The sequence below is a fragment of the Anabrus simplex genome, chromosome 12 (genome assembly GCF_040414725.1).
Source record: "Anabrus simplex isolate iqAnaSimp1 chromosome 12, ASM4041472v1, whole genome shotgun sequence".
In the NCBI taxonomy this organism is placed as follows: Eukaryota; Metazoa; Arthropoda; class Insecta; order Orthoptera; family Tettigoniidae; genus Anabrus; species Anabrus simplex.
The window spans coordinates 2,933,616-3,221,973 of record NC_090276.1 but is presented as its reverse complement, the minus strand read 5'-3'; the positions used below and the strand labels follow the sequence as shown (position 1 = coordinate 3,221,973).

General features: G+C 39.3%; 4 protein-coding genes across 7 annotated transcripts; 2 read left to right on the top strand and 2 right to left on the bottom strand.

Moving 5' to 3' along the window:
- Positions 1–11,969: 11,969 nt before the first annotated feature.
- Positions 11,970–76,376, bottom strand: Gorab (Golgin, RAB6 interacting). Of its 3 annotated transcripts, none has more exons than XM_067156666.2 (7): positions 76,275–76,376; positions 75,577–75,761; positions 59,060–59,352; positions 50,750–50,890; positions 38,396–38,618; positions 33,318–33,567; positions 11,970–14,767 (listed from the first exon to the last, which is right to left on the bottom strand). In XM_067156666.2, exons 1-6 carry the CDS (start codon positions 76,345–76,347, stop codon positions 33,322–33,324), a joined length of 1,161 nt encoding a protein of 386 aa, XP_067012767.2. In that variant the 5' UTR covers positions 76,348–76,376; the 3' UTR covers positions 11,970–14,767; positions 33,318–33,321. The 3 variants fall into 3 exon arrangements, with proteins under 3 accessions (XP_067012767.2, XP_067012765.2, XP_067012766.2); XM_067156664.2 differs by having other exon boundaries at positions 33,330–33,567; XM_067156665.2 differs by having other exon boundaries at positions 33,330–33,567; positions 59,060–59,349.
- Positions 76,377–76,952: 576 nt separating this feature from the next.
- Positions 76,953–111,672, top strand: LOC136884271 (E3 ubiquitin-protein ligase CCNB1IP1). Its single transcript, XM_067156338.2, has 6 exons — positions 76,953–77,016; positions 77,162–77,392; positions 77,908–78,118; positions 83,699–83,790; positions 102,005–102,212; positions 110,951–111,672. Exons 2-6 carry the CDS (start codon positions 77,174–77,176, stop codon positions 111,061–111,063), a joined length of 843 nt encoding a protein of 280 aa, XP_067012439.1. The 5' UTR covers positions 76,953–77,016; positions 77,162–77,173; the 3' UTR covers positions 111,064–111,672.
- A 27,075-nt stretch (positions 111,673–138,747) lies between these two features.
- Coq4 (Coenzyme Q4) lies at positions 138,748–166,852 on the bottom strand. Of its 2 annotated transcripts, none has more exons than XM_067156043.2 (6): positions 166,751–166,852; positions 164,140–164,464; positions 153,655–153,757; positions 153,438–153,567; positions 147,350–147,443; positions 138,748–138,960 (listed from the first exon to the last, which is right to left on the bottom strand). In XM_067156043.2, exons 1-6 carry the CDS (start codon positions 166,773–166,775, stop codon positions 138,798–138,800), a joined length of 840 nt encoding a protein of 279 aa, XP_067012144.2. In that variant the 5' UTR covers positions 166,776–166,852; the 3' UTR covers positions 138,748–138,797. The 2 variants fall into 2 exon arrangements, with proteins under 2 accessions (XP_067012144.2, XP_067012145.1); XM_067156044.2 differs by having other exon boundaries at positions 164,140–164,424; positions 166,751–166,794.
- On the top strand, positions 166,826–287,521 carry pins (G-protein-signaling modulator pins). The gene is made up of 13 exons (XM_067156042.2): positions 166,826–167,034; positions 167,273–167,505; positions 167,737–167,872; positions 176,296–176,438; positions 180,006–180,129; positions 180,208–180,323; positions 184,095–184,261; positions 193,300–193,397; positions 197,838–197,969; positions 226,685–226,807; positions 245,924–246,167; positions 269,299–269,510; positions 286,416–287,521. Exons 1-13 carry the CDS (start codon positions 166,990–166,992, stop codon positions 286,659–286,661), a joined length of 2,019 nt encoding a protein of 672 aa, XP_067012143.2. The 5' UTR covers positions 166,826–166,989; the 3' UTR covers positions 286,662–287,521.
- The last annotated feature ends 837 nt before the right edge of the window (positions 287,522–288,358 follow it).

Here is a 288,358-nt window from a genome sequence, read left to right as displayed (position 1 = left end):
TTGATTGTCAACAGACTAATTAATAAGTGTAAACTTTCATGATAAAATATAACAAACATAACAAAAGATAACAAGATCAGGTACAGAGCCTACTATTAACAACTGTCCAAATCGAAAACCATGAGAGTGTCCATGTTCATAGCCAAGTCGTCGTGGGTCAAAATAGTGGTATAACTATTCACATCGACTTATCTTTAAGAGGCCTTTTACACCCCTCTCATATATACTTTTACTTGATGCTATATCAAGCTCTGGTCACCTGATGATGATAGGCTATCACTCGCTGACGGTCCGTCTCAATGGCTAAATTGTTAGCGTGCTGGCTTTTGGTCACAGGGGTCCCGGGTTCGATTCCCCGCAGGGTCGGGAATTTTAACCATCGTTGGTTAATTTCGCTAGCACGGGGGCTGGGTGTATGTGTCGTCATCATTTCACCCTCATCACAACGCGCAGGTGGCCTACGGACGTCATATCAAAAGACCTGCACCTGGACACTCCCAACATTAAAAGCCATACGCTATTTCATTTCACTCACTGACGAGTATGACTGTTACTGGTGAGTGTAGAGGCCAATCCTCGAGCCACAGTGGTGGCAAACATTGCCAGCGTTGAGGGTTATTCATCCTGAGGAACACCCACTCTTTCGGATCAATTCTCTTCTCATTTTCAAATCTCCGGCGTTCTTGTTCAAAGTTCTACAACTTTCGTGGATAAGACGACGCTATATCAGGCCTTTAGCTGCTTTTGTTTCTCAGTTAGTGGTGTTGATGTTGCATTTCTGCATGTCTGACTTTAGTACGTCAATGAATCTTTTTTGTTGTCCGCCGCGGTGTCGACGGCCACCATACATACATAACTTGCTTTGGGAGGCGAAAATTAGGCATACGAACGACATGACCTGTCCAACGAAGTCGATGTTTCACGATAATAGCCTCAATGCTTCTTCCAAGATGCTGATGTTAGTTCGGTGATCTTGCATTTGACCCTAAGGATCCTCCTCAGACTGTGTTAATGATATTTCTCCAGGCACTTTATGTGCCCCTTGTAAGTGGCCCAAGTTTCACACCCATAAAGGAGTGTTGTCTCCTATTAACAGTGTTAAAGAGAGTTGGGAGGCGGATTGGGAAAGATCCTTAAAGTACTGAGTGCTGAGTGTGGGGAATGTGGAGATCCTTTGTTCTGATGGAGCGTGAAGGAACACGGAGAGAGAAGAGTAAGGTCGTTTCACACATCTCCGGGACGTGACGGCGCTCTCGTGTCCGTATCCGTCCTTTCCGACATGAATATATCACGTCTGTTTTCACACTTCAGTTCCGTGCAGTTCCGCGTAGTTATAAGTCGGCAAACAAGTGTTCCATGATGAGTTTTTTTTTAGTGATGATGAACTTAATGATAGCTATAATCTTGGCTGAAGAGGAGAAAGAGAGGAAGAAACAGTGGGTTCATCCTATATATAACTCAGGGGTAAGGAAGGAGAGTTTTCTACTCTATATAAGTGCTTGAAGGACGACGAAGTAAAATTTCACGGTTACACTACATTTGCTTTTAATTACTTGAAAAATTAAATAAATGAAATTGTTGATTAATTTTTAATACCCCTGACTTTGTAGGTTGGGGGCAGAAAGTGCCTTGCCGCGCCAAAGTAGGTGCCTATGTACAGACAGACTGATTTCCTTAATCTTAAAAGCAAAAAATGTTAGTTATCTATCTTCAGCTTCCATTTTCTCGCCAATTTCGTCCCATACACTCTTAATCAAACCACTATCCATATATTTCGAATCAGCTAAATTACATAGAAAAGAGTGTGCTTTCACTAATTCAATCAGTAGTCCGTCCTTCATTTTGGGAGGTAAAGAACAGTTCAAACGTACACAGATAACCTCAGTACTCGAATAAAGCAGAGAAGCAGGAAGGCGGGAAGAGAGAAATCACGTCCGTGAAAACAAGAAAATATAATTGGCGAGCGAATACGTATTGCCGGCACGGATCACGGAGAAGCACTGAAGGTCACGGCGAATAACGTCAACGGAAATGTTGGAACTTATCCCTTCGTTTACATGGCAACGATATTTTATTTTCACGAAAGATGCCGTCACGTCCCGGAGATGTGTGAATCGACCTTAAGACAAGATGTTCCGAGCGGTAATGCCCGTTTAAGATCCCGTGGAGGAAACTCATGTCAGCTACCAGTCGCCTGATGTGCATCGGTGACATGTATTGCCTTTAATACCGGCTGCGTAGACAGATTTCTGAGCTTTCTGAGATTTCTGAGTATGGTAACATAAACTACCTGAAAAAGACAGGTGTAATTCTAAAATGTATTTATTCAAAATTAGTTCCGGAAGATTTAAGAACCTAACAGCTGTACATTGTTTGAAATCGTTTAAGAAGAAGGTAGGTAAACAACTGATAGGGAATCTGCCACCAGGACGAAAGCAACACAGTGGTGTTTGAAATTGACTGCATTCAATCTTTCTAGGCGCCTCACCAACTGTACTGCGGAAGCTACTAAATGTCTGTCAGTGTAGAAGAAGAGAGAAACAGGATCTCCAGAACTTGGCAACACAGATAAGTTCAGCTTTAGAACATTTCAAGTGGAATGCGAGGATGTTCTTATCTTCGCCAGCCGACCAAGGGGCTCTCGAGTAGACTGTCAACAAAGGGAGCATTGACGTCATAAGAACTTCCACAAAATCGTAAATCGGTCTTCAAGTATACAAGGCAGGTCACTAGAGAATCAATCTCTAGCAGTGACGTGGATAGGATTCCAAACAGGAACAGGCGACTCACAAGTAAAAGAAAACTCGGCCTTTTTTCACGAACGTAGTTATCGTGGTCATAGTCCTGGGACCTCGAGTTTTATATGACTGTAGCGATCCTGAGGTGGTGGTGATTACTGTTTTAAGAGGAAGTACAACTAGGCAGCCATCCTCTGCATAACACTAATCACAGAGAAACAATGGAAGGGATCCGACACTTCGAAAAATGAAAGTATCGGCCAAAGAAAGACAAGGGCCACGAAGGGCATGAAAATGAAAGACTCCCTAGCCCTCGCAAACCTAATAGCGTCGGGTCTGAAAAGGACAAGAGATGACCAACAGGGTGCGAAATCGCGGGGGGGAAGGGAGCGATTCCCCCCCCCCCCACCGACGATTTTATCTCAAAGACTCCCCCCCCCACTAAAATTTCCCGGGGGAGGGGGACCTTTCATTATAAAATAACGAAGAAAATGCGGAACACATATTATTTATTACTGAAATGAATGATTTGTACTGTGCATATTTTCATAAAAACATCAGCAATAATACAAACAACGCAGCAGTGGCAGCCTCTTGTTCATGTTTCACTCTGACAAGTCCCGGCCAAAATGTAACTTACTTGAAGCTCTCCTCTCTTGTCGTTGCTCTAAGTAGCTCGAGCTTACACCACTCCTGTACTTCTTGGAGAGGGTATATTTCCAATAGGTACACTTCAGGAGTGTACAAGCTGACAAATTCATTCAGTCAGCAGAGAAAGGTTCCACTATTAAAACAATAAATCAGGACAAACCACACGCGCGGTCTGGCGTTTCTTAAGAAAGGAATAGACTCTCATAAACTTCTCAACTGATTGGATTAACTTTCTAATGTTTATCATTCTTGTCATGGGCGCCTGCAAGGGGGGTAAGCCATTGGTTTAATATCATGCCAGATTATTTAATAAACTGAACTTACTGACAGTTATCAAGCATGTGTTATAATCGAAAATCTCTGTAAACAATGTAATGCTGCTGACGTTATATTGGTTTTTATATTCAAGAAAGTTGTTAATGTGCCCCTCTCCCCGGAAAAGATCCTGCGGGCGTCCATGATTCTTGTTATAACAAAATTCAAACAAAAATATTTAAAATGTACACATTTGTGGGGGAGGGAGTAATTAACTTACAGGGGAATTTTCCCGCCCGGTTATTGCTTGAAGAAAACACTAGTAATTAAACTCCATGTTCCTTCTCCCCCCACCATTTCTCTCTGATTTTGCACCCTGATGACCAAGGTAGGTCGGATAGGATAGATGAAATTATGGAGCCCGGCACAAGTAAGAGGAAACAATGCCATGACTCAGCTGAGGCCTTGTGGTCGTCAACCCACGCTCCCAAGTTAAAGAGCCCTTGGGGCCCCTTTCAGTCGCCTCTTACAACTGGCAAGGGCTACCATGGGTGTTATTTTACCCGCGCCCATAGGAGGTGTAGATATCGTGATCAATATCACGAGACCTCCAATACAATGCTTTACAGTACATCTGTTCCACTAGACTTCAGAAAAATGAATGAGGAAGAGATTTTAGACGCTCTAGATCAGGGCCTCTCAAACGCCCAAAATCCCACGCGTGCAGATCGAGGCGCAAGAGCTCCGTGCACTGTGCATCGGTGCCGCTCGGCATGGCTCGCATCAACGCTTCGTCTCTGGGCTACTCGGCCAAGCTCGGCACTACTCGGCTCTACTTGACTCAACTCAGCCCGGATTAGGAGCGCTACGGCGCAAGTGGGGCAGAGGGAGACAGGCGGAGCGAGCGAGACAGGCGTGAGGAAAGAGAGAGTAAGCGCTATTGCTCCAAATCGAGGAGTGGGGGGTCTGCACTCTGGTCAACCAAGCGAAGTCGTCTTTTGCACCGTGCACAGTGCATGCACCCTGAGAGGCCCTGCTCTAGATGAACCAGTGGACAGTAATATTTATTTATTTATTTATTTATTTATTTATTTATTTATCGCGTCAGAAGGGAGAAGCATTACATTAAAGGAAGAATAATAGATTTAATGTGTACATAAAACACTAAAATGATATTGTATGATGGCAGGATTAGACCCATTTCAAGAACATTTAATGCCGCTGTTTGGCATGCACCACATTGCAATAAGTGTGCTGAGGTCTGCTCTTTCTCTACATTCACACACACTGGAGTCTACACGGAAGCCCCACTCCCACTTGACTTGCATCTAGTGACACCTGAACACAGTCTGTTGAGTGACTTCCAAGTGTGCTGTGTGACTGGCAGGGAAATGTTCATTTGGCATCATTCCAGTCATTTGTATGCTGGCTTCTTGTCTGACACTCTTGAATTGTTGCTTCCCTCGATGTATGTTGAAGTGCCTCAGTAGATCTTTAGAAGCTTCTTCTTGATCTAAGAGGTTGGCAAGCTGGTTGATAGACAAACATGGGATGAGCCTGAGATGTAATTGACTTATTCGTCTTATTCTCTTGCATGACAGCTATTTCTCGACGGATGTCGGGAGGTGTTATACCGGCAAAACAGTGAAGTTTTTCCAGAGGTGTATAACGCAGATAGCCTGTGATAATTCGGGATGTATCATTGTATGCCACATCAAGGGTTTTGGCATGACAGAACTTATGCCATACTGGGCAAGCGTATTAAGCTGCAGAATAGCACAGCGTAAGGGCGGATATCTTCACTGTATCTGGATGTGCACCACAAGGTGTTCCAGTCAACTTCCGTACGATGCTATTTCTGGCAGTCAATTTCTTCCAGCAATGTTTTTCGAACGTCAAAGCAAGGTCAGAAGTAACTCCCAGATATGTGGAGGCACTGCCGTGTTCCAGTGGAATGCCTTCCCAATTTACTTTCAAAGTACGAAGAGCCACTCTAGTCTTGAGATGGAAAGCACAACTCTGCGTCTTAGAGGGATTAGGTTCTAGTTGGTTCTTCCTGTAATAGAAAGGAGTGGAGTGTGTGAGGAGCACTGGAGAGCTTGTGCTCGACGAACTCGAAATGATCTCCTCGATCATCGACACAGACGGAATTTCCTGTTCCACCTGGTACCGGTTGATCATTGGTGTAAATGTTGAACAGCAATGGTACAAGCACACTCCCTTGGGGAAGCCCATTCCTTTGTCTTCGCCACCTGCTTCTCTGTCCCTGAAACGAACTCAACAAAGAAACTCTGGTTTTCAAGCAGACTCCGGATGACGCAAGTAAGATGGCAGTCCTTCGATATTATTGCACCCATAAGGCGACATATTTTTTTTTTTTTTTTGCTATTTGTTTTACGTCGCACGGACACAGATAGATAGATCTTATGGCGACGATGGGACAGGAAAGGCCTAGGAATGGGAAGGAAGCGGCCGTGGCCTTAATTTAGGTACAGCCCCAGCATTTTCCTGGTGTGAAAATGGGACACCACGGAGAACCATCTTCGGGGCTGCCGACAGTGAGATTCGAACACACTATCTCCCGGATGCGAACTCACAGCTGCGCGCTCCTAACCGCGCTCGGTTAAGGCAACATCAGAAGGGCACAATATTATAGGCCTTTTCCATGTGAAGACGATGATTAGCAGTATCATAAGCTGCCGAGAGGTCTATAATCGCACCTCTCACGACCTGCTGCCTTTCGAAACCATCTTCTATGTGCTGAGTTAGTTTCAATACCTGTGAAGTGCAGCTCTTCCCTTTCCTCAAACCGGTTTGCTGTGAAATCAGAAGTGGCTCAATCTTGTTCATCAGTCCATGTATGGTAAGTGTTTCCATGAGCTTGTAAATATGCCACAAAGGGGAGATTGGCCTGTATTTTTAGGATCATTTCGATATTTGCTCGGTTTTAGAATGGCTATTATCCTAGCTTTTCTCCATATCCTTGGGATCTTACACAATTTCAAGTAGTTGTTCATCAGCTCCAGTAACAACGGCTTTGTGGCTGGATCAAAGTTCTTAATTTGCTCAAATGTGAGGTCATCCAGACCAGCTACGTTGCCAGTCTTACACTTAATAAAGGCCAATTCTAGTTCAGATAACGTAAAGGGCTCAGACATGTCATTGGTTTCATTGGCCGGTTGTCTGATTATTGATTTCTTCCCTGCTCTGGTGCCAGGTGTAGGTTTTCCGTTCATTAGGGGCTGATGGGTTATTTCATCTGCCTTATATTGACATGGGTACTGGTTAGGGAAGGATCATTGCTCAGTCCTCTTCGAAGCCTCCAGGCCATCTGGCTGCTTCTGTCCTGTCAACTTCAGTTATCAACTTCATCCATTACTCTTTATTTGCCTGAGAGGGAACACTTTGCGCTGCCTGAAGGGTTCTCCCACTGAAAGGATCTTCGTCACAGAGCTTGTAGTAGTCTTCCAACGGGACTGCTCTTACCATACGTTTTCCTTTTCAGGTAGTTAATGTATGTATTGATGATGATAATGATGATGCTCGTTGTTTAAAGGGGCCTAACATCTAGGTCATCGGCCCCTCATAATGGTACTTGTCGCTAGTAAAGTAGAACCATGGTATTTTTTGTGTTGCGGTACTAATCAAGAGTAGCGTAGACTCGCGGTATTCCACACATTATGGTACTACTCACGGGTAATGTAATGCGCACATGTAACACAGACCTATGGTGTTTCTCACATTACGGCGCCACTTACAGGCACCGCAGATCCATCGTGCACCTCACAAAGGTGTACTAATCACAGGGGCTCGTACTATCCCGTGGTGTCGCTCACATAGTGTTACTGATTACAGGCAAGGCCCAGACCCGTGGTGTTTCTCACATAATTGTACAAATCAGAGTCAATGTAAGCCCGTGATGTTCCACATATATATGTTCTAATCACAGGTACTGGAAATCCACAGTGAACCGCCCTCTGATGCTGCGAATTACAAACGTATTGTGTACCTAACATAGTGGTACTACTCGCAAATAAAGGCGACCCATAGTATTCCTCGCGTGATGGTTCTAATCACAAGTAGTTTCATGGTTCTAATTCGATCATCCCTTTGTCGCCCCTTTTAGTCGCGTCTTATGACAGACAGGGGATACCGTGGGTGTATTCTTTGTTTGTGTCCCCCAGCCACAGGGGGAAATGTATTTATTCAAAATTAGTTTCGACAGATGGGCGACCTGGTTGTGGGATGATAATGACCAGGTAAGGGGAGGGTAAAACCTGGTGTCGAAACAATGTTTACCATCAGAATGTTGGCTGGCAGGGTAGGGGATGTGGTGGTGGTGGTGTACACTAGATTGCGTGCCAAAAGGCTGGATTAAATTCCGAACCTCTCCGCAGTGTTCATATGGAGTGAGGGCATATGGCGCAAATGATGGCGATTCGTCCGTCGGATGGGGACGTTAAGCCTTGAGCAGACCACTTAGTGTTATTCGACAGGAGTAGGTTACGTGCCTATACCAGTTATAAAGGTAGGTAAACAACTGATAGGGAATCTGGCACAATCAGAGTCTGCACGAAGCTCGGATACAGTATCTTCTTTGCGATGGAACAAAGTACTCCCGCTATGTCCCGCTATGGTATAGAACAGTGGATCTGCGCCCCCCTAATGAATCATACATTCACAAAAGTTCTACTTTTATGTTTGAGTTAATATCTCAAACATGTTTTATAATGATTTTATTTTTACAATATTAATTGTATGGATGTTCAGTCCGAAGGCTGGTTGCACCTTCAACAGCTCCGCCATCAGCTGTCATAGAAGCCTAGGCATCACTGAAGAGGCGTACTAGGGAAATGAGGAGTGAGCTAGTTCCCCGTTGCTTTCCTCGCCGAGCCAGGAGTTGCTATTACATATCAGTCTGCCAAGCCCACTGAAATGCATGCACCAACCGACCCTATGATCGACATTTTCACACCGTTCATAACAGGGATTGGCTGCATAAGGAATGGCATTACTAGCATCGCTCACACTTCAGTCAATTTCATATTGTCAAAGCCAAGGATAAGATTGAGACAGGCCAATGAAAGTAACAAATTTATTCTAGCTCATACCAGACGACCTAGTGCACTGTAAACACTAGGTCCCGCCAGCAAAGGCCAAGTATTAATTATCAGTGCTTAATTCATAATATTACGTTTCAAAATAACCATTATAATGCAATCACTTTACAAAGAAAGTCATGAATAACACAAATAATAATGAAACAAGATAATAAAAAATACATTGAATATATTACGGAGGATTTCTACACTCACTTCAGTTAGCATTTCAAACTACACAATTTTATTTTATTTTGTAAGAGCAGAATTAATTATTAATGAGAGGGCACTGATTTTACTTTCACAAGTTTTTTTTTTTTGCTAGTGGTTTTACATCGCACTGACACAGATAGGTCTTAGGCGACGATGGGATAGGAAAGGCCTGGGAGTTGGAATGAAGCGGCCGTGGCCTTAATTAAGATACAGCCCCAGCATTAGCCTGGTGTGAAAATGGGAAACCACGGAAAACCATATTCAGGACTGCCGACAATGGGATTCGAACCCATTATCTCCCGGATGCAAGCTTACAGCCGCGCGCCCCTAAACGCACGGCCAACTCGCCCGGTCACAGGTTTTTAATGTTTTGTTCCAACTGTGATAGTGCACACCTCAGATCTAGCCCTGTAAGCCAGCACAGAAAATCCAGATTCACATGGATACCTTGATGGAATCTGCACAGTACAATTTGAAAATAAAAATGTTAACATTATTTCCTGTAAATTTGTCATAAATTCATATTTATCAGTTGATTTATTATTTTATTTTCATTTTTGTTACATTAATTTATTATTACTAGGGGACCTGTGGGAGAAATCTCGCCCCCTGGTGAAGTAAGGAATACACAAATCAGCACAATATTAGACAGCCTTACTTACCACTAAATGTAATCTTTGCTTTTTTTAACATTTATGGTATCCACATGAACGGAAGGAAATGCAAATGCATTATTATACTGACGAATGTTCCGGAAGTAATATTAGGTTTTACTACCATTCTTTTCTTAAGGGATATGACTTAGGACAGGCGCCCCAGCGGACAGCAATGATGGCGCGCAACAGTATTTGCAAATCGCACACTTCGCTACAAGTTCTTTAAACTCATGTGTTAAAGAAATTATCGATATTTATCACATGAGAGTGCAATTCGTCACTGCTAATGTCTATTCTATCTATTTTGACTGTTCATTTGTCACGATCGGTTACTTTTTGCGTCGCACCGACACAGATAGGTCTTATGGCAACGATGGGATAGGAAAGGGCTAGGAGTGGGAAGGAAGCGGCCGTGGCCTTAACTAAGGTACAGCCCCAGCATTTTGCTGGTGTGAAAATGGGAAACCACGGAAAACCATCTTCAGGTCTGCCGACAGTGGAGTTCGAACCCACTATCTCCCGGATGCGAGCTCAAAGCTGCGCTCTCCTAACCGCATGGACGATCAGTTACTTGTGAGCGCCGTGAAAGGGATCTATAGTACTGAAATAATATATGATTGTTATTTGTTATTTGATTACATTTCTTATACACGCAGAACAACTTTGTGTAAAATTGACAAAAATGCAATGTTCGGCTCGCTAGGTGCAGGTCGTTTGATTTGAATCCCGTAGGCGACCTGCGCGTTGTGATGAGAATGCAATGGCGATGAAGACGACACATACACCCAGTCCCCGTGCCAGCGAAATTAACCAACGACGGCTGAAATTCCCGACCCCACCGGGAATCGAACCCACGGACCCTGTAACCAAAGGCCAGCACACTAACCATTTAGCCATGGAAGCGGACTGTGCATGTGTTAAAGCTTCCAGACGAACCTTCGCGTGTGGTTTCCGAGTGAAGTGGAGTCAGGACTTTTGGATCCTCGGTTTTTTATTTCTTGAGATGAGGCCATTTCCAGCATCTTCTGTGATGTTCATTAACGAGGGTCAATCCTGCAGCAGTCCTATTGTAAACACCTGGTACAAACAACGCCGGCCCAGTGGTGTAGGAGTAGCGTGCCTGCCAATTACCCGGAGGCCCCGGGTTCGATTCCCACGAGGTCAAGGATTTTTACCTGCACCTGAGGGCTGGTTCGAGGTCCACTCAGCGTACGTGATTACAATTGAGGAGCTATCTGACGGTGAGATGGTGGCCCCGGTCTAGAAAGCCAAGAATAACGACCGAGAGGATCCGTCGTGCTGACCACACGACACGTCGTAATCTGCAGGCCTTCGGGCTGAACAGCGGTCGCTTGGTAGACCATGGTCCTTCGGGACTTTTGCGCCATGGGGTTTGGTTTTGGTTTGGTATAAACAACATTAACTTATATCTCTGAAATAAGCTGTCTTTTTCTGAAAATAAAGAAATTGATTTTACTAATGATATGCCTTTGCTAGAGAGATGTAGTGTTTACAGTTTACAGTTCATTGGCCTGTCTCAGTCTCATCCTTGGCTTCGACAATATGAAAGTGACTGAGGTATGAGCGATGCTAGTAATCCCATTCCTTATGCAGCCAGTCCCTGTTATGAATGGTGTGAAAATGTCGCTCATAGGGTCGGTTGGTGTATGCATATCAGTAGACTTGGCAGACTGATATGTAATAGCAACCTCTGGCTCAGTGAGGAAACCAACGGGAAACTACTTCACTCCTTACTTCCCTAGTATGCCTCTTCAGTGACGGCCAGGCTATCTATGACAGCTGTTGGTGGAGCTGTGGAGGATCAAACCAGTCTTCGGGCTGAATAGCCAACATATATATACACAGATTCCTTATGTGCTCTTTCATAGCATACCATCACATTAGTATGCAATATTTTGTTCTGCTCGCCCTGCTCACAGTGTTCCGCTGTTGTTCCTTGCAACAACAGCGTAGCGCGTGCCATTCATTTATGTCGCTCCTGAAATCCAGATGGAATTAAGACATAGCATCCATGATAACAGATACAAAAACAGCACAAGTAGACTACTGTCTTTATTGTATCCAGGTCCTCTATTGTAAATGAATAAAATATTTCTCAGATTACTATAATTCATCCCAATTACTGTTATACTGTACTCTTCCCAACCCTGAATGGACGGAAAGAGGTGGTGAAGGCTCTTACTCAGGAGCCAGGCAAGAGTACCTGGAGAATGATAATGTGATGAAAATGAGGTAGAAACGGCCAAGAATTTATGTAGGCTCTCTATATCTGAACATGGATCACTCATATGCAGAGTAGGAAGTAATGAAGACACATCTTTTATTAAAAATGCAATACTGTTTTATTATACTTGACATGTTGTTATAATAATGAATCCTTACAGAAATAAACATTTCATACAAGTTAATAACAATAATATAAATTCTCTGCATCGTTGAAATAGCTCCTCCTCAATTTCAGCAGCCGTAAGTGTGCAAAGATACAATTAATTAAAACAAGCAACATTTTAGGGTTGTTGTGGATTTCTTCTTTTGTGCTTCACTAGAATCCCACGTAACGAGGAAAAAATGTCGGCTCATACTTGTAAGAGATCAGTTTTGATCTTTTCTTTCAGAGGATAACCACCATGAGATTAATAAGTAAATTTATATAGAATTTAGACACATTTTAATATGGGACATTTTGTTGTCCCACCGCACCACTAGCATATGGAAAAGAGAACTTGATATTGAAAAACAAGGAAAAAAGAACATAACCTCTAGAAACAGGAACTGCAAAGTATTTTTCGACATACATAAAAGGAGGGAGAATGGAGAACCAACATAATAGGGACGTATGAATCTACACACCATCACCACCACGTCTGGCTAAGACGATCCAATCCAGAGGATGAAAGAATAATATGGATTTACATACCACTGAAACATCTGGCTATTATGTTCTGGTCTGAAGAATGAAGGAATATACCTATGCTTACACCCTGGGTTGAAGGGAAAAAAAGTTACATAATTTATCTTCCTTTCCTTCTACTATGTATTGTCTAAATGTTGCTCAGGGTACTATTTTAGTAGCCTAGAACATACCTTTGTCCGAGTTTTAATTAATTTTGTCAGCACACACCATCGTGTCACCAGAGATTTATTTGACGTACAACATGGAGCATCGAACGGACTTCATTCTGCCCTTCAAAAATCCGACTACCTTTGCCGGATTTGAACCAACACTCTACCGCTGATCCACAGCGGAAGCTGGCGATGGTGGTAGAAGATAGGAACATGATCTCATTAAACATACCTTTGCACCCTTATGAATACTGGTACTACAGCTGCTATGCTAATAATTCATGACACTGATTACATAATTAAAATTCTATTAATATCATAACAGATCAGTGAAAGCACTGCTATAAAACTCAATATGAAGCACCACTTCTTAAAACTACCATTCACTGTAATGAACTAAGTTACAGAAAGAAATTATATTTGTGACATTGGTAATATTATTGTCAAAAAATTTCAATACTATCGGCTAGGAACAGCTGGACTTGCCTGCTCATTACTGTGAGGACTAAAGCACTGTAATAACAGAAGGGAAGAAAGTGTTTGAAGGTGGGTGTTTAAAATACCCATGTGGTACATATATACAGTCCCCAATCTTCCGCATGAGGCAATTAATGGAAAAGAGTTGGGAATATATAAAGGATGTCGTCATGACATTCATAGAGCTAACAAAGGCACATGATAGTGTTCCCAGGGAAAGGGTGTGGGAAACCATGGTCAAAATGAGACTCTCTACACAAACTGTAGAAATAATGCAAGCAATGTATAAAAACTGTGTCAACAGTGTACAGACTGACAGAATGGTTTAGGAATGAAACTGGACTAAGACAGGGAAGTGTGGTGTCAGTTTCTAATGGTTATGGACAAAATTGTAAAAGAGACAATGGAAGCATGTGGGAATAGGGAGATGATGTTATGGTCTGGGGAACAAACAGCAAAGAAGTACAAGAACAACTCGATGCACTGAACAAGAAAATTGAAAAGTGTGATATGAAAATCAGTGCAGAGGAAAGCAAAACCAAGGTGATGTCAAGAGGAGAAAGGCAAGGAAAAGTCATTGTGAAAATTAGTGATCAAAGCCTTGAAATTGTTGGCAGTTTCAAATACCTAGGGAGTGAATTAATGTAGAATACAAGGCTGGACATGGAGATTAGCAAGAGGGTGCAACAGGGCAGAGTGTAAGAAACCTTGTCTGGAATAAGGAAGAACCAAGGAAGTGTGAAGAGATAATCTACAAAATGTATTATGCACCATATTGACCTGGACAATGGCAACTAGGGAGGAGAGTAGAATTCAAGCCAGTAAAATGAAATACCTAAGAAGTATGATAAGAAAGACAGAGTGAGAAACAAGGATGTGAGAAAGGAGGTCTCAATGGAAAACCTAAATGAGAGAACTGATAGGAGTAAACTAAGATGTTTTCGACACATAAAGAGGAAGGAAGAGAATAGAATACCAAAACTGATGATAGAGACGAAGTTCGAGGGGAAGAGAGAGAGAGGGAGATCTAGGACAAGGTGGATTAATTTGATAAAGAGAAGTGCAAGAAGAAGAAACCTGGACTGGGAGAAAATAATGGGAGAGGAATGGTGGAAGGAAAGAAGAAGGTGGAGAAGTGCCATGAATGCCCCGACCTGGCAGGAGCTGGATTCTGTGGACAGGTTTCTACTTTTTGAAATCTGAGGAGAAGTGGAAAATTATATAAGGAGATGTAAAGTTTCTAAAAACGTTGGCCACAATGCTGCACGGATGGGGATATGAGAAGGGGAGAAACAAGACAGTGCTAGGATGTAAGATGGAAACCACAAAACAGAGAAAAATACGTATATGCTGCATACTTACCGCCCACACTCATACTTGGTGAAAACTCAGACACGCAATACTACGTTCTTACGCACATCAACCAAATGAAATGAGCAGAAAAGCAGCAGCTGTTCCTGCACCTTATTGTTCGTATCCTGAGAACATCAACTTGGCCAACTCGCGTATTTTGAGCACCTTCATAAGCTTTGCCATAAGAAAGATTGAGCAAACAATGAAGAAAACAGCTCACTTCACCCTGCTTCAAGGCAAACTGCAACAGAACATTATCATGACAACCACACATCATGAGATTAATATTCAGCATTTAGAAATGAATGGTAAGGCAGTTATCAGATTTCCCATTACTAGCCTCCTTTCTGTGACTTAAAAATTCTCAATCAAAAGTCAAATACCTGTGTTTTTTAAAAAAATGTGGAACAGCTGGCAAACAGGTAAGATACTCTTTTTACCAAAATTATAGCCAAAGACCATTTTACCAAATATTGCATCAAAATATTATTGTAAATTTGAACTGTAGCGGTGGTGGTAACAACGACATTCAGAGCACAAGTAGTGCTATAACAGCACTTTCCGGTCTGGTAAGGAAAGCAATGGCAAGCTACGTATGCCTCAGTTTTTCTTGTTTCTCCTTAACTAGATAACCTTCATAGGAACTATTCACTGATCCTACGAGGAGGTCTTTCAGTAAAACTGAACTTTAATTCAGGAACAAGAACTAGTAGTTGACAGTTTAGGTAAAATTGTCCCCACTATTACAGCAAGATATACATTGGCCAAACAAGCCGGTCCATTCGTACTCATATCAAGGAACATCTCAAACAGCCAGACAAGTCAGCAGCAGGCTGAGCACACCCTATCAATGGGTCATGATGTTGTGTTCCAAGATGTTCGAGCTCTTACCCATACTAAACACTACAGGTCTAGGATTATACAGAAAGCTGTGGAAATACTAAAAGATACTGAAAATTTCAACAGAGACACCGGCTATCAATTAAGTAATAAGTGGTTACCATCCATTAAGGATATACGTAGGTAGTTCTCTTCCCTGTGGTTTTACTATTTTTATTTCGTTCCAGTGTTTCCCAAATTTGTACTCTCCTCATCATGAGATGGTTCGTTCCAGGCTAGGTCTTAAGTGTCATACTTTCATAACGTGTGTACAACTGTTATTATACCCCCCTCCCCTGAGCGACTCACACTCATAATTCTCCATTTTTTTTTTCTATATACTTTCTTTCCATTATTCAGCTCTATCCTATTCTGTGAGTCTTTTGTTGCACTTTATTTCTAGATTCTTTTTAATATTTATTTACTCTACCATATTTGTTCCCGATTCGTCTGATGACTTGCGGTTATATCACAACGTACATACGGTGTAACAACTAACACCTTAATCCACTGGCGCAGAGTCACGGATCCCTTCCATGCTCTGCTACTACTGACGTGAGGCAGAACCACAGAACGGTTCTGAATTCACGCATTACGATGCAATTTAACCGATTCCACAATAGATGAAGCTGGTTGTGACTCCGTATATGTGTGAGTGACAGAAGTGAGCAACATGTCTTTTCATAATCTTTGGATATATATATCGATAATCATGGTTTTATTTTATATTTTCAAGTGGTTAGTCTTCGACTTTGATGCAAGTAAACGAACATGGCAGCTCATCTGTGTCTGAAAGAAAAATAAATCAAATATTTGCTTGAAAGTGATGATAATTATAATTGTTTCGATGAAACAGTGAAGTAAGTAGTATCAGTTCTAGTTCGGATGATGATGATGAATTGAATAGTGCCGTAAATGAAGAAGAGGAAGAAAGAGAAGATGTGACGTATATGTGCCAACGGACTGGATATGGGTGCAGGATGATAACAAAAATAAAACATATTTCATGTTCTGCAGTTCGTGCAGGGAATGCTAGTGTGTTAAGGAGGCTAGGAAATAATCCTACTATTATTGACGCAGTATCAGAATTTCTACGTGATGAGTTTTTTAACATGATCTCCATAGAAACCAACGACAATGCGAAGCGTTTACTGGGTGATCATAACAGAAGTAGACTGAAATCAGACACATTATGATAAAATACAGAACATTGCATGTTAAAACATATTTTCCAGTCTCTTTAGTAGTTCATATTCATTTTCTTTTTATGTTTTGAAAGTATGAAAGTTTCCTAATTATAATTTTTTTCACAGAAAGTTGTAGACAGAAATTTCCTTTAAAATAATTCCTGCTCCAGGGCATATTCATTGTGCCAACAACGTCTGCTTCAATGGGTTAATTGGAGCTTAGATGGTGTCGGCTCCCACTTGGAAGGCCAGCATACAATGAGCCATCTAGTGACAAAAACAAGAGTACGACTCAACAGACCAACGGTAAAGCAATTTTAAATTCAAACCTTCATTATTGGAGAAGGCTCGTAATGATTTTCACCTTGTTTTCTTGACACGGCAAAAGCCCATATCATGTCTACAAGTACGGGTTGTGAAAGCATCAATCTAAACAAGATTTTGTAGGTTTTGGTAAATTAGTATCCAAAATTCATGCAGTAGTAGGTGGTAACTTAAAGATTTATGCTGCGCCCTCACCGTAACATGGCTTTGGAATATGCCAATCTGTTTTAATCATTCATGCTTGTGATAGTACATATATCACACCCCAGAATTATATGTAGAAGTTAGAGATATTATTGTCTGTATTCTAATTTAATTATTATTATTATTTCATGTGTATACTTTGCCATTTATATTGGTAAGCTGGAAGATATCCACATATGTAGGTATGAGTAATTTGTTTTGCACGAGTGGGAAAACATTGCTGTAATAACTCTGGTAATTTGAATGAGTCATATGGCTACCCCAGTGTGTGTTGTGATGTACTTGTGTCAGGAAATTCCGTTACTCATGTATATATCCCAGCCCGATGAGATGAGCTTGTTGTATTAGGAAAGTTTGGTGAATCATGGAATATACCCCAGAGTTTGTTTATCTCTTGGGAGCTAGGTCTTGACATGAGGACCACCCATGATTGGCTGGCAAGCACCAATCCAGACGTATCATCTGAGAGGAGGGGGATGATGATGTCTATAAAGGTTAATCATACGGCGGCAACCTGGAACATTGTAAGGGTGATTGTGAAGGTGATTGTAAAGGAACGAGAAAGAAGATAACTACAACTGCAACTGACGCACTGTACAGGAAGGAAGTGGTGCTGATACACGGTACTGGAGTGACACGGCAGCAATGGACTGGACTTCAAACGTTCATGGAGCGTAGTCTTGTTATGTTTGTGGAAAGTGGATGATTGTGGAGAGTGCTTGCGCATTAAGTATTGTAGCACTTGTGGCGGCCTAGCAGTATATGTTGGTGAAAGCTATCTCAGACTTTCCATAAATTTATATGTTGAGGATCGACAGACGTGTGTATATATCTTTACAAGGTACAGTATCTGTGTGATGTGATAACTGCCGATTATGAGAATTGGTAAATCGAATTGATATAGAGACAGTGAAGGGTGTTTATCTTCATACATGTACATTGTTCATCGGACCATCTACAAATGGTAGCTGAGTTCTCGCTTTCGTTTTCCCACTGTTTTCATTATTATTATTGTTGTTGTTGTTGTAAATATGGAGTCTTCCAGCAATATTTTATGTGTGTATGATATGTATAATGTTGTATGTTGATGAGGTGCTCATGCACGGAATTTGTTAAGAATATAGTTAGCTATTTTAGAATCAGTGTTATTGATGAACCTAGGTGCAGTTCCTACCTAATTAGTCGTTTTCAGGAGGTTAGGTAAGGCCTGCAGCAGATGTACCAGTACGCAGCATTATGTACACGCCCTGGGATATACAGTTTATCATGCTCTTATCTAAATTCGAGGGATCCATTCTGGTGAACTCTGGCGCCCATACTACGGACATTTCGGTTAATTATGCTTATTAATTTTATTAAGTTTTTGAGTAATTTTATTTATATATTTTTATTCATGATTTTATTTATTTATTATTATCATCAAAAAAAAGTTACATGCTGAACATCATCCAGCAGCTCCGGGCAAAGCTATGTGTACCACAGTTCAAAGCGGGCAAGATGATTAAAGTGTTAACTGGGCATGATGCGTTATCTTGTCTCCGTTTGTTGCTGAGCGTAGTCCTATGATCAATTTATAGATCTCAATAAGTTGCAGACAGAACAAGCTCCTTGGGAGTATGCTATTTGGAGATGTCATTGTACTATGCAGCACAAACAGAGAATAGCTTGAACATGAACTAGAATGCTGGAGAAGAGCCCTCGAGGTAAGAGGTCTTAAAATCAGGTAAATTAACATGATACCAGCCCTGTGTTAAACCTCTTAATAGCTGTTAAAATTTCAAAATGGTAGCATCTGGAAAATTTGAGAATAGTCAGAAGAAAGTTTTCTACAAAGATACCGTATTAACAAAACCATAATAAGGTACTAGAAGAAATTGAAAATAGGTTAGAGTTTCCAACAGACTGAAACATATCAGTGTCTCCAGAGCAGCACATTCTTATAGTTCTCAGATATTATGCTTCAGACTCTTTCCATGTAATTGTAGATGACTATGTTCATGAGTGCAACACAAGAGTGTGTAGAATTCTGCAAAGAATTCCTAACGAGGCATTACATTATTTTCCCCGCAGTAAAAGAATGCCCAAAAATCATTCAGGACATATCAATTATCACATTTTCCCGATGATTTAGGAGCCGTAGATTGCAATCATATAAGAATACATTGAATGTTGTGATATAACAGTCCAATACGCTAGTTATCAGCTGGAGCTGATGGTTTGGCATGCCGGCATGCCTTCTACAACATGGCTTTATTCGGAAGGAGTGGCTTCTGCTGCATATACACTAACTGGGAATATCAGAGACCATCTCCAGAAACCATTTGGGAATAGATTCACACTGTTTAGACTCTGTAGTCGGGTTATAAAAGGTTCAAAAAGACGGGACCTCGTATCCTCTCGATTGCAGTGCATAGCTCAAAGAGAATGAAGCATGGCTGATGCAACTGACGAGATGGCAGTGAAGATGTCGTCACTTGAATTGCCAACATACCAGTAGCAGGGCAGGGAAGTTGGCGGCGCACGGCGATAACTCAAATGAAAGCAGTGAACAGGTTTACTGTGTGGTAGGCCTACTGCTGAACTGACAGAGACAAATGACTGGCCATTAAGTTCTTTTGTATCAATATTTAATTATATGATAACACGATACCTTTATCCCTTTTTTCTAGGGGTCGATTATGAAGTGAGACGCATCTTCGTAGCGAGTTTTTACGGCCATATGCCCTTCCTGACGTCAACCTCACCAGAGGAATTAATGAGATGTAACAAATGACGTGATATGAGTAACCAAAACGGACTCTTATATGTACCGTAGGTTTAAAAGTCGTGTTCACCATTTGTCTTTTTACGTTTAGAAATACTGCCTTCTGACGAAAATAGCCAGTATAACTTAAATACATTCTAACATGGCAACATTCTTTGTTAAATAATAGTATGGAATGGTTACACGTACAATTTATAGTTCTTTATAGCCTAGACGTCATGTGTTCACTGCACAAAATTTTGAGGTTATCGCATACTGGACCCCCCTGTACTATTTTCGGCTGTAAAAGTGGGGGGAAAAAAGGGGGTCTAAAACGCGAGTAAATACGGTACCTGATAACACAAAATTGAGTCAACCTAGGCTAGGTAGAATTTGAAAAAATAGAGGAAGAAATTTTTTTCAGCAAGGATGTAAAAAACAAACATACCTGAACAATTTAAAATGTTGGGACATCTTGGTAAATTGGTCTTCACATTCCTTTTGTTTATGGGCACATGTGTAGGGAAAGAAGGTTGATATAATCAATGATATCTTTTCCACCATTCTTTTTCCAAATGCTGTAAAATATATAACTTTTCTCTTGTACTTTTGTACTTCTACAGGTGGGAAAGACAGAAGCAGAGTACATAATATAGCTGTGACATTTAGAATATACAGAACAAGCCGGGGAGCTTGTAAAAGATGAAAGCAGTTACAAGTAGATTAATGTCTCCAGTTATCGCATTGCTATGTGAAGAGCAGATCAAACATTTCTCCCTAATATTATGCTTCTAAGCATGAGGTCAATCTCACGGATGTCAATAAACATTATGCAACGCAAGCTTTTCATCAGCACGCTGTACCTCAAAGGCATGTGAACAACATGTGCCCATTAAGAGTAACTGTGGGAGAAGAGGACCAGTTCCTAGGTTTTGGGGCTCAAAACATACCGGTAAGAAAAGAAACCAGAACTCAGATTTTACGTAAAAATCCATTTTGTTCCTTGTCAATATACAGAACACAAAAATAAAATTATATATGTAAAATTTATGCAAATATATGGTTGAAATCAGGGTAAAACTTCTGTAGACCATTCGCAAAAAACAGCTTAGACATCCTACATGGTGCGGCTTGGTAATAGATAAGGCCTGCCAAAGTTAGCAAATTAACAAGTGTCAGCACAGTGGCATCAATTTCTTGCCTGTTCTTAAAGTGACAGTACAATTCAGGGTAAGCAACGGGGGTTCTAGGGGCATATGCCCTGGAGTCCAGCTAAAATATGACAAGAAGTTCTGTTGACCATATGCACACGATAGTTAAGAGATGAATGACATCACAGGTAATAAACAAGGCTTCGCATGGCAGCCTTGAGGCCAGCCATGATGTGAGCTCTAGTAGAGATAACAGGAAGCTTGCTTTCATCCCAGATGGCCAATAGCAACATGGAAAAATGGTTGCATTTTGCAATTTACACAGCCTCAGTCTTCATTCTTGCGTGTAAGTAGGAAACTTCTTAGGGCAGACCAGTGGGTTTCCGGCAAGCATAAAAGAAGGATCTCTTCTCTCTGCTACTTCAAGTTGTACATCATGTCATTTTTCTATACCTTTCATCTTTACTGTGCCGGTCCCACGGTGTAGGGTTAGCATGCCTGTCTCTTATCCGGAGGCCCTGGGTTTGATTCCTGGCCAGGTCAGTGATTTTTACCTGAATCTGAGGGCTGGTTCACGGTCCACTCAGCCAACATGGTTACAATTAAGGAGCTATCTGACAGTGTGATGGCAGTCCCGGTCTAGAAAACAAATAATAATGGCCGAGAGGATTTGTCGTGCTCCCCGCATGACACTTCGTAATCTGCAGGCCTTCGGGATGAGTAGCAGTCACTTGGTAGGCCATGGCCCTTCGGGGCTTTTGTGCCATGGGGTTGGTTCTCTTACTTTTATCTTTACTAAACAAGCAAACGATCAACAGAAGTGCCACTAAAGTGGGTGATTTTATAGTGCTAATAATAATAATAATAACAATAATAATAATAATAATAATAATAATAATAATAATAATAATAATAATAATAATAATAATAATAATTGTATGGCCTCAGCTACCGTGTGCAGACATTTCAATTTGACGCCATCTGGCTGTCTGCTCGTCAATTTCGATGTTCCGTTTTACTCTAGGCCCCCACTAGAAGGCAGACAGAGTAAACCGAAACTCTGTTAGGCGTCTATGGCTGAGATTTAATGAATTTTGTCGGGTAAACAACAAATGTGTCACCAGAGATCTTTTACATGCCGACATCGTACGACATGGAGTGTCGAATGGACTTTTTTCCGCCCTTCAAAAATCCGACTACCTCTGCCGGGTTTGAACCCGCTATCTTGGGATCCGAAGGCCGACACTCTACCGCTGATCTACAGAGGCAGCTATTTTATAGTGCTTAAATGGCTAAACAGATTAGAACCTTTCCATGCTCATTTTACATATTTTATTTCCGAATAACGAAAAGTTCTTGCTTCATAAACAACAGTTCATTCTTTAAAGTTACAATCAACTATTGAAATGGATATGAATTCTTACGCTGGACACTGTTGCTTGGTCTGAGCCTGCAGTGAGCCAGTACGTCAATTAACCAACATAATCTGGAAGTCTTGATTTCTATGTCAACCTTCCACAGTGAACACAAGAAGTCAGAAATGTTACAGTGTATTTCCTTACAGGAAGAGCTCAAATTCAATCTAGGAAAAGACTTCAACGTGAGTGTGTGTTTGCGTTAAGTGCCAGGATGCCAAAAATGATTGTGTGCTTCAAGCTGTCATTAATTTGACAGTGGATACACGAGTTCCCCAAGTTCAGAATGGAAGAGAAAAGAGTAGACTTGAATGTTTTGGCAACAGAGGGGGATTAGTGAAAACACAGCATTGGGAAATTTACGAACACTTCGCCACATTCACCTACAATGCAATAACTTGAAACATTAACACTAGGTTTCTAGAAATAGTGGATACAACTACACATTGAGACACTGCAGGTACATTTGTCTCGAAATGTAAAGATTAATACGACAAAATTACATACAAGAAAATACAGAGTACACTTTTACTTCACTCCCATTCGTATCTGCACAATTTTCGTTATAATCCAAGAATACTTTCCTACGTGTACAAAATCTACCAAAACTACATAAAGTGTACAAAATTTATCGATCATAGAGCTCGGCGCTACGTGTTTCAAGGCCTTGTCATCAATACTATCAGTAATGGAAGCCCAAAGGCATTAAGTAGTCTACAGATATGTGTCCAGTGCAGCTAGAGTGCATCTGCTAGGACTTAATCTTACAGTGTTTGACCCTCATATAACGTTGTGGACATTTTTGAAAAAAGTTGGCAAATTCACTCTTTTTTAATGAACACCACTCAGTTCAGCACAATCAATTACATTAAGACATACAGGAATCTCCCCTTAAAATTCAAAGATTACTACATCATTATGATGATTGTTGCTTTAAGGGACCTTCAGGGTGGTCGCAAACAACTTGAACAGGGTATACAAGCGTAAGAGTGTTGGACATACTTATAAATAATTTTCAAAAAGTAATTTGACATATCACACCGTTATAATTTTATCAGGTGCAGAATTTAGCCAATCAGATCACATTGTGGGTGAATTTAAATGGGCTTTGCGAGGTGGTGTTGCTAAATCTGCTGTCCGGCCCGTCTGACATGTAACTGGCCCCTGTGGCTGGAAGGTTTTGGCACAGACATGGAGTTGTTGCAGGGCATCATAATTTAATAATTTTGAGTTCATTCACAATTATATCTGTCCGCTTTACAGTTTTTGGTGAGATTCGGTTCATTCTGGTAATGATATCTGTTTGATTTCTCCACCATATACTCCAACAAATCATCACCAATGAACAACTTGACAACATAACCTATATTTTCAGGTTCACTCGGCAAAATGTTAACTCCAGGCATCCCCAAGAAAGGCTCCAAAACTGGTTTAATATCCTCTTCAGAGCACTTGCTGCCAGAAACAGGAGGATATTATCAACAGTACTTACATCTAGATCATCTTCGCTATCTGAAGCAACAGGTTGTTGTTCTGACTGCTTGCATGGTACGTGTCATTCACAACATCACTTGCACGTAAACACATGACACTAGCACTAGAATTATCATTAGACAATTAATCTTCACTCTCCTCACAATCACTGCGAACATCTGACAAATTATCTGTGTATAATTCACCGGGAGTCAATCCACTGTTTACTGGTGCTGCAATTTTTGTTTACTAGCACTGATGGATACACAGGAGACATTCAAAGGCAAAAACAAATGACACTGAAGCACTCAAACGGGGGGAAACCAGTACTAAAAGAAGCGTAGATTTTCTACCGGTTAGGTTCGTCAACAATAATCTGCATGTAGTTGCTCAATAACCATTAGATGGCATCAGAAGACAGAGCTGCACTAACACATATTCACAAGAGATCAGCTGCAGAGCACTGTGCTCGAAAACACATATCGCTACACAAGCAGACAACATTGCGTTAAGACCGGCTTGAGGGGCACGTCGAGAAATCACAATCAAACACACCCCAGGTTTCAAGTGATCTTATAGTTACATAATTGCTATGGGCGTGATCCTGTCAACACGGAGGTCCATGTTCAAATCTTTTCGATTGGTGCTCTCAAGCTGTGCAGCCCATTTGAATTTGCCCGTGAAGCGATCTCATCAGCTAACTTCAGCTGATGATAAAATGACAGTGGTGTGAGATATTTAATTATTTCTTTCAAATTATTTATCAGTATGACCAACATTTGAACTCATACACCCAGTTCATAGTGTTTCCGACCAGCCTGTATAGTAATACCTAGGTCATCTATCCACAATATAATGGCTGCAATGGACACTGAAACAGGCAATAAGACAATGGAGGAAATAGCGTAAAGGTAAGAAACATATGGAAACAAAAACCACAGAACTTGCTCCACCCATTCTATGAAGAAAATCTTTGTGGAGGAGAAGGGGGGGGGGAAAGATATTTTGTGCTATATTTTCTGCCCAAGTAATTCATGTTCTGACTGAGTGTTGCTGCTTACAAATGTGATTAATTGTAAAAAAAACTATTACAGGCCGAACAATTATATCAAACAATACCACTACAATCAGATACATCTCTACAATACTGTGCACCAAGTAAGATTTCACTTTCATGGTTCAATACATATTAAAATAATCTACAGTATTTTAGTTCAAAATTTAGGATCTATGTTATGACCTTAAAATTTACATTAACCTCAGGCCGAGTCAACCACTGTCTGCTGTGAAAACAACCGGGCACAAAATTTTGTAACGGCAAGGTTTAGTGCATAATTTCTTATGCTATCAGGACCACAAGGATGATCATAATTTTCTCCTGCTTTCCTCTGAAGTATCAGTAGCTACCTTGGGATTTGATCAGTTGCCCTTTTATACACCATGTGATGCATCAAACAAAACTAACAAAACTTTGACCAGTAAAGTCTTCAGCTTGCCAAGATGGCAGCTGCCTCTACCCCCACAGTGTGCAGATATGGTGGAGGCATCAAGATACTGCAGCCATTATGAAAATAAAAAGCTTGACTTTTTGTACCTTTTCTCACTTTTCTTTACATGTCGTTATAATTGAAAACCTCCAAAGCAGTTTCCATTATTGCAAATTAAAGCTGTAAATGGACATTTTAGAAATAAACTGTAATTTCAGTTAAATACAAGCTATTTCAAAGAATGCATTATCTTTTTTAACTTAAATTTTTTTTTAAATGCTTCTTTCTTTCTTTCTTTCTTTCTTTCTTTCTTTCTTTCTTTCTTTCTTTCATTCATTATTTCTTTCTTTCAACGACATGACTAGAAACTTTATCATGAACTCAACTGATATACTTTAAGCCAGGCATCCCCTATATTCATCTTTTCTTTTGTCTAATAAGAGCATATGGCAAGATCGTTTCCTGGGCCAGAGGGGGGGGCACCATTGCGAAGGTATGTGCTGTTTGTAATTTGTAGGCTAATTTTTAATTACAATAATTTTAGGTTGTCAGCCCCCCTGGTGGCCATGATCATTAAGAAACTCTATGGTCTGACATCATGGTTAGCCACTTCCAAGTCCCATTGGTGGGAAAAAATTTTACAATCAGAATGTTGGCCAGCAGGGTAGGAGAGGTGATGCTACACAATTTATAATCACTAGATTGCGTGCCTAAAGCCTGGATTCAATACCAAATCTCTCCACAGTATTTATATGGAGTGAAGGCATATGACGCTGTTGATGGTCTGTTAGATGGGGACGTTAAGCCTTGAGGAGACTTCATGGCATTATTTGACAAAAGTAGGCTATGTGCTATCACAGAGTTTCATCCCCTTCCTACCTTATCATCATCCCACACCCAGAAGCACAGTTCGCCCACGGACATCAAATAAAAGGGCTTGCACCAGGCAAGCCACACAAGTCCTCGGACATTTCCAGCACTAAAAGCTATACAAAAAACAACAAAAATGCAGGTTGTCATTAAATTTAAACACAAACATCCATTCTGTGTTATAGTAGAAAACAATGAAGAAGGAAACTGTTGAAACATGTGCAGTGATAGCCTTTAATCCAAGGATTTGTAACCATAAATCACAACTGTTTGCATGAAAAGGTTTTCCTTTTACTGCTATAATTTCACACCTCTAGACAATGGTGAGTGCAGCAACATCCTCAGACTATCATCATGACGATGCTTGTTGTTTAAAGGGGCCTACCATCTATAAAAAGACACATTAAAATATACAAACACAAACTAAAACAGCGTCAATTGAACAAAACGTAGTAAACAATAACATAGAGACTAATATGAAACACGTTTATATGCGATAAAACAAACCATGATCCCTCATGGTCCACTGACTGCTAGTCATCTCGCACTCAGACTATCCTCCCTGACACTTTAATTTTGAACTTCCATCCAGATTGAAACGGTTTTGAAGTACATATCTGGTGTCCACACATACACAGTATTCTGTGCCAATGCTGATGAGCTTACGACACTGTTGATGCCATCCAATCTTTTCGGGACATCAAATTCATCAATTTTTTAATTTTATTATATATGTTAATTTGAAATTATTGTACTCTAATAATATTTATGGCGCCTCATACTTTAATCATTAGAACATGGTGTTGATTTAGAGAATCACACCAAGAAAGTCCTTGAAGCATGCATCATCATCATCATCATTTTCCAGCACCAGTTTTCCAGGTGTTGCAGGTGCTACATGTATGCAAAATTGAAAAAAATTAAAAAATTAAAAAATTAAAAAATTACAAAGTACTAAGTATGCGATCAACTTTATTACTTTGTGAAATGATGATGCATTTCACTTTAGCATGCATATAATGAATCACTGCTGAAGACTTGACATGTATACGAGATGGTTGAAATCAGAGCCTTGTTTTCCAAGTCTTAATTTCCAAATATTCGTCATCTTTATCATCATTTCCGATAATTTTCCTCAATCAGTCTAACAACTGGCTGAATCTTCGTATAACTTGAACCACAGTTGAATCGCAACTTTCTGACTTAACCTGAGGTTAATCTCTTCACAACCACCATTTATTGGCAAGAAAAGTTAACATTTCAGTGACGCTGGAGAAGAAAATACGTAAGCAGATTCAAAGAAGACAGAAATTAATATTTGGTCGCAGGTGGTTTTCAACCTCTGAGTAGATACTTATTTCAATCATATACCCCTTTCAGACCTGAAGGAAAACTGGAGGTGTGAACTTTTGTTTGAATGTCACAAACTGACTAAAATGCTCCTCAATACACATATTGATAGTTTATTTTACAAAATAAAAACTAACATCCGAAAAACAGGACCCACACAATTGTGCGTATCAAAATTCAAAACCTCGTATCACGTACGATGGTGTAGCTTCAAAATTTACGCTCACTAACCAATGTACACACTTCATTGAATATATTCCGGTATTCAGTAAAGCTTCTAGATTAATATAAACGCAGTAAATAAATACTTACTTTCGGCACTACTGCTTCCTGCCATCTCGCCGATCAACTGTGCTTTTTAAACTCTTCTTCCTTCGCCCTGGCGGTCAAGCGCATACTAAAATCAATTGAAATACACGCCACGTATCCTGCACAATCACTGCAGTCCGGTGTAGCGCCCAAAAAACATCAAATACGGTCAGGGATAACTAAAACACGAACCCGCACAATTGTGCGTACTCGGTCTGAAAGGGATACATAAATTGAATGAAATCTCCATTTACTGTACAGCTTTCAAAAGTCCTGATAGGTTATCTAAATTCTCCCCATCTTGAGTTTATTACTAAAAAAGTAAATAGAGATTTCACACTATATAATTACAGAAATGGATTCTGACAGTAAAGCTTTACTATAAACAGTTCGGGCAATCAATGTTCTGTTCTGCATGGATTAAAATCTGAAAATTCCCAATTTTGAGCTTGGAATGCTGATTCCAAACCAAAGAAATTGAATAACATAGCCAACTATTTCCTGCATATTATCTTTCCAATTTTCGTCAGCGAAAAATTGTAGATAATTATAATTAATGGTACGGATGATGGTTTAGTTCTCAGAAATGCTGAGGTGTCAGAAATTTGTCCTGCAGGAGTCCTTTTACATGTCAGCAAATCTACCAAGACGAGGCTGGCTTACATCAGCACCTTCAAATACACCAGACTGACACGGCATCGAACCCGTCAACTTGAGCACAAAAGACCAGCGCTCTACTGGCTGATAGTGGATACCAAATTTACTCGCACAATTCCCCCACCCCCCACCTCCCTTTTTTTGTCTTAAAATTGAGAGGGAAAAACTCGAGGGAGTGGACATGGATATTATGCGATGACTACAAGAACATCGATCGTAAAATTGAGATATAGAACCTCAAAAACTTTATTTATTTATTTATTTATTTATTTATTTATTTATTTATTAAATTACAGTAAAATCTCGATAATTGGAAAACAGTTAATTCAAAATCCTGCCTAATTCGAAGAAGCTCTCGTTCCTGGAAACATGAGATACAGTTTTGCGTGTTATTTAAATGGTTTAATTCGAAATAGAGAATTCGTAATTCAAAGTACAATGTCGGCCCCTTTACCGAAATTCAGACTTTTAATTCAAAACTGCCTTTACATTTTAAAACAATAGTATGTTACAGAGTAATTTTAATAAGAAGATGTACAATATTATAGGGAAGGATCCACCTTTCAATACTCCGTAGTAAAAAGTAGTTACAACCTGTTTATTGGGACCGGTTTCAACACATTTCAAGTGTCATCATCATGTATTCGCGTTATAATAAAACGCGTGTTCCGGAACGTCGAGGGGTAGCTTTCTGCAGTTACACTCACTTCGGTGGGTCTACAGTGCGCTTCATGATTGCTAAGTTGAATGAAATCAGAATTCGTTTGTCCTTTCCCTTTCCCCATAAGGAACACCGTAATATCACGCAATAGGCAGTGTGCGGAAAAACAGAGTCCGCGAACACTGGCGATGCCAACAGTTGACGAAAAAACGTGGCTCATGTAATAAATTCGTAGGCACCGAACAATATTGTCATCACCGATGAAACTGCATTGCTTTATTTTAATGCGAGCCCAAACGGTCTTATGGTTTTAAAGGAGAAAGTACCAGCCGGGGAATCGTACAAGGGTGGGGGATGGGGGTCATTGTAGTGCACTGCAATGCACATGGAAACGAGAAATTTTATCCCCTCGTCATAGGAAAGTTTGATAAGCCACAATGTTTTAAGGGTGTCTGGCACTTTCCATGCTAGTACAAAGCATTTAAATATGCAAACGGTACAGAAATCCAAAAAATAATGCATTTGCACAGGGGAACCAGCATAATTTATCCTCGTCTTTGAATTGCGTGGATTTTTTTCTTTCGTTGTGTGAGGTTATGTTTGTCAGTAATTTATCCAAGTGCATTATCTGAACATTGTAAATGCACCTTGCTAAATACATTTCTGAAATCGTTTTTTCCATGGCATTTGAAAGGTTTAAACCGTGAATCGAGGCGATTGCAAGTATTAATGGGTCTTAGAATACTTTGTGATGCGGCAAGTATTTACTTTTCTGAAGTAGGTACGAGAGAAGTGCCATGGCGGGAAATCGTACAAGGATAGAGTCATAGGAAAGTTCGATTTTAAGGACATCGGGTACTTTCTGTGTAAGTACAAGGCATCTAAAATGCATACAGTATAGTAATCCAATTAATAAAGCACTTGCACATGGGAGCCAGCATAGATTTCTCCTCGTCTTTGAATCGTGCTTTTTTTTTTTTTCTTTTTTCTTTCTTTTCTTTCTTTCGTTCGTTGCATGAGGTTATGTTTGTCAGTGAGATATCCCAGTGCATTACTTGAATACTGTAAATGCACCTTCTTGGATACATTTTGGAAATAGTTCTTATTTCATTGCATTTGAAAGGCAGGAAACTGTGAATCAAGGTTAACTGCATGCAGTAACGGACCTTAGAATATTTTGTAAAGCGCCAAGGGTTGGTACTTCTAAATTGCGAATTGGCGGTTAATTCAAAATCACGTAATTCGAAGTCCAATTTTTTGAGTCCCAATGACTTCGAATTAATGAGGTTTTACTGTAATATTTAAAAGCAAATAATTAAAATAACACCATTTCTAGCAGGTGTGAGAGTTTCCTTCAAACAATACGCCGTGTTCAAGTTGAAAAGTGGTGGCATTACAGGCGAACTTGGTCCTGGGGTCAACCGCAGCAACACAAACATTGCATTCAATGTGTGCGACTCAACATTAGCTCAGTAAGTGCGTAAATAAAATCAACGAACCTGTCCTTCACTCCACACAGCCTTCTTCAGAAGACCTATCAGCAGACAGCATGGTTTGCCTTCACACACCAAGATGGTGTTTCCTCATAAAACAAACAGCCCATCCCATGTTCATCTTAAACTGCGCATTTATAACACTACGATTTTTTTCTACATTCTTCACTTTCATCAGCATCATTTCATACCGTTACAGCTATGCTGCCATTTCTCAGTTCCACTTCATAGTCGAGCACTTCTTTCTAGACCTCGGGAGATTTTCCGCACTTTGGGCCACAAAACAACTAACGTGTGGGTTTCCTTCAATCCTTCTTTTTGAGCCAGCCAATAGCGAATTAATTTTGGTTCTACACCAAACTCTCTTCCTGTGCACTTGATCCTGTTATTTTCTACAAAATAAACAACTGTAAGTTTAAACTGCTCGGTATAACTATTATTATTTCGTCCCATTTCACATGTCACTTAACCACTTGCTCGCCCAGCTGCTATAAGAGACTGAATGCAGCTGTTTGCGGGAAACTGGAAGCAATGGTTGGACTTGCAATTTCTAGAGGTACTTAGATGCTTGGAATCCAGGAAACAAGCTTGTTAGGTGCAATGGGTGCCCAACTTTTTACCAAAGATGCTAGTGGAAATTACGCAGCACACAAAAAATGCGAGAGAATAATAAGATTCTGAAAATATGTCCCAAAAATCTTGAGGGAGAAATAACATGGAGGGATTTACGAGTAATTACGGTATTATTTGCACCAAAGTCTGCTGCCTATCATATCAGACAATTCCGAATTGGACTCCTGAGGTAACGTGTACTTTGTTCCAGCCGTCCATTCAGAATTAAAATCCTTGAGATCAAATTTAGGGCGTCCAGGTAAGAGGCAGCCACGCTACCCCTGCACTACAGGGCTGGACACCATATCAAAATCTTCAGCAATGCGCCACATACTAACAACTAAGTGACATTGCACATTATGTGGCAAACATTAGAAAATATCCACATGGAAGTAAAAGGATTGCATAGATTTGCCAATCTAAAATAAAACAAGGCCTACCTAAAAACATGTTTATGTTTAAAAATCAATGATCTTGAAAATATGAGGACAATCCGAATGGCATTTTACATCCAGCACTTCAAAGAAGTAGAATGAGAACAGAGCAGATAACAGAGGTCAGAAACCAGAGCTACCAAATGGAAGAGTTCGCACAATGCAAGTGTCGCACCCTTCACGCCTAAAGCTACCTTTAAACTTTGATCATACAATGTATGTGCTAAGAGAATATAAACCAAAAAAATTGTGTGTGTCTTTTTACAGCAAGGTCCCCTGAAATAAACCCTTGAATTATGTACAGTAGAAGTCCACTATAACAAGATCCCTGTTGTAACTACAGCTTTTATGCCCCTTGCAAATTCCTAGATTTATCTGGGTAATAGCTTTCAGTTTTAAGAACCCTTTCACTCATTAATCCGTTATTATGAGCAAATCAGTGCTGTTACTTTTTCCATTGTCGATATTTATACACCCAAATGTTTATGTTGAGTACAATCGATCATTTTCCTTATGAAGAGCACAAGCATGCTCTCGCCGACATTCAAAGGTGCTGCAGACCTCTATTAATAATACCCATCAACTCATGACTCCCACTGATGTAAACAAACACTGAAGTTCAAAATGAAAGGGGAGAACATGTTTTTGCAGTAAGTGCGCAAATAACACGGCCGACAGCAGCTGTTAACTCCCTAGAAATACAGGTTGAAGTAAACAAACACTTAATTTTAACACTAGGACCTGAAATTAAATATGAATGTGATACTTCAAGATACAGTTGTGTGCACCACTAATTTCAGAGGTTAGTTTATATACTCTTGCATATGGTTATATTTCAGAAAGGGTAAATTTAGAGCAGAAAGATTATCATTACTCTGCAGGGGGCTTAAAATATGTTTTCATATAGTACTGCACAGTAAAGTTACGTGATGCTATTTCAAGCAAGAAAATTGAAACTTTTCCACAGAAGCCCCCTGGAGTGATGCTATTACAATTTTCAAGTGAAAATTAACTTTCACGTTCATGGAGTATTGGAATTAGAAAATACCGTAACTAACGAGTAAGCCACTGTATGGACAACATAAGTGAAAAGTTCTGAACAAACTGATTGCTGTCACATACCAGTTTTAATGAATTTTCATATCATTTCCTGACTTTGACAGAAAATTGGATATAATCACAATCTGCTATAGCAAGTAAATTTATCACCATTATTAATTCTCATTATACTGAACTTCTACTGTATATAAGCAACAGGAAAGTGATAATAGTCACTACAGGTTGGATTGGACAGCCAGCAGTGGAGCAGCAAACAGAAAACAGCCACACAGCTCACCAGTGAGGCAGGGTTATGCAGCTGAGCCACACAGTATTCCAGCTCCAATTTTGGGGCCTTGCAGTGAAAACGGGCAGCTAATTCTTTGCATGTGGTCTTCTCGTAGCCCAACCAAAGTTTCAAAGTAGATTTCAGCATGAAGAGAGCAACACACTTTTAACAAATGCATGAAATATCCTAGCCTGCGATGGGAGAGTTTTACTAACCAAATCACTCACTCTCTTTATCTCCATCTGCTGGCATGGACCGTTCTTGGGTCGCAGGTTGCTCTGCAGTGTTGGGCTGTTCAACAGCAGCTTCCGCTGGAGGATCAGGTTCGGAGTCCCTTTCGGACGCGTCGTCCCTAACTGGAATTTGTTCCTCCGCAGTCCTAGATTCCGTCTCTTTCTGTCTGTTCTTGAGAGTGTTACAGGCCGAGTACGATACTTCATCCAAGGCACACAGTGGGGATAACAACTACAGGAGAGGAATAAGCAACTCAAAACAAAACAAAACAAAAAATAGAGGTACAAAATAAATAAAAATAGACAAAGCCTTGGGTTTGAGGAAGATGTGTGTGCATTGGAGAATTTACAAATAGTGTGTATACAGCAATAACTAGTGACAAACTGCAATTATGAAAAATACTGGATATTTCCTAAATTTAATGTGGGATATCTTTGGTTTAGCATTCTATGGACTAGTGATGACAGATTACAAATACTGAGTATGATCACAACTCAGTGATCAAAACTGGGATGAAACCTATACCCTCTTAACACCCGTGTACAAGATATAAGGCATCAGATGAATGAAGTACTTGTATTTACAATCAGATTAAGTTTGAAGTCGCACAAAAGCACCACACAAAAATTTTGAAACTTTCCTCTGTAATCCAAAACTTTATTTTTACTCTCTGGTGTTTCAGTAGCAACATTCCACCATGCATTTAATGCAAAAGTAAAAATCAATGTCAAAAATTAGAAAGTAAATCAGACACCGGTGTCCGCTGTAACTCGTTGAAAAACTTACATCGGCCGAGGTGTGGCGGTCACTCAAGCGGACACTAGCGCATGCCCAATAATGTGCTGAATGTCTATGGCAGTACTAGAAGTGTTTTGCTATACAGCATTGGATAGTGGAGCTAAGCAGGAGACTTGTAGACCTCGCACCGCGGCAACTGAGAGGTAAGCGCAGTAGAACCTCGATTATACGCTCCTGAAAACTACGTTTTCCCATATAATTCGTTCAAATTACGTGGTCCCGCGAGCATCCTAATTAAATCACATTGTAAAATTCCCACGTTATCCGTTCCTCGAAGAAACGATTTCCCGGATCAACCGTCCAGAAATTTCAGTCCCATCAACGCTAAATCCTCGATCACCCGTTTTTCAAGAAACTGTATCTCATGAAAGGACGGCTATGGCATACTTACGGTTCATTATGTTAACGTCCCGTCATTGCGGTAATTTGAGGAAGTAGCCTACTGTACTGGGAAAGCCATTGGCGGTGAACTTGCATAAGGGACCATCTTAGCATCGCATTAGGGTAGTACTGTTTAGAGAATCCTCGGAAATCATAAAGCAGAGTGTTTCCACAACAATTGGAAGGAGACAGAGCGCATTTCGGTAGCTCTACTTGAAGACAGAACGAGTTTCTTCAAAATATTCGTACTTGCAAAACGGCTACATTATGGTTTTTTTTTAGTGTATCGCTGAACAGGTTTTCGGCACTTCTCTCAGGGCATTGTATAGTCGCTGGACTTTCAGGCAGGAATCGAAACTGCTCTTTCTTAAGCAACATAAATTTAGTATTCCAATATTACATATACGATTATGTTAATAGGTAAAAATTCTTTCAAGAATAAATTTACTGTGTCCACCTATTCATTACAATTATATTCTGTAGTGATTAAATCCTACATGAATTACAAACACTAATTAGGAACATGTTCCGCCCTAGTTTTATCCGTTCTAACTTACAAAATATTACCATCCAACCATGCTTCTTTCTAAAGGAATATTCAAACCCAACAAGATCGGCATTATACCACGGTTTCAGTTTTGTAACAGTATACTTACAACATAGGTGACAATAACCATCTTTGAATGAACACAAATGTATAAACCTTCAACCTAATGTTTCAACCATACAGTTGGAGAAGTTCCAATACGTTGTGGTCAATTTCTAGTCAATGTGAACACATCTGCATAAACTTTTATCCATACAGTAGGAGTAGTTTCCAATTTACGCTTTAACAATTACTAGTCATTGTACGATAATTTCAATTGCATCCTTGTACACATTATAAACTATGTAAATATCACGTAAAGCACAACTTCTTGTAAAAAAATTTTTAGCATAAGACCATTGTATTTATTTTTAAGTTCTAATATTTAATAGATTTAAGACTTGACCTCAAGATTATTATTAGGCTGAACATGCCCAAAACTAGGGCGAAATATGTTCCTAATTAGTGTTTGTAATTCATGTAGGATTTAATCACTACAGATTATAATTGTATTGAATAGGTGGACACAGTAAATTTAATCTTGAAAGAATTTTACTTATTGTTATCTTCAATACGGAACTAAATGAAATTAGTTACTTGTAATACGATTATGTATCGAGACCAGAACAGATGTTGCACCTTACTTACATAAAGCCATGGAAGGTTTTAGGATTGCCTATTGCTGTTTTGGTCCTAATATTAGACTGGGAATTTCACATTTTTGTGTTAAAATGTTATAAAAACCAGTCTTTTTATTTGCGCATGTTACATTTAAGAACTTGGTATCATTTTGCATTCATACCTACTTGTACAGCGAGCGTGCTTTCCAGCTGAGCTCAAGGTCACAAATAACCATAATTTCGGAAGTGTTAATGATATTTTCTCTTTTTTCAATTTGATTGTGATTAGTGATGGGCAGAATTGAACATAATACACTCAAGAATTTGAGAATTGATACTTACATTCGGAAGCATATTCTCGAGTTCAACATAACCTTTAAAAGTCAATGTAGGCCTAATTTACACGGTACAAGATTTCCATCAATTGACTACGAACAGTATACCGGTAACCAAATTATAATGGAAGATAAGGGGGGGGGGAAGGGATTTTGCCATTATGTTGGGTGCTTTTGTATCTAATGTGCTTTATATTATTAGATTAGAGAATGAAAAACTACTTGTGGTTGATTGTTGTTTGGCTTGGTGTTACGGGTATTAGATTTTTCGAAGAGTTTGGCTGATCAAAGGTGCTGAACTGAAAGAAGTTTTCAGAGGAAACTAACGAAGTTTCCCAGGTAAAAATGAATGTAAAGTTTCGAAGATTTTTAAGTTGCATACTTGTAAATAACCTTTGAAGCCAGCCCCGCGGTCTAACTTGCCTGACTCTCACCCGGAGGGCCCGGGTTCCATTCCCGGCCAGGTCAGGCATTTTTACCTGGATATGAGGGCTGGTTCCAGGTTCACTTGGTCCTACATTACCTTTAATTGAGGAGCTGGTGAGATGGCGACCTCGGTCTAGAGAGCCAGGAATAAAGGCCGAGAGGATTCGTCACACTGACCATGCATCACCTCGTAATCTGCACGCCTTCGGACCGTGCATTGGTCACTTGGTAGGCGGAAGGCCCATTGGGGCTGTAGTTTGGTTTGGTTTAGGGGTGTTTGTAAGAGTATTATACATATTTCATTTTTGTGATGTTTAGCCAAATTGTTGATGGTTCATTCGTTCCTGGATTTTCCGCTTTCCCGTGTTGTAGTTTTTTTTCCGTGGTCCCTCCAAAACGGAGAATCGAAGTTCCACTGCAGGTACAGTACGTATAATTCAATTTGTGCATTCTGCCTCTGAATCTATCAAGGATATACAGGATCTCTCTTATAACGGCATTTGTACTCTGCGGTGTCTCAGCCCAACTTACGTTACATGCGGCCGCCCTGCTTTAAGCGTGTATACAACCGTAAATGAAATTTAATCTTATAAAAGATGCTGGAAATGCCATCCTTCATAACGAGAGACTTCACAAACACCATTAGGATTTTCTGCACACCAATAGCAAGAGTTATGACTGTTCACATGACTATTAACATGAAACCAGGCCTCATCCGAAAAGAACACAAGCTGTAGGTCGAATAAATGATTATTCAATGATGCAAGATACCACTCACAATATCTTACTCTTGTAACCAGATCAGCAGGTTTCAAACAATGGGCCCGTGTAAACCTGTATGGTTTGATGTGTAACAGCTTCGTAGCTCTGTGTGCAGAAGAAATAGTAATCCCTATTTGTTATGATCATTTTGCGAGTGATTTATTAAGTGACCGTTCAAGATTCGCACCAATGTCATCTAGCTTTTCCTCTGTTAAAATTGTTCATGTGCACACGTTTTTTTTATTCAGCACTGAGCCAGTAGTTTCAAATTTATTTACAGTTACATGAATCTGTGCTCATGGAAATTGCTGAACAAATACATCGCGTACTCGTAATAACTTTTACATATGAAAATACGGTGTTGCAATGATAACTGTCTCACTATGTGAAAAGCTGAGATTCAGACTGGCTACTGATGCTAGGTCGAACACGTGCACACTCCTTGCAAGGTCAAGGACTATGCACGCTGCTTAGGTCTCCAAGAGCAAAAAATGGTGCTGGACGCTCTGGGTTTATAAGAGAGACCCTGTGTTTTAGTGTGTACCGTTGACATCATTCCCAGGTTTAGAGATGAGAAGCGGGAGTTGAGTAATAGCGACTGCTGTACCGGCATACACATTCGCCATATTATTGGGCGTGCCCTAGTGTCCACTTGCACGACTGCCTTGGTCCCAGCCGACATAAGTTTCTCAACAGGTCACGCCCGACACGGGTGTCCGCCTTACTTTACTCTCACTGTGGACAATAAGTTTAGCATTTGTGTTACATGTACAGTGGAATATTGCTACAAAAATACGAGAGAGTAAAAATAAAGTTTTAACCCAGAGAGCAAAATGTCAATGTTTTTGTTTGGCGCTCAACGTACATTATCAATACTGAGCCAGCGGACACCCACCTCCACCATGGCCTAGCAGGAAATCAGAAAATGGGCACTCAACGTGTTATGGTGTGAAGGAAAATGGCACTTATTCCACTGATCATTCAATTTTACAGACAGATTGTTACAATCTTTGGTAGCACTCAAAATACCTTAACTAATCGTGCTGAAAGTGAGCGATACACAAATTAATTTGGCTGCTAAGAGAGTACTGCCGGACCCAGTTTCCTTTTTTTTAGAAAGCTGTTCATATGTGAACAGCAGTTAGACTCACCGCAGCACCGGCAGTTGCGTGCTTCTGCTCCTCTTCCGACAGCTCGATGGAGGTCCCTAGTTGCAGCTTGTCCATCAGCTCGGACAACTTCCTAGCCTTGCGCATCTCGTTCTGCTCGATGATGGTGCAAAGGTGTTCTGTCAACAGCTCCTTGCGCTCCAATTTACCAAACAGGCACAGTTTTGCCTCCAGGAACTCTTTCTCTGCCTTATCATACCGTTTCCTGGAAACAATTCAAAGACAGTCAGGGCCAGACTGTACAAAAGCTAGGTGAAAAGAAAATGCTTAGTACATCTACTAACCCCTTCAACGGCAATTTCTCATTCAAAGGATGTGCCCAGAACTCACTGCGCCCGAAACCACAGAACCGTTCCATGCTTCGTCTCGGCGGACGGAACAGATCCACTGTCTCATTTTACTCTGTAATTCAACTTTTCCTCAAGACATGGCAGAGTGAGTTGCATTTGTGATTTGTGTAGGGACTCTTCTTCTCCAGCGCTATATACACTTTGCTCATATATATCAACAGTGTGCATGATAATATGAGTTTGAAAGTGAGCTATCTTTAGACTGAGATTCACTTGTAAACAAGATGGCCACCAGTAAACGACTGGAAGTTACCGATATATAACCCCTTTTTAGAATGTAATGATCATCAGGAATGTAATTTTTTTCAGTGAAATTAGTAGTAGTAATAGTAATAAAACAGCCACAAAGCCAGAAATAAGTTATGTTACTGAAACCATTTTTAAAACTACTAATACAGCTGAAACAGACAACATACTTAAGACAGAAAGAAGAATAATTAGAGTATGCATAAATAAACAGTACCAAGTTAATGGACAATGGAGAATAGCATCAAATAAAACAGTTTATAAGGAAATCGAACCAGTATTGAGCAAGATTAGGAAAAAACGCACATCATTCTCTGGACATGTTATCAGAACACCTGACACCAGAATTAGCAGAAGAATAATTGAAAAATTATGGAATAGCAAGACCAAGATTAAACTGAAAAAATTAAGATACTTCAAGACACACACACCAGGCTACAGACCAAGATCAATAAAAGGTCTAACGAGAGGGTATTTTCAACAGAACAAAGGAAGGCAGCATAGCTCAGGATGAAAAAAAACATTAGGCTGATAGGAAATCAAGTTATCCTTTGTATAATTGACTAGAGTGGTCCAATGTAGGCCATAAAATGTAAAATAATTAACAGTGTGAGTAATGCTCCTGATGAATAAATAGATGTGGAATTTGAAGAGAAAGTGCAAGGAGATGACCGTGTTACAGCTCAGCAGGTGGACTGAGCATCGACCCGAGATGCTAATAAAATAAAATTTATTTGATGTATTCCTTGTTCCACAGTGTGACTGCCATTTGTTTTCAAGTATATTTAAGTCTTTAATGCTCTTGTAATTTTCTCATTACGTGAAGCATCACTATATTACCTTCAAAATAATCCCAGCCCCAATGCAGTTTCAATCAAATATGCAGGGCTCAATGGATTAAGGCATTTCATCCAAAATTAAATTTTCCCCTACTAGTGGTTTATCACATCAACTCCGTCTGGCTCCATGACTAAAGGGTTAGCGTGCTGGCCTTTGATCACACGGGCCCCACATTCAATTCCCAGCAGGGTCCGGAATTTTAACCATCATTGGTTAATTCCGCTGGCATGGAGCCTGGATGTATGTGTCGTCTTCATCATCATTTCATCCTCATGAAGATGCCCCCGGGCGTGCAATCAAAAGACCTACACCTGACGAGCCGAACATGTCCTCGGACACTCCCGGCACAAGAGCCAGACGCCATTTCCTGCCATCAACTCAGGCAGGTTATTTAGCAACAGTGCACGGTCACTTTAAGGTCAACGCTCCGCAGCACTCAAATTCTTAAAACTTTCTGAGATATAAATTTGTTATGATCTAATCTGAGCTAACTCTTCTGTGGGAACCATCACCCCAGACATGCTGGCCATGCCACATACTGAGCTGCATTAAACTGTAAACGAAATTTGACAATATTACCCCTCAAAAAATATACAACACATTATCCTTAATTATTTTTATTAGTGGCCTAGTAAGTGGTCCTGAGAGTCGGGATACCAGCTGCTATGGAATGGGAGTGCGCATCTCGGACATATTCTGAGTCCTGGTCCTCCTTGTGCTCAGGCGGCTAGGACTATACAATTCACCGGTGGTCCAAAACCCGTTAAGAGGAGAGATCCTCACTTGGACTACGTTCCTGCTTCATGAATTTACCGAGCTCAGAACATTTTAAGCAAGTCTCAGACCTATGGAAGTTACTGAGTCCCACTTCCATTTGACAGGAGAGGGACTCCTTGGAAACAACTTGGCGAACAAAATGGAATTCGATGGGGAGCTATCACTACTAATGGGGCTTATGGAAGAAAGTAGAACTGGCTGGTCAGCAAAGAGGATGCACCTGGACGAGCTAGGAGTAAGTGATATTCGGGTATGGGGATATAACGAGGAAGAGGTAGGAGATTATAAAGTGTACTTGACGGGTGTTAGAAAGGGAAGGGCAGAATCTGGGATAAGGCTCTTTATCAGGAATACCATTGCACGTAACATAGTTTCTGTTAGGCACGTAAATGAGCAAATGATGTGGGTAGATTTGTCAGTTGGAGGAATTAGGACAAGAATTGTGTCCGTGTATTCACCATGTGAGGGTGCAGATGAGGATAAAGTTGACAAGTTTTATGAAGCATTGAGTGACATCGTGGTCAGGGTCAACAGCAAGGATAGAATAGTGCTAATGGGCGATTTCAATGCGAGAGTTGGGAATAGAACTGAAGGATAAGAAAGGGTGATTGGTAGATGTGAGGAAGATATGGAAGCTAATGGGAATGAGTAGCGTTTGCTGGACTTCTGTGCTAGTATGGGTTTAGCAGTTATGAATACATTCTTCAAGCATAAGGCTATTCACCGCTACACATGGCAGACTAGGGGTACCAGTTCCATAATAGACTATATCTTAACCGACTTCAAATTCAGGAAATCTGTTAGGAATGTACGAGTTTTCCAGCGATTTTTCGATGATACAGACCTCTATCTGATCTGTAGTGAACTAAGTACAGTAAAACCTCGTTAATTCGAAGTCGTTGGGACTCAAAAATCGGACTTCGAATTACGTGATTTCGAATTAACCGCCAATTCGCAATTCAGAAGTACTAACCCTTGCCGCGTTACGAAATATTCTAAGGACCGGTACTGCATGCAGTTAACCTTGATTCACAGTTTATACCTTTGAAATGCCATGAAAAAAGAACTATTTCCAAAATGTATCCAAAAAAGTGCATTTACAGTATTCAAATAATGCACTTGCATATCTCACTGGGAAACATAACCTCACGCAACGAAAGAAAGAAAAAAAAAAAAGCACGATTCAAAGACGAGGAGAAATCTATGCTGGCTCCCATGTGCAAGTGCTTTATTAATTGGATTACTATACTGTATGCATTTTAGATGCCTTGTATTTACACAGAAAGTACCCGATGTCCTTAAAATCGAACTTTCCTATGACTCTATCCTTGTACGATTTCCCGCCATGGCACTTCTCTCGTACTTCAGAAAAGTAAATACTTGCCGCATCACAAAGTATTCTAAGACCCATTAATACATGCAATCGCGTCGATTCACGGTTTAAACCTTTCAAATGCCATGGAAAAAAACGATTTCAGAAATGTATTTAGCAAGGTGCATTTACAATGTTCAGATAATGCACTTGGATAAATTACTGACAAACATAACCTCACACAACGAAAGAAAAAAATCCACACAATTCAAAGACGAGGATAAATTATGCTGGTTCCCCTGTGCAAATGCATTATTTTTTGGATTTCTGTACCGTTTGCATATTTAGATGCTTTGTACTAGCATGGAAAGTGCCCGACACCCTTAAAACATTGTGGCTTATCAAACTTTCCTATGACGAGGGGATAAAATTTCTCGCTTCCATGTGCATTGCAGTTGCAACAAAGATCCCCGACCCTTGTACGATTCCCCGGCTGGCACTTTCTCCTTTAAAACCATAAGACCGTTTGGGCTCGCATTAAAATAAAGCAATGCAGTTTCATCAGCAATGACAGTATTGTTCGGTGCCTACGAATTTATTATATGAGCCACGCTTTTTCGTCAACTGTCGGCATCGCCAGTGTTCGCACATACTGTTTTCCCGTACAGTGCCTGTTGCGTGATATTACGGCGTTCCTTAAAAGGTTGAATACAAAAGAATTCCGATTTCATTCAACTTGGCAATCATGAAGCGCACCGTAGACCAACCGAAGTGAGTGTAAGTGCGGAAAGCTACCCCTCCACGTTCCGGAACACGCGTTCTATTATGACGCGCATTAATTTCGAGTTGAAATTACTCTGTAACATACTATTGTTTTAAAATGTAAAGGCAGTTTCGAATTAAAAGTCTGAATTTCCGTAATGGGGCAGACATTGTACTTCGAATTACGAATTATCCGTATTTCGAATTAAACAATTTAAATAACATGCAAAACTGTATCTCATGTTTCCGGGAACGAGAGCTTCTTCAAATTACGTGGGATTTTGAATTAACCGATTTCGAATTATCGAGGTTCTACTGTAGCTCTAGGCCTAGGGTAGAGAAGGTGAAATCTGTCTGCAAACGAATAAGGATAGAAAGTCTCCAGGACGAGGAAATCAGACAGAAGTACAATGGATATGATTACTGAGAAGTTTCGAACAGTAGGCAGTAAGCAGGTTCAGGACATAGAAAGTGAATGGGTGGCATACAGGGATGCTGTAGTAGAAACAGCAAAGGAATGCCTAAGAACAACTGTGTGTAAAGATGGGAAAAGGCGAACATCTTGGTGGAATGATGAAGTGAGAGCAGCTTGTAAACGTAAAAAGAAGGTTTATCAGAAATGGCTCCAAACAAGGGCCGAGGCAGACAGGAATTTGTACGTAGATGAAAGAAACAGAGCAAAACAAATAGTTGTTGAATCCAAAAAGAAGTCATGGGAAGATTTTGGTAATAACCTGGAAAGGCTAGGTCAAGCAGCAGGGAAACCTTTCTGGACAGTAATAAAGAATCTTAGGAAGGGAGGGAAAAAGGAAATGAACAGTGTTTTGAGTAATTCAGGTGAACTCATAATAGGTCCCAGGGAATCCCTGGAGAAGTAGAGGGAATATTTTGAACATCTTCTCCACGTAAAAGGAAATCATCTTGGTGGTGTTGCGAACAGCCAAGGTCATGGGGAGGAGGAAAATGATGTTGGTGAGATTACGCTTGAGGAAGTGGAAAGGATGGTAAACTCCATTGTCATAAACTAGAAGGAATAGATGAAATTAGACCTGAAATGATGAAGTATAGTAGGAAGGCAGGGATGAAATGGCTTCATAGAGTAGTAAGATTAGCATGGAGTGTTGGTAAGATACCTTCAGATTGGACAAAAGCAGTAATTGCACCTATCTATAAGCAAGGGAACAGGAAGGATTGGAATAACTATCGAGGTATCTCACTGATTAGCATACCAGGCAAAGTATTCATTAACATCTTGGAAGCGAGAGTGCGATCAGTCGTCGAGAGGAAGTTGGATGAAAACCAGTGTGGTTTCAATAATAATAATGTTATTTGTTTTACGTCCCACTAACTACTTTTTAAGGTCTTCGGAGATGCCAAGGTGCCGGAATTTAGTCCCGCAGGAGTTCTTTTACGTGTCAGTAAATCTACCGACACGGGGCTGTCATATTTGAGCACCTTCAAATACCACCGGACTGAGCCAGGATCGAACCTGCCAAGTTGGGGTTAGAAGGCCAGCGCCTTAACCGTCTGAGCCACTCAACCCAGCAGTGTGGTTTCAGACCACAGAGAGGCTGTCAAGATCAAATTTCTAGTATGCGCCAGATAATGAAAAAATGCCACGAGAGGAATAGGCAGTTGTGTTTATGTTTCGTAGATCTAGAGAAAGCATATGACAGGGTACCGAGGGAAAAGATGTTCGCTATACTGGGGGACTATGGAATTAAAGGTAGATTATTAAAATCAATCAAAAGCATTTATGTTGACAATTGGGCTTCAGTGAGAATTGATGGTAGAATGAGTTCTTGGTTCAGGATACTTAGAGGGGTTAGACAAGGCTGCAATCTTTCACATTTGCTGTTCGTATTTTACATGGATCATCTGCTGAAAGGTATAAAATGGCAGGGGGGATTCAGTTAGGTGGAAACGTAGTAAGCAGTCTGGCCTATGCTGACGACTTGGTATTAATGGCAGATTGTGCCGAAAGCCTGCAGTCTAATATCTTGGAACTTGAAAATAGGTGCAATGAGTATGGTATGAAAATTAGCCTCTCGAAGACTAAATTGATGTCAGTAGGTAAGAAATTCAACAGAATTGAATGTCAGATTGGTGATAAAAAGCTAGAACAGGTCGATAATTTCAAGTATTTAGGTTGTGTGTTCTCCCAGGATGGTAATATAGTAAGTGAGATTGAATCAAGGTGTCGTAAAGCTAATGCAGTGAGCTCGCAGTTGCGATCAACTGTATTCTGAAAGAAGGAAGTCAGCTCCCAGACAAAACTATCTTTACATCGGTCTGTTTTCAGACCAACTTTGCTTTACGGGAGTGAAAGCTGGGTGGACTCGGGATATCTTATTCATAAGTTAGAAGTAACAGACATGAAAGTGCGGTAATTGAGGACTGGGTGAAGTGCGTTTGGCAATGTCGCCCGGGAGCTTTGTTACAAAAACGAAACATGCTTGTGATGGACAGTTACCGAGGACATACAACTGACGCCGTAAAAGATATGATGAAGCCGTTGGATGTGTGTGTGAACCGGCCTTTCAAAACTGCAATGAAACAGTTGTACACCAAATAGATGTCGGACGGTGATCACGCGTTAACACCAACCGGACGAGTGAAGAGACCTGAAGTGGGATCAAGACCGCATGGGCGCGCATTCACAGCGATCTAGTGTCCAAAAGCTTTAAAAAATGTGGACTTTCAAATTCAGTGGACAGTAGTGAGGATGAGCATTTGTGGAAAGATGCCAGCGATGAAAGTTCCTATGGTGAAACTTCAGATGACTGAATTGTGAATGATCCAAGTATTGGACCGATTTTATTTAAGATTTTTGTGATGATTTTATTAATTGTAAGCTATTTGAATTTATATTTGTGGTATATTTGAAGAAAATTAAATAGGTATGTAAGTTATTTGATTTTTTATTTTTTCTGTATTTTGCCGTCTCAAATTTAGGGTGCGGGTCTTATTTGGTGGCGGGTGGTATTCGGGATTATACGGTATATATTCCACCTTATCCTAGGATTTGGCAGGAAGAAGATATGCCTGTAGAATGGAAAGAATCTCTCATAATGCCACTACATAGAAAAGGAGGCAAAGAAAATATTCAAAATTACCATGGAATATCTCTTGTTAATACATCTTATAAAAATTTATCTTTTATTCTACTAAATCACCTGAAACCATATGTAGAGATATCAATGGTGATTACCAAAATGGATTTCGCAGCAACAGATCCACAACTTATAACGTACAGTAGAAGTTCGCTATAGCGAGTATGGCATATAACGAGAACCCTGTTATAATGATAACTTTTGTCCGTACCTTCAAAATTCCTATATTAAACTGTGTATTATCCTTCGGCTACAGCGAAAACCCTATCACTGACGCATCCGTTATTACGAGCGATTATGCGCGCTCCATTTTTTCCGTTGCCGATATTTATGCACCCAGTCATTATACTGCATTAGATCGATCATCTTCGGTACAGTATCGTTTTCTCGCTATGCCCACCAGCGAGCTCTCTCGTCGACATTCGAAGGCAATGAAAATGAAAGAGGAGAACATGTTTTCGTAATAAATGCTTAAATAATGTGTCCGATATCTGTTGTTAACTCGTTAAAGATAAAACGCTGAATAAACGATCGCTTGTTTTTAATGCAAAATACCTCAGTTAAGTAAGAATGAGATAGGCCTACACCTCAAGATGTCCGACTCGTTGGCTGAACGGTCAGCGTACTGGCCTTCGGTTCAGAGGGTCCCGGGTTCGATTCCAGGCCGGGTCGGGGATTTTAACCTTAATTGGTTAATTCCAGTGGCACGGGGGCTGGGTGTATGTGTTGTCTTCATCATCATTTCATCCTCATCACGACGCGCAGGTCACCTACGGGTGTCAAATAGAAAGACCTGCAACTGGCGAGCCGAACCCGTCCTGGGACATCCCGGCACTAAAAGCCATACGACATTTCATTTCACCTCAAGATATGGCAGAGTGCGTCACTGATTACGAGGTTAGTTCATGTTTTCTCGCATCCGTTAAATTACGGAAAGGCTATTATCATGCAAATTTATAGCGAGAAAGTTATAACTTCTCTACTTCGCTTGAAGTATGTTTTCATCATACATATAGTACAGATAAGTTAGGATATGTGACGTTATTTGAATAACAAAACTGAAACGTTTGCCACAAAATGCGATCGATCATCTCCGGTGCGGTATAGTTTTTGCGCTATGTGCATTTGCGTGGTCTCTCGTCAACATTCGAAGGCGATATTGGAGTCTGTTAATAATACCCGTCGACTGCTGTTCTCAAAAGAAAATTTGAAATGAAAGAGGATAACACGTTTTCATAATAAATGCATAAATAACGTGGCCGATAGCAGTTGTGAACTCATTAAAAATAAAGGCTGAAGAAAATGATCTGTTAATTTGAATGGTATACCGTATACTGAAATTAAGTAAGAAAGTGGCAGGGGGCATCCCTGATTTCAGAGGATAGTTTATATTTTCTCACGTCTAGTTAAATTTCAGAAAGCTATTCCCATGTCAATTTTTAGCGAGGAGGTTATCGTTTCTCTACATGTGTTTCAAATAGGTTTTCATGATGCATATACGGTTAGGTTAAGTGATGCTGTTTGAAAAAGAAAACTGAAATGTTTGCCACAGATGCCTCTGGAGTGATACCGTATTTCTCCGAATCCAAGACTATGGTTTTTTCTCATAATCTCATGTGAAAAATCAAAGGTCGTTTTGAATTCGCAGCCTGATAGTAATGAACACCACTGGCAACTACCACAGTAACCAAGCTGTTTCTTTTTACCACTCCGCACGCGCGCACAAAAACTCATTGACAAACAACCCCCTCTTTTTATCATAGGCCTACATTGCCAGCCACAGCGACCGGTCGTACATTGCGTATGTGTAACGTCACTGGATCTCAGGAAATAGTGAAGAGAGAATGGCATTCTATTAGCCTCTACAAAAACGTTTCTCAAATCTGCAGAACGGCATCAAAACATGCGAGCCTTCAAATTCGTAGAAAGGCCACGGCTACTCAGTAGCAAAGTTATAACACATCTGCTGTACCTGACGCTTAGTAAAATTAAATTTTATAGATAGCAGGAATATTTTTGTGATGGATCGTCGTATTGTAAAGATACGTGGAACAGGTCTTGCCGGCAAATTTTCAACAGGTTCTCGTCGATGTTATGATGCTAATTTTAAGTTAATGGCTATTAAACACTAGGAAATGTATAACAATTGTGCAGCCGCAAGAAAACACGGCATAGGCCTAACTAAAACCAATATTCGGCGTTACCGTGAAGACAAAGATAGCTTAAAAATGCGAACTTCACAAAAAATGCATTCAGTGGCCCGCAACAAGGACGCTTTAAAGAAGTTGAAGATGAAATTGTGAGGTATGTGCACAAAAATGCAAGGGCGGAATTGTCATACGGCGGCACAATATACTCGTTTGTTGACTTTCAAAGTCCGTGATTAAGACCTATACAGCGTTAGCCGCTGAAGTTGGCCGAATCTGGCGAGCAAGACGTACGTGTAGCGGCAGCCAGTTATATCTGACTCTGAGTGAAAGTAACAGTTTTATAGTAAGCAAGAATATTTTCCTGATGGATCGTCGTATTGTAGAGACGCGTGGAATGTGTATTGCCGGCAAATTTTCAACAAGTTCCCTTCGATATTATGATGCCAATTTTAAGTTAATGGTTATTAAACCCGCTAAAATAAAGCATAATTGTACAGCCCCAAAAAATTACGGCACAACTAAAGCCAATATTCGGTGTCTACAGTCTAAAAATGGTACTGTATAAGAAAGATATTCTTATGATTTTACAAAGCAGTTTTTAAGCCTGATAATTTTTTGAAGGAACAAGTGGGGGTCGTCTTGGATTCGGAGAAATATAGTAATATATATTTTTTCAGAATGAAATTAAACACACACTTTCACGTAGTATCGGATTTCGAAAAACAACAAACAAGTAAGCCGCAGTGTGGATATTATCCGCGAAAATTCAAATTTTGAACAAACTGATTGCCATTTCCTACTGAATTTAATGTGTATGGGAGTTTTCCCGACTTTTACAAAAAAATGAACATAACAACAATCCGCTATAGCGAGTAAATTTTTTGCCGTTATGAATTCTCGCTATAACGGACTTCTACTGTATTTCCAATCAAAATGATAACTGAGAAAGTGTGGGAATATAATCAAATTATTCACTATTTGTTCACTGATTTCCTGAAAGCATATGACTCAATTCATAGAGACAGTCTGTGGAATATCATGACAGAATTTGGCTTCCCTTTTAAACTCATTAACCTGTGTAGACTGTGTATGGATGACAATACAAGTAGAATTCTCCTTAATGGGAAAAGATCTGACCCTTTCCAAAACAGAACTGGTTTAACGCAAGGCGATGCTTTATCCCCTCTTCTTTTCAATAATTGTCTTGAAAAAGTTATTAGATCACTGAAATAAGTTCTGGCGGGAATATATCTCTGACAGTATCATACAAGTGCTTGCGTACACAGATGATATTGTACTTATAGGAGAAATGAGATTGAAACACGGAAATGTTCATTGAACTTGAGGAGACAGCGTTAAAATTAGGCCTCAGAATTAATGACCAAAATACTCGGTACATGATAATAAAGAAGAATATTGACGTGAATGAGAACCGGTCACCTCTAATTATTTGTAAACACACTTTTGAACGAGTTGAGCTTTTCAAGTTCCTATTAAGAGTTATGATTAGAGAACAGAATCAAATAGAAGTGGAAATCAAAGTTAGAATACAGAATGCTAACAAGGTGTACTACTCTCTACAGCTTCTACTGGGATCAACATTTTTGACGAGAAATACAAAACTGAAAATATACAATACTGTCATCAGGCCAGTTCTAACTTATGGTTCAGAATCATGGAGTTTAACAAAAAAAATAAGAACATCAGTTGCAAGTTTTCATAAATAAAGTTTACAGGAAAATATTTTGGACCATACTTCGATTCTATATCTCAAACCTGGAATAAGAGATCAAATAAAGAAACACACTCACCATCACAGCAAGCACCAATAATCAACATCAATTCCAGAAGACTTCAATGGGCTGGTCATCTTCTAAGGATGAAAAATGATAGAATGGTCTTACAAATCTTTAAAGAAGAACAAACAGGAAAAAGACCAGTGGGAAGACCACGTAGCTCCTGGAAAAACAAAATCTTCAAGCCATGTAGACATATGAATGTGAACAACTAGCAAGAACTCACTCAAAACAGAGTTCAGTGGAGGCAATTTGTGAGATCGACGCGGGATCTTCATGTCCCATACAAGCCTGCTGAGTGAGTGAGCAAATGAGTGAGGGTTAATACAAGTATGTGATATCTATACGTCTTCACAGAGATGAATTATTTATAAGGTTCAACCTATTCAATACTAATTACGAACAGTCCCATGTTAAATAAATGTTGTAAATAACATCTATACAACACGTAATTGGTATTGAATAGGTTGAACCTTATAAATAACTCATCTCTGTAATCTCAGCTCAATATGGAAACAACAATGAAGCTTATATCTTTGAATCTACATCTTGTCAGGTTTTAGCCAGTGAAGTTCTTGACAGTAAGAAGTTATATGCACATCAAGGTTATGTGAGAAATAAGATGACTGAACTGCTTCCACCAGAGAGTCGAGGCCCACCCAGAAGGCGATGGATGGACAGCGTTCAAAAAAACATGAAACAGTGGGGGCTTGTGGAGGAGATGATCAGAGTAGTGTGGAGGATGAATATCCGCATCAGAAACTCCACATAAGGTGACAATCATGCTGAAGGTAAAGAAGAAGCGAAGTGCATGAGTGTTGTCAGTCCAACATGAAAATGAAGTGTAAACAGAGGAACATCAAATCCACCAGAAGAGGACAGTTATTAGTCAAGTATAAATTAAAAATGCAAATCATGTTGAAAAATAAATCACCAATGGTTAAATTATTGAGCATCATAAATTAAAAATGCAGTAACGCTTTTACCCACTGTGCCTCCATAAACTCAAAGCTTGCAGCTTCGATCTGGTTCCTGAGAATGCCAACATCGTTGCTCAGTCGGACGTCCAGCTTCTGAAGTTCTTCCTGGATCTGCTGCAGCCTGCGAGCTTCTTCATGAGTTTGTTTCTTTCTGAAAGAAAGACAATTGCCTTGGAACATACACTGTAGATACAATCCAGTCCAACATACAAAATACAACAACAAACACCAATGACCCTCCAGCAGAATGTTCATACTGACACATTGAGCACCAAGCGAATATTGAAAAATTTTCCTCTGTGGATCTTTTTACTCTCTGGCATTTCAATAGCAATATTCAACCATAGATTTCACTGAAAATTAAAAATTTAAAAATGTCAAAAATGAAAACGCAAGGCAGACATGGGTGTCCGCTGTGTTCCCTGGATCCACAGCGAGCGGTCATGCAAGCAAACACTAATCCTGCACGTGTCAAATGATGTTGGATTCCTAGCTTGTTACCCCAGCGGGAAGACAAAGTGAGGGAAGAGGGAAATGGAGCAAGACACGTAATAACGTCAGGATCAGAAAAAACAAGAGTTGACCGAGGGGGTCGGATAGAATATATGACAGTGAGGAGCCTGACAAAAGTAAGTGGAAACAATGTCAGAACTCAGCTAAGGGCCCCATGGCTGCCAACCCACACTCCCAAGTCAAGAGCCTCTGGGATCCCTGTAAGTCGCCTTTTACAACAGGCAGGGGATACCATGGGTATTATTCTACCGTACCCCACCCAGAGGGGGGGGGGGGTGAATGAAGAACTGCTGGGCAAATATAAAAGCCCCCAAAAAAATGTTGATTCCACATGGTCCTAGTTGACCCATTCGCAAGGAAGAAAAAGATGGGGGGTTTTTTAAAGGCCGCTTTACGTCGAACTGACATAGCTAAGTATTACGGTGACGATGGGATAGAAAAGGCCTAGGAGTGAGAAGGAAGAGGGTGTGGCCTTAATTAAGGTACAGCCCCGGCATTTGCCTGCTGTGAAAATGGGAAACTAAGCAACAGTGGGTTTGAACCCTCTATCACCCAGATGCAAGCTCAGAGCTGCGCACCCCTAACCACATGTCCAATTTGCCTGGTAGAAGAAGAAGAGTCTTGTTTTTTATATCCTTTCTTTTCAGCACCAAAAACATCGAATGGGTTCGACACAGTCTGTTTATAAATACAAAGTCATCAGCATAAACCAAACTAATAAAACAATATACCAGTCACATTTTCAGACACAAACAACCATTACAAAGCAAATGCATGGCATGCCTCAGAGCTATCAATACTTACTTCTTTGACTGTAGTAAATCCAGGCTGCAGTAACATAAGAACCAGCCAATAAGTATTAAGCGTGTAAGTACATCAACACTAACATTGATACATAGCCAAGCACTATCAAACACAAACCATAACAAGTCAAGTCACAGCCAGTTCAGAAAACTGTTACAATAGAACATATTCTCGTTTTGTAAGGGCATTCGGGAACAGCATATTGGCGAACGTGTTCTCGTTTATGAAGGAAGGATGTCAACCCCCTTGCAGGACTCACTGTATCTCACTCTCTGCGTAACTGTAATAACAATTGATCTGCTTGTCCTGCAGACCTCTGGCTATTATAAATGTAGATCAGATGATAAATAAAACAAACAACTTCAAAGGTGTATACAAAACTGAAAATACTGTCCTGCACACATTTAGGAAAACCATGCAACATATCTTTCTACTTACTCTTAAATACGATTGTTGTTTCTAATACAAACACGGTGTTCAAAAATTCCCATTACAAACTATTGGGTATATAACATTTTGAACAGGAACCAGACAAGTGAATTTTCTGCGCTAAATGTACAACAAATTCAATTCTCTTACTTCTGTTGGGTGAAGACACCAGGTGTGATTGAGCAAGTGTATCAGAAAAATGTGTGCACTAAAACTGGTGGCCACTACTGTAGTAGGTCATCATTTAAATACATACATCTTCATTATAGACTGTTACGCCTTTCAGCATTCAGTCTGGAAGCCTCTGCGAAGTTAACAAACACCACCAATCCTCTATTTGTAACTAGTTCTGTGTCGTCCTTTAGTTCTATATACCTTTAAATCTTTAGAAACTGAGTCTATACTCCGCACGGCCTTACTTCTAAACTGAAGTTTTGCAAAACAAATGAGCATCGCCTCTCCTCTGTTACCAGCGCGCTATACCCATGAGAACAGCTGATGCAATACTACCGTGCTAAACAGCCATATATAGTAAAATGTAATACCGTACTCAGAAAAATGAATACATATCGCCCCTGTTCTGCCAAAACGCCGAATGTGACAATGATCTTCCTATCCATTATTTCCCTAAAGACTGGTCACGCCTTCCAGCCACATATTGATATGCCTTCCATCAGAACAATTTTCGTTGTGTTCATTTTCCTATGCAGGTGTGTAAAGGAAAATGAACTTTAAATACATCACACTCTAGGAGTGGATAAATATCATGCAAATATACATTCCTTCAGTATGGTACAGTAAGGTTCATTTTCCTGCACACACGCGCATAGGAAAATGAACTCAACGGAAATTGTTCTGATGGACCGCATATCAATGTATGGCTGGAAGGCGTGACCAGTCTTAAGGGAAATAATGGATAGGAAGAGCATTGTAACATTCGCCGTTTTGGCAGAACAGGGATGATATGGAATGAAAACAAATTCATAAAATCTACACTTACTAACAACATCTGACACTAATAAGAGAATATATTATTCAGAATAAAAGAGAATGAGGAAATAACACATCACTCATCGCCAATGGCTGGCACAGGAAGGAGGTTATGGCCTACAAAGGGAGCACTCCACTGATCTCAGAGTCACTGGAACCCTCCAACAATGAATCACTGTCACTGTCACCAGCTCCCAAAGATATTATTAAACTTTCGACGGAGTTCTCCAGTACATCTTCATTTTCCCACGCCTCACGTTAATCTTTGTGTACTGCGCACAACATTCCTCCAGTCATCGGCACTGACATTCGCCACAGCTTCGGCTAACAGGTTTTCCACCTCGGGTACAGTAAAACGCTTATTTTTTGTTGCAACATAACCCTTAATCTGAGCCCAAATCTTCTCTATTGCATTGAAATGGCAATGATAAGGTGGAAGTCAAATAACTTTATGTCCATGACGTCTTGCAATTTCGTCCACGACATACACAGGAAATTGTGGCTTGTTTTCTTTCACAAGCTGCAACAGTTCAGCTTTCTTCATGTTGTCCCGCACAGGAATGTTGTGCCTCCTTAACCACTCAGCAAGAATCGACTTCTTTGCTGCCATTGTTGGAGCTTTGTCTTGAATTACAGAATGGTAGGGGGCATTGTCCATTATTATTGTACAATTTTCAGACAGGTTATTCATTAGTGTGTTTCAAACCAGTTCTGAAAACTGACACTATTCATCTCCTCATGGAAATCGTCAGTCTCCTTAGACCTCAGAACATATAAAGAGTTAGGTACAAATCAGTTTGCGGTACCGGCATGTAGCACAATAATTCTTCCCCCTTTTCCAATGGGCACTGCCATTGTACCTTCCACAGAATCATCTGTCCAGCCTTTTCCTACGGTATGGTTTGCATTAATCCATGTTTCATCTAACTACACAATCAAATCAAAATTTTCCTTCATAACGTCCCTTAAAAACCGGCAGCGCCACATCACAATATCACTTCTCTCCATTAACACTCGCCGACCGTTTAATTTCTTGTAACGGAATTCCAGTTCCTTTACCACAACATTCAGTGAAGTCTTGCTTCCATTAAATAGTTCGCTTTCCTTCAGAGACTCACGTAGCTTCGCAAGAGTAGGGTGGTCTTTTCTGCGGTAGTAGTCGTCATAAATATGACGACGAATGGTATCTTTCTCGAAACTGTCCAAGTTCGTCACTGGTTTGGCCCGATTCCTTTTCTTACCCGGCGTTTCAACTTAGGGGATCCAGGAGATTGTTCCTCCACGTGGTATTTCTCCTTTCCAATTGCCACTACTGTGTATTTACTTACTTTGGTAGCGTCGGCAGTTCTCTGTACGGCTTGTGCTAAAGGAAGCAATGTAGCACCGTTCTCCTTTTCTTTCTCAAAGTACTCGCGCACATTGGACACAATTTCACGGGCCTGGCTTCTCAAGGGCGTGCCTTGTCCCACACCTCTCAATTTCTTGCCACTTGTCTTTCCTGAACTACACTGAGACACGGTAAACACGACGAACTAAGTACACTGATACATGGACGTAAATAAAACTACAGCTATTTAATAATTAAACCTATACTATACTTATGCTAAACTGTAAACTACGCTATACTGTACTATACTAGAGAAATAAAACATGAAAAAACACTAATTCTGTAGGAAAATGCAAATGGTCGCGAACCGTACCGAATACCATACACGTTGAGCGAGATAGGTTAACCACGTGGTGAATGTAAATATCAGACTTGGCAACTAGGTTTCGAGATCGTGCTCTGCCGATATAAATTGATGTAAATGGCAGGTTGGGATTGGTTGGATGTCTATACTTCGGTGCACAACCACCAGACAGAGCCAAAATCGGGCTAAACGTCAATTTAGAAGTAGAGCCGTGCAGAGTATAAGCATCGTCGTCTTGGTCTCCGTGACCGAGTCCATTATTCTCCTAGGTAACCTATCCTCCTCCATTTGCCTCAAACGGCCCCACCGCCAAAGCTGGTTAAGGCGACACTTCGGAGATTTAAAAAAAAAATTGATATTTTGGTCATTTTGGTGAATTTTTTAATGACTGAAATTGAAAGGATAGAGTTTTTTTTTTCCTTGTCACGAAGTTATTCCGCTGAATTAAAACAATTTATCACTGTAATAATGCTTTGTTTGCCAATTGTAATTTTACATTTAAATCCCATTTTTCTCCCATATTATTCTGCCAAACGTAACAAAATTTGTATGATATATATATCTCAGCTATGTTAAGAAACCTGCTTATGGAATTTTTGATTGCAGAATTCTTTCAAGTAGTAGGGATTTTTAAATCCAAAATTTTAGAACACAAAAATTACATAAACTTTAGTGCAATATATCTCCTTATATAAGTTATGTGCAGAAAAAAAAGAATTATCTACCTAATTACGAATTTACATTAACATGTTAATTAAATTTCATGAAAAAAAATGGAATTAAAAATTTCAAAACCAAAAATTTATTTTGATAAAACTATTAATTGTATATGAAAGAAATGTTTGTAATAACTCTACTTTTATGTAGGTGATAATCCCACAAAGTTTTGTGAAAATATTTTTATATCCGGAGTGTCGCTTTAATGCATACAGCTTCATTAATTGAGTTCATTCCTCACTTAGCCTTTATCTCCTCATTCTGAGTACACTCCTGTCATTGTTCCCACCTGTTTGTACCAGCAATCATTCTTGCTACTTTCATGTCCGTTACTTCTACCTTATGAATAAGATATCATGAGTCCGCCCAGCTTTCACTCCTGTAAAGCAAAATTGGTCTGAAAACAGACTGGTGTAAACATAGTTTCATCCAAGAACTGACTTCCTTCTTACAGAATACTGCTGACTGCATTAGCTTTACTGCACCTTGATCCAACCTCACTTACTATATTACCATCCTGGGAGAACACACATCCTAAATACTAGAATGATCTACCTGTTCCAGCTTTGTATTCCCAGCCTGACATTCAATTCTGTTAGGTTTCATACCTAAAGACATTACTTTAGCTGATTTTCTTTTCATACTCCCTGCCCTATTTTCAAGTTCAAGCACAATTCATCATATAGACCAAATCACTGGCATGGACCAAACTGCTTACTACCTTTCAACTTAACTCAATCTCTCCCTGCCACTTTATACCTTTCAGTAGATGATCCACGTAAACTAACAACAACAAAGGTGAAAGATTACAGCCTTTCTAACTCCTGTAAGTACTTTGAATGACAAACTCATTCTACCATCAATTGTCACTGCAGCAAAATTATCAATATAAATTTCTTTGATTGCTTTTGTTAATCTACCCTTAACCCTATAGGCCCTCAGTACGGCTAACATCTTTTCCCTCGGTACTCTGTCATATGCCTCCTCGAGATCTACAAAACAAAAACATAACTGTCTATTCATCCCGTAGCATTTTTCAACTACCTGGTGCATACTGAAAATATGATCCTGACAGCCCCTCTGTGGTCTGAAACCACACAAGTTATCATCCACCTTACTCTCAAACACTGATCCCCCTTCCCAGCCAAAGTGCCAGTGAACACCTTGCCTGGTCATTTGAGTAAGAGAAAAAAAATGGTTAAGTTTATGTAGAAAAATGTGTTAATGATAAAATGAATAAGTTTCTTTATTTTACCCCTGACAATGGACATTGTTACCAAATTAGTGAATGTGGGTTTGTTGCTGATGCATAAGTCCATAGTGGTTCTTGATAAGTTCATTAAACTCATATGCTACACATAAGAGACAAGTTAATGACCAACAATATATTCCCCTTCACTACCTACAACAGTCTGCTTGCATTTGGGAGATAGTGGGCCAACTGCAGAAACGATGACTAGTTTTAAGTCTTACACAACGTCTACCTAAACAACGTCTAAATCAAGCACGATCTTTCATTGCATAAACGATGTTCAGCCAGTGTTTAACTAGACATCATTTAAAGTTATAATACTGGATTGAAAATGGAGACAGAAGTATTTTACATGCAACTCTTTGTTTGTCGCAACCAATGAAATTAGTCAGTGCATGCACCGAATGCCAGTCAGCTGTTTGTCTTCCTATACACATTACTCAAATATGGCTAAGCATGAGCACGACTTGCCCACAGATAAGAATATCGCTTTCGGTGGAAATTAAATTTCATAATATTATCGAAACTAAAGCGAAACGCCACCGCACGGGGAAGTGTAGCTTTCATTATAGAGTTGTTACGGTGAGTGTTATCTGTTAAAAAATTTACAATTAATCTACTCGTAAATAGCTTCGATGAAGGGAAGATGGAACAATAGTAATATGTCACCAAATGTGAGGTATGGGCCACACAGATGTAGCTTGCATTCTGGAGATCGTAGGTTTGAAACGCATCATCAGCAGCCCTGAAGGTTGTTTTCCACAGTTTCCCTATTTTTACACCTGGCAAATACTAGGGCGGTTATTATGGCCACGGCTCTTCTTCCCCAGTCCTCCTCTTTAAACAGTAATCACCACCACCACCACCACCTCTTGCCTTTTCCTACCTCATAGTTGCCAAGAACTTATCTGAATTAGTGTAACGATTATACATACATAAAAACCACATACAACCTACTTTTTAGTTTTCACTATTATGTGTGCTTACTCGGCAGAAAATATAAGTGAATCCCCCCCCGGCTGATGTATGTGACAGCCCTCTGAAGACTGGGACCAGTAATTCTGACATGTAATCGAAGTGACTTATAATTCCATGGAAATTATCCCGTGTATAATAAAATATATTGGTTGCCAAGAATTGTATTCAAGTTGACAGTTACCGGACTGTCACTTAGTCAGTCTCAAGAAACAAGACTCTTGAAAAGTGAAATCTTATTTTAAGCTCTACCTCTCCATACATTTCAAATGAATTGCTGCGATTTCGCAGCGGGCAACCCACAAAGAAGCCATCGGACTAACCTTTCTTCGTGGAATCGTCTCAACATGATAATACAAATTACTTACATCTTTCATGGTACATAACCTCTGATTGTGATTCACTCCTCTCATTTGATGTTAAACAGTGTTCTCAGCAGTGTTTAAACATGGCCGGTTGAAAATCGGTTTTAGATAGTTTCCATGTGATAAATAACGTCTCTGCAATGCGGCAACCATACTTAGGAACTGTTTAACTGTCGACATCGTCTAAACACCGTTTCTGCAATCGGCCCAGTGGGTTCAAACCCCACTATTGGCAGCCCTGAAGATAGTTTTCCATGGTTTCCCATTTTCACACCGGTCAAATATGCTAGGGCTATACTTTAAGGGCACAATCAGTTCCTTCCCACTCCTACCCTTTTCCTCTCCCATCGTCGCCATAAGATCTACCTGCGTCATGTGGTATACAAAGAAAAAGATGTGGAGGAATGCTATCTAGAGGGCACTTGTATGCTGCACTCTGACAACTGAATGATGATGATGACGACATTTTGTTCATTAAAACATGTTACAACCTAACCTAATTCTACAGATACCTTATCAGAGACATTTGATCAGCACAAACAATCAATGAGTTGTCCCGCAAGACAACTGAAGATCAAACCTACCTGTTGGCTAAAGCTTTAGCGAGAAGTTCCTTGCGTCTGCGATTCTGCTCTTCCATCATCTTGTGTCTGGTCTGGAACTCATCTAGAGAGGTCTTGTCCGAGCCCACCACCTCGTAGTTCTTGCCCTCCTTGATGCGCAAGAAGACCGGCCCGTGACTGGGGCTAGCATCTGCGCTCGATGTCTTGCTGCTCTCTGGCGAAGGACCGCCGTTAGAGACTGCACAACCAGAGTCTGAGCTGCCTTCAGACATCAGGGGTAACTTCTCAGATGTGTTCTGCACATCAGGAGCCTTCTGGAATCCATACATAAGATAAGTAATGGAAAGGAACAAACAAGTGCAAATCAAAGAAAGATAGGAGAAACAAAATGACAGGTCAGTGGGAGAAGCGTGAGAAACATAAAAGAACAAGGACAATCTCCACATTTTAACACATTTCAGACTGGGTGCTCGTCACACTGCTCAACCCCTGTGCCCGGCCATTTTCTGTGTAACTTATTGCTACAGCACATGCACATAAACAAATGCATCTAGCTTCACTAACCTTGTACCGATTATGGTGAAATTTACTGGAGACCTTTGGTAAGAGTCTTAATAATGTTTCCTGGGAGTGGTAGGCTGTGTTGCAATGACCTCTCTGAAGGGGCACACAGCAACTTTTAATAATAATAATGTTCTTTGTTTTACGTCCCACTAACTACTCTTTTACGGTTTTCGGAGACGCCAAGGTGCCGGAATTTAGTCCCGCAGGAGTTCTTTTACGTGCCAACAAATCTACCGACACGAGGCTGACGTATTCGAGCACCTCCAAATACCACCGGACTGAGCCAGGATCGAACCTGCCAAGTTGGGGTCAGAAGGCCAGCGCCTTAACCGTCTGAGCCACTCAGCCCGGCGCACACACACAGCAACTTCTGAGGGGATCAGTTGACCAGTAGTCTCTTCAACATGATTTTTTTACCTGTCCCATCAATATAAAACAAAGCAAAAAATGTTTGCATCTCACTACTAGTTACATCAGTCCACTCCAACCTCTTAGACGTATTTTGTGTGATGAAGCAGTCTGCTGGTGATACAAGTTCTTCTGCTCAGCAACAAGTTCAAAGAAATCATCACAAAGAATAAGCCCCACTACTTCGTCAATGTTTTGAGGTTCATCAAGTCTTTACCGTTATGCCAGGAACTTCTGGGAAATCCTCTCAAGTCAGTGAACTATTATTTTCTACCCATTCATCAGAAGAAATAGCCATATCACATCCATTTACACTCACATCATCACTTTCAGCCTCGTTCTCGACCACCACTATTAAGAAAACACTTCACATTGTTTTATCACCCAAAGCAATTTTGTCAGAATACCTGTCACCATCGAACTTGTGATCGTCAATATCGCTGGGGCAATCTGAATACTTAACTGCATATAATTCATTTAAAAAATTTCATCTGCATCTAAGCTCATGTTCAGTCTGGGAAGGGCCATTTTACCTACCACATGGCTCCTTGAACTACGTAAACATGAGGTCGGAAAACTTAGCAAATGAATCATAAAACAGAAGAACGTAAAGCAAATCTAGCATGAAATAAACAAAAGCTTCAACACCGAGATTCTAGTAACCTTGATCACCAGCTAGTTTCAGAAGTTTCGACAGATGTCACCGAATGTAAGAGTCTCATGAAGACGAGTTAACTCGTCTCCCATCCACAACGCCTGGGTAGCCAAACACGAGTAAACTCGTCTCCCATCCGCAATGCGTTAAAACACTGTCATCTTAATATAGATTAGTTCTCCTCAATTCTCAATACCAAACACACTATACCGTATTCACGCGAATAATACCCGCATTTTTTTTTTTTTAATTGAGGCTCAAAATTGGGGTGCGAGTTTTATTTGAGTCAATGTTAGCATTTCTTTTTTCAAAATCAGCCTTCCTAAAGTTAGGGTGCAAGGATTATTCACGTAAATATGGTAATACATGTTTTGAGAACCAATCATTCTTTCTTCAGTGAAACAAACATATTTCAAAATCTAATGATGTGATGAAAACACAAACATAATAAGATATTCCCTTGTTGCCAAAACATTACATAAACCCAAATGTTTGAAATACAGCTTATTTTATATAATCTCTAAAATTCTTTCCATTTCAAAGATCAAATAATTAAAATGAACAATGTTGTATGAAAGGGTTCAATCTTCCTAATGTTTTTATTTTATGAAACTCATAATTACTGATAGCATTCACTTTGTGGGTATTTTAAAATCTTTATGTTGTTATGACTGTGTGGATTCATTCAACTTGTTCTTTAGTATGCTGGGTGAACTTCTTAAAATAGTGAAATGTGTGGCTGCTTGCTGTTGACACAACATTCTCCTGGGACTGTGAGTGTTAATCAACTGTGTTCCAGTAATCAATAGCAAGGAAGGGAAAAGGATGAGGGGCATGATATTTCAACTATTATTGGAAGTGTGTTTGAAATTTTCATTACTTTTTTTTTTTTTTTTTTTTCCTAAACATACGAGCTTCTCAATTTAAACGGGTTCTCTTCTGCCAACATTTCATTCAAATATAAGTCACTATTACGGTTTTTTTTTTGTTTTTTGTTTTTTTGGGACAGGCAGATCAACATTTTTCCTAGATATTCATATAAACAGACCATACAATAAAATAAAATAAATCCACAGACTGTTTCCAGTCATTTGACCGAGTCAGGAATGGAACGAACGAATCCCTCAAAGAATAGGACTGAGTTCAGATTTTACAGCTAATGTTGAAAACCAAGGCACAACACATGCATCTAGCCAGTTACAATGTATGGCCTAGAAACTGTGACTCTTAATGCACACAATGTGCTGGTTATCAGTCTTAGGGTCAAAATTCAAGTGGAGTAAAAATGAAAAAGAACACAGGAAATAGAAAAGCAATCACTACCAATCTACATTTAAAGCTGGGCCCAGGTATCAGAGTCCATATAAAAGAACTTTCCTAGTCTTTTCTTAAATTGGTAAATGATTCCAATCTCTAATTCTTCTTCCTATAAATGAATATTTGCCACTGTTTCTCCTCTTGAATTCCTACTTTTTCATGTCATGATCTTTCCTATTTTTCAAACCTCCATTCAAGATCATTCATCTGTCAAATAGAAAGATGAGCACTAAGCAAGCCGAACATGCCCTCGAACACTCCTGGCACTTAAAGTCTCATACGTTGAGCGAGTACTGGTTAATATTATCATCATTATTTCATTGTTCAGGAGTAGGCTATGTGCCAACACTGAGTTTCACCCTCTCCCTACCTCACCACCACCACAATCTTCATCATCATCATCTCACACCCAGCTGCACGGATTGGCCATGAGTGTCAAATAGAGAGACCTACACCAAGCGAGCCAAACATGTCCCATGACAATCCTGTCCCTAAAAGCCATACGCTTAATAAATAAATAATGTTGATGATGATGATGATTGTTGTTTAAAGGGGCCTAACAGCTAGGTCATCGACCCCTAATGGTACAAGGTGAACGAAATTAAAATTAAAACTTCAAAATGTATCCACTGACTAGAGTCTACAGCAAATGAAGATGAAGAACTGATCGTGAAACAAAAACAATGAGTGGATCCTATTCATAATGCCTTAAGTACTGGAATGATACTCATCTAAAGGGGTCCAAAATCCAGGTCACTGGCCCCTCATAATGGTGCTAATCACTAGTAAAGCAGAACCATGGTGTCTCTCATATGGTGGTACTAATCACAGGTAATGAGACTCATGGTATGTCACACACAGTGGCACCACTCACAGGTAACACAAACCTATGGTGTTTCACACATAAGGGTACTACTCACAAGCAACGCAGAACCATGGTGTTCCTCACATAGTGGAACTAATCACAGACAGGTATTCCCGTGGAGTTCCTCACTTAGTGGAACTAATCACAGGCGATGTACACTCATGGTGTTGCTCACATAGTGCTACTAATCATAGGCAATGTAGACCCAAGAGGTATCACACACTATGGTAACGCCCACAGGCAACTAAACCTATGGTGTTCCTCACATAATGGTATTACTCTCAGGCAACACAGACCCATGGTTTTCATCAAAGTGGTACTTATCACCAGTCAAACCCGTGGTTTTTCTCACAACGTGGTGCGAACCACAGGCTACGCAGACCCATGGTGTTCCTTATAAAGTGGTACTACTCATAGGTAACGCAGACCCGTTCTGAACAAAGTGGAACCGACCGGTGGAATGTACACTATGATACTTACCACAAACAATTCCCAGACCCGTGCTGTTTCTCGCATAATGGTACTGCTTCTATGTAACATAGACCCATGATTTTCCTTGCAAGATGGTACTCGTCGCAAGTAACGTAGACCCATGGTGTTCCCATGCAATGGTTCAAATTACAAGTAATCACATGGTTCTAATATCATCATCCCTTGGTCACCCCTTTTAGTTGCCTCTTAAGACAGGCAGGGGATACCGTGGGTGTATTCTTTGTCTGCGTCCTCCACCCACAGGGGGTTGTGTGTTTGGTCCGCGAGACCTATTATATTTCGCTGAAGTCCGCCGGCAAGCTGGTTAGGACCCCCCTATCCGCACGTGGGAGTTTCACCTCTCACCTTGCTATGACAGCGTAGTAGGTTCATGGTAATAAATAAATTATTATTTCATGAAATGTTGCTTTCCATTCAGCCTGCCCAAAGAAAATTCCCACACTTCACCACTCGTTATAACATAGAAAACAGAGAGTTTGGATTCATGGCTGAATGGTCAGCGCAGTGGCCTTTGGTTCAAAGGGTGCCAGGTTCGATTCCTGGCCAGACCTGGGATTTTAACTGTTCGGGGACTAAGTGTTTGTTTTCATCTCAATACACATCTCTCCACCTGCATACAACAGAGCACACTACGAACCACGACACAGACACGCAATATAATGAATACATCCCTCCAGATTGGCTTGGCACCAGGGAAGGCAACCAGCCTTTAAATTGGTTCAAACCCACATGGAGTGCTGACCCCAAGAAAGTAGAGACCTGGATACTGGAAGAAAAGGAAGGCAGAAAGAAAGATCATAACCTCTGAAAATATGGTATTTTCAACATATGAGAAGAATGACTTAAAGGGATCTGGACATAAACATGGGCTAAAAAATATTTTTTATTTATTTCGGTTTTTTTTTAATGAAAGAGGAGATCTTCCTTTATCAGAAAATATATGGCTAGTATAGTTTATGCTTGGTCAAAGTTAAAGTTAGGGCATTTAAAGTCACCCACGCGGCTTCTCTCGCTAGAGCTGCACATGAAAACAAAATACCCTCTGTAGCACAAACTTCAAAATATATCGTCATGAAATTTCAACATTCCAGCAGCAATACCAGAGGAGAAAAGAATTATTGTGCGTTATTTTCTGATCTGACCTCGTATATACAAATGAAAACCACAAATTCTGATTTATAGTTCATTTATGGAATATATAAGCACATGTTAATTAAGAGATCTTTTAATGACTTTTCAAATTTTTTACCATTCAAATTTTGTATATCCTTAGGCAGTTTGTTGTAGAATAACATGTGGGCTATTGTCCATCTTTTTAGTGTGGTGGAAACTCATGTAGTAGTCATTTCTAATTCTTGTGCTATAACTGTGGACCTCATTGTTACTTATAGTCAATGTTTTGTTGTCCTTAGATTTATAGATACTGTACAGTATATGGAAGAGAGTGTGATAATATTATGAGTTATGAAAGAATGTTTGCCAAGTATTTTGATTCGGAATGTGAAAGATGATCCTTAGATCTTCCTTTTGCAGAATAAAAAGTCATTCAAAATATTCATTTGCCACACAACCTCAGACAACTATCCCATAGCTCATGTGAGAGTATATTACTCCATAGTACACTTTTAGTAACAAATCTGTGTGTACATTTTTTGATAGCCTACACAATAAAAATATTCCAGATGTTAACTTATTACAGACAGTTAACATGAGTCTTGCAAGATATATGACTATCTAGAACAATGCCTCAGAATTTAGTAAAATCTGTTGTTTGAAGGTATGTGCCATTTAGCTGAATACTTATATCAACATAACAGTCCCTTTGTTCACCACATTAGTTTTGTTAGGCTTCACCATAAGGAAATTGGAAGTGCAAAGTCTGCTGATACACAAAGATGCATTAAGATTTTGTACCATTAATTCCCTATCTGTGTCATCTGCATAGGATTCAATGGTGGAGTTTACAAGTTTTGGCATTTCATTAACATACAGGAGGTAGAGAAAATGTCCCAAAATAGTACCTTGGAGAATACCACTATTTGTGATTTCAAAGCAAGATCTAACCATGTTATCTACAGGGTCAATGCATAAGTTTGTGTGGTATTCTTTTAGGTTGGCAACAATGCGGCATGAAGGGATTGGTTATCATTATTTCATGGTTTTAACTGAGTTTGGAGTTTGTGTGTTGTGAAACACAGGTTTTCTTGATTGTGAACATATTATTCGTGAATATTTCAGACAAACGGATACGGAATGTCAAGTTGAGCATTTCTGACACATTTTACTCTTTGAGTTTAACCGAGGATCCCGTGCAGCAGGAGCTGAGAAGCGTACGGGAATGAAGCAATTGCTGAACGAACAGCAAAAAAAAAAAAAAAAAAAAAAAAAAATGGTTTTCCCACTTTCGAGCAGGACAGTTTGACTTGTCTGATGATCCACATTTTGGAAGACCTTCAGATTTTGATGAAAATCACTTGAATGAGTTCTTGATGAGAATTCTCATCAAACAACGCGTGAAATGGCGCAAGTTTTTTAATGTGATCAGTCAACTATTGTATGCCATTTGTATTCCATGGGTAAGGTACAGAAAGTGGGTATATGGGTACCAAATGTGCCAAGTGACAGTAACAAAAATCAAGTAAACATCTGTTCATCATTGCTTGCCCGGCACCGGTTGGCTTGTGATAGGCACAAAGCATTCCTTTCGAACACTGTCACCGATGACGAGAAATGGTGCTTGTGTGTCTACATGAAGAAGAGGAAAGAGTGGCTCAGCCCATCGAAAAAAAAAAGCTACTCCCCGTGCCAAGAATAGTGCTCATCCGCAGAAAATCGTGTTGTGTGTTTGGTGGAACAAAGATGGCATTCTTCACCATAAAATTCTTCCGAAAAATGTAACGATTACCTCTGCTGTGTATAGTGACCAGCTAAGACGGCTTGCCATTGCTACTGACAACAAAAGACAAAGACAACAACTAGTCTTATTGCTCCATGATAACACTCATCTGCATACAGGTGTGATTGCTGAACTTGGCTGGGAACCTCTTCCTCATCCTCCTTATGATCCTGACCTTGCCCCCTCAGATTTCCATCTTTTCCGTTCTCTTTATAACCACATTCAGGGGGCAAGTGTTTCCTGACGAAGCTTCTCTTGGCCAATGGCTAACGGATTTCTTCCAGTCAAAACCAAAACAGTTCTACAGGCAAGGCATTCAACTGCTAACTGAACGTTGGCAGAAGGTTATAGAGAGTGGAGGTGAATATATCACTGAGTGACTGTGGTTGTGAGTTACAGCACATGACAGTGACAGTAAAATAATGTTGTTGCTATTTGCTTTACGTCGCACCGACACAGATATGGCTTATGGCGACAATGGGATGGGAAGGGCCTAGGAATGGGAAGGAAGCGGCCGTGGCCTTAATTAAAGTACAGCCCCAGCATTTGCCTGGTGTGAAAATGGGAAATCACGGAAAACCATCTTCAGGGCTGCCGACAGTGAGGTTCGAAGATAGTAAAATAAAATAAAATAAAATAAAATATAAGAACCACACAAACTTACTTCAATGCACTGCTTACACTGTTGTAAATAAGAAGTTAGTGGATGTAAAGTGACACCATGGACACCACAATGTTCTAGTTTCTTTAGCAATAGATGGTAAAGTAAACTTATATCCTCATCCGGAGGTGGTGCAGTTCTTTTTAAGGCATACCTCCAATTGAGGTGAGCTGCAGGCACCATTTCAACCACATACCAGCCCTCCTGCCATTCTTAAATTTCTGGTAGTACCGGAAATCGAACTTGGGCCTCCGAGGACAGCAGCTAATAACACTAACCGTTACGCTACACAGGCGGATTCAACTACACTATCAAAGGCTTTAGATAAGTATAAAAATACTGAACTAACAAAATTATTGTGATCGAGATTATTTAAAACATTATGAGTGAAAGCTGCTAGAGCAGTAACAGTTGACAAACCTTTCCTGAATCCATGTTGATAATTTCTGAGAAGAGAATGCTCACAAAAAAAAAAAAAAAAAAAAAAAAAAAAAAAAATGTAAAAAAGTGATTTAAAACAATTTTCTACAGGAATTTATCTAAAGCAGAAGTTACAGTTATTGGCCTGTAGTTATTGATATCACTGGCTGCTCCTTTCTTATGAACAGGTTTAATGATACTAGTTTTCAGACTTTCTGGAAAGATTCCATTCATTAAAACAGTGACAGTTCATGCATGAAGGGCTTTTGCCCAGCCACCTTTTAAAAAACATTCAACGTTATTTTACACTGTAAATGAGTACATAAAGAGATGGACAAATGTAGCGAAGTCGAACTTATTTAAAGATAAAAATTTCATTGTTCCGTATTGAAATTATTAACATTAAAAATTAAATAATTGAAGTTCAACCAATTCAATACATAAAAGAAAGAAATGTAGTAATTACATTCTTATTTAAATGGGACCGGTTTCGACCTTAGTCCAGGTCATCGTCAGCCGTAAAAACAAGTAGGCGAAATCACACAATGTTTATGAATATTGGAGAAATGGGTCAGTTTCACACTCTGTCAGGCACAAAGTCACAACACTATCAAATAATATATGAAGATTTAATCTTAACTGACCCATTTCTCCAATATTCATAAACATTGTGTGATTTCGCCTACTTGTTTTTACGGCTGACGATGACCTGGACTAAGGTCGAAACCGGTCCCATTTAAATAAGAATGTAATTACTACATTTCTTTCTTTTATGTATTGAATTGGTTGAACTTCAATTATTTAATTTTTAATGTCGAACTTATTGGTGTGATATTCAGTTATACAATGTTATCTTTATTATTTTGGCTGTAAACATTTTACTTATTTATTTTCACAAAAACAGCAAAAGCTTTCAGACCGTGGCTGCTGTCAAGCAAGCACAATGTTTTGTCTTTAGTCGTGAGGTACTCAGTCTGTGGCAGCAGAGCCCTGAATAGGTCCCCAGACTTTGCTGGTGTGCGGGGTGCGGAAGGAGCCTGGAAGGACGATGTGGGCTTGTCAGGCGAAGGAAGAGTGCAGGCGGGTATATGTTCTGTCTGGCAGAGCCCTCAGTAGGTCTCAAGAGTTTGCAAGTGTGCGGGTTGTGGGAGGAGCCTGGAAGAACTATATGGGCTTGTCAGAAGTAAGAAGAGTCCAGGCAGGTGTAAGCACTGATCAGGGAAGCTCTCAGCAACATTGCCAACCACTTGCAGTAGCTAGGCTTTCTCCCCCAAGTCTTGTATTAATTGTTGTTAGAGTCGGGATTGCTTTAGCTGTTAGCCTGTTAATTAATGTGCGTGTGCATAAATGCCATAGTAGTGTCGTTAATTAATTAATGTTGTAGTGCAAGCAGATTCCTATTCAGCCAGTGTCATCGGATTATTACTTGCTAGCTGAGTGGTCAGCATACTGGCCATCGGTTCAGAGGATCCTGGGTCAGAGATTTTAATCTTAATTGGTTAATTCCAATGGCTTGGGAGCTGGGTGTGTGTAGCGTATTCAGCATTAGAAATCATCCTAGATAGGGCCCTCATCTTCACAGACATACAGGTCACCTAATAGGGCGTCTATGAGAACAAGACCCGTACCAGGCCTCTCCGGAGGCCATATGCCATTGCATTATATATATATAAGATTATTATCATCATCATCATCATCTTCCTTCCAAGTATTGGGCCATGTGTCCCGTTAAGGTCTTGCATTTTTCTTTTTGCAAGACTTGAAAGCAATCAAATGTCCTTCCGACGGGTTGCTAGCCTGAAGGAAGTATTATTATTATTATTATTATTATTATTCATCTAAAAGTATTGTGGTGCTGGTCAGTGAAAACTGGACCGACTGGGGAGGTGAAAGAGATGGCGGCACAGCAGAGTAAAATGTCACGAACCGCCACTGCATTAAAACTTAGTTTACTAGGTACATTCATGGGATAATAAGCTCATTCTTCAACTATTTCAATAATTTTGAAGAGATTCTGTCCCACCCAGTGACATGACCAAAGAATTTACTGAAAGTAGTGCACACTTCTTGTGGGTGAGTAACTGTAGAATCCCTTTAAAAAATAAGATATATTTTTAGGAATGTTGTAGCAAAGTCCATCTCCCTTTCTTATTTAATTTGCAATTTTTCATGCAGATTTAGTTACGTTAGTGGATTTTGTTAGCTTTCTAGTAACATTTTCAGCAATTAATTTAGTAGTGAGCTCTGAGGAATTTGTACTCGTAATGATATTATGAACTGGTTGACTTGAAAATCTCATATGCTGTTTTCATCTTCTCTTGAACGTAATTCAGTTCCAAAGATTCTAACCTTTATTAGTTCTTTATTACCAATGTTCTTTTTTTTCCTTTCTTTTTCACATTATAGGCTTTCTTTATAGTGGATTTGGAAAATATCATAAAATGCAGGCCACATATTACAGTATTAACATTACTGACTGTGAAGATCAGATGCTATTTATATGCCTGAAGACTTTCTTTTAACTAATTAATGTTGAGCACCCTTGTGCTTAAAATGTTCTTATGCTGGACTGAAATTTTATACAATATATTAACTGACCACTGTGCTCAGAAGTATGGCAGTCTTTATTTAAGCTTAGCATGGTAAGAATTTGAATGTATGTTTGTTATAATTTGATCCATACCTGTTTTTGAGGTTGGTGTAATTCTTGTTAGACACTGCAAAATATCTTTAATGTTGTGTATACCAAGTATATGACAGTTTTTGATAAGGGGCAGTTACAGTTAGGCTAAGCAATCTATATTTGTTGCCTTCTTACAAATAAATGACCTGTCATCTCTACAATATACAGTAACACCTCCACTTTATTGTATATCTCTGCAGTAACTATGAACTTAACCTATAATCACGAGTGGACCTAACAGGAGGAGGGCACTTAGGGCCATTGACCTACAGCGACTCCTGGGGTTGGAGAAAGATGCCCTGCAAATGACTACGGAGGCAAGAACTAGAAGAAAACTTACTAAGAAGCAAGTTGATGATGAGGTTGAAGGGCAAGAGGAGTATGGGGTGGGATTATTCTGAACGTGATATACAGGAGATTACATTGGTGTCAATTTTCTTTCTCTATTTACTGAAAATGTATAATTCTGGCTTTTGGGTACATTTTTCTCATAAACTACTAATGCTACAGTACTGAAATTTGGTACACATTCTTATTGTGTTCCTAACACGCTCCTGTAGTACATTCTCAATAAGTTAAAGCATATTATTATGCCATTTTTGTATTTAAAAAAGTGTAAAAAGTGGTAGGCCTATGGATGAATTTAATAAACTCACTGAGTTTCATCTTAAGATCATAATCAGGTTATGAGAAAAGTGTAACTAAATAACATACATACACAGTATTTCAGCAGCCTATTGTGCAAGTTGTAATATACCACAGCCAATAAATACAGGCATGAATTCTTCCACATCAGTGGACAATACATGTTACAATATGTGCAGTAATTTTCACATCACTAGATGCTATAGAACCAACTTTACACACTCAGAAACCACTACATAAATTTCAATATATTTATGACTAGGTCTCCTTAAGAATCAAGCATAACAGGGAGATCGGAGAACTGCTCAAAGACCCTAATACTGTAATCAAGTGTGCTAGGGTGTACCAGAGGGAAGTAGCCACCAGGAAGTTATTTAAAGAAGGAAACAAAAAGATGGTGGAATCAGATCCAGAAAGATATGAGAAGCACGGGTCTGATGAAGGATGATGCACCAGGCAGAGAAAAATGGTGGCCATGAGTTGGTGCAGCCAGGTACTAATTGGGTACAGTGAACACGTTATAACTCTGTCCGAGTAGCATGGCCTTTCTGAGAATTTGAAGGGACGAGGAACTGTCCTCCCTGCTATTACAATTCGAGTTCTTACAAGCTGCTTTATGTCTCACCAACACAGATAGGTCTTATGGCGATAATGTAATATTATTTACTTGAAAATCGACAAATTACAGGGGTAGCTTTCATTGACCTCAGTGCTGCATATGATATAGTGAACCACCATTATACTGCTTCAGAAGACCTTTACACTCACGAAAGATTCAAAACTTACCAGATTGATGTCAACCTCGTTGCAGAACCACACGTTTTTGGTTGACTTTCAAGGACAAAGAAGCAGATGCAGAAAAATGGATTACCCCAAGGAAGTGTACTGGCTCCATTGCTATTTAATATTTATACCAATAACCAACCACTCCCTAACAAAACAAGAAGTTTCATATATACAGGCGACCTTCCACTAGCCTGCCAGAGTGCAACTTTTGAAGAGGAAGAACTCATTCTTGACAGTGCTCTGAAGGAATTAGGCACATATTATAAGGCTAACGACCTAAAGCCGAATCCGTCAAAATCTCTGCTTTTGCTTTCCACCCTAAGAACTTTTCTTTTTTTCCTATTTGCTTTACATCGCACCGACACAGATAGGTCTTATAGCGACGATGGGACAGGAAAGGCCTAGGAATGGGAAGGAAGCGGCTGTGGTCTTTATTAAGTTACAACTCCAGCATTTGCCTGGTGTGAAAATGGGAAACCACGGAAAACCATATTCAGGGCTGCCGACAGTGGGGTTCAAACCCACTATCTCCCGAATGCAAGCTCACAGCTGTGCGCTCCTAACCGCACGGCCAACTCGCCCAGTCACCTCAAGAACAGAGAGGGCATCAAGGAAATTGCATGTCTCCTGGAATGGAACCCTCTTTCACCCCAAAGTAACTTGGGGTAATGCTGGACCGCTCCCTCACTTTCAGAAAGCACTGTTCCAACATCAAACACAAAGTCAGTACCAGAAATAACATCCTGAGGAAGCTCAGAGGTACAAACTGGGGTGCAAGGCCACAAGTTCTTAGAACTACTGCATTGGCTTTGGGTTACTCTACTGCAGAATACACATCCCCTGTGTGGTATAGATCATCCCACGCCAAGACTGTGGATCCTGCTCTGAATGAAACTTGTAGATTAATCACAGGATGCTTGAAACCTACCCCTTTTGAGAAGCTATACTGTCTTGCTGGCGTTGCACCTCCAAGTATTCGTCGAGAAGTCGCTGCCGATCAAGAACCAGTGAAGGTTGAGAACGTTAAAGCTCACCCGCTGTTTGGTCATCAACAATCTCAATCTAGGCTGAAATCCAGGAAAAGTTTCCTCCAGACATCAAAGCCCTTGAAAGGACCACCAGATAAGACTTTCCTTATAGAAATCTAAGCAGCAAGAATGGATGGAGCCATGTGAACATCTTCCGGCTGGCTACAATGAAGACTGGAGTGTTTGGAGGTCCCTTAACCAATTAAGAACTGGAATGTTCTCTGGAGACCATGGAAACACAAGAGAGGCATTGGAAGACCCCAGAAGAGATGGCTCGATGATAGAAAGCTCTTGGCTGGAACACGCTGGTTCCAAGTGGCTCAAGACCGAAGACGATGGAAGCATATGGAAGAGGCCTACATCCAGCAGTGGACTGAAATAGGTTAGATGAGAAGAAGAAGAAGAAGAAAGTATGACTGTAGTGAAGAACAAACAGTGAACCATATGTATCAATGTCCTCTCTGCCCATTTTCATGCTCAGAGCAAGACTTAATGCTTGCTGATGACAACGCCCTAGGCGTGGCTCAGTTTTGGGACAACATCATCTAGATGTACAGTAAATTTGGTCAATTTCCTTTGTTTGATAATTTTTGTAAATAGTTTAATTACTGTATTCCTTTATTTTAACTGTATGGTTAAGTATACTTCTGACACAAGTAAATAAATAAATTTAAATTGTCAATTTATTTGTTACAATTGCACCTCAATACGGAACAAAAATGAAATTTATAGCTTATAACTGTCACACATGGGGTCAAAATCTTATTAATGTGAGCTATTAGCGCTATCCCTATCTAAAGAACCAGAGAAACAAGGAAATGCCATTTGGTCCTTGTTTCAATGACGGTGAAATCCTGACATTCACCTCCCCGTGGTAGAGAGGGGGCAACGACTGCATATAAAAATAATATTTTTATATTATTAGTTTTGGTCTAAAATAATATTTTATATGCAAGCGGCTAACGAATGAAGGGATCGATTATCTCCCGGTATAAGGAGATCCCCTATACCTAGTGCCAACAGTCTCTTTGAGAGTGGATGAGCGGGTATGGGTAAGGGCACTCTATTGTCCTGGGGACAAGAAATTGTTCCCAAAGGCGGAGGAACCAGTTTGGTGAACGGCATTAGGATGCAGAAGGCAACAGGAAACCACTGCATTAAAGATCCTGAGAGATATTCCAATAAATCCACATGGCATGGCTGCAACGTCAAGATCGGAGCTGGCCGTGTGGATCGTCTACCTCCGTTTGGAGACGACGGCTTAAGAAGAATTACCGCTATCGATCATCTAAGTCAGAATTCATTCTATCAAACAAATATAACATAATATGTTCTAAATTGAATTTGGAGGAACACTTGTTTGAAACTATTCTAAATAAAGTGGACCATTTTCAAAATCTGAGTAACACAACATTTCCCAAAACTGGAAAGTATCTTCCTGGCTTCACTCAAACACGCATACAGAAACTAAACTTAAGTGATCTCCAAATTGCCATGAGAAAAGTTTTTACTGAAGAAAATGATCACAGGGGAAAAAAACACTTAGGCTATATTTAATTTGTATATGCCTAGGTAGTCCCTTACATTTTCTCTGAACTGGAGTAACTCTTATCAATATTAACAAATGCATATGTTTGCGTTAAAAAGGATCCTACTGCAGGAAAATAACAACATTTTAAAAACAGTTTTAAAAAATTACCTGAAGAAGCCAGAAATACATCACTTAAGCATGGTCCAATCTGTATGCAGGGTAAAACTTTACTTCCCGCAGCCCAACGTTTATAACATTATAGGGAAGTGAAAATAATGTAAATCTTACTTGGAATTCCTTTTAGAGGAGAGATGTGTTCATTGCCATGTCTAGGAACCCACCAGCCCGCCCCGAGAAATACATTTACTTTTATAACCTAATAAAGAGCAGTAGCCGCCATCGTCCATGGCTCAAGTAGTTTCTTGCATTCTCATTGGTCATGGTGAATGGAATGTGACGTCATTGCCATCAATGCTGATAAATACATTGCGTTACCAACCCCGGCTGAATAAAAGCACAAACAAAAAAACACCATGTAAAATTACAATGCGGCTTTAACCGTCCGGACCAATGGTCTTGTCCAGGTCTTATCCTAACCGTCTGCACGGCAAGAACCAGTCCAGACCAATCGTGTTTCCACATGAAACTAGAGGCGTAGGGCCGCTTCGCGGCTTCTAACTGTCCAGACCAATGGCCTTGTCCACGGCAAGAATCCTAACCGTCCAGACCAATCGTCTTGTCCACGGCAAGAATCCTAACCGTCCAGACCAATCGTGTTTCCACATGAAACTAGGGGCCTAAGGCCGCTTCGCGGCTTCTAACCGTCCAGACCAATGGTCTTGTCCACGGCAAGAATCCTAACCGTCCAGACCAATCGTGTTTTCACATGAAACTAGGGGCCGAAGGCCGCTTCGCGGCTTCTAACCGTCCAGACCAATGGTCTTGTCCACGGCAAGAATCCTAACCATCCAGACCAATCGTCTTGTCCACGGCAAGAATCCTAACCGTCCAGACTAATCGTCTTGCCACCAGCTATCGAAGCACCTCATGAAAACTAGGGGCCTAAGGCCGCTTCGCGGCTTCTAACCGTCCAGACCAATCGTCTTGTCCACGGCAAGAATCCTAACCGTCCAGACTAATCGTCTTGCCACCAGCTATCGAAGCACCTCACTCATTAGTTCCTCCGTACAGAGGTTGGCAGCTCTGAGCATAGCTTCACAACATCCTTCCCGAGAAGGCCGCGAGCGTGTAAACAAACGACAGTCGTTCCGCGCGCAGCTGAATGTAGCGAGTGCTGGGCTGCGAGAAGTAAAGCATTGATGTATGCAGACACGAGACCTTTTGATGAATCATTTCCACATTCCAATCAATAACTATCATTTTCCACATTCCAATCAATAACTATCATGTATACCCAAAATACTGCCACTGTTTTCTCTTCCTTTCCTCTAATTTCAATTATCAACTATTTTTAGGGTTCAAGGAGAGTAAATTAAAAGAAAATAGAGTGTCAAAAGTGAAGAAGGATGGAAAAAAGTAAAGACGAATAGGCCTAGATTATTGAAAAAGAAAATCATTCAAGCCTACCTTAGGCTTGCTGAGTCGAGCACTTTCAGGAATATCATCACTAGTAGCATCAGTTACTGTAGAAGTTGGAGGCGCCTTCTGTAACATTCTTTCACGAGCTACATTTTTCTTTCCAGAGCCCTTCAGAAGTCCAGCTTGACGTTTAGCAACCCGGATTTCAGCAACTGGTTTGTGGCTCTGCTGTCCTGCTAAGCGAAATATTTGTAATTATTAACATATAACCGAACAACCTACAGTTAACAAAAGTGTGAGAGATCAGGATTCCAAACATTCTAAAACATCACTCAAAGATATTTTGAAAAAAGGGGAATGTTCCCTTCTGCTGTTCTAAAAATAGCCTACTCAAATTAATCTCCTCAGGAATTTGACGGAATCTTCAACATCAACAATTCTAACGCTCGCCAACAGCAGTGTAGGAAAAGACCGGGTAAGAGATAGTACAAATAACCTCAACACTTCGTGTTAAGCCGGGCACAAACTGTATTCTTTGCTTGACAGTCTCACCTTACTTCAAGACTTTATATCAACTTTTACACAAGAGTGCACCATTTAAAATTAAATTCGTAAATAACACTATGATTAAACAAACAAGAGCTCGTTGATACAGTACATGAAAACGAGGAGTAGAATAACTACGTCTCGTACAAATTGTATTTCAGTGGTTTTTTTTTTTTTTTTTTTTTTTTAATTAAACGTACCTTCTACTAAACATTCGGTCACGCTAAGTTTCTTAATATCGTCTTCCGTAAATCCATCCCACTGCACTGCCATAACTACATTTGACGTATGTAAACACCCACGTACACATTATCATAACGCAAAAACATTCGAGGAAAGAAAACAAACTATTTTCAGATTCGGAAACATTACAAATGATGACATACTTGAAGGATATCAAAAAGGGAGAAATGTGGCAGAAAAGTAATTCCCATTTTCATTTTCTTGAATTAACTTGTTGACGGTAAAGAAATTAATTAAATTATTCTGATCTTTAGAAAATATATTAAAAATGCTCTCATAAAACTCCTGACATCCTCACATGATCCTTGACTTGGTGTTTTATGCATAATAAGAATAAGCTCAGATATCTTCATAAATATAATTTTACCAAAGCTGTGTGACGAACGATCAGAAAATTTCTCGTGAACGTCTCCAGACTCCAAGATCGGTTAATTTCAACGTTAAAGTTTCTCTCTCCCTCTGGGAAATATTATACATTCGGACTGTAGTTGGTATTAGCTATATTCTCATCTCTCATCTGTCCTCTTTCTAGCTCGTTGGTCCGTACCAACCGTACTGAGTGTTAACTCGATACAGACAATCGATTATGTATAAATGGCAGCGTGTTTTAAAGCGGTAATTTTTAAACAGGTGTAATTTAAGTCACCTTTATTACACTAATTTTACTTTTCATGCTGCAGACAGTGAATAATAATAAAGGTAAGGTTTATTGATAAACACTAATATTGTTTGATATTCACTTGTAATTAAAGTAATAATTTGAACTGCACTGCTTTTCCCCACTTTGCTTCAACTGTTTATGTATAAAAATTAGTGTAAGTCTTTTTCTCTGCTTTTTACGAAGGTTGAAAAGAGTATGACAGATCTTGACATTTTCTGCAACTTTCACAAATGCAGGAAACGCTTAAATACGACCGCATGGGTGACAAGCTGCTCTCACGCATTCTGCGAGGAGGATGGTAATCGAGCATTCAGTGATAGTAACAATAATGAATGCCCCGCTTGTAATACACGGCTTCCAAATAAATATGACGTTGTTAAAGTTGATTTAAATCCTTCACAACAGTTCAGATCTGTAAGTAGATTTGATTTCTAATTTATTACAAAAAGATTAGTAGGTAAGTTAACATTAGGCTATAAATGTCTGTACTGCACAAGGTTATATGAGATTTCTCATAAGCATTATCACCTGACCAATACTGATGGTAAAAAAACATATTATTTCTAATGGAGAACAAAACCTGCAGTTTTATGGTCAGTGCTAACTGCACATCTCTGTTTAAACACCTGGAACTTCAGTCTAGTTATGGTTCACAACCTAACAGATGTGCGATAACAGTAGGGCTCTAACTAAGTTCTGACATTGTTTCCTCCCACTTGCACCACAGATTTACATTCCATGCTTCCCATTTCCTTTTGGTCAAGTTATGTTTCCTTGTAGTTTGCCCCCTTTCCTTCCTTTAATTGGTTCCAAAGCTTTAATAACTTAAACTCCATTTATCTTAGATTCTTTAAACATCAATCAATCAATTAGTTGAACAATCAAAAGTTAATTGAAATATGTATAACTTATATTAAACATATTTGCAGATGGTGTTGGCTGGATTACGTCCTGAAATTGTTATTGAAATAGCTCATCGCGCAATTGCTTTCTGGAACTACCAAGTGTACATGGAGCATGTGTATCAAACAAAGTGTAATGAAGTTTCTCGTGAAAATCTGTCCCAAATGGAGCAGTATTATGAACATGTTGTTGCTAAGTTGAAAACCCAAGTACAGTCTTATGGCAGAAAACTTGAAAGTAAGTATACTTATTTATTTATTTATTTATTTATTTATTTATTTATTTATTTATTTATTTATTTATTTATTTATTTATTTATTTATTTATTTTAATTTTTTAGCCAACATAGCACTACTTCAGTCAGGTTTATAGAGTTTTTCTCCTTTTTGTCAGCCTAATACTGTTTCATCCTTTCTGAATGTAATTTTCTTTCTGCTTCTAGAATCACTCTTCCTATTCTCTTATGTTGATCTTCGTCTGTAGTCTAGTGTGTTTATCTTTCAATATCTTGAGTGTATTTGTTTTGTATGTTAAATCTCCTATTGTACTATGTAACTCTGTCATGTCTTCTTTAAGTTCTGTGATCCATCTAATATTATTCTTACTCTTACTCTTCCATAATTTTTCTGTTAGGCCTATCCTATTTTCTGGTGACCGTATTAGATGCCGTAAGAATGATATTCGTTTCTTTTTCAATGTGCTAGTCACAGGTTCTATTTCTTTATAAACTGTTTCATTGGAGGTAAAGTGGTTTTTTTTTTCATTGTACAGTCATACTCATTGTCCGGCTCCATGGCTAAATGGTTAGCATGCTGACTTTTGGTTTGATTCCCAGCCGAGGCACAGATTTTAATCTTCATTGGTTAATTCTGATGGCTTGGGAGTTGGGAGTGCTTGCCGTCTTCAGCCTTAGAATTCTTCATAGATAGGGTCGCATCCTCACAGAACATAGGTCAACTATAAGACATTTAGTGAAAGACCTGCACAAAGCCTCCCTGGACATCACACATCATTATTATATTATTGTACTCATTACTGTACATCACCAGATGTAATTCGTTTTCAATATCAGACTAACTCTGCTGTGCAGTAGTGAAAGCTGGGTGGACTCAGGATATTTTATTCATAAGTTGCAAGTAACAGACATGATGGCAATGAGGACAATTTTTGGGGAACAATTGCAGGAGGGCACTCATAATGTGAAGATAAAGTCTAAGTGTGGAATGAACTTCAGTGATAAAGCTGTGCATATAAACTGGCTTTGTTGGTAGAATCATGTTGGGCAAATGGAGGAGGATAGGTTACATAGGAAAATAATGGACTCAGCCATGGAGAGTAAGACAAGGAGAGGGGTCCAAGATGACTGTGGTTAGACTCATTTTTAAATTATTAAAATTAAACAGTGTAGAACTAAAGGAGCCACAGAGCTAGTTGAGCATTGGTCAAATAAGGGTACCTCACATTAGTTGCTAGACATTCCACCTGCAGCATTAGCATATTACCAGAACTAGCCAGAACATGAGTGTCTTTTGTGGATAATTCATAGATGCTCCATTGTCTGTTGTTGATAGTTAATAGACGCTCCACTTGCAGCACTTACATGGGCTTTCTTATTTGCAACAGACGGTTGCCAACTGCAACCCTAGTTATGGTATTGCTTTTCTTTATTGATCTGCACACTTCCTGACTAGTGACAAAAATAAATCATCAGTCTAACACGTCACGATTGTTAGCAGTGAGCCTGTTGAAAGGAGTGAGTTCCCACACAGTGGGGATTCTGTTTCATGTCAGCCATTGGCCCACATTCTTTAGGATTTTTTCTTGTGCAGCAGCTTTTCTTTATGATCTGTGCATGTCCTGGCTACTGACAAAAATCCATTGGCCTAACATATCAGGGGTGGGTGCAGAGAGCCTCTCGATGGGAGTGTTTTGTGTCAACCATTGGCCCGCTTAGGATATTTTCTTGTAAGATAGTGGTAACGCTAAACATCTGAAATATGATTTAGGTTATTTTTATCCGTACTAAGTTCCTAGAATTTTGGCCATTCGAGATGTTTTGGTATGTTAATATTTATCACTAAAACTAATGTCTTCCAAGGTACTCTGTAATTAACTTCTGCATTTCTATTCAAAATCATTATCATGCATTTACACAGTAATTTACAGATCATAACCAAGTAACATGTCCCCTGCCCTTTCTGCTGAATAGAGTTATTGCCTAGCACTTCCCTACATAGTAAACCTCGACCAGAACAAGGGAAATTGCTTCAGTGCAAACGTAGTCACCGGAGCTAGTGGATGATTAGTGCTTAAGATAAGTACAGAAAACTTTCTCAAGTTTCTAAGGTGACAGTGGAAAACTTTTGCATTAATAATTTTTGTATTACTTGTTCATAACATCACCAATTCACTATAATTGAGAAGATTATGTAACGTAAACAATATTGTACCTAGAGTATATATGCATGGTTAAATGTGATTTGATTGAATCCGTGGATGTTCTTGTAGAATGAGACATATCATTCTTTGTTTATTGCTAGTTGTATAATGCCACACTAAACAGTTAAGGTCTATGGCAACTGGTGTTAAAATGGTAAAGCTAATGAACAACCAATTAACAACTTATGGTATGCAGACAACATGATATTGTTTTATTAGAATGTTTGGAAGATTTAATACTAACGAACTGAGTCATGGAAGCCAGTAACTGATGCAGCTTGACACTTAATCTGAAAAAGAAGTGTTTTGTTGTAATATCTCAAACACACTCCCAAGGTAGCTTGATGATCAATGGAGGAACTGTACAGAAAGTACCAAAATACAAATATTTAGGAACAATTGTGAATGATAACACTGACTGTACTGACAAAGTAAAGTCTAGAACAAGCCAAGCAAGAAATATGTTCAAAAAAATTAGGGAAGTGTTCTGCAGTAGAAGCCTTAGTCTAAATCTAAAATCCAGATTTCTGAAATTATACATCTTCCCAGCCTTGTTCTATGGAATGGAAATTTATACCCTGAAGAAAAGGAAAATGACCTTTGGACTTACAGAAGAATATTGTGGTTAAGTTGGACAGCTTGGGTCATAAATGATGAAGTGATGAGACAGGTGGAAAAAAAGAAAAAGAGGGAAAGGAACTCTTAAATACAGTCAAGATCAGGTAGCTGCAATTACCACTACCATGCTATTTCAGGCTGCAACATGTGAAGCCCGGATCTATATCATGATTGCCAAATGTCTGAGAGGAAATGGTAATCAAAGAAGAAGACAAGCAATGAAAGCATTGAAGCATCCATATACAGGGGCTGCCTGGCCGAGGCGGTAAAGGCGTGCTCGGTTCGCCCGGAAGGACGTGGGTTCGAATCCCCGTCAGGAAGTCCTAAAATTTAAGAAACGAGATTTCCACTTCCGGAGGTGCATATGGTCCTGAGGTTCACTCAGCCTACACCAAAAATGAGTACCAGGTTAATTCCTGGGGGCAAAGGCAGCCGGGCGTAGAGCTAACCACTCAACCCCATCACGTTCCAAGGTTAACAATGGTGGAAGCCTTTACCTTCCACTCCTCCAAGGGCCTTCATGGCCTGTACGGAGGTGATTTTTTTTTTTTTTTTTTTTTTGCATCCATATACACTATAGCATAGTAGAGCAATCTGTTATTTTGAATGAAAGTAAGACATAATATCTTTTTTTGTTTCTTAGGGTCCATAATCATTTTTCTAACATCAGATTTAATGGTTCTCAGATGTATTAAATGATGGTTGTCACAGTGCTGCTGTTTGATGGAGTTGATCAGCATGTCAACTACTTCCATAGCAGTAAATGGTGTGATTTTCTGTTCTGCTGTGGCAGTCAACATTTTGTTGGTATTGTTGTATTCCCCATCATTTTCCTGAGTGTATGCGTTGCATGCATGATCAATGATTTCATGATCTACTAATTACTGTACTTGTAACCTAAATTTGCATCACAACCAAGCCACTCCTGTATGTCATTCATGTCTACAGTACTGAAATCTAGATGTGCCTTCACAAGGATGAGGTATGCTGGGATATCATTTTCTTCCTCTGTGTCGTCTTCCAGATCATTTCTTCCAATCATTTTGATCATGAACATGAACGTGTCAAGGTAATTGTAACGATTCCAGCGCTTTTTTCATGGATCAAGTTCAGTCTTCTTCAAGAATAAATCAAAGCAGCATTTTGCTCTACCTTTATTTGACAGCAAATATTACTCCTTGATCCATTGGCTAATCAGGAAAGTTACATTGGGTGGAAGGAAGTGTACAAAAATGAAACCACTGGCTGAAACCAGGACTGATTCTGACAGATGATAAGGCACAGATGAGAAAAGCTTTGGGAGGAAAACCTAAATCTTAAGTGGGTACTTTTTTTAAAATATATATAGACAGCACAAAATGTTCAAAAAAAAAAAGATTTGAAGGTGGATTGGTTCATCCAACTTCTCCTTACTGGTCTTAATGACTGAGGGCAGAAGTCTATGTGAGGCCAAAGCTGTTGGAGGCATCATTCGCAGAAAAGACCAGACTTGTTGGCATTGTAGATTTGTTCTGGTATCAGTTCTTCTTCTTCTTCTTCTTCTTCTTCTTCTTCTTCTTCTTCTTCTTCTTCTTCTTCTTCTTCTTCTTCTTCTTCTTCTTCTTTGAATAAAACTCATCACTGAATAGCATTGGAACTTCATTAAGACTTTCACCCTGAATGTTCAAATTCCTGATATCATGCCAATGTTTTAACTTAGCTAACCAACCACAGCAAGCAGAAGATGGTTCAGCGGGCAAGTTGGCCATGCAATTAGGGGCGCGTAGCTGTGAGCTTGCATCCAGGAGATAGAGGGTTTGAACCCCACTGTCAGCAGCCCTGAATATGACTTTCCGTGATTTCCCATTTTCACATCAGGCAAATGCTGTGGTTGTGCTTTAATTAAGGCCACAGCTATTTCCTTTCCACTCCTAGTGCTTTCCTATCCCATCATCACCATAAGATCTATCTGTGGCAGTGCAATGTAAAGCACAGTATTGTAAAAAACAAAAAATTGTTAACGGTTCAGCAATGTTTAGATGATTATGAAACCATAAAGCTATATCACTCACCATTGTAAATTTAATATACAACACCCTCTGCATGTTTCTGTCTAAACCAAAGAATTTCATTGAGATCTGCTAGTGTTGACTTCTTCATAGTTTTTTGAAAACACTAATGCTCCATCAACCGATGTGACAAACTTCAAAATTTCTGCTTTATGTTTCACTAAACTCCAAACTATTTGCTCACCAGCACCAAATTCTGCGTGCAATGTGCAATTTTTTTACACTAGCACTCTTCTCTGTTATGCAATTATAATTTCAACTTTTTTGTCAAAAGTTGGTACTATGCACTTTTGTTTTCTTGTCTCTCTGGAAGAACACTTACACAGAATAGACAATAATTAACAATGGCCTATTTATATAGAAAAGGTAGAAACATAGCTGCTTGCTTTTCCTTTGTTCTTTGATCATTTATGACACAAATGTCCCAGGCAATTCTTGACATAGTAAAATAAAGTACAGCAGAGACTCTGGTTGATTGGACACATCGTTGACCGAATCATGGATAATGGAGTTTCTGCATTACTGTATTCTCAAAATAAATCAGGACATCTGTAGGCATTACCTTCCAGGGTTGATGTAGCATAAAAAAATGTATTTATTTATTTGTACACTGGTGTTTCAGCTACAGTATTTTACTTTGTGAGTAGCATTGGCATTGCCAATTGCAACTGCACGTGAATTAACAGTGGTAAAATGGTTCTATTCCCTACAGATATGAAAAAAGAACTGCAGGGACAGATTGATCGAGCAGCTGAACTGATGGACAGAATCAACGAAAAGCAGAGAGAAAACAATGAACTTCATGTGAGTAATTTTTGTCCTTTTTATCTTTCATTAATTCAGAGTCTTAAAGGCATCTATGTTAATATTATAAAGAGAGAATGTTTGTTTGTAAATGGAGGATAATCTCAGGAACCACTCAACCAATTTGAGTTAATTTCACTAGGAGAATTCTTTCAGATTTAGGCTATATCTACTTATCAGGGGAGCTGGCAGTTTGAAAAGAAGTATAGCAAGTCAGAAAAATTGTGCATCTCAGACCCTTAAATGTGATTATGCTGCTGGAACTGTTAAACGTATTAAACATTGAGCTCACCAAATGTACAGTAGCGTCCCACTTAACCAACATTCTGTTTTATCCAGGGCAAATTTCAAAGTTTGTTAAGTGAGAAGGAGGCAGAGAAAAATTCTGACAGTGAAAAAATTAGCAAAAAAAACACAGGCAATATGTTGCCTTTGCTGAAACAAATCCGTGGATATGCAGATGCAACTAATGAAGGCCCCAGTTTGTGGTTTTCCCTTGATGACTACTTTAAAGTAACTGATGAAGACATTGTCAGCATTGTTAACAATGGTGAAAAAGAAACAGAAGAGGAAGAAAACATAGTTGAAGAAGGTTGTGCTGAAATAAAAACACACATAGTGAAGGATTTTAAGCCCTTGAAGTAGCATTGAAATGCATGGAGCAATAAGAAGAAATATCCAGCACGGATGTGCTATGTCTACAGAGAATACCATGGCATGATGGCATGAAAAAGACAGTGGGCAGGCAAGCAGAAGTCTATTACAAACTTCTGTAAACAAATTTAAGTCTGTATCAATATCCTTTCAGGCTTAAATGTTTTTTAATTATATTGTACAGTGAATGTAAATATCACCTGTAGGCCTATCGATAATAATATATCTGCAGGCAATTAACAATGTTCCTTTTTCCTCTTTCCCTTTTCAACCAACATTGCCACTAATCCGACATCCCACTGGCCCATTTACATAGTATATGCAGGGCTCTCCTGTTCTTAGACTTTAATGTTCTACAAAAAATTATTTTAAATTTTCTTCCTGACAGTTTTCCAGAAATGAAGTTTTTTATGTTTTAGTGCATGCATTATCCAATAAAAACCAAAATAAAAGATAAACTATTAGTCTTATCAAAAAATTAAGATACATACAGGATTTAGAATTAAATACCCTACCAAAAAAGGGTCAACATATACACTGACTGACAGAGCAAATGCAACACCAAGAAGGAGTGGTCAGAACTTTATGCCAATTGCAGGGTAGACTGACGTCACTGAGGTATGCTCATGATGTGAAATGCGCCGCTGTGCTGCGCACGTAGCGAACGATAAATGGGACACGGCGTTGGAGAATGGCCCACTTCGTACCGTGATTTCTCAGCCGACAGTCATTGTAGAACGTGTTGTCGTGTGCCACAGGACACGTGTATAGCTAAGAATGCCAGGCCGCCGTCAACGGAGGCATTTCCAGCAGACAGACGACTTTACAAGGGGTATGGTGATCGGACTGAGAAGGGCAGGTTGGTCGCTTCGTCAAATTGCAGCCGATACCCATAGGGATGTGTCCACGGTGCAGCGCCTGTGGCGAAGATGGTTGGCGCAGGGACATGTGGCAAGTGCGAGGGGTCCAGGCGCAGCCTGAGTGACGTCAGCACGCGAGGATCGGCGCATCCGCCGCCAAGCGGTGGCAGCCCCGCACGCCACGTCAACCGCCATTCTTCAGCATGTGCAAGACACCCTGGCTGTTCCAATATCGACCAGAACAATTTCCCGTCGATTGGTTGAAGGAGGCCTGCACTCCCGGCGTCCGCTCAAAAGACTACCATTGACTCCACAGCATAGACGTGCACGCCTGGCATGGTGCCGGGCTAGAGCGACTTGGATGAGGGAATGGCAGAACGTCGTGTTCTCCGATGAGTCACGCTTCTGTTCTGTCAGTGATAGTCACCGCAGACGAGTGTGGCGTCGGCGTGGAGAAAGGTCAAATCCGGTAGTAACTGTGGAGCGCCCTACCGCTAGACAACGCGGCATCATGGTTTGGGGCGCTATTGCGTATGATTCCACGTCACCTCTAGTGCGTATTCAAGGCACGTTAAATGACCACCGCTACGTGCAGCATGTGCTGCGGCCAGTGGCACTCCCGTACCTTCAGAGGCTGCCCAATGCTCTGTTTCAGCAGGATAATGCCCGCCCACACACTGCTCGCATCTCCCAACAGGCTCTACGAGGTGTACAGATGCTTCCGTGGCCAGCGTACTCTCCGGATCTCTCATCAATCGAACACGTGTGGGATCTCATTGGACGCCGTTTGCAAACTCTGCCCCAGCCTCGTACGGACGACCAACTGTGGCAAATGGTTGACAGAGACTGGAGAACCATCCCTCAGGACACCATCCGCACTCTTATTGACTCTGTACCTCGACGTGTTTCTGCGTGCATCGCCGCTCGCGGTGGTCCTACATCCTACTGAGTCGATGCCGTGCGCATTGTGTAACCTGCATATCGGTTTGAAATAAACATCAATTATTCGTCCGTGCCGTCTCTGTTTTTTCCCCAACTTTCATCCCTTTCGAACCACTCCTTCTTGGTGTTGCATTTGCTCTGTCAGTCAGTGTATTTTGTTCATAACTTTAACAGTTTGGCAGATAATTACAATTTTACATATAAAGGGATCATTTAACAGCATACATCTCAATGGGCTCAAATGTTGAATGTAGAACAACTGGGTGGTAAAAGGTGAAAATAATTATTTGTATCCATTTGTCATGCAAGTTGAACATGACATTTTTACACTGTGAGAGGATTTCAATCAGCCTTGCAGTCTAGTCTACCTCTTACTTGAAGGTTCCAGGTTTGATTTTCATTCGGGTCAGGGATTTTTGCCTGAATCTGAGGGCTGGCTCGACGTCTACTCTGCCTATGTGAGAACAATTAAGGAGCTATCTGACAGTTAGGTGGCAGCCCCAGTCTTGAAAGTCAAACAGAGAAAGGATTCATTGTGCTGACCATGCATCACCTTGTAACCTGCAGTTGTTTGGTAGGCTAAGGCCCATCAGGGCTCTAGTGTCATGGGATTTGTTTTTGGAGAGAAAACGTAAGCCATAAAATAGAAAGGCAAAGAAAATGTACGTCAGAGACCCTTAGGAGAAAATACACTGCCAAATCTGTTAGAATTAGAGGTTCTGGATAAAATAATATTTTGTGACTATGGCCTTGGACAAGCTAAGTAGTTGAGAAGAGAGATTAAATTTGACTCAGGTGCTGATCAGAGATAAGATTTGTTGGACAGTTCAATAATGTTACCAATGTGTTCAAATCTAACTAATTCTGACTTCAAAGCAGGTGGAACCACAGGACTACTAGTATGGAACATTTTTGCATACATGGAGATATTCATTTTTTCATCACACTACCTTTAAAAAGCTGGATATGGTATCAGTGAGAAGAACAAACTTGAAACTTCATAGGGAAAAATAAATATTAGTGTAGTTTTATTTCATTGTAGGCATACTGTACCAAAGAAAAAATGAATCAAATATTTTATTTTTGCCTATTTGATCTGTGATTATGTCACATTTTCATAGAAGCAGTGCTACATAGTGATTTTTTATTATTTTATTACCGTGGATGGCATGAATATTTTTGAATATTGAAAAATCTATATACTGATATCTTGATAAAGATTAATAGGACAACTTGTATGTCAAATATTATGATCTCCAGCCTGAGTAACTCAAATGGTAGAGCGCTGGCCTTCTGAGACCAACTTGACTAGTTCAATTCTGGATCAGTTCAGTGGTATTTGAAGGTGCTAAAATACGTCAGCCTCATGTTGGTAGATTTACTGGCACATAAAAGGACTCCTGTAGGATAAAATTCTGGCACCTCTGCATCTCCAAAACCATAAAAAGATAGTTACTGTAATGTAAAACAAGTAACATTATTATTATTATTATTATATATCATGCTATTGTCTGGAAGAACATAAGAGAATTATAGCAAATTATAAGAAATAATTATTTTAAAATTAAAAGAATGAAATAAACTTCCTTGTGCCGTGCATGACATATTGACATTATTGAACTAACATTTTTTCATTGCGGTTACATTATAGCTGTAATGTCCAGGAGAAGTATTTTTCAAATCAGCAAAGGTGTAGTGTGTCTATATTTGTCTGACTTCATATGGGATTAGTTAAAAGAATTCATTTATTCAGAATCTTTTTTTTTTTTTTACTAAACCCTAGAGAAGTAACAGACCCTGACAGGCTGAACCACACATCTGAGACAACTGTTGGATCATTCATGATGAATCCACAGTAGTTCCTTGTGGCAATTACTTGGATGGCCAGAACAAATCCTTCTGTTTCTGGGAAAAGACCAGAGTAGGTCAGCCAAGCGTGCAATGCAGGATTGTCGATATGAGGCTGATCCAGTTCGTGGGGGTATTTCCCGTGAAGAGGTTTTTGCTTCCATGTGGCCATATTCATCTCCTTTGTAAGTGGGGTAGAAACAGGCATTTCCGGTGACGACAGATTGAGAGGTGTATAGTTTATATCAGCTCTGCAAACAGCTTGATGAAGACACGATGTATCAGCTCTCAAGTGGAAATATTCTCTTAAACTTGATATCAGATTGCTGTCTAAATTGACAATGGTAAGAAGCCCCTACCACCACCACCATTATTATTATTATTATTATTATTATTATTATTATTATTATTATTATTATTATTATCAATACGGACAATTGTATGAGAGACGGCGACAAAAGTGAAAGTGAATTGTTTCTTGCAAGTATAAAATAGTCACTACTGATCTGCATTTAGGGCAGTCGCCCAGGTGGCAGATTCCCTATCTGTTGTTTTCCTAGCCTTTTCTTAAATTATTGCAAAAAAATTGGAAATTTATTGAACATCTCCCTTGGTAAGTTATTCCAATCCCTAACTTCCCTTCTTATAACCAAAAATTTACCCCTATTTGTCCTCTTGAGTTCCAACTTTCTATTCATATTGTGATCTTTCCTACTTTTAAATCACCACTCAAACTTATTCGTTTACTAATGTCATTCCATGCCATCTCTCCACTGAGAGCTTGGAACATTCCATTTAAAGTCAAAGAATAATACCAGATTATAAATTCCACCTATTCATTACATGAGAGGTTTTTATTTAAATGTAAGAAATAGATCTTAACATATTAGAATTCAGGGACATGTTTCGCCCATAATGAAGGCATCATCAGCCTAAAAATCTCATACCTGAAAGAATGAAAAAGTCAGGATCCTGAATGTTCTTATTCGTAGATTTTAACAAAGGTTTAAAATATAAATAAGAGGATACTGTTGTAGGTACAAATGTCTAAACAAGACTAGCAACTGGAAGACAGTAGTTATAAGTACTTGTATGACAAAGTCTTAAAATCAATCCTTGTTGTAGATTATTATGACTGTCTTGTTTTTGAACGTGGTAACATGTAGTCAGTTAAAAGTTCAAAATGAATACGTAAATTGCTGCATTGAAATGAAATCTGGTAAATGTGGTGCCTTATTCTGGAGATGGCATAAGGAGCTTATAATAGCTCATATTTAGGATAAAAGTCACTCTTAGTGGTGGTTAAATTAAAAAAACAAGGTTGTTTGTCTGTTGAAGTTGTTAATCTTATGTGAAATCATAAGACAGGAAACTTCTTAAAGCCCTTAGGAGCAAGGACAAGTACTTATCATAAACATAGCTATATTTATATTAGCAAGTAGACATGGTTTTAGCTTCTTATATTAAAAGTCGAAAGGAAAATGTGCGAGGTTGAGTAGAGCTTGTGTTATGTCTGAAACAAGAGAAGAGTGAAATGTTAAGGAATAAAATTAAAGGAGAAGGAGAGTACAAAGAGAAAACGAGGTGTGTGAATTACTTACCCCTTCGACAGTTGTGACGTTATTATGGTTAAAGATGAGGTGAGATGAAGAAAATATGTTGTGTGTAATTTCATTTATCTTTTCAACTGTTGTACTGTTAATTAGTTGCCATGGTAGCGTTTGAATGAGGTATGAGATTTTTAGGCTGATGATGCCCTCATTAGGGGCGAAACATGTCCCTGAATTCTAATATGTGAAGATCTATTTCTTAAATTTAAATATAAAGTACTCTTATGTATTCAATAGGTGGAATTTAAAATCTAGTATTATTCTTTGACTTTAAGTACACTTCAGTACGGATCATAACATGAGATTTGTAACATGTAACATACCACTTAGTCGAGCAGCTCATCTCCTTTCTCCCAAGTCTTCCCAGCCCAAACTCTGCAACATTTTTGTAACACTACTCTTTTAACATTAAAAATTAAATAATTGAAAAATTGTCGGAAATCACCCAGAACAAATCGAGCTGCTTTTCTTTGGATTTTCTCCAGTTCTTGAATCAAGCAATCCTGGCAAGAGTCCCATACACTGGAACCATACTCTAGTTGGGGTCTTACCAGAGACTTATATGCCCTTTGCTTTACATCCTTACTACAACCCAAAATACCCTCATAACCATGCAAAAAACCACGGAAAACCATCTTCAGGGCCGCCGACAGTGGGGTTCGAAAATGGTAAAGAAGAATGTAAACAGACTCTGGGATGGGTTTAAAGCAATTGTTGAGGAATGTGAAAATAGGTTTGTACCTACAAAGGTGGTAAGGAATGGTAAAGATCCACTATATTATAACAGGGAAGTAAAGAGACTAAGAAAGAGGTGCAGGTTGGAAAGAAATAGAGTTAGAAATGGCTGTGGAAGTAAGGAGAAATTGAAGGAACTTACTAGGAAATTGAATCTAGCAAAGAAGGCAGCTAAGGATAACATGATGGCAAGCATAATTGGCAGTCATACAAATTTTAGTGAAAAATGGAAGAGTATGTATAGGTACTTTAAGGCAGAAACAGGTTCCAAGCAGGATATTCCAGGAATCATTAATAAACAAGGGGAGTGTGTATGTGAGGATCTTCAAAAGGCAGAAGTATACAGTCAGCAGTATGTAAAGATTGTTGGTTACAAGGATAATGTCCAGATAGAGGAGGAGACTAATGCTACAGAAGTATTAAAATTTACATAGGATAACAATGGCATTTACAATAAGATACAAAAGTTGAAAACTAGAAAAGCGGCTGGAATTGATAAGATTTCTGGGGATATACTAAAGATAATGGGTTGACATATAGTACCATATCTGAAGTACTTATTTGATTATTGTTTTCTTGAAGGAGCTATACCAAATGAATGGCGAGTTGCTATAGTAGCCCCTGCGTATAAAGGAAAGGGTGATAGATATAAAGCTGAAAATTACAGGCCAGTAAGTTTGACATGTGTTGCAAGTAAGCTTTGGGAAGGCATTCTTCCTGATTATATGAGACATGTTTGTGAAATTAATAACTGGTTCGATAGAAGGCAGTTCGGTTTTAGGAAAGGTTATTCCACTGAAGCTCAACTTGTAGGATTCCAGCAAGATATACCGTAGCAGATATCTTGGATTCAGGAGCTCAAATGGACTGTATTGCGATTGACCTTCTAAAGCATTTGATAGGGTGGATCATGGGAGACTACTGGCAAAAGGGAGTGCAATTGGACTAAATAAAAGAGTGACTGAATGGGTTGCTATATTTCTAGAAAATAGATATCAGAGAATTAGGGTAGGCAAAGCTTTATATGACCCTGTAATAATTAAGAGGGGAATTCCTCAGGGTAGTATTATTGCACCTTTATGTTTTCTTATATATATAAATGATATGAGTAAAGAAGTGGAATAAGAGGTAAAGGCTTTTTGCAGATGATGTTATTCTGTATAGAGTAATAAATTACACGATTGAGAGCAACTGCAACGTGACCTCGATATTGTTGTGAGATGGACAGCAGGCAATGGCATGTTGATAAATGGGGTTAAAAGTCAGGTTGTGAAATTCATAAATAGGAAAAGTCCTCTCAGTTTTAATTACTGCGTTGATGGCGTGAAAGTTCCTTTTAGAGATCATTGTAAGTATCTAGGTGTTAATATAAGGAAAGATCTTCATTGGGGTAATCACATAAATGGGATTGTAAATAAAGGGTACAGATCTCTGCACATGGTTATGAGGGTGTTTAGGGGTTGTAGTAAGGATGTAAAGGAGAGGGCATATAAGTCTCTGGTAAGAACCCAACTAGAGTATGGTTCCAGTGTATGGGACCCTCACCAGGATTACCTGATTCAAGAACTGGAAAAAAATCCAAAGAAAAGCAGCTCAATTTGTTCTGGGTGATTTCCGACAAAAGAGTAGTGTTACAAAAATGTTGCAAAGTTTGGGCTGGGAAGAATTGGGAGAAAGAAGACGAGCTGCTCGACTAATTGGTATGTAATACCAATATAAATGGTCCGTTATTGGACATTATAAATTTTCCAGCTAGCTCATTCCTGGTTGCCAGCGTTTCGCCCTCGTGTGCTAGGGTGGGCTCATCAGTTGGTACCTAGCACACCTACCAATACGCTGGCTAGTGCATACCGTGGAGGCCACTGCGTAGGCTAACTGGAGCCACCGGCAGTGCCAATGCACTAAGAGACTTTGTCTCATCACTAAAAATTGATGCCTGCTTGGCCATCAGATGATATAGATGTTGATTCCCATAGGGAATCTGAAATATTTGTCCTGAATGAGCAAATTTATAATACCAATATAAATGGTCCGTTATTGGACGTTATAAATTTTCCAGCTAGCTCATTCCTGGTTGCCAGCGTTTCGCCCTCGTGTGCTAGGGTGGGCTCATCAGTTGGTACCTAGCACACCTACCAATACGCTGGCTAGTGCATACCGTGGAGGCCACTGCGTAGGCTAACTGGAGCCACCGGCAGTGCCAATGCACTAAGAGACTTTGTCTCATCACTAAAAATTGATGCCTGCTTGGCCATCAGATGATATAGATGATGATTCCCATAGGGAATCTGAAATATTTGTCCTGAATGAGCAAATTTATAATACCAATATAAATGGTCCGTTATTGGACATTATAAATTTTCCAGCTAGCTCATTCCTGGTTGCCAGCGTTTCGCCCTCGTGTGCTAGGGTGGGCTCATCAGTTGGTACCTAGCACACCTACCAATACGCTGGCTAGTGCATACCGTGGAGGCCACTGCGTAGGCTAACTGGAGCCACCGGCAGTGCCAATGCACTAAGAGACTTTGTCTCATCACTAAAAATTGATGCCTGCTTGGCCATCAGATGATATAGATGTTGATTCCCATAGGGAATCTGAAATATTTGTCCTGAATGAGCAAATTTATAATACCAATATAAATGGTCCGTTATTGGACATTATAAATTTTCCAGCTAGCTCATTCCTGGTTGCCAGCGTTTCGCCCTCGTGTGCTAGGGTGGGCTCATCAGTTGGTACCTAGCACACCTACCAATACGCTGGCTAGTGCATACCGTGGAGGCCACTGCGTAGGCTAACTGGAGCCACCGGCAGTGCCAATGCACTAAGAGACTTTGCCTCATCACTAAAAATTGATGCCTGCTTGGCCATCAGATGATATAGATGTTGATTCCCATAGGGAATCTGAAATATTTGTCCTGAATGAGCAATTTTATAATACCAATATAAATGGTCCGTTATTGGACATTATAAATTTTCCAGCTAGCTCATTCCTGGTTGCCAGCGTTTCGCCCTCGTGTGCTAGGGTGGGCTCATCAGTTGGTACCTAGCACACCTACCAATACGCTGGCTAGTGCATACCGTGGAGGCCACTGCGTAGGCTAACTGGAGCCACCGGCAGTGCCAATGCACTAAGAGACTTTGTCTCATCACTAAAAATTGATGCCTGCTTGGCCATCAGATGATATAGATATTGATTCCCATAGGGAATCTGAAATATTTGTCCTGAATGAGCAAATTTATAATACCAATATAAATGGTCCGTTATTGGACATTATAAATTTTCCAGCTAGCTCATTCCTGGTTGCCAGCGTTTCGCCCTCGTGTGCTAGGGTGGGCTCATCAGTTGGTACCTAGCACACCTACCAATACGCTGGCTAGTGCATACCGTGGAGGCCACTGCGTAGGCTAACTGGAGCCACCGGCAGTGCCAATGCACTAAGAGACTTTGTCTCATCACTAAAAATTGATGCCTGCTTGGCCATCAGATGATATAGATGTTGATTCCCATAGGGAATCTGAAATATTTGTCCTGAATGAGCAAATTTATAATACCAATATAAATGGTCCGTTATTGGACATTATAAATTTTCCAGCTAGCTCATTCCTGGTTGCCAGCGTTTCGCCCTCGTGTGCTAGGGTGGGCTCATCAGTTGGTACCTAGCACACCTACCAATACGCTGGCTAGTGCATACCGTGGAGGCCACTGCGTAGGCTAACTGGAGCCACCGGCAGTGCCAATGCACTAAGAGACTTTGTCTCATCACTAAAAATTGATGCCTGCTTGGCCATCAGATGATATAGATGTTGATTCCCATAGGGAATCTGAAATATTTGTCCTGAATGAGCAAATTTATAATACCAATATAAATGGTCCGTTATTGGACATTATAAATTTTCCAGCTAGCTCATTCCTGGTTGCCAGCGTTTCGCCCTCGTGTGCTAGGGTGGGCTCATCAGTTGGTACCTAGCACACCTACCAATACGCTGGCTAGTGCATACCGTGGAGGCCACTGCGTAGGCTAACTGGAGCCACGGGCAGTGCCAATGCACTAAGAGACTTTGTCTCATCACTAAAAATTGATGCCAACTGATGAGCCCACCCTAGCACACGAGGGCGAAATGCTGGCAACCAGGAATGAGCTAGCTGGAAAATTTATAATGTCCAATAACGGACCATTTATATTGGTATTATAAATTTGCTCATTCAGGACAAATATTTCAGATTCCCTATGGGAATCAACATCTATATCATCTGATGGCCAAGCAGGCATCAATTTTTAGTGATGAGACAAAGTCTCTTAGTGCATTGGCACTGCCGGTGGCTCCAGTTAGCCTACGCAGTGGCCTCCACGGTATGCACTAGCCAGCGTATTGGTAGGTGTGCTAGGTACCAACTGATGAGCCCACCCTAGCACACGAGGGCGAAACGCTGGCAACCAGGAATGAGCTAGCTGGAAAATTTATAATGTCCAATAACGGACCATTTATATTGGTATTATAAATTTGCTCATTCAGGACAAATATTTCAGATTCCCTATGGGAATCAACATCTATATCATCTGATGGCCAAGCAGGCATCAATTTTTAGTGATGAGACAAAGTCTCTTAGTGCATTGGCACTGCCGGTGGCTCCAGTTAGCCTACGCAGTGGCCTCCACGGTATGCACTAGCCAGCGTATTGGTAGGTGTGCTAGGTACCAACTGATGAGCCCACCCTAGCACACGAGGGCGAAACGCTGGCAACCAGGAATGAGCTAGCTGGAAAATTTATAATGTCCAATAACGGACCATTTATATTGGTATTATAAATTTGCTCATTCAGGACAAATATTTCAGATTCCCTATGGGAATCCACATCTATATCATCTGATGGCCAAGCAGGCATCAATTTTTAGTGATGAGACAAAGTCTCTTAGTGCATTGGCACTGCCGGTGGCTCCAGTTAGCCTACGCAGTGGCCTCCACGGTATGCACTAGCCAGCGTATTGGTAGGTGTGCTAGGTACCAACTGATGAGCCCACCCTAGCACACGAGGGCGAAACGCTGGCAACCAGGAATGAGCTAGCTGGAAAATTTATAATGTCCAATAACGGACCATTTATATTGGTATTATAAATTTGCTCATTCAGGACAAATATTTCAGATTCCCTATGGGAATCAACATCTATATCATCTGATGGCCAAGCAGGCATCAATTTTTAGTGATGAGACAAAGTCTCTTAGTGCATTGGCACTGCCGGTGGCTCCAGTTAGCCTACGCAGTGGCCTCCACGGTATGCACTAGCCAGCGTATTGGTAGGTGTGCTAGGTACCAACTGATGAGCCCACCCTAGCACACGAGGGCGAAACGCTGGCAACCAGGAATGAGCTAGCTGGAAAATTTATGATGTCCAATAACGGACCATTTATATTGGTATTATAAATTTGCTCATTCAGGACAAATATTTCAGATTCCCTATGGGAATCAACATCTATATCATCTGATGGCCAAGCAGGCATCAATTTTTAGTGATGAGACAAGGTCTCTTAGTGCATTGGCACTGCCGGTGGCTCCAGTTAGCCTACGCAGTGGCCTCCACGGTATGCACTAGCCAGCGTAATGGTAGGTGTGCTAGGTACCAACTGATGAGCCCACCCTAGCACACGAGGGCGAAACGCTGGCAACCAGGAATGAGCTAGCTGGAAAATTTATAATGTCCAATAACGGACCATTTATATTGGTATTATAAATTTGCTCATTCAGGACAAATATTTCAGATTCCCTATGGGAATCAACATCTATATCATCTGATGGCCAAGCAGGCATCAATTTTTAGTGATGAGACAAAGTCTCTTAGTGCATTGGCACTGCCGGTGGCTCCAGTTAGCCTACGCAGTGGCCTCCACGGTATGCACTAGCCAGCGTATTGGTAGGTGTGCTAGGTACCAACTGATGAGCCCACCCTAGCACACGAGGGCGAAACGCTGGCAACCAGGAATGAGCTAGCTGGAAAATTTATGATGTCCAATAACGGACCATTTATATTGGTATTATAAATTTGCTCATTCAGGACAAATATTTCAGATTCCCTATGGGAATCAACATCTATATCATCTGATGGCCAAGCAGGCATCAATTTTTAGTGATGAGACAAAGTCTCTTAGTGCATTGGCACTGCCGGTGGCTCCAGTTAGCCTACGCAGTGGCCTCCACGGTATGCACTAGCCAGCGTATTGGTAGGTGTGCTAGGTACCAACTGATGAGCCCACCCTAGCACACGAGGGCGAAACGCTGGCAACCAGGAATGAGCTAGCTGGAAAATTTATGATGTCCAATAACGGACCATTTATATTGGTATTATAAATTTGCTCATTCAGGACAAATATTTCAGATTCCCTATGGGAATCAACATCTATATCATATAATTGGTATGTTCCAAGCTGTCAGCAGAGAGATGGCGTGGAATGACATTAGTAGACGAATAAGTTTGAGTGGCGTCTTTAAAAGTAGGAAAGATCACAATCTATATATATAAAATAAGAGTTTTGTTTGTACATTGCTCAGAATTTGAAAAGAATGGTATTTCTGAATCGGTCATGTCCACAGTAACAAGAAAATGTATTTTTTACTTTTCCGTAATTTCTGTCTGTCTGTCTGTCTGTCTGTCTGTCTGTCTGTCTGTCTGTCTGTCTGTCTGTCTGTATGTCTGTATGTATGTATGTACACACATCACGAGAAAACGGCTGAAGAAAATTTAATGAAAATCGGAATGTAAAGTCGGGTGATTATCCGCTACAATCTAGGCTATAAATTACTTTAATCATGCCGAGTGAAATGGTAGTTTAGGGGAAGGCCTGAAATTTAATTCTCAAATATTTATGTTATTAGTGGTCGTGTCTTAATGAAAATCGCTAGACAAAGATGGGAAATAAGTCGCTACAATATAGGCTATACATAATTGTATTCATGCTGAGAAAAATGGTAGTTTAGGGGAAGGCCTAAAATTTAATTCTCATATATTTATTATATTAGTGGTCGTATCTTCACGTAAATTGGTATGCAAAGTCGGGGAATAAGTCGCTATAATCTAGGCCATTAATAGTTTTATTCACACTGAGTGAAATGGTAGTTTAGGGGAAGGCCTGAGAAGTGTAATCTATATATATAAAATAAGAGTAACCTAGAAAATATTTTAAAAGAAGAAAGAAGAATCCTGAGGAAAATTCTCGGCCCCCGAAAAACAGAAGATGGATATAGACTGAGGTCACACAAAGAGACAGAAGAGCATTCCAACATTGCAGCAGACATCCATAAAAGACGTCTGAAATTCTATGGGCACGTCCACAGATTGCCGGCAAATAGACTGACACACAAGATTCTCACCTACATAGAACATCTAAAAAATATTCCATGGGTACTAGAAGTGAAGAAGGATCTGGAAAAAGTCCAGATAAACCCAAATGACACCGCGGACAGAAACCTTTGTAGGAAAAAAATTAATGGATGGAAAGTGCAACCAGAGAACGAAGTGAAAAAGAAGACTGGAGCAAAGTGGACAGAAGAACGAAAAAGGATCCACGGAGAAAGGATGAGAGCTGTTTGGCAACTCAGAAAACAGAATCGTCAGAGCTTTGCGTGATCCATTGGGTCCATGCGCACATAATAATAATAATAAAATAAGAGTTTCGTCTGTACATTGCTCAGAATTTGAAAAGAATGGTATTTCTGTATCGGTCATGTCCACAGTAACAAGAAAATGCATTTTTTACTTTTCCATAATTTCTGTCTGTCTGTCTGTCTGTCTGTCTGTCTGTCTGTCTGTCTGTCTGTCTGTCTGTCTGTCTGTCTGTCTGTCTGTCTGTCTGTCTGTCTGTCTGTATGTACACGCATCACGAGAAAACAGCTGAAGAGAATTTAATGAAAATCGGAATGTAAAGTCAGGTAATGAACCACTACAATCTAGGCTATACATTATTTTATTCACGCTGAGTGAAATGGTAGTTTAAAGGAAGGCCTGAAATGTAATTCTCAAATAAGTTATTTATGTTAATAGTGGTCGTATCGATAAATACTTCATAACTAACATAACATTACTTAAGTCGTAAGTTAGTAGTAGTTATATAAGAAGTTATTAAATTACCAATCACTTATGTCTTATACATTGTTACCGTACCGCATATAACCGCAGAGATATTCATGAATTTGGATTTTTGTTACTTAGTCCATATCAGCGCCGAGTCACGAGAAAATGGGTAAACATAATTTAGTGAAAATATGTATGTAAAGTCTGAGAATAAGGAACTACAGTCTACTATATAAATAATTTTGTAAGACGCCCTAATATCACAGAGTCGAAAGAAAACTAATGTGAAGGCCTGCAATATAGAAAGCTCATTACCTTTATCAACAATAACATTACATTGACCATTGTTTGTTGTGATGTGCTTTTTGTCTTCTGTTTCCACTCATCCCCGATAGATAGGATTACTGCAGCGTACCAAGGTTTTTTAAATTTGCTTTATGTCGCATGGCACGGGTCTTATGGCGACGATGGTATAGGAAAAGAATAGGGGTGTGAAGGAAGCGGCCTAGGCTTTAATTAAGGTACAGTCTGGTGTGACTGATGTGAAAATGGGAAACCACGGAATACCATCTTCAGGGATGCCGGCAGTGGGGTTCGAATCCACTATCTCCCAGATGCAAGCTCACAGCTGTGCGCCTCTAACCACACGGTCAACTCGCCTGGTCGTACCGAGTGTAACAGCCTGCGTGTATATTGGCAGGAAGAAGCTGGAGATTTAGATATCTTTCATCTTTAGCATGCCATTCCTCCGGTATTTTCTGGTATTACTGGTACGTAACACACTGGTTCATCATAGCATTCGAGCTATTCAATCCCTACTCTGAGGCACTGATTGGAATGAGTAGTGTGAATATTTAACGGAATAATGACAGAGGAGTGTTCACAGCAGTCTGCGACCTGGTTATTCCAGCTCTGGAACTTTGGACTGTTAGATCGGCATCATAGTACTGTTCGTTGAAAGTGAGAATGTGTGCGGTTTTTCATTTGATCGAGTATTTTATATGATAACATTGCTTTCAATCGCTACATTCCTACTGACGTTTTTGTAATGACCTATGTTGAATTCAGTTAGGAAAACCACGAAGTCAGTCTTTCTGAGAATCCCGTAGCGAAGCACGGGTACATCAGCTAGTATGAAGATAAAGTTGGAATTCAAGAGGACAAATTGGGGCAAATATTCATTTATAGGAAGGGGAATTAGGGATTGGAATAACTTACCAAGGGAGATATTCAATAAATTTCCAATTTCTTTGAAATCATTTAAGAAAATCCTAGGAAAACAACAGATAGGGAATCTGCCACCTGGGCAACTGCCCTAAATGCAGATCAGTATTGATTGATTGATTGATAGTGATAATTGTTTCATTGTATGATGACCTGCTAGTTTCCAGGTATATCATGTTGCTTTACCCGTAGTCATTTTAATTTTATAATAATCATACTAAAATAAATACAGTCCCTGCCACCGTTGCAGTATATTCTATGGATGTGAACAATGTTCAGTGGTTAGAAAACTTGGACATGTGAATTTGGATTTGTGCTCTCCCTGCGAATATTAGGTGTATGTTTTTTGTTTTTGTTTTCTAAATTATATTCTTATTTTGTATTTGTATGTCTCTTTGTTCCATACCATATATTATGTCATATGCTTAATATATACGAGTTTTGATTCAGAAGTCATGGCAATGAATTTCTTATTTTCCAAACATGTAATAATGTATATCTGAAAGTACATACATCATCATCATCATCATGCTTTAACCGTCTCCAATCGCCCGGGTGTGGTACAAGAGCGCTCTCCAACTTTGTCTATCCATGTACCTTTCTTCCTTCTCAACCTAGTGCTATTCCACTCCTCTTCCTTCCAGGTCCTGCTTTAGTTGACTGATTCACCATTTCCTTGGTCTGTCTCTGGTCTTTTGCCTTCCAGTTCCTTTTCTAGCCTGTTCTCATTTGACCATCCTTTTTACATGGCCGTACCATTTGAGTCTTGATTTTCTTACATTTTTGCTTAGCGACTACTTTACTTGTGTATTATGATGGATCTCTTCATTCCAGATCTTATCTGGTTTTCTTATTTTCTGTAACATTGACCTCAGGAACTTCATTTCTGCAGTCTGAAGTCTGCTACTATCTCTAATGTTGGTTGTGCAGGATTCAAGGGCGTACAGTATGTAGTACGTACATGAACTTCGTACCTAAGCTGGCAGATGGGGTATGGTTGCATCATTCCAGCCATGATCATGCTCCCTATGTCAGTTGTTTGATGACAGCAGTACATAATGGAAGATATCAAAGTCGAGAAGAGTTTGTACATCTTAGTCCATGTGACTTTGGTTTTATTCACAAAGTGAAGTAGCCATTGCTTGGGAACCACTTCCCCAACAAACAACAGTATGTGCATTTCGATATGAGGCACCACACATTGGATATAGATATTGATTCCGCCGGGCTGAGTGGCTCAGACGGTTAAGGCGCTGGCCTTCTAACCCCAACTTGGCAGGTTCGATCCTGGCTCAGTACGGTGGTATTTGAAGGTGCTCAAATACGACAGCCCCATGTCGGTAGATTTACTGGCACGTAAAAGAACTCCTGCGGGACTAAATTCCGGTACCTCGGCGTCTCCGAAGACCTTAAAAAGTAGTTAGTGGTACATAAAACAAATAACATTATTATTATTGATACTGATTCCCATAGGGATCCTGAAATATTTGTCTTGAATGAGTAAATTTATAATTGCAATATAAATTGGACTGCTCAATGTACTGTAATTCATAGTGTAAAATTTTGAAATACTTAAGGTACATGTGAATTTGTATATGGTGGTGTTGTAATGTTAAGCTAGTAGTAAGTTCAACCTATAGTATTGTAAGCTGTAGTGTCAAGCACTGGAAATATTTAATTAAGTTGTGTGTGAATTTGTATATGATGATGCTGGACTTAGAATGTATTTGTTAATAATAATAAATGGTCCAATAATGGACCATTTATATTGGAAGTAGTGCTCATTGCATCTCGTGCAGCTGATGGTATTTTACGTCTTCCTCATCATTGGCAGAGAACCATAGATAGCCTAAAAGACTACTTTGAAGGATGTTAAGCTGCTTGTAGGAAATGTACAGATTGTACAGGTTGTATGAGAATACAGTGAATACAATGGTTTCAATGTGCTGTGTTTGTCCTTTTACATTACCAGAAATTCCTACATCCCTACACCACATGGCATTACCTCTAAAAAAGCACATTCCCTGTGTTTCAGCTTTTGAGAGAGAAAAGAAATGGCTGCCATGACTTCTGAATCAACCCTCGTATATCTTTATTGTTTCTTCTTCCTTTTTTTAATCATCCCCCACAATCTCATCCTTGCTAATAACTAGTACAATTAGAGCCCTTTTAAAATCACAATTAACATCATCATCAGCAGGATCATATCTTAGGAGACATTCACAACTGCTGTTGGGAAATTAACAAAAATTGAAATTGTTCCAATTTATTTTTCAGGCAATGTATGAATCTTTAAAGAGAACCCAGCTGAAGTATATGAAAGAGAATCAAGTTCCTAACTCTATGCAGATACGAACCAAACAACAGAGCAAACATCAGTACTCAGTAGGACCCAGAACTCTGGATGAAATGGTTAATGATGCATTGAAAGTTCCTGAAACTATTGTCCAACAATCACCCAGATATAAGGAAAAACCACAAGAAGGCAGGTGATTTTTGTTCTTTGATTAATTGGTGAAAACAAATATGCCTGGTCTAGCCATATGTAGTTACTCGAGATGGGTTCTCAATACTTCTTCAATACTATCACTATCAGCCGTATTCAATCGTTTTTACGATGTGGCCTCTTTAAGTCCGAAGCAAGGTAGGTTTTCATGAGGTCTCTCCATCTGGGATGGACTTGAGCGATGTTCTGCCAATGTTAAAAGAATATATATTTTTTATTAATATTGTCAACGTGCCAGAAGTGACGATTTTAAAGTGGTCGCAAGTAGCGCATCTGTTGATAAACTTAACCATGGTAGGTTAATATGGTTGTTTGATCCATATTGACTTGTATGAATCTATTATAGAACTATTTAAAATAGTTTTACTTGAGTCTGCCTTGTCAATACACCTTATAATGAAAGAAAACTATTTATTTTACCATACATGTTTAGGGAAGTCATCCATTCCCTTCCATCTCTGCATCTTCACTCACTACCGTCTTCTGATAGTTAGGTTCTGTCCTCATCAATGCCAGTCCTTCCACATCCATCTCTGCTCAGCCCCCAACAAGCTCAATTCTGCTTCCCAGCTTCTTCAGGAGGGTGGGCATTGATACTCACTAAGGGCATCTTGACAGTGATCACTGATGAAATTCTCTGTTTCATGGCACTGCTGAATTGTAGTGTCCTAGCAGAACAAGGATGGCCTGAACGAGGGAAGTTGGACATACTCCCAATCTCACTTAAGTGTTTGATTAGTCAATCAATCACCACGGATCTGCATTTTTTTTTTTTTTTTTACAATTGGCTTTACATTGCACCGACACAGATAGGTATTATGGCGTCAATGGGATAGGAAAGGGCTAGGAGTAGGAAGGAAGTGGCCGTGGCCTTAATTGAGGTACAGACTGGTGTGAAAATGGGAAACCACGGAAAACCATCTTCAGGACTGCCGACAGTAGGGTCCGAACCGATCAGCATTTAGAGCTGTCAGCCAGCTTGCAGATTTCTTATTAATAGTTTACTTAGTCTTTTCTTAAAACAATTTTAAAGAAGTTTGAAATTTATCAAACATCTCCCTAGGTAAATTATTCCTGTCCCTAATTCCTCTTCCTATAAATGAATATTTGCCCCAATTTGTCCATTTGAATTCCAACTTTATTTTTTTATCTTTCCTACTTTTAAAAACACCATTCAAACTTATTTGTCTACTAATGTCATTCCGTGCCATCTCTCTGCTGACAACTCAGAACATACTGTGTAGTTGATCAACTCACCTCCTTACCCTGAAATCTTCCTATCCCAAACTTTGCAACATTTTTTCTTGAATCAAGTAATCCCAGTGTGGGTTTTATACATTGGAACCATACTCTATTGATCGACATTCGGCTAACAGCAAGCTTCTTAAGGATATCACAGATGTCTGAAGGCTATCTTCCTACTTTGTGCAATGCTATCACGACAATGCGATTTTCATATCATCACCATCCACGATTACGAGACACTGGATGGAACAGAATCACTAAGGTGGTAAATGTAGGCTCTTGCAGAAGAGGGTTAGGAAAAATGGTGGAATTTGGCAGGTAGTTTGTAACATTATGTATGTTCAGACTAGGTACAACTGAAAAAAGAAAAGAAAGAAAGAAAGAAAGAAAGAAAAGCTAGGAAGGACAGAAACACATACATGAGGATAAATGCAATAGTCAATGCGGGTAGAGGGAGTAATAGAAAGAAGTATTAAGCACAAATAAAAACATGCAGATTAACCAGGATGAACTCTGAATCTTCTCACAACTGCCGTCTCTTGATTCTATTTTTATTGTACCAGTATTTCTTCTAAACCCCTCACAAACTTGTTTCTGATTAGCAGCTTCATTTGAAGGGTGGGTATTTACACTCACAGAAGGGACCACTCCTGAGAGGAAAGAAGAGACAAAAGGCAATATGGAGGTGGGTTAAATATAAACCAGAATTTTCACCTGGTAATTGAAGTTCTGAGGGGACCCATTTGTGGCCTCGAGTGGAGAGAGGTGGGGATATGTGAATCCAATTCTTCGCCCAACCCGCATGGCAGGGCTCGTTAGTAACAAAATGAGTGAACGAGAAATACATCCATCCACTGTGCAATAAATCATCATAAAGTTTCTCGCCACAGAAGGTGCCAAACCTGTTGAAATTCTGGGAAGATTGCAGGCACAGTCTGGGGAACAAATCCTTTCAAAGACTCAAATGTTTGATTGCAAGAATAAATTTTTGTTGGGATGGGAAGTTGTGGAAAACACACCACTCAATTATAGCCCCAGACAAGTGTTGCAGAACAAAGCATTCATGCTGTTCATGACCTTACTGAAAAAATGGCCACATATAGGTTTCCAGTCCAAACTGAGGAATAAGATGGGGGAGTCCTCAGTCCATCATCAGTTATGACCATAGCCATCAGAAAGTGTCTATGAAGTGGGTTCCTAATTTCCTTACTGAGCAAGTACAACGTGCTCATCTGGAAATTTGCCAGAAGCTCCCGACTCCTTGTGATGAAGAAAGAAAGTTGTCGGTTTTTTTTTTGCTACTTTCTCACCTGTTATGAAACTTTGAGTCCTTCATTATACCCTGAATCCAAACAACAGAGCATGAAGTGGTGGAGGAGTTGCACCAGTAAAGCCCAAAGGCATTTGTCAGTTGCAAAGGTCCTTGCAACACTTTTTTGGGACTCCACAACCATTTTGTTAGTTAATTTCTTCCCTGAACAGAGAATAATGCTGCATATGACTGTCAACTTATAGATGACAACTGCTGGCTATTGCAGCAAAACAACGTCAGCAACCAATCTTAAGTTGTCATTATTCTCCATGATAATGCAAGAACCCATACTGTTGCTTTAATGTGTGATAAGCTGGAAGAAATACACCGTATACCACTAGTACGCCCTCCTCAGAACCAAAATGTATTGTCTTGCAATTGTAACTTCTCTGGACCACAGCAATTTGATGGTAACACAGGAGTAGACGAGTTTGTGTGCAACTGGCTGCCAACATGTCCCCATTCATTCTTTGAGGAATGGAATTAAAAATCTGTCAATTTCATGAGAAAAACTGTTTCTAAACTGGGGGATTATCTAGAAAACAGGCATCTTACATTCATATCTCTCAGCTGAATCTGTAAAATGTAAATTGAAAATTCTAGTGAGTATTTGATCCACCCTCGTATATTCACACACTAATTATATATATTTATCAGTTAGTAAAAGTCTGGATCCATGGCTAATTAGCATGCTGGCCTTTGGTCGAGAGGGTTGGGGTTTGATTCCCAACCGGGACAGGGATTTTAACCTTCATTGGTTAATTCCAATGGCTCAAGAGCTGGGTGTGTGTGCCGTATATAATTAGTGTGTGAATATACGAGGGTGGATCAAATACTCACTAGAACTGTTGCTGAGATGCATGGAAGTAGGAGGAAGGGAAACGGTAGGAAAGGGAAAGGTAGAGTAGAGGATAGGAAAAGACAGGTGGAACAGGGTCATGGGAAGGAGAAAAGGGAGGAGGAAGTAGCTTCTGCAGCTTTCAGGAAAGATAGGGCTGACCAGGAGGGGAGGGGATCAAATGAGGTGGGTAGGGTTGAGGCTCTGGTCATGGGGGATTCCATCGTTAGACACGTGGGGAAAGTATGTGGAGGAAAGGGAACCAGGGTAGAATGTTATCCAGGAATTAGGTTGAGGCAGATGTTGAGGAAAGTAGAAGAGAGGGAGGAGGGGAAGGAGAAGGTGGTAGTGTTTCACGTTGGTACCAACAACGTAAGGCAAGCTGATATAAGTACCAACATAGTTGGAGATGTGTGGGATCTGGTAAATGCAGCACGGGTGAAGTTTAAGAAAGCGGAGATTGTTATTAGTGGAATACTGTGTAGGAGGGATACTGACTGGAGGGTGATTGGGGATTTAAATGAGACTATGGAGTGGGTATGTGGGAACTGGGAGTGAAATTTCTAGATCCTAATGGGTGGGTAGGAGATAGGGATCTGCGCTCGGATGGCCTTCATTTAAACCGCAGTGGTACGTATAAGTTAGGAAATTTGTTTGGAAGGGTAATAGGGAGGTACATTCAGGGAAACGGGATGGCCTAGGGAGCGGTGATAAGGGAACAGGGAACTGGAAATCAAGTAGGGATGACATAAAATTGTTAGTGTTGAACTGTAGAAGTATTGTAAAGAAAGGAATAGAATTAAGTAATTTAATAGATATATATTTACCAGATATTGTAATAGGAGTTGAATCATGGCTGAGAAATGATATAATGGATGCAGAAATTTTCTCACGGCACTGGAGTGTGTTGAAATAATAACATTAAGTTATTTATTAGACCACCTAATCAATACAAAATCGTCTTGGATGATTTACATAAATTTGTTAGCTAATAGTGGGACATGTTTCGCCTTCCCTGAAGGCATCATCAGCCATAGTCTTAACCTTAAATTAAAAATAAGCGTCTAAATAACATGTAGTAATGAAATGAATTTTAAAATCTTGAAGAGATTTGAAGTAAAATAACATTAAAAATAACAATGATGGTTTGAAAATACAATGTGATGAGATACAATAGTGGAAGTATTAACAAAATTAACATCAGAAGGCTGCTAAAATAAGTACAATGGATAAAACAACAGATTGTTATACAACAAGTAGTAAGATTGCATAAAAGTAAAGTTGATAGTCATGGCGGTTATAATTAGACGATGGCGAAAAATCTTATATAATCAAAGTAAAGAGGAGAGAATAAAAGTCAAAGTTAGTCGAGAGATCCGAAGTTCATCATGATCTTGAAGATAAAAGACGAAAGTCAGATGCATATGGTGAAGTTGTAGAACACGTTGAGGATATGAAGTTGGTGAATAGAAGTTGAAGAACAGTTTCAAATAGGATCACTATGGACCATCTCAAAATTTGAAGTGATGTTCAAATGTTGTAAATTGTGAGTTTGTAGATATTCTAGTTGAAAAAGCATATAAAAGTGGAATCTGTAAATGGAAGCAAGAAACGTAGAGTTAATTGTGTGAAAAGATATTTGAATTAACTCTACGTTTCTTGCTTCCATTTACAGATTCCACTTTTATATGCTTTTTCAACTAGAATATCTACAAACTCACAATTTACAACATTTGAACATCACTTCAAATTTTGAGATGGTCCATAGTGATCCTATTTGAAACTGTTCTTCAACTTCTATTCACCAACTTCATATCCTCAACGTGTTCTACAACTTCACCATATGCATCTGACTTTCGTCTTTTATCTTCAAGATCATGATGAACTTCGGATCTCTCGACTAACTTTGACTTTTATTCTCTCCTCTTTACTTTGATTATATAAGATTTTTCGCCATCGTCTAATTATAACCGCCATGACTATCAACTTTACTTTTATGCAATCTTACTACTTGTTGTAAAACAATCTGTTGTTTTATCCATTGTACTTATTTTAGCAGCCTTCTGATGTTAATTTTGTTAATACTTCCACTATTGTATCTCATCACATTGTATTTTCAAACCATTATTGTTATTTTTAATGTTATTTTACTTCAAATCTCTTCAAGATTTTAAAATTCATTTCATTACTACATGTTATTTAGACGCTTATTTTTAATTTAAGGTTAAGACTATGGCTGATGATGCCTTCAAGGAAGGCGAAACATGTCCCACTATTAGCTAACAAATTTATGTAAATCATCCAAGACGATTTTGTATTGATTAGGTGGTCTAATAAATAACTTAATGTTATTATTTCAATCTAATATCATCAATACGGACCAAAAATGATATTTATTACATGTAATACTGGAGTGTGTATCGTAGAGATAGGATAGGAAAGGTGGGAGGGGGAGTTTTCATTCTGGTGAAAGAAGAATTTGTAAGCTACGAAAAAGTTAAAGATGAGACACATGAAATTCTAGGTGTAAGGCTCATTTCTAAAGATAATAGGCAACTTGATATATTTGGAGTGTACAGATCGGGAAAGGGTAGCACTGATGCGGATTCGGAATTATTTGATAGGATAGTCAGCTATGTGGGAAACGACATGGAAAGAAATGTGATTGTAGCAGGAGATCTGAATTTGGCAGATGTCAATTGGGAAGGAAATGCGAACGACAGGAAGCATGACCAACAAATGGCAAATAAGTTAATATGGGAAGGACAGCTGATTCAGAAAGTGATGGAACCAACCAGAGGGAAAAATATTTTGGATGTGGTGCTGATAAAACCAGATGAGCTCTATAGGGAAACTGAAGTAATAGATGGTCTTAGTGATCATGAAGCTGTTTTTGTGGTAGTTAAAAATAAATGTGATAGAAAGGAAGGTCTTAAAAGTAGGACTGTTAGGCAGTACCATATGGCTGATAAAGCAGGTATGAGGCAGTTTCTAAAAAGTAACTATGATCGGTGGAAAACGGTAAATAAAAATGTAAACAGACTCTGGGATGGGTTTAAAGAAATTGTTGAGGAATGCGAAAACAGGTTTGTACCTTTAAGGGTGGTAAGGAATGGTAAAGACCCACCTTATTATAATAGAGAAATAAAGAGACTAAGAAGGAGGTGCAGACTGGAAAGAAATAGAGTTAGAAATGGCTGTGGAAGTAAGGAGAAATTGAAGGAACTTACTAGAAAATTGAATCTAGCAAAGAAGGCAGCTAAGGATAACATGATGGCAAGCATAATTGGCAGTCATACAAATTTTAGTGAAAAATGGAAGGGTATGTATAGGTATTTTAAGGCAGAAACAGGTTCCAAGAAGGACATTCCAGGAATAATTAATGAACAAGGGGAGTGTGTATGTCAGTATCTTCAAAAGGCAGAAGTATTCAGTCAGCAGTATGTAAAGATTGTTGGTTACAAGGATAATGTTGAGATAGAGGAAGAGACTAAGGCCAAAGAAGTAATAAAATTTACATATGATAACAATGACATTTACAATAAGATACAAAAGTTGAAAACTAGAAAAGCGGCTGGAATTGATCAGATTTCTGGGGATATACTAAAGACAATGGGTTGGGATATAGTACCATATCTGAAGTACTTATTTGATTATTGTTTGGCCGAAGGAGCTATACCAGATGAATGGAGAGTTGCTATAGTAGCCCCTGTGTATAAAGGAAAGGGTGATAGACATAAAGCTGAAAATTACAGGCCAGTAAGTTTGACATGTATTGTATGTAAGCTTTGGGAAGGCATTCTTTCTGATTATATTAGACATGTTTGTGAAATTAATAACTGGTTCGATAGAAGGCAATTCGGTTTTAGGAAAGGTTATTCCACTGAAGCTCAACTTGTAGGATTCCAGCAAGATATAGCAGATATCTTGGATTCTGGAGGTCAAATGGACTGTATCGCGATTGACATGTCTAAAGCATTTGATAGGGTGGATCATGGGAGACTACTGGCAAAAATGAGTGCAATTGGACTAGACAAAAGATTGACTGAATGGGTTGCTATATTTCTAGAAAATAGATCTCAGAGAGTTAGAGTAGGTGAAGCTTTGTCTGACCCTGTAATAGTTGAGAGGGGAGTTCCTCAGGGCAGTGTTATCGGACCTTTATATTTTCTTATATATATAAATGATATGAGTAAAGGAGTGGAATCGGATGTAAGGCTTTTTGCGGATGATGTTATTCTCTATAGAGTGATAAATAAGTTACAAGATTGTGAGCAACTGCAACGTGACCTCGAAAATATTGTGAGATGGACAGCAGACAATGGTATGTTGATAAACGGGGCTAAAAGTCAGGTTGTGAGTTTCACAAATAGGAAAAGTCCTCTCAGTTTTAATTACTGCGTTGATGGGGTGAAAGTTCCTTTCGGGGATCATTGTAAGTATCTAGGTGTTAATATAAGGAAAGATCTTCACTGGGGTAATCACATAAATGGGATTGTAAATAAAGGGTACCGATCTCTGCACATGGTTATGAGGGTGTTTAGGGGTTGTAGTAAGGATGTAAAGGAGAGTGCATATAAGTCTCTGGTAAGACCCCAACTAGAGTATGGTTCCAGTGTATGGGACCCTCACCAGGATTACCTGATTCAAGAACTGGAAAAAATCCAAAGAAAAGCAGCTCGATTTGTTCTGGGTGATTTCCGACAAAAGAGTAGCGTTACAAAAATGTTGCAATGTTTGGGTTGGGAAGAATTGAGAGAAAGAAGACGAGCTGCTCGACTAAGTGGTATGTTCCGAGCTGTCAGCGGAGAGATGGCGTGGAATGACATTAGTAGATGAATAGGTTTGAATGGCGTCTATAAAAGTAGGAAAGATCACAATATGAAGATAAAGTTGGAATTCAAGAGGACAAACTGGGGCAAATATTCATTTATAGGAAGGGGAGTTAGGGATTGGAATAACTTACCAAGGGAGATGTTCAATAAATTTCCAATTTCTTTGAAATCATTTCGGAAAAGGCTAGGAAAGCAACAGATAGGGAATCTGCCACCTGGGCGACTGCCCTAAATGCAGATCAGTATTGATTGATTGATTGATTAGAATTCATTATAGATAGAGCGCCATCCTCACAGACGTGCAAGTCACTTATACAATGTCAACTCAAAAGACCTTCACCAGGCCTTTTCGGAATTGACACATTATTATTATTATTATTATTATTATTATTATTATTATTATTATTATTATTATTATTATTATTATTATTATTATTATTATTATTGAATTATAAATTCTTATCTTATAATCTTCTGTCCTTTTCAGCTTTTGAATTCAAACCTGTTACTCCAACAACCACCGTCAGGAAGCAATTTCTGGATCCTTGCTATATTCGGAAGAAACAGAAAATACAAATGAGTGAAAATCAGAAGGCCTGACATTAGCATATATGTGGACATTGCAATCTTTTCTCATTAAATCATTTAAAAGATAGAGAATTACAGTAATTTTTGGAATGGCCTCTTTATTCTAAGTATTGTACAAGAAAGAAAACTCCCAGAGGTCCAACAGAAGTACATTCCTTATTTTAGTGCCGAGTATGAGTACGAGACAAGAAAATGTGATTTTTCCTTACTTTTGAGATATTTGTGTACCTAAACCTGAGACTGTATGAATGATGTTTGATCTCTTGGTATTTGTTATTTTTGTAGCTGTTTTGAAGTAGGAATAAACATTATGCACTGCTCTTCCTTCCGTATTTGTGCTATAATGACTCAGGTATTTTGTACCCCTAGGCCAGAGGAAATTTTGCCCGCCACATGCCATGTTTTCATCAAACACAAAATAAAAAGCAGATGTACAAAAAAGACATAACAAGGTTTTTGGGAAACAAAAAAAGGCAGAAATCATTTTAACTGCTAAATCAGAAGTTCTTAACCTGGGGTCTGCAGATGGGCTTCAGGGGATCCATGAAACTTAAATGGAAATTTAGCATTTATAATTGCTATAATTCTAACGTGAACAACAGATAGACATCTGAGATATTTTATTTTTAGCAATGTACAATGACAGTTATAAAGCTATGGGTGTTTTGATTCCATTTGCCACTACATACCTTTGTGAAGCAGTGTTTACAACATTTGTTCCCATCAAAGCAAAAAGTCAACAACAATGATGATGATGATGATGATGACATTTTCAATGAAATTATTTTTTGTTCTATGCAATTTTTACTTGATGATAGTAACAAATTGTTTTTTATATAGAGTGGCCATTAATTATTTCATGATACTGATAGGATTGTTTACTTTATTCATATTTTGTGTATGTTATACACTGAATAAAGTGATCAGTTTTCAATAAAATATTTCTTCCTCAGCAAAACTGTATTTACTTGCTTACATTCATTTTTGTAGGGAGGGGTTCCGTAGGCAACACCAGATTTTCACATGGGTCCACGATATAAAAAGGTTAAGAACCCCTGTTCTATCTACTACAAAAGAAACACCACAATATCACAACCAAGCTTCCATGTCCAACTGATTACTGTAACAACAAAGAATTCTACTAGGGAAATGTTCTTCTTGCTTTAGTACTAGTGAGCACGCTAATAACATCTTCACGGTAATGTCATTTACTGTTGATAGTATAGCCAAATGATTCAAGAGCGCCTCAGTTTGAGATGTATACATAAATAATTCTTGAATCTTCCCAGAATGGAAAAGGATTGTCCAGCAGAGCAATTTGTTGCTGGCGCACTTAAATATACCTCGAGTCCGATGCTAATATCTGGATAAAGGTCCATAAGATTTTTGGCTCTTAGCTTTCCATATTTCAAAATTTGAAATGAACACATTCTGTTCCGAAGACTCCTCTTAATAAAGCCTCTACAACTACCTTGTAAACTTGTAGATTTAATCAGGCTCTATTGTTGGTGAATGTGATAAAACTGAGAATCCATCAGAAAATTTTTGACAACTTTTTTCATTTGAACTTTGGAGCGTGGGTTGGCGACTACGGGGACCTTAGCTGAGTCCTGGCATTGCTTCCACTTACTTGTGCCAGGCTCCTTAATTTCATCTATCCTATCCGACCTCTCTTGGTCAACTCTTGTTTTTTTTCGACCTGACACTATTAGGTTTGCGAGGCCTAGGGAATCTTTCATTTTCATGCCCTTCATGGCCCTTGTCTTCCTTTGGCCGATATCTTCATTTTTTGAAGTGTTGGATCCCTTCCTTTTTTTCCCTCTGATTAGTGTTATATAGAGGATGGTTGCCTAGTTGTACTTCCTCTTAAGACAATAATCACCACCACCACCTCACTCTAAGGGCAAAAGGAAAAACAGACAACTCTTATCATGATAACGTAATTTGTTTTTCGTCCAACTAACTACATTTGTATGGTTTTTGGAGATGCACAGGTGTTGGAAGTTTGTCCTGCAAGAGTCCCTTTAGGTACCGGTACCATTAAATCTACCAACATGAGGCTGGCATATTGGAGCACTTTCAAATATCACTGGACTGAGGACACAGATAGGTCTTATGGCGACGATGGGACAAAAAAGGCCTAGGAATGGGAAGGAAGCAGCCGTGGCCTTAATTAAGGTACAGCGCCAGCATTTGCCTGGTGTGAAAGTGAGAAACCACGGAAAACCATCTTCAGGGCTGCCGACAGTGGGATTCGAACCCACTATCTTCCAGATGCAAGCTCACAGCTGCGCGCCCCTAACCGCACGGCTAACTCGCCCGGTTAACTATCCACAAGAGGATCATTAACATAGTTCAACGAGGATACAACAAAAAGACATTGCTAACTGTCTCTGATTTCTTGTGTACAAGGACTACATTCTGATACCACTGTGTATAGTTGCACAAACACTCGAAACCTTTTTGGTCAATTTTCCAATCCATGCACTTAACTGATACTTTGAGTTAGGTGTTACAAGTTGACCCAGATTGACAAGAATACAATTCAAATTAAAGTTAACTCCCCCTTTGGGTGGGGGCAATAAAATACATTCATTGTATCCCTTGCTGACTAGTGTGAAAATTACTACACCCTTAGTTTAGAATCTCATGGCTGCAACATTTTATCATGTGTTATTAGACCATGTATATTTGCTATTTTACTGCCAATCTCTTGTTCAGAAACTGTTTCTCTACTGGATTTTACAAATGAAATATGTATAAAACAGAAAGAGCTGAGAACAGAGATCAGTTTGGATTCTCAGGAAATGTAGGAACATGCAAAGCGATACTGACTCTACATCTCATCTTAGGGGATCAGATTTGTAGATCTAGGAAAGGGATTTGATAACTTCGACTGGAAGTTCTCGTCCCAAAAGAGTGAAGTGCTTGTAATGACACGAAATAAGAACTGAACGTACAATGGTATGACATTAGGAGGGGAGCAATTGAAAAGAGCTGAAAGCTTTAAATACCTGGGAAGTGTAATTGAAGAAAATGGAGAAAATAGGATGGAAATCAATGAAAGAGGAAGGTGTGCAAATTGGATACTTTAAGAGTGTGGGAGGATTGATACAGATCAGGGATGAACCACAGAGATGTAAAAGAATTATCTACAAGACTTATTTTGTGCCAGTTTTTGATGCATGGATCAGAAACGTGGGTGATGAAGGAGAGGGATAAAAATAGAATACAAGCAGTCGAAATCAAGTTTCAAAGGTGTCAAGCAGATTTAATGAGAATGGACAGAGTAAGAAATGAGAGAGTTCAGGAAATGGTAAATGAGGTGTCCCTGCAGGAAAAGATAGAAAAAACAAGGTTGCAGTGGTATGGACATGTTAAGAAGATACCAAGGGAGATGTTAGAAATGGAGTTGAAGGGAATGACCCTGTAATAATTAAGAGGGGAATTCCTCAAGGCAGTATTATTGGATCTTTATGTTTTCTTATAGATACAACATATATATCAATGATATGAGTAAAGAAGTGGAATCAAACAGAATACTTTTTGCAGATGATGTTATTCTGTACAGAGTAATAAATAAGTTAAAAGATTGTGAGCAACTGCAAAGTGACCTTGATAATGTTGTGAAATGGACAGTAGGCAAGGGTATGATGATAAATGGGGTTAAAAGTCAGGTTATGAGTTTCACAAGTAGGGAAAGTCCTCTCAGTTTTAATTACTGCATTGATGGGGTGAAAGTTCCTTTTGGGGATCATTGTAAGTACCCAGGAGTTAATATAAGGAAAGATCTTCATTGGGGTAATCACATAAATATGATTGCAAAAAAAGGGTACTGCACTTGGTTAGGGGTTGTAGTAAGGATGTAAAGGAGAGGGCATATAAGTCTCTGGAAAGACCCCAACTAGAGTATGGTTCGAGTGTATGGGACCCTCACCAGGATTACTTAATTCAAGAACTGGAAGAAATCCAAAGAAAAGCAGCTTGATTTGTTCTGGGTGATTTCCGACAAAAGAGTACCGTTACAAAAATGTCAGCAAAGTTAGGGCTGGGAAGATTTGGGAGAAAGAAGACGAGCTGCTCAACTAAGTGGTATGTTATGAATCTCATTTTTTGGTCCGGATTGAGCTTCAATGTAATATTAAAATTGAATTTTTATTTGAAAATTGTCCACCTTTTCAATACAATATATTTTTTTCCACATTAGAACCTTTACATTATTGTTGATTCTATTAATGGGACATGTTTTGCTCTTTTTTTTTTGGGCATCAAAATCATAAAAATATATTCAGGATCCTGTTTATATTAATCTTATAGTATACTTTAAAATGCTATACGTAGTGTGTCCGGAAAATACGTATAAATCAGTCGGGGTGACGTATCACGTATCGTGGAGGCGCCGCCAGATGGCACTGCTGTTGTCGCCAATCTTCTCAACGCTCAGTTCGAGTCGGAGAGCTCTGCGTGTCAGTAGCAGTGTGCGGCTGCTTGTTGAAAGTTACCTGTTTTCACCTGCCGTCGGTATGGAGCTCTCTCTGATTGAGGAACAGCGCATCAACATCAGTCTCAGAGCTCATGTGGCCCGAGTTCGACCGGATTTGGCACAAGGGGGCAGGTGGATCCTTCATCACGACAATGCGCCCGCTCACACGTCGCTCGTTGTGCGTGAGTTTTTGGCCCGAAGCTCAATCACCGTGACAGACCACCCGCCTTATTCACCCAATTTAGCCCCTTGTGACTTCTTCCTGTTCCCGAAATGCAAAATGGTGCTTCGGGGGCGGCACTTGGGTGATGTGGAAACCATCAAGGGAGAAACAACACGGCAACTGAACAGCATCACAACTGAAGACTTTCAACAATGTTATCAACAGTGGAAAGGGCGTTGGCAGAAGTGCATCTTGTCTCAGGGAGAGTACTTTGAAGGAGACCATATTGTAATACCTGAATAATTGTCAAATAAAGTTATTATTCAACTTTTATACGTATTTTCCGGACATACTACGTACTATGAAAGTTAGTTAAAATATGCTTTTTGCATTACATAAGTGTCTACATTTGACTAGATAATGATGGCCAGTGGGATTATGCATATGCAATGAGTAAATACTAAACCTAATATAAAAGTATATGATATTACACTAAAAAACTATAATTTAAAATTGTTGATCAACTTTGGCAGGTTTTAGAACTCAGTCTTGTTGTCCACTGGTGTATTAATTCATTTTTGAACACACACTCTTGAAAATGTAACTTTAGTTCACATTGGAAAATTCTCTAGCAAAGTTATTATGCGAGCTGAACGTCTAGTAAATTTTGTTAACAAGCGTACTTAAACACCAATAACATAAATAAACTATAGCTAGGTTTGTAACTTATTGAAAGATGTTAGCTAGTTTAATACAGTAATTCTTAGTGTTTAACAGGATATGTCTATCAATTTTTATAGAAATCCTTAAAGGTCACTATTTCTTGATCCTATGATTATGTTGTCAAATCCAGCGTCACCTCTGAAATTTTAACTTAGCAAGCGTGTTATTTGGATGTTGTCAAGTTGTTTGTTGTTGTTAAACTGTTGGGGTAGCATACCGCTTGCCGTTAACAAGGATTGAATAGGGGACTACTCAATTTGTTATGTTAAAGATGGAATTCTGTAGCTTCAGTTTGAAGAATGAAGTTGATTAGGTGTCTGGAATGAGAAGAAATGTATTTTTTAAATATTGAAGTGTGTATTATTAATTTGATGGGGAATCATGCTCTGTCTATTACTTACCCCCTAGTCTCTCTTGCGGCTGGCTTGTCTCGGTGACACTACCAGATTGACTGGCTGTAACTGAACTTGTGCGCCTAGTATTGTATCTGTGTGCAGCCTGCAAAGGGGGGGGGGGGGGGGGGGGTAGAGGAGGGGCGGGTATATTGGTTGGTCTTGGAGAAGTTTTTACTAAAAGTGGAACTCTAATGACAGCAGATTTGTTGACGTTTTTAAAGGTACTCTATTTTATTTTTTTATATTTGTAGTAATTGTGGGATTAGCTCATATAGAACCGGGCGAGTTGGCCGCGCGCGGCTGTGAGCTTGCATCCGGGAGATAGTAGGTTCGAATCCCACTATCGGCAGCCCTGAAGATGGTTTTCCGTGGTTTCCCATTTTCACACCAGGCAAATGCTGGGGCTGTACCTTAAATAAGGCCACGTCCGCTTCCTTCCAACTCCTAGGCCTTTCCTATCCCATCGTCGCCACAAGACCTATCTGTGTCGGTGCGACGTAAAGCCCCTAGCAAAAAAAAAAAAGCTCATATAGAGGGTTTTTGGTGTCTATTGTATAGTTTAAATTAAGGATTTTATTGAAATGTTGGTCTAAAATAGTAGATATTTTCGTACTCATTCAATAGTTTGCCCTTTCTTAAGTTCTTGAGAATTGTTAAATCTTATTTTATTGTTGCGTAATTGTGTCCGGTTTCCCTCACGTGTATGCTCATGGCTGAAAATTTATTATGTTTATTTGCATTAAAATGTTCAAAATATCTTGTTGAAAAACTACATCCTGTCTGTCCAATGTGTGAGGCGAAACATTGAGAACACATGAGCTTATAAATCCATGAATCTGAATATTGATCATCATTGAAACTGAAAACATTATGGTTTAGAAACATACTTTGGTTGGTGTTCTGTGTTTTAAAAGCGATTTTGACATCTTGTTTTTTAAATGGGTTTCAGACCTGATAAATGTTAGGATTATTGTATGTGAATGTAGCAAACGTAGACTTTTTTTGTTTATCTGGAATAAGATTTGATATTAGTTTATTCTTGACTTTTCTGATTATACGGTTAACCATTTCTATACTGAATCCTTTAAACTCAGCTATGCTTTTTATATAATTTATTTCTGATTGCGTTCCTTGGGTGTGAGGGGAATTTTGAAAGCTCTATAAATTAAACTATAATATGCTACTTGTTTGTAGGAATTAGGATGTAAAGAATTGTCTTTAATTGTAATTGGGGTAAAAGTTGGCTTTCTATAGATTTGGTACTCGAATCTGTTATTCTTACATGTAGCAGTGATGTCTAAAAAGTTTGCAGATTTATTGACTTTGTCTTCTTTAGTAAATTTTATATTCCGATCTAGGTTATTCAGGTATTCTAAAATATTGTCACTATTGTTGAGTTCTTGGTCTATTATGCTAAATGTGTAGTCCAGGTAGGGTAGCCATAGGCTTAATCCTTTTATTTTAGTTAATATTTTGGTGTGTTCTAAGTGATCCATATAAACATCTGCCAAGATACCTGAAACAGGATCTCCCATAGATAAACCCTTTTGACGATATATTTTCCCATTGAAGGTGAAAAAGTTGTTATCTAGTACGAAGTTTAATATATTAATTCATTCATCTATTTCTAATCCACTGAGATGACTATGCTTGGTTAGATTTTATTTAATAATACTGACTGTTTCTTTAGTTGGAATGTTTGAGTATATATTGGTTATATCAAATGAGCACATGACATGATTAGATTGTATTTTAAATTTTTCAAATTTTTTGCAAAAGTCTATTGAATTTCTTAGTGGGGAAATGTTAATAAGTTTAGAGTGTTTTTTAAGAAAGCTATGTATAAATCTTATTGTCTTATAATTTGGACTATTCTTACTATTAATTATAGGTCTTATAGGAATTTCTCTTTTATGAATTCTTGGTAGTACTCTCGCTGTAAGTATGTTCAGGTTCATACGAGGTGTGTTCAAAAAAAGACCGAACTGTGGCTAGAAAAACTTTATTATGTAGCTTACATCATTTCACAGACTGTCCCCTTTAAAATAGTCCCCTGTACTATCAACAGCGTGTTGCCAACGTTTCTTCCACTTTTGGAATGCTTCCTGGAATGCACTTTCTTTGATGGCGCCAAGTTGCCTCATCGCATTCTCCTTGATCTCTTCAACGTCTTGGAAACAATGTCCTTTCAAGGTGGTTTTCAATTTGGGGAATAAGAAAAAGTCTGCTGGAGCCAAGTCGGGAGAATAGGGCGGATGGGGCACAACAGGAATTTGGTGTTTTGCCAGATAACTGCGGACCGAGAGAGAGGCATGTGCTGGCGCATTGTCATGGTGCAACATCCAGGATTTGTTTTCCCACAGTTCAGGCCTCTTCCTGCGCACAGCATCTCTCAAATGCGTTAAAACATTCTGGTACAGTTCTTTGTTCACTGTCTGGCCTCGGGGTACAAACTCGTGATGGACAATGCCTTTCCAATCAAAAAACACAATCAGCATCACCTTGATGTTTGAACGACTCATTCGTGCTTTTTTCGGTCGAGGAGAACCTTTCCCCACCCACTGTGATGATTGCCTTTTGGTTTCGACATCGTAACCGTACACCCACGTCTCATCACCAGTGATGATGTTCTTCAGGAAGTTGTCATCAGCATCTGCATTAGCAAGCATTTCCTGACTGATGCTGACTCGGTTCTCTTTTTCATCGTCAGTAAGCAAACAAGGGACAAATTTAGCACTTCAGGAACTCTCTCGACATGGCGGTCGTCTGTTGATGTGGAAGGTCGCCCAGGCCTAGGGTCTTCAGTGACAGACGTTCTACCGTCTTTGAAACGTTTAAACCACTCGTAGCATTGTGTACGACTCATGCATTCCTCCCCGTATGCTAGCTTCAACATTTCAAATGTTTCCACAAACGTTTTCCCAACTTTGAAGCAGAACTTCATGCACACGCGTTGTTCCTCAAGCTGTTTCATTATAGAATTCGACGAACATGTGACACACGCAATCACTTCAGAGGCTCTAACTCAACTGATAATGCAGGCAATGGAATGCGGAAAGCAGCAGTCTGTTGTCAGAAGTTGCCGCTAGGCGCCGCCACAGTGACAACTAGCTCAATGTTGAGGTTTGCGTGCAATTTACAAAGTTCGGTCTTTTTTTTGAACACACTTCGTATTTATTATTTTTTGTGATTCTTGTTCTTTTATTATTATTATTATTATTATTATTATTATTATTTACATGTTATGGCCTTCATTGGACCACTCTAGCCAACTTTATACAAAGAATTTTTCAGTTTCCTGTCAGCGCAGTACTTCTTCATTCTCTCTGATCTTATCCTTCTTTCTTAATCGGAAATCACCCTTCCTATTGTCTGTTTGTTGATTCTGGTTTGCAGTCTGGTTTGCTTGTCTGTGAGTTTCCTGATTTTGTTGGTTTTGTTTCTTAGGTCTTCCACTGTAATTTGCAGTTCATCCATATCTTTCTTGATTTCTGTAATCCACTTAATGTTGCACTATTCCATAATTTTTCTATTATTCTCCTGATGATCCTGTTGAATTTTTAAGTAAAGTTTTGAGGTTGCTTTGAACTCGGGCTATAGGATCATTGCTTATTATGGAAAAAGATTTATCTGTGAAGAAAGCTTCAATTTTATTAATATATTCATTTTTATTCATTATGACTGTGGTTCCTTCTTTGTCAGCCTGTGTGACTATGATGTCATTCTGTTTTATTTTAATTTGTAAATCTTTGTTTAATTTGTGATTAGTAAGTTTGGAATTTGTATTTATTTCATTTACCAAATTGGTGTGTTTTTTCTTAATTTCATGTCTCGTATCATTTTGATGTTCGACAGAAAGATTGGATATGTTGGATTCGACTTCTGCTATTATTGTTATAATACCTATCTTTTTCTCTGTGAATACTAGGCCAGGTAAACTTTAGTCCTTTCTTGAGTAAATTTAGTTCTTCCTCTGAAAATTGTGTGTTTGATATGTTTACCATAAGTGGAGTGTTGTTGGTGGGTTGGATTTTTTATTTCTCTATTCTGGTTTCCTATTTTCGAGTTAGTTTCTTGAGGCGTATGTGTTTCCCTCCTAGTGTTTTTTGTTTCTTACTTAATATGGTTTCTAATTTATTAGTTATGTGCATTTGAAACGAGCTCCATTATATAGTTGTTGGGGAGCGTTTAAATGTGACCTGTATAATTGTGTATTTAAGTAAGTTTTCTTTTTGAATAGAAATTTTATTTTGTTTTTTAACCAAATTCTGATTATCTTATTCTGGATGTTATACATATTAGATGTTCAAATATCTTTTCTTTTTTTTTGGATCTTAAGAAATTGGGTACCAAATTGTGTTTATGCATTCTTTCAAAAAACTTATATGTTTAATTATTTTACAAATTTTGATTCTGAGGTTAAGAAACCTGTTAGGAATTTTGTTAGCCTGGTTGGCTTTAGTATTACAAGCTATGCATCTCATATTTTGGTCTGTATTGAGCTTTAATGTAACATTAAAATCTAATTTTTATTTGAAATTTGTCCACCTTTCCAATACAATGTATTTTCTTTCCACATTAGAACCTTTACATTATTGTTGATTCTATTTTTATGTTTTTTTATGCTATTTGCTTTACGTCGCACCGACACATATAGGTCTTATGGCAACGATGGGACAGGAAAGGCCCAAGAATGGGAAGGAAGCGGCCGTTGCCGTAATTAACCCTTTCAGTCCAGGTGTACAGTATACTGTACATCAAATTCATTAGCTTATAGCACCAAGAATTATTAGTGAATAGAGGAGTTCTCTATCTTGCTAGAGACTTCTATGCTTTATCTTTGTTTCTCAATTGGTTGAAGTGACATCTACCAACACATTAGTGAATTATGAAGATAAACAACAAACATGGCAGACAAGCAAGCTGTTAGTGGAGGTAAGTGGGAAAATTTTATTCTTTATTTTTAACATTTTATTCTGTTTAGGGTAAAGTTCTGTTTGGGGGTTAAAAATAAAGGTTTGAATAGAATATGCATACTAATTATAGTTAGTCTTTCATATCCCTTGCCTCATAACATCCATGTATATTAGCATGTACAGTATACTGTACATGGGGTCCCAAGTGTTGCAAATAGTGTGACTGAGTTCATTATCTTTCACAAAGTTTTATTTATATACCTGGTAGTTTCTAGTAATATAGAAGAAGATTAAGTGTTGTATACTCTAGATTGTCTCTTAGAAATGTAAAAAGAAACTTTGTTTTTGTTCTCTGAGTTCCCTAAAATATATTTTTGTTGAAATTCAGGCACATCAAGGATGAAAATGAACCCAGCGACGTTGATATGATTTTGAAGTTGTTGGAGAATGGAGATGTGTCTGATGTGGAGGAACTAGCCAGTGATGATGAGGATGAACCACAAAGCAGCCACAAATACAGCGCATTGGTACGTTATCACATTCAATATTATTACACATTATGAAACTCCAGTACTCTTACGGCAAACTGAGTTGCCCAAATTTTTAGCTAATAATTATTAAAATATAGCTTTATTTTGCGATATGTTTCAGGAGCTGATGTTGAGATGATATCTGTAAGCAGCCCAACCGAGGCAAGTGGCAATGGATATACTACTTCTGGAGATGCTGAACTTTCTGTTGAAGATATTTTCCTGACACAGAGGCCTGATATTCTGCTCCCATAACAATGTGCAAACCTAACAAAACTTTAATTACTTTCCTCAGGTTTGATTGGCTTGTATGTCACGTCTTTCTGAAGTACAAAAATATTTGTTTTCTCTGAGTGATGGAGTACAGCCAAATGCTAGAAATGCTGGGTTGTTAGATTTCAGGCTTAGGGTAACTGAAGCTTTTGTGAAAGTTGATAACCAATTCAAGGGTATCAAAAGAGGAAGGCTATCTACAAGCCCTGTATGATCACCTTCAACTAATAAAAAACAAACAACTGAGACGAGACCACAGAGGGAAGTGCGGACGGATAGTGTTGATCACTTACCAGAGCATGATGGCAATAAAGAACCTACTCGATGCAAGAAGATTAATTGCACCCAGCGATCACACATTATCTGCACAAAAAGGGGAGTACATCTTTGTATAAATAGGAACAGGAACTGCTTTGCAGCATTGCATAAGCAATGAAATGAATGTGAATTGTTATGAAGCATTTCTTTGTCGGTAACATGTGAACAAAATATAAATATTTGTAAATAATTATCTGCAAACAATGAAAATATCTCAAAAATAGATAATTTCAGTTCTATAGGAATGTATAGCTTACCATTTAGTACAGTATAAACATTGTATACCTCCAAATCCTGTCCTAAGAAGGTTGCCATCCCAAGGTAAAAGTTTAGGATTCAGCAACACTTGATACCAAATGTACAGTATACTGTACATTATATATTTTTTTAACGGAAGGTCTCTCATCAACCAAATTTTGAAAGTACACCCCCAGTATGACCTAAAATCAAAATCCAGTCAGAAATAATTTTTCTTTCTAAACAGAAAAAATCAGGACTGAAGGGGTTAAGGTATAGCCCCAGCATTTGCCTGGTGTGAATATGGGAAACCACGGAAAACCATCTTCAAGGCTGCCGACAGTGGGGTTCAAACGCACTATCTCCCGGATGCGAGCTCACAGCTGTGTGCCCCTAACTGCACGGCTAACTCACCCGGTGTTGATTCTATTAATGGGACATGTTTCATCCTTATTTTTTGGCCATCATCAGCCTTGTTTCTTAACTTGAAATCATAAAAATCTATTCAGGATCCTGTTTATATTAATCTTGTAGTATTCTTTAAAATGCTATACCGTCTGTCTGTCTGTCTGTCTGTCTGTCTGTCTGTCTGTCTGTCTGTCTGTCTGTCTGTCTGTCTGTCTGTCTGTCTGTCTGTCTGTCTGTCTGTCTGTCTGTCTGTCTGTCTGTCTGTCTGTTAGGTCATCAGCCCAGAGGCTGGTTGGATCCTCAAATAGCACCACCAAAAGTTATGCGGTTATAAGGAAACCGCAAAAACCAATGGCAGCACCAAAATGAGGCGTACTAGGCAAGACGAGGAGTGAGGTAGTTTGCCATTGCTTTCCCCACTGGGTCAGAAAGTGCTATTGCAGCATGACTGACCCTATGAGCAACACCTTTCATAACACTCAGATGCACTAGACGTGCTCTGAATGTCATTACTCAGCACCACCCATACCCCAGCAGCTTCCATATTGTCACAGCCATGGATGAGACTGGGACTTCGGTGGAAGCTACACTTTACTCTGGCCTGTGCTAAGAGATGGATACAAAAGTACTGTATCTATCAAGAAATGGCAGCAGGCAGCTATACTATGAAAGTTAAAATATGCTTTTTGCATTACGTGTCTACATTTGACTAGATAATGATGGCCAGTGGGATTATGCATATACATTGAGTAAATACTAAACCTAATATAAAAGTATATGAAATAACACTAAAAAACTATAATTTAAAATTGTTGATCAACTTTGGCAGGTTTTAGAACTCAGTCTTATTGTCCACTGGTGTATTCATTCATTTTTCAACACGTAATCTTGAAAATATAATTTTAGTTTGCATTGGAAAATTCTCTAGCAAAGTTATTATACTAGCTGAACGTTGTGATAGTACATTCATCACACCCTCACACTGTATTTAGGAATGAGAGATATTATTGTCAGTATTCAATTTATTATTATTATTATTATTATTATTATTATTATTATTATTATTATTATTATTATTATTATTATTATTATTATTATTATTATTATTATTATTATTATCATCATCATCAGTATTTCATTTGTATATTTTGTCATTAATATTTGTAAGCTGGGAGATCTCCATATGTGGTATGAGTAATTTGTTTTGTACAACGGCTGGGAAAATCATTGCTACAATAACTCAGGAAATTTGGATGAGTCATGTGTATATCCCAGTCTGATGAGATGAACTTGTTGATGTAGTCAGAAAGTTCTGATGACTCACGTGAAATACCCTAGAGTTCGTTGATCTTGTGATTGCCTTGTAACACTGGAAGAGATTCAGGGCGTGTTCTTGACATGAGGATCGCACTCATGATTGGCTGGCCAGGATGAATCTCGACATATCCTTTTGAGAGGAAGGGAGAACCGGAGCTCTATATATACATGACACGATACAGTGAATGAGAGACGACACTGTACGGGAATGAAGTAGTGCTGGGACACTTACAACTGGATACACGATATGGGAGTGAAATTTCAAAATACGGTACTGGAGTAACACTGCTGCATATACTGGACTGGACTTCCGAAGTTTGTGGAACATAGTATTTTTATCTTTGTGGAAAGTGGTTGACCTATAATTGTGGAGTGCTTAGGCACTGAGTATTATAGAACTTGTGACGGCCTGGCATTATATGTTGCTGAAGGCTATTTCAGACTTTACATAATTTATGTTCAGGAACAACAAGCATGTGTTGCTCAAGTGAATATATCTTTAAAACAAGTGTTAGAGTCAGTGAACACAGTACAGTATTATAAGGTACAGTATCTGTGTGATATAATAAGTGCTGTTATGAGAATCGGCAAGTCGTGTTGATACAGAGACATTGAAGGGTATTTATCTACATATATGTACATTGTTCAACGGATTAACTACAAATGGTGGCTTGGTTCTCGCTTTCGTTTTCACACTGTTTTCATTGTTGTTGTTGTTGTTGTAAATATGGAGTCTTCCAGGAATATTTAGTATGTGTATTATATGTTTATTTTGGTGTGTTGATGAGGTCCCCATTTACGGATTTTATTGAGAATATAGCAAGTTATTTTAGAATCAGTGGATTTATTGATGAACGTAGGTGGAATTCCTACCTATTTAGTCATTTTCAGAAGGTTAGGTAGGGCCTGAAGCAGATGTGCTTATGTACACGCCCTGGGAGAAAAAGTATTATTAGCATGTCTATTAAAATTCAAGGGATCCATTCTGGTGAACTCTGACGCCCTACTACAGACATTTCAATTAATTAATTTTATTAATTTAATTATATCAATTATTTTATAAGTTTTGAGTAATTTTATTTATGATTATTTCATTGTTATTAACAGAGAGTTAAAACGACTAGTAAATTTTGTTATCAAACATACTTAAACACGGATAACATTATAAATAAATTATAGCTAGGTTTGTAACTTATTGAAAGATGTTAGCTAGTTTAATACAGTAATTCTTAGTGTTTAACATGGCAGGTCTTGTCAATTTTTATAGTAATCCTTAAAAGTCAATATTTCTTGATCCTATTATTATGTTGTCAAATCCAGCGTCACCTCTGAAATTTTAACTTAGCAAGCGTGTTATTTGGATGTTGTCAAGTTGTTAAGTTGCTTGTGTTGTTAAACTGTTGGGGTAGCATGCTGCTTGCCATTAACAAGGATCGAATAGGGGACTAATCAATTTATTATGTTAAAGATGGAATTCTGTAGCTTCAATTTGAAGAATGAAGTTGATTAGGTGTCTGGAATGAGAAGAAAAATATTTTTTAATACTGAAGTGTGTATTATTAAGTTGATGGGGAATCACGCTCGATCTATTACTTACCCCCTAGTCTCTCTTGCGGCTGGTTTGTCTCGGTGACACTACCAGATCGACTGGCTGTAACCGAACTTGTGCACCTAGTATTGTATCTGTGTGCAGCCTCCGGAGGGCGGTGGGTAGGGGAGGGGTGGGTATATTGGTTGGTCTTGGAGGAGTTTTTATTGAGGGTGGAACTTTTATGAGAGGAGATTTGTTGACGTTTTTAAAGGTACTCTATTTTATTTTTAATATTTGTAATAATTGTGGGATTAGCTCATATAGAGGGTTTTTGGTGTCTATTGTATCATTTAAATTGAGGTTTTTATTGAAATGTTGGTCTAAAAAAATGTAGATATTTTCGTACTCATTCAATAGTTTGTCCTTTCTAAAGTTCTTAAGAATTATTAAATCTTGTTCTATTGTTGTGTAAGTGTGTCCGGTTTCCCTCATGTCTTTGCTCATAGCTGAAAATTTATTATGTTTATTTACATTAAAATGTTCCAAATATCTTGTTGAAAAACCTACGTCCTGTCTCTCCGAAGTACGAAATGAAACAACGAGAACACGAGAGCTTATAAATCCCTGAACCTGAATATTGATCATTATTGAAATTGAAAACATTATGGTTTAGAAACATACTTTGGTTGGTGTTCTGTGTTTTAAAAGCGATTTTGACATCTTGTTTTTTAAATGGGTTTCAGACCTGATAAATGTTAGGATTATTGTAGCAAACGTAGACCTTTTTTGTTTAGCTTGAATAAGATTTGATATTAGTTTATTCTTGACTTTTTTGATTATACGGTTAACCATTTCTATAATGAATCCGTTAAACTCAGCTATGCTCTTTATATAATTTATTTCATTATTGCGCTCCTTGGGTGTGAGGGGAATTTTGACAGCTCTATGAATTAAGCTGCTTGAGGGAATTGGGATGTAACAAATTGTTTTTAATTGTAATTGGGGGAAAAGTTGGCTTTGTAAATTTGGCACTCATATCTGTTATTCTTACGCGTAGCAGTGATTTCTTTTAAGTTTATACATTTATTGATTTCGTCTTCTTTAGTAAATTTTATATTCCGATCTAGGTTATTCAGGTATTCTAAAATATTGACACTATTGTTGAGTTCTTGGTCTATTATGGTAAATGTGTCATCCACGTAGGGTAGCCATAGGCTTATCCATATAAACATCTGCCGAGATACTTGAAACAGGATCTCCCATTGATTTGACGATTTATTTTCCCATTGAAGGTGGAAATGTTGTTTGTCACCGGTTGGTGGGACGGAGAATTGGAACTACAGTGTATTTAGAAATATAAATTTTAAAGTTTTTGTGTAACTGAAATATGTTTGTAAAATTTTTTTAAAAATATGGAAACATCAAGAAATATTGAAGTGTATGAACATTTCAACATGCAAAAGTGTTTTGAAGTGATTTTTTTTTAAATGTAGTTTTTATGTAATCTGATGTAAAATTTGTAAGGTGATTTATTTTGGAGCATCCTGTACCTGTACTGCAAGTGTGGTTTCCTATGATGAAATTCTGGGTGTTGTAATCGTAATGTTCCAGAACTTGTGCAATTGCTAACGATGTTAAAATTACCATATATGGTAACGAGATTTCCTATTGGCAAAAAGGTCCAGGAATCTAGGGTAAGTTTGATCTTATTGGCTAATTGTAATCGGGCCATTTCCGGCCTTGTGGCCGGCTTCGAAAAATGATGCGTGAGCTCGACGTCATTTCCATCCGACCGCCCTAGCGAGCGTTCGCGCTCGAGGGTTACCCTCGGGAGCTCCTGCCTTTCCGAAGTAAGTGTTATTTCAGTGTTTTTGCAATGTTATTCTCAATGTTTTCCGGTTTCGTTTCATTTAGTTTAATTCCTTTTGAGTTTCATTATTTCTTCGCTTAATGTCATCTTAAAAGTTTAATTTGATGAGTCCGAGTTTACCCTAGGTTCCAATTGCCGTAGTTTCTATTCTTTCATCCATTAAATACTTTCGGTTTAAACTATACCTTTAATGTAGCATCACCTTCTTCGTTAAATCAAATTGTATGTTAAGTTACTTAAGTATGTCTTGTTTCCGTGTCGTGGAACAGTATCCTGTAAAACTTTGTCATTTTTAATATAGTTGAGCTAGAGGGTGTTTCTTATAAGTCTTTTCTCCCCCATAACGTCATACGTTTCCATGGACCTCAGTAGGGCTTCCCAGCACGTTCCACTTCCTGTCTTAGTTGTCATTTTTAGGCCTGTAAGTGTTCCCTGTATTTGGTTTATATGAATTCTCTGCCACTGCGTCATATTTCTACCTCCTTATTCAGATTAAGTATTATCTTATTTATTACTGGTTATATTAATTATTATTATTATTATTTATGGTAACCGTAATTGTCGAAATCGCGGTTACATTGTTATCTAGTATGAAGTTTAATATATTACTAAATTCATCTATTTCTAATCTGCTGAGATGACTATGCTTGGTTAAATTTTCTTTAATAATACTGTCTCTTTAGTTGGAATGTTTGAGTACATGTTGGTTATATCGAACGACCACATGACATGATTAGATTGTATTTAGCAACTTAACAATTCGACAACATCCAAATAACACGCTTACTAAGTTAAAATTTCAGAGGTGATGCCAGATTTGACAACATAATAATAGGATCAAGAAATAGTGACTTTTAAGGATTTCTAAAAAAATTGACGTGCATGCCCTGTTAAACACTAAGAATTACTGTATTAAACTAGCCAACATCTTTCAATAAGTTACAAACCTAGCTATAGTTTATTTATAATGTTATCGGTGTTTAAGTACGCTTGTTAACAAATTTTACTAGATGTTCAGCTAGTATAATAACTTTCTCTAGCAAAGATTTTCCAATGTGAACTAAAATATTTTCAAGAATACGTGTTCAAAAATGAATTAATACACCAGCGGAGAATAAGACTGAGTGTTAAAACCTGCCAAAGTTGATCAACAATTTTAAATTATAGTTTTTTAATGTTATTCCATATACTTTTATATTAGGTTTAGTAGAATACTTTCAAAAGTCACAAATCAGGAGACTATGGCATATCACGATGTGTTAACACCCATCATTGATGATGCAACTTGCATCAATTAAAGAATATTTAACATATCATTATACTAATCTGTTATATAAATAATCTGATTTATTTATTTATTTATTTATTTATTTATTTATTTATTTATTTATTTATTTATTTATTTATTTATTTATTTATTTATTTATTTATTTGTTTTGCATATATCTGAACATATGATTCTTCATCATAAATGCTTTAGAACTTTCAAAAATTCAGAACTAAATTATTTGCACAAGCCTTGCTAAATAGTTGTAAATTGTTTTTGTTTTTTTTTCAATAATTTTTTTTCACAATATATTGATTTGAACTGTATTTTTTTTTTTCCTGTTAAAAGTATCTAACAGTCTGCACTGCTATGTGGAAATGATAATATATAAAGCATTACATTAGAGATTCTGTCATATTTAAGATCACGAGCTGATTTCATTTGCCCTACTAGTGACCACTGAAAATCAGTTCTCTCCAGCTACTTAAAGAATGAGGAAAAACATGGTATTTTCAAACAATAAACAATACTGTTCTCAAAATCAGGAGATAAGTCACTGCAATCAGGAGAGAGGGAGGAAGGAAAAAAAATCAGGAGTCTCCCGCTTAAATCGGGATAGTTGGCACATCTGGATAGGGAATCTGCCACCTGGGTGACTGCTCTAAATGCAGATCAGTAGTGACTGATTGATTGATTGTTTGACTGATTGACTGATTGGTTGATTGATTGATTGATTGATTGATTGATTGATTGATTGAATGATTGATTGATTGATTGAGACCTACCGGAAGACCAAGGGACAGGTGGCTGAAAGGTGTAAAGAACAGCATCGAGGCAAGAGGAGAGAACTCGACAACAGTGACAGGAAATAAGTGGTGGATGAACAGAAAACGATGGAGAAGCTTATGTTCCAAGCAGACCCAGCCTATGGTTGGAAACTGTTCCAGGTGATGATGATTGGACCAAGCTATTTAAGAATTTGAAAGTGATTAGAATCAAAAAATGAAGGGAGCATTATCGACAATCTGTACAAAAATCAACCTGCAATGGTAAGAATTAAGAGCAATGAAAATGGAGCAGCTAACCAGAAAAGAGTGAAGCAGGGATGCTCCTTTTCAATGTTTATATAAAGTAGGTAGTAGAGGAAATCGAGGAGAATTTGGAAAAGTAATCACAGTTCAAGGAGAGGAAAACAAAACCCTGAGATTTGCTGATGATATTGTTACTGTGTCTGAGTCTGTATAAAATCTGAATTGCTGAAAAGTATGGACACAGTCTTGAAGAAGGAGTACAAGATGAAAATAAATAAATCCAAAACTGGATATACACTCGAATAAAGTCAAGTAGTGCAGAAAATGTCAGATTACAAAGTGATTTTTTTTTTTTTTTTTTTTGCAAGTTGCTTTATGTTGCACCAACACAGATAGGTCTTATGGCGATGATGGACAGGAAAGGGCTACGAGTCGGAAGGAAGCGGCCATGGCCTTAATTAAGGTACAGTCCCAGCATTTACCCGGTGTGAAAATGGGAAACCATGGAAAACCATCTTCAGGACTGCCGACAGTGGGATTCGAACCCACTATCTCCCGAATACTGGATACTGGCTGCAATTAAGCGACTGCAGCTATCGAGCTCGGTCAAAGTGATCTTAGAGAGGGAAGATGAATATAGTCACTTGGGTAGTAGAATAGTTAATGATGACTGAAGCAAGGAAAATAAAATGCAGACTGGCACAAGTAAAGGAAGCCTTTCTTAGGGAAGGAATTTTGCTCACCTCAAACATCGGCTCCTGAAGACTTATGTATGCAGCATGGGAGTAAAACATGAACAATAAATAGTGCAGAGAGGAGAATAGTAGATTTTCAAATGTGTCGTTACAGAAGAACACAAAAGATTGGATCACAAATGGTAAGAAGATTTGGCTAAATTTGACAAGAAGAAGAGATAGAGTGATAGCATGCGCATAACGTTAGGGCCTGCATTGAGTCGAGTGGACAATGTCATGTCATTTGTTTATCCTTTTTTGTTATTGCTTTAGTGTTCGTGTTTGCTTTTCTGGCTATTAATGGGGAAAAAATGAATAAAAGGAAAACTTTCACTATGAAAGAGAAGATTCATATCTACTCAACGACATACAGACTACCTTTTCAAATCCAGGACAAAAACTACATGCAATATTCATAGATTACACAAAAGCTTTCGATTCAATCGGTCGGAAATTAATAATAGAGAAACTACAGCAATTGGTTGGTAGAGAGAACTATCTATTGCAAATTATTCAAAACATACTTCACGACAACAGCATAATCATCAGCGACGGTATAAATATCTCACGACCAATTCATCAAACAAACGGGGTACTCCAAGGAGATCCACTGAGCCCTCTGCTCTTCACTGCAGCAACAGCTGACGTAGTTCAAGCAATATCATCAGAAAAGGTACGCCTATATATCTATGCAGATGATTTGGTAATAACATCAACAGACCAGGTAGAATTGCAGATTGCCTTCGATCAACTGGTGCAATGGACAAAGGAAAATGAACTACAAATTAACAAAAAAAAGACTGTGTCCATGAACTTCAGAAAAGGGGGACCACAGGCCTCTTTCTTCTACCAAGAAAAGAAACTAACAGCAATGTCACACTTCAAATATCTCGGCATGACCTCACAAACACGTGGCATCGTATTCAGAAAACACATAGAAGACAAAACAAACACAGCTATCAAGACAATGAACGACATAAAACTCATCAATAGACTATCAATTGGAACAGCAATGAAATTATTCAAAATTAAAATCACTCCTATCATAACATATGGACTAAAATTAATTTGGATACACTGCACACAGAGAAATCTGGAACAGACTGAGAAAGTGAAAGCCACTTTTCTGAAAAAACTATTATGCCTTTCCAAATTCACACCCTCTCGGCTCGCATACGAGCTCACCAGGGAGCCTTTCTTCACTGAGGAACTACGACTACAGCTACTTTTGCCAGCAACTCCTGCATATAAAGGCCTCATGGAAGTGCTTTGGAAAAAGAAAAATGAAATATGGTCAGAGTTCTACGCTACAGATGCTATGATCTACAGCGATTGGCAACAAGGGAACTATGAGCTGAGACATTTAGTGACACACTACGCCGTTCATGGCTTCCACTTCAAGGTGTACATGACCAGCAAGTATCACGATCCAGACGTCACCTGTGTTTGTGCTTTGTGCAACAGAAGCTGTGATCGATATCACGCAATGATATGCAGTGAAAGGACGTGCTCATTAAAAATGCTTAACACTTCAATCCCAAACAAACTCCTCAAGAAAGAAAGAAAATGGTCTGCAGTGAGGGACAGTGACCATCCTAATAACTATTGTTAACTCTTTTTTTTCCCCCTGCACATTGTGCGCTTTTCCTCTTTATTAATATTAATATCTTGGAGAAAGTTGATTAGTGCTGCACATATTCCACTGGCACGCGAGTTGCAGCTCTCTGAATACAATGGTGAAAAATAGAGGAATCATATCATCAAGTGGTTCAAAATGAGGACCAGAAAAAAAAAAAAATTAATTAATCATACTCCAAAACCAAAGAATTGGAAAACATAGTAGAAATTTGGTCTGAAACTTAAGGAGCCACAGGCATTCCAGTTGGTGGTGTGTTCTTAAGGGAAAATGCATGTAAAATGGCGAACATTCTTGTCATAAATTTCAGCACGCCCAATGACTGGATCGACTGATTTAGGAAAAGGCAGAACATAACCTATAATATTGTTTGTGGAGGGGGGAATCAAGTCCAATTAGGGGCAAAACTGTGGAAGAATGAATCAAAGGATGACTGCAGGAGTTGGCTAACACATACTAACTCAGGAACATGTTTACCATAGACGAACACTGGACTGTTTTTCTGTGTTGCCCAGCAAGACTTGGGCATTCAAAGAGGTTAAATGCCATGGTGGGAAACACATCAAAATGGGGCTCACAGTCATGTTGGGACTCTGAGAAGCTGCAAACACCCCCTCCCCCCCTCTTTTGTGCTAGGGAAATATAAAAAGCCTTGTTGCTTCAAGCATTGTGATCATTACGAACTGCCTATGATGCCAGCCATAAAACTTGAATGACCCCAGATATTTTTCACAGCAGTTCACTGATCTGGATACAAAAATGGGTGCACAAATTAGGAAGATCATCAACCACTGTCCTGCACATCCCATGGAGGAACTTGAGGAACGTAGAGTCTGCTTGGTAAATGCACAAGCAAGCTGCAGCCTACGTGTTTAGGGTTATACACTCATTTAAATCACTTTATAGGAAGAGCATGGTGCAAAGAATTTTATTTCTTATGGATGCTGGAAAGGATCAATCATAATTTAAAGTTTTTATCCTGGATGTGCTTCACTTCATTGCAATGGGAAAGGAAAGGGCTAGGAGTGGGAAGGAAGCGGCTGTGGTGTTAATTCAGGTACAGCCCCAGCCTTTGTCTGGTGTGAAAATTGGAAACCATAGAAACAGAAACCACAGAAAACCACCTTCAGGGCTCAAACCCACTGTCTCCCTAACGGGAAGCTCACAGCTGTGCACCCCAAACCGCACAGCCAACTCGCTCGGTCCTTTGGGTGGATGATGCTATGATAACTGCAGAGGAAAGAAGTACGCAGGAGTTGACTGCGGAACAAACAACAGCCGAGTCTCCCACCAGTAAGAATGATGATGATGATGATGATGATAATGCTTGTCGTTTAAAGGGGCCTAACATCGAGGTCATCGGCCCACCAGTACGTATGAAGAAGATGAACAGAGTTAAGTGGTGCCTAGCAGTGCTGAGGCAAGTGCAGCAGTGGGGACATTTTACATAGATACGTCATCCGTAGATGGGGACAAAAATAACTGTCATAAGCTTTATGAACTTGAGAAAACAAATAAAGGTCATTAGAAATAGAAAGTGTAAACAGAGATCAATTCTGGATTATTTTGGTAGGAAGCAATGATTGTCTAGTTTTCCATCTGGAATAAGTGTGTGTTAATGTTGTAAATAGACACAATAGCAGTAATTAAAATGTTCCATCCAGGAAGAAAATGTATTGCATTTTACATAGTTCTACAGCCATTCTAAGAATGATAACCAGATAAAAGAATATATATTACACAATATTTTAACTACCTATCGGTACCCTCCTTCTGGTCAGTGGATGAGCAGAATTACAAAGGCAGTGTAGTATCAAGAGTTAATTTACATTGGACCTTTATTTGAGGTAAGTAATAGGAATAAGATCTCTATAAATTAATAATATGCATTTGTGTAAAATTTCCCTCCTTTTCCAGGGCATTTTTACATACAGGGTTATTATTCACCTAATATGTTACACGCAAATAACTTCTAAACCATTAAAGATATCAGCATTCTGTTTTCATATTCGTAAATGGTACGCAGGGTCTTGTAAAATAACGTGCTACTTAGTCTCATGGGGTGATTAACAACCGAGTATTGATTTTAAAGCGAGCCTCCGTGGCTCAGATGGCAGCGCGTCGGCCTCTCACCGCTGGATACCGTGGTTCAAATCCCGGTCACTCCATGTGAGATTTGTGCTGGACAAAGCGGAGGCGGGACAGGTTTTTCTCCAGGTACTCCGGTTTTCCCTGTCATCTTTCATTCCAGCAACACTCTCCATTCTCATTTCATAGCATCTATCATTCATTAATAAATCACTTTGGGAGTGGCGACCCCATCGTACTAACAGCCTATATCTGCTTCATTCATTACATCCCTGACCCGGTCAATGACTGGAAAACAGGTTGTAGGTTTTCATTTTTTTCATATTGATTTTAAAATGGAACAGCACAAATTTATACAGCTGATTTAAAAGTTCATCTGCGTACAAGTTCAAATATGTAAGTATTTTCAAAATCGGACAATTCCTTTTTGAGATTTAAATAAGAACAGCATGCACGGTTTTGCATGCCGCATCAGACGGCGTGAAGTCGGGCAAGGACATATTGAGGCGCAAGCTGCTTCCTGGCCTTGATTCCAGCCACAGAATGGATACCAGGCATGTACTGTAAACATAATGTGATGTACCACAACATACCCTGGGTGTGCAACGTTATTGTATGACTGGCGAACACATAACGGGGAAGGGAGATTAAAGTTGTATTGTTTTGTTTTGACATGTAATAGGCTGCGCTCAGTTTAGCGTTTTTTCTGACGGATGGGAACGGGAAGGATTTGGAAAGAAAGTCGGCCGTGGCCTATCACAAAGGTACCTATCCGGTATTTGCCTGGTGTTGAACATGGGACACCATGAAAATCAATGTCAGGTTGGGCGAGGCAAGACTCGAACCTCCGCTCTCCCGAATGCACGCTACTAAAGTCGCGCTGGAGCTCTGCAGAGATTAATGCGTGTAAAATAAAACATAAATAATAGACGTCAATGGAGGACTCTAAACAGGATTAGAGTCAATCAAGGAAGATGCGGCTATACTCTTTATAAATGGGGCTGGCAGAAGTCTCCTGGGTGTGATTGTGGAGCTACCTCACAGACCATCCACCATGTAATTGTCGAGTGTCCACAGAGAGCATTTCAAGGTCCTTTGGAGGACATTCATAACGCAACTGAGGAGGCCTTAAAATGGATCAAAGGGCTTGATTTGGAACTATAGGCTTCTGTTTGTATATATTGTGTATATATTGCATACTTATTTATATAATCTTTCTGTGTACATCATACGATAAATAAATAATAATAAATAAATAGTATTGCTGCCATCTCACTACAATCAGATCTGAACATTTGCTTTTCTAGAGGGAGCTCTTCCGGTGTTTTGTGTTATGTTTATTTCTCAACTCATGGAGTAGTATGAACTGTACACTAAAACCAGTGACAATTATAGCTTTCGTTATGTTCCTTTCAAGGCAAAGTACTTATTTGTTTTAAACACGTCAACCCTTTCTGTCCTGTCATGTGTTCGCCTGTCATGCACACTTTGCAAACCCATCACATGTGATGTGTACGAGGTGCTTACATGCCTGATTCCCATTCTGTGGATGAACTCACTCCCAGCAAACTGCTTACGCCTCAATATGTCCTTGCCCAACTTCATGCGTCTGATGCGGCATGCAAAACAGCACATGCTGTTCTTACTTATATCTCAAAAAGTAATTGTCCGATTTTGAAAATACTTACATATTTGAACTTGTACGCAGATGAACTTTTAAATCAGCTGTATAAATTTGTGCCGTTCCATTTTAAAATATGGAGTTAGTATTAATATCTCGGTTGTTGATCACCCCATGAGACTAAGTAGCACGTTATTTTACAAGACTCTGCGTACCATTTATGAATATGAAAACAGAATGCTGATATCTTTAATGGTTTAGAAGTTATTTGCGAGTAACATGTTAGGTGATTAACCCTGTATATATAAGTTGTTTCCCGTTATTTATACTTTCCCCCATTTACTTTTTTTTTTTTTGCTAGCTGCTTTACGTCGCACCGACACAGATAGGTCTTATGGGGACGATGGGACAGGGAAGGGCTGGGAGTGGGAAGGAAGCGGCCGTGGCCTTAATTAAGGTACAGCCTAGCATTTGCCTGGTGTGAAAATGGGAAACCATGGAAAACCATCTTCAGGGCTGCCGACAGTGGGGCTCGAACCCACGATCTCCTGGATGCAAACCCTCCCCCCCATTTACACCAGTATTCCTTTGGTTCCTTGAAAAGTGTAAAAGAGGGGTATCTCTGTATCTCTAATGTTTTCATTTTTCATCTTATCCATTCTTGTCACTCCTATACTGCTTCTCAGAAATTAAATTTCACTCGCCTGTATCCAAGTCACAGCTCTCTGCTGCACACATCAAAATAGGTACATCCTGTATATCACTTTTTGCTTCTCTGAGGGACATCCTTGCTCCAAACTAGACTTCTGACACTCTTCAGGAACGCTCCTGCTTGTCTAATATGCTTGATTATTTCCTTATAATTTCTGCCACTTTCCTCTATGATACTTCCCAGGCACTGTACTTGAAACTCTCTACCTTCCTAGGCTGTTCCCCTACAAGCATTATCTCTCTCATAGGTATCTCCTCCTCTCTAGTTGTGATCACGATTTCACTCTTTTTGGCATTAAATTTATTTCCATATTGTTCCACCTCATCTTCCCATGCATATCTACGTCATGGGAGATGGGCAACATGATAAAGTAGGGAATAGCTTGTGGAGGTGAAGTTCAGTGGGGACTAAGTGTGCCCCGAGACCACTATGGTAGCTGTGGAGGCCCTAGGAATCCTGAAAAAGATGGCGGCTAACGGGACTCTGGTGAAGTTACGACAGGCCTAGTCGGTGATTGATATTAATTCGCTTTCAAGGAAACAAGAAATGATAAGCCAGACAGATGACGATCCTGGCAAGGAAAAGGATTACGAATTAGTAGACTAAACATACAAACACTGACTGGAAAAGTTAGTAGACATGATGGAAAGAAGAAAACTGGATGTATTAGAGCTGGCACAGACTAAATGGAGGTGGGATGGAAGAGAGAGCTGTGGAAAGGTTTTTGGTTTTACTGGATAGGAAATGATGAAGGGAAGCAAAATGGAGTAGGAGTCGTAGTGAGGAAGTAAAGGGGATAAGTGACAGGTTCATGAAAGTCAAAATAACAATTAAAGGAAAGAGCTGGGAAATAATACAAGTATATGCTCCTCAAGTAGACTGCACACAACAGGGTAAAGAAGACTTTTCAGAAGAATTGAACAGACAGTTGAATGGTCAAAACAACATAGTCATGGGAGACTTGAATGCCCATGTAGGCATGGAAAGGAAGATACACGAGAATGTACTTGGAGCAGAAGGATGGGGAAAAAGATACTGGATTTGTGCAAAAGAAATGGGATGATAACCTGGTATAGCAGTGATTGGTCTAGGAAATCCACTCTGGATTACAAACTCTACGACTGTGAAATGAAGAGGAGTGTTACAGATGTACGGGTGATACCAATAGACTACAGACTACTGGTAATAAAAATGAAGACAGAGGATTAAGAAAGATGAATTAAAATATGGAAACTGAAGGAGAAGAATACCAGAAAAAAATAAGATTGAACTTACAAACAGATGATACAAAAGCAGGAGAGGAGGAATGAGAAAGTTTCAATAGGACGTTAGTAAAAGCTGCAGAGGAAGACTGCAAGAAATGCATGGAAAGATGAAATGCATACATGGGATGCTGGAGATACAATATTTAAAAAAATATACAAAAAAGTAGAAATATTAGGTCATAATAAATTTATTCTGCAAAAATATTTACATTTACAAAGCGGTAAATTTTAGGATTTTGGTATTTCTAGTGGTGTAATATTTAGTTCTCTAAGAAGCTCTCGTACGGGCTGGTCCCAACGCTGTTCGAAGAAGACATTCATGAGGAAAGAGCCTGTAGTTCCAGTTCTGATTGCCCACGGCAAATAATACTGCACATACTTCTGTCTTTGTCTGTAGGGACAAAGATAATAAGAATCCATTATACAAGTGACTCAAATTCCAGGTGCGTGAAACAATGTTACAGCAAGTAATGGAAATGGAAGGAGGATAGGACAGGGTAGTGTGAGCAGTATGAGCTACAGCAACATCAGACAATGACAAACAAGGGCACATCTCCTCATTAAATCTGACAGTTCTTCCACAGCTTTCTCTCAACCTCCAAAAAACAAGGTTTTTCTGCTTCCCTACTTTCTCAAGGGCACTGGCATCTCCACTCATTCTTGAGAGATCATCAGTCTTGATGTGGAAGTACATGATAGAAGAAAACTGCAATAACACATGAGATAGGATGATACAAGAAGGAAAAATAAAGATTACACAGAAAACGGAAATCAAATGACAAAGACAGAAGATGAAAATAATTCCAGTTGGTAACAATAAGAGCATGTGGCTATTGCTAGAGAGTCTTTAGTGCGTTCCCTCATTAACACATTTTTCCGATTAGCATGTTGTAAATTCAAAGTCCTGGTTTTCGTCGTATTAAATCTATATAAAAATACCTCACTTATCACGTCACAAATTTTTCTTATTACCGCTTAGTATGACCACATTTTTCGTAGCCCTGAAAATGTTATTTGTCATCTCTTGCGAAAAGAAAGTGATTTCCAACTCGAGTAACAAAGAGCCCTCGCTACAGTTGCGTGATAAAAAGAAAAGGTCTTAAATTCCTGAACTTCACAGGATATGTTACACCTTCAGAAAAAACAAGCTGTTAGCCTCCGGAATGTTCAGATTTACTTGCCGGTTAGCAGCAAGATTGCTGAATAACACAATGTGCTTGTATTTCACATTCCATTCAGAAATTAGAAATTGATTTTGTGTTGAATGGTACTGGTCGTCTGATAACCTACATCTGGATTAGGAGCATAATCATCTTAAATTGACTAGCATGGTGCATATTTGTCTTGTGACAGCCTAGTTACGGGTACGGAAAAAGTCGTGAAATTCCTTACTAACGAAGACAAAATTAAAATCTATCTGAAAGAGGACTGGCACCTGCATCTTTAAACGTGAAGAGGTAGCGTGAATGTTGAAACTCACACCTTTGAGTTTCGACTTGATCTAGTCGATCATTCGAGTTGACATTTCAAAATGGTGGCCAAAGTCGCAGTCGCACATGGTTGAGTGTAACCTCAAATTCATTGTCTGAGAGTGTGACCAGAAAATAATGTTTAATAACCCACTGGTGTGAAATAAAAGGCTTCTACTATCATTTGTTTTAGAAAGAGTGTGATGAGCAATAATACTTGATATTTTCATGGCACCACCCGTGCAAATGTTTTCATATTTGTTTTCTCGTGTTTTTCACACCTTTTAATATTCTCCTCTCATCTTTAGAAATGGTAGATATAATTTTCAGAAGCCTCTGTGGCTCAAGCGGCAGCCTCTCACCACTGGGTTCCGTGGTTCAAATCCCAGTCACACCACGTGAGATTTGTGCTGGACAAAGTGGAGGCGGGACAGGTTTTTCTCCAGGTACTCCAGTTTTCCCTGTCATCTTTCATTCCATCAACACTTTCCAGTATCATTTCATTTCATCTGTCAGTCATTAACCCTTTCAAGGTCGGGTTTTCTAAACGCTCACATACCCCACAATTTAGGTTTTTTCAGGCACATAAATAAATCTCTCTATAAATAGCAAAACACACTCATTGGACATTATATTCACAAAAATTGATAAAATACAGATGAATGAAATGAAAAACAAAAATATCACACAATTTACCTGCTTAAAAGTTTTTTTGTATGATATTCCTCAAAGCACGGGGCTGAGCAGAAACCAATATTCTTCCAAGGTATGTTTGTTTACATGACCCATTAATACTTATTGCTAAAACAAATACATTTCTTCGACAGTAACATCAGTCCATTTTGACGCTCGGGATCTGGGAGAAATGACCTAATTATTCTCTACATATTGCGAGTGATACAAGTTCGTTCCTATGACTATTTTTTCCACTAAGGTATGCGGAAAAATTATTTTGAAAACGTTTAGTTCTGGAGAGTTTTCATTCAAATATTGATCCTGGATTCCGGCAAGATCAGGCTTATAGCCGAAATCAGTAGGTAAAAATTTATTAATACCCGTTTCTTTTTGCCAGACCCGATGATCAGTTGATACATTTCGTTTCTGCCTCTTCGCGGTAGCTGGTTATAATTCTTCATCATTGTCACTTACACCTTCATCGTCACCAGTTGAAACTTCGGGCACAATATCGTCAACACTTTCTAAGTCAATTTCACACAAATCTGAACCCTCACTTTCATCATTCATTAATATTTCAAACATTTTTTCATCACCTTTCAAAAACTTCCGCTTGCCTGCGAGCAGCCATGTTTATCAGATCGCATTGACTCGCAAGTGTGGTAGACATTCACATAAAAAATTTAAGTTAACAGCGTTCCCAAAGAGAATACAAATTAGCGCAAGCTTCCGTGATATAGCCGATAGATGGCAGATACGACAAATTCTTCAATCATTGCTGAAAGTCAAAGAGAAGCGAAGATATGATGCTTGGAAGTTCGACACGCAATATATTGCGCCGTAACTGCTGGGGCACTTCCCGCGAGGCGCAATATATTGCGCCGTGACCCGGAAAGGGTTAATCACTGCCCCAGACGAGTGCGACAGGCTTCGGCAGCTGGTACGAAAACAGGTTGTAGGTTTTCATTCAGATATAATTTTCATTGTACCCGCGGATACATGGCATAAAATGTCGTCATGTCTGAAAAGATCATATCTAGTGTTTCCATATCCCTGTTGGATAGTTTTCATTTGTATATTCAGTAGTACGTTTTCTCGCTTAACATGTTCTTTTTCCTTGTCCCCTGCAGAAACGTCTTAACGAGGTTTTACTGTATATAGATTAACCACCTAATCAATACACAATAATATAATCTAAAAAGATTATTTATGGAAAACAAGTGGACATGTTTCGGCTCTTGGAGCTATCATCAGCACACCAATATTTAAATAAGATTAAAAGCACATTAGCATATAGATGTATGAACGTGATTACCGTATTTTCTCACATAATTAACACATCCCAATATTCTTGGGTCCAAAGAGGAGAAAAAGAAATGTTCATGTATTTGACGCAGATCCGGATGCGTTCAAAATAAAGATGTCAAGTACTCCAGTACCGGTAGCAGCCTTCTTATTGCAAAACTGGGTATTCCAAATACTGGGCAACGTGCTGTTATCAGCCAGTAGGAAATACGACTGCACTAGTTCAGGGAGAGAATCAGCCCAGAAGTGACTGGTGACGCTGTATTCCAGTCTGGTAAAAACATATTTTACGACTGTTTAGGGTACGGGCCATGCGTTTTCTGTGATCTCCAAATTGTTTGTTATTCCACAGTGAGCAAGTATCGAGTAATACTGCATCATATAAACTCGCTGTGATCAGTTACACCGAAACATATGGGAATAGGGCAGCGGACCGCAAGTATTCAGTGTCCGAATGCAACAGCGCTACCGCGGTAACACAAAAGTGCACATCAGGCGACCAACAAGTCTCGCAAAGAATTTCGCAAACCAAAAAGCGGCAAGCTTTTGCGAGTGGAGGAGGATCTGCTTAAATATATGACTTCGTTACGCAACGTTGGATATGTTGTTTCTCACGAAATGCTGTATTTTAAAGGACGAGAAATAGCCGCTGCACATGGAATCAGCGTCTCGGATTTCAAGGTCAGCCGAGACTGGATGATTAATTTTATGAGGAGAAATGGACTTTCTCTTCGACGAAAATCAACATTATACCAAAAAATGCAGAATGATTTCAACCAAAGAGTAATTGATTTTCATCGCTTTGTGATTGAGAAGCGTATAGTGAAGCAATATGTGATCCAAGACCAATTACAGTTGGTCTTGTTTGATCTCCCAAATAGGAATCGCAGTTCAGACTCCATTCAGTTTCCATATGCCACAAAGTTGAAGAACTGATAAGAAAGAGACATCGAGTGTTATCGTACATGCTACCAGAAGCGAAAAATAACTATGTACTGCAACGCTTGCTGTAAAAGCTGATGGCAGAAAGCTTACACCTTACGTTGTTCTAAAATGAAAAACAATGTCTAAAGTAAAATTTCCATGAGAGATCCACGTTTCTATCCAAGAAAAAGGGTGGATGGACACGTCAGTCGTACAAGATTGGTTATGAAAGGATTCGGAGAAATCTAGCAGGGACCCTCCTTCGATGCCCGGCCCTTCTTGGGTTGGACAGTATTCTTTTTTTATTTTCCTTTTTTTGCCGGTGTGTCATTATTATGACATTACCTGAATTGTACTTTTATTAGTTCATGTTTATTTTATTCCAGGTCGTATTGTCAGCTCGTAACGGGAAGAATATTTTCCAGTGTCATTACTTCAAACCCACGTGACCAACTTACCTGCTGTATCCTATTTGACTTTTCAGAAAAAATGTCACACCGGAATTTTACGCCAAATAACAATAACTGCAAATGAGGTGAACCAATTGTGTTTATATTATATTTGATATATCTTTTAAATGTAAATGAAATGTAAATCATTTTTAAATATCTGAATTCCTTGAATAATTTACGCATCTGAAGTTTTATTTTTCGTCAAACAAGTGCATTAAATACGCGAGAAAATACGGTACTTGTAATGACTACTGCTAGCCTGGCACAACCTTCGAATGAGAGTGGACAGCGTGTTTCTGTGGTGTAGGATAGCATTAATGTGGTATAAAAACTGCAGCGATATTGGGGATAGCACAAACAGTGGTGGTGGTTATTGTTTTAAGAGAAGTACAACTAGGCAACCATCCTCTATATATCACTACTCTCAGAGAGAAAAAATGGAAGGGATCTGACACTTCAAGAAATGAAGGTATCGGCCAAAGAAAACCAAAGGGCACGAAGGGCATGAAAATGGAAGACTACCTAGGCCTCCATACCGAATACCATTGGGATCGGAAAAGAACAAGACTTGACCAAGGGAGGTCAGATAGGACAGATGAAAATGAGGAGCCTGGCACAAGTAAGTGAAAGCAATATCAGGACTCAGCTAAGGGCCCCGTAGTCACTAACTGACACTCCCAAGTTCAGAGCCTTTGGGACCCCTTTTAGTCGCCTTTTACGACAGGCAGGGGATACCATGGCTGTTATTCTATCACCCCACTTAGAGTCCCGGTCCCTGAGCCAAGGGAATTAACCATTTAGGATTAACTCCTTTGCTGTCTGCCCGAGTATGCACTTGGCTTCCCCATTACCGCTGCATGGTATCAACTCAGGCTTGTGCAGCTTTGCCTTAATTGCTTTGATTGTAGATGAAAATGAATGCAAATTCCATCTGTTGCATATCATTGAAATCATGAAGATATTCTCTTTGCAATTCCACTGCTCTAAGTGTCTATCCTCCTTGCATGCGCCAACTAGAGACAAAAGAATGACACTAGCCACTGTTTGTTTACACAATGGCTTCGTCACCACATGGTGTTTTGTGTTCTTTGCTAGATGATGATATTGGAAACGAATTTCATCGTGACAATGATTCATTCAGTGAAAGTGAGAGTTGAATTGAACCTATCGATGATGAAAATATCAACTGTGGTGACAACAGTGGTATTCTCGATACTGTTTTACTAGCAACATGTGGAAGTGACGGGACTTCACACTTAGGTGCTGTAAATTTCCCCCATTTGTAGATTCGGTTCCTGTCCCCAATAAACTACAATTTACTGGGCAAGTAGGTTTGAAAATAAATATTCCTGAAAATTTTATGGAACTGGACTTCTTCGAATTAATTTTTTCAAATGATACTGGAACATAATGTAGCTGAGACCAACAGATATGCAAAGGATTACATTTTGAGTACTGAATTGGACTAGTTTATCAGTAGGCGAACTCTGTATATTCTCATGAGTTATTCCAAAAGACCTACTATTCAATACTACAAGACAAATAAGAGCTTTTTTATGCCAGCTTTCAGCAAAATTTGAGTGTGAACTGGTTTCTACCCATTTCCAAATTCCTACATTTTTCAGGCAATACACTAGAGCCCCATTAATCCGAACTGAAATATTCAATTAAAAAAGAAATTCTCCTTATTGAAATGAAAAAACATATTATAGAATGAAGATTCACTTGCATTTTATTAGTCATATTTTACTAAAATAACTTAATGTAAACATAATTACTCATCATAAATCATCAATAACTGGTCGTTTATTTTTTACAAAGTCTGTTCGTTTCTTTTGCCGTAGTGATTGGAAACTACTCGAAGATGCACATCACTGGGCGTAGCAGTGGAGTGTTGCCCGATGTAGCGTACTGCAAGTCCTAAGGTAGCCGCGGCATCTGAATGTGTGTTACTGTATTTTAGCAGTTTTAGGAGACAAGTTTTAACCTAACTTTAGTCGGTTTCTCCTCTACGGGTTCTTCACTACCGTACTGTAATTTTATACAATATTTTATTAATGTAACTGCTAAAGAATGAACATTTCAAATTACAGTATGCACTGTACTGTATTGTAGAAACTATTTTCCTCAGACGGTTGAGGCGCTAACCTTCCGCCCTCAAATTGGCAGGTTCGATCCTGGTTCAGTCCGGTATTATTTGAAGGTGCTCAAATACGTCAGCCTCATGTGAGTAGATTTAATGGCACGTAAAATAACTTCTGCGGAAGAATTCCCGGCACCTAGGCGTCTCCGGAAACCGTAAAGGTAGTTAGTGGGACATAAAAACAATAACATTATTATTAGAAAATATTTTCCAGTTAATCCGAAAATTTCGTAATCCGAACAGACTCCAGTTCCAATTAGTTCAGATTAACGAGACTCTACTGTAATACTCAGTACCTGGAGATAAACTTAATGAAAATACAGTTTGTTGTTAATCATCTGAAATCAAAATTTAGCAACATCCACAGAAACTTTGGTAAGTCTAACTTTTATAGTTTTTAAGAAGAAAAAAAGTTCTACATATGTTTGTATTTCTTGTTTATGTGCACAAGTTTTTAGAACACTGTGGAGAAATCAAGACTAAGACAGAGTTAAAAGTCCCTGATCTAGCAGAAAATCAAACACCAGCTCCTCTGAAACAAAGCTGACCATTAGCCAAGCAGCTTGACAATCCCATTGGTTATTACCGTATTTCTCCAAATCCAAGACATTTTTTCTCAGAATCTCATGTGAAAAATCAAGGGTCATCTTGCGTTCGCGACCTAACAGTATGAACACCACTGGTAGCTACCATAGTAACCACACGGGTTCCCTAAGAACCTCTAAACGCCGTGGTAAGGAATCACAGAAGTTCTGGATATGTCCTAGGGAACTCCCTCCTTACAGTTTGTATGAGAGTCCACAAATCCACACTGGTTGCTGGAGGACCGTGATGAACAAGTTGCCGACCAACCATACCCCACACATATTCAATGGGCGACAAGTCAGGTGAACGCATAGGCCAGGGAAGCAACGGCCTGTCGTTCTTCAAAAAAAGGCTTGCATATTTCTTGCCATATGTGGCTGGGCATTGCCCTCCTAAAATGTGGCATGAGGAGTAGCCTGAAGGAGGAGGAGTACCTCGGATTCTAAAAACTCCTTTATGTACCAGTTGCTGTTCAGACTGCCCTAAATACGTAAACAGCAAGATCAGTTGTTGAGCCCAATACCGCCCCAAACTATCACACTTGGTGTTTGTCCAATATGCCGCTGCCAGACTGCGCTCACCACAGTAGTGTCAAACATGTTTGTGGTCTTCACTGTAGGACAGGCTGAAGTGGGACTCATCTGAAAACATTACATTTTGTCACTCAGCGTGCTGCTGACGGCATTCACATGACCATTGCAGCCTGAAGCTTTTGTGCTTTCTGGACAATGGAAGCCGACGCAATGGCACGTGTGAAACCAGTCCAATCCACAGCAGACAGCATCGAACCTTTGATGCACACATGCAGTGCTCCAATGTCGAGTCAACACTGTTGTCGAAGTTGTACGGTTTATTATGGCCATGCGGACAAGATGGCGGTCATCCCATGCTTTGCTCATATTGCGGGGTCCAGCATCCGTTCGTCTCTGCATACAACTCTCTCCTATCCCCTGCTTCTGCAATCGCATCATTGTCTTAGCAGCATGCCCTGCACGAGCCGTGCTGATATTGTGCCCTTTGACATTGATGAGGCATACATGTTTCCACAGATCTTGACTGACTACACTTGGCATAACACTGACCTTGTTGTTCACATAAGACAGAGTGAACCCCATCTCTCTGCAATCCTACACACCCATCGAGAGTGCATTCATTCGGGCGATTCTTTCATGGTGATGTCATTTTCACAAATATTAGTGTACTAGACAATCTTCAACATCTGCTTACTTTGGAGCAAGTCGCAGTGCCCCGAACAGAGCACCACCGACACACATTGGAAGTCTCGTCTGTATGGCCTCCACCCATTTCACTGTCACTTCACCTGCAACAGAGTTCAGTACAGCTGATAATTATTGGGGAACACACTTACATGATAAACTTACTCTAAATATACTTGAAGCCAGGAATCTAGGAGGGAATAGAAGGCGATACGGGAGGATACTGCGGCAATGAAGGCTGAGAGTGTAGGGAAGTCAGCGGAAGGCTACAGTGCTGGCAAGAGACAATGACTGTGACAATGTGGGTAGTGCCAACTGTTGAGACTCATGATAAGGAAGCAAGCAAACAATGGAGGAGACACCCAGAATAAGCTAAAAATGAAAACTGCAAGAATCTTCTACTGGCCTAAATAAAGAGCGAAGCTGGCAAGAGCCAGTCATCAGTGAGCATGAGGCAATTGCGTGACGGTCACAAGCTAGTGAGTCATTGAACGAGAAAGTACAACTTGGCAATCTAAACATTAAAGAAACAAAAAATAAACATAAATTATATATTCAACAAATGCATCTTCAAAATATACGGAAAAATACATTTAAAGTATTTTAACAGCTAAAATGGACACGAATACATTAAAAAAGTACAAGTTCCCTGAGCATTCCTGCCAACTTTCAAAAAAGAGAAATCCAGAAGATTCTAAAGCGGAAAAATTTTAAATCCAAGTGCATGCGTTACAGTCTTGAAACAGTGAAAACGGATGGCAAGGGGGGATGTCTTTTTTTCATTTTTGCTATTTGCTTTACTGTATGTTGCACCAACACAGATAGGTCTTATGGTGAGGATGGGACGGGAAAGGCCTAGGAATGGGAAGAAAGCGGCCGTGGCCTCAATTAAGGTAAAGCCCCAGCATTTGCCTGGTATGAAAATGGGAAACCATGGAAAACCACGTTCAGGGCTGCCGACAGTGGGGTTTGAACCCACTCTCATCTGGATGCGAGCTCAGAGCTGCGCACCCCTAACCGCATGGCCAACTCGCCTGGTAGTGGGGGTGGGGAGATTTTGCTATTTGCTTTACGTCGCACTGACACAGATATGTCTTATGGCGACGATGGGATAGGAAAGGCCTAGGAAGTCGAAGGAAGCAGACGTGGCCTTAATTAAGGTACAGCCTGGTGAAAGGGGGGACATTACAAACAAACTGATACAAGTCAATTACATGTTATGATCACCCCTGAAATTAAATACACAAAGTTACATCTTGACGAGTGCTCGTCTGTTTTCACTTAACAATGAGAACAGTTTCACAGTACACAAACAGTGTTTTTCTGCACTTTAAACTTGCGAGTCACAATATGAATGTCACCGTCAAAATTAACCTAAACATGTACATTTATTTACAAAATTCTGTCAAGTTCACGGTATGCAGGCTATTATCCATCACAGGTTGGAGAGGACAGATGCAGATGAGTTGCTTTCTTCAGAAATTCTGGAGGAAAACTACTCAAGTAACAACATGGACCAGTACTTCTGGTTTTCAAAACAGAAATAGAATCCAGAATTTCATTTGACACTGAGGACCTAAACTGAGTTTGGTTCTTTTTCACCAAGCTGAACACACATTCACACTCAACATTGCTGTGCGGTAGTCAGAACAGAAAGCATTAGGCTGGATATCCTATCATACTTAGGAAGACCATCAGCTCCACGAATGTTCATCAAGCAAGCCCATTTGGTGTCATCTGTCTTATTCTCACTCTCAACAGTAGCACAGCCATCAATTTGAAGAGCTACAAATTGGTTCGGAAGCACATTCATAGCATCCTTAACCGACTCACTGTCCTTCCTCAACAGCAATGATGGAAATCTTTCTATAAAGATTTGTACAGAGGATAACTGGGCATCTTCAATTTTTTAAACATCTGCAACCTTTGCATGTATCAGCACTTCATCACTGAGAGGGAACTTGTTAATAATATAATCACCGAGCTTGATAGCTGCAGTCGCTTAAGTGTGGCCAGTATCCAGTATTCGGGAGATAGTAGGTTCGAACCCCACTGTCGGCAGCCCTGAAGATGGTTTACCGTGGTTTCCCATTTTCACACCAGGCAAATGCTGGGGCTGTACTTTAATTAAGGCCACGGCCACTTCCTTCCCACTCCTAGCCCTTCCCTGTCCCATCGTCACTATAAGACCTATCTGTGTCGGTGCGACGTAAAGCAAATAGCAAAATAATATAATCACATGCTGTGCAGAAGAAACCACTGGCAGATGAAAAGAATGTTGATTTATCCCTATCATTAAGTAGCTGCCTCTGTGGATCACTGGTAGAGTGTCAACCTCCGGATCCCAAGATAGCGGGTTCAAACCTGGCAGAGGTAGTCGGATTTTTTAAGGGCGGAAAGTCCATTCGACACTCCATGTCGTACGATGTCGGCATGTAAAAGATCTCTGGTAACACATTTGGTGTTTACCCGACAAAATTCATTAAATCTCAGCCATAGATGCCCAAGAGAGTTTCAGTTTACTCGGTCTGCCATCTAGTGGGTCTACAGTAAAACGGAACGTCAAAATTGACGAGCAGACACCCAGATGGCGTCAAATCGAAATGTCTGCACACAGTAGCTGAGGCCATATTATTATTATTATTATTATTATTATTATTATTATTATTATTATTCATTAAGTCTTCACCAAGTTCATTGTTTCAACGCCAATGACTAGCTCATCATTGTCTCTCTGATTCTCAATAGAATGGTATGGAACTTTTGATCACTTTTGGTTTAACAAATTCGGAAAGCAGCTGCTTTAACAGGTTCATCATTAATTCTAGTTAGTTTATGAATATGAGGGGAAGCACTCTGAAGTGTAGAGGTGAGATTCTCAAATAAAGGAATGACAGCATACAGGAAGGCACAGTATGCTTATTTAAGACTGATGACAAAACCATAAAAACAAATTTCTTCACGATTTTGAATAATGTTTTCATTCTTCAGCACAGGAGTGTCAGATTTTGGGACACATGCAAATCATTCGCGAATGATGAATTCTGACGACTCAGTAGCTTTCCTCTTTTCATCGTCTTTGGAACTACCAGGCTCGGCTTTTGCGATCATAAATGATGTTAAGCTAGTAGTTGATGCACATTGAGCATTAACAAGCATCTCATCTTTAAAGAAACCAAATAGTGGATCCTGTTGCTCTAACAGCCTCTGCAGGCACCTTCCGAATAATAGCCATCTTGTGCAAACATGTTTCAGTATCTTCTTCGCTACCGTGTTGTGAAGCTCTTGGAATTTCTTAAGGCGTTCCTTCTTCTTACAACTCTTTTCTAAATAAGAGAAGATGTCAACTAATAGTTCATCAACTTAACAGGAAAACTGCTTGCACCTTTCTCAGCAGCAAGTTAATCAAATGGCATGAGCAGCCCAGTACGAAGACAGATGACGTGCTTCCCTTAAAACAGCAGCAACTCCATTCTTCTTTCCAATCATGACTGGAGCACTGTCGGAACAGAACGCTACACAATTGTGAATTGGTATTTTGTAACACTAACTGTGAAATTACCAAATTACCAATATTACGTCCCGTTGAATCACCCACCAAGGCTGGGACAGACAACACTGAGCTAACTAACTTTTCCTACTTCGAAACACAACAGGTGATGAAAATAGGGTAAAACTTAGCATTACTATTACTGCTCCCATCCATACGTAAAGAAAATGGTTCACACTGCATGTAACCAATGAGTTCACTTCTTGAATCCGTAGCCATTTCCTTCAAAATGTGTGCGATTTTCATACGACCACAGCCATATATTTTCTGCAATTTCTGAACCTGGAAACATTTTCCTAAACAGATCACCAGCATGATCGGCAGCAGCTAACGGGAAATTGTGTTCAATTAAAAATGAAGCGAACAAGCATTCCACTCTTACTATATCAAGGTCACCTCCAGAAGAGGTAAAAATGAATTAATTTTCTGACTGCCATCCTTAAATTTTATATTGGAGACGTGTTTAACAGATTTAATATGATTTACTAATTCTGTTCTTCCCCCATGAGAAACGTTTATATCACACGAGCCCATGGAACAGAATGCGAATGTTTTGCCTTTCTGTGATCGTATAAAACAAGGAAATTCAGCAGTTTATGCCTCCCTAAAAGATTGATAATATCGTTTTTTAGTTGAACTCATTTACAAGCACCACTAAAAATACTAAATCGCTCACAAATTCGTCACACAAATTTACGAGTTTCAGAACTACTTCCAATGTCACTCACACCCACACACAAACAAAGCCTTTCGGCTGCTATGAAGCACGACTCAGTTACTTAAGTTGTAATATATATAAATTCACAGCCTGCTACTTGTTTGGGAACATCTCAGTGAATGAAGTAGCAGTTGAGGTCGAACAGGTGACAAAAGCACAGTGATAATCGATAATGTGATTAACAATAGGCCTACATTTACCGGTTGAATTTAAAACACTGCATCTCGTATTACCAGCTACTATCGAAAATCAAATCCGATTTGACCGCAGAAAGCGAAAACAAGCGCGGATATTCAAAATCCGTACAATAATGTTGTTCATTTGCACAACCGTAAAACACACTCAAAATCCGTACATTTTACGGAAAAACCGGAATACTTGGCAGGTATGCCTGAGTAACAGAACTCTTGAAATGTATGATTACCCCATTCTCATACATAAAGCAACATACATTAACATCAGCAGCATTCTCGTCATAGACTGGTACGAGTCCAAGAGCTAACTGCACGCCAAAGTTCTGACTTAGGCCGGAGAGGTCCAGACAGTAGCCCAAGGTTAAATCGGCGTTATATGAATACATTAGATTATAACAGCAAATGTTGATCATTTGCAATTTGTTTTGGGTCTTTGTTTGTATGAATGTTTTAATATGGGTCAATTTCTCAAAATATGTACTACTGAAGTAAAGTAGCATAGATATTTTTGTATGTAATAAAGTACTAAGAGGCATTTGAGTTATATAATTGTGTCATAGTCAATACGGACTATACTGAACCAAGAATAGTCCAATTCATTAATTATCTGGCTGGAAAACGAATCCAGGGCCTCTAGGTAAGAGGCTGGCGAAATGAGAACACAGATATTTAAAAAAGGGATGAACTCTCATCTTCAACATTACTACTTTCATTTTACAAAGGAAATATAATATGTCCTCCTAATTCAGTACATACAGATCTCCATCAATAGATGGAGTAATAATAATCAAACTTGTTTCGACTCATTTGAGCCACCTTCAGTGAAAAAATGTTAAAGTTATTTACATAATAGATACTAGAAAACGTGTTAAAAACATAATGAAGGAAAGAATGAATTTTTAACACAGCGATTTCATCCTTTTTAAAATTATAACACACTGCAAGTTTTAGACTAAGAGGTCCACAACCGCACCATAATCACTTATTGTTTGTTTCCATCTTGTCTCATTTGTTTTCATTCTTTTCTTCGTTAGGTTTTAACACATCTTTTAGCATCAGTTAGGTAAGAAACATTAACTTTTTTCACTGAAGATGTCTCTAACAAGTTGATTTTTACTCCATTTAATGATGGAAACGTGTGTATATTGAATTGTTTTTTATTTCCGTCATGTCTCTTTTGTTTTTCATTCTTTCCTTCATTATGTTTTTAACATGTTTTTTAGCATCTATTATTAACCTTTTGTCACTGAAGATGGCTCAAACGAGTTGAAACAAGTTTGATTACTCCATATAATGATGGAGATATGTATGTACTGAATTAGGATGACATATTATATTTCCTTTGTAAAGTGAAAGCCGTGAATAAAGAATGATTCTAATATCTTACTACCTTCATATTGTACATGGGCTCTATCCTGATCAATTTCAGCAACCCTAGTGTTTGCCTGGTGTGAAAATAGGAAACCATGGAAAACCATCTTCAGGCTTATTAGTGGTGCGGTTCGAACCCACTATCTCCCGAATGTAAGCTTACAACTATGCGGCCCATGCCATGCAGCCAACTTCTTCATAGCTTAGGAAAAGATGTTACACGATCCCATGTTTGATATAAACATTTATGTAAACTCTTACAAACCTAACATGTTTGTAGGCATATTCAGAACCGTGTGAAACAAGTCGTGAACCTCTCGGTACCTCTGGATCACGTACGCCAACTCCACATCATCAACGAACTGAACTTGAAGGCGAGAATCAGGAGTTACGTTCTGTAACATAAGATATTAAATTTTAATCAATAACATTTTGAACATACTAACTTATCCTCTTAACAGTAATGGAAACAAACAACTTACATTCACTTCAAGGAATTTAATATAGGCATGTCCCAAGGTCCCATCCGGTAACTCTTTCAGTTTCTCCAAGTCGACAGTTCTCGAATTAATGCGAGGTCGTTTCCTGCAAATCACAGATATTTTAGAAAAAATCCACAGTTCTAGCCCTTCAACAATGATACAATAGTTTATTGAGATCAACCCATTCAATATACACTGGGTTCTTAAAAATTAAGATTTACATCTTGTCAGGACATGTTTCGCCCATTGTATGGGCATCATCAGCCGTAATCTCATGCCTAAAAGATAAAGATCAGAGTCCTGATTACTCTAGTCAAAGTGTTACATAAAGAAATATATGTGTTATAAAAATGAGGAAGCTTGTTGTAAGTTCCTAAATGACATTTTACACAATTAAAACATGTTTTAAAATATGTACGAGAAAAATGAGTAACGTTGGTGCAATCTTACATTGAAATCCTTAAAACACTTTTAAAATAGCCTAACTGTCCTTATTTATGTAAACGATAAGAAAGTCTATGGCTAAAATGATGGCCTTGAGGTACACGATCAAAATAAATGAAATCTGGTTAAAGGCATATTGAGCTGTTTTTTATTTCCATCATGTCTCTTTCATTTTCCGTTCTTTCCTTCATTATGTTTTAACATGTTTTATAGCATCTATTATGAACCTTCTTTCACTGAAGATGGCTCAAACTATTTGAAATGAAATCAAAGCATTCTATAGAAAGAAGTTGCATTCAAATTTACAGTTATACAAGATACACTTAACAGTATCTCAACACATATCTCCAATAGAATGGAGTTTCTTTCCACTACATGTAGATTACAAGTTAAATGATACCTTAAGCAGGAAACAAACCACTTTAGATAAAAAACTTGCTTGCTTAAAAGAAACCCAGCTGCAGTTACCTAAAAAGAACACAGAAAAAATAAAAGGCATCCCACCTTTTAACAACTCACCAGCCATATTTAACATGACAAACACAAACTTCTCAGAAAAGGAAACTGACCTGTTAAGCAAAGGATTGAAACACAATTGGCCTAGCACACGAAAGGAAAGCGACGTGATCAACGATATAGCAGAGGATGAGTCCAATATTTCCAAACTCCCCTTAGAATTACAGAACGATACCAGGTATGAAATAAAAAAGAAATTACCAACAGTAACCAAGGAATTAAATAAAAACTTCTGATTCCAGCCACACAAATCTAATTCAAAGATTAAAAACTAAAATTAATGACAATAACATCATAGTAACTAAAGCGGACAAAGGAGAGACCACAGTTTTATTAGACAGAAATGAATATATTATAAAAACAGAAAACTTTTTTGCAGATGGGACATTTTCAATAGTCAACGAGGACCCCACTACTAGAATTCAATGAAATTTAAAAACACTTATAAAGAGTTCAACATTCTTACTCAATGAGCAAGAGCAGCAAAAACTAATCCACATGAACCCTAATATTCCCATGGCCAGAGCCTTACCTAAATTACACAAGAAAGACACACCCATGCGTCCCGTTATCAATTGCAGAAACAGCCCGACTAATAAGACTTCAAAGTACATTCATCATTTTCTCAAAAGACATTACAGATTTAACAACAAATCCCCGTTAAAGAACTCGGTTGACTTTTGTGATATTTTAAAGAAATTCACTTTACTACCTAACCACATTATGTGCTCTTATGATATTACGAACATGTATTCTAATGTGCCGACAAAAGAAACAGTAAACATTATTAAGGAAAACCTTTCCAAACACAGAAATTTAAGCACGCTTGAAATAGATGAGTTTATTGAGATACTGAACTTTGGAAGATAGGAAACTGAACTTTATATTAAAGAACAACTATTTCACTTTCAACGGCAAAATTTATCACCAAGACGGCCTAGCAATGGGTGATCCATTGTCAGGCATCTTGGCCGACATATATATGGATTCATAAGAACACCACAAAATAACATCAAAAATAAAGGGACTCAGCCTGTGGCTTAGGTATTTAGACGATACTTTTGCAATAATCGATAATAATCTTAACAATAGGAACAAAATTTTAGATTTTTTAAACACCCTAGACCAAAATATAAAGTTCACCCAGGAGGACGAGGTCAACGGATCCATCAACATTTTAGACATCACAGTAACACGCGATAAGAATACACTCTATTTACAAATTTTTAGAAAACCTACTCGTACCCCACTAACAATTACAAATTCTTCAGTACACTCTAACTCCCACCTTCCAGAGTTTAATTTAAAGAGCCTTAAAAAATCCCTCTAAAACAGAAATAGATACCGAATAATTAACAAGATTAAACTTAAATTAGCAACTAACATTGTCCCAGATAAACCCAAAAAATCTAAGTTTGCCACTTTCTTCTACAAAAATCCAGGTATTTACCAGGTAACAAATCCCTTAAAAAAGCAAAATATCAACATTACCTTTAGAACAACAAACGCTAACCGCAACCTGTTTCTCAATCACAACACACTCAACTCACACAGTAGCATCTATTCAAGTTCAGGCATATACAGACTCAAATGCACCCAATGTGATGTTTCGTACATCGGTCAAACAGGCCGGAGTTTCTTTACAAGATATCAAGAGCACTATAATGCCAATAAATATGAGAAGTCCTCAGCCATGGTTCTGACATAAAGGATACGGGGCATTATTTTACAACTATCGAACGGGACCTTACAATTATCAAAAGAGTGGGCAAGGGGAAATTAACGAATGAATTAGAAAGCATTTATATTTATTTAGATCAATACTATAACAAAAAAATTTAACAAAAATCTTAATCTCGGCGACTTAATTGAAGTAAAAAATCCCTTATACGAGATTTTGGCCAACTTGTTACAATCACTAAATTTAAATCAAAATAAAATTCTTAAAAATCTGAAAATAGCATCCATAAAAGCTCCCACCATTCCATTAAAGGTAACTCCCTCTGTGTCCGCCCCTACTAATCTACCACAGCCAACAGCGTGTAAGCTTAACGCTCCACCCATCTCCTCTCCCGCACCATACCCCCCTCCCTCAATTTGACACAGATACAATACAAGAAATGCAAGTGTCACTTGTTCTAATGCCACAAAAATCAAGAGGGTAAGTAAATGTACACATGTTTCCTGCCAAATATAGCCATCTTTTCTTTAAACTTAGTCTTTCTATCCTCCTCTCATTACAGATTCTTCACCATACATCCGTCAATCGTCATTCTCAACATTCAAGGTACAGCCAACATCAAACATGAGCGTTCCCATTTGACTATTAGCTCAACGAAGAAACAATTGCATCAGGTAGTAAAGACACACACAATAACACTCAGCCGTGAACCTTTGTAATTTTTTTCAACAAAATTAAGAAGACTGTGGACTCACTTCACAAATAAGGGTCTAATAACAATAACTCCATCAGTCACACAGCTGTATATTCTATGATAATACTATAAACTTTCTACAAAAATATTTAATGTCATTTTTAAATGATTAAGCCACTTAAGGATCAATGCAAATATTCTACAACTTCAAATTAGGTTGCCTTTAACCAGATTCCATTCATTTTGATCTTGTACCTCAAGGCCATAATTTTAGCCATAGACTTTCTTATCGGTAATGTAAATAAGGACAGTTTGGCTATTTTAAAAATGTTGTAAGGATTTCAATGTAAGATTGCACCAACATTACTCATTTTTCTCGTACATATTCTTAAACATGTTTTAATTGTGTAAATTGTCTTTTAGGAACTTACAACAAGCTTCCTCATTTTTATAACACATATATTTCTTTATGTAACACTTTGACTAGAGTAATCAGGATCCCAATCTTTATCTTTCAGGCATGATGATGCCCATACAGTGGGCGAAACATGTCCCGTTAAATTAGAATGACAAGATATAAATCTTAATATTTAAGAACCCAATGTGTATTGACTAGGTGGATCTCAATAAACTTTTGTATCATTGTTGAATTAATGTACATTTCAACACGGACCAGTCATGAGATTTGTAACATGTAAAGCAACTCAATGTCGAAAACATCTTGGGGATATGAGCTAAGAATTTTAGGTAAATAAAATATAATGACGTATGAGATTGAAATTTTTTGGAATAAATAAATAATAATAATCTTTTTCTTAATCATCGTTATCTGGTCGATTAGATTAGCAGTTTGCCCTTTTCTGCCACTATGAGCTCTAATGAGTCAATGCATTGCTTCACTTAAACACCACTACAAGGGCTACTGTGAGTTAATGCATAGTTTCATTTAAGCCCTTATAATTACACTCAATGTGGACATTTTTCAGAAAATCATAAAATGCCTAATAGTATTGAAACAAGGAACACATTAAAAAAAGGTGTATGTAAATAAGGTAATTTGGCCAGGATTTGATTAAAAAAGAAAACGAGTAAAGAAACAAGCGATTTTAGGCTGTTTATCCGGAACTACATTTTGGTCGAAAGCCATTTTTGAAATTTTTTTAAAAAGTTTGATAGAGCTATCCAAGACTCACAATTTAAAACCATTCTGGGCCCTTTAGCCCTTCAACTTTCGGCACAATTGAGGAAGTTGCTTAATTTTATGTTTTTCGTTGTATGTAGACCTCTACTTTGCTAAGAAATGTTTTCAACTTTAACATTTTCCCTTTCGTGTGGGAATTTTGCACAGGGCATGCAGGGTTTATTTAATCCTATGATTTAGACAAGAGAATACAATAAAGGCATACAGATTTGGTTCAAGTACAATATCCAGATGTTTTAAGTATTTGAAGTAGCAAATAAATCTCAGAGTGTCCTCCTGAGGAGAGTCTGATACGACAGTCTATGATGAGCTGTTCACAATCATCTGATGGTGAATTGGCCACTCTCCATTTACACTGATTGATCAAACTTTCACCCTCATAAAGCAAAGTTTTGCCATGGCCTTCAGGTAAGAGGCAGGCAGGCTACCCCTACACCATGGAGCTGGCCTTCCCTTGCTTATAGATACATGCAATTACTGCTTTTGTCCAATCAGAAGGTACCTTACTAACACTTCATGCCAATCTTATTACTCCACGAAGCCGTTTCATCCCTGCCTTCCCACTATATTTCACCATTTCGGGATTAATTTCATCTATTCCTGCTGCTTTACGACAATGGAGTTCATTTACCATCCTTTCCACTTCCTCACGTGTAATTTCACCATCATTGTCCTCCTGCCCATGAACTTGGTTGTTCGCGACGTCACCAGGAAGATTTCCTTTTACGCTGAGAAGATTTTCAAAATATTTCTTCCACCTGTCCAGTGATTCCCTGGGATCTATTATGAGTTCACCTGATTTACTCAAACCACTATTCATTTCCTTTTTCACCCACCCTTTCTAAGATTCTTTATTACTGTCCAGAAAGGTTTCCCTGCTGCTTGATCTAGCCTTTCCTGATTGTTACCAAAATCTTCCCAAGACTTCCTGCGTAGTGGTGAATAGCCTTATACTTGAAGAATGTACAGTATTCATAACTGCCAATCCCATACTAGCACAAAAGTCCAGCAAACTATCTTCCCCACATTTACCAATCACCCTTTTGTATCCTTCATTTCTATTTCCAATTCGCCCATTAGTACTATCCTATCCTTGCTGTTGACCCTTACTACAATGTCACTCAATGCTTCATTAAACTTGTCAACTTCGTCCTCATCTGCACCTCCACATGGTGAATACACTGAGACAATTCTAGGCCTAATTCCTCCAACTGCTAAATCTACTCACATCATTTATCATTTATGTGCCTAACAGAAACTATGTTACGTGCAATAGTATTCCTGATGAACAGCCCTACCTCACACTCTGCCCTTCCCTTTTTAACACCCGTTAAGTACACTTTATCATCTCCTATCTCTTCCTCGTTATCTTCCCTTACCCGAATATCATTAAATCCTAACACATCCAGACGCATCCTCTTTGCTGACACAGCCAGTTCTACTTTCTTTCTTCCATAAACTCCATTAATACGGATAGCTCTCCATCGAATTCCATTTTGTTCGCCAAGCTGTTTCCAAAGAGTCCCTCGCTCGTCAAATGGAAGTGGGACTCCATTACTCCCATAGGTCCGAGGTTTGCTTAAAAGATTCTCAGCGTGTTAGGTGAAAATTCTGTGAAGCAGGATGCTAACCTTACTTACAAATAGTTCCAGTGAAGATCTCTCCTCTAAAGGGATAGGGACCACCGGTGGATTGTGTAGTCCTAGCCATCTGAGCACAAGGAGGTCCATGACTAAGAATATGTCTGAGATGCCCACGACCATTCCGTAGCAACTGGTATCCCGACTCTCAAGGCCACTTACTCGACTACTCAGCCATTGCCCATGGCTCAGTGAACTAGGATGTGACTACAGTAACTCACACCACGAATCATCTGTGCCCAGTACTGATGATACTATAAAATTAATATTGCAGTCTTACACAGTGGTGACAGAAACCACATCGCTGCTTCTGCAAACCAATTAAAATTGTATCAGTTATCAAAATTAAGAATGCGCTGACCTTCAGTATGGAAGAAATGATACTCTCATCTCAGTATTTGTGTGTCTATCAATGTTGCTATGCCGCTGAACATTAAAACGCTTTATAGCAGCTTTAACTTTGCACTCTTTGCAGGATGAGATTTTTCCGTCGGTAGAGATACATTCCTTCCTGAACTATTTAATGCAATTTCTTCACTTAACTCTTCCACTACACTTTTTTTTTGTATTTTTATGTCATCTCTATTGTTCAAATCTCGGTCACTCCATGTAAGATTTGTGCTGGAAAAAGCGGAGGCGGGACAGGATTTTCTCCGAGTACTCCGGTTTACCCTGTCATCTTTCATTGCAGCAACACTCTCCAATATCATTTCATTTCATCTGTCAGTTATTAATCATTGCCCCAGAGGAGTGCGATAGGCTTTGGCAGCCGGCACAATGCCTATCCTCGCTGCAAGATGGGGGCTTTATTCAATCAATCCCTGACCCGGTCATTGACTGGAAAACAGGCTGTAGGTTTTTTCATGTCATCTATATCACTGTTAATGTAACTATGAAGCCTTGAAAATTATCCCTGTTGATATTTTTAAGAAAGGTAATTTACATACTACCTAAAGTGGTCATGAGCCACAAGTGCTAAGAGAAATAAGATGATTAAACCTTTGTGGTATTTCTTTGTCTCATAATCCATTCAACGCCAAACCCATATATACATGTTATTGAACGCCGTGCCTCGTTCAACAAACCTGTATACATACGTTTTGGTGCAGTGTGTACTTCACCGATCACATAAATGAACGGGATACAGTGCCGTGCTCTGAAATTCCGTGGAAATGCTCAAAGAAGTTCTGTACGGTAGATATACCAGTCCATTTCGCGTGTTTTGAAAGCGATCTGATGTTATTTCAGCTTCGATGGAGTGGAACATCTTTCCTGCTAATGTGTAGCCATCATGGCGTCTTGAAGTATACATTCATCTCTTGCTGACGAAGATATTGAATGTTTCCTCATAAATAGTGATTCTGGGGAACTATATTTTGATAATGAAGATGGAGAATATATAGGGGGGTGATATTGAACTACAAGAAAGTGCGAGACAAAGTAGTAATGATCAATCTCGTGCGGAATTGTCACCCCCTCCTCAAATAAATTCTTTTTCCCCAGATGTTAATGATTTTGATAATACTAGTACTTGGATCAACAATTTTGTATTATATTTCAGTAATAGTATCAATGAGCGGAGTAGCCGTGCATGTTAACATGCTACCGCTATGGAGCCAAGCAGGCGAGTGGGTTCGAACCCCACCGTCACCTGTCCTGACAGTGGTGTTTCTTTTTTTTTTGCACTCCCAAGCAAATGTCGGGACAGTTTCTATTTATAGGTCACTGCCAATTCCTTCATTTCATATTCATTACATTCTCAACTGAAATTTGCATCAGGAAGGGCATCCGGCCGTAAAATATAATTTCACTTCATCACCGACACCGTATTGGGCTGCAGGGCTAAGGGGACGATATGCATTCCATTAATAGTATCTGTAAAAATATATCTCTAAAAGTGCTTCTTCCTTAAAAAAACCTGGCCTGGTCATCAAAACTCGGCAGTGAATACATTAATAACATGACATTCCAGTGGATGTAAAAACCTGCACTGCAGGTATTACTCTATAGGAAGTTATTCTAATGTAAACTCAGGCGAGATACGATAAGTATCAACTGTTAGGTATAGATATCAAGGATAATTTAATTAAAATTTTTTTTAAATTTTATTTATTTTTATTTATTTATTTTTATTAAATTATCCTTGATATCTATGCCTAACGTCATCTTCAATATGGAACAATAATGAGAGTTGTTACTTGTAATAAGTATCAACTGTCCAGCTTTCAGGCCTGAGCTTCAAGTTTCATCACAATGGCACAAACCTACTTACACAAGCAACATCAGACATCACATTTAAATTACAGTACATTTTTCCATACAAAATCCAACCCATATATGACCAAAAAAATTAAAAAGTAAAATATGCATTTATTATGCCCTATGAAATATGGCTAAATATGCTCAGAAACGTCCAATTTGGGCTTGAATCCAGCAAACAGGCAAAATGAAGTAGGGAATATATGACATTTCCTGAACTTCCGAACCATGATGGTGATGATAGTCATTATTATTAACCAATGCATTCACAGCACACTACTGTACACGTTTGGTTTCAGCAGCTGTTTAGCTCACGAGTGTAATAACCTGATTTCTCAGAAACTTCGCTCAATGAAAGTGGGATCAAAATAAGCGAACACATATTTTGGCTTATCCGTAGACACTCGACCGTTTCCAAGAAAAAAGACGGTCAAAGTTTCCGACGTGCCTTACATACCTTTTAGAGCGTATCGAGTTCAACTGACATGGTGGCACAGTGACTATCACCCCTGCTTTACAATTTAGCGCCCTGTGCTCAAATCCCAATGAATTGTTTTCTTTTTTAGTGTTTTTTTTCATTTATCTACTTATGTCCATTGATGATTACTACACGAATGTTTCTTATCAAGTTCATGGACATAAGGGCATTATGTCGATTGTAAAATTACAACTGGGTTTCACAATAAGTGTTATGTATTTATTATATAAATATGGTATTTTTTTAGGGATTACAATGTTTTGTTAAGTTCATTCTTATATTAACGCTTCAGGGAGATACAGTACATTCTCATGGATGATACCTATTGTAGAAATATTCAAAACATATAAATTTTGCACACCACGAGCATCGCGCGAAGGCAGGTTTGCCACAGTGAGATTTCTGGTTGGGAATGTCACTCGGGAAAGAAACGTCGTTAACATTACTGAAGATTTCACGTATTGGTAATAAATCTGCGACAAACCATGCATAATGGATCATCTTCCCAAAAACTGGCACTTGAAATTGATTATGAATCAATGCGTGGATATTTATTTATTGCATCGCGTCTAGCCGTTTGCTGTACAATGAGGTGGTGGTGATTATTGTTTTAAGAGGAAGTACAACTAGGCAACCATCCTCTATATAACACTAATCAGAGAGAAAAAATGGAAGGGATCCGACACTTCGAAAAATGAAGATATCGGCCAAAGGAAGACAATGGCCACGAAGGGCGTGAAAATGAAAGACTCCCTAGCCCTCGCAAACCTAATAGCGTCGGGGTCGGAAAAGAACAAGAGTTGACCAAGAGAGGTCGGATAGGATAGATGAAAGTGAGGAGTCTGGCACAAGTTAAGTGGAAGCAATGCCAGGACTCAGCTGAGGGCCCCGTGGTCGCCAACCCAAGCTCCAAAGTTCAGAGCCCCTGAGACCCCTTTTAGTCGCCTCTTACGACAGGCAGGGGATACCGTGGGTGTTATTCTACCGCCCCCACCCACAGGGGGATGCTGTACAATGAGTGTAGAACAATTGATGTTTTAAAATTCATTTACCAGGCAGAACATTGGCAGATGAAAAAAAAAAAAAAAAAAAAAAAAAAAGGACAACGATATTTCAGAAATACAATGAACAAAACCATTTGTGTAGTAACCGTCAATGGACAAAGGTGTGTAGCTGCTGCGAAAGCCAATGCACTACTGCGTCAGTTCAATTTTCCAAGCGCTAATAGGCACATAAAGCAGTCGGAAATTTCCACTGACATTCCATGGTCGAGTGTCTACAGAAAAGCCAAAACATGTGTTAGCGTGTTTTGATCCCTCTTTCACTGAGTGAAGTTTCTAGCAAATCGGATTGTTACACTTGGCGGAATTCCTCTCGCCAGACTGATAACATACCAGTTCTCAGTTCCCACAAAGCTTGGAATCCCCGGTCCGCCGGTCATAGCCTTAGATGCACCACACACAGAGGTACCTCACATTCCACCACCCAGTATATAAATTCTTAGCAGTCACTCAAGATGAGCATATTTGACAAAATACACCCTTTTTCAAGGTATGAGGGCTATTAAATTACCTGAGTATTTCCTGCCCTTCAGGACTGGCTTCCATCTTCTTCAGCATGTACCTAATAGCGGATGTCCCGGCTGTTTCTCCCATCACGGCGATCATGTCTGCTCTAGTGGGATCGATCAAGGAGACGGCTGCAGATCCTGCTGCAAGGAGCAGTTTCTGAAACGGATTTGTCTCAATGTGAGATGCCGCAAACTCTGCTTCAAACTCTGCTCTTCTGTGAAGGCCTTCATCTGTTGCATTGGTCTGTTCTTGAAGGTACTTGCACGTTGTATGGACAGAACAAGTTCTACAGACATTATGGGAAGAACTTAACAGAGGTTTAACATCTGAAAAAAAAAAAAAAAACCCTTCTGTCAGAAACAATCAGAGGTAACCATGATCTTTAACACTATTTGGACATTAATGACATAATGGACATTATAACTGGATTAAAGCTACTTATATTTTATAAGACTAAAACAGCTGATCTTTCCGCCAAATTACACTGGCCTCTATCAGGGCATGTGAAGATCTGCTTCTGACAGTGAGCACAGAAATTCTTCAAAGAACATGGAAGTCACAACCATACTATTCACGGTTCCCTACTAACTGGACTCAGGATCATCGCGCTGTGCTCTGGTGGTTGGGAAGGAAGTTATTGATTCACCGCCCTCAGTCTAGAATTTCTGAAGTGTGTTACGCTGTGCCATTGGTGGCGTTATGCATGTATTCCTGGAGTACAGGTCTCCATGTATTTGGTAACTTGAAGCCGTCTTCCCTGTTGATGAACGTATTTGGGTGCAGCTCTATCTCTCTGGCTTCCCTCACAAGTTGAGCACAGAAGTCTTTTACAGGCACGATGACCCTCGCCTGGCCAAAGAGTACATGATGGTTGTACTGCAGAAGTGTTCTGCTATGGCAGACTGGCTTACAGCATTTTCTGTGAAAGATGAAAGAGTGACATTCTTGATTTACCTGATGTGTTCTTTCACCCTGGTGCTAACAAGCCTTTTTTTTTTATCACGCCAATATATGAGCAACCACAACCACATGGAACTTCATAGACGCCCGGTGTTTCAAGAGGTGATTTTTCTTTGAGTGGTCGAAACAGGAATTTGAGCTTCTGGTCTGTGGTGAGTACTGGAATTATATTCTACTTCCTAAGAATGCACCCTATTCTGTCAGTTATACCTGCCACATAAGGAAGGAATATTTTTTTCTGTAGTCCTGTTTTGTACTATCCCTATTAGATTCCTTGATGTTCACAGCTTGTGCTATGTCTCCTGATGTATAGCCGTTTTTCTTCATGTGTTGCCAGTTCTCTTAATGCACTCAAGCGGTTATCAGCGTCTGCAAGGTTATTTACCCTAGTAAATAACGTTCAAAGGAGAGCTGCTTTTTGGCAGGGGTGGCTTTATCCAGTTATTACATTTATTTATTTATTTTAATACTATTTGAGTATGTTCATAACTTTCTCAAAGAAAGAAAGAAAGAAAGAAAGAAAGAAAGAAAGAATTGACTGATGAATCACAAATGGTAATAATGCTGAGCCATAGTATGTTACTGAAAAGAGAAAAAAAGGGGTGGTTGTAGCAATTATTGTTTTAAGAGGAAGTACAACTGGACACCATCCTCTATTAACATCAATCAGAGCTCCTGTGGGTGGGGGCGGTAGAATAACACCCATGGTATCCTGTGCCCGTCGTAAGAGTCGACTAAAAGGGGCTCTCAACTTGGGAGCGTGGGTTGGTGACTACGGGCACTTAGCTGAGTCCTGACATTGCTTCCACTTACGTTTGCCAGGCTCCTCACTCTCATCTACCCTATCCAACCTCCCTTGGTCAACTCTTGTTGTTTTCCAACCCCCATGGTATTAGAGCACTCAAGGCCTAGGGAGTCTTTCATTTTCACGCCCTTCTTACCCTTGTCTTTCTTTAGCCGATAGCTTCATTTTTCGAAGTGTCGGATGCCTTCCATTTTTTCCCCCCTGATTAGTGTTGTATAGGCTGGAGGATGGTTGCCCAGTTGTACTTCCTTTTAAAACAATAATCACCACCACCACTAACATTAATCAGAGGGAAAATGGAAGAGGTCCACTGCACTGCAAATTATACAGAAGGAAATCTTGTTCCACCCAACTTGAATAAACACAGACAGAGGAAGTTTATAGGCCTAGTTGTCATTTAATAATCACAAAATGGTCCAAAAATGCTCCTCCTCCAATGTCTGTCTGATACCAGTATGAAGATATAAGCAACTGTGACCTTGTCTATACAGAACCCCCTGTGGGTGGGGGCGGTAGAATAACACCCTCGTATCCTCTACCGATCGTCATTCAACAGTGAGAGTTTACAAAATATAGTGAGTTAGTATTATGTCGCTAATCCACGCTTAATTTATTGGGAATCAAGTCAAAAATCAAATTAAAGTGCTTCACTGCCTATTCGTTGGTAATTAATTTAAAATGCCACAAGACGAAGTGAAGATATTGAGGTTATGAAAGCAGTATTAGAGACTGACAACAAAATCCAGTACAACAAATTAGTTTATATTACTACAAAGCAATTTCTGTTACTTGGTGCACCAAGTCTCATCAAGAAACAAAAAGAAATCCAATATTCATGTAATCCTACGTTTGAACTTCCATAACAGCGCCATTTTATTTCGTTTACTTCCGTCACATTTCCTGTTAAAACAACGGAAACCGCGAGAACGGTTGACATCGCCCCAATATCCTGGAATGAGCGATATGTGTGTTGTGTCAAATAACTATGTTTACTTTTAGTTATGTGTATTAGTGTCGGATATATACCAATTAGTATATAGTCAGTGTAGTTCAATACGTTTTGTCGGCCTAATTATAGCGATAATTATGTCTGTTAGTGCAAGTGCTGAAAACTTGTCGAGTGACAATCAAGTAAGTATAACGTTACTGAAATACAGTGTATTGGTTTATTTTGAACTGTTCTCTGATAGTATTTTGACTGAATGTGGCTGATCTATATTATAACCCGAACATCCTTTCCAATACCTTAAAGTTTTATTATTTTGTATGTCATTTGATTTCTAATGTAAAATTAAAAGGAGGAATAAAACTATGTCAGACATTCCTGGTGTTGGAGTTAATTAATGGTACTTGTGTTCTTAATTTGCAGAGCACCGGAGATGGGGGTAATATGTGCCTGGAATTAGCTTTGGAGGGGGAACGTCTCTGCAAGGCTGGAGACTGCAGAGCAGGAGTGGCTTTCTTTCAAGCAGCAATACAGGCTGGCACTGATGATCTTAGAACTTTGAGTGCCATATATAGCCAACTAGGAAATGCTTACTTTTATCTTGGAGATTATGTCAAAGCTATGCAGTACCACAAGCATGACCTCACCCTTGCTAGGTAAAAGCAACTTTCCTCATGCAAAAAATCCTGATAATTGAGTTTATATGGTATTTAAACTTTTAGTGTTATGTGAGATTCTGTACAATATTGCTTGTATTTTGAATTAGGCTCCTAGCTGAACTAATATTATTTCTGGATCAGTTCCTTATTCTGTGGTTATCAAGATAGCATTTAGATTTACAGTTGTTTATTTCTCTAAGTTGTTGATTTACTCTCTCTTTGTCGTAGGACAATGGGTGATAAGCTGGGAGAAGCTAAGTCTAGTGGTAATCTTGGAAATACACTCAAAGTTATGGGTAAATTTGATGAAGCAATGATCTGTTGCAAGCGTCATTTAGAAATCTCACGAGAACTTGGAGACAAGGTAATTTTATCATTTTTAATTTCTAAGGAAAATGTTTTCTTTTTTATTAGGCTGTATTTTAAAATTGGGTGGAATTTATATTTGTTTTGCAGAATTAATATTAATTTCTCACCAAATCCACTGCCATTGCAGTGATGTCAAGACCAGGGGTGATGAACAACTAGCTACCTTATGCCAGGGTTGCCATGTTCTGAGTAATCAAAATACTAACACCAGTCATGGCAAAAAAAAAAAAAAAAAAAAAAAAAAAAATTGACTGGCAATTACATTTTGACTCGCTATTCACTGCTCTTGCTTCTAAACCCACAACCCCTACCTCCTCTCTAGCCAACTGTTGTCCTTAATTCCACAGTCGTGGGGCTGAGTGGCTCAGACGGTTGAGGCGCTGGCCTTCTGACCCCGTCTTGGCAGGTTCGATCCTGGCTCAGTCCTGTGGTATTTGAAGGTGCTCAAATACGTCAGCCTTGTGTCGGTAGATTTACTGACACGTAAAATAACTCTTGTGGGACAAAATTCTGGCACCTTGCTGTCTCCAAAAGCCGTAAAAAGTGGTTAGTGGGATGTAAAGCAAATAATAGTCTGCAGTTTGACATACAGTAACCTTGAAAGGAAATGATTGTGGGATACCAATCAGATTCTTAACATTTTTAAACTTTGTGCGCCGACGACATTGCACTTCTGGCTGACAATGAGAAGAACATGCAGATCATGCTCAGCAAATCAACATCCATCTTAAAAGATTTCCAACTTAAAATTATTGTAAATAAAACTAATGTTATGGTTGTACGCAAATCTAAAATGAGCGAGAGGCACATCTCAGAATTGGAAATATTTTAATAAAACAGGTGCACAAGTTCTGCTACTTAGGATCAGTTATTACCAATGACAACAGATGCACTGTGGAAATAAAAAGAAGAATTTCCCTGTGTAAGAAAGCCTTTGAGGAGAAGCAGCTCTTAATTAATAAATCCTTAGATACTGAACAAAAGAAATTGTTCATCAAAACATTTATTTGGAGTGTGCTGCTATATGGCTGTGAAGGATGGACTCTCTTGAAGGAGGATGTGAAATGACTAGAGGCAGTGGAAATGTGGCTATGGAGGAAGATGACAAAAACTAGCTGGATTGAGAAGAAAACTAATGAAGCAGTGCTTAGAGAAATAACAACCCAGAGACATTTAATAACAACGATAAAAAGGAGAAAAGCGTCAGTTTTTGGTCACATTGTCCAGCATAATGACTTCATAAAGAACTTGTTTGGAGGCAAGGTGATGGGAAAGAAAGGCAGAGGGAAACCACGGAAGATCATCATTGAAGAGGTAGTTGAGCTGATGGGATGCCAAGATTATGGAGAGATGAAAAGGATCACAGAGAGAAGGAATGAATGGTTGTAGCGACAAGGCAAAGCCTTTAGATGATGATTAACATTGTGATAAGAGTCTGATTGGTATTGAATAAGGTGGAACCAGAATCATTTCCTTTCAAGTTCACTGTATGTCATTTCCATTGTACCAGTTCGATTGTGGATACTCATATTTCAGTGTAAAACAATACCAGAAGTAGCAGAGAAGAGCCTTCCTTTATGTTTTTCAAGGACCCACCATTCTACCCTCTCAAAAACATACTCCCATGGCACTGCAACCCTGATGAGACTTTACCTACCAAGGAACCGCTGCTCGGCCCAAAGGCCTGTCAATTACAAGGTAATGCGTGGTCAGCGTGACAAATCCTCTTGGTCATTATTCTTAGCTTTCTAGACCGTGGCCATTTTCTCACGTCAGGAAACTCCTCATTAGTTCTCACATAGGCTGAGTTGACCTCAACTAGCCCTCAGATCAATGTAAAAATCCCTGACCATACATACATTTTGCAACTAAATGACCAAAGGCCAAGACGGTAGCCAAGAAAGAATGAAATTCTGGGACATGGTGAGAAAAGTACAGAAACTGGAGCAGTATTGAAGGACACGAGAAGTACAACAGAAGTTGATGGGCTGGACTCAGACAATAGATAGTGACCTTCTGAGCCCAACTTGGCAGGTTTGATCCTGGCTCAGTCCTGTGTTATTTGAAGGTGTTTATATACATCCGTTTTGTGTTGGTAGTTTTACTGGCACGTAAAAGAACTCCTGCAGGACAACTCCTGCCTCAGCGTCTCCAAAAACTGTGAAAGTGCTTAGTGGGACATAAAACCAATAACATTATTAATATTAATAAAAGTTGATGGAGTTTCATTCGCCAACCAATTTAATAAACAGAATATCGCAGCATACATATTTTCAAAGATCTTGAAGTTGTTGAGAATTTAAAGTATTGTATGTACTTCACTGGCGGCTCGTGTGTAATTATTTTGGTAGTTCTGCTCTGTGATGCCCAGTCCATTGCTAGACAAGTGTAAATTTGTATTGCATACTGGAAGTCCTGAGCTCATGTGCATCCATTCTCCAACCCCAGAGAAACGCTTTACTCCATGTCCTATCAGTTTGAAGTTCACGAAAATGTACAGACCCCAATTTCAAGGGACATCAGTGATATAAATAACTGACTTGTACAAAAAATAACAGTTAAAAAGTTTCAAAAAAAGCCTTTCCTTCGCTTATCGAAAAAATGTTTATCTAGTATCGACACACTCTTATTTACAGAGGTTCCGAGGCCTGCATACATCTTTGGGAACCAGCTTTCTTAATGGAGGGGGAACATCATCCAATGGTACTAATGTTCCTGTTTTCATTTTCATGACAACTAGGCCTAACTCTGAAAAATTGACTACCATTACAGAGAAACATATTCATGATTACTTGTAGGCCTAAGAACTCGCTCATTCACTTCATACAAGAGGGAATGTTTTGGTCATTGGATAGAATTATGCTTAAGTCATTTACACAAAAGATAGTGAAATACACATACCCCCAATCTTAAAGTACGTTGTTTGAAGACTTAACATGATTTTGTGTTACTTAATCACAACCATCCTCTTTTATCACACATTTCTCTTGAATTTAAGGTATTTGGGCTTTCTAATGAACTGAAGCATCACAACTATATTGTAGTATCTGAGAATGTTGACATGTAAGAATTTTAAACCATAACATTATCCACACAGTTTTAAAAGTTCTTTATTATTTTACGCTGATGAGTACAGTGGAGCCTGTGTGGATCGGTGGTAGAGTGTCGGCCTCTGGATCCCAAGATAGCGGGTTCAAACCCGGCAGAGGTAGTCGGATTTTTGAAGGGCGGACAAAAGTCCATTCGACACTCCATGTCGTACGATGTCGGCATGTAAAAGATCTCTAGTGACACATTTGGTGTTTATCTAACAAAATTCATTAAATCTCAGCCATAGACGCCCAAGAGAGTTTCGGTTTACTCGGTCTGCCATCTAGTAGGTCTAGAGTAAAATGGAACGTCAAAATTGACGAGCAGACAGCCAGATGGTGTCAAATTGAAATGTCTGCATATGGTAGCCAAGGCCATACGATTATTATTGTTATTATTGTGTAGTAGTGTAGTAAGAGCTCGGCGACTGCCAGTTACTCTAAAACTCTCAATGTAAACTAACGTCTCAGCGGTTGAAGGGAACTCGTCATACCTTTGGCTAATCACCGAATGACAACAACGTTCCCTTCCAACTAACACGCTTAGCTCAACACGCTCAACAGCAACATCACAAACTCTTACCACATCATAGAAGATGGTCTAATGACGCCTACAAAGATTTCAATATAGCCTACGGCACCAACATTTCCAACTAATATAATCTCAAAAGGAACCAGGCCATAAAAATAACAACTCTTCAAAATCTATAAGCAAATAAATGAAAATCAACATTTATTAACTGCAAGAACCAACGACCATTACCATTGCTTAACTTTCCATTAATTTTTTTTTTTTAACAATACGTCATTTGACAACTAAATGGAATGTATTTTCTGATTTTTATCTTCATTGTAATATCTTTTATTATGTCATAATCCTTAAACAACTGCCATGTTTTAGACTCGAATATTATTACTAATATTGTCAAATAACAGCATACTACATTTTATATTGTAATAGTTGTTTAACAATCTCCAATATATTTTATACAACATAGTTTTAAACAGCATTCATAGATTATTTCCAATTAGGTACCTGGTCTATTCTAAGGTGGAAAATATGGCTGATGATGCCCACTATTGATGGGCGAAACATGTACCATCTAATATACTAATTTCATGTCAACAATTTTAATAAGGACAATGTCCTAATTTTTTTGTATTGAATAGGTGGATGAATATTAAAACATACAAGTGTTATTTAAGACAAAACATCTATCGACCGATCAATAATTGCATCAGTTCACCTCGGAAACCAAATAACAGAGAGAGCAAGAATGCCAGAAAACAATCAGTCAAGGTATCTAGATTAGATTTTCAACCATAAATGCTTTTACCTACAGCTAAAACCACTCGGATGTATTATGTGAGACAGTAACACAGGGCGAACAAGTCCGCTTACGGTTATTTAGCCCAGCTTATAGAGCGTGGACCAGTCTGTGTACGGGTGCTTATGGGTTAACATGATGTATTTAAAAAAATGTGCAGTTCATATTTTTAGTGTAAAAATTCAGCATTTTACATATGTTAGTATTTCCATCCCATTTGTGTCTAATGTTAAATTGGACCTGTGTGAGATGCAGGCGAGAAATTAATTGTACCCCAAAGGGTTAGTCAAAGCCATGGACACTTTCTTCCTTGTCCTAGTTCTTTCCAATACCATCATCATCAAAAACCTCCCGTTATAATGTGATGTTAAACCATGTAACAAAAGAAAAAGAAGATTCACAGGTGGAAGAAATAAATACATAAAGACTCTTGTTGTGTAGGTGCTTTCTAAACACTGAAATGTTCATTTTACCACCATCCGTTATCATGTTTTGCTTGCTTTTATAGTAGATCATGTTTGTGGGTTACTGTAGTCACGTCCTAGTTCGTGAACCATGGGCAACGGCTGAGTGGCCTAGTAAGTGGTCCTGAGAGTCGGGATACCAGTTGCTATGGAATGGGAGTGGGCATCTCGGACATATTCCGAGTCCTGGCCCTCCTTGTGCTCAGGCGGCTAGGACTATACAATCCATCGGTGGTCCATAACCCGTTAGAGGAGAGATCCTCACTTGGACTATGTGCAAGTAGGGCAGCATCCTGCTTCATGAATCGACCGAGCTCAGAACATTTTAAGCAAGCCTCGGACCTATGGGAGTAACGGAGTCCCACTCCCATTTGACAGGCGAGGGACTCCTTGGAAACAACTTGGCGAACGAAATGGAATTCGATGGGGAGCTATCAATATTAATGGGGCTTATGAAAGAAATAAAGTAGAACTGGCTGAGTCAGCAAAGAGGATGCATCTGGATGTGCTAGGAGTAAGTGATATTCGGGTACGGGGAGATAACGAGGAAGAAATAGGAGATTATAAAGTGTACTTGACGGGTGTTAGAAAGGGAAGGGCAGAGTCTGGGGTAGGGCTCTTTATCAGGAATACCATTGCACGCAACATAGTTTCTGTTAGGCACATAAATGAGCGAATGATGTGGGTAGATTTGTCAGTTGGAGGAATTAGGACTAGAATTGTGTCCGTGTATTCACCATGTGAGGGTGCAGATGAGGATGAAGTTGACAAGTTTTATGAAGCATTGAGTGACATCGTAGTCAGGGTAAACAGCAAGGATAGAATAGTGGTAATGGGTGATTTCAATGCGAGAGTTGGGAATAGAACTGAAGGATACGAAAGGGTGATTGGTAAATGTGGGGAAGATATGGAAGCTAATGGGAATGGGAAGCGTTTGCTGGACTTCTGTGCTAGTATGGGTTTAGCTGTTACGAATACATTCTTCAAGCATAAGGCTATTCACCGCTACACAGGGGAGGCTAGGGGTACCAGATCCATAATAGACTATATCTTAACAGACTTCGAATTCAGGAAATCTGTTAGGAATGTACGAGTTTTCCGGGGATTTTTCGATGATACAGACCACTATCTGATCTGTAGTGAACTAAGTATCTCTAGGCCTAAGGTAGAGAAAGTGAAATCTGTCTGCAAACGAATAAGGGTAGAAAATCTCCAGGACGAGGAAATTAGACGGAAGTACATGGATATGATTAGTGAGAAGTTTCGAACAGTAGACATTAAGCAGGTTCAGGATATAGAAAGTGAATGGGTGGCATACAGGGATGCTGTAGTAGAAACAGCCAGGGAATGCCTTGGAACAACTGTGTGTAAAGATGGGAAAAGGCGAACATCTTGGTGGAATGATGAAGTGAGAGCAGCTTGTAAACGTAAAAAGAAGGCTTATAAGAAATGGCTCCAAACAAGGGCTGAGGCAGATAGGGAGTTGTATGTAGATGAAAGAAACAGAGCGAAACAAATAATTGTTGAATCCAAAAAGAAGTCATGGGAAGATTTTGGTAACAACCTGGAAAGGCTAGGTCAAGCAGCAGGGAAACCTTTCTGGACAATAATAAAGAATCTTAGGAAGGGAGGGAAAAAGGAAATGAACAGTGTTTTGTGTAATTCAGGTGAACTCATAATAGATCCCAGGGAATCACTGGATAGGTGGAGGGAATATTTTGAACATCTTCTCAATGTAAAAGGAAATCATCCTGGTGGTGTTGTGAACAGCGAAGCTCAAGGGGAGGAGGAAAATGATGTTGGTGAAATTATGCTTGAGGAAGTGGAAAGGATGGTAAAGAAACTCCATTGTCATAAGGCAGCAGGAATAGATGAAATTAGACCTGAAATGGTGAAGTATAGTGGGAAGGCAGGGATGAAATGGCTTCATAGAGTAGTAAAATTAGCGTGGAGTGTTGGTAAGGTACCTTCAGATTGGGCAAAAGCAGTAATTGCCCCTATCTATAAGCAAGGGAACAGGAAGGATTGCAACAACTATCGAGGTATCTCACTGATTAGTATACCAGGCAAAGTATTCACTGGCATCTTGGAAGGGAGGGTGCGATCAGTCGTTGAAAGGAAGTTGGGTGAAAACCAGTGTGGTTTCAGACCACAGAGAGGCTGTCAGGATCAGATTTTCAGTATGCGCCAGGTAATTGAAAAATGCTACGAGAGGAATAGGCAGTTGTGTTTATGTTTCGTAGATCTAGAGAAAGCATATGACAGGGTACCGAGGGAAAAGATGTTCGCCATACTGGGGAACTATGGAATTAAAGGCAGATTATTAAAAGCAATCAAAGGCATTTATGTTGACAATTGGGCTTCAGTGAGAATTGATGGCAGAATGAGTTCGTGGTTCAGGGTACTTACAGGGGTTAGACAAGGCTATAATCTTTCACCTTTGTTGTTTGTAGTTTACATGGATCATCTGCTGAAAGGTATAAAATGGCAGGGAGGGATTCAATTAGGTGGAAATGTAGTAAGCAGTCTGGCCTATGCTGACGACTTGGTCTTAATGGCAGATTGTGCCGAAAGCCTACAGTCTAATATCGTGGAACTTGAAAATAGGTGCAATGAGTATGGTATGAAAATTAGTCTCTCGAAGACTAAATTGATGTCAGTAGGTAAGAAATTCAACAGAATTGAATGTCAGATTGGTGATACAAACCTGGAACAGGTCGATAATTTCAAGTACTTAGGTTGTGTGTTCTCCCAGGATGGTAATATAGTAAGTGAGATTGAATCAAGGTGCCTTAAAGCTAATGCAGTGAGCTCGCAGCTGCGATCGACTGTATTCTGTAAGAAGGAAGTCAGCTCCCAGACGAAACTATTTTTACATCGGTCTGTTTTCAGACCAACTTTGCTTTACGGGAGCGAAAGCTGGGTGGACTCAGGATATCTTATTCATAAGTTAGAAGTAACAGACATGAAAGTAGCAAGAATGATTGCTGGTACAAACAGGTGGGAACAATGGCAGGAGGGTACTCGGAATGAGGAGATAAAGGCTAATTTAGGAATGAACTCGATGGATGAAGCTGTGCGCATAAACCGGCTTCGGTGGTGGGGTCATGTGAGGCGAATGGAGGAGGATAGGTTACCTAGGAGAATAATGGACTCTGCTATGGAGGGTAAGAGAAGTAGAGGTAGACCAAGACGACGATGGTTAGACTCGGTTTCTAACGATTTAAAGATAAGAGGTATAGAACTAAATGAGGCCACAACACTAGTTGCAAATCGAGGATTGTGGCGACGTTTAGTAAATTCTGAGGCTTGCAGACTGAACGCTGAAAAGCATAACAGTCTATAATGATAATATATGTATGTATGTATGAAACAGGAGATTTCGATCCAGTATAGGCATGTAGTGTAACCTGTATTTAGTTGAAAATTTGTTACTGTTGTCTGGACTTTTTAAATACACCATCATCTCCTCTTATCTATATCACAATGGATTTTGCTTCATTAAGTGTGGTTTTTTTTTTTTTTTTTTTTTTTCAGCTGAGTGAAGGAAGAGCATTGTATAATCTTGGGAATGTGTACCATGCCAAAGGCAAACATATTGGACGTGTTGGACAACAAGACCCTGGAGAGTTTCCTGAAGAAGTACGAGACTGTCTCCAGGAGGCAGTTCACTATTATGAGTAAGTAAACTTTATGTACCCAAGTATGTTCCATCTTAAGATAATCAGTTCTTGTCTACTCTTTTAGTTTCCCTGTTTGACAAACTAGTTGCTACACAGAATGGATCAACATCCAACTAAACCAAACTGCACGGTGAATTCCCTTCAACTTCGTGACTACCAGTCCTGAATCATGTTCCTCCACCTGACCTGCTCTAAATAGAATATAACTGTTACTCCTAATCTGCTTCCATGGGGATACTGCAGACGCTGAAGTTCCAGACATCCTCCAGTCAGAATGGCTAAGTACCTGGCCGACTCTAAATTCACATCAGTCTGGCCTGGACGCAAGAATGGGTTAAAAGGTCTCCACTGTAACTGAGTAATTTTCCCTGAGGCAATGTTAAACCTGGTACTCTGAATTTGCCTAGTAGAGAGAGGTCAACACTGAATAGAATCTGATCAAATCCTAGTAGATGTGATGACCTGTTGTACTAGTTGGGGGAAATCCTAAAGCCATTACGTATGTAAATGCGAATTTCCCAGACAAACAATCAAACATACTGTTGAGAAATGTCCCCCGTCTTCCCTGTCTACTCTGGAAAGTATCGGGCGAGTTGGCCGTGTGGTTAGGGGCGCGCAGCTGTGACCTTGCATTCAGGAGATAGTGGGTTTGAACCCCACTGTCAACAACCCTGAAGATGGTTTTCCGTGGTTTCCCATTTCACACCAGGCAAATGCTGGAGCTGTACCTTAATTAACCTTTACCACTCGTCTGTCGGGTGAGGCCCGACATTACGATATTCCCGTTCCGGTCGCATGTCGGGGGAGACCCGACAGAGCATTTTATCGCCCACCGCTCGTCTGCCGTCTCTTAGCCGACAAAATAATTGATGATATACTGTACTGCCATCTTTTGGTTCCGCGTGGAACTTTGTAGAATCCAAATACTATTCGACAGTCAGTCAAAAATCTATTATTTAGATGGCAGTGTAGCCACAAGCTGTCCACTCACGCACGTGAAAGCTCGAGCGATAGTAAACAAACATGGTCGCCATGTGCTCTTTTAGTCATATTATATGTTGTATATGTCAGGCAACACACAAAACCACAGTATTTTCGCACCTCTGCTCCTAATGAATGTATCTAATAGCATTTCACGATGCCTAAAAGTGAACTGACGGTGGTCGGTTTGTGTACCGTAACCCAACATGTACCTGATGCTGACGGCTGGTACAATTATAAATCAACAGATCCAGATTTCAAGAAATTGCCATTTACAGTGGTTTCAGCCTACAAAGTACCGCGAGGTATGAAAACAGAGACTGAATAGAGTTTTTCAATTGCTTTTTAGCGATAATTTGTACACTAAATTATTGACGAAACCAATCGGTATGCGATAACGGTAATAGTAATCATAATAAAAATGCAAAATAATTAGTCTTAAATTCCACATATTGCTTTTATTTGCACCAGTATAGCTTGCTGTAAACGTGTATAGCCTAACTACATCATTTAAGAGCAAGTGCTATCTCCAAGATCGTGAAAGATTAATACAGGTCTTATAAGATAAAAATGTACATTTAAAATACGAGTAGTAGAGGCAACACAGAGAACTTTAATTCGAGGGGTAAGGGTTAAGGCCATGGCTGCTTCCTTCTCACTCCTATGCCTTTCCCATCCCATCGTCGCCATAAAGCCTCCCTGTGTCGGTGTAATGTAAAGCAAATTGTAATGCTCCTGCATAGCTTCTGCATCCTGAATTTACAAGAAATGCCATCACAAATGTCTTTCTTGGTCTTCCACTAGGGCGTTTTCCTGGTATTTTACCTTCCAAAATTTCCATCAACACGTTAAATATAAATTGCATTTTTCAAAATGATGTTGCTCTGTCCACTCAGTAGTCTTAGTCATTAACCTTTTGCACTCCTATGTTGAGTGGGGCTGCCACTCGACATGACAACAGCTTGTACTTTTAGCGCTCAAATGACGACTGTGCTGTGTTCCAGTACTGTAGAGTATCTAACGGTCTCCGAGAGAACACCATTCCCTATTTACTATACACTCAACTCTCGATTAACTGGGATAATGTTGGGTTAAGGCTTCCCGGATAAGTAAAATCACGGTTAACCCGCGAAAGTTAAAAATAGAACAGGCATACTGAAAGTACAATTAAAATGATAATACATGACTGCTGTGTTGTTTTTTATTAACTCACCCAATACGTTGCAGTAAAAGTAGCACTTGGCACAATTAATAAACGGAAAAATAAACAGCACTCTTCATTGAAACTTATAAGGCAAAGAAAAATATTCAGACTACCTGACTTCACTGTTTCTGAAAATAATCGATCGTGGCTTTCTGCTTTGTGCCGTGCATTTTTGGTGTTTTTGACATCGCGGTTAAGCCTCAACACGTTTGATCTGATTACAGTAAATCGAGAGTTGACTGTAGTTTGCAGGAATTGTAATGACTCTATTATTCTCAAATATTTACGACAGTTTACTGATGATATAGATTGCATGTAAACATGGCTTCTGCTTCATCCTTGCTCATGGAAGTGGATATTTTAGAACAATTAGTGCACAGTGATAGAGACGTTGATGAACCAACAACCGACTTGGTTATTTAATTGTGAATAATACAACTGAAAGTGAACAGAGTGTTAGTGACAATGAAACTGGAGGTTGTGATGCTCCTCCAAATCCATGGCGCGATTGAAGAGCTGGCGATCCTGATTTACCTGCGTTCTTATTCAACGAAACAATTTGTGGATATAAAGTATCACGTAGGAACAATCCTTCAACGCCTTATGTCTTTTTTAACTTATTTTTAGTGACGAGCGCCTGTGAGTGCCGATTGCAGTGTTCACTTCCTACAGCTGTTCATAGAGTAGAAATTACAGTAATCAGGAGTGGAGCAGGAAGCATTCGCTAAGGGTAATGGAGTTCAAAAGGTTAATAGTTCAAACTTAATATGTCCCACACTCCGACCTTTGTAGTATTAGGTGACCTTGGTCAGCATATGTGTTACTGCCTTATGCTTATTGTATGTTTTATAAATAACAGGAAATTGACTGCTCGAATTGGGTCACATAGTCTGTGAGCTGCTGCTGCTGCTACAAAACTTAGTTCTTAAATTCACACATACAATATTTTTATAAACAATACTACTGTGATATTGCTGGTAATGATAACTAATACCATAGGAAGATTTCTATCAACCTTGAGATAGAGAAGGTTGATCCAGTAGCTGTGAAAGTTCCGAGAATCCAGTCCGATCAGAACATTGTGTCTACCTTGCACTTCACATCTTCTTCCATGAGAAATTCTAAATGTTGTCCTATCCACATATTTCACAAAAGCAGATATTTATGCAAGGAATTACTTAATCGAGGGCAGAAAAATGATGCAGATCAGTCCTGCATCTAATTTTGTTTTAAAATTCTGTATGTCATGAATGAATGTATGTATGTATGTATGTATGTATGCATGTATGTACAGTATATAGTTTCAGCATCAATATATACTTTTGGTGATTCAGAGTCTTCAAGTGATAAAGGTGACCATTGAGGTTTGTCTGTTGTAGGGAGAATCTTCAGCTCATGAGAGAACTAAACGAGAGAGCTGCCCAAGGCCGGGCCTGTGGGAACCTTGGTAATACGTACTACCTGCTGGGGGACTTCCAGAAGGCAATCCACTATCATGAAGAGGTAAGAAATATTTTACAACTGATATGCCTGGAATAAAAGATATGTTGAGTATTAATTGTGAGTTTTGTGCTGTTTCAGAGATTGAAGATTGCTCGTGAATTTGGCGATAAGGCCGCAGAGCGACGTGCTAACAGTAATTTGGGAAACTCGCACATCTTTCTTGGAGAGTTCGAAGCAGCAGCTGAACACTACAAGTGAGTTCAAGGAAATGTCTATGCACTGTTCATTGATTGTTAGAGACTCATTTCCTAATGTTTTTGCATTTCAGATGTTTCTGTTTCTTACACCTATATTTGTGTTCCACACACTGCAAACAAATGTTCTGTTATATACCTTTGTTATGTAGAAAGAGAGGAATATGAGAAAAGTGTGCATACTGTAACAGGATAAATGCAATGATACACCAGTGAGGGGAAGTGGGAGCAACAGAAAGTGAAGACAGATAAATCTATGGCTTCATTCTAAAGCGGCCAGTGTCATTTAAAAAAATCAAAATTGTGATAGTCTTCTTCTTTTTCTACCTCTTTTTCCACACCTATTGGATCGCGTGTGCAAACTGTATCGCATATGCGGGTTTGGCCCTGTTTTACGGCCGGATGCTCTTCTTGATGCCAACCCCATATGGAGGGATGTAATCACTATTGCATGTTTCTGTGGTGGTTGGTGGTGCAGTGTGTTGTCTGAATATGAAGAAGAAAATGTTGGAACAAACACAGAGTCCCAAGGCCAGAAGAATTAATCGGAGGCCATTAAAATCCCCCACCTGGCCAGGAATCAAACCCGAGATCTTAAAATCCCCGACCTGGCCAGGAATCAAACCCGAGACCCTCTGAACTGAAGGCCTCAACGCTGACCATTCAGCCAAGGAGTCGGAAAAGGAGCTATCAGAATTGGAGATAAGCAATTGGATATAGTAGGACACTTCAAATACTTGGGAAGTGAACTGACTGGGTATGGAAATTAGTAGCAGGATATAACTGGGAGAGTCTTTTACCACCAGGAACTGAGGTTAACGTGGAATAAAGATATACCAATGAAGGCTAAAGAAATAATGTGCAAGGGATATTACTTACCTATAGTGACATATGCAGCAGAAACCTGGTCATTGACTCAGAGAGATTATAGTAGAGTACTCCTGAGGAGCATGGTACAGAAAACAAGGAGGGATACAACATACGAAAAGAGCTAAATGACAAACTAGAACAGACTAGATCAAGGTGGTTCGGAGATGTCAAGTGAATGAAAGAAGGAAAGACTGCCAAGACAGTTGACAGGGAAGAAAGGATGAGGGAGACCAAGATTTCGATGGATGTACTCTGTGGAGAACAACGGAACCTGGACTGGAACACAGTATTGGATGAGGATGGGGCAGAGGCAGGACCAAGTGCCTCCACCCGGTGTCAGCTGGAAAAGTGGAATTGATGATGATAGAAACATTTAGTATTTAATCAGTTGATTTCCACAACATGTAAACTTTAAAATTAATTATTAAAAACATAACAGTTGGAAAATTATAAGTAAAACTTCAAATGCTCATAGCTTGAAAACTTGTTTTTGACATTGGCCTCTTTAGAACGCAGGCACAGAATTATCAAAACACAGGAGGGCTCAAAAACAAAAAAGAATATTTTCAAACAATGATGAAGATGAACTTGCCTTGTTCTGGTGTGTACCAGTTGTTGATGGGTTAGCAGTAATGCCATCTAGTAGGGATGAGTGGCAGTAGGAGAGAATAGTCACTGTAATGTTTTTAGTGCCTTAGACCCTTGTAAGCCATCACATTTTACTTTACTCCGGCTCTGTGACATTAGAGCATTCAAACCCCCTTCCCTGCTATGATTCCTTTTTGTTTTATTCTTTGAGTGATCGTTCCTTCATGTTTTTCTATTAAATTTGATAGTCTTCTTCATTGTCCTCTCTATTGTTTATAAAAATGATCACTACAACAACCTTCACATTTACCAGATAGTTTCTTACTAGCATTGTTTGCCGTGAATGGTCTTAGCAAGAGTTTAAACTAGTGAATATTTCTGGTACCTTAACTCATACAGTAAAAATGTATCAGGCATAAAATATTGGAAATTGCAGTTTCTACAGTGTTTGTCATGAATAAATTTAGATAGCACTATTATTTCTGAAATATACAACTGTGAATATCTCGGTTATTATTCCTCATATGGTAAAAATGCATAAAACTTTGAAAATTATATTTTGCACATCTTTTATTGTATACAGTTCTTTGATACAGCTAATACTAATAAAGAAATGCAATATTTGCTGTTTTGACCTTCTTAATGTATCGGTTAGTACATATCCTGGCTAAACAGAGTTTTGAGAATTTGTTTAAGCCATGTTTGTAACAGACAGACAAAAATTGAACTGAACCCACATCGAATTTTGCATATGCACAGAGGTGGCACGAATGATGGAATTCGCACCTTCAAGTTTCAACTCAATCACTCGAGTTGGTCAAGGTTTTGTCAAATTCTGAATGGCAGCCAAAGTCGTTTTCAAAGATCTCTTGCAGTCATATATGGTTGAGTGTAACCTCCAATTCATATTCTAAGAGTGTGACCAGAAAATATTTAATAATCCACTGGTCTGAAATAAAACGCTTCTACTAAAATTTGTTTTAGAAGAAGTGATCTGCAAAAATATTTTGATATTTTTATTACCCCCAATGCAAATGTTTTCGCTTTGTTGTCTGCTGTTCTTCTCACCTTTCCTCAGTGCACTTTTGTATTTTATAAGCCCCAGTGGAAAAGGTTTTCATATTTTTTCTCTTGTGTTTTTCACACCTTTGAATACTTTCCTCTCATCTTTAGAAATGGTAGATATAATTTTTACTGTACCCATGGATACACAACGTAAAATGCCTTCGTGTAGGAAAAAGTAGTATCCTGCAGGTCCATATCCCTTTTGGATAGCTTTTCTTTGTGTTTTCAGTGGTATGTTTTCTCGCATTTCTTTTTCCTTGTCCCCTGCAGAAACATCTCAGTTAGGTTTTACTGTAATTATTATAATTTATTTGTCCTCCTGGTCAATACTATAGTATGTTACAATGGGAAGATTGAAACACTCTTTAAAAATTGTTCATGTAGATGGAAGTTACTGAGATGTGCTACCCAGTCGAGAGGAAATGAGGTGGGAGGCTGTGATTAAGACGTCTTTAGTAGACAGTCAGCACATCCAGACAACAAGAACAGCCTGAATGTATTTGGAAAGAGAGATAGAAGTAAAATGCCTTGATGGATATGGTCAAGACTGACATGCGGCAAGGGGAAGGTCACTGGATGTTGTGAAGAACAAGACTAAAGGAGTCCAGAAGAAGCTTATCAGCAGGCATTGGAATTTTAAACCAATGATGATGATTATTATTGTATTGTGTTTTATTTTTCCTCACCTCTCTTTCTTTCCCTTGCAGACTTATCCTCATACTGTTTATAATTTTTATTAGTAACCACGATGGGAACAGTTGTTCGAACAGTTGAAACTGAAGTGGTATGGGCACATGGAAACAATGGAGGAATGAGGATCCCAAAGTTGATGCTTGAACTGGAGGTTAGAAGGAAAAGACGTATAGGTAGACACAGGAAACGATGGAGAGAACAAAGTGAACAACAACAGTTTGCTTTATGTTACATCGGCACAGATAAGTCTTATGGCAACGATAGGATTGAAGTGGGAAGGAAGTGACTGTGGCCTTAATTAAGGTACAGCCCCCAGCGTTTGCCTGGTGCAAAGGGAACAAGACCTGAGGAAGAGAGTAACATACTTTCACGACGTCTCTGATGAAGTTTCAATGATCAACAACCCAATCCAAGATCATATTGGACAAGGGGAACGATGATGATGCAACAATGGTTTATTTGAGTATAGAATATTTTATGTAGTGATATTTCTTTTATTTCCTGTTTGATTAACATAGTTGCACCACATAACTGCCTTCTTGTTGGACATTTCAGACGTACACTAGTACTAGCACAGGAGCTGGGTGACCGAGCTGTAGAGGCCCAAGCGTGCTACAGTCTCGGAAACACCTACACTCTGCTGAGGGACTATCCCACAGCTGTGGAGTACCACCTGAGGCACCTCATCATTGCCCAGCAGCTCATGGACCGAGTGGGAGAAGGTCAGACTACTCTCGATATTGCATTCAGTCTTAATTAGTAATTTGTGTAATTCATAAATTAAGTGGGGAGGTACACCTTTTGCTAGTTTAAATTTAGTAAAATTTGAATATTTGATGTATTGTAAAACCTACACCAATTTTTATAGCTCAGCAGCAACAATTTTTTGTGTGCTTACCATACATTTATTACCATGTATGAAATCAATTTCAGATTTTTGAAAAGGCTAGCAATTACCTGTTGTCATCATCATCATTTCCCCATGTACAGATCCTGCCAGGTCGGGTTGTTGATGGCATGTCTCTAACATTGCCTCTCCTTCCACCACTCCTCTTCAGTAATATTCCATCCCAGTCTTCTTTTTCTTATACTGTTCTTAACAGAGTCCATCCATCTTGCTCTTGCCCTCTTTCCTTCTATCTTAGCTTCCTATCACTCAGTTTTTCTACCCCTGTTTCTTTTCTGACCTCAACATTTCCTTCACTGTCTCTTCTTGTCTTCCCTGCCATACTCCTCTGGAACCTCATCTCACTGGCCTAAATTTTACTCTCATTTCTTGTCAAAATCCAAGTCTCTGATGCATACGTTAATATAGGGGTATAGTACATCTTGTACATTATCTCTTTACATTTCATAGGACCTTCTCTGTTCCTCACCAGGTTCCTTACATTCTTGTAGAACGTATTTCCGACTTGTACCCTTCTGCTGATCTCCTTACCCAACCTAGCATCTTGCATTATATCATTTCCTAAATATTTGAAGTATTCAAATACTAGCAATTTCTTTTCCTCTTCTTACTCCTCTTATCACTGTTGTGCTCTTCTCCACACCGATTTTCATACCCTATTTCTCCATATTGTCATTTAAAGCCTCTAGTTTGATTTGCACTTCTGTACTGTTGACTCCCCAGATCACTAGGTCATCTGCAAACAACAATCTTCCCATATCCCCTCCATATCTTGGCTTTGTTTCCTTTAGAATTTCATTCATAACCAATATAAACATAAGTGAAGACAATACACTTCCCTGTATTAGTCCAGTTTGGTTTCTAAATCAATCTGTTCTCCCCACTGGAGTCTGGACACAACTGAAACAATTCCTATGCATTACTTCGACTAGTTCCCATGATGTAATAGACAAGAAAAATGTTCCACCGATCAATACTATTTATTGTGAGTGAATTATTGCACTAGTACCGGTTTCGGCCTTTCTTGGCCATCATCAGCTAGCACACAATATTTACAGTTATTAGACGTTTTTAAAATATACCATGTTTTAATGTGTTTAATGTGCTATATTTTTAGTGTCTTATGATGTGGCCTATATATTTTAATGTCTTTATGTACTCATGTCCATGCTCACTCAATAGGTTTTAGTTTATTATAACCATCACCACTTTTAATCAGAGATATTTTAACGCAACATATTGCAATATATTTTACTTCCATTTTTCATTAGACATCCGGATGCTCTAAGTAACATCTTTGTAATTTTGTCTAATGACTGTAAATATTGTGTGCTAGCTGATGATGGCCAAGAAAGGCCGAAACCGGTACTAGTGCAATAATTAACTCACAATAAATAGTATTGATCGGTGGAACATTTTTCTGGTCTATTACATTGAATCCAATCAATACGGAATATGAAACTTATAAATAATAATAGTTCCCATGATTGCCTTCCACATCCTTTACCTGTAGTAATATTGTTTAATTTGCATAGTGAATTGCAAGCTAAGTGGAGATTTGCACTATAAATAAACTGAAATTAGAGAGTCGTATAAACATATGCACCCTAGAATCTCTTAAAATATTTGTTCTAGAAATATATTGTCTTTTGAAACTGTTACCATTCCCCCACCCCAATTTTTTGCTCTACTAATTAGTTTATAGAGGTTTGGTACAAGGAAAGGTGCTTAGAAAATGTTCATGTATATAAAATACGGATGGTTCATGTTTGTGGGTTACTGTAGTCACGTCCTAGTTCGTGAACCATTGGCAACGGCTGAGTGGTCTAGTAAGTGGTCCTGAGAGTCAAGATACCAGTTGCTGTGGAATGGGAGTGGGCATCTCGGACCTATTCTGAGTACTGGCCCTCCTTGTGCTCAGGTGGGTAGGACTATACAATCCACCGGTGGTCCATAACCCGTTAGAGGATAGATCCTCACTTGGACTATGTGCAAGTAGGGTAGCAGCCTTCTTCATGAATTTACCGAGCTCAGAACGTTTTAAGCAAGCCTCGGACCTATGGAAGCAACAGAGTCCCACTCCCATCTGACAGGCAAGGGACTCCGTGGAAAAAACTTGGCGAACGAAATGGAATTCGATGGGGAGCTATCAATATTAATGGGGCTTATGGAAGAAAAAAAATAGAACTGGCTGAGTCAGCAAAGAGGATGCATCTGGATGTGCTAGGAGTAAGTGATATTCGGGTACGGGGAGATAACGAGGAAGAGATAGGGGATTATAAAATGTACTTGAGGGGTGTTAGAAAGGGAAGGGCAGAGTCTGGGGTAGGGCTGTTCATCAGGAATACCATTACACACAACATAGTTTCTGTTAGGCACGTAAATGAGCGAATGATGTGGATAGATTTGTTAGTTGGAGGAATTAGGACTAGAATTATGTCCGTGTAATCACCATATGAGGGTGCAGATGAGGATGAAGTTGACAAGTTTTATAAAGCATTGAGTAACATCATGATTAGGGTCAACAGCAAGGATAGAATAGTGCTAATGGGCGATTTCAATGCGAGAGTTGGGAATAGAACTGAAGGATACGAAAGGGTGATTGGTAAATGTGGGGAAGATATGGAAGCTAATGGGAATGGGAAGCATTTGCTGGACTTCTGTGATGGTATGGGTTTAGTTGTTATGAATACATTCTTCAAGCATAAGGCTATTCACTGCTACACATGGGAGGCTAGGGGTACCAGATCCATAATAGACTATATCTTAACAGACTTTGAATTCAGGAAATCTGTTAGGAATGTACGTGTTTTCCGGGCATTGTTCGATGATACAGACCACTATCTGATCTGTAGTGAACTAAGTATCTCTAGGCCTAGGGTAGAGAAAGTGAAATCTGTCTGCAAACAAATAAGGGTAGAAAATCTCCAGGACGAGGAAATTAGACAGAAGTACATGGATATGATTAGCAGGAAGTTTCGAACAGTAGACATAAGCAGGTTCAGGATATAGAAAATGAACGGGTGGCATACAGGGATGCTCTAGTAGAAACAGCAAGGGAATGCCTAGGAACAACTGTGTGTAAAGATGGGAAAAGGCGAACATCTTGGTGGAATGATGAAGTGAGAGCAGCTTGTAAACGTAAAAAGAAGGTTTATCAGAAATGGCTCCAAACAAGGGCCGAGGCAGACAGGAATTTGTACGTAGATGAAAGAAACAGAGCGAAACAAATAGTTGTTGAATCCAAAAAGAAGTCATGGGAAGATTTTGGTAATAACCTGGAAAGGCTAGGTCAAGCAGCAGGGAAACCTTTCTGGACAGTAATAAAGAATCTTAGGAAGGGAGGGAAAAAGGAAATAAACAGTGTTTTGAGTAATTCAGGTGAGCTCATAATAGATCCCAGGGAATCACTGGAGAGGTGGAGGGAATATTTTGAACATCTTCTCAATGTAAAAGGAAATAATCCTGGTGCTGTTGTGAACAGCCAAGCTCATGGGGAGGAGGAAAATGATGTTGGTGAAATTATGCTTAAGGAAGTGGAAAGGATGGTAAATAAACTCCATTGTCATGAGGGAGCAGTGAAATTAGACCTGATATGGTGAAGTATAGTGGGAAGGCTGGGATGAAATGGCTTCATAGAGTAGTAAAATTAGCATGGAGTGTTGGTAAGGTACCTTCAGATTGGGCAAAAGCAGTAATTGCACCTATCTACAAGCAAGGGAACAGGAAGGATTGCAACAACTATCGAGGTATCTCATTGATTAGTGTACCAGGCAAAGTATTCACTGGCATCTTGGAAGGGAGGGTGCAATCAGTCGTTGAGAGGAAGTTGGATAAAAAACCAGTGTGGTTTCTGACCTTAGAGAGGCTGTCATATCAGATTTTCAGTATGCGCCAGGTAATTAAAAAATGCTACGAGAGGAATAGACAGTTGTGTTTATGTTTTGTAGATGTAGAGAAAGCATATGAGAGGGTACCAAGGGAAAAGATGTTTGCCATACTGGGGGACTATGGAATTAAAGGTAGATAACAGTATTTATGCGAATAATACCCGCACATTTTTTAAAAAAATTTGGGGCACGAAATTGGCGTGCAGGTTTTATTTGTGTTAATGTTGGCTTTTTTTCAAAATCAGCCTTCCTAAATTTAGGGTGCAGGATTATTCGGTGGCGGGCCGTATTTACGCAAATAATACCCGCGCATTTTTTAAAAAATTTCAGGCACGAAATTGGGATGCGGTTTTTTTCCCGTCAAAGTTGGCTTTTTTTTTTTTTTTTTTCAAAATAAGCCTACCTAAAGTTAGGGTGCGGGGATTATTCGCGTAAATACGGTATTGAAATCAATCAAAGGCATTTATGTTGACAATTGGGCTTCAGTGAGAATTGATGGTAGAATGAGTTCTTGGTTCAGCATACTTACAGGGGTTAGACAAGGCTGTAATCTTTCACCTTTGCTGTTCGTAGTTTACATGGATTATCTGCTGAAAGGTATAAAATGGCAGGGAGGGATTCAGTTAGGTGGAAATGTAGTAAGCAGTCTGGCCTATGCTGACGACTTGGTCTTAATGGCAGATCGTGCCGAAAGCCTGCAGTGTAATATCTTGTAACTTGAAAATAGGTGCAATGAGTATGGTATGAAAATTAGCCTCTGAAGACTAAATTGATATCAGGAGGTAAGAAATTCAACAGAATTGAATGTTAGATTGGTGATAAAAAGCTAGAACAGGTCGATAATTTCAAGTATTTAGGTTGTGTGTTCTCCCAGGATGGTATTATAGTAAGTGAGATTGAATCAAGGTGTCGTAAAGCTAATGCAGTGAGCTCGCAGTTGCAATCAACTGTATTCTGTAAGAAGGAAGTGAGCTCCCAGACGTAACTATCTTTACATCGGTCTGTTTTCAGACCAACTTTGCTTTATGGGAGCGAAAGCTGGGTGGACTCAGGATATCTTATTCATAAGTTAGAAGTAACAGACATGAAAGTAGCAAGAATGATTGCTGGTACAAACTGGTGGGAACAATAGCAGGAGGGTACTCGGAATAAGGAGATAAAGGCTAATTTAGGAATTAACTCGATGAATGAAGCTGTACGCATAAAGCAGCTTCGGTGGTGGGGTCATGTGAGGTGAATGGAGGAGGATAGGTTACCTAGGAGAATAATGGACTCTGCTATAGAGGGTAAGAGAAGTAGAGGTAGACCAAGACGTCGATTGTTAGACTCGGTTTCTAACGATTTAAAGATAAGAGGTATAGAACTAAATGAGGCCACAACACTAGTTGCAAATCGAGGATTGTGGCAACGTTTAGTAAATTCACAGAGGCTTGAAGACTGAACGCTGAAAGGCATAACAGTCTATAATGTATGTAATAAAATACAGTTAATTGTTCAAACTGGATAAGTTGAATCATCTGACGTACACACTAACACATCACAACATTTACTGACAGCACTACAGGAAACCTGGTATTCCAACAATTATGTCTTCAAGTTTCTTCAAACCTGTGTTAAATTTTACTTAAGAGATGTTAACTAACAATTGTTATTAATTTAATACTTCGGTTAAAAGTATCCTGTTTCACGAACATATTTCCAACATTTGTTACATAGGAATTGCTAAAGACAAATTAAGATGTTTCCGTGAGATTTCTGAACGTGTTTGTCAGTGAGCGTCTTTTGTTTCTTTACACAAAGCGGTCCTAGTGGTGTGTTGAAATAGTATTTTGTCACATATGGTTGGCATTATTATAGGCTATGGTTAGCGGTGACTGTTAAGACGTAAACGTGTCAAGTAAGAGGCAACAAAAGCGTTATTATGATGAATGCGAGACAAATGTTGTTATAGTTTTAATTTGAAAGTATGGTAGTGTGCTTAAAAGATGAAGGAACTGACTGTATTATCACAACATTCAATATAGCCTATTTTTATATGAGTGCAATCTAAGGCTCCTACATCACCGGGCAAATGTGCTAATTGATATGTCTTGAAAGATTTTCGGGCATTTTTTATTGCAGGGAAAATAATGCAATCCCTTGTTAATGCTGCAGTAGCAGTTCTTTGCAGAATTCTACACACTCTTGTCTTGCACTTGTGAGCATAGTCATCTACAATTACACGATGAGTGTCTCAAACATAATATCTAACAAGGAGAGGCCAGACTCTGCGATCAACCGATATCAACGAGCTTCAGTGTACCTGTGGAGGGGCACTCAACAGTAACAGGGTATAAGTATAAGGGTTTGGGCTAATACGCTCTTCCCTCCCCCCCCCGAAAAAAAGAGGTCAAATGACGTCATGACACAGGATCCGCTTTGGACAAACTGGACGTGATAGAACACTAAAAGCGAACATATTTTACTTACACATGTCAGGTCCGCAACCTAATGAACTGATGAATCCCGATTCCAATGCAACGCATATATACTTGGAGTTACATCACAGTCAAGCGGAATGGTGGCGTAGTGGTCCCAGTACTTGTCTGCGAACCTCGTAGACGTGAGTTCGAGTTTTGTCGCAGTTATAATTCTTGTACAAAATAAATTAATATTTGAAGGAATGTGAAGATAAAAACGGCAACAAAAATATTACGCTAATTGCACTACCCTTTATTTTCTACTTGAAATTATCATAGACCTAAAGGTTCTCACAGTTACTGCTGTGTATATATATGTATATTAATTTGAGGTAGAAAATAAAGTTCACTGCAGTTTGCTTTATATTTTTATTCGCATTTTTACCTTCACGTTCCTTCAAATAATAATTTGTATAAAAAAATATAAGCTACACCGAGACTTGAACTCACATTCTCCTGGTTCATAGACAGGTACGGTGACCACTCGGCCACCGCTCCGCTTGACTGTGTTGCAACTTTCCTCCTGGTATTTCTCCTCAATTTTTTCGAAAACGAAAGCGTATTGACCTAAACCCTTATACACGAGTTACTGTTGAGTGTCCTCCGACAGGTACGGTACATTAAGTTCGTTGAAATCAATTGGACACAGGTTCTGACCTCTCCTTGTGAAAACTATAAGCAACTGCTGCACTGGAAACACTGATAAGTTTCAATCTGTTGGATACTCTAACCTATTTTCAATTTCTTCTAGTCCCTTGTTCTTTCTGGCTTTAGTAATCTGATATCTTTGTAGAAATCTTTCTTCTGACAACTCTAAAACGTTTTTCTTAGTGTGGGTTGTCCTTTGCCTTGTTCAGTTTATAAATAGTCTTCGTACAGCGGTAAAGCTTCAAACTCACGTCTTTTACATGCCTCCATTTTGAAATTTTAGCAGCTGTTAAGATGTTTAACACAGGGCTGCTGCCATATTAACCCATTGAGCCCTGCATATTTGTTGGATTGAAACTGCATTGGTGCTGAGATTATTTTGGAGGAAATATAGTGTCGCTTCATATCGTGGGAAATTTGTTATTTATAAGACCATAAAGATTTAAATGTACATGAAAACAAAAGGCTTTCATACCACAAACTGTGGAACAAGGAATACAGTAAAATATTTTATTTTATTAGCCTCACGGGTCCGTACTCAGTCCACCTGCTGAGCTATAACACAGCCTTCTCTTTGCATTTCCTCTTCAATTTCCACATCTGTTTGTTCTTCAGGAGCTTTGCTCACACTAGTACTAATATTACGACTAATTTCACTGAAAAAATTACATTCCTAATCGTCATTACTTCCTAAAAGGGGTTATATATCGGTAAATATCAGTTCTATACTGGCAGCCATCTTGTTTACAAGCGAATCTCAAAGTTGAGAGATAGCCCACTTCAAACTAATATTACCAAACACACTATCGATATATGTTAGCAAAGAGCATATAACATTGCAAAGAAAGAGTCCCTACACAAATCACAAATGCAACCCACTCTACCATCTCTTGAGGAAAAGTTGAATTACGTAGTAAAATGAGATAACGGAACAGTTCCGTGGTCCGGCATTTGGTCCACTGAGACGAAGCACGGAACGGTTCCGTGGCTCGGGCCCAATGAGTTAATTTAAAAGTATTAACAATTTGTTAGGGTTAACAATTCTTAATGAGACGACTATTTTGTTAAATTATATGTTATGTCTCCTCAACAGAAGTGTTTCATTGAAGAAACTGGGCCTGAGTGACTCAGACGGTTGAGGCGCTGGCCTTCTGACCCCAAATTGCTCAGTCCAGTGGTATTTGAAGGTGTTCAAATACATCGGCTTCATGTCAGTAGATTTACTGGTACATAAAAGAACTCCTGCATGACAAAATTCTGTCACCTTGATGTCTCTGAAAACCGTAAAAGTAGTTCATGGGACCTAAAGTAAATAACATTATTATTCATTAATTTCAGAAACAAACTGCTTGCAATGCTGAATTTTACAGATGGATACATTTGTAAATGGCTTGTCTGACAAATGTTATAACAATGTTGCTAATTTTCTGCTTGCTGATTGCTGTGATTTTTTTTTAATGAATATTTTAAGGCTAAATCCCCTGCTTAATTTGTTGATACTATTGAAAAGGAATTGAAGGTCATCTAAATTGTCAGCCAGTATCACAGTGTCATCTGTATGGCGGATGGTGTATATTTCCTTCCCATTGATCTTAATTCCTTTATCAGTTCCATCAAGGACAATTCAAAAAATGAGTAAAAAGAGTATAACTTTAAAAGGTTTGGAGAGAGTAGAACCTTGTTTTTGTGATGTAGTGGAAGTAATATATTACATCAAATTAAACAGGAAGGTACGATGTATTTAAAAATTAATTTATAAAATGAAATTTTGTCCCTTAAACGTGTACCTTTCCCGTTAAGTTGAAATACATATATATAGAAGAATAGCTCCCAGTGTTGTAATCTGTGTACCTCAGGTCGAGCTTGCTGGAGCTTAGGAAATGCGCACACTGCAATGGGCAATCACGAGAAGGCTCTCTACTTCGCGTCAAAACATTTGGAGATATCAAAGGAGGTAAGTATCCTCTTTAAGATACTTTGAAAATAAATTATATTCCAAGTTCACTTTCTGTCACAAAACAAGTTATACATCAAAAGATAGGAATGTGAAAAGGAACTCATAATGCAATAAGCATGATGGCAGATCAGTGAAGCAACAGAAGGAGCAGACAAATGCAGAGAATGTCCAAAAGAATGTACTCACTCTTTCTAATCCAATAATTTTGAAACAAACCATCTTACACTTATTAATCTCATGTGGATGTGTGGTGTAACTTAAATTTATCATGGGTAGGTGGTGCTGGGAATTTGTGCTTTGCATGCGCGAGTGTTGGGGCGTAAGAGAGTCAAGTAGCAACAGTGACTGAGTTAAGGTTATCATTTGTGGAATGCAAAGCTGTATTCGAATGGTTCCGGAAGTACAAGAACATTCACAATGTTCAACGGCAGTGGCAGTTACAAGTCGAGCATCCAGGGTTGCGGTGTTACAACATTTACTCGATCGCCACAAAAATCATTGAATTGGAGTGTGCGTGAAAGTGCGGTGAGCCGGTCAGGTGTAAGACACGTTCTTAAAGGTGCAAAGTGGAAATTATTCATTCCAAGACTGCTACGCGCAATGAACAAAGACAATCCGGATCGAAAGCTGGAATACTGTAAATGGTTTGAGCACATGGTTCTCGAGTATTAGGAATTTGCAGGGAAATTTTTATGGTCTGAGGAGGTGCAGTTCAGACTTAATGGTACTGTGAACCGCCACAGCTGTGTCCACTGATCTGTAAATCCTCCCATTCATGTGGAGAAGGCAGTGAATCTAATGTGTGGTGTGATATGTCATCGCGTGGTTTGATTGTTCCCGTCTGCTTCGTGGGTACCGTGTCTCCATATATGTTATTCCACCTCGTGAAACATCCATCGTCCTTCAAGATTCCAGAAGCAGAAGAGCTTTCTCCTAGTATCATACTTCGCATCGTCTATTAATTCTACTTTATAAACATCTTGAGAAGACAATGTTACGATTCTTTATTTTCAATTGATCTCTGAATGAACAACATTATCGCTTAAGAACCAAGTTTTTTCGATTTCCATTTCCACAATTTATACGACGCACGGAACTTTTTTAAGGATCTCTATTTTTTAACATAATATAGCGCTTCTCTGGTTTCCTAAGCCTCCTCGCGCAACAATTGCCTTGTTCCAAAAAATGAAGAGCCTTTCCAACATCCATGTATTTTGACGTCTTTCAATACCTTATAAAATACGACGTAATCTTCTTCGAATATACAACAGCTAAGAAGAAGCCAGCATTCAACCTACTCTTCTTCTTTATTACATCATTTAGTGCACAGTGGTCTTTTATAATATACGGCGCACCGAACTTTACATAACTTCCGCTCAGTGCTTCGTCAATTGGAAGAGTTATTATTTTTAATATATCTCTACTCAAATTCCCACATGGTATGTACCTTTAAAAAGACTGTACTTGTGTTTACATTGTTTATGTTTTTCTTCGATATTTACGCTTTAATTTACTTCAGGCTGATGATGACCTATTACTAGGTCGAAACTAGTCCCTATGTAATTTTCATTTTGTATTGAAAAGGTGGACCAATAATAATATATTATTTTACTTTATTGTAATCACAGTTCAATACGGATCTATCATTATGAAACTTATTTCTTGATACACTTCCAACAAGAATTTTGCCTGCCATTCAAACCCTCTATAGTGATGAAACATGGAGCCCCACCTCACTGTCATTGAGATGTCAGGCTGTACCTGTATGACACTTTATCTGGATGGTGGCTAAGTCTCCTGGCTTGACACCACTGGACTTCTACGTGTAGGGGACCGTCAAGAATGATATGTATTGACAAAAACCAGCTACCATCAACGAGCTACGTGAAAAAATCATATCATCATGTGCAGCCATTATGCCATATAAACTGACAGATGTAATTTGATTTGCAGTTTGATGGCATCAGTGTTGTTTAGAAGCTGCGGTGGTCATTTCAAACATATATATCTCTCTCTCAATGCTAAAAATTGTACCTGCAAGTCAAATTTATCAGAAGATATGGACCATCGAACAGTGAGTACATTTTTCTGGACCCGTCTCTATACATTCATCTTATCTTTTTGTCACTTCTTTTTTTTCTTGTCTTTATCCAGCTTTATCCATCTACATTAATATTGTAGATCTTCAGAAAGCTAAATTGTTCAGATGCCTGGGACTGTACCTGCAGCATAAGAGTTGAATTGACGGTGATGTTAGAGCACTAGTCAGAACAATGCGGTCAAAGTTGAGGGAAGTTACGGGTATTTTGGGTGATTGTAGAATGCCATTGTACCAGAAGGCAAAGATCTACCAAACTGTTGTACATCCAGTGGTATTATATTGCACAAAATGTTGGCCCGTTACCAAGACTACTAAAAGTCGACTTCAGACAAGGGAAATGTGCTTAATTCACCGGACAATTGTCGTCTCCCTCCAGGATCACATATGCAAAAACACTCTTTGGTATTGCCTCATTTCGAGATAAAATGCGAGAAGGGCGATGACGATGGTTTGGCCTCCTCTTACGGGCAGCACCTGGAACAGTTATGAATATACCTTTCACCTCATCTACGACCCTGTGGCAGACCCAAGCAACAATGGCTGGAATCCATCAACAAGGACCTGAGAAGCCGCGACATTCGTCCAGCTGCTGGCCAGGACCGAGCTTAATGGCACCTGTTGAAGATTCTAAAAGTGGAACAACACCAAGCTGATGATGATCAAGTTTTCTTTCCTTCCCTTCCCACATCAGGACTGAAGGCTCAGCGAGTGTTGATACCCACCCTCCTGATGAAGCCGAAACGATCTCCACGCAGCCTGAGAAGAAATGGGGGACATTAGAGAACTGTGATTGAACATTTTGAAGATGTGGAGATTGTCGTCGTTTCCTCTTCCCACTCTTATTTGTCATTGTGTTTATCCTATTGTGTGTTCCAATTCATATTCCACCCACATGTATATTTATATACATATACACACGAAAGGGAGTTCAATATATAATGCAATGTATTCTTTTTCTAAAAGCAGGTTGGTTTTATTGACGATTCAGATACACCATGTTATTCCCAAATCCTTTTGCTACAATGCCCTATTTTTCGACATGATTTCCGTTCAATGTTACGGCCTTATGCCATCATAATGTGAGGGCCTGTATGCCTGCATGGTTCCACTCGACTGGTCGATATTGCAGCCAACATCGTGCTGCATTGATAACTTCCCCAAAATCCACGTAGTGCTTCCCGCAGAGTGCATTCTTCATTGGGCCAAACAGATGGAGGTCAGGTGTGAGGTCCAGGCTGTAGGGTGGATGAAAAAGAACAGTCCACCTGAAGATTTTTTTGCTCCTGTCGGGTGCGCAGACTTATGTGAGGCCTTGCGTTGTCGTGGACAAGGAGAAGTTCATTTGCATTTTTGTGGCTACGAACACGCTGAAGTTGTTTCTTCCTTAGAGTAGCACAATACACTTCACAGTTGATCGTTTCACCTGGAGGGAGGACATCGAACAGAATAACTCAGAGTCCCAGAAGACCGTAGCCATGACTTTACCAGTTGAGGGTACGGTCTTGAATTTTTTCTTTGTGGGAGAGTTGGTTTGGTGCCACTCCATGGATTGCTGTGAGCGATCAGACAGGTTTGCTCAACCTTGTCATGATGAAAGACGCCCAATGACTCTCCGTGCTTTTTTCCACTGCCAGGTCTCTGTAGACATTCTGCAAGCACTTGTGAATATCTGTGTTGCCCTGATTTTCCACGAAGAGAAACTCAATAACACCTCCATTACAGATGTCATTTTGAAGGCTAGTTATAGCGCTGTCGCTTATCGGAAACTAATGAAACTACGAGATGAAGCAAGAATAATCTAAGATGTCCCAAACAAAAATCTGATTTTTTAAAACCAAAATTGACCGAGAAATAAAATATGTTGCATTATATATCGAATGCCCCCTGTATCTTAATTTATCACTAGTTTGTTCCTTGCCATGATGTACGGAGACAATGAAGAACAACATCAAGATGGGAATGGAGAGAGAACAAAGTATAAAATGAGGGAGACAGGAAAGATTAGTTACGAAATGAAGAGGATGGAAGAAAAATAAATGTACCAATAATTTCCAAAGGCCAACATTTTTGAAACTTTCATAATTATTACAACAGTCATGGTGAGTCATAAAATGTATAGCATTTCTGCAGTCCAAATGAATGTCGTGTCTGTTATTTGGGGCCATGGCAGTATCAATCTGAACTTCAGTATATGTGTACTTGTGATTCGTCTTGTGGCCTATTCTGTAGTAGCAAAAATCTGCTGTATAGTTTCTTTCAAGTATGATCTATATTTCATTACAAAAGGTTTTTCAAGTACAGTTCTGAACTAATGTGCTGTTTGCTTCTATCTGCAGCTGGGAGACCCAATGGGACAGGCAACTGCTTCGATGAACGTGGCAGACCTGCGCAAGGTGTTGGGGCTACCTGGAGCGGAGGTGTCGCCAGAAGGGGCGGAGCAGTCGTCGCCCAAAGTGCGTCGATACAGGGTGAGGAGACATAGCATGGAACTCCTGGACCTAATCAAGGTGTGGTACGGTTGCACCAGTCTTGTAGCACGCCATCATGAGGGGAGATCTACTGACTAATCTGGTGTCTGGCAAGTACTGCTGCTGCCAGCCGGGCACAACCATCAGCTTTTTCTTTGATTTGTCACTGTTCCAAGAAACTACAGTATCTCGCTTTCTGCTGATGAAGGTTGTCGTATTTACTCATCAGCAGGTTATCTTTTTTTTAATTTTAAACCTGCATTATGTGGATGGGAATTTTACTCTAAACATTACAGTCAAGTAACAACAAGAAAACCTGACACCTGGCTGCAACACCCACTGGGCTTTAGCCTGACATCGTTTGCACGGCTTGTTAACCTCATGGTGGAAACAGGAAATGACTTGCAGATCAGTGCTTCTATCACCTCGAACCATCCTGGCATCTCGGAAAGGCTAGCCATATGAATTCCCAACAAACTAAGGGCATTGAAAGGACAACTTTGATGTGGTGTTCCTCTTTCTAGTCTTTGCAAAGAGAGGCCATAGATTGTGGAAGATCTCTCTCTCACTTCCGCCTGTTGTTATGATGAAATAGAGAACACACCAGTTTATCGATACGACATCTTCACCGAGCGAGTTGGTCGTGCGGTTAGGGTCATGGTAGCTGTGGGCTTGCATTCTGGAGGTGATGAGTTTGAATCCCACTGTCAACAGTGCTGAAGATGGTTTCTTATGGTTTCGTGTTTCCACAGCAGGCAAATGTTGCAGCTGTTCCTTAATTAAAGCCATGGCCGCTTCCTTCCCAATACTAACCCTTTCCTGTCCTTGTGTCACCGAAAACCTTTACTGTGTTAGTGCGACATTAAACCACTAGAAAAAGATAAAATAAAAATACTAGAGGACCCGTGCTGCTCCGCGGCATTTGTTATAAATAGGTCAGATAATTAGTCTTGATTTGCCTGTCATAGTCATATTGTTTCCATGCCCTTTTTAATTGTTTTATGAACATTTAATAAGAAGCCCGTTATGGTATTCCGCAGTTCGTAGTCAGAATTTATCCATTCTGCCGTCAACATGCCATCTGTTTGGGAAAAATGTATCCATATATTTGCTTTTTTATCCTGCAGTTCTTGATATAAAGCTTGGTATTGTGTCGTAGAAGGCAATGGTATTTTTAATCGCAGTTCTATATAGAACAGTTGTCTTGTGAGCTCATAGGTTAGTTTCGAAGGAGCATTTTTTGCCAGGCAGAGAACTGTTTAAGATACATGGCCTTCACTCTTTGTAGTGTAGCTAGATTATCCTTCGATAGGTGTTTCCAGATAACGTCTAAGGCATATGTCATGATGGGGTCTGTTTGTACGTAAACATTTTTCACTTGGCAACATGGAAGTCATTAGGAACGCTCTGCCATCTGTTGAATATATTTGGAAGCTGGGAAAGGTTGGAGGATCAAAGAGTATCTAGCAGGGAATAGTATAATTCCGTGATCAGAGGAAGTGTATACCCTCTGGCTTGACAGGTTGTAATCAGACATGGGTGTATGCAATATCATTACTAAGGACGAAAATTACATATATTAGAATTTTAATGTAAGTGTCGGTCGCTTAGCAACCGCTAAGTACAGAATGTATTGCGGGTAGGGCAAGCCTTTGCCTGCAATTATTAGAGTGAACATTTAATGATTTGATTTTATGATTACTCAAAGTTGGCTGAACTAAAAGACATATCAATTTCTTATGATTCACCGGCAGGTAATTTAGGAGAGAATAAAACAGAACGGACGGACGGATTTGCCAAAGCTGTTTTTTGTAAACTCATTCAATATATAGATGAAATGAAATGTCGTATGGCTTTTAGTGCCGGGATATCCCAGGACGGGTTCTGCTCGCCAGGTGCAGGTCTTTATATTTGACTCCCGTAGGCGACCTGCGCATCGTGATGGGGATGAAATGATGATGAAGACAACACGTACACCCAGCCCCCGCGCCATTGGAATTAACCAATTAAGGTTAAAATCCCTGGCCCGGCCGGGAATCGAACCCGGGACCCTCTGAACCGAACGCCAGTACGCTGACCGTTCAGCCAACGAGTCGGACAATATATAGATGATGTCTGTTCATTAATAAACTTACATGAGCACATAATGTTGGTGGCTTCCTGTGGAAAGGTGTTTTAATACGTACACTAATATAATTTTTGCTACCAGATCTCACCAATTCTAATCTCTTTCTTCTAGCTACTTAATGCTACAGTGACAGAGGTAGCTTTTTGACAATAGATAGAAAATTACTTTGGCTGCGAATGTACTGTAGTGGCCATGATCAAGCATTTTACTGCTGTAAGATTAGGAACCCTTAGGAACCCATCATTAGGTCATGCTCTGATGGTGGGAACTTGCCATCTCCTGAGTGCAGTATTATGGTTATTCAACCCAATCTCAACTGAATTGGTAGTTTGAATCTTCTTGTAAATTGAGATGATAAAAGCAGGCTTGTTCAGGATCCAAATCTATGACCTGGTGAGCCATTGAGGAAAGCATCTAAACTGGTCAATGTGGTGAGCAGCATGCATTTATTGTGTGGCCAAATTGTGTCCTGCATTGGAGCATGAAGGGGAAGGTTTTCTTTTAAAGACGGCTCCTTTAACACCATGTCAGTCAATCTTATACTTTCTATTCCAACAAGTTATTGCTGTACTGGATCTACCTCTCCCTTAACATTGCCGTGCTATCTCGGTATCTTCCCTGTCGTTTAGTTTGATAGAGTATCATTTTGTTTGTAGGTCATTCAGGGTAATTCCTATATGGTTTGACATGTATTGAGTTGGTTTTCTAGAGCAGTTCAGAGGTAAAGTAGTTTCTAGTAGTCACTGTTTGAAAGTGGTGGTGGGCTGTAATCTTTAAAAATGTATTTTTCCTTTCAGGGAGAGCATTAAGAATTGAAAGTTGTGTTATCCATTATATCTTAAAATGAGAAAAAAAGAAAATGATGTGTATGTATTTCTTTTTTTTATATATACTTTTTTATATGATCAGATGTCAACCTCATCAGAAGAGTTATGCAATGAATGTCGTGATATATGACCTTAGTAAGAGAGAGGGTAAAACCTGGATAGCCCACTCCTGTCTTACAGCATCAGTGTGTATGCTCAAGACTTAACATCCCCACACGATGGACGAATCCCCATCAACTGCGCCGTATGCTCATATGAGCACTGCGGAGAGCGAAACCTGGTGTCGGCACGTAGCCTGCTCCTGTCTAATAACACCAAGGGGTCTGCTCAAAGCTTTAGGTCCTCATCCGAGCATCAACAGCATCGTGTGCCCTTGCTCCATAATAATACTGCAGAGAAGTTTGATATTGAATCCAGGCTTTTGGCATGCAGTCTAGTGATTAGAAATTGTTTCCACCCGCTCTTTCTACCTGCTGGCAGATTGAATTAGATGGTTGTCTTTGCTCCCAATAATTTGTCTCTCTGTTTGTGCCAATAAGAAATCGTATACCACTGCACTTTATATCCACGACCTGCTGTTCTCACTCCACTTGTGCAGTGTGTTCTAGCACATTGAGCTTGTTCTTGTGCTCATTTTCACTCCTGCTTGTGTACCAGATGCTTCCTAATTACACCGTACGCGCAGAGCTTGGAATCTGGAAGACCGTTGAGAAGGTAGGGGGAGAGAGTAGCCAAGGCCAGTGCACAGGGGGTTCAGAAGCGTGATTTTTACTGTTAACTGAAATATTGTGCATGCTACCCAGTCACGAAAGTTTTTTTGCAATGTTTTATTTATTCCTTTTTAAGGTTTGCTTGTCGGTTAGCAGTGAGATTTGCTGAATAACACAGTGAGTCTGTTTGTGCTTGTATTTCGTATTAGAAATTTATTTAGTGTTGAGTGATACAGTGAAGTGTAGCAGCCAAAGACATTCCTTGCACTCCCACATAGTCGAGTGTAACCTCCCATTCATTGTCTAGGAGTGTGACCAGAAAATAATGTATAATAACCCACTGGTCTGAAATAAAAGGCTTCTACTAATATTTGTTTTAGAAAAAGTGTGATGTGCAATAATACTTTGATATTTTTATTGACCCCCATGCAGAGGTTTTCATATTTGTTGTGTGGGATTTTTCACACGCTTCAGTGCATTGTTGTTATCCGATATACACCGCACCAGTCCTTAACACTGTTTTCCCCTCATTGATGAGTTGGAGAAGTTCATATCATTCACCTCTCGTGATGTACCTGAGCTTTCGCTCCTTAATCACTGTTAGTGGCTCATTGCTCTTCCTTTCTACCCAGGATATTCAAAACATTAATAAATAATAATAGTGTGTAGCCTCCGGAGAGGCTGCTGCCCGGCTCGCGACCTGAAGGTGACAGGAGGACAGCAACTGCAGTTTTGGTTCTTTGTTAGGTGCAACTACTCGCAGCAGCTCCCTATTTGTTTTCACGACGGATGGTTAACGCCGTCCAAGATTCCTTGTATTTCTAAACAGTTCCTGGTGCCAGCAATCGAATCCATGTTGACTTAATGAGACAGTAGAATTCTAGACCGGAACTGCAGTGCGGGTCTGGTAAATTCTAAGTATTTATGTACCAGCTTCACATTATGTGATCAAATAGTTGCGGAGATATTAATATTTAAATACAGGATATATGAACCTCATTTGCATCAGAATTTAAATGGTAAATCGAAGGTTCGGAGCACATGTTTATACAGTAAGCAAAGGGGTTAAGCCAGGAAAATCTTTTCTCCCAACAGATTGTTTTCCCCTCGATGAGTTGGAGAAGTTCATATCATTCACCTCTCGTGATGTACTTGAGCTTTCGCTCTTTGATCACTGTTAGTGGCTCATTGCTCTTCCTTTCTATCCAGGATATTCAAAACATTCATAAATAATAATGGCGTGTGGCCTCCGGAGAGGCCTGGTACAGGTGTTTCGAGTTGACGCCATGTGGCGACCTGTGCACCTGAAAGGATGAAGACATCACAAATTCCCAGCCCCCAAGCCATAGGAATTAACTTATGAAAGTTAAAATCCCTGACCTGACCGGGAATCGATCCCGGGACTCCTTGAACCCGATTGGCCACAGAGCCGGACATTGGAAGCATTCTTCTGCACAAGTATATTTCAGATGTCCGGCCCCGCGCTGTAGAGGGCAACGCGTCCGGCGGCCCCGGGTTCGATTCCCAGCTGGCTCAGGGGTTTTTAATTGTAAATGATTAATATCCCTGGCCTGGATGTTTGTATCGTCCTTAATATTCCTTTCCTCACATTCAACACTTTACACTTCCCAATTTCCAAATACACACAGATTTTCTTAGGTCAACACCACAAATAAATAGCATTTTAAGAGAAAAAAAAAAAGAATTAGGTAGCTTCAATCCACCTCTCCATCAAAGGGCTGAGCATCCAACCTTTGAAACAATTCAGAACAAGGAAAACATAGCATCTCAATATCCAAACATTTTTGCACCTGAAGGTGGTGAATAGAGCTCTCATACTGTTGAACAAATTTTGTTTTAGCTCACCTGGTGGCCATGATCATTACCGCGTCAAGTCTATACCATCTGACATCGTGGTTAGCCGATTCGAGTCCCATTGGTGGAAGAAATGTCACCATCAGAATGTTGGCTGGCAGGGTAGGAGAGGTGGTGATGTGCAATTTCTAATCTCTAGACTGCATGCCAAAATCCTGAATTCAATTCCAAACCTCTCCACAGTATTATTATGCAGCGAGTGCATACGACGCTGTTGATGGTCTGGTGAGGACATAAAGCTTTGAGCAGACCCCTTGGTGTTATTAGACAGGAGTAGGCTGTGTGCCCTTTCCCTACATCATCATCATCATCATCATCATCATCATACACCTAAACATGCAGGTCACCCATAGCCGTCAAATAGAGAGACCTGCATCAGGCAAGCTAAACATGTCCCTGGACATTCCTGGCACTAAAAGCCATATGATAAATAAAATACTATTATTCAATTACCAATCAGGAATCAGATTGATTATATTCTGGTTAACAAAAGATTTAGAAATATTGTCAAACGAGCAACAACGTATCCTGGAAGCAGATGTTGGGTCCGTCCATGTGCCATTATTGGCAGATATCAGATTGAAATTGAAAACCACCACATCAGAGCAAGTGTCTAGCAAGTTTGATGTTACCAAATTGCGAGATGGTGCAGTTAAAAAAGCAGTAATACAAGACCTGAACAACAAAATGCAAACCAACAATAGCAACAGTACAGAATATCAATGGAAAATATTACATGATACACTGTTAAAAGTCTGTAAGGTTCATCTTACATCAACAAGGCAAAAGAAGCAGAGATGGATGAAATACTTGATCTAATGGAACGGAGAAGACAAGAAAAGGGCAGAGAAGACAGCTACCGACAGACACAAAGGGAGATTAAGAAGAAAATCAGATTAGCCAAGGAAAGATGGATGACAATGAACTGTGAAGAAAGAGAAGAACTAAATAAAGACCATGATAGTTTCAAGTTATACAAGAAAGTAAAAGAGATAGCTGGGCTGTACAGAAAACAGACGCCAATGACTCTCTTTGATGACACCAGCAAACCCATCCTAGATGAACAAAAAATCATACAGACCTGGGCAGAATACATAAACGAATTGTTTAGTAATGACAGAGGTGAAATTGTGTGCTTACACAATGCAAAAGGTCCAAAAATAACAAAAGAAGAAGTATTACATTCCCTCACAATATCACCTAATGGTAAAGTAGTAGGTGCAGACCAAATACCAGCTGAGGTTCTAAAACTAATAACTGAAGAGAATGTTGACCAAATTGCTAAACTTTTCAATACAATTTATGATATTGGAATAATCCCAGAGGACTGGTTGCAATCGACATTCATCACAATACCTAAAAAGTCTCATCCAAAGAAATGCAGTGACTACCGTCTCATAAGTCTGATGAGTCATATGCTAAAAGCATTCTTACGTATAATACACGCACGCATTAGAACGAAGTGTGAAATAGACTTGGATGTCAACCAAATGGGTTTCAGAAATGCCTTTGGCACACAAGAAGCCTTCTTTTTCTTATACTGTTCTTGTCAGAGTATCCATTTTGCTCTGCATATCCCTCTTGGCCTCTTTCCTTCTATCTTCGCCTCCAATACTTCTTTTGGTTTCCTTCCCTCCTCCATCTTCGTAACATGTCCAAACCATCTCAATTTATTCTTCTCCAACCAATCACTCAGTTTTTCTACCCCTATTTTGTTTTTGACCTCAACATTTCTAACTCTGTCTCTCCTTGTCTTCCCTACTTTGATCCTGAGGAACTTCTCACTGGCCTGAATTTTACTCTCATTTCTTGGCGTCAGTGTCCAAGTCTCTGATGCATAAGTTAATACAGTAGTACAGTACATCTTGTACATTATTACTTTACATTTCATAGGAACTTCTCTGTTCATAATCTTCTGGTAGAACGTATCTCCCTCTTGTACCCTTGTGCAGATCTCCTTATCCAACCTTGCATCTTGCAACAACAACAACAACAACAACAGAACAAAGAGCTCATCCTGAGAAATGCAGCTCTAGCGCTCTCAATTCTGCATCTGATTTCCTTATCTGGATCCATACTGTCTGTTATTATGCTGCCGAGGTACTTGAACTGGTGGACTTGTTCTATTTTATGGCTGTTTAATGACAAGGTGACATTTGCATTACTATTTCTGCTAAATACCAAACTTAGTTTTTGCTACATTTATACTGAGACCATACTGAGAACTTTGACATGGATTCTGTTCAGGAATTCTTGAAGGCCTTCTATAGTGTTGCACAGAATCAGAATGTCGTCTGCATATCTAATATTATTGATCAAAACACCATTTACTTTCACACCCAGTTCAACATCATGCAAAACTTCTTTAAAAATTATATCAGAATACAAATTAAAAAGGAGCGGCGAGGGTATACAACCTTGGCGTACCCCACTTCTGATTTTCACACCTGATGTTTTGGTTTGGTTGATTTTAACTGTTGCTTGTTGGCTCCAGTAGAGATTCTGTATGATGCGTATGTCTTTTCCATTGAGATGTTTTCGTTGGAGAATATCAATTTTTACTGAAGAGTAGTGGTGGAAGGAGAGGAAACGGCGAAGGACCATAGACACTCTAACCTGGCACAAGCTGGACGAGGGGAAGTGAAAATGATGATGATTATTAGTAAACTTTTTTCATGTTGTACCCTACCAAGGGATGTAATTGAACATTTTTATCATCATCATTGCAGAGCTTTATCCCTGTGCTACAGTTTTCATCTTTCTTTCCATAAATTGAAATATTTCATCCGACATCCGTTGTTGTTTCTTTGGGTTGCTTGAATATCCAGTGTCTGTTTCTTGAGAATCAATGAGTATGATTTTACAACACTCCATTTTGATTCAATATCAACAGCTGTTTGTTCTTCAAGCTCGAGGTTGTCAAGTCTCTTTACATCAATGTGCGAAGGTTTTTCTGGATTTTGAGAAAACGATGGAATTTGAAATCCATTATAACTGGGTTGTGGTCACTATTAACATCTGCTTCAAGGGTAGGCATTTAACCACTTTTCAAGTGGTTTTCAATTAAAGAAGTTCCAGTTTGATGTTGTTTGACTAGTAAGTGTTTCTCTACCTGTCCAGATACTTAATTACATTCCCCTTTTTCCATGATTTGGTTCAGCATTTCTTGAATTCTAAATAAATGGTAAAGTGTATTTTGTTCAAGACAAGAAAGAATATTAACAAAGCACTCTTCAAATGCATCTTCATTATTTCCTTGTACAGTAGAAGTCCGTTATAGCGAGAATTCGTAACAGCGAAAAATTCACTCCCTATAAGGGATTGTCGTTATATCCGATTTTTGAATAAAAGTCGGAAAACCCTTCATGCACGTTAAAATCGGTATGAAACGGCAATCAGTTTGTTCAAAACTTGCGTTTCCGCAGATGATATCCACACTACGGCTTATTGTTTGTTATTTTTTGTAATCCGATACTACGTGAAAGTGTATGTTTATTTCATTCTGAAAAAAATATAGTACTGTATTTCTCAAAAAGAAGTTTGTAAAATCATATGAATGCCTTGTTGTACAGTAGGCCTACGCATTTTTAGACGCCGAACAATGACTTTCGTCACGCCGGGTTTTTTTTTTTTTTTTTTTTTTTTTTTTTTTTTTTTTTTTTTTTTTTTTTTTTTTGCGGCTGCACAATTATTCTTTATTTCCACGGATTTGAGGACCATTAACTTAACATTGGCATCATAATACCGAAAAGAACTTGTTGAAAATGTTCCGGTAATACCTATTCCATGCGTCTCTACAATACAACGATCCATCAGGAAATTATTCCTGCTATCTATAAAACTGTTACTTCTATTACGCAGCGTCAGATATAACCGGCTACCGCTACACGCACGTCTCGCTTATCGGGCTCGGCCAAATTCAGCGGCTAGCGATGTATAGGCCTAATCGCGAACGCTGAAAGTCAACGAACGAGTTTATTGCGCCACGGTATGGCCATTCCGCCCTTGCGTTTTTCGTGCACATACCTCACAATTTCATCTTCTAATTCTTTAAAGCGTCCTTGTTGCTGACCACTGAATGCATTTTTTGTACAGTACGCATTTTTTAAGCTCTTTGTCTTCACGCTAACGCTAAATATTGGCTTTAGTTAGGCCTATGCCGTATTTTCTTGCGGCTGCACAATTATTCTACATTTCCGAGTGTCAACGAGCTCTCTGCGCGTGTGAAAAGAAGCAGCGTGGTTACCGTGGTAGTTGCCAGTGGTATCCATTAACTTACTGTTAGGCCGCGATTGCAACAACCCTTGAGTTTTCGCATGAGATTCTGAGGGGAAAAAAAGGTCTTGGATTCGGAGAAATGCGGTATCACTCCAGAGATTTCTGTGGCAAACACCTCAGCTTTCTTCTTCAAACAGCGTCACCTAACCTAACCGTATACGTAGCCTATCATGAAAACATATTTGAAACGCATGTAGAGAAATAACCTCCTCGCGAAAAATTTACATGTAAATAGCCGTAACTAGACGCCAGAGGATATGAAATATCCTCTGAAATCAGTGATGTACTCTGCCATATCTTGAGGTGTATCACATTCTTACTTAATTCCCGTATATAACATTAAAATTAAGATATCGTTTATTTCAGTCTTTAATTCTAGCGAGTTAACAACTGCTATCGGCCACGTTATTTACGCATTTATTATGAAAACGTGTTATCCTCTTTCATTTCGAATTTTCTTTAAAGAACAGCAGTCGATGGGTATTACTAATCAACTCCAACATCGCCTTTGAATGTCAACGAGAGAGTTCGCAAATGCACAAAGTGAGAAAACTATACTGTACCGAAGATGATCAATCGCATTTTGTTGCAAACGTTTCAGTTTTCTTATTCAAACAGCGTCACGTATCCTAACTTAACCGTACTATACGTATGATGAAAATCAAGCGCCAATAGAGAAAGTATAACTTTCTCGCTATAAATTTTCATAATAGCCTTTCCGTAATTTAACCTCTGAAGTCAATTAAGCACTCTGCCATATCTCGAGGTGTCTCCCATTCTTAATTGCAGTATTTAGCCGCAAAATTAAGCGGTCGTTTATTCGGCCTTAATTTTTAACGAGTTAACAACCGTTATCGGACACGTTATTTGCGCATTTATTACGAAAATATGTTCTTCTTCATTTCCAATTTTCTTTACGGAACAGCTGTCGACGGGTATTTCTAATCGACTCCGACATCGCCTTCGAATGTCTACGAGATAAATCGCCCAGGCTCATAAACGTGCTACTTATAACAGCTTAATTTTTCGTGCCTTTAACACCCCTATGTCCAAAAAAGATTTAAATAATGAATTAAACACCATCCGCAACATCGCTAAATTTAATGGCTTTAACAACTCCTTCATTAACCGCATCATCAACAAATTCAAACACCGTCCAAAAACCACTTTATCTAAAGACACAATAAAACCAACTGCTTTTTCCACATTCACTTTTACTCAGGATGCTTATAAAATAACTAATATCTTTAAAAAACATAATATGAAAATTTCTTTTAGAACTAACAATAGAAGTCTTGATATCTTACACAACTTTAAATCTCTAAATAAGTCTAATGCTTTTTCTAAATCTGGTGTATACAGATTTAAATGCAACAACTGCAGTTCCTCCTACGTCGGACAAACTGGCCGCAACTTCAATATCAGGTACTCTGAACATGTCAACGCCATTAAATACAACAGATTCTCTGCCATAGGACAGCACATACAAGACTCCAAACATAGTTTCACCAGTATTGACAATGACATAAACATACTTAAAATCATTAACAAAGGCCCCCTCTTAAACATTACTGAAAATTGCTTTATCCACCTTGACCAGTACTTCAACCCTAATTTCAATTTAAACGACATTTCTGAAAAACCCAATATCCTTTTTGACTTCCTAATTCTTCTTCTCAAAAATTCCAAATTCCAAAACCCCAATTCTATTTTCCATGTCTTACATAGTTCCCACCCACATTTTCTACCTCCAATAACCCACCCTCCTAACCCACCTTAAACTACCCCTCCTTCATTTCCCTATCTTATCTTTCCTCATTACCATCTAACTTCAATTTCTTTTAATCTTTCTCTTATTTCACTATCACTCTTCCTCGTTTAATTTATTCTCCTCTTTCAAAAATTTTTGTCTTGCGCCAACTTCGACTACTTCAATCATAACCTAAAAATTTTTTCTTTTTTAAAAAATATAGCGCACTGTGCATATAAGTTTTCATTTGTTTTCCGATATTGCGCTTTTTACTACATTTTTTCTTCTCTCTACAATTGTTTTTTCAAGTCAACTGTTTACCAAGAACTTAACTGGAGTACGGGTGCTCATTCGCTTGTACTAATTGGCGTCGTATATTTTTATATACGTACTTGGATTCCCGCAGCCGTGACAGGTTCTGGACCTTCGAAACTTTCTCCACTCTACTTTGGTGTTTGGCCGCAGCGCGTGACCTTGAGTGTGCCGCGCTGGTCACCGGGAGCTGGCGGCTTTCTAAAACAGATCTGTTCGTCTGCGAATTCAAGCCTTTTTGATCTTCGCATGTTGATTGGTAGTGTTGTGACTTTGTGCAGGACAGAATGTGGTGTCGTGTCTTTGTGCCTAACAGAGTGTGAAACTGACCTCCAACATTCATAAACATTTTACATGTTTTTTTATGGCTGATGATGACCTAGACTAAGGTCGAAACCGGTCTCATTTAAATAGAAATGTGATTGCTACGTTTCTTTCTTTTGAGTATTGAATAGGTTGAACCTCCTTTCCAGTTATTTAATTTTTAACATAAATCGCTAGTGCACATAGCGAGAAAACGATGCCGAAGGTAATCGATCACATGCAGTATCATCGCTGGGGTGCATAAATATTGGTAACGGAAAAAATCGCACACGCTTAATCGCTCGTAATAACGGATGCGCTAGTGATAGGGTTCTCACTGTAACCGAAGGACGATACACAGTTTAATATAGGAATTTTGAAGGGACAGAAAAAAGTCGTCGCTATAACAGAGTTCTCATTATATACCGTATTCGCTATATCAGACTTCTACTGTAATACGTTTGTCGTGCAGTTCAGTTTGAAACGTTGTAACTCTCTTTCCAAGAAATCTTTCTCATTGCCAATATGAGTAATTATTAAACGTTGCCCCTTCCTCATAGAATTCTTTAATATCCTTCAATATTTTGTGTGATGCTAAGATTGAACAAACATGGATGCAGATTGAGGTTGTGTTAAGTGCAAGCAGTGGTTAATTCGGAAGTGACAACACTAGTTCTAGGCCTAATTAGCATGACGTCGTTCATCTCTGGTAAATAATACTGTATGGGATAATAAGGTTCGACAAATAGTGAACGCAGATTGAGGTGTGTATTATAAGTAAGCACCGGCCCCTCGATGCAGGGGTAGCATGCTTGCCTCTTACCTGGAGACCCCGAGTTTGATTCCCAGCCAGGTCAGCGATTTTTACCTCGATCTGATTTTCGATGTCAACTTAGCCTACGTGATTACAATTGAGGAGCGAGATGGCGGCCCCGATCTGGGAAGCCGAGATGATTCATCATGCTAACCGCACAACACCTCATAATCTGCAGGTTTTTAGGCCGAGCAGTGGTCGCTTGGTAGGCCATGATACTTTGGGGCTGTTGCACTGTGGGGGCATTTATCAGAACATAGGATCTACGGAGTGCTCAGCTGCGAAGTTGCTCTCTACTGAGGAGAGCATGGAGACTGAACCACTCATTATTGTGGATGGGGACGAAGACAGTGATGGTGGAAAATGGCAGCTAACTGGACGGCAATCATTCTCATTTCATTGCATTTTTCATCCACACAGTAGCACTGATGCAATGGAACTGCAGTAGTTATGGTTGTCGTTCGGCTGAGCTGTGTCAACTGTAGCCAACCTAGACTGTCTATAGGAATCTCGCCTGAGACCTGGACACGACACGACTATGTGAGGATTTTGCCACCTGTGGATGATGGGGTATTTGGATTTGTACCCTAGTCCAATTCGACACATTCAGCAAATTAGTCTCACTGCATACTCATATACAGCAATTGCAGTTCGCACTCAGTTGCCATAATGACAATGGTGTGCTATATTTACATGCCATTTTGCACATTTGTATCTAGTCTGATTAAACTCAGAACTTTTCTTAGTAACTATAATTATATTATTATTATGATTATTATATTCTATAAACATGAGTCTAGTGAGTTACTTTCAGCTTTACACAAAAGTGATCAGTGCAGGAGTGAAAGATAACATAAAAAACTGAAGTGGAGTGATGCAGCTAGGAGGAACCTTTGGTCTTCTAGTTTTCCGACCTGATGAATAACTTAGTGTAGGAGGCTCACTATCATGAAATGTCGGGATCATTCCTTGCTTTTTACGTACATGTCCAGTCGCTGAGGTTTCACCTGCAATACTGGACTTCGCTACATCTTCACTTGACAGTTCTCTAAACTCTTCGTCTAATTCAAATAAATAATCATCGTCACTGCTGTGCGAATTTTCTCAGTTGAATTTGCGATATAAAAGCAGCAAATATGAATGAAGAAGAAATACGTATGCGCGTTTATTTAGACAGCAGTCGAGGTGACCTCAACCTTGGACCAGAAAAGGTTAAAAGTTGTTTATGTACATCACTAGATGCCAGACATGTTTCAAGAACCTTGATCGTCGTCTTCCTCAGCGGCCAATTAAACTTTCAGACCTATCTGGGACTTGATCTATCGCTACCTCGTAATATATTTAAGTTATTATTGAATATAAGAAAGTCATCTGCATAAAATATTTGACATTTCTTATACCAATTAATTTGATATTAAAATATTAGATTTCTCAACAAATACATTTTAAAATGACCTAATATTCGGTGTTCTACATTAATTACAATTGAAATTTACGAGAAATTCATAAGAAATTTCAAATATTTTATATAGATGACTTTCTTGAATTCAATAATAACTTAGATATATTATAAGGTTCTGATAGTTCAAGTCCCAGATGTGTTTCAAGGTTTAATTGGCCGCTGAGGAAGACAACGATCAAGGTTCTTGAAACATGTAGAGCATTTAGTGATGTGAATAAACAACTTTTAATAGTATTGACAAGGTGGACAGTGTTCTCCAGGATGTTGTTATTCACTTACCTCCTCTTGCTGGGAGAAGTGAATGGCAGCAACACCTTCTGGGGCTCTACGTCTTCCTGCGCTAGCAGGGAAACTTCTTGAGCAATTGATCAACCAGTTCAAATTTTGTGTGCTTGATACTCACTCCAGTACTGCTCATGGCATAGTTTGCCTTGTGTAGTAGTGCCCCACTTCCAGTAAGAACCTGATGACCTTTGTGACAGTCACCATTTCCCCATTCCTGTAACGCTCTCGAATAAAATAAACTGAGCAAAAATGTTGTCTACTTCGCAAGGCAAATTGGCCGGAGTTTTCCAATGTGCAACGTTTGCTGATGAGGTGCTTGGGTCTGTTGATGATCACATTTGCTCCATTACAACTGTAGTACTAGCTGTTACCTTTCTCAACCAGCATCCCTCAGCAGAAACAGGATGATGAAATTGCAGCTTCCATAAGTGAATCGGTGGACTTTTATCATTATCGTTGGAATGTTATGACTAGGGCTCGGAAATTGAAGACCTATAAGTTGCCTAAAAAAGACCTGTAAAAAGGTTTAAAAATATAAGAAAAAGGACCTAAAAACTGGCGAAAAGATGTAAAAATGCGATGAAAATTCATTCATAAATTTCGTTTTATATTTTATGAAGGAATATGTTTTAAAATGCAAAATTCTGGTTGTATGCAGCATACAGTGCAAATCTATATGAGTGAAATACTTCTTTCAGGCATTATATATTTTTATATTAACATAATTTAAAAAAAAAAGGAATTCTGTGTTTGTTAGAAAAAGTACCTCAGAATTTAGAATTAATTCAGCGAACCCTCAATGGGCATCCTAGAGAAAGAAATTGAAATTAGTATAATTGGAATCATATTTAGCTAAACCACACTAGGTTTACAGAAATTGGAATTCGGAAACCTTGTCTCAGTTGGCTTTGCAGTACATCACAGTAGTCATCTCGAGGTTCTTGGGTGTAAAGGATCATCGGTTTTTAGACGGCACGTTGCGAAACATCGAGAAACTTCTCTCCACATCAACAGATGTTAAGGGTTCATACTTGAAGCAAGTGAGGTCTTCCTCTTCAAAAACACATCAGAATTTTCTCCTTTCAATATTTCACTTATCTTGGACATAATTTGATACCCCTGCTTTTTTTGACCATTAGTTTTGTTTATTCATTTCATTTTCATTTCATTTTCTGTCTTACTACAGAAAAGATATTTAAGAGGTGATGGATGAACTAATAATTCAAATTGAAAATGGGCAGTATAAATGCAGTCGAAAAGAGTTGAAGTTGCAAAAAAAGCCGTTAAGATCTTAAAAAGGCCCCGTGAGGCAAAAAACATCAAAAAAGGCCAAATAAAACCCACCGTTTTCTGGCCTGCAGTGACCCAGAATGAACATGTATTATGTTCAGCCTTGTCTTCTAACACTCGAGAGAAAAAAAAGTACTTTTCCCCAACTTCTGAACCATTGTTAAGCACTTGTGTGCCAAAGTTTTTTTTTAAATTATTATTATTATTATTATTATTCGAGAGAGCAAGAAAGTTACTTGAAAAAAGTATGTTTCCTTCATAACAGCACATGCCCCATAATCACAAGTGTGACGAAACTCTACCGTTTTGTCAGGACATTCAGTTTCCATAAAACACTTTTCCGCCTTATCAGTACTTTACATTTTACTATACTTAATTACCGTACATGTTTGGAGAGCTAACTACACTCTTCTTCAGCAGTGCCAAAACATCAAACTAAATCTTTGGACTTGATACATTTGTACAAATACAGTTATCAACAGAACAGTTATATATAAATCTTGAAATCATTAAAATATTTCTTTGTGTCTTACTTACTATGTCATTTAGTTAAAACTTTAAAATAGAATAATTTTAAATCATGAAATGAATAAAACCTATTAAATTATTCACAGCAAGCAAAGGAGCAAGGACATGTTTGTTTGGTTCGGACTAGTGTAATGTTATTTTAACTTTTGGATAAATTTGGTACCAGCTGAAACTGAAGAATTTGACGGTTAAAACGGCTCGCATGATCGGACGGGATTAAGAGGAGAAATTTCTGATTTATGTGAAAGGTCTCGGAAATATAGTAGACTTAAGAAAAAGAGAAATTTCAAGAAGAGCAGAAAATATTTTATATTCAACATATAGTGACTAACTTAATAGGTTTCATTTATTCTATGAATTGAATATTATTATATTTTAAAGTGTTTACCAAATAACATGGTAAGTGTAAATTTAGACCAAAAAAAAATTCTTTTTTAAGTGTAAATAAGGACTTAAGTTCTGAGAGTAGAGCAGATTTTAGTATACATACATACATACATACATACATACATACATACATTATCATTATAGACTGTTATGCCTTTCAGCGTTCAGTCTGCAAGCCTCTGAGAATTTACTAAACGTCGCCACAATCCTCGATTTGCAACTAGTGTTGTGGCCTCATTTATAGTGACTAATTTAATAGGTTTTATTCATTTTATGATTTGAAATTATTCTATTTTAAAGTTTTTACTAAATGAGTAAGTAAACAATTAAGACACAAAGAAATATTTTAACAATTTCAAGATTTATATACAGTTGCTCTGTTGATAACTGTATTTGTACAAATGTATCAAGTCCAAAGATTTAGTTTCATGTTTTGGCACTGCTGAAGAAGAGAGTAGTTAGCTTTCGAAACATGTACAGTAATTAAGTATAATAAAATGTAAAGTATTGACAAGGAGGAAAAGTGTTTTATAGAAATTGAATATAAGTCAATACGAATAGGATTGAACCAACATAGTTAAAATAATCAATTTTGTCAGGGCATGTAATGAACTTCATTTTTAACATCTGTGAGTCAATATTTAAAAGAAATACATTTTCCAACTAATTTATGTTAAAAGTACATGTTTCATCCCTCATTGAGGACATCTTCACTTTGTAGAAGATACATTTCCAAAATACATAGCAAATAAACAAATAATTTTGAAAGTCTGGCAGTGTTTTGCCATTATTGCTGCACTGTGTTCTTCAAAATGGACAAAGTTGCCTGATTTAGCTCAACAGTATTGAGGAATTTTTGTCATTTTCCAAGAATTTTATCATTTGACTCTCAGACATTAAGAGGGGTGCCATAGGCGACAGGTTCCTATAGCCGAGTAAATATGGTACTTGGATTTCTGAAGGATGAACGGAAGTCCATTCGGTACTCAGTGCTGTATGGCGTCAGCAATTGAAATGTCACTGGTAATGTGAGTGTTTTTAAGTCGTCTCGGTAACGTGCGCTGATAGGGTTCTGGATTTTCTCCCATCTCATATACTAAAATGGAGTGTCAAATGCAAATGTCTGCATAGCAGTTAAGGTCGTACGATTATTATTTTTTTTGCTCTCGGACACGAAGCAGCCAAATTTCTTTTATCCTTTTGAACTGTTATTATTTTGCTTGAAAAAACGTGCTACCTTAGAGAATTTAGTTTCTAGTTGTCTGTATCTGTTGATCCAGTTATAGAAGTGTATTTTAATGCTCGTTTGTAGCTAGAGGTTGGGGAGAAAGCCATAACATGCTGCATGCCAGAGTGTGTTGTTGCAGTCTCGGAGTTACAGCTGCTATTGCAGAGTTGATGTGTGTATGTTGGTTGTGCCTGGCTGTCTACAAACTTAGTACTTCTTTCCTCTGTAATGTAGAACTTGTTTGGTACTTAACTTGGTGATATGATTGCATGGTTGGCTGCTTTTTTAAAATTGTTATTATTTGTTTGCATGCTCTGGTATTTGGTTTAACAGGTAATATTCATTGCTAGATTTTTTTCTATCTTAAATTTTAGAACATCATAAAGGAAGGTGATGGGGAAGGGATAATCTCTGGTGTTTAGTTTCTGTTTTGAAGATGTGCCATTTATTGTTGTTTTTATAATTTTTAATGTCCAGTTTAAAGATGTGTTGAATTAAGCTTGATCATTCTGGTGAGGGAATGAGGTGAGGAATACGTTAAGACACAGGGAGATGCCAGACTTCCTTGTAAACAATTAAAATATTCTATACTTTGCACTGTTTTACTTCTAAATTGATGTTTTAGTCAATTTTGGCTCTGTCTGGTGGTTGTAACATAGACATCCAACCAATTCCAAGCTGTCATTCATATTGATTTATATTGACAGAGCGCAATCTCGAAACCTAGTTGCCAAATCTTATATTTACATTCACCCGTGGTTTTTCCGCAGCAGAACACGTTATTCCATATGGCCCTTAATCTAAGCATTGTACACATGAGAGGGGTTCAGGGGCTGGACGGAGGCTATTTATGCAGAGTCCAATAACGATCAGGAAGAAGCAGAAGACCATGTGGTTAACCTGTCTCGCTCAGCGTGTATGGTATTCGGTACGGTTCACTATCTTTTGCATTTTTCTTCAGTAATTGTTTTTCATGTTAGTCTTTATCTCCCTAGCATAGCACAGTATATCGAAGTTTATAGTTTAGCATAGCATAAGTTAGTACAGTACAGGTTTAGTAGTTCAGTGTATAAAAACAGCTGTTCATAAGTTACGAATTTCATTATAGTCCATATTGACAATTGATCACTATCAAAGGTGTACCTTTCTCTACCCTCTGATAGTAAAAATAGCTGTAGTTTTATTTACGTCTGTGTTTGGTTAGTGTACTAAGCGGTTCACTGTTCTCGAGGTGGAAAACTTGTTAGCCGAAGGTGTGGCAAATGTCGATGCTGATGACTGGAAGAAAGTTGTGCGCAGTACACAAAGAGTAATATGTGAAGCGTGGGAAAATTAAGGTGCGGTGGAGAACTGCGTTGAAAGCTTAATATCATCTTTGGGAGTTGGTGACAGTGACAATGATTCATCATTGGAGGATTCCAGTGACTGACATAAGTGGAGTGTTCCCTTTGTAAGCCATAACCTCCTTCCTGTGCCAACCATTAGCGGTGAGTGATGTGTTATTTCCTGATTCTCTTTTATTCTCTTTTTAGTGTTGGATGATGTTAGTAGGTGTAATTTTTGTGAATTTGTTTTCAATCCATATTCATGAGTTTTTCTGGGTATGGTATTACATTTCACGAGGGCTGTTTGCCGCGATCTTATTGCATCAGCTGTTCTCATGACAGTAGTGTGCTGGCAACGGCGGAAAGGCGATGCTCGTGTGTGTTGGAAAACATCAGTTTAGAAGTAAAGCTGTGCGGAGTATACAGTGACCTATACGGACATACTGGATTTACTTATGTGTTAACTTGTTCCCTAATTTTTTTATTTTTTATCCAGTATTGGAATAATGAAATCGCCTCCCCCCCTTCCCCATAGGCTTCCGTATACTTAGTATTTTATTATTATTATTATTATTATTATTATTATTATTATTATTATAATACAGTAATAGACTAGAGAAGCAGACCCGGCCAACAGCTGGAAACTGCAGATGATGATGATGATGATGAATAATAATAATACAGTAATAGACTAGAGAAGGAAGAAAAGGGAAAGATACTATGAAAATTGAGAGACAAAACCTTGAAATTGTAGAAACCTTGAAGTATAGTAGCACCCGAAGTTGCATAAAGGTTACATTTTTTTTTTTAATAACCTTGCGTAAGTCGCATGGTGCTCAAGTCTAATTAGTAGACACCTACATCTAACTTCATAGTAAACTGAAGTATTTTAATGGGGAACATTTGCATAAAAATATAACAGTTTTGACATATAAACATAACACATAATAACACACTGAATGTTCAACTGTTCACATAATCAAATAAGACATGTCTTGTGGCATACGATATGCCAGGGCCGGGGTTTTTATTACCAGGGAGTCTGTTCACTCTGTAGAGCAAGAGCCAACAGAGGGGGATTGTGGAGAGTAATGCCGATGAGTAGCGTTTAGAGGCAGTGTTAATTGAAAAAAAAAAAAAGAGAGAAGAAAAGGTGCTAAAATAAGTGTTCTTGCAGGTTATGGACCCATCATTTCCCACTTTGCATGGGAAACAAATATTTATGCTATGGAACCGTTATCGGACCCACATGGAAAAAAGACGGTGACAAGTGGTTTGACACTATTGAGGATGGAACTAAGGTGTACTTTGCTCTCTGCTTTCTGATGTCCCACAATCATAAGCTTTAATGTTTTGAGAGTCCAGTTTTTCAGAAGACAACGTGTAGTGAGAAGTGCCTCTATGTATACCCAAATGTTTTGAGATTTACCGCACAAAATCTTCGTTCTAATGTCGTCGTTGAGTACAATTATTTCAAATGTGTCATTGCATGAAAATTCTGGTGGTTGTTCCATGTATGGCATTTATTTCAGAGTGGTGCACAGTAGTTCTGACCAGATGGCTTACTCGTATTGAGGGCTATTTAAATCTGATTTCTAAGCAAGCATGTGGGACCATTAAACATGAAGCAATTGGGTTAACCGCCTAGTACTGAAGATATAAAATGCAGTGAAACCTCATTAGTACGCTCCTTGTTATCACGTTTTCCTGCTTAGCACATCGTAGATTCGAACTCCCGACTCTCCTTGTATTAAATCTATATATAAAAATACCTCACTTAGTACATCACAAATTTTCACTATTACCGCTTAGTACGATCACATTTTTCCTAACCCAGGAAATGTTATTTGTCATCCCTTGTGAAAGGAACTCTGGGAAAGGAAGAGCCCTCACCAGAGTTATGTGATAATGGGAAAGACCTTGAATTCCTGAACTTCACAGGATAATTTGCAACTTTGAGAAGCAAGCCATTAGCCTCAGGAATGTTCAGTTTTGCTTGCCGGTTAGCAGCGAGATTGCTGAAGAACTACAGTGAACCTGTTTGTGCTTATATTTCATATTCCATTCAGAAATCAGAGATTTATTTTGTGTTGAGTGGTACAGGGAAGGGTATCGTAGCGAAGTTTTGTCACCTGATAGCCTGTATCTGGATTAGGAAGTTGACTAGTATGGTGCATATAGATTCAGAAATCCAATTTAGAATCAACCGTGCTGGAGCATCTTTTGCCAAACTACGATCCCGAGTGTTTGGCAGTCATGATGTCAATGCTGCAACAAAGATCCTTGTATAAAATTCAGTTATATTTCCCAGCTTGTTATATAGATCTGAATCCTGGACATGCTACAGGCTGCGTATTAAAAAGTTGTAACAATATCACCAGCAATGTTTAAGGAGAATTTTGCATATAACCTGGCAAGACAGACGCAGAAATGTCAGCGTACTTGAAGATGCACATAACGCCAGTATAGAAGCCATGGTTTTAAGACGTCAGCTACGATGGACAAGCCATGTAATACGCATGCCTGACAATCGCATTCCCAAGCAAATGTTTTACTTTGAGTTAACAGTGAGTAAACGTTGTTTGGGAGGTCAGAGGAAGCGATTTAAGGATGTAATTAAGGCTAATATGAAGATGTGCCACGTTGATGTCAACAACTGGGAGACCTTAGCCCTCAACCATTCATCCTGGAGATGTTTAGTTCATCGCGGCACACTACTTTTCGAAGAAAACCTTAGTCACCGTGCGCGTAGAGGCGCGCGGCTGTGAGCTTGCATCCGGGAGATAGTAGGTTCGAATCCCACTATCGGCAGCCCTGAAGATGGTTTTCTGTGGTTTCCCATTTTCACACCAGGCAAATGCTGGGGCTGTACCTTAATTAAGGCCACGGCCGCTTCCTTCCAACTCCTAGGCCTTTCCTATCCCATCGTCGCCATAAGACCTATCTGTGTCGGTGCGACGTAAAGCCCCTAGCAAAAGAAAAAAAAACCCCTTAGGCGAATCACGAACGATAAAAGGCAACTAAGGAAGAAAAAAGAACGATAAAGGAGAACAATGGCTGCTCCACCTGGGACTCTCTACCATCTCTGCAGGAAATTCTGTGCCTTCCATATTGGGCTGTTCAGTCACCTACAGACTCACAGATGAAGAGGAATTCTGATTGGAAGACCGAACTACTCGTTTTTGAGTGTTTGCTATTGATTGATTTTTTATTATTTGTCTTGTGATAGCCTAGTTAAGGATTCGGAATAAATCATGTAATTTCTTAGTAATTGTTACCGTGTTTTAGCGGTAGGTAGAGGTGAAAGAAGGTGCGGGCTTGAACGGGTCTCCAACTACGGAATCAAAGTTAATGTAAAATTTAACAAGGTTATATTTTCTTTTCAAAATTAAGAAATAAAACAAGTACGGCAGGTACAGAGTAGCAAGGCAACAAAAGGAGCAATTACAGTATTTACAGTATTTGGGCTTCGAGCCCTGAATTCACACTTCTAGGGCAATTAGCCCAATTTTACTCCAAAAATAAGTTTTACCAGAGGGGCAGAAAACCCCATTCATGTTCAGGAGCACTTGCTCCAAATTACACAGAAAAGCCTCCTCGAGGCATACAACACTCAATTTTCAAGAAAGAGCCACACGCTCTCAACCTTTAGGCCTCTCAAAGGCCACACCAAACTCCACCTTCAAGTTGTCCTCTCAGGACATAGACACAGGGGTAACATACCCAACCTACTGAGGTCTATTAAATGAAAAAGGTTAATTACATGACCTCTAAAATAACAATTTGAGAGGAGGCGATCTGCACTCCTAATTTATTTGTTTCAAAGCCTAATTTGGCTCTAGGCCACTAATGCAAGGGCTAATCCCATACTACTGAGGTGACTTTAGAAAAGCACAATTTACTTTACAATTAAGGAAGAATCGGTTGTGAGAAATAAGTTCACCTCAAAACAAAATGAGTGGGAGCTCGAGAGGGTTAAGCACTCTCTATCCCAATATGTAGCTTTAAAAGATAACAGATGCTAAGAGTAGTTACATTTTAGGAAAAGGTTACATGATAGAAACGCTTCGGACCCGCCCCGAGAGTTAAACTGCTGAGCTAGCAAGAAAAGAAGTTATTAAAAGGCCATTACCTTGGTGTAGAACTGCTCCCCGAAGAAAGAGGCGCTTCCCGCCCCCTGCTATGTACTTTACACACTAAAAGATGGAACGGAAGTGGCACCGAGACCCTAACATCAGCAGTTTATATACTCTCGCGGAAGGTTCGAGGCGTTTCAGGGAAGAAAACACCCGCCCACAATCACTTTATTGGTTAGGGATAAGCAGCATATTCAAGTTGGGGGAAGATACATCAGAGTGGTCAGAAATTAATTAAAGAAATTCGGGATTGGCTAAATACAAAACAAGGGGAAAGAGAGGGGTATACAGCCAACTTAAACAATAACAGAAAGAAATTTAACAAGAAACAAACTTTTGAAATACAAATTTCTCCAAAAAGCAGTTCTTTCACATCGCACTAGGGTGCACCATAGTAATTTTTCAGTAGTGTCCTCTAGAAGAGAAAGTTCACACTTCTTACTACCGGTAAAACAAAAATACATCAAAAGTGGCACAGTTCAAAAACTCCAAACTTTCCAAGTAGTGACATCTTCTGAGAAACTTGAAAATTAATACCGTCAATAAAGTTCAGACTTCCTCCAGCAGAGGAGTTTCAACTGGCGCAAATTTTAAATTAGCAGCGTGGAGGTGTACCGCCCGGTACAGTAATGAAGACAAAACTAAAATCTGTTAGAAAGTGGACTGGCACTCGCATCTTTTAAGTGCACAGAGGTAGCGTGAATGTTGAAACTCGAATCTTCGAGTTTCAACTCCATCGTTCGAAATGTTGTTGATTCAAAATGGCAGCTAAAGTCACAGTCGCTCACAGTTGAGGTCGAGTGTAACCCCCAATTCATTGTCTTAAGAGTGTGACCAGAAATTAATGTTTAATAACCCACTGGTCTGAAATAAAAGTCTTTTATTACCATCTGATTTAGAAAGATACTTTCATATATTTATGGGCCCCCATGCAAATGTTTTCATATTTGTTGTTGTTGTTTTTCTTTACACCTTTCAGTGCACTGATGTTATTTTATAATCCCCAGTGGAAAAACGTTTTCACATTTGTTCTCTCATGTTTTTCACACCTTTTAATATTCTTACAAGTAATGAACTTCATTCCAGTTCTGTATTGGCTTTAAATATCAAAGACAAAATTCTAAAACAATTTAATTGCATATAGTCCACGTATTCAATACACATTTGCCATTTGATAAATGGTCTTTCTATAAAGCTACATAGGACATGTTTTGACCTAGCCAAGAGGTCATCAGCTAAAATGACACAAAGATGAAGGACACGTACAAAAAACTGTGATACATAAAAAACTTGAGATAAAATGCAATGGAAGTCCATGTTAAAAATGTACGCAGCATCAGAACGGTCGCCAGTCAGTGTGGAGGTCGACACCGACCTAACCTGATCTATACAAGCACAGGGCTGGAGGAAGGAGGAAATCCTGGCTATACTTGTATTCTCCATGAAGAAATATGACAGATTTGTTCAAAACTTCACTCTGTTTCCAGAAGTATGACAAATAGAACAACATTGAACAGTCTTCACAATTTTTTAAGTATCTCCTCCAGCCAGCCAATAGTTGTATTAAATACGGTTAGACTGACACTTGCAACTAAATTCATCCAGTTTTGAAGCTTTGTACATTGTAAGCACAGATTTTCATTGCATTTGTTGAGTGTATTTTATCTCAAGTTTTTTATGTGTTACTGTTTTTTGTATACGCCTTTCTTCTTTGTTATTTTATCTGACGATGACCTCTAGGCTAGGTCGAAACATGTCCTGTGTAGCTTTTCAGACAGACCATTAAATTCTTTTAAAATTTTATCTTGGACCTTTTCATATTCTTCGTTCATCTTTGGAAATTGTAGATATAGTTTTCACTGGACCCACGGATACATGACGTAAATGCTATCATATTGGAAAAAATCGTATATAGTGTTTCCAAATCCCTGTTGGATAGTTTTTATTTGTGTATTCAATAGTATGTTTTCTCGCTTAACACGTTCTTTTTCCTTGTCCCCTACAGAACCGGCTTGACGAGGTTCTACTGTCTATAATCTATCAGCTTCATGGTCCATATTGATAATTTGAGCATACAAGTATGAAGGATGAGTTTTCCACCTAATCAATACTTTATTTTACAAAGTGTTTAAAATTATTTACTTTAAAAAACAGTACCGGTTTCGACTTATAAATAGGTCATCATCAGCTGTTGATGAACCTGCTTAATAGCGATTGTACATAATAAAACATTATTAAAAATTAATTAAACAAGAATGCTTTATTCTAATATACTAATGTTATGATATATACATATAGTACAATTAAAGGGCTTTGACTTGATGGAGTCCCATTCAAATATCTATGCTGTATGCCAACATTATGCCAAACAAGATATATACATATGGTACAATGAAAGGGCTTTGGCTTGCTGGAGTCCCATAAATGTCACATATTCCAAAAATTGTATAGCTTAGAAGTTAAAAATAGGGTACAGTTCTTAGGGAACAAAGGGTCACTGAGGTTTTGGTGTCAAATTCAAATTCTATGCAGTATGCCAATATTATGTCCAACTGTTGTATAGATAGAATCAAGGTGCATTGTTGGGCCACAATTTTGCGGGGAACGTTGCGTTCAGTAGATTGAGGTTCTGTAACTTGTTTAACAGGTACTGATCAATGATAGTTTTTCAGGATCCTTGTTGAGGCATATCATGCCATGTATGACATCTTTAAATTAAAGAAAGTAGGTTGATAGAGCTCCCTCTTCATACTTGCATTTATGCCTAGGTAAATTAAAAAATCTGAGAAAGAAAAAGGAAGTAGGAATTAGAATTAGAATAACTGATACAGAGTGCCTGCTAAATGGTTTGTGTGCTATAGAGTGTGTTTTACTTACATGTGGACTGTCCTCGAGTATAGTCGGGAGCATGCTGCACACTGTTGCGTGTACGTCGTGTGGCTGTCATAATGTTCAGATTCTTGTTTAATTAAGTTTTGTTAATGTTTTATTATATACAATCGCTATTAAGCAGGTTCATCAACAACTGATGATGACCTATTTACAGGTCGAAACCGGTACTGTTTTTTAATGTAAATAATTGTAAACACTTTGTAAAATAAAGTATTGATTAGGTGGAAAACTCATCCTTCATACTTGAGGTTCTGCTGTGCGGCACTAATTTGTTACGGTGTAGTAAAGTGATAAAGGGGTCTGTTAAAACATCCTGTATGCAGCCAGACGTTTTCTTTCTCCTGACATTTTGGCAACAGGGAGAACTCATGATTCTCTGGCACCAGGAGGAACCTTTGCTCTTGTATGTGCCTGCTGAGAGTGGAAAAATTCCACCCTCTAATTAAGGAGATGGCAGGGGCGCATTCTGATTGGTTCACATATTCCTGTTTTTCCGGAAACTTGCCAGATTGGATTGGACACAAAAATTTGCGATGGTGATTCGGTTCTTGTGTGTTGTACTTTTCTGTCAGTTACCTGCTTCCCAGAAGGGGCTGCCTAGTATCATGGGGCAAATAATGTAAGTTCCTTCTAACTAATGTATCTTAATGTTGGTGGGCATGTAGGAGTCGATGGGACAATCTGGCATACAGTTCTGTAACACGAAACACAAATTGTCTGGATCAGGCAAACTCTTTTCACTTAATTATTTAAATGCAATGTTAAGTTTTTAAATTTGTCATTTGTCTGTTTTCTGTAGAATGGGAACTAGAGGAATCTTCAGTTACAAAGTAGGTTTGTCGCCTAATAGCACGTATCCATTGTATGGAAGTAATTGCATGATCAGGACTTTAGAATCCCCTTGATGTCCGTTAGATTGCTAGTGTTTGTCTTTCTAAAAAAAGTTATTGTTGAACCTTTGTTTCTAAATTTTTAAATCTTGTCAGTTTAGTTCCTTCTGTTGGATGATACTAATTCTTGTTATACAGTATTTGAACAATATGCTTAATTATTCTTGACTTCTATGTTCCGATAACCCATCGTTCCAACAGTTTGTGATTTCTGGACCTGCTTCCCACTCTTTGTTTGATTATGTGTAGCGTGTGTTTAATTGTATTAATGGTATTTAAATGTTTGGTGTACCGAGTTAATTTCACTCTTGAATTCTGTTCTCATTTTTCCCTTTCACCTGCTTTGTGTAGACTCTTTCTTTTCTTTTCCTTCTTAGAAGTCCATATAGCATCCTTTTACCACTATACACATCTTCTTGCAACTCTCGTGTAAATCCTTCCTGACCGGGCGAGTTGGCCGTGCGGTTAGGGGTGCACAGCTGTGAGCTTGCATCCGGGATATAGTGGGTTCGAGCCCCACTGTCGGCAGCCCTAAAGATAGTTTTCCGTGGTTTCCCATTTTCATGCCAGGCAAATGCTGGCTGGGGCTGTACTTTAATTAAGGCCACGGCTGCTTACTTCCCACTCCTAGGCCTTTCATATCCCATCGTCGCCATAAGCCCTATCTGTGTTGGTGCGACATAAAACCAATAGCAAATAAAGAAATCCTTCCTGGCTTTGTCCACTACCTACTTTATTGCACATTCTTTTCTTTTCCTGGTACTTTTTTGTACTTCCGTTTTATCACTATTCCAGACTTGCCATGCATTCCTCTTATTTTTTTCACTGCTGTCTGTACCTGCTCATTCCACCCTGGGGTCTCTCTATCTTTCACTGGGGCCGATGACCTTCGATGTTAGGCCTCTTGAAATAACAAGCATCATCGTCTTCTTCTTTCACTGTTTCAGCTATTCTGCCACAAGCACTGTCTGCACTTCCATGCTTAACCCATTTCTCACACAAAAATCCACCAACATCTCTTCCTCTTCATTCCTGTTTCCATATCTAGAAGGTCCAATTACTTCTTCCATTTCTTTTCTGTCACATCCCTCCATTGCATTCAAGTCTCCCATGACAGTCGCTTCCAAATCCTTCATCTCTCTTTCCATTTCTAGAGTATCTTGGTAAAAGTCTATTTTTCATTAGTAGTTTTTGATTTGTTGTTTCCTCTCCCCCCTGTTAATGAGACGTATATGTTTCCTCTCATGTTGTTTTTTAAGACCCCTTTAGTAATTATAATTTTTCTCACCCAACAGCTCACTCCAGAGAGTAAGCTGAGGCCGAATGGTATGACAGACCTTGCCAGCAACATAGCTGCTCCATCAGAAACCAAGCAGTTGTCGCTGGCAGCTACCAGTGCTGCGCAGGATGAGGCTGCGGTATGTTCTCTTGAAACAGAGTAGTTAGTTAATCCTTTGAAGATGTTTGCAATACAGAAGAGTGCCATTAATACTTTCAACACTGCTATATTTTAACATGGACCCTGGCAGTGAACTGGGTCTTTTTCCTCAATTTTAATACATTATTACACTACAGCAAAACATAGAATATACCTGATTTTTGTATCACATGAAGGTGTCAGCCATCCAGAATGAAGATGTTAATCAGGAAGTACATATCTAAAGTAGTTTAATTACACTAGTTTTATGAAAAACATTTAAAAATGTACGGAAAACCTTTTACATGCAAGTTTTACCAATAAGCCTGCTCAAACAATAAAAATGAATAATTTAATGAGGCTACTTCGGCCATAAATGAACATTTACATTTGAAATACTAAATTTACCTATTTAGGGTGTTTTTGTTTGTTATAGTAGCCCTGAAAACATCGAGCTATGCACAATCCAAACTAACAGGTGAATCATCAGTCTGTCTCTCTTCTAAATGAAGAAATAAGTCCAAATGTCTGGAGAAGTGAAGTATTTTTATCGTTTTTATTCAGAGTAAAATAATGCAGCTAAAAGAAATGCACTTGAAAGTGACGTAACAGATAAAAATCTTGCCCGATCTGTTACTTGATATGTTATCTGGTTATTCATCACTGCCATCTATTTCTGAACCCACTTCTCCACATAAAATATCCAAGATATCACTATCATTGAGCCGGCGTGAGAACAACACAGGTGACGCTACATATTTGGCGCGCTCAGCACCCAGCACATCGAATGCTTTGGTAGAGGTTACGTCAAGGAGAAACTACCCTTTTTAGCGTTTCAATTTGAATTTTCCGATAACTGCTGCATTCTGGTGGACACTAGATAAAGTACTAGGTCCGAGCAAAGGATGGAATACGTGCAGCTGCCTATAAACAAGCACGTAAATCACGCCTGTATGGTATACAGGCACCGTCCACAGCCAGGAAAGCAGTGCGCCCGTATGGGCATACTGTTGAAAGTGTTAAGATCCTCTAGTATTTTTAACTTTTTAAGATCTACAACTGATCTCAATTTTGGGCTGTCGCTCAGATTTCCTAACATTTGTTTGCCTAGTCTTTCGTTAATTAATTTCAAAGAACTTGTAAATTTATTTAACATCTTTGTTGGTAAATTATTCCAATCCTTGTTCCAAGTAGTCCTCTTGCATTCCATCTTTATCTTCATTGAAAAACTCCACTCAGGCTTATTTGTCTACTAAGTAATTCAGCGGCATCTCTCCACTGACAAATTGGAACATACCACTTAGCGGAGCAGCTCATCTTCTCCCAGCCCAAATATTGTAAGGCTTTCATAGCACTACTTATTTGTCTGAAAATGCCCAGAATAAATAGTACTGCTTTCCTTTGTATCTTTACCCATTCTTGAATCAAGTAATCCTGGTGAGGTTCCCATAAGCTGGAACCATACCCTAATATCAGGGTCTTATGGGTGACTTACACGTCCTCTCCTTCACATCCTTACTACACTCATTAGCATATTAAGAGATCTATCTGTAACCCGTATTTACAACCTGGAATTTTGTGGTTACCCCAATGAAGATCTTTCCTGATATTAACACCTAGTACTTACAGCAGGCATATGACATTGTCCCAAGGAATTTGGTATGGAAAACATTGACAGAGGCACAGATTGGGAATGAAACAATGCAGATGGTAATAGCTGTGTTAGAACCGAAGTGGGTCAAACTGAATGGTTCACAGTTGAGACAGGCTTAAGTCTCTCTTACTCTTCATTATCATCATGGATAGAATTCTACATAATGTCGAGGAGAAGATGATGGGCAAGCTGATGACATTGTAGTTTGGGGAGATAATTAATAGGAAGTACAGACACAAGTTGATTTATGGAATGAGAAGATAAGAAATTTTGGAATGAAGATTAGTACTGCGAAAAGCAAGACTTTTTCATGACGAGAGGTAACAGAAATCCAGGTGATGATAAAAATAGGAAATGAACCTCTTGAAGTAGTGAAAAATGTTAAATATCTGGGTAGCATGATGTCACAAGATGGAAATTTGGATGGAGAAATAGATTTAAGAATACAGCATTCTGCAAGTTTCTACCAGTGTGTGAGAGACATTTTATGGAACAAAGATGTGCCATTGAAGTGCAAGAAAGCTTAATACTTATCCTATCATAAACCTATACTGACGTATGCTTCAGCAGTCTGGGTGTTGTCTGAGCGGAACCACAGTAAGATACAAGCAGCTGAAATGAGGTTCTTGAGGAGCATACAGGGAAAGACAAGAAGAGATAGAATACAAAATGAGGAAATAAGGATAAGCGTGGGAGTGTGTAAACTTAGATTGATATAGCAAAGCTAAAATGGTTTGGACGCAATACGAGAATGCCAGGAAAGACAGTACCAAAGAGAACATTCATGGATACAGAAACTGCAAAGAGGCCTAGGGGATGGCCTAGAATGAGATGGAGGAGTTCTGTTGTGGACTGTATTGCAAACAGGGGAGTAGATAGCAATAAAGTACTAGAAGAAGAGTGGTGGAAAGATCGAGTAAGGTGGAGGGCTTTAGAACACTACCTTCCCCAGACCGAATCTGGAAAAGGGAATTGAAGAAGAAAAAGAAGACTTAAAGCAGTCATCTCTACCGAGTGTGTGGCTGACAGCTTGCTTTCGAGTGAAAGTGGGTTCAAACCCCATTGTCGGCAGCCCTTAAGATAGTTTTTCGTGATTTTCCATTTTCACACCAGGCAAATGCTGGGGCTGTACTTCAATCAAGACCATGGTCGATTTCTTCCCACTCCTAGCTGTTTCCTGTCCCATTGTCACCATAAGACCTATCTGTGTCAGTTCAGCGTAAGGCATATTGTAAAATAAATTACAAAATATAAAACATCAGTCGCCATGAGGTACATTCATTCCATCAACACAGTAATTAAAACTGAAGGGACTTTTCCTCTTGGTGAAACAATCTGACTTTTCACCCCATTTATCAGCATACCATTGTCTGCCATCTCACAGCTTTGTCAGTATTTTTGGAATTGCTCACAATGCTGTAACCTATTCATTACTCTCTGCAGTATAACATCATTTGCAAGAAGCCTTATCTGTGATTCCAATTCTTTACTCATATAATTTATATATACAAGAAAACATAAAGGGTACGCTTATACTGCCTTGCGGAACACCCCTCTTAATCATATAGGATCAGAAAATACTTATCATCTTGTGAAGATGGTACTCATGCTAGAACACTGTATGAAGTTGCTCATTGAATTATTGTACACCACAGAAGAACCAGGATCGGTTTGATTATGATGATGCTGAACTGCGGAGGATCTTTTAGCGACGCAAGAAAAGTCCTTAAAAAAAAAAAAAAAAAAAAAAAAAAAAAAATGTTGAACTCCAGCAGGAACTGAATTTAACCAATTGTGGACAACAACCGCAGTTGAACCTCCAACACCTGGGTGATACACATTAAACGAAAAGCTTTTATGAAAGCTTGAGCTGTTTTCAGACCAAGGCGGAAGCTCACTGCTCTGATACACTCTAGAACCTTAAAACTCAGTGAGTCTCATGACGTTTCTAAGGATGGGCTGAGCATTTCGCTGAGGTTTTGAAATCGAGTACGCAAAGCACTGATCTTGTTCATGTAGATGCACTTCCATCTCTGAATGTTAACGTACAATACGATTAATTTAAAGTTAGATGAGCCCCCAACCCTGGAAGAGTTTGATCGTGCCATGGTTTGTATGGCAAAACACGTGGTTCGGATAGTCTTCCTACAGAAATATTTAAATATGGCGGCCCATGTATTACTAACAGTCTTCTTCTTCTTCATATTTTATGACCGCATAGGATCACATTAGTCAGTCCATCATTCAGGGGCTCTTTGAAGGGATTGTTCAGGCTTTGCGGTCCTCCCAGTACTTCTTCAGATGCTCCGATCTTCATGCCCTCTCCTCAGTTGAAAATATGCGTGTTGGTTTGTTTGCTGTAAGGCTAAAGCGGAGCTTTGTATTCTTGAGTTTTGTGTTCAATATATATATATTTTTTTTAATATATGTGTCAGTTTACATTGTGTTCATTCTTATTGCCATAGCACTCGGTTCACAACCGTTATGTATCACCAGGACCTACTGAATTCCACGAGTCTCTTAACAACACAGAGCACCTTTCTTGTACTTTTTTTCCAGACTTCTTAGCATGTATAATGTATTCTTGTATTAATTACTACTCACCTACATCACACGTAATATTTCATTTTCATTTGCAACATTTCAACCACACTTCATATTGTAAATTATATATTCATAGGCTCCTCACTGCTAGAAAACATGTTTTAGGACTTTGCCAAACATTGTGTATGTTTTAATATGGCTGATGAAGACCCCGAGTAGGGTTGAAACTAGTCCCATGTAACGTAAATATTGTAAATACAACTTAGTATTGAATAGGTGGAAAACTCTACTGTGCATTATTTATATGTTATCTCAGTTCAATACGGACCAACAACATGAAATTCATAACCCTTGATATTTCCAGATTTCCACAAAGGTCTGATCTTCTCCTGGCGCTTTGTAGCTCTTTAATTTATTCAGTGCTTGGTAGACTTCCTTTATTGTGGGGGGGATTGATGTTCTCTGGTGGTGTTTTTATCAGGGTGCTGGTGTCCAAATGAAGGAGTTCTGTAGGTTCCTCACAATTTAGAAGCTTGTTGAAATATTTAGCCAGAAATTCTGCATTGTCTTTATTGTTATGAGCCAGCTTACCATTTTCATCCTTCATCAGTAGGGTCGGGAGAAGAGAGTATTAAACATACATACATACATACATACATACATACATACATACATACATACATTATCATTATCATTATAGTCCGTTACGCCTTTCAGCGTTCAGTCTGCAAGCCTCTGTGAATTTACTAACTGTCGCCACAATCATCTATTTGCAACTAGTGCTGTGGCCTCATTTAGTTCTATACCTCTTATCTTTAAATCATTAGAAACTAAGTCTAACCATCGTCGTCTTGGTCTCCTCCCCTCCATAGCAGAGTCCATTATCCTCCTAGGTAATCTATCCTCCTCCATTCGCCCCACATGACCCCACCGCCGAAGCCGGCTTATGCGTACAGCTTCATCCATCGTGTTCATTCCTAACGTAGCCTTTATCTCCTCATTCTGAGTACCCTCCTGTCATTGTTCCCACCTGTTTGTACCAGCAATCATTCTCGCTACTTTCATGTCTGTTACTTCTTACTTATGAACAAGATATCCTGAGTCCACCCAGCTTTCGCACCCGTAAAGCAAATTTTGTCTGAAAATAGACCGATGTAAAGATAGTTTCGTCTGGGAGCTGACTTCCTTCTTACAGAATACTGTTGATCGCAACTGCGAGCTCACTGCATTAGCTTTACTACACCTTGATTCAATCTCACTTACTATATTACCATCCTGGGAGAACACACAACCTAAATACTTGAAATTATCGACCTGTTCTAGCTTTTTATCACCAATCTGACATTCAGTTCTGTTGAATTTCTTACCTACTGACATCAATTTAGTCTTCGAAACGCTAATTTTCATACCATACTCATTGCACCTATTTTCAAGTTGCAGGGTATTAGACTGCAGGCTTTCAGCACAATTTGCCACTAAGACTAAGTCGTCAGCATAGGCCAGTCTGCTTACTACATTTCCACGTAACTGAACCCTCCATGCTAATTCATACCTTTCAGCAGATGATCCATGTAAACTATGAACAACAAGGGTGAAAGATTACAGCCTTGTCTAACCCCTGTAAGTACCCTGAACCAAGAACTCATTCTACCATCAATTCTCACTGAAGCCCAATTTTCAACATAAATGCCTTTGATTGATTTTAATAATCTACCTTTAATTCCATTGTCCCGCAGTATGGCGAACATCTTTTCTCTCGGTACCCTGTCATATGCTTTCTCTAGATCTACGAAACATAAACACAACTGTCTATTCCTCTCATAGCATTTTTCAATTACCTGGCGCATACTGAAAATCTGATCCTGACAGCCCCTCTGTGGTCTGAAACCACACTGGTTTTCATCCAACTTCCTCTCAACTACTCATCGCACCCTCCCTTCCAAGATGCCAGTGAATACTTTGCCTGGTATACTAATCAATGAGATACCTCAATAGTTGTTGCAGTCCTTCCTGTTCCCTTGCTTATAGATAGATGCAATTACTGCCTTTGTCCAATCTGAAGGTACCTTACCAACACTCCATGCTAATCTTACTACTCTATGAAGCCATTTCATCCCTACTTTCCCACTATACTTCACCATTTCAGGTTGAATTTCATCCATTCCTGCTGTTTTATGACAATGGAGTTTCTTTACCATCTTCCACTTCCTCAAGCATAATTTCACTAACATCATTTTCCTCCTCCTCATGAGCTTGGATGTTCGCAACACCACCAGGAAGATTTCCTTTTATGTCGAGAAGATGTTCAAAATATTCCCTCCACCTCTTCAGTGATTCCCTGGGGTCTATTATGATTTCACCTGAATTACTCAAAACCCTGTTCATTTCCTTTTTCCCTCCTTTCCTAAGATTCTTTATCACTGTCTAGAAAGATTTTCCTGCTGCTTGACCTAGCCTTTCCAGGTTATTACCAAAATCTTCCCGTGACTTCTTTTTGGATTCAACAACTATTTGTTTTGCTCTATTTCTTTCATCTATGTACAATTCTCTGCCTGCCTCGGCCCATGTTTGGAGCCATTTCTGATAAGCCTTCTTTTTACGTTTACAAGTTGGTCCCACTTCATCATTCCACCAAGATGTTTGCCTTTTCCCATCTTTACACACAGTTGTTCCTAGGCATTCCCTTGCTGTTTCTACTACAGCATCCCTGTATGCCACCCTTCACTTTCTATATCCTGAACCTGCTTATTGTCTACTGTTCGAAACTTCTCACTAATCATATCCATGTACTTCTAATTTCCTCGTCCTGGAGATTTTCTACCCGTATTCCTTTGCAGATAGATTTTACTTTCTCTATCCTAGGCCTAGACATACTTAGTTCACTACACATCAGTTAATGGTCTGTATCATCGAAAAATCCCCGGAAAACTCGTACATTCCTAACAGATTTCCTGAATTAAAAATCGGTTAGGATATAGTGTATTTTGGATCTGGTACCCCTAGCCTCCCAGGTGTAGCAGTGAATAACCTTTTGCTTGAAGAATGTATTCATAACTGCTAAACCCATACTAGCACAGAAGTCCAGCAAACGCTTCCCATTCGCATTAACTTCCATATCTTCCCCACATTTACCAATCACCTTTTTGTATTCTTCAGTTCTATTTCCAGCTCTTGCATTGAAATCGCCCATTAGCACTATCCTATCCTTGCTGTTGACCCTGACCACGATGTCACTCAATGCTTCATAAAACTTGTCAGCTTCATTCTTATCTGTACCCTCACATGGTGAATACACTGAGACAATTCTCGTCCTAATTCCTCCAACTGCCAAATCTACACACATCATTTGCTCATTTATGTGCCTAACAGAAACTATGTTTCGTGCAGTGGTATTCCTGATAAACAACCCTACCCCACACTCTGCCCTTCCCTTTCAAACACCCGTCAAGTACACTTTATAATCTCCTATCTCTTCCTCGTTATCTCCCCTTGCCTGAATATCACTTACTCCTAGCATATCCAAATGCATCCTCTTTGCTGACTCAGATAATTCTACTTTCTTTCTTCCATAAGCCCCATTGATATTGATAGCTCCCCATCGATTTCCATTTCGTTCGCCTAATTGTTTTCAAGGACTCCCTCGCCTGTCAAATGGGAGTGGGACTCCGTTACTCCCATAGGTCAGAGTATTGCTTAAAATGTTGAGAGATCAGTAAATTCGTGAAGCAGGATGCTACCCTACTTACACATAGTCCAAGTGAGGATCTGTCCTCTAACGTGTTAGGGACCATCGGTGGATTGTATAGTCCTAGCCGCCTGAGCACAAGGAGGGCCATGACTCAGAATGTGTCCGAGATGCCCACTCCCATTCCATAGCAACTGGTATCCCGACTCTCAGGACCAATTACTGAGCCACTCAGCTGTTGCCCATGGTTCACAAATTAGGATGTGACTACAGTAACCCACACCATGAACCATGAGAGTATTAAAAGATGTAAAAAAAAAACACGAGAGAACAGATATCAGAACTTAACACCGGTGGGACTTATAAGATAACAGTAGTGCACTGAAAAGTGTTAAAAACATCGAACAACAAATATGAAAACATTTGAATGGGGCCCAGGAAAATATTGAAGTAATATGGCAGATCACACTCATTCTAAAACAAATTTTAGATGAAGCCTTTTACTTCAGACCACTGGGTTATTACACATTATCTTTTTGGTCACACACTTAGACAATGAATTGGAAGATATACATGGCCATGAGCGACTGCAACGGAATGACTTTGGTTGCCATTTTGAATCGAACAAAACTTCAACAAAGACCGATTCGAGTGATCGAGTCCAAATTGGAAGGTGCGAGTTTCAGGTTCACGCAACCTCTGCGTGCTTAAAGATGTAGATGTCAGTCGACTTGCCGACAGACTTTAATTTTGTTTTCATTAGTAAAGAATTTCATGACGTTTTCCATATTCGTAATTAGGCTATAACATGACAAATATGCACCATACTGATGAACTTCACACTGTTATTTTCCAGGTGTAGGCTGTCATGCAATAAATATTCATTACCCTTCACTGTAGAACTAAAGACGAAATACATTTCTAACTTCTGAATGGAATGCGAAATATCCATTTCTGAGGCTAATGGCTTGCTCCTCAAACGTGCAGTTTATCCTGTGAGGTTCAAGAATTCAAGGCCTTTTCCAGTTATCACGGCAACTGCGGCGAGGGCTCTTACCTGAGTTGGAAATTATGTTCCTTCCACAAGGGATGACAATGTTTTCAGGGCTAGGGAAAATGTAAGTGTACTAAGCGGTAATTTAAAGATAAAAACTTCATTGTTCCGTATTGAAATTATTGATGTTAAAAATTAAATAATTGAAAAGGAGGTTCAACCTATTCAATACTTAAAAGAAAGAAATGCAGTAATCACATTCCTATTTAAATGGGACCGGTTTCGACCTTAGTCCAGGTCATCATCAGCCGTAAAAACATGTACAATGTTTATGAATATTGGAGGTCAGTTTCACACTTTGATAGGCACAAAGACACGACACCACATTCTGTCATGCACAAAGTCACAACACTATCAACTAATATACGAAGATCAAAAATAACTTGAAGTCGCAGACGAATAGATTTGTAGTAGAAAGCCGCCAGCTCCTGGTGATCAGCGCGGCACATTCAAGGTCATGCGCTGCGGTCGAACGCCAAAGTAGAGTGGAGAATGTTTTGAAGGTCTAGAATTTGTCACGGTTGCGGGGAGTTAAGTACGTATATAAAAATATACGACGCAAATCAGTATAATTGAATGAGTACAAGTACTTCCCGCAACCGTGACAAATTCTAGACCTTCAAAACATTCTCCACTCTACTTTGGCGTTCGACCGCAGCGCATGACCTCGAATGTGCCGCGCTGATCACCAGGAGCTGACGGCTTTCTACTACAAATCTATTCGTCTGCGACTTCAAGTTATTTTTGATCTTCGTATATTAGTTGATAGTGTTGTGACTTTGTGCATGACAGAATGTGGTGTCGTGTCTTTGTGCCTATCAAAGTGTGAAACTGACCTCCAATATTCATAAACATTGTACATGTTTTTACGGCTGATGATGACCTGGACTAAGGTCGAAACCGGTCCCATTTAAATAGGAATGTGATTACTGCATTTCTTTCTTTTAAGTATTGAATAGGTTGAACCTCCTTTTCAATTATTTAATTTCTAAGCGGTAATAGCGAAAATTCGTGACTTGATAAGTAAGGTATATATAAATTTAATACAATGAGTATCAGGACTTCGAATTTACGATGTGCTAAGCGGGAAACATGTTAATGAGGAACACACTAACGAGGTTTCACTGTATATGAAATTATATAAAGGAAAAAAGGGATCATTCTAATTATAGATCATCCACAGGCATATTGTTGTATGTGGCTGGAAAAATCTTCACACACATCGTTAACTACTTGCAGAACTAATCTTACCTGAGAGTCAGTGTGGTTTCCATCCAAGTAGAGGTACTGTTGATGCTATACTTTTTTGTCAAACAGCTGCAGGAGGAAAGTCTTGAACAATACTGTGACAATGCTTAGAGAAGTAATTTGATCGAGTGCCATAGACTGCGCTGTGGTTGAGTTTTGAGATAGCTGGATGTCCAGGGAAGTTTGTAAACATCATGCGCCACTTCCATGATAGCATGATGGCCCGAGTTCAGCATGTTAGCAGCTTCACAGACCAGTTCCAAGTTACGAGGCGTGTTTCTTAAGTAAGGGCCGCTTGAAAATAACTACACAACGAAAGACTATTTTCAAACACCACATTTATTTGCAGATTATACATACTTTACTCTATTTTTCAACATAGCTGACAAGTTTGTTTAAACACTTACCATACATTACAACTAAGTTTTGAATACCCTCTTCATAAAAACTTGCCGCCTGCTCCGATAACCAAGAATTCATGGCCGTTTTCATGATCTTGAGCTGGGACAAAGTCTGTTTGGCCTTCACCTTTACAGGTGACTGTGTGTGTCTCCATTCCATGCTCTTTTGCTTCGATTCGTGTGTGATTTGCAAAACCCATGTTCTGTCTCCCATTACGATCTGACTCGACATGTCTTCACCTTGTTTAGCATAACGAGTCAAAAACGTCATTGAACACTCAAATCTTTCGTTTTTGTGTTCCTCTGTTAGGAGTTTAGGGACCCAATGGGAGCAGAGTTTCCTAAAGTTTAGGTTTTCTGAAACAATTTTGTATAGCACTGGCCTAGACATGTCAGGAAATGCGTTTGAGAAAGCTGTTATCGTGAAGTATCTGTCCTCACGAATCTTTGCTTCAACTGAAGCCACCAAATCGTCTGTGATGAGAGATGGGGGACCGGTGCGGGTCTCATCATGGACGTTGACACGGCCATCATTGAAGTTTCGTACCCACTTATGCACTTTGCCTTCACTCATAGCATTAGCACCGTACACTTCGCAAATCTGTCGGTGAATGTCTGCAGCACACCGGTTCCTTGCCAACAAAAACCATATCACTGACCGGACTTCGCACGGGGCGGACGAGTCGATAATCTTGATCGTTTGAGCAAGCACGGAACAGAACCATACAGGTTAGCAACAGAGCTGCAACTGAGCACCATTGTGACGCGCGCGTATTACTAGTGTCTACAGCTAAACGGTCCTTACGTTAAAAAAAATGCGTTGTACTTGGAGCATCAAGCAAGGATGATGTGTTATGGCTTCTGCTGAGTGCATATACTCAAGATTCTCTATGCAGTCAACTTATGCCTCATGGCTGATACAATGGAAAATTTACAGTAATATCTTGACGAACTAGACATTTGACTTGCTGATCAGTGTAACTATGAGCCAGGTACAGAAGCAGCCCGGTAGAGATGCATTCATCTTTCTCTTCCTCACCTCCCCAATGTCCACACATTTTTCAAATTTTAATTTTTATACTTTCTTTGTCTTTATCTTTATTGCACATCATTTCTTTTTCCTATTATATTCCCCTCCTCCATCGTCGTTGATTAGTTTGATGCTCTTGCTGTCTGTTCTGCATCACACAGTTGTATGGACATGAAACTGCTTATTTCGAGCTAAGATGGTGTCGTCACTTCCTCCTCGGAAGGCTGCAGCACATAGTGAGCCATCTGGTGATGAACAAGATTATAATTTACAATATACCAATGCTCAATTGTTTTCAAGTTACACCAGTGTTGCCAAATTATATTTTCAAGATCCGCTAAATACTACTAAAAATCCGCTAAAATTTCACCAAGAAATCCGATCTCAAATAATGAGCAACAATAATAATAAAAGTAAATGTCTGCACTCACCTGATCTGTGAGTTTCACTGGGATTAACCCTCTGCCTGCGAGCTAGCGAGCTAAAGTTTATAGGTGTTTTACTGCCGGGTGCAAAACTAGGTGAATTCCCTACCTCAAGGGCCACACACAAAACAGGCCAATTCATTAAACGGTCGTCCTTTATAGCATAAATATAAATGCTACTCTCTGTTTCATTATCTGTCGTCATTCGTCAACTAAGAGATAAGTAACCTTTCCCCACGCATTACAAATTTATTATACCATGATCTCGTATCAAATCCAAATTACATGTTTTCCTCGTGTGACTGCTTGCTCCTGACAGGAAATACAGAATAGCTCGGAGACAGACTGGCGTACAAATTTTAAAAAAATAAGCATAAAATGGATAAAACACTAAATTCTGCTATAATAAATCTAGAATTCCACCAAAAAATCCGCTGTCCGCTAAATGATATATTTCTCCGCCGACAGTCTTCTAATTCCGCCAGATTTAGCGGAAAATCCGCTAAGTTGGCAACGCTGGTCACAATCGTTGTCATTAGAGAAGTCTTAATCCTTGGTGGAGATGTTTCCCTAATTAAGACACGGAGCAAAGACTCTGCGAAACTTGAAGTTTTGCTCTTTGTTTCTTTGAGAAGGCTTATTGCAAAGAGATTATAATGTCTAAAGTTTAATTTAATTGATTTCATTTTATAAAATTGAAATAATCGAGTCGGTGTAGTTTTAATGATTTCTTTGTATGTATTCTCAGTAGCATAAAAGAATATCCATGTGCAATGATATTATTCCATCTGAAATTGCAAAAGGTTATTGAAGTGGATTAACAGAAAAGTTACAGAAGTATTCCTTCTTCTGTATTTTGCTAGTGTGGATACATTTTACAAATTTTCATTGCACAAAGTTGGCAGGTATGCCTTTGTTCATGAATGGATTGAATATTTTTGTTTTGTTCCTTTTTCCTCTTTTGGCTAGATCTGGATGGTTGTCAAGTTTTACTTCCCTTTAAAATGATAATCACCTCAACCACCACTGCCTTTCCTGCATTTATCCCACCATCCTGGATTTCTCCACAACACTGCCCACATCAAGACTGACGTCCTGTTTGAATTTCTTTCATTAAAGGCTGGTTTACGTGGTTTGAGTAGGTACTCAAGTTACTTGAACAAGTCAAGAGAATCAAGTGTTCAAGTGTCAAGTAGTGTAAGTTACTGCAGGAGGCATTTACCTTTGTTCAAGTGTTATCAGTATGGGCTGTACGCAGCGTACTGTGTGCTACTAGGAAAACATGATTGAGGAGGAGTCAAGAAGAAAATAAAGATATTAGTTTAGAGAATGGGTATAGTGAAAGGATGCATGTGGAGCTTCAGCTTTACTTCTTTTTGAGCTCACGTTGAAGGATCCAAAGGAATACAAGATATCCTTGATATTTACACCTGGAGATATCAGCAGTTTATTGGGAATGATTACAACGGAGAAACCTGGAGAGAAAAAAAAAACCTGGGGATGTTTTATATGTAGATTTATGACTAGGCCCTAATGTCCATAAGTGACAAAATAATGCAAAACAAAAATTCTAAAACACATTTCCGTGCCTTTTTATTTTAAATTTTGGAACATCTTCATTTGAGGATATCAGATTCAATGTAGGTCACATACTTATTGTGAATCTTTATGGACTACATGTCAGTCTTGAAATGGAATGAAACAATTCCTGTCCTCTGTTAGACACAAGAACAAGTTAATAACAATGTTATTAGCTTTACGCCCCACTAACTACTTTTACGGTTTTCAGGGATGACGAGGTGCCAAAATTTTTATCCTGCAGGAGTTCTTTTACGTGCTCATAAATCTGTTGACACAAGCATGATGTATTTGAGCACCTTCAAATATCACCGGATTGAGCCAGGATTGAACCTGCCAAGTTGGGTTCTACCGTCGAAGCCAGTCGGCCCAACAACAACATGTTACATTTGACCCATATAAAGTGGCTTTTTCTTGAGCACCCTTCCCTGTGATGACAACTTGGGTTCTTCCACTCTTTCAGCAAGAGGTATTAGGTCCGGTAGGTCCGGTACCTCCCATTGCCACAGAAAGGAGCTTTCTCATTTTTAATCTTCTTTGGAGGCACTACCATCATCTTCTTTTGAATGTTTGACACAATCTATCAATCTCTCTTTAGAATTCTTCTTAGTAAGGGAAGTTGTTGAATCCTGGATAATTGATGTTCCTTACCCGTTTTGGACATCACATTCAAATTCAGAGTTATTCCTGTTTTCTAGCATTTATGAAAAAAAATCCTCTGGAACGTATAACATTTCATCTGTGAAATTAAAATAACCCTGGCCCTTTAGCGAGCTTGCCTTCTTACCCAGAGACCTCAGGTTCAATTCTCGGCCACTTCAGGGATATTTTTTACCTGTATCTGAAGGCTGGTTCAAGGTTCTTCAGCCTACGTGATTACAATTGATGAGCTATCTGATAGCAAGATAGCAGCCGCGGTCTAGTAAGTGAAGAATAATGGCGGAGAGGATTTGTCATGTGCTGAGCATGCGACACCTTGTGATCTGCAGGCTTTCGGGTTGAGCAGCAGTCCAATGTTTTTAAGAACAAAATTAACTACCGCACTCAAACTGCAGTAACTCGAAAAGTATGCAAGATATCAACCTCAGATGTGGAGCATGTTCTCACAAGGTTGCTTGATAGTTCTGTACGGTGTGATACTGATACCTTTCAAAGCAATACCCTTTTGAAAAGGGACCTACATTAGCTATGTTTACGCCCTCATTTGCTGTATCAGAGTCACTGCTGTATTCCACAAGTTGATGTAGAAGTTCCAAAATGATTAACATAATTAGAAATACCCAATTCATTGTCACTCAGCGCATCTGATAACCATTCGGAATATAATTCTTCACAAACATTGGTGTGCGTTAGCAGCTGCATACACAGAAATAGCTCTACATTTCTTATATTGTGTTGTCAGCTACAGGGTCTCTCATATAAACTGAGACCGAATGTTTGTACTCTGCGCTAAGGCAGCTGCCTCAGCTGAGCTTATGTCAGCCGCCCTGCTTGAAGCGTGTATACAATCTTATATGAAATCTTACCTTAGAAAAGATGCTGGAAGTGTCGGCCTTCCTGGATTATACAGCCATTGTATCTGATAACCACATTCTGGCTGATGCGAATGAGTTCTGCCACTGTAATGTTTATGATTTCATTCGTAATGCTTTCTTTAAGTTCCTCCAATGTGTGAGGACTTGTTCAATACACTTTTTCTTTCCATTTACCTAACAAGTAAAAATCACATTGTTAAATCTAGAGAACGAGGGGGGAAATAGACCAGCACTGATCACTCTGTCTGCAAACACTTACGAGATTGTAAGAAGGCAATCTTCTGCTGTATGAGCAGGGGCTGAACCTTGTTGAAACTACCCACGTGATTTTTCTTCTTCCGTTAAATGATGGAAGAACGGCGTCAAAATGTCATCTTGTTACCTCTCTGCATTTACTATTGTCTCAAAAACAATAAGCCCAATTATTCGTCTTGCACTAACAGCACACCAATCACCTATCGTCCTATCATAATGAGGGACTTCATAAACACGATTAGGATTTTCTGCTCACCAGTAGCGAGAGTTATGACTGTTCTCACGACCATTGAGATGAAACCAGAACTTTTACATACAAAAATATGGTGTTGCAGTGATAACTGTCTCACCATGATAACAGCTGAGATTCAGACTGGCGACTGATGCTTGCCAGGTCAAACACATGCAGACTGCTTGCAAGGTCAAGATCTATGCGCGTGCCTCCCGTACTACAGAACCCCAATGGAGAGTAAAAACGCCACTTTGACAGTCTTAGTTTATATGGGAGACCCTGTATATGAAGATGTAAAAAAAGTAATATGCAGCAATAGCTGCCTTACACACTATTCCGTGACTACACTGCTTGAAACTTATAATCTCGCTCCAGATTGTAGCAGCGATCCAGATGCGAGGTGCATAAAAATTATATTTCTCAGGGCCTGAAGCCCAGTCCGCAAGCCAGAAGAATGAACCAAATGCAGTTAAAATGCCTGGCCAGGAGTCAAGGCCGGGGTCCTCTGGACTGAAAGCCAGTACGTTGACCATTCAGCCAAGAAACTAAACAACTTCCAAAATCAGGCCATTCATAGAAAAATAGGAATATAAGTTAGTGCATACAGATGGACTGAATGACTCAAGCGGTAGAAATGCTGTCCTTCTGAACTGAAGCTGGTTTGTTCGATCCCAGCTAAACCAGCCTTGTGTCATGCGATGTAAAACCAATATCTTTATTATCTTTTAGGTACAGAGCGGAATAAACACAACAACTTTTTGCATGTTTGTTGCTTTCTATTGTTTTATTGGTCCATGTCTGACAGGTAGATATAGCTCTCAATGAAACCTGTAGGTTGATTACAGGTTGCCTAAAGCCTACTCTGACTGATAAACTCTATTACCTGGCTGGAATAGCGCCACCCTGTGTACATAGAGAAGCGGCTGGCAACAGAGAGAGGCTTAAAGTGGAACAGAGCAGTGCTGCATGGACATAATCCTCGGCAACGGCTGAGATCTGGGAGTAGCTTCCTGGAGACATGAGGTGCTGAGGTGCTTACTGTCTCACCAGAGAAGGCAAGGCTGGAGCTATGGAGGAAGAGGACCCCTCACCTCCGTGGATGGATGCAGTTGCTGAGCAGTTACCACCTGGACATAATGAAAGCTGGCTGGTGTGGAAGTCCTTGAACAGGCTACAATCACGTGTGGAAAGATTCAGGGATAACTTGAAGAGGGGTTCAGCACAAGTGATACAAGATGTGAATGTGGACATGAACACACCACGAGCCACGTGCCTAGCATGTTGTACAGAGAATGATCTACGATGATGATGATGTTTGTTGTTTAAAGGGGCCTAACTTCTGAGGTCATTGGCCCCGTGATCTCCTACAAGCCATTCAGACTGCATTGGACATGTCTAATATGATCTCACATGTTACGTTTCGTGTACTTCAAAATGACTTGTACGATAACTGTAAATACAGGTGAACAATGTAGTGGAAGTGGAAAATGTTTATTGAAGACTTTATTTGTAAAGTGTAATGATTTGTTTTATTTGTATGCCATGTAATGACCTAACCTGTACAGTGTAATATTTGATATGTATTTGTAAATAGTAGTATTCAGTTCTATATTTACTGGAAGTATCCAGAAACTTTTGTTACATAAATTTTTGAACAGGGTGTGTTGCCTTTTGTTGGTTAGGTATTCTAGAATGTATTTTCTGACTGTTTGGAAATGGAAGGTTCGCGATCGCGTTTTCGAGAATGTAGGTTAAGTTCGCGACTAAAGTTGGAGTTGTGATTGGTGAATCTAGGGGGCGATAGGGGGGCTCATGCATTCTGATTGGCTACTCCAAGGCCAGGGTTGACCTTTATAAAGAGCGCGAGGCAACTTTCGTTATGAATTCTGTCGGTCTTGGTCTATCTGTCTGTCTGTGAGCAGCCTATCTGGTTGTCCGAAGTTTAGACGTCACCTCGCTACCGGGATGGCCCATCTTCGGGTAAGCACTCTTGAATTCCGTTCCGGCTAAAATTTCCGTAATGTTCGGTTGCTATTTCGTATAGGAGTCTGCCCTATCCTAACTTAGGTTCACCAAATTAATTATTTATGACGCCTTAGCTTTTCAGCTGGGCTTGCCTGTTTGTTTTCGAGGCATTCCCATTTCTTATTTCACTAAATATGTAGATTGTAATTTAATATATTTACCTTGGGGTTTGCCTTTGGTAGCTCAGTGTCACTTGATGTACGCTAGAGTTTAGGAGAGTACGTTCACTTCACTGTAAATTGTAATTGCTTTTTACATTGCTTTTAACCTACTAAATTGCATTGTACAACTGAATTTGTAACTAGATGTATAATTGGTTTGAAGTTTGAAACTTGTAGTGAAGCCATTATCAAAGAACCTCTAAGATATGTGTATCACGGAACTTATAGTTCGTAAGTTGCAAGTTGGTGGATTTGTTTCGGAATGTATTTGTAAAATTTCACTTGTAAGTAATATTTTTCAAATTTAAGGACCACGGCGATTTATTTCGGAAACCGCAACCTAAGCCATGTCCATGCCCTCAGTAGGTCGTAGTTCCTTCTACCTTCCTGGTTTATTGTCCACTAGTTGGCCCTACTGATATTTACGTATTATGTTGTTGGCGGAGATCCGCGTAGTCCAGCTGATGTTTCGCTGAGTGTGTTGTGTTTTCTGACATTGTGTAGTTGCTCTTTCTTCCCCACCTTATTGTGTTTAGTGCTTTGTTTTGTGTAACCACTGTAGTAAACGTTACACTTCAAAATGACTTGTAAGATAACTGTAAATTTGTATGTTTTTGACTCTAGTATGTATATATTAGTCCATTGGTTTCCTTTTGTCCTTTTAGCTTTGTCCTTGTTGCTAATCTTTTTCCACACATATATTCACCATTATCTTTTTGACTCTTCCATTTTCCTGTGTTTATCCGAATTTCTTCTCATCCTACACTTCTCACATCAAGACCGATGTGTCTTGAATGCGTGTTGATCCCTGCCCTTGTGATGGGAAATATAAATGAATTCATCAGAGGCTGCGAACACCTGGGAATGCTCAGAAAGCAATATTAAAGCACTCTGGCGTTACCGAAAACCAAATCGATGATATATGTAGAAACATTTTAAAAGACTCCATTTATATATTACACAACCATCTGCATGGCAAATTCTGATGTAAATTTCTAGCCATTAATTGTAAATCATGAATGTATCTTTCTTTCTGTACCTTCACGACCATCTGGAATGCTGGGTAGAAGTTTTGTTTCTGAATACATCCATACATTTGTGAAAATGTGGGGATTGTCTTTGTGTGTTTTATGTTTGTCCTTGTCTTTTCTCCTCTTTCCACACTAATCTGTCATTGTGTTTATCCTGTTGTGTCTTCCTCTTCTTTCTCTGTAAATGATCTGCTTCACTGTGTATTTATATGAGTACATCATGGACTTTATTTATTCATCAGTGTATGTACATTTCCAGGCAGGACATATGGACGATGAGGAATCGTTCTTTGACCTCTTGTCACGCTTCCAGTCGAAACGAATGGACGATCAGAGGTGCTCCCTTTCAGTGGTGGACAACAAGGAGAACACCCATTCGAGGAGGAACAACAACAATAACAACAACAACAACACTACAAGTAATAACATGGCAGACAGAGTGGGTGTTTTGAACAATGCTAGTGCTTCTCTAAACAAGGGGCTGAGCCTAGCTAATTCTCAAGGTTTGTAATTTTGTCTAGTAGTAAGGTTGGAAACAAACATGCAACATATCACTAGGGCTCGGATTTCTGTGACTTTTTTCCCTGGTCTCTTTTTAAAACAACTGTGTTAGTACCAAGCCATTTCTGGAATTTCTAGCTAAATATGGCAAGCCGTTTTCAATGGTACTGCAGTCTGTCAGAAAAATATTGATAGAAAAATATTGATAAAATTTCGACCTTGAAGAATGATAATTGTATTATTCGTGCTGTGTTTTTTAAACAGTGCTTCAGATTTTAATAACAAAATCTCATAGAATGAAATGAAATATTTCAAAATTATTTTTAAATTGGCATTAATATGACAACTGTTTGTAATACTTTGTTTTAAATTTCCAGTTTTATTTCTTATTTCAGAAATACGTATGTCAGGTTGAATGTATCCAAGAACATAGGCAAAATTTACACTCAGTTCTTAACAAAATGAGATTAATATAAATTTGTTAAACTTAAAACTACAACCACTCCAAAAAGTTATTTTAACTATTTTGCTGTCTGCCCAGCTTCATACTCGGGCTGCCAATTTCAACCGAACGGTGTCGGCCCAACTACATACTTGACCTTGTGCAGCTTTGCTGTAATTGCTTTGATTGTAGCCAAAAGTGAATGCAAACTCTGTCTGTTGCACACCGTTGGAATCACAGAGAAATTCTTTTTGCAATAGCACTGCATTGCCAAGCAAGAGACAAAATAATGGTGCTAGTCACCATTTGTTTACACTATGGATTCCTCCTCTAGCGATGTTTCATATTCTTTGCTAAATGATAATATTGAAAGAGGGTTGTATTATGATAATGATTTACATTAGAAGTCCATTATAGCGAGAATTCATAACAGCGAAAAATTTACTCGCTATAGCGGATTGTCGTTATACCCGATTTTGTATGAAATTCGGAAAAAAACCCATACACATTAAAATCGGTATGAAACGGCTATCAGTTTGTTCAAAACTTGCGTTTCTGCGGATGATATCCACACAAAGGATTACTTGTTTGTTATTTTTCGTGGAAGTGTGTATTTAATTTCATTCTGAAAACATTATAGTACTGTATTTCTCCGAATCCAAGACAAACCCCAATTTTTCCTTCAAAAAATTTAAATCAGGCTCTAAAAATGCTTTGTAAATTCATATGAATGCTTTTCTTGTACAGTACGCTTTTTTAGATGCCGAACATTGGCTTTCGTTATGCCTTTTTTTTTGCGGCTGTACAATTATTCTTTATTTCCGCGGGTTTAATGACCTCTAATTTAAAACTGGCATCATAATACCGAAGTGAACCCCTTAAAAATTTGCCGGCAATACCTATTTCATGCGTCTCTTCAATACAACGATTCATCAGGAAAATATTCTTGCTGTCTATAAAACTGTTACTTTTACTCAGCGTCAGAAATAACCGGTTACCGTTACACGGACGTCTCGCTTGCCGGCTTCGGCCAACTTCAACGGCTGGCGATGTATACGCCTAATCGCGGACGTTGAAGGTCAACGAATGAGTTTATGGCTCCACGGTATGGCTATTCTGCCCTTGAGCTTTTCGTGCACATACCTCACAATTCCATCTTCGACTTCTTTAAAGTGTCCTTGTGGACCACTGAATGAAATTTTTGTACAGTAACTATGCATTTTTTTATCTATGTATCTTTGTCTTCACGCTAACGTCAAATATTGGCTTTAGTTAGTCCTATACCATATTTTCTTGCGGCTGCACGATTTCAGAGTATTTAATAACCATTGACTTAAAATTGGCATCATAATATCGACGAGAACCCGTTGATAATTTGCCGGCAATACCTGTTGCACGTATCGTTACAATACTACTATCCATCTCGAAAATGCTCCTGCTGTCTATAAAACTTAAGTTTACTAAGCATCAGGTATAGCAGACGTGTTATAACTCTGCCACTGAGTAGCCGTGGCCTTTGTAAGAATTCGAAGGCTCGCACGTTTTGATGCCATTCTGCAGAATTGAGAAACGTTTTTGTACAGGCTAATAGAACGTATTCTCTCTTCACTAGGGGTTTCCCAAGATCCAGTGATGTTACACACAGGCACTGTACAACCGGTTGTCGCGGCTAGCGATGTATAATGAAGAGGCGGTCTTTTATTTTCAACGAGTTTTTTGTGTGCGTGCGGATGCGGGGATGAAAAGAAGCAGCGTGGTTACCACGGTAGTTGCCAGTGGTATTCGTGGCCGCGAATGCAAACAACCCTTGATTTTTCGCATTAGATTCTGACAAAAAAAAAAACGTCGTTTTGGATTCGGAAAAATACGGTACCGTATCACTCCAGAGGCTTATGTGGCAAACATGTCAGTTTTCTTCTTCAAACGGCGTCACCTAATCTAACCGCATATGTATCATGAAAACATATTTGAAACGCATGTAGAGAAATTTACATGTGAATAGCCTTTCCTAAATTTAACTAGACGCGAGAAAATATGAACTATCCTCTGAAATGAGTGATGTACTCTGCCATATCTTGAGGTGTATCATATTCTTACTTAATTTCAGTATATAACATTAAGCGATCGTTTACTTCAGCCTTTATTTTTAACGAGTAGACAACTGCTATTGGCCACGTTATTTACGCATTTATTATGAAAATGTGTTATCCTCTTTCATTTAGAATTTTTATTAGAGAACAGCAGTCGACGGGTATTACTAATCGCCTTCAAATGTCTACGAGAGAGCTCGCAAATGTACATAGTGAGAAAACTACTATATATCATTCCGAAGACGATCGAGAAACGTTTCAGTTTTCTTTTTCAAACAGCTTCACCTATCCTAACTTAACCATACTATACGTATGATGAAAACACGCTTCAAGCGCCAGTAATAGCCTTTCCGTAATTTAACCAGAAGCGAGAAAATATAAACTAATCTCTGAAATCAATTATGCCCTCTGCCATATCTCGAGGTGTAGGCCTATCCCATTCTTACTTAATTGCAGTATTTTGCATTAAAATTAAGCAATCGTTTAGTCGGCCTTTAATTTCAACGAGTTAACAACTGTTATCGGACACGTTATTTTACGCATTTATTATGAAATATGCCTTCTTTCATTTCGAATTTTCATTACAGAACAGCAGTCGATGGGTATTACTAATCGACTCCGACATCGCCTTCGAATTTCGACGAGAGAACTCGCTAGGGGAAATAGCGAGGAAACTATACCGAAGGTAATCGATCGCATGAAACATAATCGCTGTGGTGCATAAATACCGGTAATGGAAAAAATCATGCGCACTTAATCACTCGTAATAACGGATGCGTCAGTGATAGGACTCTCGCTGTAACCGAAGGTTAATACACAGTTTAATATAGGAATTTTGAAGGGACAGCAAATGATGGCCGTTATAGCAAAGTTCTCGTTATATGCCGTACTCGCTATAGCGGACTTCTACTGTATTTAGTGAAAGTGAGAGTTCAGGTTCAGGAACAGGTAGCGACCTTCTTAGAGGCAGCCCTGCCTGGGGAGTGGCACCCCTGCGTATGTGAGTCCCAGAGCACACTGACCTGGTGTGTAACATTTGGTAAAGGTTCCCAGCTCAGGGTAATGAGTGAAGACCTCAATGGCAGCAAAAGTGGAGTATATGATTCGGTACGGTGGAGCTGGCGGAGGAGGCAACCCATTCCTCTGAGGGTAATACAGATGGAACCCACTGCCTTGTGGGATGAGGAGGGATCCTCAAAGGTTAAGGGAGTAAACCCCGAAAGAAAATCCTCAATTATGTTAGGTCTAGCAAGTCAGTCAAAGAGCTTATTTGTAGTTGCTTTCAAAACACATAAGACCCTCGGAACACATTTATCAACTAAATTAAGATGCCAGCATGAGCAGACTCATGTCAGGGGTGGAGGTTTATGGCCTGATGATAGATGAGTCTTGCAAAAATGCAAAAAAAATCCCGGAGGAGACTAACACAGATTGGGACCATCAACTTACTCAGTCTCACAGGAAAATGTGAAGAACTAGTGGACCTCATGGAAAGGAGGGAATTAATGATGCTGGGGCTGAGTGAAACCAGATAGAGAAGGAAAGGAATGAAAAAATTAAGAAAACAGTATACACTGTATTGGCATGGAAATGACAAAGATGAAGAACGGTGTTGGTTTCATGATGAGTAAAGATCTAGGAGGAGTCGCTGACACTCGGTATGTTACTATTCCTGACCCAATATATATGGGGTCGAAACTAGTCCCAGTTTTATAATACAGTATATAGGCTAATGGTATTGAATTGATCTTTGCAATTTGCCTTCTCAAAGAAACAAAGAGTAAAACTTCACGTTTCGCGGAGTCTTTGCTCCGTGTCTTCATTGGGGAAACATGTCCGCCAAGGATTAAGACTTCTCTAATGACAGCGGTTGTAACTTGAAAATAATTGAGCATTGGTATATTGTAAATTATACTCTCGTTCATCACCAGATGGCTCACTATGTGCTACAGCCTTCCGAGGAGGAAGTGACGACACCATCTTAGCTCAAAATAAGCAGTTTCATGTCCATACAACTGTGTGATGCAGAACAGACAGCAAGAGCATCAAACTAATCAACGACGATGGGGGAGGGGAATATAATAGGAAAAAGAAATGATGTGCAATAACAGAAAGATAAAGACAAAAAATGTATAAAAATTAAAATTGAAAAATGTGTGGACATTGGGGAGGTGAGGAAGAGAAAGATGAATGCATCTCTACCGGGCTGCTTCTGTACCTGGCTCATAGTTACACTGATCAGCAAGTCAAATGTCTAGTTCGTCAAGATATTACTGTAAATTTTCCATTGTATCAGCCATGAGGCATAAGTTGACTGCATAGTGAATCTTGAGTATATGCACTCAGCAGGAGCCATAACACATCCTTGCTTGATGCTCCTAGTACAAGGCATGTTTTTAAGTAAGGACCGTTTTGTTGTAGACACTAGTAATACCACCGCGCGTCACAATGGTGCTCAGTTGCAGCTCTGTTGCTAACCTGTATGGTTCTGTTCCATGCTTGCTCAAATGTTCAAGATTATCGCATACCTGCCAACTTTCCCGATTTAGGTGGGAGACTCCCGATTTTCGACATTTTTTCCCGCCTCCCGATTATTCTATTATTTCTCCCGATTTTAGCTTAGTTTTTGGTGAACTTCATTTGTTTCAAATCCAGCCATTTCAGCTTTTTCACGCCAGTGGCCGGAAGTCCTTCGCTCATTAGCCGCTTTCAAATGAAATATCGACGTTTATTCATGCGAGAAATGTGCGCGAATGTGCTATGTTTATTGAAACTTATATATCGCGACGCGTATGTCGATTTTCAATCTCTCTTTCTCGCGTGGTGTGTTCATGTTCGTTCACATCAATCTAGTCATTTCATTCTCTTTGGTCGGTTCTAGAGACTAGTCGCTAGATATTGAGTCTTTCTTAGTAATTTAGTGACAGATTTTCAATGATAATGACTGGTGACTTTTCTAGAGATTTTATGAGCCATTTGGGGATAATTCTGACTAATTTTAATTTATCTCAAAATAAATAAAATAAGAGTTTTGTCTGTACAGTGCTCGGAATTTAAAAAGAATGATATTTCCGTACCGGTCGTGACCATAGTAACAAGGGTTAATGCTTGTTTTAATATTCCATAATTTCTGTCTGTATGTCTGTACGCACGCACGGTCATCACGAGAAAACGGCTGAAGAGAATATAATGAAAATCGGTATATAACGTCGGGCAATAAGTCGCTACAATCTAGGCCATAAATAATTTTATTCACGCTGATTGAAATGGTAGTTTAGGGGAGACCTAAAATTTCATTCTCAAATATTTGTTATTATTGGCCCTATCGATAAATACTACATAACTAAAGTTATATATTATTAAATTTCCTATAATTTACGTCTTCTACATTTTTGATATACTAACAATTTGTTGATTAGTTTGATCCACCTTTTCAATACAAATTACAGTTTGTGTTGCTATGTTGTAATGTTACAACACTAATTTACCGGGACATGTTTCGCTTTTATTCACAAGCATCATCAGCCCCTACAATTGCCTCAAGGTTTGTCATATTTAGATTGTTGTTACAAATTTCACTACATTGAATGTAAATCTAATTTCAGTGATAACAATATTTAAAACACAAGAATAATATACACATTAAAAATGATGACAATATGATTTGCAATATTAAAATGGAGTAACTCTTAATTCTAAAACACATTGACGTCCAAAACACAGTTTTTACAATTTGAAAATTTGGCTAAAAATTGTTTGCAATGTTAAAATAAAATTGATTCAACTATAATCTGGCATTAAAATTTGAGTCATAAATATGAATATTGGATGTTGTCTCCTATATATTAACATCCCATAAATATGAATATTGGATTGGATATGAATATTGGATGTTGGCTCCTATATATTAACATCCAATATTCATATTTATGACTCAAATTTTAATGCCAAATTATAGTTGAATCAATTTTATTTTAACATTGCAAACAATTTTTAGCCAAATTTTCAAATTGTAAAAACTGTGTTTTGGACATCAATGTGTTTTAGAATTATTCTCCATTTTAACATTGCAAATCATATTGTCATAATTTTTAATGTGTATATAATTCTTGTGTTTTAAATATTGTTATCACTGAAATTAGATTTACATTCAATGTAATGAAATTTGTAACAACAATCTAAATATGACAAACCTTGAGGCAATTGTATGGGCTGATGATGCTTGTGAATAAAAGCGAAACATGTCCCGGTAAATTAGTGTTGTAACATTACAACTTAGCAACACAAACTGTAATTTGTATTGAAAAGGTGGATCAAAATAACCAACAAATTGTTAGTATATCATAGCATAGTTCAATACGGGTCTAATAATGAAATTAGTTACATGTAATTCTACATTTTTACCGTACTGGCTACCATACAGTGATATTCATGAATTTGGATTTTTTTTGCCAAGTCCATATCAGCGCCGAGGTATGTGAAAATGGGTGAACAGAATTTTATGTAAAGTCGGGGAATAAGGAACTGCAGTCTATGCTAAAAATAACTTTATTCACTCTGTTTGAAATGGTAGCTTAGGGGAAGGTGCCAAAAATTTAATTTTTAATTACTTATCTTACTGGTCATATTGAAAAGTACTACATAACAAAAGTTATAGAGAATACAATTTCCGATTATTAGTTTCTTATTCTGTTTTACCGTACCGACTATAATAGTATTGGTGGTGATGGTGATTAAATTGTGAAGATGATTATAAAAATGAGAAAAAAGTCATGAAGGAACAATCGCTTAAATAACACGAGGTTGTCATGAAAGAAAGGACTCACTTGACATTAGATGCTCTAATATCACAGATTCGGAAGAAAACTAAATGTGAAGGCCTCCAGTATAGAAAGCTCATGAAATTGATCAACAATAACATTACATTGACCATTGTTTGTTGTGATGTGGTTTGTGTGTTCTGCTGCCATGTATCTCTGATAGATGGGATTATTGCTGCGTATCGAGTATAACAGCCTGCCTGAATATTGGCGGGAAGTACCTGGGGAGTTAGATCTCTCTTCTTTAGCATGCCATTCCTCTGGTTCATAAATTTTCTGATACTACTGGTACGTAACACACTGGATCATCATAGTATTCCAGCTATTCAATCCCTACTCCGAGGCAGTGATTGGAATGAGCAGTGTGCACACTTAAACAAAATAATTACACAGGAGTATTCGTGGCTGTATGCAGCCCGGTCATTCTAGCTTTGAAACTTTGAACTGTTAGATCAACACCGTCGTACTTTTCGCTAAAAGTGAGTGTGCTGTTTTCATTTTATTGAATATTTCATATGACAGCATTGCTTCTAATCGTGATATTCATACTGGCATCATTGTAATGACCTATGTTGACTTCAGTTGGGAAAACTATAAGGACAGTCTTTCTGAGAATTTCGTAGTGAAGCACGGGTACATCAGCTAGTTATTTGATCCAAATAGCATTGCGCTTCGCATAATCACGCAGGCGCTTGATGCAGTACTATATTAATCTATGCCTTTGCTAAGTAATGACATCTAAGTGCATGACTGATTCACACATGTGGAGCATGAGTTCATACTATTTTCAGTAGGCTTATCAGAGACCGATCATCTCACTCACGTATTTCCTGTGAGCTAATAGAGATGTATAATTTTTAGCCTTGTAGCCTCGTATAGCAACAGTCGGGCTTTGAGACAATAAGTGTTATAAATATACCGTAGTACTGTATTGCGAGAAACGTAGAATAAGCAGTTTTGACCAGTTGTATCTCCTGATTTTCTCTGATTTTCACATCAAGATCTCCTGATTTTTTGTTTTGTAAAGTTGGCAGGTATGTTATCGACTCGTCCGCCCCGTGCCAAGTTTGGTCAGTGATACGGTTTTTGTTGGCAAGGAACCTGTGTGCTGCAGACATTCACTGACAGATTTGCGAAGTGTATGGTGCTAGTGCTATGAGTGAAGGCAAAGTGCATAATTGGGTAATAGACTTCAAAGATGGCCATGACAACGTTCATGATGAGGCCCGCACCGGTCGCCCATCTCTCATCACAGACGATTTGGTAGCTTCAGTTGAAGCAAAGATTCGTGAGGACCATAATGAAATTCATAACTTATGATTAAGTATGTTAGTGAGAGAATAATAAAGGTGACTGTACATTTAGGGAAAGAAAAACTAACTTTGGTACAGATGGATGCACCTCAAAAAACTGGATGTTGTCAACAGAATAAGAACCAGTTTCTTGATGATTTGGAAAAATTATTAGTAAAGTGAGAGTAATTCTTATAGGAGATCTGAATGCATAGATTGGGAAAGATAGAACAGGATATGAGAACGTAATGGGACCTCATGGATGTGGTGGAAAAATATAGAAGGTGAACATCTCCTTGACTTCTGTATGAGGAATGGGTTGGTGGTGAAAAACAATTGGTTCCAGAAGAGACAGAGCCATAAGATAACACGATACAGTTGGGATTATTATTAATATTTATCGTATGGTTTATAATCACATCACAATAAAAGTATTTTAAAATTATTTTCACGTCTGAACACATTAAGTCAAAATGTCAGATTGGTATCTAATATAATTTACACCGTTTTGAGTAGCCATCAAGAACTTGGCTGGATCTCCTGAGAAGGCTGATAGAGGGCATGCTTGGATAATATGCTGAACAGTTTGTCTTTCAGCACCACAACTACACTTGGGAGATGGAATTTTCTTCCATTTGTAAAGGGAGTCTGCACATCTACCACAATTAGTTCTGATTCGGTTTAGAGTACACCAGATTTTTCTGGCGAGCTCAAAATCTGGTGGCTTAGATGTGATGCATGGCATAGTTTGCTGTTCTGATGTTGCAGAGGTCTTCCATAATTGCTTCCAGCTGTCAATCATGTTGAAATTACTTTCAGCAAGCTTCCTTGCAGTATTCAATGGAGGGTGGCGAGAGCGAAGTATCTTCCTGTTAATAACAGGGAGGTCAAGATGTACAGGAAGAGAAGAATTGTTGCACATATTATTGTACACCTTGATAAGTGCTTGTTCTCTTCTCACGGATGGAGGTGGTATGTGACTTAATGATGGCAGCCAGTATGTTGGAGTACATTTGATTGTCCCTGATATTAAACGCAGGGTTTGGTTGAGCTGAGTATCAACAAGCCTAACATGAGCGCTGTTTATCCAGATTGGGATGACTACAAAAGACAAAAGACTGTAACTGATTATGCCATCTCAGACGAAGGAAGGAGCGGAATGGTAAAGATGTCAGAGTAACACCCAGCGAGAGTCTTAACAGTGACACCGTCTATTAGTAGCGGACCTGAGAAACTTCTATGTGCCAAAAGTACAGAGCAGGAAGATGCCAAAAATCAAAGTATGGGAATTCCAGAAAACAGATAAGAGAACTAAGTATCAGAACTGGATAAAAACCCTGTTACCAAGAGATGAAAGGAAACATAGAGGGGCAGAATGGGCCAGACTAAGGGACACATTGGTTAAGGAAGCAACTGAAATTTGTGGAAAGACAAGGAAGAAAACACCTTAGTGGAATGAAAGAGTGAGAGAAACAATCAGGGAAAGATATCTCTTGTGGAAAGAAAGGGATCAGGAGAAAAATAAACCGGATCTTACTAGAGACGAGGTAAAGATCAGAAACCTCAAACAATTATACCAGAACAAGAAACTGGATGTTAAAAGAACAGTTACAAGAAGAAAGGACCAAAGCATGGAATATATTCACTCAGAAACTGGAGGAAGACAGCAGAGGCAATAAGAAACTACTGTATAGTGTAATCAGAAGTAAAAGGAAGCCAATGAATACCATAAAATCACTTGAAGATGAAAATGGAAATCTGATTAAGACAGAAAGTGACATATGAGAAGTCCTGAAGAATCATATCGACCACCTACTGAATAGACTAGATCAAGAACAAAATACAGAACCGAAATCCAAGCCTACATTGGAAAGAAACTGAGACAGCCTTAAAATTTATGCCTAAAGGAAAATCTTCAGGTGCAGATGAAGTGAATGCAGACATGATAAAGGCAGCAGGCATCCATGGTATACAGTGGCTGCACAGAGTATTAAATGCCATATGGACATACAACAAAATACCTGCAGATTGGAGCAAGGGCGTTATAATTCCCCTGTTTAAGAAAAGTAGCAGACGGAAACCCACCAGCTATAGAGGAATAACACTGCTGTCTCATGGGCTAAAAATTCTAGAGAAGATTATAGAAAGCAGATTGAGAACCATCATTGAACCACAGTTAGAGGAGGATCCGTATGGATTCAGAAGTAACAGATCAACAATGGATCTAATTTTTAGCACCTGCATGCTGATGGAAAAGTATTAGGAGAAAAGCAAGAACCTGGTCATTGTATTCCTGGATATAGAAAAGGCCTAGGATAGTATTATAAGAGATAAGATCTGGGAATGGCTGAGGAAAAAAAAAGTGCCTGAAGGACTGGTAAGGAAAATTCAGATGTTGTACAAAGACTGTACTAGCTGTGTACAAATTGGGGAAGGTCGATCATCATAGTTTGAGACCAAGAGTGGAGTTCAGCAAGGAAGTGCACTGTCCCCACTACTGTTCATCACTGTTATGGACAATATAATGAAGAACGTCAAGGAAAATTTAGGTGAACTGAATTCGGTGTCCTTTGCTGATGATATCATGATTTGGGGTGAAACAGAAAAGGAAGTACAGACCAGACTCATCGTATGGAAATCCCAGTTCCAGGAATAGAACCTCTACATCAGCGAGACCAAGACAGTGGTGATGGCAGTCAACAGAGAAGGGTGTTCTGCAAGTGTAAAACTAGGAGACCACCAGCTAGAGTGTGTGGCTAGTTTTCCTTACCTTGGAAGTGTAATCTCCAGTGATATTTTGGTCAGAAAGGAAATTACAAACAGAGTGCAAAAGGGATCAGAATTCTACCAACAAGTAAGAGCACTTTTATGAGATGACATGATTCCAAAACTGGCTGAACTGATGATGTTTAACAGCTGTTTCATACCAATATTGACCTATTGGGCTAAACATTATAGAGAAGATCATAGAAAGACCACAGTATGAGGAGGAGCAATATAGATTCAGAAGTAACAGATCAATAATTTTTAGCACCCACATGCTGATGGAATAGTATTGGAAGAAAGGCAAGAACCTGGTCATGGTATTCCTTTGCTGATGATATCATGATTTGGGGTGAAACAGAAGAGGAAGTACAGACCAAACTCAACGTATGGAAATCCCAGTTCCAAAAATATAACCTCAACATCAGCGAGACCAAAACAGTGGTGATGGCATACCACCGGAACATGCACGGGTAGCTTTCTGCACTTTCGCTCATTTCGCTGTGTCTATGGTGTGCTTCATATTTGCTAAGTTCAAGTAGAATCGTAATTTCTTTGTATTTAGCGTTTTAAGGAATACATCAATATCACGTAGCAGGCAGTGTGCAGAGAAGCAGAATCCACGAACACAGGCGATGCCGACAGTTGGCAAAAGAGAGTGGCTTATATAATCAATTGGTACGCACCGAACAATTCATCTTTTCTTAGATCCACCATGCAGAAGACCAAGATGGACAAGTTAAAAATAAGGAGGTGAGGAAAGAAGCCGTGAGCATTGTGAAATTCATTTTGAATTAAGGAACTCTACCCCACTCTTCTCCACTATAAAATGTCATGTTGTATTATTACACTATTAAATGTACCTGACAGTATCTCCCACAAATAAAATGGCTTATGGCTTTTAGTGCCGGAAGTGTCAGAGGACATGTTCGGTTCGCCAGGAGCAGGTCTTTTGATTCGACGCCATAGACGACCTGTACGTCGTTATGCGGATGAAATGATGATGAAGACGACACATACATGCAGCCCTCATGCCAGTGAAATTAACCAATGATAGTTAAAATTCCCGACCCTGGCGGGAATCGAACCTGGGACCCCTGTGACCAAAAGCCAGCATGCTAACCATTTCGCCATGGAGTCGGACATCTCTCTCACAGAAAGACTTATAGTGTTAATGGGGGAAAAACAGGAGGACTTCCGGCCTACATTGAGCACATCTACACTGGAATTGCTTATTGTTCAGAAGGTGAAAATTTTAATATAGGGAGGGGGGGGGAAGGGTGCTTCAAGAAAAAACTCACATTGAAAAGTAGTTGCTGGGTGCAAAAATAAGCTATAAAGAATGTTTTATCACAGAACTGACTGGTAATGTCAAAATTTTATTGTGTAATATGATATACTTTGGAATAGATTGCTGTCGGGTAGCGCAGAGGGAGGTGTCATTATCGAGAAGGGATGAGGATGATTTGGATGAGTCGAAAAGTTTCTGAGGGGAGGTGGGGATTACTGAAAAGTCACTTCAAAGGTTGGCACCACTGATTACAGTTAAACCTCAAGGGGGGAGGGGAAAATGATGAGGGATGTGGGAAAACAAAAAATAGGGGAAAGCAAAATAATAAAATATGAGTACCCTATTTGGACATTTTCTCTCATGTAAATACAGTGGAACCTCGATTATCCGTTCCCGGAAAATACGTTTTCCCGGAACATGCGTTCAAATTACGTGGTCCCGCGAGCATCGTAATTAAATCACGTTGTAAAAGTCCCGCATTATCCGTTTCCTCGAAGAAACGATTTCCCGGATCAACCGTCCAGAAATTCCAGTCCCATCAACGCTAAATCCTCGATCAATCGTTTTTTAATAAACTGTATCTCACAAAAGGACGGCTATGGCATATTTATGGATCTTGGCGTTAACGCCCCATCACTGCGATAATTAAAGCAAGTACTGTACCGGTACTGGAAAAGCGATCGGCGGTGAACTTGCATAAGGGACCATCTTAGCATCGCATTCGGGTGGTATTGTTTAGAGAATCTCGGAAAATCATAAAGCAGAGAGTGGCGACAACAATTGCAAGGAGACACGGCGCATTTCGACAGCTCTGCTTGAAGACGGAACGAGTTTCGTCAAATGTTCGCACTTATAAAACGTCCACATTATGTCCAGGGTTAGATGTTTATATTTTTACATTTTTCGATCGTACTGCCGAAGAGGTTTTTGGCACTTTGCTCAGGGCACTGCAGAGTAACTGGGCTTTCAGGCAGGAATCGAAACTGCTTCTTAACACAAATTCAGTATTTTTTATATTATCGTACATGATTATGTTAGCGAGACAAAAACACATGTTGCACCTAAATGTAATTTTTAAAAAAAGAAAGCCATGGGAGGTCTTGGAATTGCCTATTACCGGTACTGTTTAGGTCCTAATGTAAGACTGGGAATTTTACGTTTTCGTGTTAAAATACCAAAAACCGCAGTCGTTTTATTTGCGCACGTTACATTTTAAATGGTTGGTATAATTTCAAACTCGTACTGAAATGTGCAGCGAGCGCGCTTTCCAGATGACCTCAAGGTCACGAATAACCGTAATTTCTGAAGTTTTGATATTTCTTTTATCTTTCCAATTTGATTGGATTTGTGACGCGCAGAATTGAATATAATGCATTCGAGAACTTTTAAGAATCGATACTTACATTCGAAACCATATTTTCGAGTTCAACCTAACCTTTAAAAGTCGACGTAGGCCTAATTTGCGCGATACGAGATTTCCAGAAACTGGCTACAAACAGTATACCGGAGACCAAATTACAATGAAAGATTAAGAAATGAACGGATTTCGCATTCATTTTGGGTGCTTTCGTATCTAATGTGCTTTATTTTATTAGATGAGAGAATTAAAAACTACTTGTGGTCGATTGTCGTTTGGCTTGGCGTTATTAGATTTTTCGAAGAGTTTGGCTAGCCTAACCAAAGTCGCTGAACTGAAAGAAGTTTTCACAGGAAACTGACGAAGATTCCCCTGTAAAACTGAATATAAAGTATCGAGATTTTGAACTCGCGTACCGGTAATTAATGCGGTTTCGTGGTCTAACATGCCCGCCTCTCATCCAGAGGCCCGGGTTCGATTGCGACCAGGTCAGACAATTTTACCTGGATATGTCTGGTTCCAGGTCCACTCAGCCTATGTGATTACCTTTAATTGTGGAGCTATCTAATGGTGAGATGGCGACCCCGATCTACAGAGCCAGGAATATCGGCCGAGAGGATTCGTCGCACTGACCATGCGCACCTCGTAATCTGGAGTCCTTCGGGCTGAGCAGCGGTCGCTTGGCAGGCAAAGTCCCACTGGGGCTGTAGTTTGGTTTGGTTTAGGAGTTTTGTAAGATTATAATTATACATATTTCATTTTTGTGATGTTTAGCCAAATTGTTGATGGTTTTCATTCATTCCCGGATTTTCCGTTTTTCCGTATTGTACGTTTTATTTTCATGGTCCCTCGAAAAACGGAGAATCGAGGTTTCACTGTATAATAATAATAGTGTGTGGCCTCCAAAGCCTGGTGCAGATCAGCCCCTGTACCGTCAGAATTAACCAAGGAAAGTTAAAATCCCCGACCCAATCCCTTGAATCGAAGGCCAACACGCGTTAACCGTTTAACCATGGAGCCGGATATGCTCATACTACACATAACGGGGCCGATGACCTTCGATGTTTGGCCCCTTAAAGCAACAAGCATCATCATCACTACACATAACGGTATCAAAATATTGCAATCATATACGCGATGAAGATAAACAGAGTGACTTTTATGACGTTTAGTTTCACTTTTTATTTTTACATCTCGTAATAATTGAAAACCGTTAAATCAGTTCTTGTATTACAAATTATTTATGTACAGGGATATTGCTGCAATAACCTGTATTTCGGTAAAGATTCCGTAGACCCTTCGTGAACAATAGGTTAAAGATAGTTAACGTAAGAAATTTCATTTTTTGTCCGTATTGAACTGAGAATTACAATTAATAAACTTTTAATGTCCACCTGTCTGTTAGGTCATCAGCCCAGAGGCTGGTTGGATCCTCAAATAGCACCACCAAAGGTTATGTGGTTATAAGGAAACCCTAAAAACCAATGGCAGCACCAAAATGAGGCATACTAGGCAAGATGAGGAGTGAGGTAGTTTGCCATTGCTCTCCTCGCTGGGTCAGAAAGTACTATTGCAGCACGACTGACCCTATGAGCAGCACCTTTCATAACACTCAGGTGCACTAGTCATGCTCCAAATGTCATTACTCAGCACTACCCATACCTCAACAACTTCCATATTGTCACAGCCATGAATGAGACTGGGACTTCGGTGGAAGCTACACTTTACTCTGTCCACCTATTCAATACAATAATAATATGTTTTATACATGTAATTATAACGTTCTAATTATATTCAGTGCTAGTTTCGATGCATTTTTGCGTCATCCTCAACTGTACAAAGAAATTGGAAAATAGGCAAATTATATAAAACTCATGATAAATATTAAATTGTATGTGATATAAAAACCTTATGAAATCTACATTAAAACAATGAGACATTATAAAACCTTATTGAACAAGTTTAAAACTTACGAGTCAAAAATACACTGAATGTTGAATAACAGTTCTCAAGTTGATTCGTGTCCCTGTGGACATGCATTAGTAAGCTCAATAAATTTGGTGAGCGATTCACAATAATAAAATAGCTTGTGTTTTAAAACATTTTTACACCTGAACCATAGTTGAATTAAGGTCAATTTATTTCTTATATTTATGTTGTGTAGAAACAAGGTATGGGAAGCCTTACAGAGAAAAGGTGTCGAGGAACAGAGATGTACAATGGGAGTGTCAGTTGTTTGAAAATAGGAGGAGAGAGAACAGGCTGCTTTGAGCAAAAAGGTGGATTAAAACAAGGAAGTGCTCCGTCACCTTTGCTCTTCGTAGTAACAATGGACAAGATAATGACAAATGTGGCAAGGAAAATTGGAGAAGGAAAAATGAAAGTGATGATGTTTGCAGATGACCTGTTAGTCTGGGGAGAAAAGGAAGAGGATATCCAGGAACAGTTAGATGCTTGGGTAGATGAGGTGGAAAAATATGGAATTAAATTTAAATGCCCAGAAGAGCGAGATAGTGATCACAACTAGAAAGGAGGAGAGACCTACAAGAGGGATAATGCTTGGAGGGGAACAGCTTAGGAATGTAGAGAGTTTCAAGTAGTGATGGACAGTCTGAGACGAGGTCTCAAGATTTCTCAGGATTTCTTGAAACTAGCGCAGGCACTATTTCTCACGAGAAATTTTGAGAGATCTCGAGAACGTTGTCTCTGCATTGTGCAGCGCGAAGCGCATCGAAGACCTACAGGTAGTCGGAGCTGAATGTTGTTTGTGCCGAGTATGCGAATAGCCAACCACGGACTTTCTCCATTTCGTAAATACGTGTCAACAAGCGACTAGGGCGTTCATTTCTACCGAGGTCCATTTTGACGCAGTATTCTGGCATTGTATGCATTGGCAGGTACACAAATGAGTGGTTTAAGTACAGAACCTGACGACTATTGTAGGTACACGTACCTGGGTACTGGAGGCGTGCATTATTCGAACTCGAGACGAGGCAAGATGCTCCCTGCTGCATATGCAACGACCATTATGCATGAGTGGAATGTGTAGTCTAAAATGCTTGAGTTTGCTCCAATTCTTTCGACAGGTAGGTTTGCACCGTTATCAGACCCCACATTCAATAACATATGACCACTGCTTATGTTTACCGATATTTTGGTGGTGAAGGAAATAATTCCTTACAATGTTATAGAGTATTCGCGTCAAAATTAGGTACTTCGATATAGGACGGTGCAATGTGAAATTGTGTCTAGTTGTATGCAGCAACTTGAAGACGATGTCCAAAACGCAACGTAAGTCGTAGATGTCCTGTTATTTTGAAGAGATGTCACATAGCACAGCCCGCTGTGTTGCTTATTCAAAAGAAGTAAAATACGTCGGCAGAAATACTTCTGGGATGATCTGACACTTAAAAACACATAATATAAATGAAGAACACCTCCGGCCCGGCCTGCATCACAGAAAGCTACCCTGTCGACAATGATTGCGAGGCATCCAGGTAGGTTTATAACCTAATAACAGTTATTAACAACTTGTACGGGTTAATGCTATTAATAGTTCAACATGCAGTGCTTTCACAGACATTTCTATTATGAGAACTGCTGATGGTAACTATCAAGCTTACACTCGTAGTAAATGGGACGTCGCACAGCTCGCAACACACGAGAATCGGTCTCAAGAGCGATGCCCATCACCTCTGATGAAAGAATTGGAGCAAGGTCGGGCATTTTAGATTACACGTTCCACTCATGTGTAATGGGGGTTGCATATGTAGCAAAGCACATCTTCCCCGTCTCAACTTCGAATAATGCACGCCTCTAGTATCCAGAGTAGGTGTACATCCTATCTACAGTTATCCACAAATTACGCAGGATTATTCTGCTAAGATGTCCACCCTAAATAAGTCGTGAACAGTTTAAGATACTGACATTCTGTTTTCACTTTCGTGAATGGTATTAAGGGGTTCATAGTTGAACATACTTCTACTTGTCTAGGCTTTTGACAAAGTGTATTGGCTCGCTCGTTTTCATATGAGAACGTTATTTCGTGCAATAACTGCCAATGATATACTATCAAGTTTACAGTCGTAGTTATTGGTACATCGCACAGCTTGCACTACAGGAGGATCAGTCTCGAGCGAGAGCGTTGCCCATCACTAGTTTCAAGTACTTAGGAAGCATCATAGAGGAAAGTGGAAGAAATGATCAGGAAATAATCGAGCATGGAAGACAAGCAGGAGCATTGGTAATGATGCAGAGAGCAGTGATTAGAATACAGGCAAGTGAAATGAAATTTCTGAGAAGCAGGATAGGAGTGACAAGATGGGATAAGATGAGAAATGAGAAGGTTCGGGATATAGTAAAAGAAGAGCCACTGCAGAATAGGGTAGAGGCATCTAGACATGAAGAGAATGACAGAGGAAAGGATACCGAGGAGGATGAATGAAATGGAGATAACAGGTAAACGGCCAAGAGGAAGACCAAGAGACAGGTGGATAAAAGGAGTGGAAGAGTGTGTACAGAGAAGAGGAGAGGACTGGGCAAGAGTGACTAGGGAGAAGTGGTGGAGATGGAGAGGCTTATGTTCCAAGCAGACCCGGCCAACAGCTGGAAACTGCAGATGATTATGATGATGATTATGAATCCATTGGAAAGTTTAACCCATTAGTGCATGAAGTTTCCTGGTTGCATTTTAGTTAATTTTTTTGTGTTTTCCTAACCATATGTAAGTACATTAAATATATATTATGCATAGAACACGGGATATTGCGTACTTTGGTAGGGAGGTGCGATCCGAAAAATCGGATCACATGCAAGGATAAAATACACTGTGGAAGAGGGAGAGGAAGAGAAGACTCAATAATAGAAGACCAGTACAACACAACGATAGTTTTTTTATTGTTGATTTTGTCAGAATATCAGTTACATATACACTCACATACAAAAAACATGCTCAAATGTTGATACAAACAATATTTTTTTGCTCAAAATTCTGTACTTCTATCACACTTTTGTAGAGTTCTTCAAAGAAACTGCCTAAGTCATAATACCACCACTGTTTTCCTAGTATGAATGGTAGGCCTTGAAACATTTCGGGTGCAGGCCTACATCACATTTGTCGCACATGAATTTTGCTTTACCTGAACACTGGCGACATTTCTTTTCCGTGCTCACGGGAATAATCCCGTGGTTCCTTCCGTCGAAGCGACTATCTATGTTGGGATCACACGGTTGTTTTCCCCTTCTAGAAACAGTTCCATGCGTCTTCAGCAAACTAACGCATACATCCCTTCGATACTTCAGGAGACTTTGCGATTTATCATCATCCGGCAAGACTTTACGCATTATCAGCCATGCATTGACAATACAAACATCCAGTAAGTAAACAAAGATGGGCCAGTACCACTTTTTTTGACGTATTCTGGTTCTGTATGTCGCCACTAACTGATCCATTAGATCTACACCCCCCATTCCTTTATTATAGGAGCCAAAAAGTGTAGGCTGCTTGATTGTCACCTTTCCTTTCTTTTCCTTGGACCATCTAGAGCAGGTTCCTTCTCTATTTTCACCGTGGTTTGTTGCTATGGTAACAACATTGTTATCCTTCCACCTGACGGCAAGTATTTCAGTAATAATAATAATAACTTAATGTTTCCACCTTTTCAATACAATATATTCACAAGATTACAAAATTATACGGTACTAGTTTCGACCCATCTAGGGGTCATCATCAGCCGTATTGGAGCAAAGATCATTTGTGGCGAAATCCTAAGACAATATTCACCCGAAGAGCGGAAATCGCTGGATCCACGCGGCAGTTTCTTCATTTCTGCTGTGCTGATGAGAGGGCATTTCTCAGTACGGCCTTCTCGAATAGTTCCCATTGCACAGTAACCTTCATCAGACAGGTGTTTGAGCAATTTTATTGACGTGAAATAGTTATCAAAGTATAGCTTGAACCCTTTGTGTGGGGGTACCTCTGCAGATTTTATTAGTGAGATAACTGTATCACCACCTAAGCCAAACTGCTTCTCATCATTTTCTTCCTTCCCTGTATAAATTTTGAAGGACACCATATAACCAGTTGAAGAACAAAGTGCCCAGTTCTTGAATCCAAATCTTATTGGTTTACCTCTTATATATTGCTTAGCGTAATGTTTTCCATAGTATGGAATCATACTTTCGTCTATAGACAAGTGCTCTTCAAGTCCACCATGGCTCCTAAAATTTTCGTTCAGTATATCGATGATAGGTCTCAACTTGTACAGACGATCGCTCGGGTCAATGTTGTCATTATCATTGAAATGCAGGTAGTGCAAAATACTTTCAAATCTATTACAGCGGATGCTGTTGGCTAAAAGCTTGGGAACATCTTCATCTGCTGACCAGTACATCCTTCTGTTGGGATATTTAGCATACCCAGATAAAAGCAGGCCTCCTATCAGTACCCAAAATTCCGACTCTGTTAGGCCGAGAATAAAATTTTTCTGAGCTGCATATTTATTGCTTTCCTCTACAATTTTCTGTACCAAATTCTTTGAAAAAAACAACTGAAAAAACTGCAATGGTGTTTGGCATGTTTCTGCAGTCTCAGACACAGGTATTGGTTCACACTGAGTTTTCAAGACAGGATGAGGATCTGATTTCCTCCACGTAAAATTTTGTTTTTCCCTCACCGGAACACGTTTCTTCTTTCGCGGGAGTCCACCATTTTCATCTATTTCAGATACCTGAACAACTTTTGAACCGGACGCGATAGGTTCTGGTGTAAGTCCGAGAGATTTTTCGGTTTCTTCAAAGGCTGTGTCATTAGTCTGTATTTCACACGAGCTAATCATCATCCTCCAACCAAGGTGGTTAAGGTTACCTTCATGTTCGTCATCTGTTTTATCACTGTCAATGTCTGTCTCCCTACCCTCAGCTGGAACTGCAGCGTATATTACATTCTCAGTGTCATCACTGTCTTCCTCGTCCTCTTCCTCAAGCATTTCGATTATCTTGGCCACAGGGAGGCTGAAACAAAATGAGAAACAAATATTGTACTCATTATGTTGAGATCAGAAACATCCTACAACAATTACAACATTTAGTTGGTATTGTATAAGGAGAACAATGTAAGACTGCTTTGCATGTGATCCGATTTTTCGGATCCACGAAAATAAATCACGTTATTTCCAAAACATATGAACGTACTTGTCTAAAATACATATCAAACAAAAGCATGGATTCTCAACAATACTTCTACAACAAATAAGAGACCAGATATGTTATAAATAAGTGATATTTTTGCAAAATACTTACCACATGCTGTGAACAGTGCTCCTCCGAGACGCCATGTTGTCTTCTAATGAATACTGTATCAGTCTGGCCAACTGCACGCACTAACTAATGGTACTGACTTGTTCAGAAGGAATTACTGAACAGATATGAAAGTGGAAAGAAAAGAAAATCACACAATTATGAAATTTAAAGCCTGAAAAACGAAGATCCGATTTTTCGGATCATATGCACTAATGGGTTAAAACCCTTCGTTCGTTGTAATCTTAGGTGTTTCGATTGTGTAGATTCTGAAAAATGCAAGACACTTTGTCCTTTCTTTTGTGTACCTATCTCAAACCATCTCTGGTTTTCTCAGCTGCTTACCCCCTGGGGGTGGTGGACGCAGATGAAGAATTCACCCATGGTATCCCCTGTCTGCCGTAAGAGGCGACTAAAAGGGGTGACCAAGGGAGGATTTTTTTGCTAGTGGCTTTACGTCGCACCGGCACCGATAGGTCTTATGACAACTAAGGATGATTTTATTAGAACCATGAAACTACTTGTATTTAGTACCACCACACAGGGAACACCATGGGTAACTTTTACTAGCACATAGTACCTCTATGTTTGGTACCAAATAGGTTTGTGATTAGTAGCAAACGAGAGTGTGACGGCTTTTACAGTACCTGTGATTAGTAGCACTATATGAGCGACACCATGGGATGAGGAAACCCGTGGTTCTGGCTTGCCTGTGATTAGTACCCACTATATGAGGAACACCACGGGATAGTACGAGTCCCTGTGGTTAGTACCCTTATGTGATGAACACCAAAGCTTTGCGTTGCCTATAAATGGCGCTGGAATGTGCTAAACAGCATAGGTCTGTAATACATGTGTGAATTTCATTACCTGTGAGTAGTACCATAATGTGTGGAATACCGCAAGTCTACGCTACTTGTGATTACTACCGCAACATGGCACATACCATGGTTTTACTTTCCTGGCGATAAGTACCATTGTGAGAGGCCGCTGACTTGGATTTTGGACCCCTTCCAACTGCAAGCATCATCATTTCAGTATTGTGCTATAGGAGGAGTCCCTTGGTCAGTTCATATCCATCCATTCATTCTTCGTCCTCACGTTTTGAATTGTAGTCAGTGGATGTTTTTTTACTTTTAATGTGTCATATACTTTTGTCTCATTTCGTACCATTAGGGGCCGATGACCTAGATGTTAGGCCCCTTTAAACTACAAGCATCATCATCATCCCAGCTTCTTCCGATATAATTTATGTTAAGTTGATTATTGCTAATGAGCCATTATTTTGGTCATTCCGTTCTGCTTTAATGGCATTCGTTATCATTACTATCATTATTACTAAAGGTGACCATTATGTAGCAGTTGGTTTCAGAGCTTAATGACTTCCCTATTGTTAGGAAGTTCAGGTACAATTATTAACAAAGAATAACAACTGGCAGTAGAGCTAACAACTACCACTTACGTCACACGGTGAAAGCATTATCTGTGCAGAGGACAGGCGTTGGATTTTTTTTCTCCTCAGATACATTTTCTTGTTTTCACAAAGAAAATTAGTTGGACTGTCGTCGTGTTTCCAAGTTTTTATATTAACTTTTGGTATGTCTTAGGACATAAGTGCATGTGTATTTACAAAGATTTTTAGGTCACAGATATCCCAGCTCTAATGACCAGTATGCCTGTGATAGACTGGAGAGGAAATGAATGTTGACTTTTCACACTTTAAGAGTACATTTAGCTTACAGAACCACATCTGATAAAATGTGTGTGTCTTCTTCTTAACAGCGGATGCTTCCCGTGGGCAAGATGACCTCCTGGACTTGATCGCTGGCATGCAGAGTAAGCGGATGGACGAGCAACGGGTAGCTCTTCCTCACCTGCCAGGTCTTCATCCTCCTGCTCAGTCCCAGGTCCTCCAGAGACTGTCCATGGGTGCTGTTGGGGACACCACCGGTGGTCCTGATGATACCTTCCTCGAGATGCTGATGAGATGTCAGGTAAGCTATATGGGTTGTGTGTGCCTTCATTACTGAAAGGACTGAGCATCTATCGCAGGTAGTGACTAGAATATGCTGAAAATAGAACTAGCGTGGTCGTGACTCCATGTTCATTGAAATAATATTTTGTCTCTCTTCCACCGAGCTCTTACTACATCTTATCCGTCTTACCTTTCTTCGCGTTTCCATTACTTCTCAAATGTTCATAACAGAGATACAAGGGCTCAAACATCAAACCTGCTCGTTACTCCTCACCATCAAATTGTCGCATATAACGATTCATTTTCTGTGTTTCCCGCACGAAAATTGATGATGGATGGGATTCTCTTCCTCAACTTCTTCTTCTTCTTCTTCTTCTTCTTCTTCTTCTTCTTCTTCTTCTTCTTCTTCTTCTTCTTCTTCTTCTTCTTCTTCTTCTTCTTCTTCAATCTCCTCATCTCCTGCCTGAATTTCCTTGTAGATCTGATCGATGGCCTGTTCCTCACAAGTGATTACCGTTACATAAAATCAGCTTCGTTGTCCATATCGCACTTCAGAAGATTGAATTGAGTGATTGCCATATCATCAATGGCGTGAAGTCATTGAAACTACCGGTAATCTCCATCTTCTCCTGTTCATCACCAACTTCCATAACAATGCTGATGGTACCACCACCGAAGCCTGCTTTCTTGAAGCAATTTGCTATTATTACAGGCTCCACTGAATCCCATGATGAGGCAATGAAATGCATTGTGCCCAAAAGAGATGGTTTGTAGATAGGTTTGCTTGCTTCCATGCGTAGCAGCATACGGCGCACAACTGATTTTTGGTATTTCTGCTTCATTACCATATCGATTCTTTGGTCCATGGGCTGTAGTACCGATGTAGTATTCAGTGGAAAAAAGTCTACGCTGATGTTCTTTAAATGGGGCCATTCCTTGGGATGAGCATGGGCAGTGGTCCGTAAACACCACAATCTTCCTGTTCTGGCTCCCCATTTTCGCATCTAATGCCTGCATGTAGTCTTCATACAGGGAACTTGTCATCCAAGCTGACTTGTTGCTGGTGTACTTGCATGGTAAATTCCTGACATTTTTTAAACAACATGGTTTCCTAGACTTCCCTATCATCAGTTGAGGTAGTTTTTCAGTTCCTTCCATATTAGCACCAATCAATACCATGACTCGCACTGTACTTAATTTTACCCCGTGGCAAGATTCTCCCTTCAAAACTAGAGACATATTCGGAATAAGCTGGTAAAAAATGTGCGAATTCATCGAGATTCAAAACGTTGCAAGGTTTGCTTATTTTAGCAGGCAGAACCATTTCCTTCCACGCTTCCCTTTCCTCCGCACTTACACTCTCTGCTTCGCCACAAATTGTTTTGTAAACGATGCCGGCTCGATTTTTAAAGTGGTCCAGCCACCCGTTCGACGCGGTAAAAGGTACCCTTAATTTGCATGCAATTTTACGGCTTTCTCTTTCACCATAGTCCCACTGAAAGATATGTTTAAACTTCGCTGCTGTTTAAACCATATTAGTAGAGCTTGTTCTATTTCATTATACTTTTCAGATTTAACTTCCTTGCAATCTGCTGAAGTATTCCCTGCAGAAGCAAAGATCTCTTCTTTCTTCGCTATAATGCCGTTCAAAGTAGACGGCGGCACCCCCAGCTCCTTTGCCAAAGCAACACCGGTAACTGTAGATGTCTCCACTTTCCTTATAATCTCCACTTTGTCTTTTATTGTTAGTGCCTTTCGCTTGATCTCTTTCCTCTGAGTTCCGCTCATTTTCACTTAAAACGTTTGTACGTTGATATTACAAGTACAACTATCTTCACCGACTCCTATTCATACTAATTACGACGCTATACTATGCTTGGCAATCCATAGCTTAGACGTACAAGATGCAAAGACAAGACGTGTACTACAGTTTGTTAGCATGTGCTTTCTATCTTCCTCACACCCCCAACACCTGCTTCAAGGATAACGGCAGCAAATGGGAAATCTGGCAACTTATTCTTAGAGATTCTTAGAACCTAGGCCTAAATCGCCCCTGCATTCCTATTGGTTGTCACGGCAACGGGCGTAGTTTCTGGCTGTTTCGCAAATACCGCATGGCCGAGCCAGTATTGAGTTTATTTTCCCGCTTCAATGCTCTTCCTGCTATAGGTAATGAAGAAAAGAACCACAGGTTCGAAGTTGCAGAAATGAGTGCATGGAAAAGTACCTGGGGTATTACGTGGGAGTGATAAAGGCGCAGTAGCAACGCTAGCACATCTAAACGTAAACAGTTTCTTTCCCCGCGAGAATTTTATTTCATGTCTCCTCATCCTTGTGCTACGTTCGTTCTAATAATGCGATGTAATAATTATGAGTGACACGATAATACAATGTTTAGCTCATATAAAGGTAAAATTAAAAATAACTTTCAATTTTATGCCAACACGTGGTATTGCAATGCCTCTGTGTGCCTCCCACCAACATCCAGTTTGTTATTAACATTCGTTCAACTTCGTAGATGATTGGGATCTTCGGCCGGCTGTTTGGCGGCATGTGTATCAGCTGGCTGCTGGCAAGTCGGCTGTTTCCTGCACAGAGTCAGGAAGTTGTTTTTGTTCACCTCAGTAATAATGGACACGGAAAATCTTATCAGTTTAGTTCAAAAACGTCATTTCCTCTACGACAAGACCCATAAGTATTATTGCAGCAACAACAACATAAGAGAGAATGCCTGGAAGGAAATAAGCAAGGAAATGAAAAATTAAACAGGTTAGAATATTCAATTTTGTGGTAGATTAACAGTAATATTGTGGACAAATACACTTTACGGTTTTTAATTAATGTTTAAGCCACCTCGATTAACGACTTCACCCTGTCGCGGCCCCCAAATTACTGCATTAAAGTTGTATCAAACCATCCATTGCGTGCTTTATGTTTCTCACGTAGAATCTCGTTCGATTCTATTCCGCTAGATGGAACGGTGGAGTGGAAATTTCGACTGATGGGTTTGATTCGATTCCACAAGGTGAGAGTGAGCATCTGGTGTACGTGATGTCATAGCATGACGTCGTATGGCCTTGACAAGCCCGCACAGGTTCCGTAACACCAGAGACACACCACAAGCGCGCGAACGGTCTAACACAGGGTACAACTTGTGCGGAGACTGGAGGGTTCTAACCATGGGCTGCTTTGAGCGGACGTTCTCTATCTCAAGGGGCTCTAAAATCTTAACTGTTTAACCGGGAAATATATTTACAACAGAACACTTTAAAAGGGGAAAATATACATATATCTTAATGCAACTGATCAAGGGACCAAGAATATCACACTTCTTAGGTGGGAAAACTTCTTATGCGGGAACTTCTTAACTGAGTTTCACTGTATGTATATCTCACTGGGGTGGAATTTTATTTCTGTTATAAAGTATTTAGATTGTATTTAACTGGGCTTATATTTAGTATCAATTACAGTAGTGTTAACTTTGATTCTATGTACAATAATTTGTTTAGTGTAAGAGAAAGCCTGACAGCCTTAACTACACCAATAAAGACATTTATATATCTATCTGTCTATCTATTTTATTGCTTGGTTGATATTCATTAGAAAGTTTAATATAGTAGAACCTCGATTATATGTTCCCCGAAACTACGTTTTCCCCTATTATCTGTTCAAATTACGTGGTCCCATGAGCATCCTAATTAAATCACGTTGTAAAAATCCCGCATCATCCGTTCCTCGAAGAAACGATTTCCCGCATCAACCGTTCAGAAATTTCAATCCCATCAACGCTAAATCCTCGATCACGCGTTTTTCAAGAAACTGTATCTCACGAAAGGACGGCTGCGGCATACTTGCGGATCTTGGTGTTAACGTCCAGTCATTGCGGTAATTTGAGGAAGAGGAAAAGTGATCAGCGGTGAACTTGCATAAGGGACCATCTTAGCATCGCATTCGGGTGGTATTGTTTAGAGAATCGAAATCATAAAGCAAAGAGTGTCCACAACAATTGGAAGGAGACAGAACGCATTTCGACAGCTCTGCTTGAAGTCAGAACGAGTTTCGTCAAATGTTCATACTTGCAAAGCGTGTACATTATGTCCAGGGTTAGATGTTTACTTTTTTCCGAGTGTATCGCCGAACAGGTTTTCGGCACTTCCCTCAGGGCACTGTATAGTCACTGAGCTTTCAGGTAGGAATCTAAACTGCTCCTTCTTAAGTACAGTAACACAAATTGAGTATCTTAATATTATCGTAGCCTATACGATTAAGTTATCGAGACCTGAACAGATGTTGCACCTTACATACATAAAGCCATGGGAGGTTTTGGGATTGCCTTTTACTGTTTTGGTCCTAATGTAACACTAGGAATTTCACGTTATTGTGTTAAAATGTTAAAACCGCAGTCGTTTTATTTGCGCACGTTACATGTAAAAACCTTTGCATCATTTCGCACTCGTGCCGACTTGGACAGCGAGCGCGTTTTCCAGCTGAGCTCAAGGTCGCGAATAACCGTAAATTCGGAAGTTTTGATGATATTTTTTCTCTTTCCAATACAATCGTGATTAGTGACGGACAAAATTGAATATAATGCATTCGATAACTTGAGAATCAATACTTACATTCGAAACAATATTCTCGACCTTTAAAAGTCTATATAGGCCGTAGGCCTAATTTGCGCGGTACAAGATTTCCACAAACTGACTACGAACAGTACCTAGGTACCGGTGACCAAATTACAATAGAAGATTTAAAGAAAAAGGGATTTTGCCATCATGTTGGGCACTTTTATATCCAATGTGCTTTATTTTATTAGATTCGAGAATTAAAAAAACTTGTGGTCGATTGTTTGGCTTGATGTTATTAGGTTTTTCGAACAGTTTGACTGATCAAAGTTGCTGATCTGAAAGAAGTTTTCAGAGGAAAGTGACGAAGTTTCCCCGGTAAAACTGAATGTAAAGTTGCGAGACTTTTAAGCCGCATACCGGTAATTAATGTTTGAAGCTGGCACCGCGGTTGAACTTGCCTGCCTCTCACCCGGAGGACCCAGGTTCGATTCCCGGCCAGGTTAGGCATTTTTACCTGGATATGAGGGCTGGTTCCAGGTTCACTCATTCTACGATTACCTTTAATTGAGGCGCTATTTAATGGTGAGATGGCGACCCCGGTCTAGACAGCCAGGAATAACGGCCAAGAGGATTCGTCACACTGACCATGCGTCACCTCGTAATCTGCAGGCGTTCGGACCGAGCAGCGGTCGCTTGGTAGGCGGAAGGCCCATTGGGACTGTAGTTTGGTTTGGTTTAGGGGTGTTTGTAAGATTTTAAGTATACATATTTTTTTTTTTATGATGTTTAGCCAAATTGTTCATGGTTCATTCATTCCCGGATTTTCCGTTTTCCCGTGTTGTACGTTTTTTTACGGTGGTCCCTCCAAAAACGGAGAATCGAGGTTCCACTGTATTTATATTTAACATCTGTGAATCAAAGTTTAGTCACCTTTTTTGTGATTGTGTGTTAATTTTCCTTCCCCTGAAACATTTGTTTTTCTATTATAATTTTCCTCTACTAATGCCACATTTCAAAAGCTCTGATTTTAATTGTTCGTAATAATAATAATAATGGATCATCATCGTCATCATCATCATCATGAAAATGCGCGTGCAATGCACTTGGCTGTGGTACAAGAGAGGCAGCGGACAAATCTTTGTAAAGCTTGACGATTGTTCACAATGTTTTCTCCATAGCACAGATGATTGCTTGCCAGGTGAGGAGACACAGCTTCACGCGCAGTGCATAGTCGCAAGTTTTGCAGAGTAACAGAGTGTGTGCCTGCTTCTCTCCTTCCTTCCCGCTACAGGTTGCCCACCTATTCCCCTTCATTGATAGTGCTTGGTGTCAAGTGCCGGTCAGCTGTTACTACTGTACTGTTATCACCCAAGTTGGACCAGATTTGGAAAGTGTTCAAGAAAAACGCTAACAGATTCATTGGTTTTGTCCAGTGTTTTACACGCTCTCTCGTAAAAATATTCAGAGAAGCTCAAGCCCCAAAAGGCTGTCAAGGCACCAATGAAAGAGAGGAATGGATGCACATTTAACGAGAGTTACCACTTAATTTTGACAAGGAGGTGGAGCCTGTCACCATCGAATGTTCACATGGTTTTTCTTAACAATTACCAGCGGAATTTCACTAAAAGCAAAGAATACAGTAAAACCTCGTTAATTCAAAGTCGTTGGGACTCAAAAATCGGACTTCGAATTACGTGATTTCGAATTAACCGCCAATTCGCAATTCAGAAGTACCAACCCTTGCTGCGTTACAAAATATTAAGGGTCCGTTACTGCATTCAGTTAACCTTGCTTCATACCTTTCAAATGCCATGGAAAAAAGAACTATTTCCAAAATGTATCCAAGAAGGTGCATTTACAGTATTCAAATAATGCACTCGGATATCTCACTGGTAAACATAACCTCACGCAACGAAAGTAAGAAAAAAAAATCACGATTCAAGGACGAGGAGAAATCTATGCTGGCTCCCATGTACAAGTGCTTTATTAATTGGATTACTATACTGTATGCATTTTAGATGCCTTGTATTTACACAAAAAGTACCCGATGCCCTTAAAATCGAACTTTCCTATGACTCTATCCCTGTACGATTTCCCGCCATGGCACTTCTCTCGTACTTCAGAAATGTAAACATTTGCCGCGTCACAAAGTATTCTAAGACCCATTAATACATGCAATCACCTCGATTCACAGTTTAAACCTTTCAAATGCCATGGAAAAAACTATTTCCGAAATGTATCCAACAAGGTGCATTTACAATGTTCAAATAATGCACTTCGATAAATCGCTGACAAACATAACCTCACGCAACGAAAGAAAAAAATATCGCACAATTCAAAGACGAGGATAAATTATGCCGGTTCCCCTGCATTATTTTTTGGATTTCTGTACTGTTTGCATTTTTAGATGCTTTGTACTGGCATGGAAAGTGCCCGACGCCCTTAAAACGTTGTACCTTATTGAACTTCCCTATGACGAGGGGATGAAGTATCTCGCTTCCACGGGCCCCATCCCTCACCCTTGTACGATTTCCCGGCTGGCAATTTCTCCTTTAAAACCATAAGACCGTTTGGGCTCGCATGAAAATAAAGCAATGCAGTTTCACCGGCAATGACAATATTGTTCGGTGGCTACGAATTTATTATATGAGCCACGTTTTTTCATCAACTGTCGGCATCGCCAGTGTTCGCGGATTCTGGTTTCCCGCACACTGCCTGTTTTGTGATATTACAGCATTCCTTAAAAGGTTGAATACAAAAGAATTCCGATTTCTTTCAACTTAGCAATCATGAAGCACACTGTAGGCCCACCGAAGTCAGTGTAAGTGCGGAAAGCTACCCCTCCACGTTCCGGAACGCGCGTTCTATTATGACGCGGAACGGATAAATTTCGAGTTGAAATTACTCTGTAACATACTATTGTTTTTAAATGTAAAGGCAGTTTCGAATTAAAAGTCTGAATTTCGGTAATGGGGCCGACATTGTACTTCGAATTACGAATTATCCGTATTTCGAATTAAACAATTGAAATAACATGCAAAACTATATCTCATGTTTCCAGGAACGAGAGCTTCTTCCAATTAGGCGAGATTTTGAATTAACCGATTTAGAATTATCGAGGTTCTACTGTAGTCATGAACGAACGTAACTGGTAAACACCATAGTTTCCTTTAGCTTAATTTTTTTAAATTAAAATAACATGTACTTTCCACCATAGGATTTGAAGATTATCAAAGGTATTAATCTATCTGCTTTATTCCACCAGATGTACAGAGTCACCAGGTAGCTACAGATATATAATACAACCATCATTTCCAAGTACTTTCTACGGTTTGTAAATTGGTGTATCTACATTAATAAGCATTATTTCATTTCTTATGGCGCATTTCAAATTTAATAATCACTTTAAAACTCATGATATAAGTATAGAAAATGAACGAACAAGTGTCGAATCAAGTCTGAGAGAGGGGGGGGGGGGGGGGGAGAAGAAGAAAGGAACGCACACAATAGGACGAACACAATGGCAGGTCAGTTTGGAAGAGGGAGGAACGGAAATAGGAGATGAGGACAAACGTGTAATGGTTCATGAAGTCCATTACGCAAAATAAGAAGTTAAAGACAATGTGATAAAATTTAGAAATGTTAAAACATTGTAACATCAAATTTAAATGATGTTAGAAAATGACGGCATCTAAGGTCAGGAAGCCAGAAACGATGGGAACCCTACGAGGCAGCGGATACGGATCGTCAGTCTTGATGTGGGATAAATGTAGGGTAAGAAGAAAGCTGGATAAGTACAGGAAAGGGGAAGAAACATAAGACAAAGATAAATACAAGTGGTAAAAGAATAGAAACTTAGGACCGATCGCAGAAACAATATTTAGACAATATTTACGGTTAAACAGTGTCTAAGTATGACTGCTGCATTGCGTAGATATTATTTATCACTTAGACACTGTCTAAAACCGATGTTCAACCGCCCATGTTTAAACATGAAACATGACACAAGGGACACTCCGGTAACTGTCAACTTGACTACAATTCTTGGCAACCAATATATTTTATTATATTTGGGACTATTTCCGTGGAATTATAGGTCACTTCAACTACGTACATATCAGAATAACTTCTATGTGACAGCCCTCTGATGATTGGGACATCAACTGGGAGGGATTCAGTTATATTTACTGGCAAGTAAATACACATAACAGTGACAAAACAGAGTAGGTTGTGTGTGATTTTTTTTCTCTCAGTTAATTATCGTGCTAACTCAGATAAGTTTTTGGCAACTGTGAGATAGGAAAAGGCAAAGACTGGGAAGGAAGAGCCGTGGCCATAATAACAGCCCAGTATTTACCTGCTGTCGAAATGGGAACATACATACATACATACATACAGTCTTCATGGTTGCCGATGGTGTGTTTTGAACCTATGATCTCTAGAATGCAAGCTACATCTATATGCCATACTACTCATTCTTTTTTTTAATAGATAAAATGCTATTTATTCGGGGTTTCCACCATATGTTATGAACCTGCGTGTATTTGAAAATTGCGGAAATGTAAAGTGTTGAATGTGAGGACAACACAAACACCCAGTCCCCAGACCAGGGATATTAATCATTTACAATTAAAAACCCCTGACCCGGCTGGGAATGTAACCCGGGGCCGCCGGACGCGTTGTGCACTACACCGCGGGGCCGGACACTCATTCAGTTACACAGTACTATAGTTTAATTTCCCTTTGCCGAAGATAGTTAGATTACACACGTTGTAACAACACCATAATCAAAGCTGCACTTCTTCATATGGTGGAGTGTCTCTTTAGTGTTGGTAATATTATATGAGATTTAATTTGCAATGAAAGCAATATTCTTATCTGTGGGCAAGTCATGCTCATGCTCATGCTTAGCCATATTTGAGTAATGTTTAGGAAGACGGACAACTGACCAACCTGACCACGCACTGACGAATTTCATTGGTTGGGACAAGCAAAGAGTTGCATGGAAGATACTTCTATTTCTGTTTTCAAACCAATATTGAAACTTTAAACAACGTCTAGCTAAATACCGGCTGAACATTGTTCATGCAATGGAACTCGTACGCAACTTAAACGTTGTTTGGTAGACGTTGTCTAAGGCTTAAAACTAGTCATCATTTCTGCAGTCAACCCTTAATATTCATGATGCATAAGCATGTTCACTCCCTGTCCTAACAGTTGGAGAGTTTAGTGGATGCAACATATGCATCCTCCACAGAGTCCAATCAAACGCCCATCGCTACACACAAGTCTCAATTCAGAATGCATTCCCACCCAGTGTTTGCTGCACTGTAACCAGGCATGACAACATTTTCCTCTCAGCTGAGTGCAAGGGCCACGCATCTGATGCGTCCCAGTCAGTGATTGCGAGCTTGAAGCCATACCTGAGTGGATGATGAGCGATGGGGAAAGTATAGTGAACACAGCTTTGACGCACATTTGCAGCGCTCTAGTGCATATACAGTATGTATGTAGTCATCCCGAAGGCTGGTTTGATCCTCACCAACTCCACCTTCAGCTGTCCTGGATGGCCTAGGTATCAATGAAGAAGCATACTAGAGAAATGAGGAGTGGGGTTGTTTCCTGACTGTGCCAGTAGATGTTACTACATATCATTCTGCCAATCCCACTGAAGACCACGCACCACCTGTTTCTATGAGCGATGTTTTCGCACCATTCATAACAGAATTGTACAAAATTGTAGCTCTCTTTCACAGACTTAATGCTTAATGTTACAGTGGTTCAAACTTTGGGAAAAAACAAATCCAAACTCATCTCAGTTAATGTAACTTTTGTGCTAATAGTGTCACTGAGGGATTGCTAACCTGCTAAAGGAGAAGTGAATTCTCAGTTTTCAAAAATATGTACTCCCCATGGAAATACAATTCCAAAAATGGCCAAAAATGGCTTTCACGGCCACAGATCTAAAAATTACAGTTGTCCTATTTGCTAACACAGCAGGACCACGCAGGTGGTGTGCCACAGCTAAGGAGAGTCTTGGAGGGGCGTGCCAGTGCAACTGATGAGCGCAAATAGTACGTCTGGGCGAAACTTTGCGAATGCAGACGGCCTAAACACCCAAAAGCTGGTTCTATTCCCATGATTTTTATAACACATTACTTCCTTTTATGTCTTCACCTCTGTTAATGGGAGGGATTTAGCTTGATCTGTGAACTGTCATTGCAATAGCTGATTTGTATCCTGTCATTCATCCAGGCTGACCCTGGAACGTATATTGCCATGTTTTAAATTATACTTGTTTCATATCCGATGGTTGACATAGGGAAGTTTTCATATAATTTCTGTTCCATTCTTATGCGCTATATTATGGACAAAATTGAAATAAAGTATAACAAAAGAAAATGGTATGTTTATAAAACATAATTTCCATAACAGCGAAATGTTATTGTACCAGACTGTCCACATTACTTTTGAATGTGACAAAAATCATTTGATGGATCTATTGAGGACTTCATCATATTAGGTGAGGAGGCGCAACAATGGTTCAAAAGGCTGGATGTAGCATTGTAATTTTACATCTTTACACTTTCATTATTCAAAAAACAGTTAGTGAGTCATGAAAGCAGTAACATTATAAGCTTCATTTTTTAATTCTTTTTTTTTACGCAGTTGGAGCACTTTAATCAATCATATACAGTAGAAGTCCGTTATAGCGAGAATTCATAACGGCGAAAAATTTACTCGCTATAGTGGATTGTCGTTATATCAGATTTTTTGTAAAAGTCGGGGAAACCCCTATATACATTAAAATCAGTATGAAATGGCAATCAGTTTGTTCAAAAGTTGCGTTTTCGCAGGTAACATCCACACTACGGCTTACTTATGTCTTGTTTTTCGAAATCCGATACTACGTGAAAGGGTTTGTTTAATTTCATTCTGAAAATATATCATCATCATCATCATCATCTTCCTTCCAAGTATTGGGCCATGTGACCCGTTACGGTCTTGCATTTTACTTTTTGCAAGACTTGAAAGCAATCAAATGTCCTTCCGACGGGTTGCTAGCCTGAAGGAAGTCTGAAAATATATATCTTACCTTATATCTCCGAATCCAAGATGACCCCCACTTTTTCCTTCAAAAATTTTAAATCAGGCTTAAAAAGTGCTTTGTAAAATCATATGAATGTCTTTCTTATACAGTACGCATTTTTAGACTATTTGTAGACGCCGAACATTGGCTTTAGTTATGCCGTATTTTTTGCGGCTATACAGTTATGCTTATTTCAGCGGGTTTGACCATTAACTTAAAATTGGCATCACAATATCGTAGGGAACTTGTTGAAAATTTGCCAGCAATACACATTCCACGCGTCTCTACGATATGATGATCCACCAGGAAAATATTCTTGCTTACTATAAAACTGTTACTTTCACTCAGCGTCAGATATAACTGGCTCCCGTTACACGCACGTCTCGCTTGCCGGATTCGGCCAATTTCATCGGCTAGCAATGTATAGGTCTTAATCGCGGACTTTGAAAGTCAACGAAGGAGTTTATTGCGCAGCGGTATGACGAATCCGCCCTTGCATTTTTGTGCACATACCTCACAATTTCATCTTCAACTTCTTTAAAGCGTCCTTGTTGCGGGCCACTGAATGCATTTTTTGTGCAGTACGCATTTTTAAGCTATCTTTGTCTTCACGGTAACGCCGAATATTGGCTTTAGTTAGGCCTATGCCGTGTTTTCTTGCGGCTGCAAAATTATTATACATTTCTGATTGTTTGATAGCCATTAACTTAAAATTGGCATAATAACATCGACGAGAACCCGTTGAAAATTTGACGGTAATACCTGTTCCACGTATCTTTACAATACGACGATCCATCTCGAAAATATTCGTGTTGTCTATAAAACTTAATTTTACTAAGCATCAGGTACAGCAGACGTGTTATAACTTTGCTACTGAGTAGCCGTGGCCTTTCTAAGAATTCGAAGGCTCGCATGTTTTGATGCCATTCTGAAGATTTGAGAAACGTTTTTGTAGAGGATAATAGAATGTCATTCTCTCTTCACTACTGCCCGAGATCCAGTGACGATACACATAGGCACTGTACACTGTACAACCGGTCGCCGCGGCGAGCGATGAATAAGAAAGAGGCGGTCGTTTATAGTCAATGAGTTTTGTTTGCGTGCGTGTGGGGGTGAAAAGAAACAGCGTGGTTACTGCGGTAGTTGCCAGTGGTGTTCATTACTATATGGCCGCGAATACATAACGACCCTTGATTTTTCACGTGAGATTCTGAGAAAAAAAACAGTTGTCTTGGATTCGGAGAAATACGGCATCACTCCAGAGGCTTCTGTGGCAAACATTTCAGTTTTCTTCTTCAAACGGCATCACATAACCTATATGTATCATAAAAACCTATTAGAAACGCATGTAGAGAAATGATAACCCTCTTGCTAAAAATTGACATGGGAATAGCTTTCCGAACTTTAACTAGACGCGAGAAAATATAAACTATCCGGAAATCAGAAATGTACCCTGCCATATCTTGAGGCGTTATCACATTCTTACTTAATTTCCGTACCGTATATGGTATACCATTAAAATTAAGAGATCGTTTACTTCAGCCTTTATTTCTAATGAGTTAACAACTGCTGTCGGCCACGTTATTTACGCTTTTATTACGAAAACGTGTTATCCTCTTTTATTTCGAATTTTCATTAGAGAACAACAGTCGACGGGTATTCTAATCGACTCAGATATCGCCTTCGAATGTTGACGAGAGAGCTTGCAAATGCACATGGCACCAGGCGAGTTGGCCGTGCAGTTAGGAGCGCGCAGCTGTGATGTTGCATCCGGTAGATAGTGGGTTCGAACCCCACTGTCGACAGCCCTGAAGATGGTTTTCCGTGGTTTCCCATTTTCACACCAGGCAAATGCTGGGACTGTATCTTAATTAAGGCCACGGCCGCTTCCTTCCCATTCCTAGGCCTTTCCTATCCCACCGTCGCCATAAGACCTATCTGTGTCAGGGGCGGCTTTTCAGGTGAAGTAGGTGAAGTGCCACTTCACCACTTATTTTTACCATAATGAATTAAATTTATTTTTCTTATGACATTTGTTGGTTTTATGGAAAGAAAATGTTTTATTGTACGGCGTTTGGAGCACCTCATCACCTGATGAGAACTAGGGGAACTCACAAAGGCGCCGGCTGTCGGCCACAGTACGGCGCGTGACACTGAGTGAAGACGAGAGATTCCGCAGCTGCCTCTACCTCCCAAGTGCTCCCTCCTAGCGCTTGGCCTTGGCGGTTGGCATGACAAACGTGACGTCACCCGCATACTTTCCACATAGCGGAATGTGCTAGCGAAGTTGTCGGAAGAGCGGAATATTTTGTCTTCACTGCGTCATCCTGTGTGAAGTACGAGTACTTGCATCGTGGTTCATTCGTAGTGTTGTGCTGTTTTATTTTAATATGTTTCCTATTTATGACATAGTGTGCATTTTATGATAAACACCATTTTCACGTTGGAGAAATGAAGATCAGAATGAAGTTCTACGTTTTGATTGCCCTACTGAATCACTGCAAATTTGTGCTACAAAAGAAGTGAAACATTCCGGTAAATCTTACAATCTTAGTTTCAAACGATCGTGGTTTAAGGAATTTCCATGGTTGTGCTCCTCTCCAGCTCTACAGAAGTTGTTTTGTTGGGCCTACTTGCCTTTTATCAATAAAAATAACGTTTGGAATAAAGAAGGATTTTCAGCCCTTTTGAACATAACACGTTCTTTATATAAGCACTCAGACTCTGCAGAACATAAAATACGGCAGCTAGATTTGAAGACATTAGAAACAAACCAAAATAAGATCTCTGATGTCCTGAAGGAAAATGCCAGACTGTATATTGTAATTGTACAGTTCAGTGAAAATGTACATTTAAATAGGCTTTTCCTTCACTTGGTAATTGATGCAGTGCTCTATTTAAGTAAGCAAGAACTAGCTTTTCGTGGTCACGACGAAACATTAAATTCAATAAATCGTGGTCACGTGCTGGACCCTCTGCCAGTCACAGGTACGAGTACAAAACAACCAAAAACAACACATAGTTCCTAAATCTTGTCCTCCTCTGTGGTGTAGTGGTTAGTGTGATTAGCTGCCACCCCAGAGGCCCGGGTTTGATTCCCGGTTCTGCCACTATTGAAAAAGAAGGGAAGTAAAACACTCGATATCCTCCTGTGGGTGCGGGTGGTAGAATACATCTATTCACATGCCTATCGTAAGAGGCCACTAAAAGGAGGCTCAGTTTGAGACCGTGGGTTGACGACTATGTTTCCCTAGCTGAGTCTTTTACGGCATACTCAGCCTCGGGAAATCAACTGAGTAGAGGTGGGCTCAGTGCCGGGATGGTACCTAACTTATGGCCACGGCCGCTTCCTTCCCTCTTCCATGTCTATCCCTTCCAGTCTTCCCATCCCCCACCAAGGCCCCTGTTCAGCATAGCAGGTGAGGCCGCCTGGGTGAGGTACTGGTCATCCTCCCCAGTTGTATTCCCCGACCCAGAGTCTGAAGCTCCAGGACACTGTCCTTGAGGCGGTAGAGGTGGAATCCCTCGCTGAGTCCGAGGGTAAAACCAACCCTGGAGGGTAAGCAGATTAAGAAAGAAAGAAAGAAAGAAAGAAAGAATTTCCTAAATCTATCGCTCGAAACCGAATGGGTAATAGCTCTTTACCATACTTTACAGCCACGAGCCGCCACTGGCCTGTGTCGGTGCGATGTAAAACAAATAGCAAAAGATGCACATAGTGCGGAAACTATATCGTACTGAAGACGATCGATCTCATTTTGTGGCAGACGTTTCAGTTTTGTTACTCAAGAACCGCCACCTATCCTAACTTATGTGTACTGTATGTGTGATGAAAACATACTTCAAGTGTCAGTAGAGAAATTATAACCTTCTCGCTATAAATTTACATGATATTAGCCTTTCCGTAATCTAACGGACGCGAGAAAATATAAACTAACCTCGTAATCAATGACGCACTCTGCCATATCTTGAGGTGTAGGCCTATCTCAATCTTACTTAATTGCAGTATTTAGCATTAAAACTAAGCGATCATTTATTCAGTGTTTATCTTTAACGAGTTAACAACCGTTATCGGACACGTTATTTACGCATTTATTGCGGAAACATGTTCTCGTTTTTCATTTTCCTTGTGGAAGAGCAGTCGACAGGTATTACTAATCGACTCCAACATTGCCTTTGAATGTCGACGAGAGAGCTCGCTGGTGGGCATACCGAGAAAACGATACGCATGCAGTATAATGACTGGGTGCATAAATATCGGCAACAGAAAAAATCGAGCACCATAATCGCTCGTAATAACAGATGCATCAGTGATAGGGCTCTCGCTGTAACCGAAGGATAATACATGGTTTAATGTAGGACAAAATTTATCGTTATAACGGGATTCTCGTTATATGCCGTACTCGCTATAACGGACTTTACTGTACATTGAAGTCTAATAGTATTAAATAGAGTCAGCTTTTCAGCTTCTTCTTCCTCTCAGACCTGGCTGCCCTTTGGTTGTCAGTAATGGTGTACTTCCTTCATTCAAATGTTTGAATCGTAAGTTTTTACATTCCTTAGAATCCTCTTCTCTTCTCTTCTCTTCTCTTCTCTTCTCTTCTCTTCTCTTCTCTTCTCTTCTCTTCTCTTCTCTTCTCTGCCTTCAGTGTGGAGCATTGATAAATTTAATTCTTCTGAATCTTTCATGATCTCATTATTTCATTATTTATAGTTCTTTTAATAATAATTGTATCCACGAGATACTGGGTTCGAGCCCCAATGTCTGCACCGCTGAAGATGATTTTCAGTTTCCCCATTTTCACTCCACTTGTAGGCCTTTCTTATCCCATAGTCTCCATATGACCTATCTGTGTTGGTGCGGCATATAGCAAATTGTAAAAAAAATGAAGTAAACAAAATAACAATAATATTAATTGTGTGTAAACAGTGTATAATGGTTGGGCTTTGCCATAGAAAACAAGACAATAATAAATAAATTAAATTTGCCATAAGATAAATAAAATGTAATGTTTCTTTTTATACGCATTATTACTTGATTTGGCAATTTTGGCGCAGTCCGGTGGTATTTGAAAATTTTCAAATTCATTAGCCTTATGTCAGTAGATTTACTGACACATTAAAGAACTCCTGCAGGACTGTAAAAGTAGTTAGTGGGACATTTGGCCCTTGTTTGTTCCTTTCCGTTACTTACATTCAGTATTGGTAAGTTCTGCTTCCTCATATTTCCTGTTCCACCTTAGTCTGAAGGGTTATGTTCTTGTCGTAGGGTTCACGCTTGGAGGACCAACGAAGCACTCTACCAAGTGAAGGGGAGCAGGAGAGCACAGGTTCTCCACGACCCCCCACACGGGGACCCACAGTACCAGATGAAGACTTCTTCTCTCTCATCATGCGTCTCCAGTCTGGCCGGATGGAAGATCAGCGAGCAACAGTACCTGCTCCCAACTCTCACTCTACCATGCCACTCAACAACAAACACAGCAGCCATAGCAAAAAGGACAAGAAGAAATGACCCATACTTTCCGCTCCCCCTTCCCTTGACTACCACATGGAAACCTCCAGCAAGTCCAAGTAAGCGTTATGGGCCAAGTAGGGCCGCGCAGATGTGGTACACGTTATTTCTCCATCTTCCACATTTTGTGATATCGTGAATATGTTATTGTTTAGCATGCTCCTTTCACTGTTTGATGGTAACGATTTCCAGCACATTTAGCCTCAGTCTGACGAGATGACTGCTGCACAGTATTGAAGTGCGATTATTATTTGAAGGGGAATTGCAACTAGACAACCACCCTCCTGTAATAGTAATCAGGAAAGGAAAAGAAATGAAAGGCCTATAAAGGATGTGAAAATTAAATATTCTAGGTTCTGCCAACATTGAAAAGATGGGCGACATCTGTTTCATGTGTGAGATGCCATGACAGCTGTTACAAATACAAGATACCCTTGACATGGAGCCTAGGACCACTTACATAAACATCTGGATCTTTCCTTATTAGGACTTTTCTCCTTGTTTCATTGCTTTGTACACACCCCTTGCAGTTTGTATCTGTAATTTTGAGTAAAAGCAAGGTCACCTCCGTACAGGCCATGAAGGCCCTTGGAGGAGTGGAAGGTAAAGGCTTCCACCATCGTTAACCTCGGCACGTGATGGGGTAGAGTGGTTAGCTCTACGCCCGGCCGCCTTTGCCCCCAGGAATTAACCTGCTACTCATTTTTTGTGTAGGCTGAGTGAACCTCAGGGCCATATGCACCTCCGGAAGTGGAAATCTTGTTTCTTAAATTTTACGGCTTTCTGACGGGGATTCAAACCCACGTCCTGTCGGGTGAACCGAGCACGCCTTTACCGCCTCGGCCAGGCAGCCCCTTGTAATTTTGAGTGTGATCAAAAATGTGTGCACATTTCTATACCAGTTACTTATGCAAGTTTTTAAAATCTAATTTGAATTATGACAGCAAAGTGTAGTATTATGTCGTGACCATCAGGAGTTTTGGCACATTGGGCGTTCAGACAACATGAAGTGTTATTTCCAAGTGGACAACATGTACGATGAATTCTGAGGAAAGTGAAATGGGGAGGGTTCACCGTGTGATTGTTTAATTATGTTCAATTTAAATGACATGGTACTCGACTACCATGATTATGTTTATTGGGCTCCAGAATCAACTCATTCATGTGGGCAAAGCCATCAGTTTACTGGGGGTTAATTGTACCATTCTCAGACATGCCAACTTTCAAAAGTGAAAAATCAGGAGAAATTTCGCAGCGAATCGCGACGTATTACGACACATCACTGATGGCACAACATGTACAAATTCATTATAATTCAGTACATTAACAATTCTATTTGCCCACATTATTTTTTTCATCATTTACATGTGAATACTAAATACTGGACATACCTGAACTGTAGAAACATGTGACTTCTCATCCTTCAACATGGTGATCACATTATGACTAATTGTTGTTCAACACACCAGTAGCTGACTTAGCCTTCTTCAGAAACTCGGAACTAAATTTTTGCTCAAAGCACTTGCCTTGCTGAACTGATTTCAAGGTTAAAAGTTTCTCCAAAGTTTGTTCAGACAGCAAGGATCTGAACTGTGCTTTTGTCTTTGTGACTCTGCTAAAAATCCTTTCACATTCTGCATTGCTATGTGGAATTGATAAAATAGCAAGCATCACCTTAGAGAGTCTGTCATATTTAA

Bases quoted from the DNA above. Each gene is read 5' to 3' on its own strand.
- Gorab (XM_067156664.2), bottom strand. From the start codon at position 76,347: ATGGCAGTGCAGTGGGATGGATTTACGGAAGACGATATTAAGAAACTT. The intron at 75,762-76,274 runs GTACGTTTAATT...TTCGCTTAGCAG, and splicing joins GACCGAATGTTTAGTAGAAG to GACAGCAGAGCCACAAACCA. The intron at 38,619-50,749 runs GTGGGTAAAAGC...AATTGTTTCCAG, and splicing joins TTTGAGTTTATGGAGGCACA to GAAACGGTATGATAAGGCAG.
- LOC136884271 (XM_067156338.2), top strand. From the start codon at position 77,174: ATGACAGATCTTGACATTTTCTGCAACTTTCACAAATGCAGGAAACGC. The intron at 77,393-77,907 runs GTAAGTAGATTT...ACATATTTGCAG, and splicing joins CTTCACAACAGTTCAGATCT to ATGGTGTTGGCTGGATTACG. The intron at 83,791-102,004 runs GTGAGTAATTTT...TTTATTTTTCAG, and splicing joins GAGAAAACAATGAACTTCAT to GCAATGTATGAATCTTTAAA.
- Coq4 (XM_067156043.2), bottom strand. From the start codon at position 166,775: ATGGCGCTGTTATGGAAGTTCAAAC. The intron at 153,758-164,139 runs GTAATTTAATAG...TGTGATTTGCAG, and splicing joins GAAGGGCAGGAAATACTCAG to GAAACGACCTCGCATTAATT. The intron at 138,961-147,349 runs GTAAGCAGATGT...TTGTCCCTACAG, and splicing joins GCACTGCGACTTGCTCCAAA to ACAAAGACAGAAGTATGTGC.
- pins (XM_067156042.2), top strand. From the start codon at position 166,990: ATGTCTGTTAGTGCAAGTGCTGAAAACTTGTCGAGTGACAATCAA. The intron at 176,439-180,005 runs GTAAGTAAACTT...TGTCTGTTGTAG, and splicing joins GAGGCAGTTCACTATTATGA to GGAGAATCTTCAGCTCATGA. The intron at 180,130-180,207 runs GTAAGAAATATT...GTGCTGTTTCAG, and splicing joins CAATCCACTATCATGAAGAG to AGATTGAAGATTGCTCGTGA.